Source organism: Capra hircus, chromosome 29, assembly GCF_001704415.2.
Source record: "Capra hircus breed San Clemente chromosome 29, ASM170441v1, whole genome shotgun sequence".
NCBI classification, from domain to species: domain Eukaryota; kingdom Metazoa; phylum Chordata; class Mammalia; order Artiodactyla; family Bovidae; genus Capra; species Capra hircus.
The window spans coordinates 31,645,276-31,929,381 of record NC_030836.1 but is presented as its reverse complement, the minus strand read 5'-3'; the positions used below and the strand labels follow the sequence as shown (position 1 = coordinate 31,929,381).

Genomic DNA, 284,106 nt, shown 5'->3' with positions numbered 1-284,106 from the left:
ATCTTAGGGGTTTCTTTACCTAATTACTGTCTTCTCTGTGTTAGTGTCACCCACTGAACAATTCATCTTGTATCACCAAGACCAGCATAGCACCTGGCACAATGTAGGTTCTCAGTACATGAATAAATTAATGCATTAAAGTTTGGATCATTGTATAATGTGTGTAATCTTCACTAGTTCTACTGAATTTGTCTTTCTCCTTAAATCCATCTCTCCTTCCTTTGTAGTTTTGATTTTTCAGCAATGGCATTTAGCCCAGCTCCCATTTTGCTCTCATCTCTCTCTTTCACTCCCCTTCTCCTGATCTCAGACTGTAAAGGGCTTCCGTAGAAGGAAGCACACCCCAGCTGTCAATCACAAAGTGGGGCTTTGGTCAGGAATAGTCCGGGGTTTAGTTTCCAACATTAATGAAGTGGCTGGAACAGCAAACATCTGCCAAAGAGCCTCAAACCTTTTCCAGCTGCTGGAGACCCACAGACACTTCCCAGCCTCCTGTGACGACGGTGCCCCGGCGGTGTCTGCCCCTCTACCGGGAGGAACACACACGGAGAGAAACAGACCCGTCTGTACCCAGCCATTCTTGCTCAGGCAGGCAGGAAAGGGGATAAAAATGCACACCCCCAGGAGGCTTCAGGACCTCAGCTCCCCTCCCCCATCTGGCGTCTCATTCCTGGGGATAGGGCCAGCCAGAAAGAAGGGGCAAAGACACCTGTGTAAAGTTTAAGGTTTTGACAACTAGAAACCAAAGACCTGCTCTTTCCCATTTCATCTGACACCCAGTGTCTCTACTGAACTAGAATACATGAAAATTTAATAAAACAAAATGGTATTTAAAAATCCTAGGGTGGCACTTTAATTGCCTCTAGGACCTAACCCTAGGTAAATTAGCTCAGCTTCATTTTTTGTGTAACTATCATTTTATAACCTTGGGCAATGTGTCAAGGTAGATACAGAAGTGGCCAGTGCATAAATAAGTCTTCTGAGTAAACGAATTCATTTCCAATCATCTTTTCTCCAAGTAGGAGGGGAGCGAAAGCACTCCTTACACTCCAGTAAAGTGTGTTTAATAACTTGTATTTCAGTCGCTAAGTTTTGAAATAGTTTCAGACATGTAAAAGCAAAATAGGGAAAGCCTTGTAAGTTAATATTCCCCTGGGCTCCAGGGCCATGCCAAAACTGCTGCCTGCAGAGCCCGGCCCAGCAATCTTGCACAAGAAGTCAAAGGAGGCAGACAAGAAAGCCAGCTTATTTTTAATGATGATATTAATTTACAAAAACTGCTCTCATACTCTGTAAAGCATCTTTTTAAGAGGGTACAAATGCAGTGCACTTGACAAATGGGCTTGGAAATGTCTGAATAGGTCCTTCTTTCTGGAAACATCTTTCTGGTGGAAAAGTTTTTAAACTGGGGAAAAAAAAAAGACGATTGCTGTATCTACAGGGCACCTAACATTTATGTGAAAAGTGAAAATGCAGTGAATCATCCAAATGTTTCCAAATTTTTAGAAGCTTGGTATATGGATTTAAAAATTAAAACACACACACACATTTGTTTTGAGGACCTACTGTATAGCACAGGGCACTCTGCTGAATGTTATGTGGGAGCCTGGATGGGAAGGAAGTTTGGGGGAGAATGGATACACGTATGTGTATGGCTGGGTCCGTATGCTGTCCACCTGAAACAATCACAACATTGTGAATCAGCTATACTTCAGTATAAAATAAAAAGTTCAAAAAACATTGGTTTTGTTGATTATTTCCTTTTTAAAATTGCTCTATCCTAACAATCTTCTTTCTTTTTCTTTTTTTTAAACTTTTTATTTTATATTGGAGTATATCCACCTAGCAATGTTGTTATAATTTTAGGTGGACAGCAAAGGGACCCAGTCATACATATACATTTATCCATTCTCCCCCAACCTTCCCTTCCATCCAGGCTAAATAGTCTTGTTTCTGCCTATTTTTCTCAATTATCCCATTGGATATAGCCAGGAAAATAAAATTTAAGCACTCCTATGTTTTTCATAATGTTGTAGAAATGGATTTTGATGTTTGGGACATCACTGGTTTTGATTTGTTCTTTTTTTGTAAATGATATCCCTCACTGATGAGGAAGCTGCCACAAGAGAGGAGAATCATTTTCAATATGTCAGAGAGCAGTGCTCTGATCCTGGGGTAAGTGGAAAGAACTTTTGAGTCAGGCAAATGCGTGTTCCATTCACAGCCCAATCAGTTAGTAATCTCCCTGACCTCTGGTCTTCACTCACAACATGGGATGATGATAGCCAGCTCGGGTTTGCTGGAGGGTTCCATGGAGGACTGTATGCACTGTACCAATTTATGAGAAGCCGGTGTTCCCACTGCCTTTACTCTGAGTTCAATAAAATAAGCTATTCACTTTAAAAACCATCACACATACATCTGCATTTTTCAAAAAGCATCTGAGCCACTGCTGTTTCATGTGTGTGGGGAGTTAGTTGGTTTTTTGTTCAATGTTCAGAACCTAGGAAGCAATTTGCTTTTAAAAACCATCACAGGGCTTCCCTGAAAGCTCAGTGAGCGGTAAAGAATTCTCCTGCTGATATAGGAGATGTGGGTTTGATCCCTGATCTGGGAAGATCCCACAGGCCTTGGGGCAACTAAGTCCATGTGCCATAAATATTGAACCTGTGCTCTAGAGCCTGGGAGTTGCAACTATTGAAGCCAATGCACCCTACAGCTTGTGGCTGGCAAAAGAGAAGCCACTGCAATGAGCAGCCCGCTCACCTCAGTAAAGAGTAGCCCGCTCACCTCAGTAAAGAGTAGCCCCCACTCACTGCAACTAGATTAAAGCTGTTGTGCATCAGTGAAGACCAAAAATAGATAAATGAACTAATATATACATTTATATATTTTTAAAAAATCACAAAGGGATTTCCCTGGCAGTCCAGTGGTTAAGACTCCAAGCTTCCAATGCAGGGGGAGTGCAAGTTAGATCCCTGGTCAGGGAACTAAGATCCCACACGCCTTGTGAAGTAGCCAAAAAAAAAATTTTTTTTAATAGATAAACAACAAGGATTAGTCTAAAAAACCATCACAAAATACAACTGCATATTTTAAAAAGAGTCAGAGCCACTGCAGTTTCATATATGTCTGGTCTGGGCTTTTGTTCAATGTTCAGAACCTAGGATCAACCAAGAAATGAAGAGGGGAGGAACTGGTCTAAGAGCAAGGGACTATCGTTAACTGAGGGGAATGGCGCTGGCCGCCAAGCGTCCCTGAGTGCTACTCAACATCTGGCACCTGCAGCCCAGACTCAGCACATCTGTATGTGTCAATCATCCTAACCAGCACTTCACAAGAGACTGGCTCACTTATCATTGCTGTTTTCTCTCTGCAAAAAACAATGCTAGGATCCTGCTCCCATTGGGTGACAGCTCAGCCAAATCATCTCATAACGTATTTTTATTCTCTCCTCTGCCTCAAGCAGGCCTCAGTTAGGTTTCATGTGAATTCTCGGTAATCTGCCCTAATATAGGGCCGGCCAACAACCCACCCAGAGAGGCCAGATTTCAAAGAGAGCGATCAGTCGTTTGGTTGTTGGCATGGGCTGTTGTTATCAAGGACAGGAAGGTTCCTGTGTCAGCCAGCGCAGGGAAAGACTTGTGGAGCCAGTCTGCCTCTGACCACATGAAGGGAAAACAACACTCGAATGATTAACTTGCTGGCGGGTTTGTTATTATGCTCTTACAGGACGATATTTACCAAGAACACTGGGTGTAGAGTGTCAATCAGAACGTAATGGCCTCTGCTCTCCAAGCTGGTAAGGAAGAGGAAGTTTGCTTGGACTCCTGGACACAGGTGCTAATCACCCACTTAGTTCCAAGTGTAGAGGAGGTGAGTGTGCACACTTGCCAGAGCCCAGGTTCTATACATTTTTTTAAAATATAGGAATGAATGAGTAGGAAACAACAGGAAAAGGGGGAAATAAGAGATATTCAAAAACCTTGTTTCCTAAACAAATTCAAGAAGAACCTTTAATCTTAGAGGAGAGGGAATAAACAGGCTTAAAAAAAAGAAACCGAGGCCAAGTGAACTGTCCAGCCCAAAGTTTGACGTTTGTTTTCCTTCTCCCCTGTGCTCTTCCTAGGTTGGCAGGCTTTTAGACACAGAAAGACATGTAGACTGTTTCCTTTTTTTTCATTAGACTGTTTCCTTTTCTAAGGAATAAACCACAATTTAAAATCTTTCTTTTGGTTATAGGCTTTTAAGAGAAAGTTGACCTTAGTGAGTTATTTATGATGAATATTTTTATTATCAGTAGAGATTATAACACAGAAGTGTGCTCAAAGCAAAATGGAGAATTAAAAAATAACATGGAAAATTCTAGTATTAAATATTTTCTCAAAAAAACACTCAAAAACTTAAGGCAAGCAACTGTATCATTTTCTAGATAATTTGAGTCAAATGAAATTCTGCTTCAATCTTTTCATCTGGGGATTCTTATGCAGAGAAGTATTTCATTTCACTTGAGCAGACAGCCTTACAGACAATTTTTATAGCTCTCTAAAGCTGAAGCTTTTCCCTGCATTTTTTCTGAAAGTTACAGAGATGCTCAGATCTACATAGGCTATAAATTACTAAAGTAAATGAATGAGATGGTGCCAATCTCTGTTGTGCATTTCAATTACACAAGCAGCCTTCCTTTTAAAAAGGGATTTGAAGTCATCACAGAACAGAGAATCCCCAGTTCTATTGCCAGTCCACATCCTGATACGTTTACTTAAGTCAATTACTGAGTTTCTTAGATTATGTCTACATAAGCTGCCAAAACATCTGGTCATTTCAATCAGTTCAATAAAAGATTCTGCCAAGTCAGGGGAAAAAATTAGTCAAATTAGTCATTTGTACAGCAGAACAATGGGTTGTTTTCTCAGAGTAGACAGTAAGTGGATACAGCTCAAAAGGTTTTAATTTTCTCTTCTGAAACCGGTTCCTGAAGGAGGTTGCAATTTTTATCGGCTAATGTTTGGGAGGTGTTCTGACAAATCTTCAGTTCAAAATGTCATGGGTATGAAGATGGCTTAGCCATGTCTCTGAGACGATTCTGTGTTCATTTGAATTCGACGTTCTCAAGGTTGGGGTCATGCCAGAATTAAGCCAGACTGGTGTTTGTTAAATGTTGAAAAATAAAAGCAGCAGTATTAGAAATTACCGAATAGTGTTTATTCCCCTGGAATTTACTAGCATTCCTGTCCGCCTATGTCCTCACTTAAAGGAAATCTGATACATTAGTTGAACGACCACATACATGAGAATACAGCCTTTTCTTTGAATCACTGCTTCATAGAATGCTTCTCTGTAAAATCATCAAAGCAATGAAATCCTTTTATTTTTTTCAGCCTCCTATATGGAATTGTCAACGAATATTTGTGATTTCAAATCACTACCTTTCTAGATCACATAGAGACAGCCCCAAGGAGAAACAAATGTTCAGAGAAGGGAAGAGAAAGTGTGAGGACCTCAGCCCAACATTCTGCTTGTACTAACCCGTCTTCCTTTCACATTCATGTTCTCATTCACAGACTAAAAATCTTCCGATTTGAAACAGTTTAGAAAATAATTTGGTTCAGAAAACTGTATCAGAATGAAAGCTCTCACTTGCATAAATGCATTAGAAAAAGAAGACATTTTTATATTCTTTTGGGCAAAATGAAATCCAGATAACTTACCTGTGTCTAAGTTTACAGGGCTTTATTCTCTGTGTATAGATTTAAATGTTTATTTATAAGATACAGACAATTAGAAACAATTACTGTCATAAATGAATAATGTAAACTTTAAGTCTGAGATGACTCACCCTCCTACTGAATATTCCACAGTACATGGTCACTTAGGGGCTGTCTGTGTATAACTCGTAAAGTGTCTCTATCTTAATTGTTAAAGGTTAATAGTTAACGAATGGGTAAAAAAAAAAAATAAAAGGTCTGTCTTCTTTAGGAGAGAAAATAACTCTACTTTGAGGATGAAGAAATTCAAAGAAATCCAATTTCCTAGGTAGGAAGAAGATAGTTTTTGAAAAGGAGAAAAGGAGTTTTATTTAGAACTTTAGTACAAGGAGACTCTTGCTTCATAAACTCTGGGATCCAATAAAGGAATGATGTTCACGTAGCCAAGGGGGAGGACTTTAGTTCTGAGGTGGGGAGACTGCAGGTTGGTAAGATCAAGACATTTTGGAGAATTTGGCAGAAGGATTCTGGGTTAAGAATAGGATAAACTAGGGAGATCAAACGGGAGCAGAAGGTAGATTGTAGTTGACTTCTTGTGGAAATAACAAGAATCTGTTTTCCACCTGGAGGTACTGATTATGCAGTTTTTACTTTCATTTATCCAGTGGGATTTTAGAAAAATATGTTTTACAGCCCTGAAGATAATGGCTTGGAGACCAGAAAGAGAACAGCATGAGGCAAGGTATTGGAGAGATGAGACAGGAAGAGAAGGTAGCGTTGAACAGAATACACATAAAGGTTCCTGAACTTCAAAATAATTAACATATTTCAAAACAAGCGCTCAACCTCAAATTGAAACTTTAGCACACACACACACACACACGCTAAATAGCCAACAAGTAGGTTACTGTCCTGATGACAAACTAGGAAACAATTTATAAGATAATAGTGTGGAATAGAAAAAGAGATCCAAGCAAAAGAGCTTAAATTAGTCACACGGTTTGTGGGAATGTAAACTGGTTGACATTTCTGGAGGGCCGTTTGGCATTATGTCTCAGATTTAAAACTGATCCAGCAAACCCAACCTAGGAATTTAAACCAAGGTTGTGGTTCTCAAACATGACTGTACACATAATAACTTTCAAGGAGAGCTTGTTTAAAAAAATTCTCAACCCCTAAGTCTCTTTCCCCAGAGATTCACAGGTACGAGAATTGACATATTAAATAAGTAGCTCTCCTGATGTGATTACCAATAAACAGGATGCTGAAGATATAGTAATAAAAGTAGAAAAAGCCATAAGCAGAAGCAAATATGTTAGTTATAAGACTCCTGAAAGTGGCAGGAAATTGGAAAATATGTTATTTCACTTCTCTGAACCTCAGTTTCCCGTCTTTACAATAAAAGTAGATACTCAATGCCACTGCTGTGAGATTAAATAAGGATTCACTTGTAAGGTTTAGACAAAGCTTGACATATTACTAAAGATCAATAAATATTAGATATTATGCAATGTTAAGTGGAGGAAAAGGCATTTAAATAAGAGAATGTGGAATACAATTTAATTTTTGAAACACTGTTTACATACATACATAAATATGGACATGCAGAGTTGTCTGAAAACATGTTCAAATACTAACAGTGATAATTTCTTGATAGTGAAATTTTGAGGGACTTACTTTCCTTTCTGTAGTTTTGCATATTGTTTGAATTATTTTTCAGTTAACATTTCTCATTTTTCCTCAAAAGCATTTCATTTAAGTTCAAAAATATTGTGTACTTTTAAAACATCTTACATGTGCAGAACACTTACATTCACAGAAAATTTCCAAATAGCTTATTTCATTAGAAGCTTACAAAATCCTATGAATGAAAAGGGAGGTATCTCATCATTTGTGTTTCACGTATGAGCAATCAGTGTTTTACCTGAGGACCCCACCCGCAGCTAAGAATGTTGTAGACCCTAATCTCAGAGCCTCAGGCTCCCCAGGGGGTTCAGTGGTAAAGAATCCACCTGCCAATGCAGGAGACAAGGGTTCAATCCCTTGGCTGCTCAGATCCCTGGAGAAGGAAATGGAAACCCACTCCAGTATTCTTGCCTGGAAAATTTCATGGACAGAGGAGCCTGGCAGACTGCAATCCATGGGGTCACAAAAGAGTCTGACAGGACTTAGCGACGAAACAACCCAGACCCAGGTCTTTTGAGTTCAAGTTCACTATACCTCCCACTGGACAATGATTCTTCAAGAACCCCAGTTTATTTTTGCGAACAGGAGGGAAGGGGGTGGGAAGAGTTATAATTACAGTTATACAATATCTGTTTTTCATCTTCCACATTAATAATGCTCGGCACTTTATAAAACTGAGATGTACTGAATACTAAGGAAGCTGATATGAAAACATATTAAAGTCAGGAAATAGCAAAGTTGGTCTCGGATGGTAAGCCGAAGCATCTCATGTGTCCTGCAGCTTCGGTTACTCTAAATATAGACAGTCCCAATCACCTGTTGAAAGTTAACAGAAGTTTCATGAGCAAGGAAAATGAGTTGATAATCTTGTAGAAGGTAGACTGTCAACGGGCTTTCTCGGAGTTCTCACAAGTTTTTCACCTCCTAGCAGTCCTTCCCGGCGCCCCCGGCGGGGCTTTAGGGCCCAATCGCCTTGGCTTTCGGAGGGACTCTGCCAGGAGTCAGCAGCGGATTGTCCGGGAGCCCGCGGTGTCTCGGGCGGCGGCCGGCACTGCCCCCTCCCGGATGAAAGGCAGAACTGCGTCTGTGCTGTGGTGCCACGTCTCCCTCTATTGGCAGAAAATTCTCCATCGCCCAAGACTGGCTTCAGAGAAGCGCCGGTGGGCTCAGAGCATCACCTGGGCCCAGACCAGCACCAGAGGTCCTCAGGAGATGCCATTCTATTGTACTTCAATGCAGACGTTTAAGGAATGCCCTCCCTGGCTAACTAGTTCCCCTGTCCTCCACTCCAGGGGCTCCCAGACCTCAGTGCTGTCTCAGAAGTACCACAAATCCCTATCATGTCCTGAAATAGGGAAGATCAGGCATCCTTTCTGGAAGACGGAAATGGCAACCCGCTCCAGTATTCTTGTCCCGAGAATTCCACGGACAGAGGGGCCTGGAGGGCTACAGTCCATGGGGTCGCAAAGAGTTGGACACGACTGAACGACTACCACACACACACACACACACACACACACACACACACACACAGCAGAAGTGATGGTTCTGGACCTGGCTCTTCAGAGAACTGGCGATTCCACTTTTTGTCCCTTGGAAAGCACATACTATGCAAGAAATCCAGCTCCCCTGACAGACCACAGACCTGTGAGAATCCCAAATTCTTGGGAGGAGTGTGGCCATGCAGAGGGGTCTCAAGGAGCCAGGCCTGTGAATGAAATGCTTTTGGATGATCTGGCCCCACCATGGTCATGACCTCACAGCATGGAGACACGGCAGGGAGCTCACGCACTCCCCTGCCAGTTCCTGCCTGAATTCCCAGCCCACGGAATCAGGAGAAATAACAAGTCGTTGTTTCAAACCGCTTAGTTTCTTGCGCGGCAACAGAAAACGTGCCTCCTGGACATGTTCAGGCCTGATCTCATAGATATTGGTTCCATCCTATGCTGACATGCTGCTCTGTGGTTGCATTTAGTTGTATGACAAATGTAGTTTAGGCAAACAGTTCAGGTTACAAACTCATCTCGTGTCCCATTGTCAGATATCTCATCTCTGCCAGGACCCAGCTGTGAGGTGGCTGTATTTGCAAATACAGTGTAGTTGTTCACAGAACAAGCACGGCTTTGCCCCTGGGGTCTCCTGTGGGAGCTGGGTGGAGGTTGCATCTCTGTCTGCCAGGGATGCCATAATTTTAGGTCCGCTGGATTTTACAGTGAAACTGGTGGGACAGTTTGAAATGAAGCCTGCAGCTCTGCCAAGGGTTCTTGTATCAGGCTCCACTCAAAATCAGCGACCTAATGGGGGACCCAGTGTGTGAGTCAAAGTAGCACAGCCAAATGTCAGATACGAAGCCCCGCAACCCAAACAGTCTCGCAAACGGGGTGCTTTTCCTTTGCAGTGAGCATGCAAGGTGCAGGAGTCTGTGCCTCACTTAGCGGTGGCTGTTAAGCCCCAGACCATAGCAGCCCTGGAACTGTCACTGATGGAGCAAGCACTTCTGAGCTCCCTTCTAGCATGCATGCATCTTGTCAGAGTGTTCCCTAATTCTTTCTTCCAGATTCAACTAGAAAAAAATGTCATCAATGTCAGGGGCCAGCATGATGTTCCACGGGAGAGCAGGACGGTCAAATCCTTCTGGATTTTACGTGTCAAAGAGCTGGAGATGTGGCGAGGCTCTGAGACAAGACTGTAAAGGTCTTCCTTCATTCTGCCCAGGTGAGGGCAGGCTGCTTCTGCTTATTTTTTCTGATAGGAGTGGAGGTGGAGGGGCGCCTGGAGGTATGATCGGTAGTTGTCAACCAAGGGCCAAAATCCCTGGAGAAGGAAATAACAAACCACTCCAATATCCTTGCCTAGAAAATCCCATGGTCAGAGGAGCCTGGCTGGCTATGGTCCATGGGATTGTGTGACTTGGACACTACTTCACAGGGAAACTAAGTGATAAAGTGTCCCCAAGAACTACAAAATGCAAGCAGTGAGGGCAACCCACCCATGGCACAGGCTGGTAGGGCATTGGCACGTGTGCAGATGGAAGCAATGGGGTATCTGAGAAGTTGACAAAAGATGAACCCCAAAAGAGCAACTAGTACTCCCTAAAATCTGTGATGGTCTAACTTGAGAGCAGCACCTGACGCTGAACAGTTTTAACAGCATTGTAGTACCATTTACATGGGTAATAGGTGAGTGCAAGGAGTCCAAAGTGAACGTGCAAAGGTCTAGAGAGCCTAGCCTCTGTAAGTCTCAAAACTGACTTCCAAGACTCCCTCCCAGGGACTTCCCTAGTGGTCCAGTGGTTAGGACTCTGAGTTCCCAGTGATCCCGTATGTCTCATAGTGAGACCAAATAAATAAATAAGAGTGCTTAAAAAAAAAAAAAAAAGTGGCTGTACTATTAAAAAAAAAAAAAAAAAGACTAACTTCCAGAACAGAACCTCAACTAAGGAGAAAGTCCCAAGAGTGAAATCAGATTTCACAGGACAGGGATGAAAAAGACAATGGAAGAAAAGGCCCGAAGTTGGGATGGAGGAAAAGAGACCAGAAATCTCAGAAAGCAAGCTATCATGTTTGTTAATGCTTTTGGAAGTTAGATGGGCCTCTCTCAACTCTGCCTCTTTCTAAAAATTCAGAGAAACTAACCTCACATAAAAAATAGCAATAGAAAAGTATCAGAATCAAATCTTATGGAAATTCTTATAAGAAAAAAAAAGAATAAGGAGTAAATAACATCCTTACAGATAAGAACATGCCATCATCTTACAACAGAGAACAGTGAATCTCTATTTCAAGATAAATTTAAATTTATTTTTAAAATAATACAAGTTTATTTCCTTTTTAAAGAATTGGATAGAAGAGCCACTGGAGCTCAGTCATGACTGACTCTGCCACCCCATAGACTGTAGCCTGCCAGGGCCACTGCCCATGGGATTTCCCAGGCAAGAATACTGGAGTGGGTTGCCATTTCATACTTCAGGGAATCTTCCCGACCCAGGGATTGAGCCCGTGTCTCCTGCATTATATGCATATTCTTTACCACTAGCTCCACCTGGGAAGATCCATTAGGGGACCCAAGCAAAGAAGGAGATTGGGCAGAGAGGTGGCTTAGCAGGTGGTTAGGACAGAGGGAGGAAGATGTCCAAGTGAGACTCAGGAGTTTGGGGTGAAAAGATTGATTGCCTAGGGTGACTGAGCAAATAAAGTAGTGTTGAGGACAAAAATAATGAGGACAGCAAGAATCATAGTTTTTATTGTCTGAGATTTGAAATGAGGGCAAGGCGAAAGGAATACTCTGCTGTTGGATTGGAATTTGGGGTGTTAATGAGCACTCACAGGTTTCTGTAGAAACAGAACATGTAAATATAGGTGTGTGTGTGTATGTGTGTGTGTGTGTGTGTGCGTGACCCTGTGCACCCACGTACGCACACAGTCACACAGGCACATGTTAGTCTGCTTGTGCTACTATAATAAAATACCATAGATTAACCACAGGCTTAAACAACAGACATTTATTTCTCTCCGCTCTGGAGCTTGGAAGTTTAAGACCAAGGTGCTGGCTGATTCACTTCCTGGTGAGACCCCTCTTCTTGGCTTTCAGACAGCCATCTTTGAGACGAAATCTTAAGTGGTCCCATATATACATATGCAAAAGATGACTATGTGAGGCGATGGATGTGTGAATTAGCTTGACTGTGGTCATCGTCATTTCACAGTATATGTATAGATATTATATATAAATATGTATCAAATCCTCCTATTATACACTTCAAATAAATACACATATTGGGGATGTTTCTAGAGGTTCAGTGGTGAAGACTCCACGCTTTCACTGCAGGGGTCATAGGTTCTATCCTTGGTCACTGAACTCAGATCTCACATGCTGCATGAAGCAGCCAAAAAATTAATTAATTAAAAATAAATAGTTCAGGGGGGAGGGGACATGTGTACACCTATGGCTGGTTCTTGTTGTTGTATGGCAGAAACCAACACAGCATTGTAAATCAATTATCCTCCAATTAAAAATAAATAAATATGTTTCATTTGTCAATTATGCCTCAATAAAGCTGGGGAAAAATAAAGGTCCTCAGCACCACAAACACAGAAAAGTATCCCCAAAACTGATGAACATTAAGCCTATGCTTACTTGTAAATTTAAGGCTAAATGAAAATTAAAAGAGAGAGAACATTGTGTAATGGTAATATGCTCTATACAAATATAGTAGAGCTATATGAGGAAAGTATAAGGAAGAGCTTTCAGCCTTTTTAGCGATTATATGATGAAAATATTCCATTATATAACATAGTTGGTAGTTTCAGTGTTGTTATCCTGGGACTGTAAACTATATAATGAGGGATAAACTTTACTTTGTCTTGTTCATTAAAGAAGCTAAAAGTAATCACCAATCTAGTAACAATGAGCATCCCAAGCATATTAGTCTGTTCAGGTTGCCATAAAAGAAAAAGAAAAAAAAAAAGCACTGATTGGATGGCTTAAACAACAGACTTTTATTTCTCCCAGTTCTGGAAGCTAAAAGTCCCAGATCCAGGTGCTGGCTGGTTCACTCCCCTTCCCAGCTTGTCCATAGCCACCTTCCTGCTATGTCCTCACAAGAGAGAAAGAACTGTCTGGGCTTCAGAGTAGGGCCCACTCCTTTAACCTCATTTGATGTTGGTTACCTTTGAAAGGTCCTAGCTCCAAATGCAGTCACATTAGGGAGCTAGGGCTTTGACACATGAACTTAGGGAAGTAAGTGGACACAATTCAGACCATAGTGCCTAGTACTCAAGCTCAGTAGCTTCAGTGGTGTCTGACTCTTTGTGACCCTATGGATTGTAGCCCGCCAGGCTCCTCTGTCTATGGGATTTTTCAGGCAAAAATACTAGTTCAGTTCAGTTCAGTCACTCAGTCATGTTCAACTCTTGCAACCCCGTGGTGTGCAACACACCAGCCATCACTAGCTCCTGGAGCTTGCTCAAATTCATGTCCATCGAGTCAGTGAGGACATCCAACCATCTCATCTTCTGTCATCCCCTTCTCCTACTAGAGTAGGTTGCCATTTCCTCCACCAGAGGATCTTCTCAACCCAGAGATCGAACTCATGCCTCCAAGGAAGCCCATGATACCATTCAATTGAAACCTGATACCATTTGCACTATTAATTGAAGAAATTAGTACTTCTTGGACTTCCGGGTGGCCCACTGCTTAGGGTTCTGTGCTTCCCCTGCAGGGGGCACAGGTTCAATCCCTGGTTGGGAAGCTGAGATCTCACATGCCATGTGGCCAAAAAATAAAATGAGTGAAAAAAAAATAAAAGAAACTAGTACTTCTTGAAAAAATGGCTGACTTTCAGGTCTAGGGAAGGAAATGTTGCAAGACTAGAACATCCTGTCTTTCTAGATAATAAAGAAGCTATCAAATATTCCTAGGATCTTGCCAGAAAGAATCAAGAACCAAGATAAAGAGACTCTCACTGGCCAAAGAAAACCCAACTGGAGCTTCAAAATGAAAATAATTGCAAGTTTTTGGAACTCCTCAAACAGGTTTAAATTTATGATTTCAAAATTATATTTTTAAAAAACCAGTGAGTCATCAATGAGAACAACTAGCTCTCTGGATCTCCAAATCTGTGGGTCTGCAGAGGGGTGATTGTCCAACGCCATTTTAGAAATGAAAGAGTCGTTACGACTGATACCACACAAATAGAAATGATCGTAAGAGACTATTACGAACAAATTGAACAACGCAGAAGTGCATAACATCCTAGAAATACACACTCTATCAAGACTGAATCTTGAAAAAGTAGGAAATCTAGACAGACTAATCTGTGATAAGAAGAATGAATTAGTAATCAAAAACTTCCCAACAAGGACCATGACCAGATGGCCTCACTGTTGAAGTTAAGCAAGCGTTTAAAGAAGAATTAATACCAATCTTCTCAAACTCTTCCATAAAATACAAGAGGAGAGAATACTTCCAACTAATTTTATAAGGCCAGTATTTCCCCAGTACCAAAATTAGACAAGGACAGTACAAGAAAATCATAGGCCCATATACTGATGAAGTGAAAAAGCATTAGTCACTCAGCTGTATACAACTTTTTGTGACCCCACGGACTGTAGCCCACCAGGTTCCTCTGTCCATGGAATTCTCCAGACAAGAATACTGGAGTGGGTAACCATTCCCTTCTCCAGGGGCACTTTCTTGACCCAGGGATCGAACTCAGGTCTCCTGCATTGTAGGCAGATTCCTAACAATCTGAGACACCAGGGAAGCCCCATACTGATGAACATGAATGCAAAAATTCTCAACAAAATACTAGCAAACTGAATTTATTATGTTTAATGTATTCAACAATACATTAGAAGGATCATATATAATAATCAAATTATGTTTATTCCACTTAAAAGTTTATTTTTGTTCTGATTTTAAAAGAAATTGAAACATTTTTATAGGCCCCTAAAAATATGAAAGACTCCAGGCACTGGGCCTTCTGCATCCAATGAATTAAGTTGGCCTTGGTCTTTCCACCATCTCTGTACCCCTAGTTCTAATACTGAGCAAGTCAATACTCAGTACATTTTTGTTGAGTGAAGGCAATATTCTAGACATGCCTACTTCAAAAAAACTGAAACCAATGAGAGAGTAGTTTCAGAAGAAATTTCTAAACTGTGCTTTATGCAAATTGAAGGGGATTTAAGGAAGGGAGAGAGATGTTAATTTGGTGAGTGGAATTCAAGTTTTCATCCCCAAACCGGGGAACACCAGGCTGTTAGCATCACTGAAAGGCAAAACAAGAGAAAATCAAAGGCAATTTTTGCCTCCTGCGGTATTTTGCAAAGGCCTGGGCCTGCATGGGTCTCGCCCCTGGATTTGGACAGCTGTCAGGAAAATCAGCAGGAAAAGGGGACAAACATATGTCAAGACACAGGGAACATCAGACTGTGAAAGGCGGTCCACAGGCCCCGCTCCACCAGATGGCAGTGTGTCAACAGGGAGTTGGACAGCGTGTCCAAGAGGTACCAATTGCAGGAATTTGTGCTGATGCCAAAGCAGAGGCACTGTCTGTTTGAATTATTGCTGATAAATTTTATTTTTATTATCTAATGAGGATTTTTTATTGACACAAAGAACACATAAAGGTGTACATTATTATAGTCCTTGCCAAGACATGCAATCAAGATAAAGACATGCAAATACACCAGTAATATTTATGGATAGTCACTGTACAACAGTTAAATCACTAGGAACTTCCCTGATGGTCCAGTGGCTAAGACGCCATGCTCCCAATGCAGGAGACCTGAGTTCAATCCCTGGTCAGGGAATTCGTTCCCACATGTGCCAACTAAGACCCAGAGCAGCCAAATAAATAAACAAGTAAAAATAAGTATTTAAAAAGATGAAGACATGCAAATACACCAGCAATATTTATGAATAGTCACTGTACAAAAATTAAATCAGCATTATTTTTATTTCCTTTAATGTGACTGCACCAGGTCTTAGTACAGACTCTTAATTGTCACATGTGGGATCTTGTTCTTATATATAGAATGGATAAATAACAAGTTTTAACAGTATAGCATAAGGCTTCCCAAGTAAAGAATTCTTCCCTGTAAAGAATCCACCTGCCAGTACAGGAGACACGGGATTGAACCCTGGGTCAGGAAGACCCCCTGGAGGAGGAAAACCAATCCAGTATCCTTGCCTGGAAAATTCCATGGACAGAGGAACCTGTGTCCATGGCATCACAAAGAGTTGGACACGACTGAAAAGACTGACCACATACATACTGTATAGCACAGGGAACTATATTAGATATCCTGTGATAAACTATAATGGAAAAGAATATTTTAAAAAAGAATGTCTGTGCATGACTAAGTCACTTTGCTGAATAGCAGAGATTAGCACAACACTGTAAATCAACTCTACTTCAAAAAATTAATAAAATTTAAAATGTATATATCCTCTTTGTAAAGGGACTCCACTCATTTTGGATTAGGGCCCATCCTAATGACCTTATTTTAACTTGATCATCTCTTTAAAGACCATATCTCCAAATACAGACACAGTCTAAGGTCCTGGGAGTCAGGACTTCAGCATACGGACTTGTTCTACACAGCTCCTCCAATAACAACACCCCAGTTCTCATCCTGGTCCTCCCACTAAGTAACTGGGCAATGTAGTCATGCTGAGCAAGTCACTCACTGGGCCTCAGGCTTTGGCTATAAAATGAGGTCATTGGATGATGTCATCTCTGTGGTCTAGAAGTCTGTGATCATGACAATCAATACAAGTCTGAACTTTGCAAGACCGGGAACACGATGATTTCCAAACGAGCCACAAAGGACAATTGTCTCTGTGCATAGACATTGGTGTGTTTGTGCATACAGATGTCCTCTCTACTCTTGTAGGTATAAAGACAACTTTCATCCGCTCATGGGAGTTGTCTTCCCATGCACACAGGCATTCAGTGCTTTCAAGACAACAGCAGCACAAAACACAGTAAGATGTATTTTCTCCAAGTAAGTTGGTCATTTTCCCTTTACTGCATCTTTGAAAGAAAAGAAATGCATTTAAGGACCTACAAGTAATCCATGGACTGTGCTTTCCAGTCACCCCATCCTCTTTCATGAGTCCTTGTTCATGCAAATGATCTTCTCCCTGCGTGGATCCCTCTCTCCTATACCTCCTCCTGCCCTATTTCTGCCAGCAAACAGCTATATGAAGTGAAAGTGTTAGTCGCTCAGTCATGTCTGACTCTTTGCAATCCCATGGACTGTAGCCCACCAGGCTCCTCCATCCATGAAACTTTCCAGGCAAGAATATTGGAGTGGATTGCAGTTTCCTTTTCTGGGGGATCTTCTTGACTCAGGGATCAAAACCGGGTCTTCCACATCGTGGGCAGACTCTAATGTCTGAGCCACCAGGTGAGACCAAACTATATCAAGACTTAAGTCAAATGTTACTTTCTCCATAAAACATTCCAGAATCATCTGCTCTTTCCACCTTGCTCATCTAGCAAATGGTATGCATGCCTGCTAAGTAGCTTCAGCTTTGTTTGACCCTTTACGACTCTATGGACTGTAACCCGCCAGGCTCCTCTGTCCTTGGGATTCTCCAGCCAAGAATACTGGAGTGGGTTGCCATGCCCTGCTCGAGGGCATCTTCCCAGCCCAGGGGATCGAACCTGAGTCTCTTATGTCTCCTGCATTGGCAGATAGATTCTTTACCACTAGCGCCACCTGGGAAACCCCAGCACATGGTGTGCCCATCTGTAAAAATAATTATAGTTGCCCACACATACGTAGCACTTACTTTGTGCCAGGCAGAAGTCTATATGCTTTATGTACAACTCATTCAATTCTCACACCTACCCTATGAGAAAGACAGACACTGTTATTATCCCCATTTAATAGATGAGAAAACTGAGACACAATGAGGTTAATTGACATGTCCAAATATACTCGCAAAGTGATAGCAGTATGATTCAAAGCCACACACTCCAACTCCAGAGGCAGAGCAAGCCATTCAGTACCAGATTCTATACCGCATCGTTTTATAATTAGTGTTTATTTAGATATCTATCTCTCAGTAGATAGTATGCTTCTTGGTGACAAGGACTGACTCTTTTTTTCCAAAACAAATAACTTTTTATTGAAGGATCATTGATTTGCAATGTGTTAGTTTCAAGTAGACAGCAGAGTGATCCAGTTATATATGCATGAAACTTTTTCAGATTCTTTTCCATTACAGGTTATTGCAATGCTTTATTGCATATAGTTCCCTGTGCCATACAATAGGTCGTCTTGTTTACCTCTTTTGTATGTAGTGGTGTGTACCTGTTCAACCCAAACTCCTAATTTATCCCTTCACCCTCCTTTCCCCTTTGGTAACCATAAGTTTGTTCTCTATGTCTGTGAGTTTATTTCTGTTTTGTAAAAATGTTCATTTGTATCAGTTTTTTAGATTCCATATAAAAGTGATATCACATGATATTTTTCTTTCTCTGTCTGACTTACTTCGCTTAGCGTGATCATCTCTAGGTCCATCCATGTTATTACAGATAAGGACCATTTCTTAGTCATCTTTTTTCTTACAGCCTGCTACAGACCTGGCCCATGACAGATAGTTTAATAGTGAATAAATGTATCTGTTACTTGGTCTCTCTGCTGTTTACTGAGCATGTGGTGCCTGGCACCTCCCTTCTCCCTGGATCTCCCCAGCTCCCATTCTTCTCTTAATACCCACTAGAGCATCTCATTTCTGGCCTGTGTTCCTCAAGTCCAAATAAACTCTGAGGTGTATCTGTCTACCATTGGGGCTGTTGGTGGGATAGAGATAGGCCCAAATGACTTCTAATAAATACAGTACCTAATGTGCATATCTCAGCTTCAGGTTTAGACATGACCCCTCCTTCTCCCATTTCTTTGGTTCCCCCATCTGCTCGTTTCCACCATTACCACAAGCTGTCTGCTCAGAATTACTGGAATAGAGGAGGGGAACAGACAGGTAAGTGGGATGCTTATCCATGGGGCTATTCATTCAAAAAGAACCTGACACACATGGAAAGTCTTGTCCCATAGCCCTCAAATACACATTTGAAACATGTAGTTTTGTTAAAGAATCATATCTCTAAGATAACACAGAAAATATAGGCATAGCTTTCACAATATACATTCTCTTTCTCTTAATAAAATAAGTGGCTACCATTAACATCCAACCACTGTATTAAGCCCTTTACATGCATTGTCTTTTCTAATTTTCACAAAAACCAATGAGGGAAGCTGTCCTTTTCATCTTCATTTTACCAATGAGTAACCACAAGCTCAGAGAGTTTAAATAATTTGCTGGGACTTCCACAGCTAGCAAAGGTCAAAACCAGGATTCCAGCCTCAAGTCCAGAGCTGAAGTGCTCCACACTTCTCCCTGTGGCCTCCTAGGTCACTTTCAATTGACTCCTAATTTCTCTAACTCTCATCTGCCCAAGAGAAAAACATGGGGGAAGAGAAAAGAGAAAAAAAACAAGACGGATAGGAATTGAAGAAAAAGAAGCAGATTAAGATGGAAAGGAGAGAACAGGCTGCAGAGAAGACATGGGAAGATAAAGAGGAACCAGCCTGGCTACTGTGTACCCCTGATGTCAAGTTCAATGCCAGATATGAAACTGCCGAGTAAGTCTTTTTCCATTTGTTTTATTTTTTTAAATTTTGTTCATTTACATTATTTTTGGCTGCACTGGGTCTTCATTGCTGTGCGTGTGCTTTCTCTAGTTGCAGTGAGTCGGGGCTACTCTGGTTGTGGTGCTTGGGCTTCTCATTGCGATGGCTTCTCTTGTTGCAGAGCGCAGGCTCTACAGTGCCCAGACTTCAGTAGTTGCGGCATACGGGCTTAGTTGCCCCACAGCATGTGGGATCTTAGTTTCCAGACCAAGGATTGAACCTGTGCCCCCTGCAGAGGAAGTGCAGGGTTCTTACCACTGGACCACCAGGAAAGCCCCTCCATTTGTTTTAAATAACAAAATTCAGTAAATGCACTTCGGTGGGACATGGTAAGGCTGTGTCCCATATGAGCCAAGGCTGTCCATGCAGACATGCCCTGTGGGCAGAAGGAAGACCCAGATGGAGAGAACCAGAGATGCTGACCAGCAAGGTTGATGTAGTTGTTCTTCCTAAATCTCCTTTCCATATTTTTCTGTCTCTCTATCTCTTTCTCTTAATGTGAATGCATGGAAGTGTAAAATTGAGTCATTTAGTTAGCAAAATTAGGATTAATTTATGTAATCTTCTGTTTAGCCCTGCAGGGTTAACTCAGTAAATGTAGTTAATGTGTGTGTGTGTGTGTGTGTGTGTTTCCACATGCACGCACGCGCGTGCTCAGTCTCATCAGACTCTCTGCAACCCCACGGACTATAGCCCACCAGTCTCCTCTGTCCTTGAGATTTCCTAGGCAAGAATACTGGAGTGGGTTGCCATTTCTTCCTCCTCCTGACCCAGCGATCAAACCTGTGTCTCTTGAATCTCCTGCAGGCAGATTATTTACTATCTTGCCACAGAGAAAGGTCTGATTAAGCATAATCAGAAGCAAACCAGCCTATTCTATGTCCATCTTGTATTTTTCTCTCGGGAGTCCTCCACACCAATATTCCCCACCTGATTTGGACAATGTGTTAGAAATAGTCCCTATATTTCTCTGTGTGTAACTGAGCAGGACCCTATGGGGCCTTCCCTCCACCCTAGCACCATCTGCTTTCTCTGAAGTACCTGTTGAATAGATAATAGTATTTGATGCACATTTCCTGAATTGTTTTGCAGGTGTAAAAAAAAACAAAAACAAAAAAACCCCACTAAATGAAAGAACTACTTGATGAGCCTGAGCACACAGCCCCAGGCCTCCTGAAGCCTGAGGACTGATCACGCTCACCCCTGTAACACTACCCTGCTCCCTCACCATCAGCAGATCAGAGAATTGGGTTGGATAAGATCCATCTAGTACCCTTCTACCCCCACCTCCCTCGCCTAGCTTTTAAAAATCCTTTGCTGAAACCCTCCAGGGAAACCCTTTACAGAGCCTGAGGCACCCATCTTCTTGCATGGTCTTGCAGTAAACTGTTCTCTGCTTCAAAGTCCCAACATTTGTTTGTTTGGCCTCACCGTGCATTGGAAACACAAACTTGCGTTAACACATGTCTTCACATTTCTCAAGGAGGAGGGAAAGCTTGTGTTCATTCCAAGTGTGTACAGTTGGAATTAAGAGAGGCAACACTGGAGCTCAAGAGGAGAGAGGAGGACTGGGAGTCCTGGCCAGAAAACAAACTGCCCAAATAAATACCGGAAGTCCAAGAAAAGGCAGAATATAACACTCTTTAAGGGACTAACAGTCTGTGACAATTAGCTGTATGACTGCAGGCTAATCAGCAACCTCTCTGATGCTTTTATCTGCAACAAAATAAGATGTTGAACTCTAAGATCACCAAGACACTCATCTGGCTATGGAAGCCAAGTTCTGATAATCCATCCCGAGATTTTTCTGAAGAAAAATAACATCTTCAAGACAAAGAAGAAGGAGTGATAGGAAATTACAGCCTCACTGCTTTCTCTTGATGAAAAGAGACCAATTCACAACAAATTATCCTACCTACTGACCAGGAAAAGAGCTCTAGATATAAGCCAGTCATTTGTATTTCAGCTTTTCACTAGAGAAAATACTTGTCTATTTTAATTGAAGATTGAATTTGGTTAACTACTGAGTTGGTTTAATAGGCTGGCATTAGAATAGAAGATCTAACATGTATCTCTGTAATTTATCGTTTTTCATTGTGAATTCGATCATACATTTTGTATAAGTGCAAATGTAAAACATTTTGATGCAAAATTCATAGAGCAGAAGTCTATTAAAATGAAATTAAAATGGGATCCTTTCTCTTTGACAGCTAAGCTCAATAACTTTAGTCTCAGATTTATTGGGTTGGCCTAAAAGTTCATTTGGGTTTTTCCATAAGATGTTATTTTTAAGCACTGGCCTATAGGTGGGGGTTGGATTAGGGGTCTAGGTAGGGGGAGTTTGTCTCAGCACCCCCTCCCTTCCCCGCCACACCCCAAGCCTCTCTTCTTAGCCTCCAGGTTGGAATGACCTCCCCAGTCACCCCCACTCCTATTTTATATTTGATTTTTGAGGGAAGGGAAGGGGAAGGGGAACCTTTCCTCCCTGCATTTTTCCACCTGTGTTAACTCCCAGCTTGGCTTTGTCATTCTCCCGAAACTCCAGCTCTCCAGATAGCCCTCCAGCCTATTTGCATCAAAACTCAGCGGCCCTGTCCTCCATTTCCTTAGGGCTGCATTCCTGAGAATTTGCAGTCGATTGTGCTGGCCTCCTAAAGGCCTGAATGCTCTGCAGGTGCATTGATAGAAAAGGAGAGCAGGGGGAAAAGGAGGAGGTAACTCTGTCCAGGATGACTTTGCCCTCTGCCCCAAAGCCTGGAGGGCAATTCCTGGTGCTCACCTTAAAAGGGTTCTTAATAAACAGGAGTGATTTCAGAGGCAAATACTCTAATGTATGCTCAGAAATATGATCAGTTATTTGAAGAGAGTCACCCAGGCAATGAGCACTAAGCAAGCTTGTCATATAAGAGAAAATTCAAGTATTTAGAAATGTTTAACATGGAAAGATACAAGCATCTGAATGCAGAGTTCCAAAGAATAGCAAGAAGAGATAAGAAAGGCTTCCTCAGCGATCAATGCAAAGAAAGAGAGGAAAAGAACAGAATGGGAAAGACGAGAGATCTCTTCAAGAAAATTAGAGATGCCAAGGGAACATTTCATGCAAAGATGGGCTCGATAAAGGACAGAAATAGTATGGACCTAACAGAAGCAGAAGATATTAAGAAGAGGTGGCAAGAATACACAGAAGACCTGCACAAAAAAGATCTTCACGACCCAGATAATCACGATGGTGATCACTCACCTACAGCCAGACATCCTGGAATGTGAAGTCAAGTGGGCCTTAGAAAGCATCACTATGAACGAAGCTAGTGGAGGTGATGGAATTCCAGTGGAGCTGTTTCAAATCCTGAAAGATGATGCTGTGAAAGTGCTGCACTCACTATGCCAGCAAATTTGGAAAACTCAGCAGTGGCCACAGGACTGGAAAAGGTCAGTTTTCATTCCAATCCCAAAGAAAGGCAATGCTCAAAGAATGCTCAAACTACCGCACAACTGCACTCATCTCACACACTAGTAAAGTAATGCTCAAAATTCTCCAAGCCAGGCTTCAGCAATACGTGAACCATGAACTTCCTGATCTTCAAGCTGGTTTTAGAAAAGGCAGAGGAACCAGAGATCAAATTGCCAACATCCGCTGGATCATTGAAAAAGCAAGAGAGTTCCAGAAAAACATCTATTTCTGCTTTATTGACTATGCCAAAGCCTTTGACTGTGCGGATCACAAGAAACTGTGGAAAATTCTGAAAGAGATGGGAATACCAGACCACCTGACCAGCCTCTTGAGAAACCTATATACAGGTCAGGAAGCAACAGTTCGAACTGGACATGGAACAACAGACTGGTTGCAAATAGGAAAAGGAGTATGTCAAGGCTGCATATTGTCATCCTGCTTATTTAACTTATATGCAGAGTACATCATGAGAAATGTTGGGCTGGAGCAAGCACAAGCTGGAATCAAGATTACGGGGAGAAATATCAATCACCTCAGATATGCAGATGACACCACCCTTATGGCAGAAAGTGAAGAGGAACTAAAAAGCCTCTTGATGAAAGTGAAAGAGGATAGTGAAAAAGTTGGCTTAAAGCTCTACATTCAGAAAATGAAGATCATGGCATCTGGTCCCATCACTTCATAGGAAATAGATGGGGAAATAATGGAAACAGTGTCAGACTTTATTTTTCTGGGCTCCAAAATCACTGCAGATGGTGATTGCAGCCATGAAATTAAAAGACACTTACTCCTTGGAAGGAAAGTTATGACCAACCTAGATAACATATTGAAAAGCAGAGACATGACTTTGCCAACAAAGGTCAGTCTAGTCAAGGCTATGGTTTTTCCAGTAGTCGTGTATGGATGTGAGAATTGGACTGTGAAGAAAGCTGAGCACTGAAGAATTGATGCTTTCGAACAGTGGTGTTAGAGAAGACTCTTGAGAGTCCCTTGGACTGCAAGGAGGTCCAACCAGTCCATTCTAAAGGAGATCAGTCCTGGGTGTTAATTGGAAGGACTGATGCTAAAGCTGAAACTCCAATACTTTGGCCACCTCATGCGAAGAGTTGACTCATTGGAAAAGACTCTGATGCTGGGAGGGATTGGGGGCAGGAGGAGAAGGGGACAACAGAGGATGAGATGACTGGATGGCATCACCAACTCAATGAACGTGAGTTTGAATGAACTCTGGGAGTTGGTGATGGACAGGGAGGCCTGGTGTGCTGCAGTTCATGGGGTCGCAAAGAGTCAGACATGACTGAGCGACTGAACAGAACTGAACTGAACTGAACATGGAAAAGAAGTTTCTTAGAAAACCAAATATCACCCAGGAAGAGGTATCTGATTTGTAATTTTGACTCCAGAGGGAAAGTAGAAAGAATAAGGGTAGATTTCAATTCCATTTAAGAAAAATCTCTGAGAACGTTAAGAAGTACCTGTTAGTGGAATTGAAACAGGAGGGAAGAGGGATAGGGCACAGCCTTTGAAAGAATGACATGACCACCGGACCTGACAAAAACTGGTTAGATCCAACTAGGTCCAAGATGGTGGGAGATTCAACTTCCTGTGGAACTTAAGACTCATTATACACGTACTGTAATGCATTAGCTAAATGACACACCATAACAGTTCTTAGGCCAACACTAAAAGGCCAAAAAATTGGGCAACCCTAAAAGCCCAATTCCTAGAAATCTCTGCCCCTTCCCCAAAATATTTGGACTAATCATTCCACTTACTAGACTGTGAAATTACATAGCCCGTAAAACCTAATCACCTCACATTTCAGGCCCCCTGGCCTTCTGACATACCCACACTGTCTGCAGAGCGCATTTCTTCCAAGGCTGTTATCCCCTTTTGAGATAGACCACATTCTGTCTCTTATTGTTCAGCAGCTAAGTCATTTCCCACCCTTGGCAACCCCATGGACTGCAGCATGCCAGGCTTCTCTGTCCTTCACTATCTCCCAGAGTTTGCTCAAACTCATGTCCATTGAGTCAATGATGCCACACCACCATCTTATCCTCTGTCACCTCATTCTCCTACCCTTAGTCTTTCCCAGCATCAAGGTCTTTTCCAAAGAGTCAGCTCTTTGCATCAGGTGGCCAAAGTATGGTACCTTCACATTCAGCATCAGTCCTTCCAATGAATATTCAGGGTTGATTTCCTTTAGGATTGACTGGTTTGATCTCCTTGCTGACTAAGGGACTCTTAAGAGTCTTCTTTAGCACCACAATTTGAAAGCATCAATTCTTTGGTGCTCAGCCTTCTTTATGGTCCAAGTCTCATATCCGTACATGACTACTGGAAAAACCATAGCTTTTACTAGATACACATCTCCATGCATTCTGTTTGTGGAATGTGCATCTCTCAATAAACATTCTTCTTACCTATTGTTTTGTCTTTTATTGAATTCTTTCTACATGAGACTTAAAGAATCTTTTTTTTAATTTTTAATTTTATTCATTTATTTTTTGACTATGCACAACAGTACGTGGGCTCTTAGTTCACTGAACAGGGGTGGAACCTGTGCCCCCTGCTTGGAAAGCACGGAGTCTTACCCACTAACTACCAGGGAAGTTCGACATAAAGAATCTGAGCTTTGTTAAGTCCTGACCCCAGGTGTGTGATTTCAGTTAAAAGACTGTGGGTTCAAGTCCTGATCTGGGTTCAGGCTGGGTTCAAGTCTGGCCCATTGGTTCAAGTCCCATCGGGGTAGGGTGGTTTCAGCACGGTCTACTCTGAGATCAGAAACTTGTCTGGGCTCCAGATAATCACATAGAGTTAACCAGTCACACTGAGGAGTTATTTTTGAAGAGGGAAATGTGTTCCATAACCATTCATTGAATACTCTCTATGGTCAAGCACTGGGCTACCTTCTGAGGATGTAAAACTGAGTAAGGTATGGTTTCAACCAGGTAAGAAAGAGATATCAACAAGTAACAATGCCCCCAAGTAACTCACATCACTGGCCTCACCAGCCTACAGCAGAATGAGATTCCAGTTACTTTTTATATACTACACTTATTCCAGCACCATGCCCCACCTGCCTAAATTCCAGAAATAAACCTCCTTGAAGTGTCTCTCCAATTAGTCTCCTAGGATAAAGCTTTCTTATCTGGCCAACAAGGAAAAGAGCCTTAACAATGGCAAACCATGGCAATCCTCGTAGAGCAAGCTCCAGAGTAACAGTCGCAGCTGCAGGGGGAAGCTTGCTTGGGACCTCGAGTGGGAGTGGAGGCTCCTGCTTGAGGCCGATCAGGAGACTTGCAGGGTGGAAAAAGAGCTTCAGAGTTCAGTGGCCGAGTAGATGCAGTTTGACCTGGAATTGATCTGGTAGCTGAATCCAAACCCCCAAAGGACCTGGTTTGCCCAGAAAACATGGCCAAGAAAAGTTGGATTCACAGGGGAGAAGTGTGTACCCAAAAAGGGTACCCGAAGTGGTGAGCTTTCTTTAGAAGACAGTTTCCAAGCCAAGGATAGCCGTGGATCTGTCTGTCTAACTCTCCCATTAGCCAACCAAGCAGAAATATGCTGATGACACTGACCTGCTAAGGAGGGAGATCAGAACAGAGGGCCTCCCAGGTGGCTCAGTGGTAAAGAATGGGCCTGCCAAGCAGGAAACACAGGTTCAATTCCAGGGTCAGGAAGATCCCCTGGAAAAGGGAATGGCAACCCGCTCCAGTATTCTTGCCTGGAAAATTCCATGAACAGAGGAACGTGGAAGACTACAGTCCATAGTGTCACAAAGGAGTCAGATACAACTGCGTGATTCAACACACAGAAATATGTTGATGACACCATGCTGCTAAGGAGGGATAAGAGAACAGACAGGTCTGAAGGACGAGGAAGATTTTCAGGAGGAGTCTCATTATGCATGAGAGTTTCTTGCCCAGATTTAGGAAGTGCGACCAGCCTCAGCTGCTCATTCTCAGTTTCTGAATGTCGGTGGTTAACACAATCTTGTGGCCTCTGGCCCTTCTTACCTGCATTTACTCACATCACAGTGCAAACCTGAACCTGCAAAGCCAACATCACCTCTGCCGGCCCCGCTTCCCTTTCCAGTCCAGACTCGTCTCCTGGGTCAAGATGCCAACCAAGGACAGATGAAATTCCTTCTGCAGAAGTGACCCTAAGGCTCCTTAGTGATCCTGAGTGGGGATTTTATTTTACTATTTGTCGTGCAAACAGGATGCCACCTATTTCAGGCACAACAGAATAATACACCTCAAGGAAATGCCAAGAAGTCCTGGAGGGGGAGGAACTAGCCTTGATTCTGGACAAAAAGAAAAATTGTACTAATAATACTACCCCCAAAGAAACCACTTAGAGAAGTCAGATGATTTTCTAACACAGAGAGGCTGAAGTAAAACACCACGAACTAGAATGGATGCCAAAAGGAGGTGTCTTGAAAGAGTCAATATTGCAGCATTAATACCCAGATGGCTCTCTCTAGGGCACGCAAAGTCTGCTGGAGAAGGAAGTGGGTAGGAGGCAGGGGAGAAAGGCAGCTTCACACCAAGCACGGAAAGGAAAATATGCATTTAATTTGAAGCTGTCCTCCTGGGCTCCACACTGTGAGAGCCCACCAGCAAACAGTGGAAGGGAAAACAGTAACATTCTGGGCTTTGTGTGTGTGTGTGTGTGTGTGTGTGTGTTCTCCCTTCTGTGAACTGTTACACGGTTCACACGTGTTACCAGGGCAGTGGATTCCAGAGGGGTCCTGCTGAACAGAGGCTCTTCTTCTTTGAATTACTCATCTGGGGGAAGAAGGGGAGGGATGTCCTGTAATCAAACTATTTCAGAAGAACTGGATTCAGCAAAATTTTAACTGTTTGTTTACTGCAGAGTTCTTAGACCAATTTACTCTGTTAATGTACATTATGACTTTCCAAACAGAGAAATATGTGGTGTTTCTCCAATTTAGATGAATGGGTCCTTTCTTGGGGTGCTTTCTGGGTCTAGAGTTCTAGAAACTCGGCCTTGAAACATCACAGAAGCAATCCTTTATCCCCGTATCTGACCTGTCATTCAGTCTTGAGATCTGCCTCATGGTCGCCACATCCTTACACCCTGATCCCAGCAGCCACCGCCCGGCTGGGCTGCCTGGGTCTGATTCTTCATCCCAAATTCTATTCGACATCTTCCCCATGTCTTATCTGACCAAGCCCAGTCTGACTCCTCCATCTGCCTTTGAGATCCTGCAAAACCATCAGCTTTCCTTTAGTCTTATTCCAAAATAAGAATGAACATTTCGGGAGGGCTACGTACACAGAACTGCTTTCACTTTACTTCTTTTTAAAAAAATGTATTTGTTTTTAATTGCTTTACAATATTGTGTTTGTTTCTGCCACACATCAACATGAATCAAAGCCATAGGTATACATATGACCCCTCCTCCTGAACCTCCCTCCCACCTCCCACCTGTTCCCACCCCTCTAGGTTGTGACAGAGCATTGGATTTGACCTCCCTGAGTCATACAGCAAATTCCACTGGCTATCTATTTTGCACGTGGTAATGTATATGTTTCAATGTTACTCTCTCAATTCGTCCCACCCTCTGCTTGCCCCTCTGTGCCCACAGGTCTGTTCTCTATGTCTGTGTCTCTATTGTTGCCCTGCAGATAGATAGGTTCATCAGTACCTCACTTTACTTCTATCAGCTCATTCAATCTCACCCCTCCTACAGCCTCTCTTAAAACTTGACAAATGGGAAACCCAGATAGAGAGAAGTTCAGTTACACGCCCCAGGTCACCAGACTAACAGCGGCTGAGCCACAGTGTGAACCTCTCAAGCCCAGCTGCCAAACCAAAGCTCTCTTGCAGCCACAGCTGCCTGCCTCTGCACCCACCTGCTTGTCTCTGCTTCTCAAGGAGCCTTCCCAGCTGAGGGGCCCTCTCTCCCTGACCTTGTTCCACTGCAGAAAATGGATGAGACTAGGTCCAACCTTGAAGGCTCTAGTTAGCCCTGTTGAGGAGTTTGGACTTTGCTGGGCGGGCCACAGAGAGCAATCAGAGGATACAGGAAGGTGTGTGGCAGCATTTAATGTGTGCTGATGATGGCCTGCTCCAGAGAAAGGGTACCAAATAAACTAGGCTGTTTGACAAAATCGGAGAAGGTTAGAGGCTCAGGCTAACACACACAGCCCATAAATGAATGAATTGATTGCATTCTCACAGCCCTACCTGTGCCCACTCTCATCACCCCCCATTTCACAAGTGAAGAATCTAAGGTACAGAGCGGTCAAGGAGTTTGCCCTATGTGACCTAGGTGGAAAGTGCTAGAACCAGGATTAGAGCTGAAACTGTTTCTAAAGTGATCCTCTCATGGTATTTCCCAAGTGATCCTTATTTTGCTTCTCCTGAGAGTTTTCATACTGTTCTTTAAACTCTTCTCTGTGCTCAAGATATTCTGTGACTGTGTTTTGGCAGACTGGAAGGGGACAGGTTGGCTGCAGTGAACCTGGGAGAAGCTGTTGCAGGTGACCCCTCCTAGGGATGTCCTCACAGGGTTCTGAATTCAGGCAGAGGCTGGGAAGAGGCAGACAAGTGGGCAGATTTGAGAACGAGCCAGGAGGGAGACCCAGCAGGGACTGAGGTTGAAATTGGGGTGAGGAATAGAGGAAGGAAAAGGAAGACTCACCCCCAGCGGTCAGGCTGGACTGGGAGCTCTTCAGCGATTATTGGACTTCCTGGATGGTTCAGCTGGTAAAGAATCTGCCTGCAATGTAGGAGACTTGGGTTCTATCGCTGTCAGGATGATCCCCTGAAGGAGGAAATGGCAACCCACTCCAGTATTCCTGCCTGTAGAATTCCAGGGATAGAGGAGCTGGGTGGGCTACAGTCCATGGGGTCGCAGAGTCAGACACAAGTGAGCGACCAGCACTTGCACAGCGCTTATTGCTTTGTTCAGAGGTTACCAGAGCATCCTCCTGGCTGGACCGCCTGGCTCCCGTTTCTTCAACCGAAATTCTATTCTGCACACAGCTGACATCCTTTTCTTTACCAAATGGTGAGTCAACTATGAGTACTTATAATGCACCCTTTTATTATTTTTCTTTCTAACAGAAATAGAAATTACCAGGAGACATATGTCACACACAGTGCTAGGAAGTAGAGAGGATGGGAGAAGACATGGCTAAAAGTACTCAAGAAGTTTTCTCTGCCCCCAAGTGTCCCCTCGTTGATGCCTGAAATCCTCCATATGAGTCCTTAGACCCTCCAAATAGGAGATCTTGGAACACATGGAATCTGATATTCTAATTATTTATATGAGGACACTGGACCCAGAGAGATGATGTGATTGGTTCAGCTCACCCAAACTCATACTGAACCAGGGTTTAAAAGTACTTGAATTCCCTCAACTTTCTCTCTCTAAACGTATTTATTTGGCTATGCTGGGTCTTAGTTGCAACATGTGGGATCTAGTTCCCTGACCAAGGATAGAACTCAGGCCCCATGCATTGGAGGCATGGAGTCTTAACCACTGGACCATCAGGGAAGTCCCAATATTCTCTCTCTAGAATCTTCTTGAATAAGGGAAGGCAAGGCAATACTTTGACATTCCCAGGACTTTGGCCTGAGTTCCTGAGTGGCTTTCCTCTGTTTCCAAAGGAACATTGCACAAGAAACTGCTTAAGACAGGGGTCCTCAACTTCTGGGCCATGAACCAGTACCTCCTGTCAGATCAGCAGTAACATTAGATTAGAAATAAAATAAGTGTAATGCTTTTGAGCAGGAGAAATATCAATAACCTCAGATATGCAGAGGACGCCGCCCTTATGGCAGAAAATGAAGAGGAACTAAAAAGCTTCTTGATGAAAATGAAAGAGGAGAGTGAAAAAGTTGGCTTAAAGCTCTACATTCAGAAAATGAAGATCATGGCATCTGGTCCCATCACTTCATGGGAAATAGATGGGGAAACAGTGGAAACAATGTCAGAGTTTATTTTTCTGGGCTCCAAAATCACTGCAGATGGTGATTGCAGCCATGAAATTAAAAGACGCTTATTACTCCTTGGAAGGAAAGTTTTGACCAACCTAGATAGCATATTGAAAAGCAGAGACATGACTTTGCCAACAAAGGTCAGTCTAGACAAGGCTATGGTTTTTCTTGTGGCCATGTATGGATGTGAGAGTTGGACTGTGAAGAAAGCTGAGAGCTGAAGAATTGATGCTTTTTAACAGTGGTGTTGGAGAAGACTCTTGAGAGTCCCTTGGACTGCAAGGAGATCCAACCAGTCCATTCTAAAGGAGATCAGTCCTGGGTGTTCATTGGAAGGACTGATGCTAAAGCTGAAACTCCAATACTTTGGCCACCTCATGTGAAGAGTTGATTCATTGGAAAAGACTGATGCTGGGAGGGACTGGGGGCAGGAGGAGAAGGGGACGATAGAGGATGAGATGGCTGGATGGCATCACTGACTCGATGGATGTGAGTCTGAGTGAACTCCGGGAGTTGGTGATAGACAGGGAGGCCTGGTGTGCTGTAGTTCATGGGGGCGCAAAGAGTCGGACATGACTGAGTGACTGAACTGAATTGACTGCTTTTGAATCATCCTGAAACCATCCACCGGCACAACTCCCATCCGTGGAAAAATTGTCTTCCACAAAACAAGTCCCTGGTGCCAAAAAGGTTGGGGACCGCTGGAAGAGGCCGCCAATATTTCATCAAAAGAATTCCTTTTTCTGCATTGAGCAGCAAGGATGGTGCTCTCGGTCCTTCTCCAAGTTGCAAAGGGACATTGCCCTCAGGGTCGCCATTACTCTCTCTACTCAATCCTTTAGGGAGCAGTCTACACAGGGTGAGATGGTTAGACAGCATCAAGGACTCAATGGACATGAATCTGAGCAAATTCTGGAAGATAGTGAAGGACAGAGAAGCCTGGCATGCTGCAGGCCATGGGGTCACAAAGAGTCAGATACAACTTAGCAACTGAACAACAACAACAACAGACCTCATTTAAACATCCAGGAGTACAACTCTGCCTTGGCTGAAGCAGATGGGCCCCAGTCCTCAAGTCTTAAATCCTTAGCAGGGAGGGATTCTGTCTAGCTCAGCTCCCTGCCTGGAGATAAGATTTTATTGTCCCTAATTTTTCAGACAAGGGCCTGAATCCCAGAGAGGTTAACCGACTTGCCCACGGTCACACCTCCAGTAATTAGAACAGTCACGTAAGGTTATTACCTATTTAGACTCCTAGTGGCATAGAATGTCAGTGCTGAGAGTGATCTTACGAGAACAGGGACCATATTTTCAGAACCCAAAACTAGGACATTAAGTTTGGCAAACCCAAGTGCCCTTATGGGGGCAGAGAACACATTATTAGAATTGGTGATGGCCCAGAAAAAGGGGGATGTATGGCTGTGGTTCTTAGACACCATCCAATCCAGTACCCCTCATTTCACAGTGGAGGCGACCGGAGCCCAAAGAGGCTCAGTGACTTGCCGGAGGTCGTAGGCAGAAACGTTTTCTGTTTTCTCAACTCTGAAGGTTGAGTCAACAGGGCGTGGGTGGGGGAGTAAAGAAGGGTCCATTGTTCCAGGCAGCTTGCCCTCCAGTGGACTGACTTGACCCCACTGTGCCTGCCTTAAGCCAGAGTGGGTGCGGCTGTCCCCTACACACCAGAGAAATAACATTTAAAGCCAGATAAAACTTGGGGTCTTGAGTTCTTCCAGACCTGGGCAGCAAGGCCGAAAGGAATCTAGAGAACTAAAAGTCCTTTTCCTTCAGGGGGTACCATTCGACAGAAAGGATATGCTACTTTCTGGGGTTTTCTTTTTTTCTAATTTCTTCCCAGAAACAAGATGTTAAAATGACAAGATATAGCTAATCACTTCCAGCTTTCTAAATTCTAGTGTAAATCAAAGAAACAAGTCAAGTTGACACATATTTAATAAGGATCTGCATAAGCCCTGTCATGAGAGAGGCACTATAAATATGTATTATTAAATCTTCAATTTGCCCCTAACCCTTGCCTCGTGCACTGCATGACCTCATTTTATATTTAGTAGCAGAAAAGGAGACCAAAGAACCAGCTCGAGCACTCAGGGTGAGTCCATTCCCAGCTAGTTCCTTTGGCCTGGAGGCCCTCAATCTCTAGATCAACATTCCTTCCCACATTAAAAAGTGCATTTTGTCGTGACCTTTTAACACCGTGGCCATCCAAATAAGGACTCTGAGCAGCAGATGGAACCCTTCCAAGAGTCTGCCTAACCTCTCCTCTATGCAAATACTGATACTCTGCTGATGGAGAAATTGCTCCCGGAAAACCAATTTCCTCCTTATCGTCTTACAGGCTGCTGGGATACACCCTGCTGTGTAGGGTGGGCTCCTGGGCTGTTACCACACCATCCCCATCCCCGCAGAAAGAGGAATTGCTGAGAACCTCCTGCCCAGACTGAGAATTCAGAGACATGTTTGAATGGGAGCTGTGTTCCCACTCCCCAGTTTAGAAACTGTTTTCCTGAGGCTTATTTTCCAGTGTTCTAGTTGCTTTGCATCCTCGGGGCCCTGGAGCTAGCATTCTCAAAGCCTTGCCACCCACAATCCACCCGCTATTGTCAGGGTTCAACAAGCATTTCATTCATTCCTTCCTTCATTCATTTCCTCTGAATTTGTTTCCAAAGGACCGTAACCTGCCATTCAAGCCCACCCTCTATTCCACTGGCAAAGAATCAAGATGGGAGGTGAATGGCCAGCATGCACAATGGGCTCCCCAGCTCTGTCCAAATGAGAGCACGTTTCCATGTCCACTGTTCAGCCCAGCCTTCAATCCTGCCTCGGGTGAAAGCAAGTGACAGCAAACTCGAGAAGAGCTAATAACAACCTGATCTCCCAGATAGCATCTTCTTTAATTATTTAGAGAAAGGGACAGTCGGTTTTAAAGCCTGTCCTGTTCCAGTTCTTTTGTTAAAACCCTCTTAGAGTCAATGACAGGTTGTGCAGCTGAGACTAGGAAGGGGCTGAGGAGGGAGTCCGGCAGGAAAGATGCTTTCTGAATGGAAAGGAAGGATGAGGCGAAAGACCCTTTGTTTACAGGACAGTTATACACATGATTTCTCTGCCAAAACTCCAGCAAACACGACTGATGGATTGTATTTTGCATTTTAAAAATATGTATTTATTTATTTGGCGGCACTGAGTCTTGTTGTGGCACACGGGATTTTTAGTTGCAACAGGCAGACTCTTAGCTGTGGTATGTGGGATCTAGTTCCCTGACTTGGGCGCCCTGCATTGGGAGTGCAGAGTCTTAGCCACTGGATCTCCAGGGAAGTCCCACCTTGCATATTTTAAAGAGCGGATTAGACAAAGCCAAGAGAACAGCCAAGTCTAACTTCCATGGAAACTTGTTGGTGCCTATGGATGTAACAGAGGAAGCAAGATCTCCGGAAGCAGCTTTAAGGACCAGCTCTGCCACTGACTAGTTGTGTGATGTGTGTGTGTATGTGTGTGTGTGTGATGTGTGTATAATGTGTGTGTGTTAGTCACTCAGTCATGTCCGACTCTGCGAACCCATGGACTATAGCCCACCGGGCTCTTCTGCCTGTGGGATTCTTGCCCAGGCAAGAATACTGGAGTGGGTTGCCATTTCCTTCTCCAGGTGTGATGTGGGATGGGTTATTTAACTTCTGTAAACCTTCTGTTTCCTCACCTGTGAAATAAACATCATAATAGCTATTCTAGAGGTGATCTGAGGATGAGATGAGAACAGCTTACATAGTAAAGGCACCGTAAATGTTATCTTAAACATGAATTTTGTGGCTGTTGTTTTGTTGTTAAGTTGTGTCTGATGCTTTTACGATCCCATGGACTGCAGCCTACCAGGCTCCTCTGTCCATGGGATTTCCCAGGCAAGAATACGGGAGTGGGTTGCCATTTCCTCCTCCAGGGGATCTTTCCAACCCAGGGATCAAACCCCTATCTCCTGCATTGGTAGGTGGACGCTTTACCACTGAGCCACCAGGGAAGTTAAACGTGAACAGGGCAATCCATGAATTGGGGAGAAAGAAAGTGAACCAAGTGACTACATGGACTGTTTTAACATTGTTTCTGTTGGATTTGTTTCCTTGCTGGACTTCATGTCCTGGAATATGCACTTGAATTCCTCACACGAATTTAATAAACACGTGCTTAATGAGGATTAGATGCAGCATTATAGTGGCGTTCTGGGTCTTTCGATTTGAGGTCACAAAAGGAAATTCAGATACAGATCTGGATGCTCACATGCTTTCTCAGTTGATAGGGGAAGCCTGGAGTCAGCTGCTGTTCCTTTCATGAGAGATAAAGTACCAGGCATGGGGAACAGGGGAGAAGGCTGATAGGAGAATGCAGACTAAGGAATCAGCAACATTAGAATAAACAGAACAACAACAACAACAAAAATAGAAGCGTGTTCCCCAGTGAAATCAACACCTCCTCCCTCGTCTCTCCTGAGCCCTGTGGCTGCAGTGGACTTGTGTCTGCAACACTTAGCACAGTCCTCACCTGGACAAGATGATGTCCAGGTGTTGAAGAAAGTGACAGGAGGATAAAGTTTACTTACTAACACCTGGACAGAGTTTAATCTTGTGTGTGGCATCTCTCTAAGAACTCTATAAATATGAAGTTGGTTAATCTTCAACATAGGTATTTTATGGTCCCTGTTTTACAGCTGAGGAAACAGAAGCCTGACTGTAATAGCTATGTTTATTAAGTATCTCATATAATAATAACAAACATAGCTATCATCACCCTGCTTATTCAACTTATATGCAGAGTACGTCATGCGAAATATTGGCCTGGATGAAGCACAAGTTGGAATCAAGATTGCTGGGAGAAATATCAATAACCTCAGATACACAGATGACACCACCCTAATGGCAGAAAGCAAAGAAGAACTAAAGAACCTCTTGTTAAAAGTGAAAGAGGAAAGTGAAAAAGTTGGCTTAAAATTCAACATTCAGAAAACTAAGATTGTGGCATCCAGTCCCATCACTTCATGGCAAATAGATGGGGAAACAATGGAGACAGTGACAGACTTTATTTTGAGGGGGCTCCAAAATCACTGCAGATGGTGACTGCAGCCATGAAATCAAAAGATGCTTGCTCCTTGGAAGAAAAGCTATGACCAACCTTCTAGCACATTAAAAAGCAGAGACATTACATTGCCAAAAAAGGTCCATCTAGTCAAAGCTACAGTTTTTCCAGTAGTCATATATGGATGTGAGAGTTGGACTATAAAGAAAGCTGAGTGCCAAAGAAATTATGCTTTTGAACTGTGGTGTTGGAGAAGACTCTTAAGAGTTCCTTGGACTGCAAGGAGATCCAACCTGTCAATCCTAAAGGAAATTAATTAGTCCTGAATATTCATTGAAAGGGCTGATGCTGAAGCTGAAACTCCAATACTTTGGTCACCCGATGCAAAGAACCTACTCATTGGAAAAGACCCTGATGCTGGGAAAGACTTTAGGTGGGAGAAGGGGACAACAGAGGATGAGATGGTTGGATAGCATCACTGACAAGATGGACATGAGTTTGAGTAGCCTCTGGGAGTTGGTGATGGACAGGGAAGCCTGGTGTGCTAAAGTCCATGGGGTCGCAGAGTCGGACACGACTGAGTGACTGAACTAAGTATCTAAGATGTGGCGGGGTTTTAATGTGTCTTCAATGTAGTCCTCAGAACCCTATAAAATGAAGTTATTATTACTCCATTTATTTTTTAAATTTATTTAAAATTTATTTTGGGGGGTTCGCCATGTGGCATGTGGGATCTTCCCTTACCAGGGATCAAACTCATTCCCCCTGCACTGAGAATTCCCTATTACTCTATTTATTAATACTAGTCTTTTACAGATGAAGAGTGAAGTTCATGGCGGCTCAATGCCCTCCCTGTAATGCAGGAGACCCAGGTTTGATTCCTGGGTTGGGAAGATCCCCTAGAGAAGAGAATGACTACTCCAGAATTCTTGCCTGGAGAATTCCATAGACAAAGGAGCCTGGCAGGTCCCAGTCCATGGGGTTGCAAAGAGTTGGACAAGACTGAGAGACCAACACTTTCAGTGACTTCCTTGTGGTCACACAGACACTGAATGGTCTGATTCCACTGCTCCGGACAGCCCCTGGACCTCCAGGATACACTCACTGCCCTTAGGAGGTGAGGTGAGATCAGAGATAAAGGCTCCATCTAACATAGACACAAGTGACGTCAAAGTAAAGCAAAAATATCCTACGTTCTAGCCTTCCCTCTCTTGCCCATCACCACTCCATTGTGGGACTGAAGCCCCGCTTGGCTGGGTGGTTTGGAGATAACCAGACTTACAGAGAAACCTGAAGTGAGATTCTCTCTCCTCCTCCTCAAACTACACCCTGTTCTAGACTTTTAATGACAGACATTCCACTCTGCTGTTGTCACCCTTGTGACCCCAGGCTGTCTCGGTCCTTACTCTGCCTTTATCTCAAAGATGAAAAAACAACCGCCTCTAGGAAGGGAAGAGCTCTGAATGAGGTGAGAGAGACAGGAGGAGAGCCGTGACTGTGGAGCATGACAAGGATGAGGACCAGGGACCCAGAAGTGGGACTCAGAGGCATGTTCCCAGAGGGGCAGCCGACCCATGCAGGGTGAGACCACAGCCCACGCTCTATCCGCAGACCGGAGCCCAGCTTCCAGAGCTGAAGTTGGCGACCCGCATTGACAGGTGCCTTCTCCAGGGCAAGGCACTCCGCAGTCTCGGGGCAGGAAGAATGAGCAGACAGCCAGGGTCTCTGGTTAGACGGTGGTGCGTCTCCATCTCTTCTCCCCTCTGGGCCATCACTAGAGGTCCAGTGTTCGGCCGGTGCTGCTTGGAAGCCTCACCTTTTGTCCATTCCTGAGGGCTGAGGCACACCTGGCCCAGCAGGTTGGAGCTGGGTGGAGCGCTGAGACTGCCCTGACCCAGGGCAATTGTTACCTGGAAGGGCCAGAGCGCAACCATCAATCACGTCTCACCTGCGGTTGACATTCCCTTCCCCCAGCTTAGGGTCTTGGGTCCTTCTGGGCGGGACTGGAACCAGGAGAGCCTCTTAGCCAAGGCTTGGGGAGGATGAATTGAGACATGGGAAAAGAGGCGGCCTGCAGCAGCAGGTGGGGAGTTAGCAGGGAGTAACCGGTCTGGGACAATTGCCTAGAATAAACATTGTTGTCTGCCACAAGCTTTTCTGTGCCAGCCAGGGCCTGCTGAGCTAACCGTGCTTAAAGGGCCAGTTGCCGAACTAACAGAAGCAAGCAGAGATCTGTCCTGGGGGAGCTGATGGTGGCAGGAGCAGGGGTCAGGGGATGGGAAGTAAGTCTAAGAGCAGAGCATCCTGGCCCCGAAGGAAGGCTGGGAGTCAGGCTCGGTGACAGGCCGTTCTGACCCAAGGCTGGCTGCCCGCTGTCATCTGGGATCGTTCAGTTGAAAAAAATGAGACCAAACCAGAAACAGAGCAGCCTCTCTCGATGTTTCGGGCTGAGTCTGCCTTTCACCCACTGCTCTCTCACGCCCAGGAATTCACGTGCTGCTTCATTTCCCCCTGTGGTCCCTCCTAGTCTCCATCCACCTAAGTGCTATCCTTTTCTGCCACAGGAAACTCACACCCTTCTATTCTCATCTTCACTCCTCTGAAACCCAAACTGTGAAGACGAAAGATTTAACCACATTAAAATCCACACTTTACCCTCATTTTACAAGCAGTGATGTAATCCGTCTCCTGCTTCCTGGGGGAGGATGCATGGCCTCCTTCTCCATCTCCTCGTGGAACAGGAAACTACTACCTGGATTCAAGGCCCCCTGGACAAGGGAGCTGTGGTTACCTGGAAACTGATCTGCAGTAAATACGCCTCCAGATTGAGTAGGGATTGTTTGGTCTTCTGGGAAACTGGTTTTACCTCTCTGCCCCAACCTCCGCCTCTGCTCCACCCTGAGGATATTTGAATTCAGGACTAGTCACAAGGATGTCCTGGAGCAAAAGCTTTCAGGACCCCAGTCAGTCAGGTGGAAGTTCATCTGGAGAAAAGAGAGGTGTTCTCTAAGGGAGAACCAGAGATCTGTTTGTTTTGTAAGAAGAGTGAGGCAGAGAGGAAGGAACGAAGGAAGGGACGGAGGGAGGGAGAGAGAGAGAGAGAGCAGGGGTAGCTGGGGTGCTGCAGGATTCTAACTTGTCTGCCTTTTCTTAAGGTGCAACTTTCACCTGAGAGGGAACTAACAGGGCAGAATAAAACTGGGGTGGGGGGCAAGACTAGCTGGGGTGTGTGTGTGATCAAAACAGTGGTGTTATACTGTGTTTGGGGGCTTCCCTGGTGGCTCAGATGGTAAAGAGCAGATGGTAAAGATGGCCTGCAATGCAGAAGACCTGGGTTCAATCCCTGGATCAGGAAGATCCCCTGGAGGAGGGCATGGCAACTGACTCCAGCGTTCTTGCCTGGAGAATCCCATGGACAGAGGAGCTTGGTGGGCTACATCCATGGGGTTGTAAAGAGTTGGACTCGACTGAGTGACTTTCTGCCATAAGGGTGGTATCATCTGCATATCTGAGGTTATTGATATTTCTCCCGGCAATCTCGATTCCAGCTTGATTCCCTTATGGCAGAAAGTGAAGAAGAGCTAAAAAGCTTCTTGATGAAAGTAAAAGTGGAGAGCGAAAAACTTGGCTTAAAGCTCAACATTAAGAAAACGAAGATCATGGCATCCAGTCCCATCACTTCATGGGAAATAGATGGGGAAACAGTGGAAACAGTGTCAGACTTTATTTTGGGGGGCTCCAAAATCACTGCAGATGGTGATTGCAGCCATGAAATTAAAAGACGCTTACTCCTTGGAAGAAAAGTTATGACCAACCTAGATAGCATATTCAAAAGCAGAGACATTACTTTGCCGACTAAGGTCCGTCTAGTCAAGGCTATGGTTTTTCCTGTGGTCATGTATGGATGTGAGAGTTGGACTGTGAAGAAGACTGAGCGCCAAAGAATTGATGCTTTCGAACTGTGGTATTGGAGAAGACTCTTGAGAGTCCCTTGGACTGCAAGGAGATCCAACCAGTCCATTCTGAAGGAGATCAACCCTGGGATTTCTTTGGAAGGAATGATGCTAAAGCTGAAGCTCCAGTACTTTGGCCACCTCATGCGAAGAGTTGACTCATTGGAAAAGACTCTGATGCTGGGAGGGATTGGGGGCTGGAGGAGAAGGGGATGACAGAGGATGAGATGGCTGGATGGCATCACTGACTCGATGGACGTGAGTCTGAGTGAACTCGGGAGTTGGTGATGAACAGGGAGGCCTGGCGTGCTGCGATTCATGGGGTCGCAAATAGTCGGACACGCCTGAGCGACTGAACCGAACTGAACTGAACTGAGTGACTAACACTTTCACTTTGTACCTCCTTTGACTTATTTCCCAGCCAAAGACCATTCAGAAAAACCCTTAATGATTTCTTTCAGGAAATGTGTAGCACTTGTTCTGTGTCAGCTTTATCTTTACATCTCTTCATGAGAAAGGCAGCCTGAATACAAGTTCCTGGCTTCCTTGAAGGCAAAGTCCCGCCTGCCTAACCTAGTGCATTGCATACAAGGCATTAATGAACATTTCTGACTTGACTTTTCCGGGCTCCCTGGGCTCCTCTTATTTGGTTTCATAGTAGCCTCTGTTATGACATTCCTTGGCAGAGACTCTTAGCCTCCTTGCCATGTCTAATCAGGAAGCTCGTGACAGAAGGGGTAGTGAGGGTCCTCATTAAACCTTTTTGCAGTTTCCCACCTACTAGGGGAGGTACCACCAGCACAGAGGCCAGCACCAAGACACTCAGGCAGAAGCACCTTTAGGGTTTTTACCATAAGTTCTGGCAGAAGCAGCTTCCCAAAGGAAACGTGCTGGTTATTGTACTAAAGTTTTGCTCTAAAAGGAGGAAGCTAAATATGGTGTCTGATGCCCCTAAAGGCTTTTGGGAAAGTTTTCTTTCGGGGCCAGAAATGGGTCTTTCCGTAAGGATAGAACTCAGCCAATCAGAGCTTTCTCTGATGATGTCATGCTCTGCCAACAAATTTTATTGGTGGGAAGGCTCTGAGGTGTTGTGAAGGTGTAGAGTTTCCACTGCAAGCTCAGGGGAAAATTGTGGCTTCGGTTAAGGTTCTACAGAATTCCACGGTGCTTATATTTCCAATCAAGCTGAGTTTATACTTGGCACTTGTTAAAAATTTGGGAAATTGAGAAACTTTCCTTTTTCCCTGTTGTCAAAAGTTGTTGATTCCTCAGTGGTTGGCTATTTTCCTGTACATACCTTCAGCAGAGGCCTTGGGACGATGCTCAGCAGAGAATCAGTCCTTGATAGTAGATAGGGAATGACGTCACCGCAGGTTAGCTTGTAGAAAGGCATCTTCCGGTGAGGATGTTAGCGAGCAGGCTGTATGCATGCATATATTTCCATCTGATGGATTCCCAGGCATGCACGTGCCTTAAGTTCGCTCTGCACAGAGATGCAGAACTGAAAATAGCTCAGAGCTTTTATTCCCCTCCTTTCCATGTGTCCCCAGCTCCCCCAAGTGAAGCCCCTGCTGTCTGCCTGTCTAGGCTGGAGTTAGCACACCAGCGTCTGTACTGAAGGCTAGTGCTGGTACAGTTTACCTCGAGCTGCGGGGGAGTTCCTTGGTTACCTGCATCCGTGGGCTGGGAGCAACAGCCCATAACCACACATTAAAAGGATGTCGCGGACTGACTCACAGTCTCTGTTATTTCAAACAGCAGGCCGTTCCGCCCCCACCACCTCTCCCTCAGGATAATCGACTCCACCCTCACCTCATCCGGGAAACCTCAGAGGAGCCCCACCTTGCCTCAGCCTTCCCCATCTTCAGTCCAGTCCTCTCTTCCAGCTTTTATCCTTGTCACTCATCTTCCCAAATATGTGACACTTAATTACACTGTCTCAAATTGTGTTAGTGACTTATGAGTGTGCTTACATATTTCAGCTCTTTGAGCTTCTCTGTACTAACTATATTTACTTTCCCCCTGTCACCTATTAGAGACAGTGCTGGGCATGGACTTGAATGCCCTGGGAATAAATACTGGGATAGGGACTTCCCTGTGGTCCAGTGACTAGGACTATGCGCTCCCAATGCAGGGGACCTGGGTTTGATCCCTGGTTAGGGAATTAGATGCTTCAACTAAGAATTCTAATACCACAATGAAGATTGACGATGCCTCATGCTGCAACTAAAACCTGGTACAGCCAAATAAATAAAATGGGATAATAACATTTGTGTTATTATTATATTGGTATTTTGTAAGATTAAATGAGATGATGTATGCTTGACATATCATTGGAGCTTGGTAAATAATAGATGAATCTGAACCCTAGCATGTAAACTCTTTAGGAATTATATATGGTTGTTATTTAGTCACTAAGTCGTGTCCGACTCTTGTGACCCCATGGACTGCAGCCCACCAGGCTCCTCTGTCCATAAGATTCCCCAGACAAGAATACTGGAATGGGTTGCCATGCCCTTCTCTAGGGGATCTTCCTGACCTAGGGATTGAACCTGGGTCTCTTGCATTGCAGGCAGATTCTTTATTGACGGGGCCACCAGTCATCCCCCAATGCCTAGTCTCTGAGGATAGAGACATTTAATAAATGTCAACTGGCATACCTTGATTTTTATTTATTTATAGTCAAGCCTCATGGCCTCTGGGATCCCCATTCCCCAACCAGGGATCAAATCCCGGCTCTTGGCAGTGAGTCCTAACCACTGGACCACCAAGGAATTCTCATCCTTTGATTTTTAGGATACCTTTCTAGATCAGACAAATTCTGCAAATGGGTAATTTGGGGCATCAAGGAATTACAATGAGAATGAGTTAATATCATTTGATATTTAAGCATCTTCATCCGATGGTTCCCCCTGGTTTGGGAGGGAACTACTTTTAGTGGCATATTCAGGACCAAGGCAAGCAAGATCGTAATAAGCACATGGAGACACACTTGTCACTACAACAGACCTTTGTCCAACTACTTCCTCCTATACTTCTGACAGTTCTTACTTTCAGCTGACACTCAGCTAATTAATTCCTACAGAGGTGTTAACAGATAAGGCATGACTGATAAAACATTTGCTGATAAAGGCTTGAGGACCCAGCCTGACTTGCTTTGGTGGACATCCTATCATATCTGCAAAGTGGCTTCTAAAATGTGAATGTGTTTCTCTACAGTCTCAAAGGAAACATTTTACTTTAGTCATAGACGAGGGCTTCCCAGGTGGCACTAGTGGTAAAGAACCCACTTACCAGGAGACAAAAAAGACGTGGGGTCAATCCTTGGGTCAGGAAGATCCTCTGAAGAAGGAACTGGTAACCCACTCCAGTATTCCTGCCTGGGGAATCCCATGGACAGAGGAGCCTGGTGGGCTACAGTCCATGGGGTCGCAAACTCTCACCATCCCCAGCCACTTGCCGGGGTCCTGGTCCAGCCATTGAGGTCAGCGGCAGTCACTGCTGCCTTCCTGAGGTCAGCCATGTATCCCCACTCCCTCCACAGTGTATGTCTGGAATGATGCCTGATCCAGCCTTCAGTTTTCCACGAAGCCCTGGCCCCTTGTTTAGACTGTGGGCTCTTTTTGTGGGCCATGGTGCTGCTGAGTTGGTTTCTGTTGTCTGTCTTACCTGTGCTAAGTTGCTTCAATTGTGTCTAACTCTGTGCAAGCCCATGGACTGTAGCCTGCCAGGCTCCTCTGTCCATGGGATTCTCCATGGGCAAGAATACTGGAGTGGGTTGCTATGCCCTTCTCCAGGGGACCTTCCCACGTCTTACCCTCTAAGTAAAACTGATGACAAGTCACAGTCTGCTTTTTCTTGAGAGCAAGACCCAAACGGTGGTGCATATTTGAAGCGAGTTGTTCCAGTCTCACTTCCATCCACACTCCACATTCTTGGCTTTTTATTCTGACACGAATTCCCACCTTTGGCACTGTCTAGCCCTGGCAGTCTTCCGAACTTTTTCCATCCTATTTGGACCAGCTCTCCTCCCCAATTTCTAGCCAGCTCGTGCGTCCGCCTGGTATTTCCCTGATCTTGGGGGACAGGTCCACGTTCTACCTCCCACTTCCTCAGAAATCCTCATTCATTTTCCTGGCAGCCATGTCCTATCTCAGTCCTGTCTTTCCTCCCTCCACTCTGGCTCCAGCTGAGACTTAACTTGGTGCACTAAAGAGCACAGGAGAGGGAGGAGGACACCTGTAATCTTGGCCTCACCTTTTCCCAGTTTCCTCCTCTTCCTCACAGCCAAGGCCATTATTGATCATTTAAAACTCTGTAGCAAGCCTGCAACCATTTATTCTGTTGTGTGTCTGTTTTAAAATTTTATTTATTTACTTTGGCCACACAGTGCAACAAGTGGAGTCAAAGCCACCCCACCTCCCCGCTCTGGCCCTGCCTTCCCACCCCCACCCCGCCTCCCCACCCACTCCCACCCACCCACCCCTTCTCCCTGTAGTGGAAGTGTGGATTCTTAACCACTGGACTGCCAGGGATGTCCCTGTGTGTGTATTTTTAAAAATCAGATTTAAAGTCTATTGTTTACTTGTCATGCTGTAAACTGGGAGTTTTGGATGAGGAAATATAATCACCAGATGTGGCAGAGACAGTGCTCATGAGAAGCCCCATATGCTCCCCCTGTTTCCCAGCCTCCCTTGCAGGTAGCTGAGGGCTATGTGCACACTCTGGCCAGTAAACTAGAAACTAGACAAGAAAATATCATTTCGACCTCTCTGTTCCCCTGCGTTGACCTTGAGAGCTGCATGCTGAGATGGCTCCTTGAGCCACAGCTGATGACAGTGGGTCACCACTGACCCACACTGGCTTTTACATAAACAAGAAATACACCATTGGTGTGTTAAGGCACTGAAATTTTAGGGGCTTTTCTGTCTTCACAGCATAGCTTGACATCACTCTGACTCACGCAAGTGTGGAGGTTTATTCCTGACAACACCCAAGAACTGCTTTTTAGATAACTTAAAATGTATAAAAATTATCAGTGCTGATCATGGAAAATTATAAAATACAAATAAACAAAATGAAAGAAAATTAAAATCATCTATAATCTTATTAGCCAGAGATAAATACTGTTAACATTTTGGTGTCTGTACTTCATGTCTTTTCCCCCCAAGTCTATATAAATATATATTTATTTATTATTCTGGAATCTATTTCCTTGCTTGACAAAATATCCTGTACATTTCCCCAAAACAATAAATATTACTCTATGACACAGTCTTTAATCACTGCGTAGCATTGCGTTATGGCTGTATCATAATTTATACACTGTTGGTGTCTGTATTCCTCTGCTTAAATTTTTTCAGTAATGTTTCTGCTCCTTTTCCACATATTTTATCCTTTACTTCCCCTCCCACTCACAGACTGACTCTATCCTCTACATTCGTAGAATGCAAATGAGACATTCCAAAAATAATTAAAGTGGCCATGAAATTCACAAGGTGATATTTTTGGATGGGGAAGGAAGAAGTAAAGTTTTTGCAATGTACTTATCCTTCTAATTATTATTGTTATTATTAATCTTATTTGCTTGGGAAATCCTAGTTTTTATTCTCTGAGTAGTAATAAATGACGTGGAGGGGGCAAAGGATATGTCAGGATGGGTAGCAGGAGGAAGCTATTTAAGTTAGGATTAGGTGTGGCTGCAAGAATCAAAACCACATCAAACTCAAACAGTAGCTTAAACAAGCAGAACTCTATTTCACTCTCAGAGAAGAGTTTAAAGGCAGGCACTTCAATACCATACTCTATGGAGTATCAAAGCCAGACTTCTACTTGCTTTCCTAAACATTTTCTTCCACTCCCAGTCACCTCACAAAGTTCATATGATTGCGTTAACTCCAGCCATTACATCTACAGTCCATCATGAGGAGAGGATATTTTTAAAAAGGAGAAGAAAATGTCACTTTTTTGGGAAATTGAACATATTATGTCTCTTTAGTCATTTGGTCACCTGTGGATGCATGAGAAGCTGGGAAATATAGTCTTCATCCTCAGTATTCATGTGCCTAGCTAAAATTCAGGAATGTTAGGGCCAAAAAATAAAGAATGCTATGGACTTCCCTGGTGGCCCAGTGGTTAAGACATGCTTCCACTGCAGCAGGCATAGTGGGGAACTAAGATCTCACAAGCCCCATGGTGCTGGCCAGGAAAAAAAAAGTTATTGCCATAGAAGAAGGAGACAGTAGATATTAGATATCGGTAGACAATCAGATATCTGCCATTTGAACCACCAGATGATTAATAAATATCCATGTTTTTCTGAAGTAAATAATTTAATTTAACTGAATGTAACTATGAAACTATTTTAGTCTCTCATGGACGAGGATCAAACTCAAGGAAAATATGGATTAAACTAACAGTCAAACGTAATCAAACTCTTGCTTTGAATGAATGGGCTAAGTAAATACACATTCAGCACTTTACTCCCTGCAGGATTTCTGAAATCAGCCAGCTTCCTCTGAATGAACAAGTGTTAACAGAAAGAACAACTGATAGCTCTGAGCACCTTCGTTGGCACCTGGTTCCATCCAGACGGAGCTATACAATCCATAATGAGCTGCAGATTCTGAGGCACACCCAGGTCCAATTCTCAAATCCCTCAGGCAGAGAAAGGGAAAAGGGTAGGTGATGTGGAGAGATGAAGAAAGCCAGAGCCTTTGCTCCTGCTGCTTTGACTGTCTATACTCTCTTGTCACTTCTCTACATGAAAAATAGCTGAGGGACTTCTCTGCTGGTCCAGTGGCCAGGACTCTGCACTCCCAATGCAGGGGGCCCGGGTTCGATCTCTGGTCTGGGAACTAGATTCCACATGCAACAACTAAGACCAGACCCAGGCAAATAAAGAAATATTAAAAAAAGAAAGAAATGTTGCTCTTCTTTCTCATCATTTAAGGTACCATTCAAATATTTGCTTCTCATGATGCTTTTTCTCTGACTTTAATTTTGGGGTCCATTCACTCATCCATTCGGCAAATACTGAGAAGTCTATCACAAACCAGGATTGGAACTTGGCACAGAGTGGGGGGACTTGCCAGTGAACTAGACAAGTTTGTGCCCTCAAATCAACAGTAATTAGGATGGCTAGAGTAGTATTACCCCCACTGTGCTGGGTTATCTGTCTAAACAAAGGATAGAGAGCTTCTGGAGAGAGGAAACCTGGAGTTTTAATGAACAGTTACTTACAGAGTGCTCACTATGCGCCAGTTACTGTTCTGTTTTATGCACATTAAGTATATTGATTCTTTCAAGTCTTGTAACAATCCCATGAGTTATAGTCTCATTGTTACTTTGAGTGTGTGTGTACTTAGTTGCTCAGTTGTGTCCAACTCTTCTGCGACCCCATAGACTATAGCCCCTCAGGCTCCTCTGTGCATAGGATTTCCCGGGCAAGGATACTGGAGTGGGTTCCATTTCTTACTCCAGGGGATCTTCCCAACCTAGGGGTCAAAACATCTCCTGCTTTTCCTGCATTGGCAGGTGGATTCCTTACCACTGAGCCACTTGGGAAGTCACTGTTACCTTATTTAATAGATAATGATACCATAGCATAGAGAGGTTAAGTGACTTTTCACAAGGTCACAGAACCAGCAAGCAGTGAAGCTAAAATAAACACACATTCAGTGCTTTGCTGTGAGTTTGGCTCCAGTGTGCATGCTTCATTAATATGCTGTGTTTTATTATGATTCACGCTACCTGAATTCCTAGGATTTAATAAAATGCCTGGAACATCGTAGATATTCAATAAACATATGCTGAATAGAAATGAGCCAGCTGCTTGACATTAGGCAAGTTATCCTTTCTGAAGTAGAATTTCTACAGAGAAGAAACTGGACTTGGAGATCTCTGGAATTCTTTGAAACTCTGTATTTGTTCCCCATTCATGTAGGACATAACAGATCTGGAAGAACTCTTTAGGGATCATCGAATGGAGTCCTAGAGTTCAGCCTAATTTCATCTGTAGCAGGTTAGGTGGGAACTCCTATATTGATCATGTTTTTAGGATGTCTTGCATCTAAGGAGTAGATGATTCATAGATTCTATAAATGATGTACTATACCAGGAAAAGTGGGGTTTCCCAGGTGGTGCTAGTGGTAAAGAATTTGCCTTCCAATGCAGGAGATGCAGGATAGGCAGGTTTGATCCCTGGGTTGGGAAGATCCCCTGGAGTAGGAAATGGCAACCCACTCCAGTATCCGTGCCTGGAAAATCCCATGGACAGAGGAGCCTGATGGGCTACAATTCATGGGGTCACAAAGAGTCAGATATGCCTGAACAGGCACACACGTTCCAGGATAAATAGGATATCTAAAAAGTTCCTTCATTGGGTGCAAAGGTAAACCGCTTTTCTCTTGCACAGACAGTTTTGTAACAGTATTTTGGTCACATTTCACTTCAGTTTTAAGCAGCATTGGATTATGTTCTGAACCACTGTGGACTCGTAACAGATGGAACAATGCTTCTAAGACCTCCAATCTTTGTAAATGTGGCTACAAGCAATGCATTTTCCCCAGTAGGCTGCTCTAAATTACCTTTTTTCAGATTTCACATTGGGCCCCAAAGACCTCAGGATATACTGCCAGACCTTTGACCAAAGCCAGCAAAATCCCCTTCCTCTGACCAAATGCCAGCTTCGGTCACTACAATTTGGCCGTTCTTCTTCCCCCCGCAGTCAGCTGGCCTTCACGTTAGCCTTCCCCACCCAGCTCCTGCTGCCTGGTAATCCCTGAATTGGCAGGACTGCCATCTGTGGTGAGTAATTGTCAGACAGGGGCAGTGCACTGGGCTAAAAGTGACTGTAAGGGAGAGCATTAGTGGTCATGAACTTCCCTGCAACTCCAACAGTTGTATTATTTCTCTGTGGAACAGGGCTGTGTGCCCTTGCACTTGAGGATCTAATGTATTTTTATTATTTGCTTCATTCTGAAAATCTCTGATGTAATGACTTATCATTTTGCTGCGGCAAGAATTGAACACCTGCCCTGTGAGTTAAAAAAAAAGTTCACAGTGGATATAAAGTATAAAGTTCACAATTAAGTCCTTTTGCCAGTTAGTAATCACAATAAACTGTGGAAAATTCTGAAAGAGATGGGAATACCAGACCACCTGACCTGCTTCTTGAGAAATCTATATGCAGGTCAGGAAGCAACAGTTAGAACTGGGCATGGAACAATGGCTGGTTCCAAATAGGAAAAGGAGTACATCAAGGCTGTATATTGTCACCCTGCTCATTTAACTTATATGCAGAGTACATCACAAGAAACGCTGGGCTGGAAGAAGCACAAGCTGGAATCAAGATTGCCGGGAGAAATATCAATCACCTCAGCTACGCAGATGACACCACCCTTATGGCAGAAAGTGAAGAGGAGCTAAAAAGCCTCTTGATGAAAGTGAAAGAGGAGAGTGAAAAAGTTGGCTTCAAGTTCAACATTCAGAAAACTAAGATCATGGCATCTGGTCCCATCACTTCATGGGAAATAGATGGGGAAACAGTGGAAACAGTGTCAGACTTTATTTTTCTGGGCTCCAAAATCACTGCAGATGGTGACTGCAGCCATGAAATTAAAAGACGCTTACTCCTTGGAAGGAAAGTTTTGACCAACCTAGATAGCATATTCAAAAGCAGAGACATTACTTTGTCAACAAAGGTCAGTCTAGTCAAGGCTATGGTTTTTCTAGTGGTCATGTATGGATGTGAGAGTTGGACTGTGAAGAAAGCTGAATGCTGAAGAATTGATGCTTTTGAACTGTGGTATTGGAGAAGACTCTTGAGAGTCCCTTGGACTGCAAGGAGATCCAACCAGTCCATTCTGAAGGAGATCAACCCTGGATGTTCATTGGAAGGATTGATGCTCAAGCTGAAACTCCAATACTTTGGCCACCTCATGAGAAGAGTTGACTCATCGGAAAAGACTCTGATGCTGGGAGGGATTGGGGGCAGGAGGAGAAGGGGACAACAGAGGATGAGATGGCTGGATGGCATCACCGACTCGACGGACATGAGTTTGAGTGTACTCTGGGAGTTGGTGATGGACAGGGAGGCCTGGCGTGCTGCGATTCATGGGGTCACAAAGAGTCAAACAGGACTGAGCGACTGAACTGAACTGAACTCAAGATTAGTCAAACACCTAACATCTTGTCATGGCTCTCCTTGGGCATCTAAGATTTTTAGAATTTTTTTTTAATTCACTCATTTGGCTGCACTGGGCCTTAGATGCATGTGGGATCTAGTTCCCTGACCAGGGATGGTACCTGGGCCCCTGCACAGGGAGCATGGAGTCTTAGCCACTGGACCACCAGGAAAGTCCTTGGGCATCTACGATTTGGTCTCCATCAATTTTCCTGACAACCCAGCGAAATTCTTTTGACTATTATCCCAATTTTATGTAGGAGAGAATTCTATGTTCTAGTACTAGTCATCCATAGTTGAAAGTCAAAGAATGAGTCCTTCTCCCTGAGGTTTATTTTGTGGGGAGGAGGGAAAGGGGCAACCTGTGGGTGTTGAGGTGAGTCCTAGCACACACCATTGTAGGAAGGCTCTGCTCTTGACTCATGTATGGATTTCTTCCCTTCATCTCCAATCTCTACTTTCATTCCTTTCCTCCTTGAATTCTTATAAGTAACACAGTGTTCTGTATATATGTGTTTTCTATTTACTTATATGGCTTAATGTGCTGACATCTCATTTTCCTCCTTAATCTTTAAAATTTAAAAAAATGTATAAATGGAAAGATACCTATTTTTTAAATATTTATTTATTTTAGTTTTTGGCTGTAGTGGATCTTCACTGCTATACACAGGCTTTCTCTAGTTATGACGAGCAGGGGCTGCTCTTTGTTGCGGTGTGCACAGGCTTCTCATTGCAGTGCCTTTTCTCTTGTGGCGGAGCGTGGGCTCTAGGGCGTGTGGGCTCCGTAGTTGCAGCTGCCAGGCTCTAGAGCACAGGCTCAGTAGTTGCGGTGCATGGGCTTAGCTGCCTGCCCTGTGGCATGATCCCTCATTCCAGACCAGGGATCAAACCTGTGACCCCTTTACTGGCAAGTGGATTCTTTACCCCTGAGTCCCCGGGGAAGTCCCTCCTAATTTTTAAAATCAAAACTATGTTTTTAATATCCATCCATATCACTAACTGTATATCTAATTCGATGCTTCAATCTGCAGCATGCTATTGCGTAGGATACATTCTTAGTATTTTAGTTATCCAGTTCCCTTATTATGGACACTAGGGGGATTATATATATAAACCATATATATATATCTCATATCTATATGTGTAGAAGTGATGTGCCAGAGCACATATGTAAACTCCAGCTTCACTAAGTACTAACAGATGGCTTTCCAAGTGACTATACCTGTTTTTCCTCCCACCACCAAGCCAGACTGTGGCATTATCCATCAAAGTATTCTTTGAATTGGTTTTTTTGATTTCTTAAGTTTTTGTATGGTTGGACAATTACTTGGAAGTATTAGCAAAAGAAAGGTAGGGGGACCTGGATGAGTTAGGGCCCCCCTTAGGCCTCTCCCCCCAGTGATCCACTTCTCCCATCCTCCTGTCTTCCTCGAATATCTAGAACCTGCTGGAAGAAATTTCCTCTCTGAACGTGAAAGTCACTCAGTCATGTCTGACTCTTTGCAACTCCATGGACTACACAGTTCATACAATTCTCCAGTCCAGAATACTGGAGTGGGTAGCCTTTGCCTTCTTCAGGGGATCTTCCCAACCCAGGGATCGAATCCAGGTCTCCCACACTGCAGGCGGATTCTTTACCAGCTGAGCCGCAAGGGAAGCCCTTCCTCTGAATCTTCCCCCTAAACAGCTTTTTTTCCCTTTTTCTCAGAGTTTTTACCATGCCTCGACAGAGTGTCTTTCCTGTTTTCTGCTCTTAGAATCCAAATTCTTCCCACTCTGGCAAGGTCCAGTTTAAGACCTAGTTCTTCCATGGAGCCTGTCTAGTGATTCTCATCTACATGGGTCTCCTCTCATTTTGATTCTCTCTCTCTCTCTCTCATTTGAGGAATTTTAAGATGCTTTTGAACTGTGGTGTTGGAGAAGACTCTTGAGAGTCCCTTGGACTGCAAGGAGATCCAACCAGTCCATTCTGAAGGAGATCAGCCCTGGGATTTCTTTGGAGGGAATGATGCTGAAGCTGAAACTCCAGTACTTTGGCCACCTCATGTGAAGAGTTGACTCATTGGAAAAGACTCTGATGCTGAGAGGGATTGGGGGCAGGAGGAGAAGGGGACGGCAGAGGATGAGATGGCTGGATGGCATCACTGACTCGACGGACATGAGTCTGAGTGAACTCAGGGAGTTGGTAGCGTGCTCAGACAGGGAGGCCTAGCTTGCTGCAATACATGGGGTCACAAAGAGTCGGACACGACTGAGCGACTGAACTGAAAATATTTAATGTAACTGTTTTATGTTCCAAAAAGAAAGATCAGGCAAATGAAATATGTCATATCTGGTCAGCCTTATCACTGGTTTCTTTTTTTTTTTTAATTTTTATTTAATTATTTGGCCACCCTGCACAGCACATGAAACTTCCCCAACCAGGGATCAAACTGCCCCTTGCAGTAACAATGCTGAGTCTTAACCACTATGACACCAGGCAAGCCCATCACTGGTTTCTTTGCTTCATTTGACTTGCACTTTCCCAGCACCTGTGGGAGAATCAGATATTCTGGGGTGATCTCACCCATCCCCTCAAGTCAGTCCTCCATAGGATTATAGAAAGATTTCACTAACAGAAAACACCTAGAACAAGCATTACACTGGCAAAGCATGCATGCATGAGTCTTGCAAAATTCCTCTCATGGGTTACATGTGTCTTTATTGACTCAGAGTTTGTGGAGTTAAAAATGTGAGGTGAGTTCCAGATGCATCTGTGGAACTCTCTGCTGAGCTTCGGCCTGGCCCCTATGGTGCTGTCATCACTGATCTTTCAACTACCACCTGCTAATTTCCTGAGCAAACATGGTTCCTGCAGAAAATGATCTCTTTCTATCTTTTTCCCATCATCCACCCACCGAAATCAAATGAATCAGGAAACACACCCTTTCCCACCACTGATACATGATATTGTTTTCCATTCTTAGTTTTTCCATAAAACAGTTTGTAACAAAAATTACTAGTTCCTAAACCAAAATTGACTTTCTTTTTTCATACAGTCAAAAGTTTGACATTATTCAGGATGGCATGAATCTAGCTTATTAAAGTACATTTTCCAAACTGTTTGGCAGCTGGAGTTTTACATGACAGTTGTTGTTGCTGTTCAGTGGCTAAGTCCTGTCCAACTCTTTGTGACCCTATGGACTGCAGCACACCAGACTTCCCTATCCTTCACTATCCCCCAGAGCTTGCTCAAACTCATGTCCATTGAGTCGGTGATGCCATCCAACCATCTCATTCTCTGTTGCCCCCTTCTCCTGCCTTCAATCTTTCCCAGCATCGGGGTCTTTTCCAGTGAGTTGGCTTTTTCATCCGGTGTTCAAAGTATCGAACCGGGATCTTCTGCATTGCAGGAGATTCTTCACCATTTGAGCCACCAGGGAAGACCAAGTGACAGTTATTGCCATTCAAATAAAAGCCCAAGTTACTGCCTAAGACTTCCAATGATGTTCTTTAAACAGAAATAACTCAGCAGGTACTCACCAAGGCCCTTTGTCCTTTCTTTGTGTTCCTCCTAGACTGTGGTCATGATGCCTGGCAAAGAGGGTGTCACTTGGGTATCACGAAGATGACTGAACAGAAAGATAAAAGGAAGCTGGGTCTCTGATGATGTCTTGCAGTTACCATACCCACCTTGGACTCAGTTCCTCTAGGTGCTTTGTAATGTAAGAAATAAAAACAAAACATTATCTAATTTGCTCAACCACTGGTTTGAGGGTGTTATCTATTACACGCTGTCAGACTCAAATCCTTATAGTCATTTGTCTCTGACAAACCTTTTCTCTCGAACAATCTTGCATTGGATCCAAGGCAGCTTGGTAGGAAAACAAATCTGATTTTCCTTACAGAGAGCCCAAACGTTCTCCAGGTCAGACCTCCTAGTGCCCACTTATCACGATGTGCGCTCTGCCTCTCTCTCACCTTATGAACCTTCTGTAGCTGATATGGGATATCACGCAGTGGCTCAGACACTGATAACTCTTCCTTGCTGGTGGAGAACTCCCCCAAGGATAAAGGCTGAAAATGCACTTTCTCGCTTTGCTAAGTTTCTTGCTGTGAGGGTATGAACGTGTGGCCTGCTTCTGTCCAGGGAGGTTCAGAAGGGAAAGTCACTGGGATGCTCGCTTCTGTAATAAAAAGGGACCTGTGAAGAACAAACATCCCTTCCTTTTCACTGGAAGCATTGCTGAGAAATGCTGAGTCATCTTGTGTTCAGCGACACGGTGAGAACAGAAGTCCTGGATGGGAAGGCTTGGGTCCCAGATATGCCTCCAATGTCTGGGACACCAATTCTGAGCATCAGCTACCTTTGAACATCTGGCTTTTGTTTATTCCACTTTTGAGTATACTCTGTTACTGGTACTTGAAAGAACTCTAAATGATACAATAGTGTCAGAATAGGACTGGCTGCCATCTTCAGAATTTCTAGGTCTGTTTATTTTTGTAAAAACTTTTTATTTTATAAGGGAGTATAGAAAATTAAAATGTTGTGATAGTTCCAGGTAGACAGCAAAGAGCTTCAGCCATACATATACACCTATCCATTCTCCCCTGAGCTCTAGATCTGTTTCTTTAAATTCCTCGTTTCCTTTGCCATGTAGATACCTGAACAGCCTGTGTTGCTGGTCATCAAACAAGCCCAAACAGGTCTGAATCTGCAAAGAGTGTAGTGCAGGGATTATGCTGGGACTCTACAATGTAATTTCTATTCTAATTCTTGACTTTTTTCATATTACAGATTTTAATATAATCACCACCTTGTGGTATGTTACTTTAAAAACAGTAAAAGAATTTGGATGCTTGATAAAAAGTCTTTACAAGGGAAACAGGATTGCTATTAAATATCAGAATTATATATAAAAAAATCTACAAATAGGAATTAAAATATGTGGAGTCAAACTTTTATTACCTAATTGAAATGTTTGAAAATATTTTGCAGGTTTTTTTTTTTAAATCAACAATGAATAGCCTTCAAGCAAGATACCAAAGAGTAAATATTTTATTTATTTCTATGGGTACATCCTAATATATTAATATTTGCAGATGAGATATTTACTCCTAGTTAATCTTAGTGAAAAGTGAGCATTTCAGTCAATTATCTGAATAGTCTCAGACTCACAGACGAAACACTGGAATGATAAAACTTCTCACAGAGATTTGGGCAAGTCAGTGTGCAGTCTTTGTTTTCTTCCTGAAGAAGATACCATATGACCAAGGAGAGTGCTCTGACCTGTTATAATTAGGAAAAATAATCCAGTATCTCTGTGTGTTACAACCATACATTGTTACAAAGAATGTTCAGTTTCTTGAATGTCAAAGTGGTATTCCAAGAGGAAAGACTGCTGGATAGAGATTGGGAATTCTCTTTTAGATGGGAGTAACGAATTTAGTTGGGCAAACTCTGGGAGATAGTGAGGGATGCGGAAGTCTGTCATGCTGCAGTTCGTGGGATGGCAAAGAGTTGGACACAGCTTAGAAAGCAAACAATAACAGCTAATTTAGTAAGGAAATAGTGGGTTAGCTTAGGATTCTGGGTCAGTCAGAAACCAACCCTGATCTAAATAAGATTTAGAATTCTATGTGTAGTTATTACTAGAGGACTTTGACCACTCTTTGATTTTTATTCTGCTGGCAAGAACCCCAGGGAGGCGGTGGATGACAGGTGTCTCTAACCAAACCCCCAACTGCGACATTACCAATATTAATCTCCATTCAAGAGGCGCTGGACAAAGGAGAGTTTGTGTGACTTGAGTGTACTGTGCTTTCCTTGGCAATACTCAGGCCATGGGAGAGCACATGACTGAAGCGCTATAGCCATAGAATCAGAGCAGAAAGGAATCAGAAGAGTTCGATCATCTTCATTTCCACAAATGACAAAGCACCTCCAGGAGTGTTATCCGGGCAGCTTCCACATGAAACCTCAGATCGCTTGATTCATGTACTTCCACATTCTTCCAGTACATTATTGAACCAAAAGGCTATTAAGAAAGTAATGCAGAAAAAATGAGATGCTCCAGGTTTGAGTGTCAATGATGTATATGAATTTACTCTGAAGAACACTGGAAAATAGAAAGGAAGTTGCTACAGGTCTCAAAATCGAGGAAGACTTCACCAAAAATGCCAGAAGATTCCCCAAATAGTCTCAAGTTGGGTGTGATGGACTATAAACATCATGCTCACTGTAAGGAAGTTGTTCATATCTCCCCATTTTCAGGATTCTGGCCAACAGTGTATAAAAACCAAGGACTGGGCGGCATGGGGTTCAAAGCCTATCATTATTAGGACTTTGAGGATGGCTAGATTGGAAATGGTGGGACTGGATATAGGGGGAGGGGTTTGCTTGACGGCAGCATGTCTAAAAGAGACAGAGAGACAGCAAAGGGCAAACACGTATTGGGTTGGTGTGTGTGTGTGTGTGTTTGTTAGTCACTCAGTTGTGACCCCATCAACTGAAGCTCACTGGGCTCCTCTGTCTATGGGATTCCCCAGGCAAGAATACTGGAGTGGGTTGCCATTTCCTTCTCCGTTGGGTTGATAATGAAGTTCATTTGGGTTTTTCCATAACGTCTTATGGAAAAACCTGAATGAATTTGTTGGCCAATCCAATATTTACTAAGTTTCAAAGCTGGGACAATTGGTAAAGATGGATGTCAGGGGCTCTCTAGTTGCACCAAGGTAAGGCACTCTTCCTGTTCATTATAGGTATTAATATTATTACTTACTCTTTTAATAGGTACAGTAATTTGCCTTTCCTTTGTCTCTGTTTTTTAAAAATTACTTAAACTCTTATAGACAACCAACAAGGATCTACTGTACAGCACAAGGAACTTAACTCAATATTCTGTAATAACTTATATGGGTAAAGAATCTGAAAAAGAATGAAGATATGTGTGTGTGTTTAGCTGCTCAGTTGTGTCCAACTCTTTTTGATCCCATGGACTGTAGCCAGCCAGGCTCTTCTGTCCATGGGATTCTCTATCCAAGCATACTAGAGTGGGTTGCCATTCCCTTCTCCGGGGGATATTCCCCACCCAGGGATGGAACCTGCATCTCCTGCATTGCAGACAGATTCTTTACTATCTGAGCCACCAGGGAAGCTCCCCCCCCCCACACACACATATGTATAACTGAATCACTTTGCTGTACACCTGAAAATAACACATTGTAAGTCAACTATACTTCAATAAAATTTAAAATTTAAATATGTGAAATCCATGGGGTCATTTCCCTCTCCAGGGGATCTGTGAAGTCCATGGGGTTGCAAAGAGTCAGATATGACTGAGCAACTAACACACTTTAGGAGCTCTGCTAATGAAAGCTAACATACTAGCTTTAATACTATTAGATTAATCAACTCCATGTGAGCAACTGTGAGTGAGTGAGTGAGTGAGTGAAGTCACTTCAGTTGTGTCTGACTCTTTGCGACCCTATGAACTGTAGCCCACCTGGCTCCTTTGTCCATGGGATTTTCCAGGCAAGAATACTGGAGTAGGTTGCCATTTTCTTCTCCAGGGGATCTTCCTGACCCAGGGATTGAACTCAGGTTTCCCACACTACAGGCAGACTCTTTACCCTCTGAGCCACCAAAAAATCCCATGAGCAACTGTGATGCTCTCTCAATTTACCTGGCGTCTCAAAAAAAAAAAAATTTTTTTTGCTGCTTTGGGAGGTAAAAGGTTTTTTTAAGAAAAAGGTGGACCTGTGCTTAGAGGAAATGGGAGGAACAGGACACACCATGCCTGCTGCTGTTTCTACCAGGGAGCCTCATCCAGGTGAAGGGACAGGGCCAAACAAGCAGCTTTCCCGCGTCTGCCAAACGCCCTGGTCACCGCTGTGGCCTTGCCAAGGGTAGGGCTCTGCTATAGACTGCGGAGCTGAGAGCTGAATACAGATTCCTTTTCTGTGCCTCTGGCCCGTGGAGCAGGCTTGTCTGGCCCAGATTGCACTTGAATAGATGAAAAGAATCTGTTTTCGCCTTGGCTTGGGGCCTGCAGTCGAGACCACAAAGGCTAGCACAGACACACAGGAGTGGAAGGGCAGCTAAGAAATCGGAGAGAGGAAACTGAGGGGATTTTGAGAAGAAATAAACAATCCCTCAAGAACCTTTCCAGCTGATGTAGATTATGAGTTATTCGAATGGCCCCTTTGCTCTCATTTGGAGAAATGAAAACTGCAAAGATACTAGTTACAGCCTTCTGTGGGTTCACCAGAATCCAGTCTCTCAATCTTTTAAAGAAAATCTAGGTAAGAAGGTTACTGGGGACTTCCCTGGTGGTCCAGTGGCTAACACTCTGCACTCCCAGTGCAGGAGGCCCCAGTTCAATCCCTGGTCAGGGAGCTAGATCCCACATGCCACAACTAATACCTGGCACAACCAATAAATAATTTTTTTTTTTTTAAGAGAAAGGTTACAGGCCTAATGGTGGGACCCCGGGAGATGAGAAACATCGTGAACAAGAAGGATTTCTCCCCCCAAGCTTGATCCAGGAATGCAAAAGTTTAACCAAAATTAGAGAAATGCTGGTCCATGCATGATAAAGAGCTTGGGAAAACTGGCAGTGATTTTTATCAATGTGCTTTGTTTGTTGGGTAATTATGAGAACCAGTCCCTTTGTTTAAAAAGAACTGTCTTTAGAGTAGTTGGGAAAGCAAGTCCTTACTCTCTTCCTATTTTGGTTAGAACCAATGAGATGAGATTTTTTTTTACATGGGAGCAATGACTGTGCCTGACGTTTCTGCCTGGAGGGCTTGGTAGAAAACAGTCCCAGGTGTAATCTGGAGGCTCTGTCTGTAGCCCAGACCCGGGATGCAAAAGGAAGTAGGGTCTGCAAGGCCTAAGCTCGTGAGGAAGCTCCATCCTTCCAGTTATGAGAATGGTTACTCTTGGCTATTTCCACATGATGGGAAACACTATGTGTTTGGGGGAAAAAAATATGTAGATCAGAGACCATCAGGTGAGACCTCTTCCATGTTTTTTCCCTCCAATTTATTTCTGCCCTTGTTGCCTATATGCTTGTCCCTGGCCTTTGCTATTGTGTTGTTGTGGTTGTTTAGTCGCTCAGTTGTGTCTGACTTTGTCACCCCAAGGCCTGTAGCCTGTCTATGGGATTCCTCAGGCAAGAATATTGGAGTGGGTTGCCATTTCCTCCTCCAGGAGATCTTCCCAACCCAGGGACTGAATCCAAGTCTCCTGCTTGGCAGGCAGTTTCTTTACCACTGAGCCACCTGGGAAGTCCTTACTATTGCGTGAGGTAGTATTTTTGTATGCCAAGTGTGGGAATTACTGTGTTACCACTACCCAGGGAGCATGTTAAAATGCAGACTCCCAGGCCCTGCCCTGGAACTATTGAATCAGAATATATGGGAGGGAGGAGGAAGGTACATCTTATAATGATCTCAAGTTTGAGAACTGGACCTCTGAGGGCTCAGAGACATGACTCTAAACCACAGTGTTATGGGGTATTACATGGTCTTAGGCAAATTATTTAACCTGTCTCAGTTCTCTGGGCAGCAAAACAGGACTCGCTATACCTACTTGATATTGTTGTTGTAAATATTTATGACTATATTTTAAGTCAATGTACATATGATAGCATGGGGCAGAGTTAGTGTTCGTTCTACATCAGAGATTGTATTTGCTCTCATCTGGATAAACCTTGAAGGTCAGAGCCTCCTGAAGTGGCTGCAGGTCAACTGGTTTAAACCTACCATGTCTGTCCCCCTTCACCCTTCATTATCCAGTCCCCCCACACACTCTGCATTCATGAGCCAGGAAGAGCCAGCAGATAGAAGCCCTGGTCCCAAGGTCAGGACAGATTCTCCCTTGCTCTTGAAACTGCTCCCTCGCCTTGCTCTTCTTGTTTCTCTGTGCCGGCTCTTCTCTCTGGCTTCTGCATCTGCTGCATTGCTCAATGAGGTGGCCTCCTCAGGCTGCCTTGGATGGCTCGGGATTCTTGTCTCTCTGTATCTGCACGTTGTCTCTGTTTGGCATTACTCACAATTCTCTGAGGAAGACTCCCTCATCCATTCTCTTTCCTGTGGATCTCCCAGTGGTGCAACTATGTTCTCCATCAGAGGATGAGAATCTGGACAAACCACACTTTAAGTTCCAGTTCTCTGTGAGTAGACATAGACCGAACGATAGAAAACAACTAGAGTATTTGTTTAAAAATAGTGGCCTCCTAAAATTACAGCCTTTGGTCCTTACTCCATTTTATGAAAGCCTTTGTGTGTTCTTTTAAAATACATCTCACTCTTTTGGGCTTTCCTGGTGGCTCAGTTGGTAAAGAAACTGCCTGCAATGCAGGAGACCTGGAGTTCGATCCCTGGGTCGGGAAGATCCCCTGGAGGAGGACATGGCAACCCACTCCAGCATTCTTGCCTGAAGAATCCCATGGATAGAGGAGCCTGGTGGGCTGCAGTCCATGGGATTGCAAGAGTCGGACATGACTGAGTGGCTAAACCATCACTACTCTTTTGCCTTTCAAAGCTGAAATGTAGGTTTGTGCTGTGCCTTTTCAGGAAGGAAGGTGTGCTCGGTAGCGTGTGTGAGAACAATTAAAACAGCACTGTGAGCAAGACAGCTTCCAGCCGAAGGAGACGGCTTTTAACTGCTCAAAGCTTGAAATGCCAACTACTTGTGAGTGGGTGGTTATGATTTCTTTTTCTTTTTTTCTTATAATTGTAAAGCTTCAGTGACTGGGTACTCTTCTCAAAAGAGCAGTCTAGAAAAGAAACATCTCCAGCAAAGTTGTTCTTCCTTAATGGTTGAGTGAAAATGCAAGCTATATAAAAGGAACACGAAGTAAGAATGTCTTCACTGAATCACAAAACACCAAGTGTAAACGGATTCATTCTTATGTCTTTGTGATGGAAGGAGTTGTAAAATATTAGGGTCCTTGGTGCCCAGGTGTGAGATGGAAGGAATGGATGCATTCAGTCATTTCCCCAAGGTTGCTCTGTGTGAATCTCTGGTGGAAGCAGAACTTAAGTTAACAGCAGCAATTAGCACTTAAGTACCAGTTAGCCCTTGACATCGCTGACCCTCAGTCTCTGGAGAAAGATGCCACTTCTCGTGAAAAATAACTTTTTCTCTGTGTCTCTCTCACATACACACTCACACAGTTGCATAGAAACAAGAAACTTCACTTCTCCTTAGGTTCTGCCTTTTACAGACTAACTGGTATATGCTGATCACATACCTCAGAGACACACTGATTGGGACATGTGAGTAAGGAAAACTATACCATCTCTCAGGCTTCCCTGATGGCTCAGCGGTCAAGATTCTGCCTGCAGTGCAGGAGACCCAGGAGACAAGGTTCAATCCCTGGGTGGAGGAAATGGCAACCCACTCCAGTATTCTTGCCTGGGAAATCCCATGGACAGAGGAGCCTGGCGGGCCTCAGTCCACGGGGGTCCCAAAAAGCCAGACAGGACTGTGCACACATGTACACACGTACCATCTGCCTGGGGATCAGAGTGCCCCAGACCAGAATTCCGAAGGCCACCAACCACAGTTATCCTGCTTGGAAGTGAAATAAAAAGTGAGGCCTCAGGTTAGCTCAGTCACAATGCAGTAATGAAGACAGTACAGTTCAGTTCAGTTCACTTCAGTCTCTCAGTCGCGTCCGACTCTGCGACCCCATGAATCGCAGCACACCAGGCCTCCCTGTCCATCACCAACCCCTGGAGTTCACTCAGACTCAACGTCCATTGAGTCGGTGATGCCATCCAGCCATCTCATCCTCTGTCATCCCCTTCTCCTCCTGCCCCCAATTCCTCCCAGCATCAGAGTCTTTTCCAATGAGTCAACTCTTTTTTTTTTTTTTTTTTTAATGAGTCAACTCTTTACATGACTGTAAGGTAAATAGATTTACATTTACAGAAACCTCCCTCAAAAAATGTACAATATAAGAAACATGAGAATAAAATTAATGAGTATCTGGATCAAGTATTGAGGGAATAAGCCATGACTGAGTATGTTTCCTATAATAAACTAAATTTAGGTAATAATTAGTACCAGGTAGCACTAAATGTGTTTCCAACTGCTCAAGGATTTTAGTCAATTAAAAAGTATTTCAGTTCTACAACCTGAATGGACTCAGGAACTTTTCTGGTTTGATCAGCCAGAACTTGGGGCTAAGGCCTGAGCCTGGAACCCAGCTTTGAGGCCCTTCTCAGGACTTCCTGGGCTTCCCAGGCGGCGCTAGTAGTAAAGAATCTGTCTGCCAATGCAGGAGATGCAAATGATGCAGGTTGAATCCCTGGGTTGGGAAGATCCCCTAGAGGAGAAAATGGCAACCCCTCCAGAGTTCTTGCTTGAAAAGTTCTGTGGGCAGAGGAACCTGGCCTGGAGGGCTATAGTCCATGGGGTTGCATAGAATTGTACATGACTGAGTGACTGAGCACAATCTCAGGATTTCCCAAACAAAGGCTTAAGTTGGACAGCACTTAGGGAGCATCTCTCCTGGTGGTCTCACTTTTTTAACTAGACAAAATTCTTAAGCCACCAGCAAGGGCGGTAAACACGGAATTCTAGGCATCAGCTAGCAGGTGAGGGAAGAACTCACAGGTCCAATAGTAAGAGAATATTAGAGGAAGTATGATTGGGACAGATGATCATACAAAAACATTGTAGATAAATATTTATCGACATGGAAAGTGAAAAAAACTTGTTAAAGAGAAAAGCAGATTGCATACATTATTTTCAATATGATCTGTTAAAATTTTTATAGAGAGACGTGTTTATGACGATATGTAGGAGAAATATACCAAAATCTTAGTAAGGAGTATCTCTGAAGTGTAGAATTAGATTTTCCTATGTTTCTGCCATTTCTAATTTTTAAACAATGAGCTTGTATTGTTTTATCTTTAAAAAAAACTTTTATTTTTACTTTCAAATATAAGACACTATTCAAAATGTTTCTGAATAAAAAGGCCACTTTTATTTAAAACAAGCACCAAGGCCCATACTTCCTTTTATCTCCTCAAGTAAGGAGAGATTCAGGGGCAGCTTCATAATTCATCAATCATTCATGTCTTCATTCACAATCCAGGTGTCGGGTATAGGAATTCAGGCTAAATAAAGCTGCATCCCAGGTTCCTGGGATGAAGAAGAGAAGGCAGGAAATTTCCATGGTGCCGGGCTAGCAGACAGAGTCTCCGATGGCAGTCAGCTACTGTAGTTCCTTTCATTTCAGACATACCCAGAGGATATTTTTTGGGGTGGGACATTTCAGGTCACCTCCTTGGGGTCTCCCTTGGCCCCTACTAGGGTGGCCTCTAACCCTTTCAATTGATTCCCTGACACAGATTCCTAGAAGCATGGTCTGTTCTATAAAAGTATAAATTTCTGAGAAACAAAGTCACTTTAGCCTGAAGACCAGGTTTCGAGGCTGTGCATCAGCTCACAGTGGTTATGTAACGGTTTGTCTTTGTTCCTCTGGCCATCTGTGACCTCTCCACTCCTTCCTGCTGACACCATCCCCAACAGAAAAATAAAATCTGTTTAGCCTAATGTACTGCCTTCTCTCCTGAGCCTTCATGGAGAATAATAACAGCAGCTGCATGACTTTTGCTTAATGTAAATACTTTATTTACTTTTGTATTTAATTTATGCATCTGTCCAGTGTTTGCACAGCTGTTTGATGTCTGTGTGCCCATAGATTAGCCTTTGCTGATTTGATCCAGCTTAAACTGTAAGTGCTGAGAAACAGAGGGGGCTCTCAGTGCACTTTACCCAGCCTCCAGCATGATACCATACAGATGAAAACTTAATTAAGAATTCTGGAGGTTGAGACATCTCCTTGAAGGTATCTTTCTCCCTTGATAAGAACAATTTTACCTGATCTGCTCAGACAAAATGTGACTTTACATCAAGGCGACGTTGTGGAGGTTTTTTCTCTCCCCAAAATGTACCAAATTATTTGGGGAAGTGTAGGATATGAGATTCAGCCTGGATGCAGGGCTAGTAATTATGGGATGGGTTGGGATGGAAAATTGCTCTTCCTGAGGTTTACTTGTCCATCAAAAAACCAAGAAAGGACTGGGTAGCGTAATGGCAATGGTTTGGTTAACCCACATCCTTGGAACTTAGCTTGCATGTCCGTACCTGAATGTGGACTAGTTTTTGATGTTGTCTTGTGGAAAGAGCTGAGGTCAGCTGTACCGGGTACGGTTACTGGAGGCAGGGGTGGGAATGCAAGGGCAAGGACCCCCCACCCCCACTCTGCCCAATCTTTTCCCCTCCAGTAGGAGAGTGGGGAGAAAAAACAGTGGACAGGGATTTCTGTTTGGATGGGCTCTCTCTTATAATGTACAGGTATCATTGTCCTTCAGTAACGCTTTTGTCCAGTTTTATGTGACCTGACCATCAACATCCATTTTCTTTTTTTTTTTTTAAGATAAGGGACTTCCCTGGTGGTCCAGTGACTAAGACTCAGAGCTTCCAGTGCCAGGGACCCTGGTCAGGGAAATAGATCCCGCATGCCGCAACTAAGGCCCAGAGCAGCCAAATAAAATAAAAATAAATATTTGAAAAAATAAAAAGAGAGATAATAAAGATCAAGTACAGGTTGAATTTTAAGCAGAATTTGAATTTCTCTGTGCCTCAGTCTCTCTCAATGTGATTAGTGCCTCACACCTTGATAAAGCCTTAGACTTTTAAAAGTGAACACAAAGAACAGAAAACTGAATTACCTGAAGTATAACTTTCTCAGAGGTTTGACCCTCTCTATCACTCTGCAACAAAGTATTTTGTAGAACTCTGAAACAAAGTATTTTGTTGCCATGAGTAAGATGGTTGCCATTGCTGTTTTGTTAAAATTCATCAAGAACTAAAGAGAAATACTTTTAAAATTAGATCATGGCTCAGGAAAGAAGGAGTGAACTGGTAAGTTTGGGTCTGTTATCAACTTTGTTTGAGACTGGCCTTTTATATCACTGAGGAGTAATGCTGTTTGTTTTCAGCATAAAACCCATAAGAGAAAAAATTGAGTGGGGAACAGGGGAATAATATTTTGATAGGGTCATTTTATTGTTTTGTCTGATGCATTATGACCTCTAACCTCCAACATATTTAGGGATCATTCATACTTAAACACAAAATAACTTCCAAAACCAAGTGCAAATGTTTGTTTGTTTGTTTTTTTAAACCCAATAAAATGGCATATTGGATTATTCTTCTCAAGTTGCCCAGGAAACTTAGTGTTGACTGCAGTAAGTTTCAGAAACATAGGTGCATTCTCAGCCAACATGTATTTTGAATATAGCAGAGAAACAGATGGTTAAGTCCTTCTGAAATGCATTGAATCTGGAAACTGGAAGCCAGAAAGGACAAAATCGTGGGAGGGGAATGGCAGGGAGCACCCTGGGAAAGCAGCAGCCCTGGAGTTGAATGACCTTCCTTTGAACCCGAGCTTTCCCAAGTCACTTTCCCATGCGCTTCCTCAACACTGGTTTCAGTTCTTTAGATCTCATAAAAGGCTTGGGGCTGGGGAGCATCACCACACAGCTGACTGGAGTGCTGATTCAGGCAGGGCTCGGAGGGAGGGCTGGAGATGCAGTGTTTACAGTGAAATACTGTGTGAGCGTGAGTGACCATGCACGTGTATGTGTGTGTGTGTGTGTGCATCTCTGTGTGTGTTTTCTCATAAGGAGTAGTGACATCTCACCACTGCCACAGCTGCCAATGGGAGATTTAGCTTTCTCCAAGTCACCTCAATTAAACATACATTTTAAATAAAGCAGCATGCTTGAGAGATACAGCTTCAAAAGCTCCTTGAGACCTGATTCCTCGTCTAAGCATTTCACTGTCCCTTAAGGATCTCATATAGAGAAATGTTAGAGTTGTCTCTTTGTTCATTCTTTCATGAGCCGCTACGAAATTTTGCTTGCAAAGAAGTGGAATTAATACTTCTACAAAAGCTTACATTTCAATGTGATTCCTTTCACTTCCTGGTCTAAGTTCACATCTTAGAAATGGATTCTGTAGAGCTCAGACAGTGGGTGAGATACTCGTATAACCATCTTGCTTTGCTATCTTAGGACATCTTTTCTGATCATTTTAGAAATGCGGAGTGATTTTCATGGGTCTTATGGGTTCCATCTCTGGTCAGGGAACTAAGATCTCACATGCCGCTCATTTCATCTTCATTTCAAAACATTAGACAAAAAGAGTTTGGAAAACATAATTATCCTGGGTAATTTCCAGATTTCCTTTCTTCCAAAGCTTGTTCATAATAATTTAATTTCCCTATTTTTATGATACCAAAGTAAAGAAGAAATCAAGCAGGGCCATTTTGCAGATGAAAAAAAAAAACAGATGTTAATTGACTTATTTAAGGTTGCATGGTGGGACAAGATGAAAAAGGAAAGAGACAACTAGTTCCTTAAGTTTACCACATTTCGTTCCAACATGTTATTTCGGTTGGAAATGAAAAGGCACTTCATATAATTTGCTTTTGATTTTCTGTGTCTTTAACGTTTATATATTAAAAATCTAATTGCAAGGTTAGACTATGATTTTTTCCTTAAAGTCATTAAATTATTCACTAATACATACCCTTCTCTGCTGATTCTTGATATAAACTTAGATTTTTGGCATAATTTATTTTGATTTGATCTGCAGTGAATTGCAAATAATATAATTTTTTAATTTGCACTTTTTCCACTTGTCATAAAGACACATCTATAGCAATAAAGAACAGCAGAAAATAAGTGAGGATATAGATTCTTTATTCTGACAATACCATTTATGCATTTATTTGGCAACATGGATACCAAGGTGAATAAACAAATTCCTGCCCTAATGGAATGTTCATTTTGGTGAAAGAGATAAAAAATAATCAATTACAAAACACAATCATGGAGTGAAGGGGACAGAGAAGGCAGAACTATTTCTTTTATTTACTAATTTAAAAAAAATGTATTCATTTGGCTGTGCCAGATTTAGTTGCAGCATTCAGGATCTTTAGTTGCGGCATGTGAACCCTTAGTTGCAGCATGTGGGATCTAGTTCCCTGACCAAGGGTTGAACCCAGACCCCTGCATTGGACACATGGAGTCTTAGCCACTGGACTGCCAGGGAAGTCCCCAGAACTATTTTAGACAGCAACTTGAAAAGGTTAATTTAAAAGCCAGGAGAGGGTGGCCCTCCGTGGTTTAGGGACTAGCTGGAGGCTGATCACATAGCCGGAGAAGAGTGAGTGGAGAGGTGAGTAGTGGCTGGTGTGCGCTATGATTAGAAGCACAGAGCGCTGAAGAGTTTGAGCAAGAATAACCACATCTTAAGAATAGAAGTAGCCAATGCAGGAGACTCGACACATGTGGCTTCAATCCCTGGATCAGGAAGATCCCCTGGAGGAGGAAATGACAACCTACTCCAGTATTCTTGCCTGGAGAATCCCACGGACAGAAGAGTCTTAGGGGCTTCAGTCCATGGGGTCGCAGAGTCGGCCAGGGCTGAGCACACATGCTCACACTCATGGCTACCTAAAATAAGGAGACCAGCCAGCCAGGAGAGAGATTGGAGGCGGCAGACGAGGGTGTTGGCAGTTAGGAAGGAGGGAAGAGATTGGATTCAGTGTATGTTTTGAAGGTAAAAATGGAAGGTCCTGCTAAAATCAATGTGGTGTTTGAGAGAGTTGTTTTTTGTCCTGAGACAGGGAAAACTTGAAGGAAGCAATTTTGGGCTTCGGTTTCAATGCTGAAAGTTAATGAGTTCTGCTTTGTTCACATGAAGTTTGAGATATTCAAACAGCGGTGTCACAGAGGCAGCTGGACATAGGAGCCTGGAGTGCTGGTGAGAGGTCAGGGTTAAAGATATACAACCGTGAATGGAGGTTATTTAACGGAGAGGGCTGTAGGAGACTGCTCTGGGAGAGGGCAGAAAGAAGAGGAAATGCACAAGGTCAGAGCCCTGGGGCAAGTCGACATTTAGAATTCTGCAAAGGGAGAAGGAACCTTTGGAGAAGACAGAAAAAGAGCTACTATCTGGCTAAACATTAAAGAGTAGATATGTAGATAGGTACAGCTGGTGTTAAAGTTTAGAGTCTGAAAAAATCTTTGTGGGAGTGCAGCCTAAAGTTCTAAATTATTGTAATGGAGGCTAATGAAACAAAATGTGACCAGGAGAGGACAGAAGATGGTAAGTGTATCATTTTAACGATTGCCCTGAAATTTAGCACTACTGACCACTTCCTAAAATGTTGCCTAATAGTAGTTTATTCTTGTAAAGTGTTCAGTGTTGAGAGAGTTTACTTCATGGGCATGCAGATTAACTGGGAGGATGCTACGTGCAGACAACATACCTTTTTTCAAATATCTATTTTGTTGTCCCGGAGAAGGAAATGGCAACTTATTCCAGTATTGTTGTCTAGAGAATCCCATGGACAGAGGAGCCTGCTGGGCTGCTCTCCATGGGGTTGCACAAAGTCGCACACAGCTGAAGCACCTGGTTAGCATGCATGCATGCATTGGAGAAGGAAATGGCAACTCACTCCAGTATTCTTGCCTGGAGAATCCCACGGAGAGAGGAGCCTGGTGGGCAGCCGTCTGTGGGGTCGCACTGAAGTGACTTAGCAGCAGTAGCAGCATTTTGTTGTCCTGTTTAACAGGGACATAATATGGAGCTGGCTCCTCTGGCCAGGAAGAAAATACATTAAAAAAGGCAATGTCAAGGGTCACTTTGGGAAACTTCTCTCCTAAGCGTGGTTGGTTTATTTTTCTCAACTTATTTTTTCTCAAGCCAGCTGCTGAGCCTTCAATTTGGGGATAAGAGTAAGCTCCTTCTCTCCCCCTTGTTCAAATTCCCAGGCTCTTTCTAAAACTCAAGGTTAGGCAAGCAATGCAGTTGTCTCTGTGGCCGCCCTCCACGCTGGCTCAACTTGTCTGCACCGTGACGCTGCTTCAGTGCCTGGAGGGGACCGCAGTGCAACAGATCCTAGATGCCAGGAGTGAGCCCAGATGCTACTGTCCGGAAGACGACAGTGCCAAGGCCGAGAAAGGAGGCCAGGCGGAGGCCTCCCACAGCTCCAGACACAGAAGGAATTTGCCATTTCCCTCCCCAACCCCCACCTCTCACCTTGAGAACACTGAACCAAACCAAAACAGATGCAGTTACTGAGCATTTTATATTCAGATAGGCTTATTCTTCTTTAGGGAATGTTGCAATTATTGGAACATATGTCTTGAATCACTAGAAGTGTTCTTAGGACAAAGGTAATCGGTTACAAACTCTGAAACATGAAGTTCAAACAGCTGCAGAGTTGCCCAGAAGTCACAGCCTTCAGTTGCTCTGCAGGCATAGCAAGAGCAACTACTTATTCATAGGCTCTCTGGATGCTTCTTTCCAAGGAGGGGGAGTGTTGGCGTAGAACTAGAGTAAGAAGCATCAGCACCCTTGAGCTTGCTCAAACACCCCTGACATCTGGAATATACAGGAGGAATCCATTTGTTCTTTCTCTGAACTTGATAGAATACCAATGTGGGGAAAGCTACCAAGATGTTCTGAGACTCTAAAATGGAATATGTGTATCCAACATACACATAGATCCCAGTTCCTATAGGTATTACTTACCCTCTTTACCAGCTGAACACATACCATTTAATATTTGGCCAGTAGAGCTGAATCCGGGGTATGATGACCAAACTCTGGGATGTGAGGGCCTTCCAAAAGAATTTGGAATGCCATGATCTTAGTTGAGAGTATTCAGGGATATCCTTTGGACCATAAGATCAAATCATTCAATCCTAAAGGAAATCAACCCTGAGTATTCACTGGAAGCACTAATGCTGAAGCTCCAATACTTTGGCCACGTGATGCAAAGAGTTCACTCACTGGAAAGATTGAGAGCAGAAGGGGGAGACAGAGGATGAAATGTTTGGATGGCATCACCAACTCAGTGGATTTGAGTTTGAGCAAACTCTGGGAGACAGTGAAGGACAGGGAAGCCTGGCATGCTGCAGTCCATGAGATCAAAGAGTCAGACATGACTTAGCAACTGAACAACAACAACAAAGGGATGAGAGCCTTGGGCAAAACTCATCTCTCATGGTGGCTTGGTTTAATGTCCCATCCTGACCTCTTGACATCAAAGGAGATTTCTGTTTCATGCTCACCAATCCCCTAGGAACAACACACGCTATTAAACCCTCTCTGCACACTCATCCCTCTCTAGCAGAGATAGCTCTCTGTGGTCAAAAGGTGAACCAATGGAACTCCTGCAGTTTGGAGAAAGAGTAATTTTTAAACTATGAGTTTGGATGAAGCTGCAGGTCTCTAGTTTTCTTCACTCACCTGGCTGTTTCTCCAGCACTTGGGAAGTACCCATTAAGACCATTACAGATCCTAAGTCTACCTTTTTCGAGTAGATGGCTACCAGACCAGGATGTTGAGTTGTTGTTTAGTTGCTAAGATGTGTCTGACTCTGTAGACTGTACCCTGCCAGGCTCTTCTGTCTACTGGATTTCCCAGACAAGAATACTGGAGTGTGTTGCTAAGCCCTCCTCCAGGGGATCTTCCCCACTCAGGGATAGAAATTGAGTCTCCTGCATTGGCAGGCAGATTTTTAACACTGTGCCTACCAGGATACATTTCTTTAATGTACGTGTCTTTAAATTTTCCTATCCAAGTCTGTGCCTCTATGTGAATCTCATTCCATCCCTTCCCTCCTTCTCTGCTAGAAAACATTCTGAATCCCCATCATTAAAGAACCCCTGATTATACTGAAGCTGGCAGGAGTGACATTACTGTACATGTTCACTCCCTAATTTCTCTCCAGGATGTGCTGAAATCCTGCTTCACATCCGTGCCCTTGAAATCCTGCTAACTGTGGTCAAGGCCACGTTTTATATTCAGTGACTCCCACTGACATGACTATATGCTGAGTGGACCCGAATCACTGCAGTGACATTAGACGATGCAGTATTTGGCATGGGTGGATTTGAGTACTGAGTTAAATTATGGAGGCTAACCCTCTCCCAACATTCAGATTCCAGAGGAGTCAGAAGGAGTGAATGATACATATACAAAAGAAAAAGATCAAAACAGAAAAGGGTAGCATGTCAAGATCTGTTCTGTTACACAGACCGCTTGTTGCAGGTCGAAGTATTGCGCAGCCTTTAGAGGTTGAACAAAAGGAGTAGGCGGGAGAACCAAGGGCAGTGCCATACACACGCAGGGCTTCACGTGTCTCCTGGTCACGGACCTTCCGGGGTTGCTGCTCTTTCACCCTTTCTTGTCCTTCCTCTCCCTTGCCAGGTCACTTCCAATCTTCCAGTCCGTAACTCTGAATGAAGACAACCAATAGAACTTTTAGGCCCAGATTCCAAATAATAACCGATGCGAGTTGATTTTAGACCAAAATGCGCAAGGGATGGAGAGACAGGGAGCTTCCCGACTTGCGGCAACGCGCCCCTCTGCTCCGCGGCGCGGTGACAGCACCCCGGGGTCAGCTGTGAGTGGAGAGGAGCCACTGCCGTAGTCTCGGAGGATGGCTCTTCCCGGCGTCGCTGCTGCTGCGGCAGGGTTTGTGTTTTTGCACCGCAGCACTGTGCAGAAGCCGAGGCGGCAGACCTCGCCCGAACCCCCAAGGGTGCATCCCGGCACCCTTCCGGCGCCCTGCCGACCCCCGGAGCCCCCGGGGGAGCGCTAGCAGCCCACCCTTCGCCGCCCCCCCGCCGCGCACGTGCGCTCCCGGGACAACAGCAGGCGAGGCCCGGGCGCGCCCCCGCCGCCCTCGGCCACGCGCGCGCTCCGCCCGCCCTCCTCGCGCGTGCTCGTGCCCGGGGGCCGCGGCCGCGCGCCTCTTCTCCCTGCTGCGGGAGTCGCGGGCGCAGGAGGAGGCGGAGCGCGGGAGGCGGAGGCCCGGCCCGGCGGCGGGCTCCAGCGGGCGCGCGCCGCGAGCGGGGCGGGGGCGCTGCGGGGGCGGCCCGGAGGCGGCGGGCTAGGGGCTCGGAGCCCAGGACCGCATCCCCGGGGCCGGCTCGGCCGGGGGAGGGCGATCGCGGTGAGGGTCGAAGGGGAGGAGGACTCCGAGGCCGCGGCCGGGAGCCCGGCGTCCCCGCCCCCGAGCCTGACGGGGCGGCGCGGCGGGATGAGGCGCTGGCGCGGGGGGCGCCCGGCCGAGCCCCCGCGGCTGCCCCGGGCGGCCAGGCGCTAGGCTCGGAGCGCGGGCGGCGCTCGGCGGCGGCGAGGATCGGGACCAGGACGAGGACGAGGAGGAGGAGGAAAGGGAGGGCGTCGGGCCCGGCGCCCCGCAGGGCAGACACGGAGCGGCGAGCGGGGCGCAGCGACGCCGCGGCGGCGCGGCGGGGCCGCGGGGCTCGGTAAGGCGGGGGCCGCGGGAGGGCCGGGGGCGCCGGTGACGTGGGCAGGCGCCGCAGGGAAGGGCTGGGGGGCCTGGCTTTCCTTCTCGGGAGAAATTCTTTTTAAAGTAAAGGTTCGGGATCGAATGTTCTTGGAAGGCCATCTCGGGTTTCCCCCTTCCTCCCCCCTCCATCCCCCAACCCGGCTCCCTCTTCGGCCTCCCGGGGCTGACCGCGATCGGGCCGCAGCCGCCCGCGCCCACCACTTCCCCGCGGCCTCGGCGGACCGGGCCGGGCGGTTCCCGGCCTGCTGCGGCGCTCCGGGCCCGAGGCGCCGGGGCTCCGGGGCGCCCTGGCCGTGCCCGCTCCCCGCCGTGCTCGCTGTCGCGCCCGTGGAGTTTTCCCTCTCATCTTTCTAATTGGCTGAAGTTGCCTCTGCACATTGGACGGTGCTGGTGACTTTAGTGCCTTTTTCCTCCCTTGGTCTCCCCCGCCACCCCGTCCCCGTCCTGCCTTTCTCATTTTGGTGACTTGATTAAATATTCATGTTTAACAGTTTCGCAAACAGATGAACAGAAACGGTAGAGCGAGAAAGTCAAACCAGATTGCTTAGCTGTAGCCTACTTCTGGACCCTTTATAACTCCACATTCTCTGGCTGACGCTTAAAGAAGGTGGACGGGAGGAGGAGACCCCAGGAGGATGCTTGGGTTGCAGTTTGATAGTTATCTTTTAGGAAATAGAATTTGGATAATTATAATTTTGATCTGCATGCAGAATTGCAATCTGCTTTTAAACTGCTTGGGGCACTGCATGATGTTACATGGATAGCTGGCAGCTGGGCCACATTGCATTGTTGTCAGCATCTCTTTTATTTTCCATTCTTTCAGAGTTTTACTTGGCACAGATTTAGACCTTTTAAGTCAATCTGAATGGAAGTAACTTCTGATACATTTGTTGCTTTTGTAAACGTTGTCTATATTTGTATTTCTATTGGAAGAAGAAAAAGCATATGGTGCTAGAGTATTGTGGGTCTTAGCATCCAGAAAATATGCTAGTTTGAATCAGTAATTGAATTTGTTGTAACATTTTTGGGTAGTGATAATTTTGATTCATTAATAGATTTTTCTTTATTGGGTACATTGGACTCTTAACTTAGAATATTGACATTTGATCCTTGTATTTGAGAAATAGAAGCTTTAATTGCTGCTACAACATGACCTCAAAGTTTTTCAAGCACTCATTGGTGTGAATTCCTTTTTAACACTGCTGTTTGTGAAGATGGGATATTATGATGCTGTGATGTCCGTTTTCAGGATTATTTGGAGTTGGCTTCATTCCTAAAATTTAGTGTGTGGTGATTCTTCATAGAATAAGTCTCTAGAATGGCGTGAGGTTGGAACTGTGCTCTAGCCGGTTGTCTTCATACGATCGTCCCTATAGCAGTCTGTAGAATAAAGCAGCACTTTGGACAGAGACCTGTCCAGACCCAGCTGGGGTGGAAGCCCAGTTTACTGTATGGAGATGCACACTGAGGTGGCTGATAGGGTGTAAGTGGGCCACAGAGGAAGTGTTAGTTGGAAGAATCTTCTTTGGTTATGTAACTTTTTGTTTTCTAGGGAGAGACCAAGAAGCAGCCAGGCAGGCTCAACTGTCATTAGAGTCTTTGATGTTGGCTTGAGTTCCAGTAGTTATGTTCCTTTTATTTTCTTTTCCTAACCCCCACATCATTTTCCAATCACCAGAAGCTATGCTGCAATTGGGCTCAGACTTTAATGGGAATTCATTCATCTCTATTTCTCTTTCTCTTAGTCTCTCTTTATTTTATTTTTTAAAAGATATTTTTGGGGATGTGGACCATTTTTAAAGTCTTTATTGAATCTGTGACAGCATTGCTTCTGTTCTGTGTTTTGTTTTTTTGGCCACAAGGCATGTTGGATCTTAGCTCCCTGACCAGGAGTTGAACCAACACTGCCTGCACTGAAAGGCAAAGTCTTAACCGCTGGATCACCAGGGAAGTCTCGTCTTAGTCTGTCTTTATATTGGCTTGTTCAGCAGTGTTTTCCCTTTCTTTGCTGGCCTTAGTGTGTTGTTTGCACAGTATACATAGATTCACTATTGACTGTAAATGCATCTGACGAATGTCAAGGATTAGCAGCTGTTTTCTTCAGAAGACTTTGATAGCATAAGGAAAATCGAATGAAATGCACTAAACGTTTTCATTGCTTTTGAAGATTATGACTAATAATTCATGACAATCTTTAGGGTTTAACCCATCAATGTGAAATTTGATGTCTGTGGAAGTAGTTAAGAGGCAGCAGGGACTTAAAATCAGGTTGTGGTTACAGTTCTGCCACTTAGTAGCTGTGTGGCTTGGTCCCTGCTTTGGGCAAGTTATGTACATTTCTGAGCCTGTTTTTCTTAGGTGTAAAATTGGGATGAGGTTTCCCCGGTGGCTCATTGGTAGAGAATCTGCCTGCAATGCAGGAGACATAGGTTCGATCCCTGGATTAGGAAGATCCCCTGGAGAAGGAAATGGCAACCCACTCCAGTATTGCCTGGAAATCCCATGGACAGAGGAGCCTGGTGGGCTACCGTCCATGGGGTTGCAAAAGAATTGGACACGATTTAGCGACTAAGCAACGACAAGAACAAAATGGAACATTGCAAGGAGGCTTGCATTGTCTTCCTTACAGAGAAGTCAGATGAAAGGATTTGAAAATACTTTGTATTGCTTCTTAAATTCATAGCCTATTACTGTCATTACCTATAAACTTAGTGTTTAGCTGTTTTAAATGTCTTAATACCAGTTTTTAAAAATGCACATAAGGAATGAGGATGTGTTAGATCTTTTTGAGTTCCAAAATTTCGTGATTCTGTCTCATTCTTAGGAAATCCATATGTAGTGTCTACAGTTTTGGACTCAGAGTTTTTGATTATTTGGGGACAGATGTTTAGTTTATTGAGACTTTGAGCTTCTGTAAAGTATCATTTCAGAATATTAAAGGAGATTACAACTTAGGAGTGTGAAAAGAGCTGTTTACTAAAATATATTTTATATTTGTCTGCATTATTTAGGATAGACATTGACAAAATTCAGTATGTAGGCCAAATCTGGCCTGCAGCTTATATTTTGTATGGCTTATGAACTAAGAATGATTCATTTTCAAATGGTAGAAAAAGATAAAAAGTATTTCATAATGTGCAAGTTACATGAAATTCAAATACTAATGCTCATAAATAAAGTTTTATTGGGATTATAGCCACACTTGTTTATGAAGTGTCTATGGCTGTATTGGCTGTACAGCAGCAGGGTTGATTCCTTGCAACGGAGACAGTATGGTCTGCAGAGCTTAGCAGTTTTATTACTTGACCCTTTATAGAAAAAGTTTGCCAGTCTTTGCTTTGTTGTTGTTGTTCAGTCGCTAAATTATGTCATACTCGTTGTCAACCCACGGACTGTAGCCCCCCAGGCTCCTCTGTCCATGGGATTTCCCAGGCAAGAATACTGATGTGGGTTGTCATTTCCTTCTTCAGGGGATGGATCTTCCCGACCCAGGGATCAAACCTGTGTCTCCTGTATCGGCAAGCGGATTCTTTACCACAGAGCCACCAGAAACCCCCATTTTTGCTTTAGAACATAAAATTTTTGCTCTGCTTAGCACAAGCATGGTTTCCTGTCATAGCATTATAGGGATTAGGACCTCTGGAAAGGTACTGATTTTTGCTTTGGAGTCAGAAAGACTTGTGTTTGAATGTCAGCTGTGATATAAACTTTGATCCTGGACAAACAAATTAACATCTTGGTGTTTCAGGTACCTCCTTTGTAATCAGAGAATATAGAATCTGTCTTAGAAGATTGTAGTGATGGTTAAATGAAATGTTACATGTGAAGGCTTAATACGATATTGTTCAGTTGTTCAGTCGGGTCCAACTATTTGTGATCCCACGGACTGCAGCATGCCAGGCTTCCCTGTCCTTCACCATCCCCTGGAGCTTGCTCAAACTCATGTCCATTGAATCGTGATGCTATATACGTTATAGGGATATAATAAGTACATAGTAAGTTATAGATGATGGTGATCATGAATTCTAGTTGTAAACAATACGCCTAAAATGTTGTACATCACCTTGCCCCAATATAGAGTTGTTCTCCTGAGTGGTATGTTACTTGGTACCAAATTTTTTCCTTTACTGAAACCATTAGTTTAGTTAACAGCTGATAAATGGAATAACTTGAGAAATCTCTCATATGTTATACTATATTTTTATTAATCCTTTGCTTATTTAGATGATTAGAATGAGTGGAAAGATAATTCTGCTCTGTTTTTCAAAGATCTTGGTTCTTGATAATTTCTTGGTACTAATGTATGTTTGCAAGCTGAATTTAAATACTGGTTCTATTTTGGTTTTGGTATTTCCTGTTTTTTGTTTTTTTAAAAAAGATATTTAGGAAAAGAATATTACATTTGGCCAGGGTTAGGGGACTTCTTTTAATGTTTGTGACACCCTTTAAGTCTAATTTAGGATTTGTGTTAGCATCTCTATAATGGCCTCTTCATAGGTGAATAATAAAACTTAATATTTTTTCCATAAAGGTAGGCCTAGTGTACTTTCTAGAAGCTTCGTTGTTAACCTGCTTTCTGAAATATTTGGTTTAAGTTATCTTACTATGGATAAATTGTATGTACTTCCCAGCTTCAAATGCTGGTTTATTTAACATTAATCCCAAACTCGGAGTGAGCAAATAAACAAAGGCTATTGTTCTAACTGAGTCAAACAGAACAGGGCTGGGGTCAGTGTGGCTCTTGCCATCCTACAAATAGTGCAATTTCATGCCTTGGGTGTTCTTTACAGGCTGAGGGATAATCCCAGGGAGACCTCTGGAGGGTGCTGATGTCCCCATGCTGTCCTTGGAGGGTGGGCAGAGGGCCTTTCATCAAACTGCAGAGCTACAGCCCCTGGAAAACAACACTTGTGGCCCCATAGAAACAGTAGAGGCCTAAACAAGACCCTCCATCTTGAGGAGACAGGATTTTCTTTTGATGTTAAAGCATATAAACAACAAAACCAACCAGAGAATTCCTGTTTGAAGAGGTGAAGACTGAGTGGGAATATTCCCCATGGTGGCAAAATGTAAAGATTTGGTAAAATAGATGTTTGCAGGTTCATAGTATACCTGAACAAGGGGGCTTCTCTGGTATTTATAGGAGGTGTTTTAGGTAGGTAAAATGAAGTGAGAAATGAGGTGTTTGGTTTAATTTCTCATATGTAATTTATGAACCAGAATGTTCAGAGTGGAAGTAGAATTCTGATTTTCAGGGAGATTGCATCCATTTACTACTTTATTTTATGCTCTGGATCATAGTAGACATTAGTTTTGGAGCCTGTGGAGATGGAAAGCCCTGAGAGAAAAGGCACGCATGGCCCACGCACCCTGGACACGGTGTGATAGGTGTACGTTGTCTATGTTACCAAAGATAGGCACCACCCTCTAGGGAGGAGCTCTGAAATAGAATTCCATTCCTTTGCCCTTGAAATAGTATTAATAAAATCTTTATTTTGTGGGGTTCAGCCTTGTGGTCCTGAGCAGGCCATGTGATTGCCCTGTTTTTATCCCATTGTGTGTAGGATGGAAGTAGTAATTCCTGTTCTCTTTTTATTGGAGAGTTATATGGTGGAAGGACTTACAAGATGAGTAGGATTTTCAGTGACTGAAGAACATATTATGTGAACTTTAGTAATTACCTGGTTTATTAATGGCAGGCAAAAAAGATAAGGAAGCTTTAACAGAGAAAGGAGATTTGAACTTGAAGTCAGAGGACCTGGGTTCTCGTCTTGCCTCTCCTGTAAATAAATCTGTGCCTTTGGACCAGTAATTCATCTTGCTAAAAACCTCATTTTCCTTGTATCTATTGATGAAATGAGGGGTCAAACTAGAGGTCTCTAAGATTCTTTGTCACTCCCAAATTCCATGATTCTCTGATTTTTTTTTTTTTCCTTAAAGTAGGGACTATCCTCTTGTACTTCCCCAGTTTCCGTTGATCTTCTACCTGAGGAGAGCCTGACAAACAGTGGTCTTCAGGACTTAGTGACAGTCCTGCTCCGGTAGGGTACAGGAAGCCAAATGTCTTTCTCAGTGAACTGAAAAGTATCCGTTGAGTACAAGTGAGGTTTTTTTTCGGTACCATGCTAAATGCAGTGGAACCTAGGTATGAAAGAAGTTGGCATCGAGTCTCTTCCCTTAGGAAGTGTTCCGTTCCATTGGGAAGATAAACTATATTATGAAGAAGAATATTATCAAAGAGTGGATAAGAAACAGTGGGATAATCATCCCTGGTCTATCAGTGGCCATTCAAGGACTTGGGTGTACTGTTGGAAAGGATGCTTTGTGGCCTTGAACATTTGTAAAATAAACTTTTTAGACTGCCTTAAGCTCTGAAATTTGGTCATATTCTCCTTGAAAGAACAGCAGCATCTTTGAATCAGCCTGTTAGGAGAAAGAGTCAGCCTGTTAGGTAGGAGACAATTCAAGTGAGAACTGTTCAATCCAGGCCAGATTTTTATACTCATTCTACATGATTGTTTGATTTACTAGATACAAGGAAGGGATTACTTTAATTTTCTGGAAGTGCATTCAAGGGGCAACAATTCTTCTGAAAAGTCAAGCGTGTGAGAAGTGACAGGAGACTCAACGTGTCTCTGCTTCTAGGCAATAACTCTGAGCCCTGGATCTCATTTCCCGCTTCTTAAGGCTTTTACTCCTGCCATTATTTTTTCCCTTAAATTATCATTCTCTGCTTACTGGATCATCTCTTTTAGTATGCAGACGTGCCCTATATTACTTGCAGCAGTGATGATTAATTGTTCACCAGATGCCACTCTCTTCAGCTTCATTTCAGTAATAGGGCCCTCAGGTTTATCTGGCACATGGATGCCCAGCTGGACTGCATTTCCTAGCCTCCCTCTTACACGTGGATGTGACCGCATGATGAAGTTTGGGTAACTGGAAAATGACCAGAAGTACTGTGAGCGATTTTTGTGTCAGGGCCTTAGAAAGAAAAAGTGAGTTGCTTTCTGCTTGCTCTTGCTTTCTGCTTTCCTCTTGGTCCCTTTCTGCTAGGAGAATGTAGTACTGATATGTGTTAATTCAACCTTTCAGTTGAGAGCAATACTTTAGGAGGAGGTGGATCAGTAAGATGGGTCCTTAGATGATCTTACAGAGCAGAACCACCTACTACTGTTCATTTTTCTCTGGATGGTTAAGTGAGAAAGGAATATAGTTTTGTCTTGTTGAGCCACTAATACTTTAACAGGTATTAGAATAAATCACCTCTGTTAAACCATCTTCTCCCCTCCACCTTATGATTCCCTTCAGCTATTGCCCAATTTCTTTGTTCCATTTTGCAACAGGAGATGTTTATGTTTGCTATGTCCACTTCCTTACCACTGATTCTCTCTTTAGCCTGATCTCTTTGAGCTCTTGTTCTCTGGAGGCCGTCACGCCTTGACCTGCCCAGGGATTCGATCTCTAGGAGGCTGTCATGCCTCAGCCTGCCTGGGGATCTGCACCCTGACCTGGGGACACCTGGCTCTCAGGTTGCAACAGTACTGGGTAGGATAAGCTTCAGGACGACTCACCCCTAAGGAGGTCCACTCATGGAAATTGAAGGAGGCCAAGGCCCAGGAGCAGAGAAGGCAATGGCAACCCACTCCAGTATTCTTGCCTGGAAAATCCCATGGACAGAGGAGCCTGGTAGGCTGCAGTCCATGGGGTCGCTAAGAGTGACACGACTGAGTGACTTCATTTCACTTTCTCCACTTACTGGCATTGCTTCTAATCAAGGCTGCAATGACTTGTATCTTGTCAAAGCCAGAGGTCATACAACATCTGTGTCTTACTGACCTCTCATCAGCATTTCCCATTGGCCGACTACTTTCTCTGACCTTATAGCTACTCATTCTCTATGTCCTTTTTGCAGCTTATCTCTGCCTACCTCCCCCTCTAAAATTTGGAATGTCCCTGGGCTCTCCTGATTTCATCCATTTTCATGGTTTCAGATACTGTTTATATGCCGAGGGGGCTCAGATTCCTGTCTCTGGTACTGATTTCTGGAGCTCTAGACTCATCATCTAATGCCATTCTTCTACCTGGATGTCTCATGAACAAAGCAGAACTGTGAATTACGCTTTCTTTCATTTACTCCTCCCTCCACTTCTTCCACGTCTTCACTGTTTGAAGTGAAGTGGCCAGACTGTCTACCAAGTTTTGCAGGCTCTGAGGTCATCCTCCATTTTTTCCTTCTCATCTCATGTTAATAAGTCTTATCAACTCTACCTTCAGAATACAAACTGGACCTGACGATGTCTCAGTTTTTTCATGGTTAACACCTAGGCACACTGCCTTTGTCCTCTGGAAAATTATCTGCAGACTTCCCTGCCTCTATCCTTTCCTCCGTCCCCTGTGCTCCACCTGTGTGTCCCCCACCTTCCTCCCACTCCTATCCCCTGGTTATTCAGGATCTTTTCAGTGATTCCATAGTTGTACCATTTCCACAGTGTCTTATAGTTGGAGGCTTACAGTATGTAGCTTTTTCAATTAGCTTCTTTCACTTCGTAATAAATATTTAAGTGTCTTCCATGTCTTTTCATGGGTTGATATCTTATGTCTTTATCAGTTCAGTTCAGTCGCGTCCAACTCTTTGTGACCCCATGGATTGCAGCATGCCAGGCCTCCCTGTCCATCACCAACTCCTGGAGTTCACTCAGACTCATGCCCATTGGATCGGTGATACCATCCAACCATCTTATCCTCTGTCGTCCCCTCCTCCCGCCCTCAATCCTTCCCAGCATCAGGGTCTTTTCCAATGAGTCAGTTCTTCACATCAGGTGGCCAAAGTATTGGAGTTTCAATTTCAGCATCAGTCATTCCCATGAACACCCAGGACTGATCTCCTTTAGAATGGACTGGTTGGATCTCCTTGCAGTCCAAGGGACTCTCAAGAGTCTTCTCCAACATCACAGTTCAAGAGCATCAATTCTCAGTGCTCAGCTTTCTTTACAGTCCAGCTCTCACATCCATACATGACTACTGGAAAAACCATAACCTTGACTAGACGGACCTTTGTTGGCAAAGTAATGTCTCTGCTTTTTAATATGCTGTCTCAGTTCAGCTCAGTTCAGTTAAGTTGCTCAGTCGTGTCCAATTGGTCATAACTTTTCTTCTAAGGAGCAAGCATCTTTTAATTTCATGGCTGCAGTCACCATCTGCAGTGGTTTTGGAGCCCCCCAAAATAAAGTCTGACACTGTTTCCACTGTTTCCCCATCTATTTCCCATGAAGTGATGGGACCAGATGCCATGATCTTAGTTTTCTGAATGTTGAGTTTTAAGCCAACTTTTTCACTCTCCTCTCTCACTTCAAGCTTCATCAAGAAGCTCTTTAGTTCTACTTCCCTTTCTGCCATAAGGGTGGTGTCATCTGCATATCTGAGGTTATTGATATTTCTCCTGGCATTCTTGATTCCAGCTTGTGCTTCTTCCAGCCCAGTGTTTCTCATGATGTTCTCTGCATATAAGTTAAATAAGCAGGGTGACAATATACAGCCTTGACATACTTCTTTCCCTATTTGGAACCAGTCTGTTGTTCCATGTCCAGTTCTACCGTTGCTTCCTGACCTGCATACAGATTTCTAAAGAGGCAGGTCCGGTGGTCTGGTATTCCCTTCTCTTTTAGAATTTTCTACAATGCTCTTTCTTTTTAGCACTGAGTAATATTCCATTTTTTTGGGTATACTACAGTTTATCCACTCATCTGCTGAAGGACATCTTGATTGCTTCCAGGTTTTGGCAGTAATGAATGAAACTGCTATAAACATCCATGTTTTTTGTAGATAGGAGTTTTCAGCTTTTGGGTAAATACCAAGGAGGGTGATTCTAGGATGGTATGATAAGCATGCTTTTGAATGAAAGTTCTGTTGCCCCACATCCTTGCCAGCAGTTGGTGGTATGAGCGTTCTGGATTTTGGCCATTCTAGCAGATGTATAGTGGATGCTGCTGCTTTTCATCCCTTGACCGAGCTACGCATGTACCTCTTCAGCCATCTACAAGGAAGGATGGAATGTGCTTCCTTCAGGTCTTCTCGTGGCTCTCTTCTGCTGCCCCAGAGAGGCCTGTATGCTTACCTGTGTGCAGGCAGTTTCACAGGCCCTGTCTTCTTTATTACCTCAGTTTATTTTCTTCATTTCAGTTTGCATTTATTTGCTTTTATCTTACATTTGTAACCCCATTTTCTACAAGCTGTTTGAGAGGCCTGGGCTCTGTCTAGATATGTGTTGTGTCCTTAGCATTTCTGTAGAGTATGTATTTGTTGGTGCCAGAGAGGTGTCATCCATCGTGGGGACAGATGACAAGGTTTTCAGTGAGAATGATAAATCATGGGACCCCAGGAGCAGCAGGGAAGGTTCTGACTTCCTGGAGGATGGAAAAGTCCCTCGAGCCAAGGCTGCTCTAGTCTTTAAGTAATTAATATGGTAGAATGGAGGAATTTACTTCAATTTTTGTGAGGAGGCAAATGACAAGAGTGAGCTGACAGCAGGGGCTTTTTAATAGAGAAAGGATGCTTCAGAGTTTAGCTTCCATTTGCCTGTGTCTCAAAGCACTTGTCTCTGTATATAGAGCTACCCATTCACACTGCAGTTACATAGGCCTCTCGGTCAAATGTGGTCTTTACCTTTCCTCAGGATCAGAGTTCCTTCCACATTATCGTTGGAAGAGCAGCACGTACCCTCTGCTTCTGTATTTTCAGTGTCTGACTTATTACTCACCTGACAGCCCAGGTCTTTTTAAAGCATTTATATATTTTTACTGATGTATAGTGTTGTGTTAATGACTGCTGTACAGCAGGGTGGCTCAGTTATACATATATGTGTGCCTTCTTTTTCCTATTCTTTTCCATTATGGTTTATCACAGGATACTGAATATAGTTCCCTGTACTATACAGTATGACCTTGTTGTTGCCCAATTCTTTTTATTTTTTTAATTCAAAAATATTTTTTTTAGGGGGGCTGTGCCGGGTCTTTGTTGCAGCATGTAGGATCTAGTTCCTTGATCAGGGATCGAACCCTGGGCCCTCTGCACTGGGAATACGGAGTCTTAGCCACTTGACCACTGGGGAAGTCCCCCCAGTCCTTTTTAAAAGGAATTCTTACTGTTTAACATTCCTTGTTGTGTTAGGCTGGAATGTACCTGCCTTCATTTCCAACACCACACAGATATGTTCTTTTTTTCACATGATGGCCTTCAGTTGTCATGTGAGAAATGGCTGGTTCTTTGATCTTCCCACTAACTTTTTTTCTTCCCAGACTAAATGTACTTATTTTCTTCAACTGTTCCTCATGTGACTGAGCTCCTTTTGCAGGCCCATCCCCAGCATTTCTGGAACTCGGGCAAGAATAGAAATGGAAGTCTATATGCTGTATGTCTGAACATTTGCACATTATTAATCAGGTGAACTGATACAGATGTTGCATCACATACCTTAACAAAGACAACTTCGTAATGACCTAAATCTGGGTCACAGAGGGAATTCTCTGACTCCTGGGAGTTCTATTCCACACCATGGGAAAGGGCAGGTACCCGTCTCCCTCCAGGCTCCTGGCATGAGGGACTTTTTGCATGTGCATATGTGTGGGCACTTGAAACCATGCATGCCTCTACCCCTTTCAGATAGCGTCGCTTTGATCATCCCCGGGCCCAGGGGATGTAAATTCTGATGGTGTGGTCATTTGCTGTTGGAGGGTCCACTCAGGGAAGAAGCCTGAGCAAACCATAGAAGTAGTCAGGAAATTCTGGGGTCCTGGTAAGAAGAGGGCTGGGGTGTGTGGACTGCAGTTGGGCATACCTGTTAGTTTAGGTCCTGAGAACAGTTGGCCCCATGGTCAAGGGAGTTGGTCAGCGGGTACCCCAGGTCCAATGTAGTACTGTTCTGTCGTTGTCAGATTCTGGTCTTGATTCTGTTTCCCAGAGCCGTTTATGGTGGAAAAAGTTAAATTCCCTCTTACAGTGTTCCAAACTAGACATTGCATTTTAATTAGAGCTCCCTAACTGGCGTGCCAGACAAGACTCTGAATGTATTACAGATAGGGCAGAAACATTTCCTCATTCCTTGGAGAGGATCGTCAGCGACAGAGAGGCGAGCGCTTCTCCTGACCTCTGGTGACCGCCTGCAGCCGGGCTTACTTGCCGCAGTGTGCCCACATCAGTGCTGTCATCTCCGTGTCTCCCAAGTGCAAAAGACAGAAGAACCCTGCTCTGTACTGCTGTCGGGCGACTGCAGGGCTCGCGGCATAGAGCGTTTACATACGGCTTCGAGAGCACTTCTATCAGCATCGGTATCTGGTCCACCTGACAGTGTTGGAAGTGTCAAAGTAGGTTTGTGCCCTTCTTATTAATGAGGATATAGATCGAGGTTAAGTGGCTTAGTGTAGCTACACATTCTCACTCAAGTAGGACAGTTGAAACTAGAACTCCATTCTTCTGACTCTTATTCTGGTGTATTCTCTCTACTAACCCAAATTCCTTTTCTTGTACTATTTTTTTTTTTTGGACAGCCTATCACTTCTGATTCATGTAGGGCATGCGGGCAGTTGCATTTTTTCAGAGTTTTTCTGTCCCGACTTCTGTTATGTTGTTTCCCTTTATTGTTACTTCTTAACCTAAAGATTCAACTTGGCAATCCCTATGAAGTGGTACGATTTTTATCAGATTCAAACAGTTCATCCAGTGTCTTGCAACTTAATTGTGTATTATCCATTTTGATGGCTCTCTGCTCTGGATTCATGTCATATTTAGTTGTTGCAGTGATGCTTGTCTGAAATGGTCACCCTGAGTTGTTTATAAAAGGTTAGATTACATTAAAATGGGAAAATGTGCAGTGCATTTTAGAAATATTTCTTTTCTAAACTAGTTATGATTTTTTAAAAAAGGTTCTGGGATATAAGTGTAAATTCACTTCTCTTTTTATTTAGTGCCATTTTTTCATTGATCTTTACAAATGTTATTTTATTTAAACCTCAGAAATTTATGGTCACTTACTCAAATGCCAGATTGATTTAGAATTCAAATCTAGGTCTGTTTAAACTCAAAGTACCTGTGTGTTTTCTTAGCACTAGTCTATGAATAATGAGAAATAATTTCTAAACATTTAACTTGAGCCTGAGAAAGGGATATTTCCCAGATTCATATTCTTACATTTGGCATAAGTTAATTCTCTGTTCAGTTCAGTTGCTCAGTCGTGTCCAACTCTTTGTGACCCCATGGACCACAGCACACCAAGGCCTCCCTGTCCATCACCAACTCCTGGAGTTTACTCAAACTCATGTCCATTGAGTTAGTGATGCCATCCAACCATCTCATCCTCTGTTTTCCCCTTCTCCTCCTGCCCTCAACCTTTCCCAGCACCAGGGTCTTTTCAGATGAGTCAGCTCTTTGCATCAGGTGGCTAAAGTATTGGAGTTTCAGCTTCAACATCAGTCCTTCCAATGAACACTCAGGACTGATCTCCTCTAGGATGGACTGGTTGGATCTCCTTGCAATCCAAAGGACTCTCAAGGATCTTCTCCAACACCACAGTTCAAAAGCATCAGTTCTTCAACGCTCAGCTTTCTTCACAGTCCAACTCTCACATCCATACATGACCACTGGAGAAACCATAGCCTTGACTAGATGTTACTGCTTCGTTACTCATGCACAGAACAGGCTTCCTCACCAACCCCTCTCCCCACCAAATGTGAATAGTGCCTAGTTGAGAAGCCCTGCTGTAAAGGTTCTAAGTAGTCAGGGTTTTACTTTGAATATGTGTGCTTTTGTATTTAACCAACCCCATCATGGTGATAGGGCCTCGAATGTATGAGAGAGAATTTGTCAAACTCCCCGCTTGGGTACAGGTTGTCAATGACATTAGAGCATGATGTTCATTCAATTGTGCTGCTTCTAGAGAATCTGGGATTTAATGCCAAAGGCTTCCTGAGTGATGAAAGGTTAGGCTTTTTATATTTAATGCTTATTTTTATTAGAAATGTTGATGGGTGAAAGAAAATGAAAGTTGCTCAGTCGTGTCCAACTCTTTGCGACTCCATGGACTATACAGTCCGTGGAATTCTCCAGGCCAGAATATTGGACTGGGTAGTCGTTCCCTTCTCTGAGGAATCTTCCCAGCCCAGGGATTGAACCCAGGTCTCCTGCATTGCAGGCAGATTCTTTACCAGCTGAGCCACCAAATGTGAAATATATGATACCAACCTGGCAGTTAGATATTGACCTGCTAACCAACATAACTTCTATGAGGAGTTGTGTTTATTGGTTAAAGCACAGATTTGAAGGGATGGTTGCTTAGCATTCTAAAACCAGGTTTCTTTTCCCTTGTTATTGAGTTCCAAGGCATGACTGGAACATCATTGCAGTGCCTTTTCCAGTTTCTTTATATTAATTTTACCAGGCTTGATTTTGTGTTCCTTTGTTCTGGATTGCTGAAACTATGTTCTTAAACTAATGTTTCATTCTGTTTACTCTAACTGATCAAGAGCCATCAGAGGTTCTGTATTCCTACTATACTTAATAAATGCTCTCGTTCATATATTTACTGATCTCTCTTGCTTCATTTTCAGGGAAACTCTTTTTTTTCTTTTTAAATCATCCTCAATTCACAATTCAGTGTCACTAAATGATACATGTCTGTCTTACTGATATCAGTAGCTACTGTTACTACTGCTAAGTCACTTCAGTCGTGTCTGACTCTGTGCGACCCCGTAGATGGCAGCCCACCAGGCTCCCCCGTCCCTGGGATTCTCCAAGCAAGAACACTGGAGTGGGCTGCCATTTCCTTCTGCAATGTATGAAAGTGGAAAGTGAAAGTGAAGTTGCTCAGTCGTGTCCAACTCTTGGCGACCCCATGGACTGCAGCCTACCAGGCTCCTCTGTCCATGGGATTTTCCAGACAAGAGTACTGGAGTGGGGTGTCATTGCCTTCTCCACTGTTACTACTAACACTTATTTATTATTGATATGCCAGACTGTTATAAGCTCCTTACATACATTATCTGCTTTATCATCACAGTTGCCTCATGAAGTTGTTACTCGTACTTTTTTTTAAATTATGATAAAATTTATGTAACAATTTACCATTTTAACTGTTTTTAGCTGTCCAGTATATTCACTGGATATATAATTTACATATATTCATGTTGTTGTGAAACATCTCCAGAACACTTTCATCCTGCAAAACTAACAGTCCCTGCCTATTAAAGAATGCCCTGTTTTTGCCTCCTGCAGCCCCTGGTCCCCACTGTTCTAAGCATCCTTTCTGTTTTTATGAATTTGACTACTTTGGAGCCCTCATATCAGTGGAATCACGCACTGTTTGTCTTTTAGTGACTGACCTCTTTCACTTAGCAAAGTGTCCTCAAGGTTCAACCATGCAGTAGCATGTGACAAGATCTCCTTTCTTTTTAAGGCTGAATAATATTCCATTGTATGTATATGTCACATTTTGTTGATTTCTTCATCCTTTGAGGGATGGGTTGGTTCTGTCTCTTGGCTGTTGTGAATGCTGCTGCTGTGAACATGGATGTGCAAATACTTCTTTGAGATCTTGTTTTCATTTGTTTGTATATATGCCCAGGAGTAAGATTTCTGGATCATGTTGTTATTTAGTCGCTAAGTCATGTCTGACTTTTGGTGACCTCCTGGACTGTAGCCCACCAGGCTCCTCTGTCCGTGGAATTTTCCAGGCAAGAATACTGGAGTGAGTTGCCATTTCCTTCTCCAGGGGATCTTCTGTATGTGAAGTGGTATCTTATTGTGGTTTTTGATTTGCATTTGCTTAGTGGTAGTGATGCTGAGGATTATTTTCGGAAACCTGTTGTCAGTTTTTGTATCATCTTGGAGAAATATATTCAGGTCCTTTGCCCATTTTTTAGTTTTAGTTTTTTGGCCATGTTTCATGGCATGTGGGATCTTAGTTCCTCCACCAGGGATCGAACCCATGCCCCTGCAGTGGAAGTGCAGAGTCTTAATCATGGGACTACCAGGGAGGTTACTGCCCATTTTTTAAAATAAAGTTTTTTGTAGTTGACTTGGCATTATATATTCTGAATATCAATCTCTTCCTGGATATGTGGTTTCAGATATTTTCTTCCATTCTGTGGGTGGCCTTTTCAGTCTGTCCATAGTATCCTTTGATGCACAACAGTGTTTAATTTTGATGAAGAGATGGAAACAAAAAAATGCTTGGTTTTTACTGGCTTTCTATCTTTTAGCATTACTGTCTAACCAAAATAGAGGCCTAAGCTTCAGCATATGGAGAGCTGAGTTCGTGTAACTGTAGCTGATCTGTTTATATGCTAACCTCTTGGAAGTTAGAAAGGAAAGGCCTTAAACAGGAGAAAGGGTTTAGAAAATCCTTTAGCTTAGTCTTAGCTAGATTAGTGATATGAAAAATATTATGGTATTCTTAGTGTTTAGGATTAGGGACTTTAGCAGAAGTGGAAAAAAAGAAACGTTTGGTTAAATGAGCTGATAAAGGCCCTGGTGGTTTAGAAATATTTCTGAGTTACTGAAGTTCATGCAACAGGATCTGGAATAACTTTCCTGTTACTTTAGACCCGCTTCCTTTGTGTAGCCCTGTTCAGAGCCACCCCATCCTCCATTTCAGCAGTATTTCTGTATTCATGTGATCTCTGTTATGTGCATTTGTTCTTTTGGCTTCTTTCAGCTGTATTCCTTTCCAGTGTATGCTCATTATGCTTTTTTTAAAAAAGTGAGATTGGACCCATTTGCTCTGAGAGGACTGTGGTGTTTAGCATACTGTTGGGGGCTCAGTAAATTTTCAGAGGTATGTTCAGCCTTCTAGAGTATTTGCCTTCATTAGAAATAGTTACAGAAAGTTTTCTTGGTGGAGGAAACTGTCTCTTATCTTTGTACTGGCAAAGTCCTTCCTGCATCATGCTTCAGTTGATGTGTTCACTTAGTTCTCAGCTCTGCTGCTAAAAAATTTTCTTAAAAAGAAGTTTTTTTCTTCAAAGTTGTTCGTGTAATTCCCTTTTTGATTACTTACTGGTTAATTTTTTGGTAATTATTTTTTTGATTATTCAGCTAAAATAGTATAAGAATAGATTTTGGAGGTTGCTGTTAGCACATAAAAGTAGTAGGAATTTATTTAAACATTGTTTTTAAAAGGACAGTTTTAACAATTAAGTGTTTAACAATTAAATGTTTAACTTTAATGCTTAAAAAGTTGTCCAGGTATATACATAAAGGTAAAATTACTAGTAGTCTAAATTATAATACTATATTTATATTATTTTTCCTAACATAAGTTGCTTAGACTCTTCTGTTGTAAAATAAATTCTGTAACTTTGAGATTTCTTATTTAGATATATTTATTATCACATTTTAAGAAAGAACTTTTAGGCTTGTAACTGTGTATAAAAGCCCATAATAAATTTCTTTACTTTTTACCATGCGCGTATGATTTAAAATAGAGAAAGGCAACAGGGATGAGAAAAACCCTGAAAAACGAAGGTCTTTAACAAAAGCTTTACTAAATCCTGTTACAGGAAGTATGATAATTATGACAAGAAATCATAAGACCACTTACTGTTCTTTGTGTTTGGCTAGAATCAACATTCATTTGCGCCCAGGTAAATAAATGATTTTATTTCACAAAAGAGATTTAATAATATATGGCTGAAGTGTAAATGAAATACTATGGCCCTTCAGTTGAGTAATGCACATGCAGGCCGCAGATGTAGAAGTTCAGTCAGTTTTGTTGTTGCAGCCCGTGTCATTGAAGGAACGGGGACAAAAGTTTGTTTGTAACTACCATGGAACTGAGTACAAAGACGCCAGTGACCTCTGACCCTCTGAGGCTGTGCATCTGAACAAGGAATTGTTTGAGGATGGGAAAAGCTGCCTGTCGACTTGGGGTGTAGTTTTCCCTTGCTTTCTGTGGAATTGTTGAATGACCCGACTCCAGAGAAACAACGAAGCAAAACTCCCAAAACAAAAAGCTTACTTGGAAGAACTTCTTATTAGTCTCAGAGGAATCTCATGTCCACACAGCCAAATCTAACTAGATATTCCTTTCCTAAAGTGATAGTCTCTATAAGGATGTTGTCCTCACTTAACAGAAACCGCCGTGTTAATTACTGCTGTTCTGTGTGTTGACCGGGCTGGTTTCCTCCTCTGCAGTTCTTGTTATCTTCTCTGTAAAAGTGATCCTGTAGCTATCCTGGTCGAGAAGTCATTCTGGATCTGGATCACACTAATACCTTAGCTTTCTTTTCACATTGTTTAAAGGTTGGGCATTATTCAGACACTGAAACTCATAAATATTTGTCAAATGGATGAGTGAGTTAATACATCCACAGGAAAAATTTTGTTTTTTTTGTGTGTGAGAATGTAGGAATGATGGCATTTGCAATAGTCTTTTTTTTCTTTTTTTCCTTCCTCCCATGGTGGTCAATAAAAATCTAGTAATATCTCTGAATATGAGAATACGATAAATGCAGCATCTCGTTTGCAGATATAGAGTAGCTCAGCCTTTGAGTTACCTGTCTTGGTTGCACTAGCCAGTGTTCAGACTGGACTCTGATAACAAGGTTTTATTTCAGAATCTGTTGTCCTTGGAAAGACTGAGGGATCAAGACTGGTGTTACCATTTTGGTGAAAAGCTAGCTCTGGCTTATGTTGTTGCATAGTTCTTGTGGTTGTTCATTGGTTAATTTGTGTCCAACTCTTTGTGACCCCATGGACTGCAGCACGCCGAATTCCCCCATCCTTCACCATCTCTTGTAGTTTGCTCAGATTCATGTCCATTGAGTTGGTGATGCTATCTCACCATCTCATCCTCTTTTGCCTCTTTCTCCCTTTGCCTTCAATCTTTCCCAGCGTCAGGACTTTTTCTACTGAGTCGGCTGTTCGCATCAGGTGGCGAACGTATTGGAGCTTAAGCATCAGCATCAGTCCTTCCAGTGAATATTCAGGGTTGATTTCCTCTTGGATTGACTGGTTTGATCGCCTTGCAGTCCAAGACACTTACTGTGAGAGGAAAAGTTTGTATTCTGATAACTATACTTCAGCAGAAAAGTGCCATGTTACTTGACTTTCTGAGATGGCAGATGCTAAGTTAATTTGGAAGAATGGTAAATAATGCTTTATGTCAGACTGAGAATTCATTGTTCATTCTGAAAAAGTTTGTCGGGAAATACTGTCTTTAGAATTTAAGAAGTTCTATTTTTTTTTTTTTTTTGAAGGGGTATTCATTATTAACTTACTACATCCAAGAACTGAGTATTTTAGAAAACTTTATTCAGCTTTTTGGTAATTTCCTGTTTAAAAGATTAAAGTTGAAGTATGAAAGGAAAGCAGTCTAGGCATTGATCTTTAGCTGCTAGCTGAAGAAATGGTGGCTCTGCCTGACCTTTTAATGTTATAGAGTTGGAGCTTGTACATTTCTTTCTGAGAGGAGTAGTATGAAAAATGCTTTGGAAAAATAGCTGCCGGAGTTCTACCACAGAAAATTGTCTCTAGTGCCATGAGCCACAAACTTGTAAATTGCTAGATTAAAAAAATATATTCAGCATTAGTAAAAGCAACAAGTATTCATCATAGCTATGGCAGTAGTTCCTAATTTGTCAGATACCCATTTCCCCGTATCTTCTTTCTAACAGAACTTAAAGTTTTCCTAGAAGCAGAAGTGTGCCTAGCTAAAAAAAACCCCATACATTTCTTAGCCTCCTTTCCAGCCAGAGCAGCCATGTAACATAGTCCTGGTCAGCCGATGCAGGCAGATATTTCTGAATGAAGATCTTTTGAAAGGCCTTTTACCTGTGTGTGTGTGTGTGTGTGTGTGTGTGTGTGTGTGTGTGTTTAACCTCCTGTATAGAAATTAGACATGATGCCTAGGGCTAGACCAGTATTCTGGAGGCATTCAGAGGAAAGCCAGGAGATTTACAGAGATCTTGCTTCCCTGGTGGCTCAGAGGTTAAAGCCTCTGCCTGCAATGTGGGAGACCTGGGTTCAATCCCTGGGTCAGGAAGATCCCTTGGAGAAGAAAATGGCAACCCACTCCAGTGTTCTTGCCTGGAGAATCCCATGGACAGAGGAGCCTAGTGGGCGATAGTCCACGGGGTCGCAGAGTCGGACACGACTGAGCAACTTCACTTCACTTCCCTTCCCCTATATATCCCTGAACTGCCAAACCAATGTCAGTACATGCCTCTCTGAACTTTCATTTGATGAGAAGAGTAAAACCGCTGTCTTCCTTAAACCTCTGTAATTTGGGCTTCCTATTACATGCATCAGAACATTATTCCTGACTAATTATTTGTATGCCCATTATGATCTACTTTCTGGAGATTTGGAATCTTCTGATTATAATTTAACAGGGATTTTATCTAACTTCAAATCCAGAAGACACTGAGGGTTTTGGAATTCTTTCTGTCTTTAGACTTGATTGGATGAGCTGGATATCCAGCTGGATAGATATTGGTTACCAAGGAGGTTTGAGGAAATGCATGGAAATATTCTTAAATAGTCTAGCATCTCCCACTATCACTTCATCCTCTCTTGCATTTAAGTGCTGGCTTCATCTGCCCACATAATCTGTGTTGAAACTACTGGTGCTCCCTCTGAATGGAGAGGGTTTCAGATAGTTATAGCACAGTTAGAAATCAGACTGATGACCTTATCTCCCTCCATGCCAGGGTTAACTATGGAGGCGATTTTCCGTTGTTGTTGTTTCTTTTTAAACTTATTCAGGTGTAATGTACTTATGGAAGATGTGCACAGATCACACCTGTACAGCTTTATAACTTTTCACATACAGCTTTATGACTTTTCACAAACCAAACTTGTCTGTGTAACCGGCATCTTGATCAAGAAATAAAGAAGTCCTGCTTATCGCCCTTGTGGATCATCAGTATCCTTCTAATAGCATCGAGTCGTTTTTGCCTGTATTTGTGTTGTTTATACATGGACTCATTCCGGGTGTGCTCTTTTGTGTTTGGCTTCTTTTTGCTCAGCATTTCTGTGAGATTAGTCCATCTTGTATATAATTATAGATCATTCTCATTGCAGTGTAGCATTCCATTGTGTGACTATATCCCAACTTAAATTTATCTCATCAACTGTTGGTGGGCATTTGGAGTGTTTCCAGTTTTGACTCCATTTATGAATACTGCTGCTAAGAAGCATTCTTTTGTTAAACATATGGAAGTGTTCTGTTGGGTATGTTCTTTGAATGAAATTGCTGGATCACAGAGTGTCAGTGCTCGAGAGAGTCAGCTCCTCTGCATCCTCGCCAGCACTTGATTTGCCTTTGTTTTTAGCCTGGTCATTCTGGTGGGTGTGTGTATTTTGTGAGGTGCCTGTTTGTCTTTTGCCCAATTTTCTACTGAGTTGTATGTCTTTTCTTATTGTTTGTGGGAGTCCCTTTTCTATTCTGGACACTAGTCGTTTGTCAGATATTTGTATTGTGAATCTTTTTCCATTCTGTGATTTGCTCTTTCACTCTTTACTTGTCTTTTGAGAAATAGGTCTTTATATAATCCAATTTATCAGATTTCCCTTTGTGTTTAGTGCTTTTTGGGTAATGTTAAAAAATATCTGCCTGCTCCAGGGTCACAAAGATGATGATCTGTGTTTTGTTCTATAAAAGCTTTATTGTGTCACCTCTCATATGTAGATCTTCCTTCCACCTATTAAGAGGATTACTTTTTGTCTAGATGTGAGGGAGGGGGTAACAAAACATTTTTTTCCAAATGGTTATGTAGTGGAGTCAGCACCGTTTATTAAAAATGTTATCCATTCTCCACTATACTGAGTGTTAGGTTTCTCATAAATCAGGTAACCAAATATCTGTGGCTTGTTTCTGGACATGATTCTCTTCCGTTCCATTAGTCAGTTTTTCTCCTCTTGTACAAATAGCATGCTGTTTTAATTATTATAGCTTTCTAACAGGTTTTGTTAACTCTTAGTGTTAAGTTCTTTACCATCTTTGTTCTTCCTTGAGATGGCCTTAGCTAACTGGTGATCGTCAACTGAGTATGTGGAGTTCATGTTCATTCTGTATGCCTTCTGACCTCTACTGTACACATGCCTCAACCTGCTGAGTGAAATACTGGCTTAATCCACTTAGCTGTCATGTGAATCCAGTTAGGACCTCTAACCTCTTCATGGATTTTCAGATCTATTGAGTAAACAGAAAAGAATTTCTTGGTACACATATAAATTTAAACTCAGTGCTCACTTTTAGCAGAAATCACTGCTGTGTGCAGTAACCAAATATTTAGTTCAAATGTGTATATTTAATTGCACTGATGCTTAATTTTCTCATTTGTAAGTAATCAGCTGTTTTGTTTATTATGACCAGCACTGTAAATGCTGTGTTTGGGATTTTTGAAGCAAAAAGATGAAGCAGGAATAGTAAAATAAAAATAAGACAATTCCATCTGGAAGACTCAATCATCTGTGCGTGACATTTAAAGGCAGTGATCTTTGTAAGTCACAGTGTGATATTGTGAGTTGGGAAAAATTTCTCCTCAGTATCCTGCCTTCTTTCCCCTTCCGTTTCATGCTGAATAAGTTGGGGGAAATCCCAAGTTTTTAAAGTAAAGTAATAGTTATTTTTCTTCAAAATCGATCATTCATAACTTATTTTCTTTGGGGGCTGGGGAATAGGGAGGAGTCAGGGAAGTAGGAGGCCTTCTGGTGACAGTGACTGTGCATTCCAAATTCCAACAGGACATGTCATCATATGTGATAGGTTACAGTTGACCCTTGAACAGAGCAGGTGTAAGCTGTGGATTCACTTACATGTGGATATTTTTCATTAGTAAATACTGCAGTACTGCATGGTCTGTATATTGGTTGAATGTATGGATGCAGGGGGTACGTATAAATTATATGCTGATTAACCTTTGCATTGTTCAAGCGTCAGCTATATTTAAAATTGAGACTATCTTAGGAAGTTGAAAATACATGAATTATTATAATACCTTGGGGGAACTTTTTTCTCATTTTTAAAATAGGACCAAATGATCAGAGATCTGTATACATGTGTGCTGCAAGAACTGTCAATTTTTATCTCAGTTAATAGTGAGTTGCAAGGGTTCATGTTTGATTCAGAAACTGGAACTGACTGTGAATTAGGTACATAAGGGTCTAACCCCACCTGTTGGCTTTTAATTACAAATAAGGAACATACCATTTCATTGATAATATAATTAAGCTTAAGAGTAAAAAGTCACATAATTATATGCCCTGTGAGTTAACCAACCCAGATTTGCTCTGATTCCTGGCAGCAGTCCATGTGTACAACCATGTAGTAGGCAGTTCTCTTGTGTGAGCGGGTCTGGTACAGATTTCTGCCTAAAGATCTCAGTGGCAGCATTTTTTGAGCAGGTATTTCCTGGGTGCATATTGATTTTCAAATACTTCGTAAGTTCTGGCAGTACAAAGATGAGCAAATTGGGTGCCTTTCCTGCCATCACAGAACTTTCCAACTAGAGTTATATGCCCCAGGGTTGTAACTTGGTGTGTTTGCCTACAGGTAACAAGAAATTATTTTATTGAGATATAATTTATTGAGATATTGATTATTTTATTGAGATATAATTGACAAATAGTATTATATAAGTTTTATATGATGATTTGATGCACATATATATTGCAAGATATCTTTACCACATAAGGTTAGTTAGCACATCCTTCACCTCTTAAAATTACATTTTTTTTATTTTTTTGGTTATGGTGACAGTATCTAAGATCTACTGTCTTAAAAATGTTCAGCTATTTTGTTGTTGTTGTTGTTCAGTTGCTAAGTTGTGTCCAACTCTGTGTGACCCCATCAACTGCAGCCCGCCAGTCTTCCCTGTCCATCACCAACTCCTGGAGCTTGCTCAAACTCATGTCCATTGAGGCGGTGATGCCATCCAAGCATCTCATCCTCTGTTGCCCACTTTTCCTCCTGCCCTCACTCTTTCCCAGTGTCTTTTCCACTGACTTGGTTCGTCTCATCAGGTGGCCAGAGTATTGGAGCTTCAGTTTTAGCATCAATCCTTCCAATGACCAGGGTTGGTTTCTTTAGGATTGACTGGTTTGATCTCCTTGCTGTCCAAGGGACTCTCAAGAGTCCTCTCCAGCACCACCGTTCTAAAGCATCAATTCTTTAGTGCTCAACTCTCACATGCATACATGACTACTGGCAAAATCGTGGTTTTGACCGTATGGAGCTTTGTTGGCAGAGTGACATCTCTGCTTTTTCATCTGCAGTCTAGGTTTGTCACAGCTTTTCTACTAAGGAGCAACTCTACAGTACAGTACTGTTGACTGGAGTCACCGTGCTGGATAGTAGGTCTGCAGAACTTACCTTAAAACTGAAGTTTGACAGCATCCCGACAATGCATGGGTAGCATCTACTAAATAGCTGACCACTGTTGCCTCTTAACCAGTTTGGTGACAATATAGGCTGGTGGAGTTTGTTGTTTTCCTCCATTGATAATCAGAGATTAGCTTCCCAGATGGCTCTGTGGAAAGAATCCACCTGCTAATGCAGGAGACACAGGTTCGATCCCAGGTTTGGCAAGATCCCCTGGAGGAGGAAATGGCAACCCACTCCTGTATTCTTGCCTGGAAAATCCCATGGACAGAGGAGCCTGGCAGTCTTCAGTCTGTGGGGTCATAAAGAGTTGGACACGACTTAGCAGTTGAACAGGGGCATGAGCGCCAGACACGACTACAGTTGAAAGTAAAGCTGTTAAACTGGAAGTAGACCAATTAGTGTAAGTGATGGTAAAGGAGTTACGGAAAATAAGAGTAGACTGTAGTTGTAAAGTTAGTGTTGGTTCGGAATTGGTTCTAAACTATAAATTATCTCCCTTTTCTGTGGTGGTGATAATACAGGGGTAAGGCATGTAAATACACTGGTGTGTGTGAGATAAATGTCCTTTGTTCTTGTCTTTAACCTTCTGTAATTTTTGCTCTATTTTTTTGATCATATTTTAGTTACACATGGAATTCATGTATTGTTGATATATTTCATTTACTAAGTTTCTATCAAATATAATTTTAAAGTATAGTTGAATTTAAACATTGAGCTTAAGCAAATTAGATGTTAGATGTTTCATGTGTTTTCATGAAGCATTTACAGGTATTCATAGATCTACTTATTTTTAAAGATTTATTCTTTTCTGCCACTTTTTTTTTTTAACTTCCAGAGGCACATATTATTCTTAGTGAAACTGTATGAATATTTTGTGATGTAGACTGGTGGAAAAATGATTCATTCAGCAGCATTGTATTCTACAGTCAGGGTTATTGGAGCATATCATATTTCATTACAGGAGAGACGCCTGAGAAGAGGAGAGTCTATAAACCAGATATAAGGAACAGTGTCTGTTAACTTCATTATCTTATCATCATCACCTGTTACTTAGTGGTGCCTCATCAAGATAGGATCCATTTACTTTCTTATCTACTGTTTTAGAATCCTTTTAACCAATATCTAAGAAATCACAACTTGCTGGTTTAAATGATAAGGTATTTTCTGCATCTAAGCCAAATTTGAAGATGAATTTTAGCATTCAGTATAATTTTTAAACATCCATTCCTTGAATAAACAATTCTTTAAAAGGCAAAAGTAATGTAATAGAATTCATATGCTGCTGTGGGTGTGTTAAATGGTGTGATTTTTCTGTGGGGCAATTTAGGAATATGTATTAAGAGCCTTGAAATGTTACCTTTGACCTAGTAATTCCACTTTGAGGATCTTAAAGATTTAACCAAAGATACTCATTGGAGTATTCTCTAATGATGAAAATTTGGTAAATCATTATGTCCAACAAAAAATAGTTATGATATATTTGTATGGAAGAATCTTGCTTAGCCATTATAAAGATTATTACTTAAGACTAATGGAAAGTTATGATATAAAAGTGAAAAAGGTATGAAGAACTCTATAAGAAATTGAGCTCAATCTAACAAAAGCTAGCAGTTAAAAGCATGAGTCAGACCTGTATATTACAGACCTGGAAAGTTCATCAACTCACATAAAATGCAGAAAAGCATGGTGTAGAATCATACACATGCACAGAAAAGTGAGGTATTTATGAAAATACAGCAAATGGATCATGTTTGTATTTCTGTATAAGCATATACAGACATAGAAAAAAGTCTCTTTAGTAAAACTACTATTAATGACTGGAACTAGAGACAAGAAAAAGCTTTTACTTTGACTCCTACTTGAATTTTAATAAGAGTGTATCCATATGTTAATTTGTTATTAATGTTAAAAAAAAACTCAAATTTTCTGTTTTATGAAGACAAAAGTTCACTGAGATCTGAGCAGTGGTTCTCTCTGGAACGTAGGAGCTCGGATAGTTCTTAATTTTCTTTGTATTTTTCTCTGTTTCCCAGAATTTTGGCAATGAACAGGAATTACTTTTATAATCTGAAAAAGCAGTAAAATGTAAAAAAGTAAAAAAGCTGAGATTACAGGTGGTAGCGTGGTCTGGACTAAGGATTGCTGTGATTCAGATCCCAGCTGTACCATTCTAGAGCCTCGTGACCTTGGGGCTGGGGCTGGGGCTGAGGGAGCCGCTTTACTTTTCTCACAGGATTTTTTTTGAAGATTAAATTAGGTGTGACATATGTAGGTTAGTTTTTATGTGTCTGGCATGCGTTTGGTGCTCGATAAATGTTAACTTCCTCCTTGTTTTTCTCATTCATGACATAATAAACTCTTCAAAACAGATGGAAACTACTGTAAAATTATTAACAAAAACATGCATGTATTCAGTAATTAGACAGTTGAAGAGCTTATGGTGTGATAGTTTCAGAAATAATCCTGCTACAGGATAGAAAGTGAGAATATTCATTAGAGGAAAACAAAGAGCTATGGTATTTCACTTCTGATGACAGGGAGAGGCGGGTATGAGTCCTCATTTTTCTGTATGAATCAACTGTTCAGTTCAGTCGCTCAGTCGTGTCCAACTCTTTGTGACCCCATGAATCTCAGCACGCCAGGCCTCCTTGTCCATCACCAACTCCCGGAGCTCATTCAAACTCACATCCATCAAGTCGGTGATGCCATCCAGCCATTTCATCCTCGGTCGTCCCTTTCTCCTCCTGCCCTCAATCCCTCCCAGCATCAGAGTCTTTTCCAATGAGTCAACTCTTCGCATGAGGTGGCCAAAGTACTGGAGTTTCAGCTTTAGCATCATTCCTTCCAAAGAAATCCCAGGGCTGATCTCCTTTAGAATGTAGTGGTTGGATCTCCTTGCAATCCAAGGAACTCTCAGGAGTCTTTTCTAACACCACAGTTCAAATGCATCAATTCTTTGGTGCTCAGCTTTCTTCACAGTCCAACTCTCACAGCCATACATGACTACTGGAAAAACCATAGCCTTGACTAGATGGACCTTTGTTGGCAAAGTAATGTCTCTGCTTTTCAATATGCTATCTAGGTTGGTCATAACTTTCCTTCCAAGTAGTAAGCGTCTTTTAATTTCATGGCTGCAATCACAATCTCCAGTGATTTTGGAGCCCCCCAAAATAAAGTCTGACACTGTTTCCACTATTTCCCCATCTATTTTCCATGAAGTGATGGGACCAGATGCCATGATCTTAGTTTTCTGAATGTTGAGCTTTAAGCCAACTTTTTCACTCTCCTCTTTCACTTTCATCAAGAGGCTTTTTAGTTCCTCTTCACTTTCTGCCATAAGGGTTGTGTCATCTGTTAGTCAGCGCTAATTTGTTTTCTAAGTATGGTTTAAAAAATTCAGCACAGATTCAGCCTGAAGAGTGTTTAGTAGCTGTGTTACAGAGACATTGCTGTTTTTATTCAGCATAGCTATCAATATTAAGAAATAAAATGGGGGCTTCAGGACAATCAGTCTTATATTATTAAATCAATATGTAAAATGAGATACCTTAATTTCAGGGACATAAGATAATTAGGGGAAATAGACTTCAACATGAAATTCTTAAAGCAGTTAACAACTGTATTCTTCTGCATGTTCAGTTCAGTTCAGTTGCTTAGTTGTGTCTGACTCTGCAACCCCATGAATCACAGCATGCCAGGCCTCCCTGTCCATCACCAACTCCCACATGTTTGTTAGATGAACAATAGAAAATACAGACATTTGCTTTTCCCGGTTTTGCAGAGGAAGTATCACAAACTTAGGGCTTCCCCAGTAGCTCAGCAGGAAAGAATCTGTCTGTAACTGCAGGAGACACAGGTTCAGTCCCTGGGTGGGGAAGATTCCCTGGAGGAGGGCATGGTGGCCCACTGTAGTATTGGAGAATCCCATAGACAGAGGAGCCTGGCGGGCTGCAGTCCATAGGGTTGCAAAGAGTTGGACACGATTGAAATGACTGAGCACACACATCACAAGTTTAAGGGAGAAGATTGATGTTAGCAAGTGAGGGCAAAGTAGGATGTCATACTAGACGCATAGAACTTAAGAAGCCACCAGCATTGCTGTCTCTGATGTTTTCATACAAGGAAACAATTTTAAAAAACACTAATTCAAAAAGATATGCACCCTAATGTTTTTAACAGCATTATGTATAGTAGCCAAGATAATGGAAACAACCCAAGTGTCCATCAGTAGATGAACGGAGAAAAAAGCCTGGTATGTATATACTCAGCCATAAAGAAGAATGAAACTATTGCCATTTGCAACAACTGGGATGGACCTAGAGAGTGTTATACTTAGTGAAATATTTATAAATCAGGCAGAGAAAGACAAATACTGTATGCAATTACTCATGTTTAGAATCTAAAACATTAGACAGTCAAATGTATATAATAAAACAGACTCCCAGGTATAAGAATCAAACTATAGTGGTTACCAGTGGGGAGAGGGAAAAGAGGAGAAGCAAGATAGGAATATGGGATTAAGAGGTCCAGACTATATATAAAATATGACTGTGTATAAAATAGATAAGTAACAGGGCCATGTTGTACGGTGCAGGGTTATATAGCCATTATTTTATAATAATTTTAGATGGAGTATAATCTATAAAAATATTGAATCAAGATACTGTACACCTGAAACTAATATATTATAAATCAACTGTACTTCAAAATGGGCTTCTGCCTACTGATGCAGGAGACGCGTTGGCAAAGGAAGATCCCCTGGAGAAGGACATGGCATCCCACTTCAGTATTCTTGCCTGGAAAATCCCATGGACAGAGGAGCCTGGCAGGCTACAGACCATGGGGTTGTAAAGAGTCAAACACGACTGAGAGACTGAACACACACACGCACACGCACATGTACTTCAATACAAAAAGAAACGTTTTTTTAGGGTCTAAGAGGTTTGGATAGATATCAGGTGTTTCTTTTATTTCATTCATTTCCTTATTTAATCGTTTTTCTCTAAAAGATGAAATTTGATATCATGTATAGCTGGCTGTGTTTCTTCTTACAGTCTTTCTCTTGCATTGCAACCCTTCAGGAATGCCACATACTGAAAAACAGTTTGGGATAGATTTTCATGTGGTAGAGAATGAGTATAGTTTGGGAAACCACTCTGCTGTGTGACTCTGAGTCACCACAGGGCCTCGGCTGAGAGCCTGCACTCACAGCTTGGCGTGAGGACCTCTTTTCTTGAGTGTCTACTAGTAATAAAAATGCCAGTATCAGTGTGTGAAATCCTTTAGAATCAAGTCCTCTGAATTCGTTTCCACTCTGATACACATATTTTCCTTTATTCTGTACAAATTTTTTTCAAAAAGCTAAAAAAAAAAAACCTTGAAATTTACTGTCCTTTCATACCTATATCTGCTATACTTTGTAGATTTCATCAGTGGTCAGTGTTCTTTTGTGTCTCAATAGTGTCTTTATGTTTTTAACCTTGTAGTTGTTTTAACTCATAGGTTTTCTAGGACATTTTGTGTTGTTTTAAATGAATTTTAAAATGGTTCTCTTTTGACTCTGTCCCTTAGCTTAATGGAATCCTGTTACTTGCCTTACCTAATTTAGTGTGTTGTTGTCCTGGCCCTACAGCATCTGCTGGAGGAGCTAATCTGAGAGGCACTGTGTTACCCTCTTCTCTTGGTTTGCTAAATGACTGTGAGAGGTAGTGTCCCCAGGCTCCAGGAAGGCAGAGGCCCCTCTCCCCACTGTGTACTGTGTCTTACACACCAGTGGGTACATGAGACACACAGAAGATCATGAGGGTGTATCTAAGCTCAGATGGAGCAGAAGAAACCTTGGGGTCAAAGGTAGCTACAGGCTGAGTCATCAGCATATCGTTGAGGGTGTGGAGCACAAGAAAAGGTAGAAAGGGAAGAATCAGCCAGGTTTTCATAAGTGTAGGAATGAGTATTAGTGATAACAGTATTTTTGAAGACTTACATTGCAAGCAGTCTGCTGTCATTTATATAGGTAGTCATTTAATCTGTAGAGAGTACTGTGGACAAAAAAAGTTGCCATCTCTTGAAAATGATCTTCAAAAGATGGATGGAAAATTGCCGAATCATGCTGTTTATATATTGTGAAACAAAGTCTTTTTCTTTAGTGTAGAATTAGAAGATGAAATTAACTGATTTTTTTAAGGTACACTTCTTTGAAGGCATATTAATAAAATTTGGTACGCTTTTCTTGTGGAGGAAATGTTGTCAAAATAGTTGTATTTTTCTCCTCTTTTGACATATGCTGTTTCTGAGGACTCTTTAAAATCCTGGAAAAAAGGTCTTATAGGTTACTTTGAAGTCATCAAACAGGATGGGTTGAATGCATGAGAAGATAAACCTATGAATGAATTTAATTAATCAGTTTAAAATGACTGCTGGCAACTTGACTCATATCCAGCTTTGAATGATAAGTAGAGCTAGGTCTGCACATCATTTACACTGTCAGTGTACAAACACCCTTGGTCTTTAACCATGGGTTGTTTACGTGGGAGTGTGATAATTTTCTGTTCTGAGAATTGTGGGGAAAGCACTTTATTGCTATTGTTAATCTATAATGTACATTAACCATTTGTTGTATTCAAAGTGCTGCTGGGCCTGTAGGGGATGACTGATAAGATTTTAACCCAGGCTTCCGTGGTTGTTCAGTGGTTAAGAATCCGCTTGCCAATGCAGGAAACATGGGTTTGATCGCTGTACTGGGAAGATACTACACGCTGCAGGGCAACCAAGCCCGTGCACCACAGCTGTTGAAACTGTGCTCTAGAGTCCAGGAGCTGCAACTTCTGAGCCCACGTGCCACAACTGCTGAAGCCCAAGCACCCTGGAGCCCATGCTCTACAACAAGAGAAGCCACCCCAATGAGAAGCCCATGCACCACAACTAGAGAAAGCCCCTGCAGCAATGAAGACCCAGCACAGCCAAACACAGATAACACAATTTAAAAAGGAAAGAAAATGGATGAGGACTTAACATACGCACACAAGGAATTAATCCTCGAATATTTGCAGTAGAGTATTTGCAGTAGAGTGTGGTAGACCTGAGTGAGGGGAGAAAGGGGGCCACGAGAGGGGGAGATGCTCCCTTTGAGCTGAAAACAAAGTCAGCCACCAGCAAGTTTCAAATGGAACGCTGGTGTTGTGACACATGTCTTCTCTTAAAAGACCTGTTTTAATCGCACAGTAGATAGTCGAGATGCATTTGTGGGGAGAGCAAGCTGAAGATCTTTTAACTCTCATTGCAGTGTTATGACTGATCACCCTGGGAATTAGTTTGAAATGCCTTCAGAGCCAGGGGTTTGCATTAGAAATTGCTAGAACAGATCAGGCCAAGGGTTTAATATCAGTATTTAATGGCCACTAGTGACCTCCACTTAAAAATAAGTCTGCTGCTGAGGGAAAACATGATTTCCATCTCTGATAGGACCTGAAAGGTTAAGTATTGCCCGTTTCTTTGTGCAATGAATTTTAGCTTTGTCTTAGTTTTTCCCAGAACCTTTTGGGTTTGTTTTATACCTCTGTTAATTGTACTTTGAGGCATTGGTTTTCATAACTGTATTTCATACTATAGGAAATAAAACTTCTGCCTTTTTCTTACTTATCCTAGTCATCATCAAAGAATCCTACCAGTTTAATGGTTTTGAATTTGATGATCTCACATTTGTACTAGTCATGCCTTCATAGATTGCTTTATTGTAACTATTCCCTTATCTAACTGAAGAATTATTTTTGGATTTTGTTTATTTGATTATACCTTAGTTGAGCTTCTTTGACCTTTCATTAGTTCTGTCACATTTGAGTGTTTTTCTTTGTGAAATTTAAACACTTCCAGTTAGAAACAGTACTCAAACTGACTTGAGAGCAACTCCTCTTTAAATCAGTTTCTGATTCCTGAACCAACTCACCCAAGCTCAAGTTGACGTTGACATTTAAAGAACCGTGATCCTTTCAAAGACAGAGATTGTATTGTATTGATTTATGACCAGGGACTAGTATCATACCTGGTCCTCGTGGGCTATCAAAAAGGTTTGTTGAATAAATGAATGAATGCTGCTGCTGCTGCTGCTAAGTCGCTTCAGTCGTGTCCGAGTCTGTGTGACCCCATAGACGGCAGCCCACCAGGCTCCCCCGTCCCTGGGATTCTCCAGGCAAGAACACTGAAGTGGGTTGCCATTTCCTTCTCCAATGCAGGAAAGTGAAAAGTGAAAGTGAAGTCGCTCAGTCGTGTCCTACTCTTAGTGACCCCGTGGACTGCAGCCCACCAGGTTCCTCCATCCATGGGATTTTCCAGGCAAGAGGACTGGAGTGGGGTGCCATTGCCTTCTCCAAAATGAATGAATGGGATATTGTCAAAGGTTTAATGACTATTTAAGTGGGTTAAATAATTTATGACAACGATAATAACAGCAATAGTTAGAACTGGACGTGGAACAACAGTTAAAACCAGACTTGGAACAACAGACTGGTTCAAAATTGGAAAAGGAGTACATCAAGGCTGTATATTGTCACCCTGCTTATTAACTTATATGCAGAGTACATCATGTGAAATGTTGAACTGGATGAAGCACAAGCTGGAATCAAGATTCCCAGGAGAAATATCAATAACCTCAGATATGCAGATGACACCACCCTTATGGCAGAAAGTAAAGAGGAACTAAAAAGCCTCCTGATGAAAGTAAAAGAGGAGAGTGAAAAAGTTGGCGTATTAAGCTCAACATTCGGAAACTAAGATCATGGCGTCTGGTCTCATCATTTCATGGCAAATAGATGGGGAAACAATGGAAACGGTGACAGACTTTATTTTCTTAGGCTCCAAAATCACTGCAGATGGTGATTACAACCATGAAATTAAAGGTGCCTGCTTCTTGGAAGAAAAACTATGACCAACTTAGACAGCATATTAAAAAACAGAGACGTTACGTTGCCAACAAAGGTCTGTCAAGCCAACGCTATGGTTTTTCTAGTAGTCATGTATGGATGTGAGAGTTGAACCATAAAGAAGTGTGAGTACTGAAGAATTGAAGCTTTTGAACCGTGGTGTTGGAGAAGACTCTTGAGAGTCCCTTGGACTGCAAGGAGATCAAACCAGTCAATCTAAAGAAAATCAACCCTGAATATTCATTGGAAGGACTTATGCTGAAGCTCCAATACTTTGGCCACCTGGTGCAAAGAACCGACTCATGAGGAAAGACTCATGCTGGGAAACACTGAAGGCAGGAGGAGAAGGGGATGACAGAGGATGAGATGGTTGGATGGCATCACCGACTCAATGGGCATGAATTTGAGCAAGCTCTGGGAGATGGTGAGAGACAGGGAAGCCTGGTGTGCTACAGTCCTTGAGGTCACAAAGAGTAGGACGTGACTGAGTGACTGAACCGCAATAATAGGAATAACTACCCGCAAACACAGGTCCTAACTCTAAAGAGTACTGAAAGATGAGAGAAGAAATTTGTAGGTATAGTGTAGAATTAAAGTTGCCTGAAAAACTACAAAATGCTGTCTATAAGAGTCTATAAGAAGGAAAAAAATCTATTAAAAAAAATAATTGTATGTGTGTGTCTTGCAAGTTTTAGGGGAAGAATTTCCTGAAGAGGGAGTGGCATTTGAGTTGGATTTTAGAGTGATAGCTTGGTTTGAACAGATTGAGGCTGGTTTGATGGATTAATGTGAGAACAGACACAGGTGGAATAGTAGAGAACGAATTTGGAAAATGGCCAGTAGTCAGTGTTGGCAGTAATGTAGGGAATGAAGAGGATTAATTGGAGATGATGTTAAGGCTAATATACTAAGGAGTTTGGACTGTTATCTTGTAGGTCTTTAAAAACATTTGAAGGTATTTTATTTGAGCAGGAACTGATACCCAGTTTGTGTTTTAGGAAGGTCTCCTAGGTGGACTAAGTGATAGTTACTATTAGTTTTGAGAGTGAACTCTGGTGCCCTTAGTATGGGACACCTCCTAGCTCTGTCACTTGTGGTAATCTGATCAATCCCAAGTTTATTCATCTGCAAAGTGGTGGTAGTGATAGTACTTAGAGAGCTGTTGTGATGAATAAATGACGTTGTACAGTGGAGTACTTGTTACAGGTCTTAACATAGAGTAAATGCTCCCCTGCAAATATTTGCTACAGAAGAAAATGACGATTTTGGAAAAGGGCAAAAACTGGAAGTAGAAAGAACATACCGGAAATAGGAAAACCAGTCTGTACTAACAAGGTATACTACATGCTGGGCTTTTTAAAATTGTGGAGATAACATTTTATTGCACTACTGAAAAGCCTTAGTTGCATTTTGTTAGGTGTGTGTGTGCTCAGTTGCTTAGTCGTGTCCTACTCTTTTGAGACCCCATGGACTGCAGCCCGCCAGCCTCCTCTGTCCACAGAATTTTAGAGGCAAGAATATTAGAGTGGGTTGCTGTTTCCTGCTCCAGCGGATCTTCTCCAACCCAGGTGGCACAGTGGTAAAGATACGTGTGTGCATGTGTTTAACATAAGTTCTCTGAAAGGGCAGTTGGTTATATTAAATCTTATCTGTCTTTTGTATCACAGTGACCTTAAGCCTGCATGTACACACCTGTTAGTGACTTGTAGATATGCGGCAGTGGTGGAACAGGAGATGGTTAGAAGCCCGGCTGCCTGGCAAGTCATTGATTGAAAAATGACCATCGCTGGATTTTTCACTTAGTGCTTCTTCACTGTGCAGCTTTTTTTCCTACTGGGTCATGAGAAAGAGGAGGGTAGAAAAGAAAGGACGTGAAAGGAGTAAGGCACCATTTACTTTGGTTAGTTGTTAGGAGTTATTCCTGAGACAGTACGAAAGTTAGAAGGAAGACACCTTTAACTTAGGTGCGCTGTGTCCTCTAAGGGGCTATGAATAAATTCCATGATTGGCTTTAAGATAGAGATTCGGGTGAATTGACTTTACCCAAGCTGATGGGGAAAGTTAGGAGTAGTCAGAACGGTGATTGAAAAAATTGAAAATTACCCTGAATCATTAAAATCCTTGGGGTCAGATGTTACTCTGCTTTTTCTCCATGCCTGCTGTATCAGCAAACTCAACAGAGCTGAGTTGTCCCTACCCACTAGATAGATTTATGTTGACTTGGGGCATTTCTCACTTCCTCTGTTGCTCTGACTGTAGCAAAAAATCACCCTTACCTGCTTAACTAGACCAAGGCAACAGCCATAAACTGGTCTCCTTGTTTGATTTCTGTCCTGCTCAGGACTAGTCTTTGTATAGCACCTGGATTAGTCCTCTTCAATATAAGCAAGGCCATATTCCTCTTTCACAAAATCTCCTAGTAGATTTCTATTTCAAGGGTTCTCGGTATCACCTCAGCTTGGAAGCCCTGCAAGGTCTAGCCCTATTTCTGGAGGTTTTTCTCCTCTCATTCCGCTTGCATAGCCACCAAGCTGCTCTTGCCCCAGGGTCTTTGCACTTATGGGTCCCCCTGCCCAGATGGTCTTTGCACAGGTACCCATGTAATTCACTCCATTTACTCCGGTGTCTGTTCACAGGCCACCTCCTCACAGAGGCTTTTCTGTCTGTAAAGCAGGCCTTCTCTGTTCCCTTTAACAGGCTTAAGTCTTCCCCACTAGGATGTAGACTCCAAGAGAGCAGGGGTTTTGTTTTCTGGAGTATTCCCGCCAGCTAAGACTTAAATGGAGATGGCAATGGCACCCCACTCCAGTACTCTTGCCTGGGAAATCCCATGGGCAGAGGAGCCTGGTGGGCTTCAGTCCATGGGCTCGCAAAGAGTTGGACACAACTGAGCGGCTTCCCCTTCTCTTTTCCCTTTCATGCACTGGAGAAGGAAATGGCAACCCACTCCAGTGTTCTTGCCTGGAGAATCCCAGGGACCGAGGAGCCTGGTGGGCTGCCGTCTCTGGGGTCACACAGAGTCGGACACGACTGAAGTGACTTAGCAGCAAGGCTTAAATGACCAGTAAATATTTGTTTAATGGATGAATGACTTATAAGCAAAGGGGATTTATATTTCTTTAAATCTGAAATTTACTGTTTTCATCAGTATTTATTAACAGCCATATACTGGAGCAGGCAAAATGAAAATATGAAATATTTAAGAAGAGGGACAACTAGGGAACCACAGGATTGATTATATTACAATATTCAAGAAGTTTTTGCTTAAGGTCACAGTTGGTGGTATAGAGGATATATTCTTTGGAAATTTCTTCCCCTCTAGCTGTAAATTATCTTTCTTATAACATCTATGCTAAACTTGAGGGCTGACAAAAATTGATTCTTACAAGTTATTTAGGAGTTGACTGATTTTGTAACTCTGGTTAACAATATGCTCTCAATCTTGTATGGTTCTTTTTAGAAATGTAATTTTTTAGGGCTTATAGTATCTAAAAGTTTTCAATCTTGAAGTGAATTTCAGCGCTAGACCAAGTTTTGACAAAGGTTCAAACTCTTAGTTCCAAATGTCAGAGAATGATACTGAATTTAAATGGCTAAGTGAAAAACAAATGTTGCTAACACTGGAATGCTCTTTGGAATCATTGGGAAAACCAGCATGCTGTAGTGCATAAAACTAATGTAAGTCATACTTAAATCTCAATTCTTTCTTACTAGTATTATGATTTTGCACCTTTTTTCTTAACCTTTCTTGAGTCTGTTTATCTAATGAGTACAATGAGTATAAAATAACCTAGCTACTATACAGAGTTGATGTATGAATTAAGAAAGAAGATGTTTGTATCATATAGTTTGTATATAACAAATGGTAGATAATATTGTATATCAAATTAATAGTATACATACACATGGACGGCTGTGAGTGCATCTATTTTTGTATTATGATAGTTGTGATGTATTATTTCTAATTTCCAAAGGTATTTGACAGTATTAACCAGCATATTTTAAATCCATGCATTCATCTTGAAATCCAGTCAATTTGTTTTACGTTTTTTGTTTTAAAAGGAAGATATATTTTGAATTAATGGGTTATTTAAAATAGTGCTAGAAGTTATTAATATGAGAAAGAGACATAATTTCTGCTTTTAGAGGTTAAAGCAGTTTTAGGATCTATATTTTTGAAGCTCTGTCACTGCATTTTAAAATTATACTGTGGATGTACCTGGTCATCTCATTGATGTTACTGTAGGACCACCTCACGGTGTGGCTCAGTAAAATAAAATTGCACATGGAGGTAGCAGATTAAAAGATACATATTTCAAGTAGCAGATTCTAACTTCATTAATCTTTTATGCTTTTGTAGGCTTTTTATGGTGTAGTTTTATTCCTTAGATGTTTCTAGCTCTCAGGTGAGATAACTGGCTTCATTCTATGAAATACAGATTTTAATGAACCAATAGGCAACAATAAGAAAAACATTATTTCTCCCGAGTCTTTTGAATATGAATTAAGAAGGCAATAAGATGCACCTAATGGGCTCATAAAAACAGTGCTGCAATAATGACTGATTAAAAAATCCAGTTGCATACAATTTATTTGCGATATTACTTATGGCACTCTTCTGGTCATTGCCTATGGAATACCCTTTACTTAGAAACGTCCTCCTACTCTTCATACCCTACTCCTGTCTCCTTTCTAGCTGTGTATGGTTAAGTAGAGTCAGTGGTTGAGAAAATGCAGTAGACATTCAGGAAGTAGGGCAGTTAACTTGAAAGTTGCCTTAGAATAAGCTAAATGTGCTGTGCAGAAATTTTGCAAATTGTCATTAAGATTTGTGCAGATGTAAATGCAAATATTGGGTCCCTCTGATAGTTGGCTCTTTCATATACTGTACACCGGGGTACACTGCTGGAGGCTGCTGCAACAGAAGTACTGTTTGAAATGTAGTCTTGTGCGGAAATACAGAGAACTGGAGAGCAGAGTGGGGCGGACCGCCCAGCAGGGAGTAGCCAGTGTTTGCTTAGAGGAAATCATTTGACAAAATGGGGCTAAAAGAAACCCTGATTGCAAGCTACTTGCTTTCTCTCTGTGAAATGATTTATCATTCCTGCATTTGATGTCTACATAGACAAATATAAAGGAGGTCAGTCACCAGTGGTCATCAGTGCTACGAAGCAACTTACACGTTGTATGTGAATGTCAGAGGTTATTTACCAGACAGTGGCATGAAAAGGTCAGAGCCAAATGTGTCATCTTTAAAGGAACTTCAGGTAGTAAACATGGAACCCTTGTCCACTATAGCAAGTCAGCAAAAGGTTACATTATTTTTTCAGTATTTGCATTAATATTTGCTGAATATTACAGACATTTGTGTTAGTTGCTCAGCCGTGTCTGACTCTTTGTGACCCCATGGACTGTAGTCCACCAGGTTCCTCTGTCAGTGAAATTCTCCAGGCAGGAATACTGGAGTGGGTTGCTATTCCCTTCTCCAGGGAGTCTTTCGGACCCAGGGATCGAACCCGGTTCTCCTGCATTGTAGCCATATTCTTTACCATCTGATTCAACAGGCAAAACTGTCAAGTAAATATATATGTCATCATCCTTTAGTGGTAATTCCACCCTAGTGAGAACTGATGTCCAAAATCAGGAATATTCTGGAATACACTAGACATTTTAGTTCATCTGTTACCTTAACTGCTTTCAAATTAAATGCAAATTTCTGGGGAAAAAATAGGGATCTTGTAAGTGGCACCCTATTTTATTATTTGTATACAGTTTTACTAAACTGGAAAAAAAACAGTTGATGGTAGGTTAGTAAACCACACTCTGTCAAGGTACAGCTGATGTCACATATGAGTTAAGTAGCTCTAAATGTCTTTGAAATTTCACATTTCTCTTAAAAATCCATATGACTTTTACAATGCCCACATCATAATACATTTAAATTTATATAAATATAACAATGTTTGAAATTAACCTCCCCCAAGAAGATGTGCCATTTTAACTTTTTGTATTCCTTGATACTTTGTTATAGTACTTCCATCGTGAAAAGTAATGTGAAGATGATAGGTTTTTGATGTAATTATCTAGTTTGAAATTTACTAGTTGGAAATGTCCCGTACAAGGAAGGACAATCAGCATTTCACTTCTGGAGTCTGTGGTTGGGTGTACAAAGGCAGTTATAGGTCATTTTAGATATAAAAGTACTGTCTAACATTAAAACCCCACTATTCTTCCTCCCTCGCCACAGTTCTTATCAGAAAGCAAATAGGACCAGTTTTTTAAGTTTCTAGTTAAAAAGGTAAACTATCTTACTAGCAATTCAAAAGACGGATATGGATTGATGCCGGTTGTTGGTACAGTTTTGGTAGTATCAATAACGTCAATCTTTTTCAAGCAGAAGAAAACGTAAATAAAGGGAAGAAATAAGCCACTCTTATTTTTTATGTAGGTAACATTTAACATTCAAAACATGAAAAGAGTTGTTAAAAAAGCTTCAAATAAGATCTGTCAGAACCAGTGAACAGTGGCACTCTTTGTGAGCGATGGCCCTGTCTTCCAGACTGTGAGTGTGCACAATTACGAAGAGAATAGCTCCCTGGAGTACTTTATCATAGAAAAAGTTTCAGTGCTCTTTGGAATGTATTTGTTTTTTATTGTAGTCTTCTTTTATTATTTTAAAATTTGGAGTTCACTTTTTGAAAAATAAATACATTCAGATGTTCAGTATTCAAAATAGAAGAGTTTATAATATTCACGCCTTGTGCTCTCGTAGAGATATTTTAAGCATTTGCAAGTATGAGTATAATTATTTTATATGTATATATTTTTCTTCTCCTTCATTTAATCTGAGATTGTAACCCACTATGTATATTGTTCTGTACCATTTTTTAAAACAATTCTGTATCGTTATGTGGTGTCTCCCTCATGGTTCTTTTTTCAGGACTGGTAATTTCTTGAATGGCTGTATCCCCATTTTTGTAACCAGTGCCTTTTGTTTTTCTTTCAAATTGTTGCTTTACTGTGTTGATTCCAGAAATATTTTAGTGTTGGAAATTGTTTCACACTTTTAGGCAGAAATATTGCAGAGTTATGAAAAGAATAAAGAATGTTGGGAGCTGGGTGAGGAAAGATAGTCTTTAGCCAGTTTTGATTGTTCGAGGTGAAGAGTTCGTGTAAGGACTTTTGTTTTTTCTATTTAAAACCAATTTCTTAATCTGTTTTCATACATGGCTGCACATAAGTGATGGCATTTTATGGAAAGGGCTTTAAAACAACAACAACAACTTGAACAGTCCTGGGCAATATTTAGGCAGGCACTGGGAGAACCTTGTGTCATAGAGGCAGAGATTTGGTTTGTTTTTTAAGTACTTACTTATTTGGCCGTACCAGGTCTTAGTTGCAGCAGGGGAGATCTTCCATCTTCCTTGTGGCATGTTGCAGCATATGGGATCTAATTCTCCGACCAGGTATTGAACCCAGGCTTCCTGCATTGGGAGTGTGGAGTCTTAGTCACTGGACCACCAGGGAGGTCCCGAGATCTGGGTTTTGATTCCCATTGAATTGGGAATGTCGGCAAGCCCAGAATTCTGAACTGACTATACCTTTTAAACTTTACTTCCTTTATATTGTTATGTAATAATAATAATAAAAATAAACCCCCAGTTGTCAACAACTCAAGAGATAACTGTATACATGGACATCACCAAATAATACCAAAATCAGTTTGATTATATTTGTTGCTGCCAAAAATGGAGAAGCTCTATACAGTCAGCAAAAACAACACCTGGAGCTGACTGTGGCTCAGATCACCAGCTCCTTATTGCAAAGTTCAGACTTAAATTGAAGAAAGTAGGGAAAGCCACTAGGCCATTCAGGTGTGACCTAAATCAAATCCCTTATGATTATACAGTAGAGGTGATGAATAGATTCAAGGCATTAGATCTGGTAGACAGAATGCCTGAAGAACTATGAACAGAAGTTCGTGACACCGTATGGAATCAGTGACCAAATAAAGAGAAATTTAAGAAGGGAAACTAGTTGTCTGAGGAGATTTTACAAATAGCTGAGGAAAGAAGAGAAGCAAAAAGCAAAGGAGAAAGGGAAAGTCATACTCAACTGAAGGCAGAGTTCCAGGGAACAGCAAGGAGAAACAGGAGGCCTTCTTAAATGAGCAATGCAAAGAAGTAGAGGGAAACAACAGAATGGGAAAAACTAGAGATCTCTTCAAGAAAATTGGAGATATCAAGGGAACATTTCATGCAAGGACGGGTATGATAAAGGACACAAATGGTAAGGACCTAACAGAAGCAGAAGAGATTAAGAAGAGGTGGCAAGAATACACAGAAGAACTGTACAAAAAAAGTCTTAATGACCTGGATAAACACGATGGTATGGTAGAGCCAGACATCCTGGATTGTGAAGTTAAGTGGGCCTTAGGAAGCATTACTATGAATAAAGCTAGTGAAGGTGATGGAATTCCAGTTGAGCTATTTCAAATCCTAAAAGATGATGCTGTGAAAGTGCTGTACTCAATATGCCAGCAAATTAGGAAAACTCAGCAGTGGCCACAGGACTGGAAAAGATCAGTTTTCATTCCAATCCCAAAGAAGGGGAGTGCCAAAGAATGTTCAAATTACCATACAGTTGTACTTATTTCACATGCTAGTAAGGTTATGCTCAAAATCCTTCAAGTTAGGCTCCCACTGAGAAATTCCACATGTACAAGCTGAATTTAGAAAAGGCATGGGAACCAGAAATCGAATTGCCAACATTTTTGGATCATGGAGAAGGCAAGGGAATTCCAGAAAAACATCTCCTTTTGCTTCATTGACTGTGCTAAAGCCTTTGACTGTGTGGTGGTTGGTGGTTTAGTCACTAAGTCATGCCTGACTCTTGTGACCCCATGGGCTATAGTCTACCAGGCTCGCCTTTCTCTTGCCTGGGGTTTTTCAGGCAAGAATACTAGAGTGGGTTACCATTTCCTTCTCCAGGGGATCTTCTTGACCCAGGAACTGAACCCGGGTCTCCTGCATTGCAGGCAGATTCTTCACCAACTGAGCTACAAGGGAAGCTCCTTTGACTGTGTGGATCACAACAAACTGTGGAAAGTTCTTAAAGAGATAGGAATACCAGACCACCTTACCTGTCTCTTGAGAAACCTGTATGCAAGTCAAGAAGTAACAGTTAGAACCTTACATGGAATAACGGACTGGTTCCAAATTGGGAAAGGGGTACAACAAGGCTGTATTTTGCCATCCTGTTTATGTAACTTATAGGCAGAGTACATCATGCAAAATGCTAGGCTGGATGAATTACAAGCTGGAATCAAGATTACTGGATGAAATATCAAAACCCTCAGATATGCAGATGATATTACTCTAATGGCAGAAAGTGAAGAGGAACTAAAGAGCCTCTTGATGAAGGAGAAAGAGGAGAGTGAAAAAGCTGGCTTGAAACTCAACATTCAAAAAACTGAAATCATGGCATCTAGTCCCATCACTTCATGGCAAATAGAAGGGGGAAATTTGGAAGCAGTGACAGATTTTATTTTCTTGGGCTGGCTCCAAAATCACTGATGATATTTAATGCAGCCATGAAATTAAAAGATGCTTGCCCCCTAGAAGAAAAGCTGTGGCAGACCTAGACAGTGTATTAAAAAGCAGAGACATCACTTTGCGACCAAGGCCCTTATACTCAAAGCTGTGGTTTTTCTAGTAGTTATTTACGGATGTGAGAGGTGGACCATAAAGAAGGCTGAGTGCCAAAGAATTGATGCTTTTGAATTGTAGTTCTGGAGAAGGCTCTTGAGAGTCTCTTGGACTGTGAGGAGATCAAACCAATCAATCCTAAAGGAAATCATCCCTGAATATTCATTGCAAGGATTGATGCTGAAACTGAAGTTCCAATACTCTGACCACCTGATGTGAAGAGTTGACTCATTGGAAAAGACCCTGATGCCAGGAAAGATTGGAGGCCGGAGGAGTAAGTGGGACAGAGGATGAGTTGGTTAGATTGAATCACCAACTCAATGATTATGAATTTGGGGAAGCTCTGGGAAATACTGAAGGACAGGGAAGTCTGGCATTCTGCAGTCCTTGGGGTTGAAAAGTGTCAGACGTGACTTAGGGACTGAACAACAACAACAAAGTCGTCAACAGTTTAGGCAGTGGTTCCTATATTCATTCTCTTGCTTCTTTTTAATATAGTCATTGCATCTACATATTCCTAAAAATATATTTTTTGAAAAGCTAGTTTTAAATTTTATAAAAAGTTATGCTTTGTCTAATCTCTTTAATTTCTTCCACTTAATATTGTCTTGCTAAAATTCATCTATATTATTATTTTCACTAAGATTTATTCACTTTATAATATGTATATATTTCATTTTATGATTATGACTACAATTTATTGATCCAGTTTTCTATTTGTGGACTTTGGGTTGTTTTCCAGATTTTGTTATTATAAATAGCTTTGAAGAGTATTTTTGTACTTGTTTTTTATTCGTACTTGTACAGGAGTTTCTCTTAGAAAGTAGGTAGGAATATACCTAGGAAATTAGGAAATTCTTAGGTGTATATCTAGGAAATTAGTTGCTAGGCATATGTGAATATTCTACTTCAGGAAATATGCCAGACTGTTTACCAAAGCGCTTGTACTTCTTTCAGCAACTAAATTCTTTCTTCTCTGTTGTGCATACCAGTTGGGTTCTAGTTAAAAAAATACAAGATAATTTCAGAATTAGTGCAGTGTTATGCAAAGGATAGATAGTGTTGGGAGCTGGGTGCTGGATGGTCTTTAGCCAGTTTCTAATTGTTAGGAGTAGAGTGATGGCTGGTGATAAGGAGGGTTTGTTTTAGTTATGGAAGGCCTGGGGAGGCGGTCATTTGAGGTGAGACTTGGATGAAGGGACAGCTCAGTCAAAAATCAGGAACCTCATGAGTAGAGAGTGCAGAGGTGCTTGGGAAGAAATGAACAGGGTCTGTGGCAGGTGCGAAAAAGCCACTCTCTTTGGACAGCAGAGGACCAGAAGGGAATGAGAGGTAGGAATACCCAAGCATGACAGGGCAGTGATGAGCCATTAGAAATTTAAATAGGTGAGTGATACGAGCTTATTTAGATTTTGAAAATAGTACTCTCACTACCAGTTTAGTCATGAATACTAGACCATGGTGCTTCCCCCGTAGCTCAGTGGTCAAGAAGCTGCCTGCAGTGCAGGAGCCGCAGGAGATGTGGGTGTGATTTCTGGGTTGGGAAGATCCCTTGAAGGAGGGCATGGCAACCCACTCACTCCAGTCCTCTTGCCTGGAGAATTCCATGGACAGAAGAGCCTGGTGCTACAGTTCATCAGGTCACAGAGAGTTGAACATGACCGAAGCGACTTAGCCTGTACATAGCAGACCATGATGTATAGAAATGGAAAAAGGGAGAGACGGATTAGAAGCAATGGCTAGTCCAATTGAAAGATGATGATAGCTTAGACTAAGGTAGCAGTGCAGAGCAGAGAGATAATGAGATTCAGGATATGTCTTGTAGACAAAATAACAGTGAAAGTTGCTTAGTCATGTCTGACTCTTTGAGACGCCATGGACTGTGCAGTCCATGGAATTCTCCAGGCCAGAATACTGGAGTTGGTAGCCTTTCCCTTTTCCAGGGGATCTTCCCAACCCAGGAATTGAACCCAAGTCTCCCACATTGCAGTGGATTCTTTACCAAGGCAAAAAGCTACAAGGAAAGTATTTGCTGATAAGTTCGTTTTGGATTTTTAGGACGATACAAGCTTTTGATTTCTGAAGTATGCTCTTTAATGGTAAAAAAAAAAAAAAAAGAAAAAACAAAACAAAACAATGTGTTGTTAATGTGGGTCTTTCCTGGTGGTTCAGCAGTAAAGAATCTGTCTTCAAGGCAGGAGACGTGGATTCAGTCCCTGGGTTGGGAAGATCCCCTGGAGAAGGAAATGGCAACCCACTCCAGTATTCTTGCTTGGGAAATCCCACAGACAGAGGAGCCTGGCGGGTTGCAGTCCATGTGGTCACAAAGAGTCAGACATGACTTAATGACTCAACAACAAATGTTATTAATGTAAAAGCTTTGTCTCTGCTCTCAGTAAGTGCTCAGTGATTTTTAGTAGAGTTAACGGATTTTCACTCATCACTTGAATCTGTTTTCTGGGATGTTGCACGTGTTTGCGGCACTATATTAAAGCTGGTTCCTGGGTCTAGCTCCAGGTCTTTCCTGTACACTTTCTACCTCTGCAGCCCCTTTTCTGGCCTCCATCTGGGGACATCTGCCCTTGTTCCACCCGCCGTTTCTTGTTCTTTGTTCTGCATTCCTGCTGTTGCTCTTCCTTTGCAGGGATGTGCAGAGATTGCATCAGTTGGTTTTGGGCTGTGCCATTCACACTTGATACGCTGGATGGTAGGCTGGGTCAGAACATCCTGAGGCCTTGGAGATTGGGACTGAGAATAGTAATTGAGTCTTAACTGTCAGAATTTCTGCAGAATCCAGTTACTTTTGCTTCTGTGAAATTAGAATTAATAAGATGCAGCAGATTGATAAAACTGATGTTAGGTTTAAACACGTCTTTTCATGTAGCCGTCACATTTTAACCAGGTTGTGGAGTGAAGTGAAGTCGCTCAGTCGTGTCCAACTCTTTGCGACCCCATGGGCTATAGCCCACCAGGCTCCTCTATTCAGGGGATTTTCCAGGCAATAGTCCTGGAGTGGATTGCCATTTTCTTCTCCAGGGGATCTTCCCAACCCAGGTATTGAACCCGGGTCTCCCGCATTGTAGACAAACTCTTTACCATCTGAGCCACCAGGGAAATCTTAGTTTTTATAAATCACATCATGTTTTACTTATGTTCAGAAGGTCTATAGTTGTGTGGGACTGGAGACTCTGTCCTCCAACAGTATCACGTATTCCTGGTTCTCTTCTTTGTATTACCCCCGCCAAGGGGTGGTTTTCTCCTATCTGAAGACCATGTTCAGTGGTACTTTTTATTCACTTACCTGCATTTGTGTGTGTGGTGCCCTACCAGTCCTTGAGTTCTAGCAGATAACAGCCAAAATGATTCAGACAGACCTAGTTTCACCACAGATGATGGAAGTTTCATATCTACACATAAAGCATCTAAGGATAGGGGCTCAGGCAGGAGCTTGGGGAGGAGCACAGGAAATGTGGCCTGAAAGTCTAGAGAAAGTAAAGCTCTGGCAGGAACTATATTAGATAGCTGGTTGAATTGGGAGGGGGGATGTTTGGGAAAGTAAGTTGTAATAGTGTCTGGTGGCTGCTGTCACAAATGACAGCAAACCCAGTGTCTTAAAGCTGCAGAAATCTATTCTTTCAGGGTTCTAGAGGGCAGTAGTCTGATCAAGGTGGCAGCAGGGCCCCACTCCCTCGGAGAGGTTGTAGGATCCATTAGCTTTTCTGCTGTCTTTCTTTGGGTATTGATTTGGTTCTAGTAGGCAGTAGAAATTACTGGGTGATCACATTGAACATTTGATATCGTGGTTCTCTGCTATGCCAGGGTGGGTTGGTTTTGCCCTAGTCCAAGAGGACCCCCTTTAATCCTGGGGCTTAGCCTTTATTCTCAAGGAAAGAGCCTCAGTGTGAAGCCTGAGGTTTTTGCCTGGCAGCTTTTAGGCTTGGTTCAAATTCTGTTTCCCCTGGCGTGGCAGCAGCTGAGATGCCTTCTCAGCCTCTTTCAGCCTGCCAGCTATTGCTCTCCGGTGGGCTCCATAGAGTCTTTCTTGCACATGTGAGTTAACGAGTCAGCCACGAATTTGAAGTGACCTTGTTTTTAGAGTTTATGTCTCCAGTAGCCCTCTGTTTTCTGGAATTTCCACCTTCATAGGTACTATCCCTTCGGTGACCCCCACGCTCTGTCATTTGACACCTCCAGCAAATAGACTGCGGCTTTCTGCGGAATTGTGGTCACTCCCACACCGTGAGAACTGGGATGTACTACCCCAGAGGAAAAGCTCAGAGATGTGGAGCTCACCCACGAGTGTGGTTGTTTAAGTGATTGAGTCTCTGATAGTTTTGCTGGTGTTCGGTTGCTTTAGCAGGTTGGGTTAACATGGGAAGCAAGCAGGGAGTGGTGTGAAGGAAGTTGATTAGTGTATGACTGGTATTGACATTTGAGGAAGAGGGAAGGAAGAGATAGGAGGGTGGAGAGAGAAGGTGAGCTATGATGCATTTCTAGAAGGGCCACAGCTGACTCCGAAATCGGTTTTCTGAAATCGGTTTTCTGAAATCGGTTGGTCCTTCAGGGCTTATATCTGTTCATTAGATGTTCTTCTGTCTTTTCAGGTACTTGTCTTACATTTTGTTCACAGTTGATAGTTTTTAACTGTTGGAGATAGACATTTGGTGGAAAAATGTAAGCAAAACCAGGATTTCCCTAGGTTTTAAAATTGAAAGTTATGTGTCTTTGATTTTCTGGTAGTGAATCATGCTTATGTTTGGCAGTGAAAACACTCCAGGTGATTTGCATTCAATTTGAAATACTTGCTTGTTAGTGTATTTGACAACAAAAAGAATGCTTCTCAACTGAGCTTTCATCTGTAATCAGAAAATACAGTTGTTTGCTACATGTGTAATAGCTCTCTAAAATAAGGCAGGATTTCTTAACACAAAACAAGGACATCAACACAACAGTAAATATTTGTACAGGAGCCATAAAATATGTGCTATATATCCATGAAAAATTATTTTATATATTGAATACCACATGAAGTTTTAGGCTCTTGTTTGATAGATTTTTATATTTTAAATGTTAGCCAATCATTGAATTGAGTTGATACACAGTTTGTGATACTGTTTCTGTTGAAATCAATTAGTCCAAAGGTATTTCTTACTTAAAAAAAAGTTTTACAGTCAATTCTCTAATTTGAGAAATATTACTAATGGGAAATTTCATTTAAAAAACATATTCTACTTTAATTTTGATTTAGCCTGGAGGAAACAAAAATGCCTAAACAGTTTTTTGCTTTTTTGTCATTTCCCAACAAAAATGCTTTACCTTAAGATGTTTTGTACCAAATTAAAAAAAATTAAGCAGATCAAACAGACTAGTAAGTATATTGTGGAATAAATACATTTGCATCATTCATCATTTGTTTTACTTGTGTCCTTACTGTAAACTTAAATGATAGAGATCAGGGAGAGCAAAGATGAAAGCTACTTGACTGTTGTCCAGGCCCTAAAAGAATTACTTTTTTTCAGTAGCGTCTGCAGCATTTCCTCCAAGACATTGTATATTTGGGGGAAAAAAATTAAGTAGTTTCTTTTTAAGTATGTTTTGAAAAATAATCTAGATTGGCCAGGCAGTGTAACGTTTGTTAAACTTGAGGTTCATGTTCTCAGCCTGTGTTACCACAATCATTTCTTTTACAAGAGTGCCACCTGATGTTCCAGTTCTTCAGTAGCAGCTAACTGTGTATGTTCATTTAGCAGCTTAGACATCAGTTTGTCGCTTACTGTCCATCTGGCCACATTAGTGTTACATATATACATGTATCTCATTATGCATTTAAGGTGATACTTTTTGGTACTATTTAAGTGATACGTAAATCCTTAAGTAAGTCAGTTTTAAAAATTGACTCATTTTAAGGGATTCAGTTATTTTATACGATTCTTTTCCTGTGTCCCCAAACCTTGCCAAACCTCTCTGTATCTTACCTTTTGTGCTCTAGCAAATTCTACAGACTTCTATTCCTCAGTTTGGTCTCTGAGTCAGATCAAATAAAGACAGCTGTGAAAGAGGGGTGTTCCGTGGGGTCACCAGATCGGTCTCTATATTGAGAATTCCTTGGGAATGAAGCTTTGAAACAGCTCCAAACTTCTGGTGTGTGCCTGGCTGCTGGTTTTCATGGGTTGCAGGTTGCTGGTTTTCAAGGCTACCATGGAAACTACGGGGCAAGGGTGGAATAAGGTCAGATTAAAACACCACAAAACTCACTCTTCCTACTGAGATTCAGTCTTCACTGAAGAAAGAAATAATGCACTCTGGATTGCTGCAAGCCTTTGGTTAATATTCAGAATTTTTAAAAAAAATTGACAAGAGGATTTTCAGAGGTTCTTTCTTCACCATTTTTCACTGATATAACTCTCTTGGCTGGTACTTAAACCTCAATAAATGTGGCTTCCTTTCTTTGACTCACATTGGTTTGAATTACTGAGGTTTTAATACGTAACCGTTCTTTGTAGAGCTTTTGCAGTCTGAATGCAGGGACTAGAGCTTACTACAGTTCGAATCTCTTGGCACATCTAGTGTAATTCTGAGAATCCTACAGTGATTATAGAGTAGTGGTGGTGTGGTCCCTGGTACACTGGCGTTGACATCTATTGTCTTTACCTCTTTTTTTTTTTCCAGATGTAAAATTTCAGTTAGTATATAATAGTGTAGTCAGTTCATCTGTTTTCTTAGTTCACGCTTTATTGCTTCACTGTCACCATGCCTGTGAGCTCTTCATATTCAAAATGAAGGCCAGTAAATGGAGTTGGGCTTCCCAGGTAGTGCAGTGGTAAAGAATCTGCCTGCCGATGCAAGAGATTGGGGTTCGATCCTTGGGTTGGGAAGATGCCCTGGAGGAGGAAATGGCAATCCACTCCAGTGTTCTTGCCTGGTGAATCCCACAGACAGAGGAGCCGGATGGGCTATAAGTCTGTGGGGTCGCAAAAGAGTCAGACGACTTTGTGACTAAAGAACAACAAATGGAATTGGCGTCTTTTTATTTCTACACAGAAATTTCTGGTGTTGGCCCTTTTTATACTTTGAGATGGTACCAAAATGTGATTTGGTTTAAGTGGCACATGTGGGCACATGTCCAGCTGATTCTTTCTTTGCCTGAAACTTTGTTTCTGGTGATCATAGTAGACTTTATTAGACTTAGTTGTTTAATTTTTTTTGTGTGGAATCCTGGCATATAGAAACCTGCTTTTAGAGAGTTAAATTTACCTTTCATTTTGTCAACTTTTACTCCTTTAACTGTTTTTTAAATAAATGTTTGATATTTAAGTTTATATTTAAATGAAATCTTTACTTCATTTTTAAAAAGTCAATAAAAAGCCTGAATTCATGAAAGTAAGCAGGTATCTTTTTCATTTTTGTTTCCTAAACTTTGCCAAGATTACATTTAAAAATGCCATCATTTCTGATTTTCATGTTAGCTGTTCCTGGTGTTACTCAGCCTTCTACCTTTTCTCTTCCTGTAATGTGCTGCTGCTGCTGCTGCTGCTGCTGCTGCTGCTGCTGCTGCTAAGTCGCTTCAGTCATATTCGACTCTGCGACCCCATAGACGGCAGCCTCCCAGGCTCCTCTGTCCATGGGATTTTCCAGGCAAGAACACTGGAGTGGGGTGCCATTGCCTTCTCCACCTGTAATGTGAATATCTACTAATTATCATGTCCTTCCTGTGTATGGCATTTAGTCATGGATCATCTGTCAGCTTGGGCCGAAGAAAGATGTGGAAAAAAAAAAAAAACTGAAAATAAACATTCTTCTATTCTACTGATACCACAGACTAATAGCTAAAGAGTTGGCTAATGAGAAATTTTCTAGCATTTTAAACATTCTAAGTGAGTTAGAAGTGAAACGTGAAAGTCGCTCAGTCATGTCTGATTCTTTGCGACCCCATGGACTATACAGTCCATGGAATTCTCCAGGCCAGAATACTGGAGTGGGTAGCCTTTCCCTTCTCCAGGTCTCCCGCATTGCAGGGAGATTCTTTACCAGCTGAGCCACAGGGAAGCCCAAGAATACTGGAGTGGGTAGCCTATCCCTTCTCCAGCAGATCTTCCTGACTCAGGAAATGAACCGGGGTCTCCTGCATTATAGGCGGATTCTTTACCAACTGAGCTATCAGGGAAGCCCTGATAGAGGTACAGAGTAGCTAAAATTCAATAATACGGTTAGGTCTGTCCTGTTCAAAAAGTAGCCGCTAGCATTCGGAGAAGACGATGGCATCCCACTCCAATACTCTTGCCTGGAAAATCCCATGGACGGAGGAGCCTGGTGTGCTGCAGTCCATGGGGTCGCTAGGAGTCGGACACAACTGAACAACTTCACTTTTACTTTTCACTTTCATGCATTGTAGACGGAAATGGCAACCCACTCCAGTGTTCTTGCCTGGAGAATCCCAGGGATGGGGGAGCCTGGTGGGCTGCCGTCTATGGGGTTGCACCGAGTCGGACACAACTGAAGCGACTTAGCAGCAGCAGCAGCAGCCATTTGTGATTATTGAGCCCTTGGGCTATGACTGTTCTGAATTGATACATGTGCTTAAGTGAAAGATTTATATGGGATTTCAAGGACTTAGTATGAAAAAGAAGTGTAAAATAGATCATTAATTTTTAAATATTAAATATGTGTTGAACTGATAATGACTTGGATGTATTAGAGTAAAATATATTATGAAAAATTGATTTCACCTGTTTTAATAAGTTTTATTACCAGGCTATTAAGAGATTTAGTATATATACATCACTTGCATTGTTTCTATAGGGGAAGTCATCATTGCACTAGACTCTTGCCGATGGATGTGTCTGAAACATCAGTGTTGTCAGTTTCTAGAAGCTATTTTTTCATTTTTATTTTCTGTATTACACTTTCTGCCTGAATAGAATGCACAGCATCATCTGTGTCAGTGAATTTTAAACATGACCTTACATGGGAATCACCTAGGAGATGTTTAATAAGTACTGATGCCTCACCTTATCCTTCAGTTCAGTTCAGTCGCTCAGTCGTGTCCGACTCTTTGCGACCCCATGAATCGCAGCACGCCAGGCCTCCCTGTGTTATGCCCAAGTCGCAAAATCTCCCAATGACCACCAGGGAGCCGATATCCGATGCAAAAGCAAGAGAGTTTTTATTACCAAGCTCGAGCTGGGGCTCCCACCGATACCGACGCAGCAGCTATAGGGAGGAGCCCTGAGCTGTGGGTTACATTGCTTATGTAGGGTATTATCGCATGAAAAATTTAAAAAACGGGAGTCTCCGGGTCTGATTGGTCACCTTCTGGTGAAGGGTTAGGTGTTGAGTTCTGATTGGTTCTCCTTTCCCGGGCTTGACTTGAATTTCCCGGGCTGGCCAAGGGTTCTGATTGGTTCCCAGGTGGTGGGGTGAGGTCAGGGGATTTCCAAAGGCTCTTTTCTCGGAACCTTACAAAATGGAGTGGCTTTGATTCTTCATTCCCCCCTTCTCTAGGATCCAGGACAGGCCCAATCATGGGTCTGAGGTCAGCTCTATATTGTCTCCTGCTAAGGGGACCGTTGGCAGGGCCGCATATTGGGATCTCAGTACCATGAGCTGCACTGTGTTGATGTAGTTTTTAATGAAGGCCACTAGTTAGTTTAGTAAGCATGGCCTGAGGGTGAGTAGCAGTAACAAGATAATCAGGGGCCCCACCAAGGAGGATATGAGAGTTGTGAACAAGGGGGATGAGTTGAACCAGGATTTAAACCAATTTTGAGACATTTCTTTTTTTTTTTTTTTTGACTCAGCCTTTTTCTTATCTTGGCCAGGGACTCCTTGACTACCCCTGAGTGATTTACATAAAAACAACGTTCTTCCCCTAAAGCAGCACATAGACCCTCTGAGAGACTTCATACTCAAGATACTTTTGGGGAATTGGGGTGGAGGTCTCTTTTTTCTGTAACTTCTTCCTGCTGTGCATGGGCGTAGGCCTGCCTAATAGAGCAGAAGTCTCTCTCTACCTGATCTAAGTTGGGGTTTTCCACATCTGAAACCAGCTTCTACCCTTGTAGTAACAGCAATTTAGTTGGCCCCTCTCAGAGATGAAATAGACAAGGGCCAAACAGGAGACCTAACAGGATGGTCATCTCTGGTCCCCGGAAACAGAAGGCAACATTTGGGGTGAGGGTTGCAGGCTTTGTGACCCCTTCTGATGGGTTGGTGGTGAGGCAACAGAGCTGTGCTCCAGGAATCTTGTGTTCAGTCTGAAGTTACCATCTTCCACCTGAATGGGGGCTTAAAGACATTGTTATGCATATTTTTTTGAGTAGGAACCGGGACTCTTGTCTGGAGGCTGTACCAACCTTTGATTGTTTCTGTTTTTGTAGACCCTCCCTTCCCTGATTAGCAATTGTTTGAATCCATGCTTTGGAACTCAGTGAAGGCCAAGGAGGCTGAACAAAGTCTATATCCTACAGATAAGAAATGGAGAACACAGAACAGATCTGCACTCCAGAGCCCCACAGAGTCCCGCTCAGTTTTAATTTTAGGGAACTAGGCAATTATGACTGTGATAACTTCCTGTCAAAATGGGGCATAGGACTGCCCCAGCTTGGAGTATAGACACTGAATTGGAAGTATTTTTGAGTTCCAAGTTTTAGATCTGAGTCTTGTATGATTAAAATCTTAATCTCATTTCTTTTTAGAAGAATAGGTCTGAAACCCAGTCTGGACCTGGCACTTCAGGGAAACTTGTAGCCATGTAGCCAGTTGCCTAGTTTTATAAAAAGTAAGGTTACTAGCTTCCAGCAGACATTGTTTTGAAAATGGTGGCATCCAAGCCTGACACGACTCAGAAAACTCAAGTGTTTAGCAATACAAGGTCTAATCTGAAAGTACACCCATAGCATCACCTAGTTATTTCGCAGGATATCTGAACCATAGCTACTCTATTTTGACTTTTAATTGTAAACTTTTCCTTAATAGCCAAAGCAGATTTCACTGTTAATGACATCAGTGTTTCTCTAGGTATGAGAAGATGCAAGAATTGGGACTCATAAAATCTTTTCCTGAAAAGATCTAACTATCCAAAGGCCTGTTCTGCCAGTTTTTCCCAGAGCACAGAGTGCCTCATTCCTGATTTTCACCCTGAACTCCTTTTTCAGGGGCGTTGAAAGTCAGCAGTTGCAGCGGCCATGGTTTAATCTTTGTAGATGCAGATGGCGAGTGTCAGTCTTCAGTTGGCAGAGCCCCTTTTTGCTCATAAACTTGATCATGATTATGAGGGGGGCAGTTCATGACCATTTTATCCCATGGTGCTGAGAGTGTCCGTTCTCAGGTAAACAGGCCACTCAATGTGCTATTACTGGACTAGGCCATAAAACAGTATCTAAAATTCTCTGGACCACCTGTCTTACTAGCTTTTTGGTCCAGGAAAATATTTCCTCTTGTTGCTTCTTGCCATATCTAGAGTTACACTGTTACCATCATTGATCTCATACGGGACTATATATTATTCTATTAGAGGCCTCACACACATACAGTGTAAGAAACAGCAATTTGGTAAAACAGGTGAAATACAAATAACATAGCCAGCAGTATTAGTAAAGTCACAAGTAAGACTTATGTTAAGAGCTTCCATTAGATGTAGCCCAGTATATCTTCAGGTTATCTGACTTAGTCTGCCCTGTAGAGTCTTTATCTTCCAGGGAAATTATATATTGGCACCATCTATAAGGCACATAGCCCAGTTTTCTAGTGTCACTAGACTGATTATCTTTAGTATGATTTAATTTTTTAAGTAAATTTTCTCAGGGCCAACCAGTTAGAGTCTGGTAATAGAGAAATTTACCAAGGTAACCCAGAACTAGACACAGGTTATTGGCCACAAACCCAACAATTGGATTGATTTTGAAACTAGCATAGGATCAGGCCTATGACAGAAAAGCATTTGACTTATATGCAAAGGTCTAAGAAGTCAAGAAAACATAAATGATCATACGAATCAGGTCCAGCATCTTGGGGAAGCTGTCTCCCTCTGATGTTGTCGTCTTCTCATCCTGGTGTAGTGTAGTTTCTCCTGATAGAAAAAAAGTCCTTCCATCCATGTTGGAGACGACAGTCCCTTAAATTATGTCTTTTTCCAGTCCTGGTTGCAGGTCATGAGGCATCTGATCTTCATCCAAAGATAGATTACTGAGATAAGCTTCAGAAACAAACTTAGGGTGTTCTTCAAGAATTAATTAAATTTTATATTAACATTACATAACAGCAAAGAACTATCTAAGAGATGAGTCTTACTAGATGCAGACCTCCATTAACAAACTGGTATTTAACATTTTGAAATATCTTTTTTTTTCTTAAAGTTACCCTTATTTTTATTAAATATAATCAAATTAAGGCTAGTTTGTTTGCAAAATAGGTCTGTTCTCACTGATTTTGGTCTGATTTTTATAACCATAATTGATTATAGGCTTTTTATTTTGCTGAAACATTTATAGAGTCTCAGATTGGACTTTTAAAATAAAACAGGGCTGGGAAACTCACACCAAAGGCTTATCACAGATTTTGCATAACAAATCTAGGTGAATTTTTCCCTTTTTAAGGTCTCAAAAATTTCTTGAGATTTTGTATCCATTAGAAAACCTTCCTAACTCATTTGATAAACTTACTGGAAACCTAAGAACTTTTAATTTTTGGAGGAGTCAGATAGAAAATATAATTGTTTTGTTTATAACGTTTAATTTTACCAAAGTATTGTCATAATTAGTTTGAGAGGAAGATTTCCGCTACTCCCTGAAAACATAAGATTCAACCCCATAATTTTTCAGATAGAAACCATAAAAGTTATAAGCATATTCACTGGTTTATTTAGTCTTTTTGCTAACTTTTGTGAAGTCATCAGGTTTTTTATTAAAATACCAGGCCATATCAGAATGTTAAAAACTCCATATAATTTTTAGGATATCTGTATTAGTAACTTTACCCTACATTATAATATGAGCAGATTTATTACTCATTTGATAATCTTTTTTTAATGTAATTTAACCAACCAAATAAACATAGTTTAATATCTCTCTTTGGGATGCTTCAGGGGCCCTCTGAAGCACCCCAAAGTTAGCTAGAAGCCAAAAGTGCTTCATCGAATGATTTAGGAAGTTTTGTCAACAAATATCAGAAAGGTTTCGAGCACTCAGCCAGATGGGACTATAGGTCACTGTGAAACAATAGCTATTCACTCACCCAAAGTAACAATATGGGATTTCAGAAGCAAATACAGAACAGACCATTTAAGAAGCAAATGAACTTAAATCTATTGTCAAATGCAGTTCAACATCTGAAGAAAGTGTGTCCTTTCAACAGAGAGAAAAGCCAAATTCAAGTTTTTGCGCCAGCTTATTTTTAGTCATTAACAGTCCCAAATTTCTTTAGCTTCTTTTTAAGAGGAAACTAATGTTCAGTAATAAATGTTTCAAAATTTTACTCTATTTGGAAATGAGCTAGCTAGTCAGTGAACTTCCATCACTTAGTTTAGCACAACCCAATTCAAGTTACCCCAATTTGGACAGACTATTTCAGACAGACATTCCTAAAGCATAATTATTTTTAATAGAGTTTATCTAAATGCTCATATCTCATTTACATTTTTTAGAAGGTTTTTTTTACTTGAGGTAATTTTCTTGTTGACAGACTTGTAACAGATATAATATTTAACTCATATTAAACCTAGGTACAATGAAAATATTTTACTTAATGTTAAGTACTGTAAGACATGTTTATATTAAATAGGTCAACAAACAAACATTAATATCAGGTATTTAACACTGAATATTTCCCAGTTCACATAAACCTGGAATTTATTGTTTAATTTAGAATTACTTGGTTTGTAAGCGCTTACCTTTTTTAAGCCAAATAAATAGAGATCATATACAAAAATATTACCAAGACATATTTAGACAGACACAGTGTAAGACCTAGCTCTAAGTCTTTTTTTTTTTTTTTCCCTCAGTGTCAGGAGTTAGAGATGGTCTAGATAAGTGTTCCTGAGAGCCCTGGTCTCAAGGCACAGGGAAAGAAAATCAAGTTTTAATAAAATGCCGGCAGGTCTAAACCACATGGTTGCCAGACAAAGCAAAATTTCCTTTTCCAGGGGATCTTCTCGACCCAGGGATCGAACCCAGGTCTCCCAATTGCAGGCAGACGATTTAACCTTGGCTCCACCAGAGAAGGCATTAAATACAAAAAAACAGTTTCTCAGAAAACCTCCTATAGACACAGAACTTCAGATCCAAGTACTAACATCAAAGATTTCAAGGAAGGAAAGGAAGCCAGGTTGAAAAAGAAGGGAGAGGAGGCAGGAGAGAGGGGGCAAAAGGGGTGGCCTTAGAGACATCTCCTGCCACCTACAGATACCCAGGCGTTACGGGACTTTTCCCTGGGCCTCCAGAGAAGGGAGGACTGGAACTCGGCCCTACCAGAAATCAGAACCAGAATTCGAGTTCTCTGCCAAGAGGAGGTGATCAGTCTCCAATCTTCAGCTCAGGCTGAGGGCCCTTCGACCAGACTCTTGCGTCCAGGACCGGGGGACTAGAAAAACAGGGAAGGATAGGAAGGGTTAAGGAGAGGAGACAGAGAGGGAAGGGGAGAGAGATCAATAAAGTCTCTTGTTCCTTACCGGTCGGGGCACTCTGGCCAGTTGTCCGCGTCAGGAGGAGACCAGGGACAAAAGGGTCCCAGTTGCGGCTGCTGGGTCTGGTCCATTGGCAGGCAAGCTGGCCCCTGAGTACCCCGAGTGGTCAGTATGTCAGTCTCGGCGAAGAAGAGTCCCCACCAGAGTCGCCATTTGTTGCAGGAAGAGGGACCCCTTCCAGGGCCTGAAACTGGGCTCTTGTCTGACACTCGGAAATGAATTGTCCGAGGAGACACATGTGCTGGCAAAGGGAACTTGGTCAGGGTGTCCGATCCGTGGTCAGAAGATGATATCTCGGACTCGGTGTAAAGTTCCCAAGTCAGAGGTGCCTTCTGAGGGCCAGCCTACATGGAAGGTCGGCCATTCCGCGCTGCAAAAAGTGATTAATTTATTCTTTTTAATTTCTACACTGAGGTCATGAGCGCGCATCTTGACCTCCTTAAAATTATCAGTAACCAAGGATAGAGGTGTGGGGCTAGAATGGTGTTGCCCCATCGTTCCTGGATCAGTCAGATGTTGGTAAGTTAACACAGACAATACGAACAGCCACACAAACAGAAAGAGAGACAGGAGAAATACACCTCCGGGAGTCCGGAGGTAAAACCGAACGACGACGGCCTCCGGCAGTTCAGCGGGAGCGACCCACTATGGTCTACAGAGAACACGGGCACTCCGTCCCCCCACGCCGGGGTCGGGGACATCTCCCAACGACCCCCACCGGTGACTCTCTGGCGCGTCCGCCTGAGTCATATACCGGTCTCAGATACCAGGCCCTACCAGGAGTGAAAAGAAAGACAGAAAAAAGCTTATTGGCTGTAGATGACTCTCCAGATCGGTCTTCCCATGGAGCCGGTGGGAGATCCCGGACGAGCCCCGAAATGTTATGCCCAAGTTGCGAAATCTCCCAATGACCACCAGGGAGCCGATATCCGATGCAAAAGCAAGAGAGTTTTTATTTCCAAGCTCGAGCTGGGGCTCCCACCGATACCGATGCAGCAGCTATAGGGAGGAGCCCTGAGCTCTGGGTTACATTGCTTATATAGGGTATTATCGCGTGAAAAATTCAAAAAACGGGAGTCTCCGGGTCTGATTGGTCACCTTCTGGTGAAGGGTTAGGTGTTGAGTTCTGATTGGTTCTCCTTTCCTGGGCTGGCCAAGGGTTCTGATTGGTTCCCAGGTGGTGGGGTGAGGTCAGGGGATTTCCAAAGGCTCTTCTCTCGGAACCTTACAAAATGGAGTAGCTTTGATTCTTCACCTGTCCATCACCAACTCCCGGAGTTCACTCAGATTCACGTCCATCGAGTCTGTGATGCCATCCAGCCATCTTATCCTCTGTCGTCTCCTTCTCCTCCTGCCCCCAATCCCTCCCAGCATCAGGGTCTTTTCCAATGAGGCAACTCTTGGCATGAGGTGGCCAAAGTACTGGAGTTTCAGCTTTAGCATCATTCCTTCCAAAGAAATCCCAGGGTTGATCTCCTTCAGAATGGACTGGTTGAATCTCCTTGCAGTCCAAGGGACTCTCAAGAGTCTTCTCCAACACCACATTTCAAAAGCATCAGTTCTTCGGCGCTCAGCCTTCTTCACAGTCCAGCTCTCACATCCATACATGACTACTGGAAAAACCATAGCCTTGACTTAGAGTTTGATTTAGTTGATGGGTCTCAGGCTGTGGTATGTATGAAAAAGCTCCTCAGATAATTCTAATATATTGTCAGGTTTGAGAACTGTTGTACTGTTTGGTTCAATTTTATTTGTTAAATAGTTGTAGAAATGAATAGATATAACTTGGAGCAAATACAGATTTTGATATTAGACTGTTGAATTCAGAGCACATCACCTTTTCCTCTTTTGTGCATCAAAAGTTTGAACAAACATCGGGAGATAGTGAAGGACAGGGAAGCCTGGTGTGCTGTAGTCCACGGGGTTGCAAAGAATTGGTCGCAACTGAGTGACTGAACAACAACATCAGATTACCATAAATTGGTGAAGGGACTTTGAGATATGATTAAATTAAGAAGACATTATCTTGGCTATCTGGATGGGCCCATGGTAATCATAGGGGTCCTTAAAAGAGAGAAGCAGAGAATGATTGTGAGTAGCAGAAGTGAAGATGGGAGCAAAAGGTTGGAGTGACGTGTAGAAGGGGCCGTGTGCATACAAGTGGCCTCTAGAAGCTTTAAAAGGCGAGAAACAGATTCTCTTCTCTCTCCAGGGGACCAGTCTTGCTGACACTTTGACTTTAGCCCAGCAAGACTGATTTTCTTGTGAAATTTGAGATAATACATTTGTGTTGTGTTACGCTGCTTAGTTTGGGGTGATTTATTTCAATAGCATTTGGAAATGAATTCAAAGATCAAAGCAAAAAGGAATACATACAGAAAGCATTGTGTGCTGGGTGTGTTCTAAGCAGTTTGCATATAAGAGCTCATTTAGTTTACACCATAACCTTATGAAACGGGAACCAGTGTTGCTAAACTAAGGCATTGAAAAGTTATGTAACATTTTCAGGACATGATAGATCTAATTAGAGAGATTAAAGAAATGTTTTGTTTTAGAAAACAATGGAATAACCTATCTGTTATGTTTCATTTGGAAATGAACATAGGAACAGAAAAATTTAAAGAAGCATTGGGTTTACTCAGCTCTGATGAAACAAATATGAGAAACTGAATGAATTGATTTTTCTAGGAAAGTCGTAACAACCAAGCTTAACTTAGAAGAGAGAGAAGATGGAAGCAGAGTAATTACCATAGAAGAAATAGAAAAACTCGTTAAAGAGAAACCCTCCCTTTTCATATACTAATCTAACAGACTTAGGTGATACTGGAGGGGAAATCTACCATACTTTTATGAAATGGATAATACCAATGCAGTGTAAACTGGTAGAATAGAAAGCAGGGTTGCAAAAGTTTTACATAATGCTGGCAAAACTTGGCAGAGATTGTACATTGGAAGCTTGCTCAGTCTCACAAATGAATATCAGTATAAAATTGCCATAAATAAGTAATTAGCAGAATCAAAGCTCATTAAAGAATAATACACCATGGTCAGATGTGATTATTTACTAACCTCATGAATGCAAACACAGTTCCTTTTGTAAATCACCGCATAAGTAAATGAAAAGTCTGATTTCATCACTTCTGTAGATTTTGAAAAACTATCTCACGAAGAGTGGAATATGACTTAGCAACTGAAAAACAAAAGGCACTGATGGCTATTTGCTTTAAAATGATAACATCTATGTGTGTGTCTCTGTGTACGTGTGTGTGTAATGTGTGTATGTCTGTTTCCAAAGCTGCATCATGATTATTGGGCCAACACTGGAAACGTTACCATTAACCAGAATAAAACAGTGATAATCAGTGACAAGAGGATTTTGAGAGGACAAGTTGCTCAAGTCTAGAGTCTTGAAGAATGAGTCATTGTTTACCCAGCAGATGAGTGAAAGTCTGTTCAAAGGAGAGGGGCTAAATAGTACATAGTCACAGCAATGTGAAAAAAAAAAAAATTGGTGAGTTCAGGGGAGGAATTTTCAGAAAAAAGAAGAGGACTTGATTGGAGCTGGTGAAGGGAGGTAGCTATCCCTGTGTGTCCTCAGGCTCAGCACCTATGGATACAACCAAATGTAGATGGAAAATATTCAAGAAAAAAATTCCAGGAGTTGCAAAAAGCCAAAGTTGGATTTGCTGCAACAATTTACACAGCATTTACATTGTATTTACAACTATTTACATAGCATTTTGTTGTATTAGGTATTATAAGTAATCTGCTAAGTCAAGTCAGTCGTGTCCGACTCTGTGTGACCCCATAGACGGCAACCAACAGGCTCCTCTGTCCCTGGGATTCTCCAGGCAAGAACCCTAGAGTGGGTTGCTATTTCCTTCTCCAATGCATGAAAGTGAAAAGTGAAAGTGAAGTCGCTCAGTCATGTCCGACTCCCAGCGACCCCATGCACGGCAGCCTACCATGCTCCTCCATCCATGGGATTCTCCAGGCAAGAGTACTGGAGTGGGTTGCCATTGCCTTCTCCGATAAGTAATCTAGAGATGATTTAAAGTAAATGATTTATATCACAGCACTGTTTATAATAGCCAGGACATGGAAACAACCTAGATGTCCATCAGCAGATGAATGGATAAGAAAGCTGTGGTACATATACACAATGGAGTATTACTCACCGCCGTTAAAAAGAATTCATTTGAATCAGTTCTGATGAGATGGATGAAATTGGAGCCGATTATACAGAGTGAAGTAAGCCAGAAAGAAAAACACCAATACAGTATACTAACACATATATATGGAATTTAGAAAGATGGCAATGATGACCCTGTATGCAAGACAGGAAAAAAGACACAGATGTGTATAACGGACTTTTGGACTCGGAGAGGGAGAGGGTGGGATGATTTGGGAGAATGGCATTCTAACATGTATACTATCATGTAAGAATTGAATCGCCAGTCTATGTCTGACGCAGGATACAGCATGCTTGGGGCTGGTGCATGGGGATGACCCACAGAGATGTTATGGGGAGGGAGGTGGGAGGGGGGTTCATGTTTGGGAACGCATGTAAGAATTAAAGATTTTAAAATTAAAAAAAATAAAAAACTAATAACGTAAAAAAAATAAAATAAAATAAATAAAAAAATAAAGAGGATATTCACAAAAAATAAAAAATAAATAAATAAATAAAAAAATAAAGTAAATGATTTGTACTTGTTATTTGCAGATGCTACTCCATTTTATCAAGGGACTTGAACATCCTCAGAATTTGGTATCTGAGGGGAGGTTCTGGAACCAGTCCCTCAAGGATACAGAGGGATTACCTAATTTTTAAAAATCCTTTCATAGTGGCTTTTAAAATCAGTATATAGTGTTGATGTGCTCGGTTGCTCAGTTGTGTCCGACTCTTTGCAACCCCATGAACTGTAGCCTGCCAGGCTCCTCTGTCCATGGGGCTCTCCAGGCAAGAACACTGGAGTGGGTTGCCATTTCCTTTTCCATATAGTGTTTATAAGAGGAATTAAGTGGACTTAATGCAAGTTTCCATTGGTCTTAGGAGCTTTAAGAATAGAAGCTTTGGAAACTTTGATTGCTTACTTCGGTATCTGTGAGCTTCACTTAATTCATGGGTTAGTTCTGAAGTCAGTGGACAAGGTGAAATGAAGGCTTAGTTGAAAGTATCCTTGAAAACCCTTTACATTTACTCTAAAGAATGGAATGAAAGCATATTGTTTTCACTAAATTCATTATCATTTTTTCCCAGCAATGAAGCAGGTTTGCTTTTATATATAGTGAAATATATTGAAGTCAGACTTTTTAGAAGCTCTGTTACAATAAAAATGCATGTGTTTACTTGGAATCAAACCCAGTTCTGAATAGATATTGTTGAGTTAGCATCAATTAATCACACGTGAAACTGTGCCACTCTCTAGCTGTTGTACTTGGAGGTTGTAGCAGATGCTTGTTTTCTTTTCTCTGTCTCCCTCTTACTCCTCCTCCTCTTCCTCTCTCTCATTCTCTTTTTGCAGTAGCCCTTGATTTTGCTTTGGGAATCCTTTCTTCCCCTAATCTTGGTTCCTTAGGGACCAGGCAGGATTCCACCTTCCTGTTGCAACAATGAACATGAAGTCCATGGCTCAGGCCCAGGCCAGTCAGCCAAGTGTACCCTCTTTCGGACAAAGGGATTTGTTTGGAAGTGGGTAAGGGGATCTAAGATGGCCCAATTAAATGGACTCTGTGGTGGGTACCAGACGAGAAGGCGGTGGGGAACTGTGGCCCCCTGTGGGTTAGGCCTGTAGCTTGTGTGTTACGTGATGTGGTGGGAAGAGGCTGGTCAGAAGTCAGATGAAAGTGGTGACAGCACACATGACCTAGGGAGTGGTGTGTGGTCCCTGTGTTCCCAGGGGCTGGGTTCCGCTGGGTGCAGCCTTCTGCGTTCACGTAGTGCCTGGTTGACAATCTAAGGCCTTGCTTGTTTCAGTGAAGTTGTGTTGGAAAATGGCCATGCCCATTCATTTACTCTTGTCTGTGGCCCCTTTCCTTTGATAGAGGCAGAGTTGTGTAGTTGTGACAGAGACCATATGGTTCACAAAGCTAAAATATTTATTATCTGGCCCTTTATAGAAAGAATTTGGTGACTCCTAACCTAGTGCTTCTGACAGATGAAATTTTGTATAAGCAGATGCAAAATTCATGCTAGGTGTAAATTGTTCCCTAATATATCAGTCACTTCGGAGCACATTTGCCTTTTCAAAGCAAGTGTTAATGGTCGAAATGTTTGTACCTGAAACCTAAGACTGTAGCCAACATCTGGGGAGACATCTTCCTGAAGCAGTTAGAACCCTTGAATGCCTCCATACCTTAAGTGAGAGCACTCTTTGGGTATTTTCAGTCATTATGATCCATATGATCTTTTATGTTTAATCTGGTTTGAGTTGCATTTTCTATTCGTTTTAATAGAATTCTTTAGAAAAAAAATCTTTTTAGACTAGTTCTAGATTTACCAAAATGTTGCAGATAGTATAGAGTTCCTATTTATCTCATATCCAATTTCCCCTTTGGTTAACATCTTACATTAAAATGGCACTTTTGTCACATGTAATGAACCAAAATTTACACACAGTTATTATCTAAGGTTCATATTTTATTTGAATTTTGGTTTTTACTTAATGTCCTTTTTCTCTTCCAGGATACCAAAAAGCTTTAGTCATCATTTCTCCTTGGGCTCTTCCTGCTTGGGACAGTTCTCAAACTTTTTGTATTTTCAGTGCCTGGAGGTTATTTTGTAGACTGTCCTCAGTTTGAGTTTGACTTTTTCCTCATGCTTATACCAGGGTTATAGGTTCTTTGGGGGGAGTACTGCTACAGTTCTCTTTTTAAAATGGCTTCTCAGGCAACAGTCATGGACACAAGAAGACAAATATGAATTATTGTTCTTCCCTGCAAGATTTTTACACGTTTTATTTTTAAAAAATTATTTAGAACTTACCTACCTTCTTCCTACAAAACTAAAATATAGTCTCTTTCCTTGTCTTGTCCTGCCCTCATTTAATGCCTCATTTATCATTCCAATAGCATCTTCATGTAAGATTTGTCATGTTGGGTTATTACAATATTTGAAATAAATCTGTTTTTAAATGGCTTATGTAGGCTTATAAAAATGTTGCACTATTAAAATGTTATCTGAAACATGAAAGTTTAATTCAAGATAAAGAAACCTGTCCCATTTTCAGGAGTTTTGCTCTAATATCTGTATTTCCATAATGCAGAATTCTTAATGCAGCTGAGCTAGGCACACTGTCTTTGGCATGTCCTGCAATACGTTACTTAATGTGGGTTTCTGGGTGCTGTGATACCTCAGACTCTCACATCCATCACTTTGCTCCATTACTGTTCCCTACTGCCAATTGCAGGAAATTTCAGTACGTTATTACATTCTGTCATTTGCCTTTGGCAAGTAGTTCTGACAAATGGAAGATTAAAATTTAGCTGCTATAGGTTTAAACCACATCCTTTGTGTCAGATAAAAATACCTCCTGGGGTATTTTCCTGGTTTAACTGAAGCAGTCATTTTGTCCATTTTCAATGAAATGGGAGTTTCTTTGAGCTTCACAGCATGGTGTGCCTTGGGGACATCTCTTGATTACCCTGTATCTCAATTTACATCATTTAAATTTCAAATAGCAGCATTTGCAAAATGAGTCAGAACGTTTGAGGCTTAGACAAATGAAAACTCATTGATTCCTTATACTATATTTTATTTGAAATGTACTGTTATGAAATATAAGCCTTTGGTGTGGTTTGGAAAATAAATAAGATACACATACACACACGTATTTTGGGGACAACTCAGTAAAGGCCAGATGAGAGTATAATTTGAGATTTAAATCAATCATGTTTGGTAGCCCAAATAAGGTTTCTTTCTATGTAAAGTAAGCAGTATTTTAGCCCCCAAACTAAAACTTTGTTGCTTTCCTGTAAGTATCCTTGATCACAAATGTTGTTCAGTTGCTGTCATAACCAACTCTTTGGTGACCCCATGGATTGTAGCCCGCCAGTCTCCTCTGTCCATGGGATTTCCCAAGCAAGAATACTGGAGTGGGTTGCCATTTCCTTCTCCAGGAGATCTTCCCTGTCACGTGAGGGTACATTCCTCGATTCTTTGTCTCGTCACAACAAAGATTTGGAGTGACGGACGTTAAAGCCCCCTCGGCGTGTCATAGCTCTCAGGTCTTGGATAGACCGTGTTATAGCTCTCAGGTCTCAAATGGACCATGTTATAGCTCTTAGACAAATCAGTGTTACAGCTCAGTGTTACAGCTCTATTTTATTTAGAAGATAGCAGGAAAATCCATCTTCGAGGTGTGAGGGCACGTCGATCCAAAGACACAAGGAGAAGAGTGCCCCAGCACGCAGGAGAGAGCGAGCGAGCTAGCTTTGGCTCTTCTATTCATATGTTTATCTCTCCCTGGGCCTGTCCTCTGTAAATTGGGCCAGCCAGGAGTGTTGTTTGTTTTACCTGAGGTTCTCACTCTGGTCCTCGGACCTTCTTTTGTTTCATTTTCGCTGGCTTTTCCCTTCCTTGTCTTGTAGCCACCGCCATTTTGGACTCCTTTTACCTGTTCTGCCTGCCTAACATTCCCTGTCCAGGGATTGAACCTCCATCTCCTGCACTGGTGGGCAGATCCTTTGCTGCTGAGCCGCACGGGAAGCCCTGGGTCACAAATATTCAAGTACAGTTGCTTAAGTACATAACCTGCCTTCAAGTTTCCTAGAACATTGGGTGTAAGATACTTTGCTCTAATTGCCATCTGGAATGTTTCCAGTTGTACTGCCTTATGCCCAGTAGTAGCTGTTAGGTGCCCCCCACTGTGGTAGATTCATAAAGCATTTAAATAAGAAATATTATTTAATACACCAGAAATGGTGTGTATTCTGTTGAATTCTTATTAAGCAGCATGGTTAATAATGATTAGTATTGGTATAGCCTTAATGAGAATCAGTTGAGTTCAGTTCAGTCGTGTCTTAATTCTTTGTGACCCTATGGACTGTAGCACACCAGGCTTCCCTGTCCATCACCAACTCCCGGAGCTTGCTTAAACTCATGTCCATCGAGTCAGTGATGCTATCCAACCATCTCGTCCTCTGTCGTCCCATTCTCCTCCTGCCTTCAGTCTTTCCCAGCATCCGGGTCTTTTCCAATGAGTTGGTTCTTTGCATCAGGTGGCCAAAGTATTGGAGCTTCAACTTTAGCATCAGTCCTTCCTATGAATATTCAGGGTTAATTTCTTTTAGGATGGACTGGTTTGATCTCCTTGCAGTCCAAGGGACTCTCAAAAGTCTTCTCCAGCACCACAGTTTGAAAGCATCAATTCTTTGGCTCTCACCCTTCTTTATGGTCCATCTCTCACTTCCATACATGACTACTGGAAGAACCATAGCTTTAACTATACTGACATTTGCTGGCAAAATGATGTCTCTGCTTTTTAATACACTAAGTTGGTCATAGCTCTTCTTCCAAGGAACAGGTGTCCTTTAATTTCATGGCTTGCGGTCACCATCTGCAGTGATTTTGGAGCCCCCCAAAATAAAGTCTGTCACTGTTTCAGTTGTTTTCCCACTTATTTGCCATGAAGTGATTACCTCAAAGAGATCAAAGAATTCCAAAATGAAAAGGGCCAAAGAAGATGATGCGTTTTCTTCTTTCATGTTGTCACAACTCTGAGCCAAAAAGTGACAACTTCCTCCTTGTCATGTATTACAAACACTACGCTTTTCCTTCCATTTCTCCACATTGAGAGGTGGTAACTAGTTAGAGGGTATAGTTGATAGTTATGTTACTGTCTCACTCATTCAAGCCTCTTATTAACCACTTACATCTTGTGAAGAGCCCTTCCATATTTAAATTGATAAATTCTGAGTTACAGGAGTAAAATGGTTTTTATACTCTTCATTTAGGAATGCTGATTCGTTCACTTGGATTATTGATCATTTCAGACAGTAAAAGCAAATCATTTGGGGGCCTTAATTTTTGTTCTTATTGTTTTCCTATGTGACCACCTGATCATTATATAGCTGGGCAATCAGATAAATAGAATCAGCTGAAGAACTTCAGGTGCAGATTCTAGAATCAGGTTTCTAGAAATCCAGTAGGTCCTATGGGGGGTGGGGAAAAACCTGTCTTTTTTTTTTTTTTTAACCTGTCTTTTTTAAGCTACTCATCTTATTCTGATGCCCAGTGGTCCATGTTTGTGTGGTTCTATTATGCAGTCTCTGAGGAGCACCTGCTTTTGGCTTCTGAGGAGGGCCCTGAGATGTATAGGGAACGAAGAGCTGTTCGGTTGTGTCAGGTGTCTAGTAGTTCTGATGGTAACATCTTTTTTTCATAGTAAAACTCAGAACGGCTGAAATGGAGTATGTGGTAAATATTGATACTGATTTTAAAATATTATTTTTTATTCAGTTGTTTTTGCAGTAATGTGATATATGCATTTTTGAAAAAGTCTAGTGATTTTACAAACCTTGTACTGAAAATAAAAGGTAAAAAATAGGGTTGCACAAATCATTCAAAATCTATACAGCTTTCTACCCAGAGCACTAATAAAAGCAATAACATTTCTAATAACAGAGGACAGTTTAAAAGATATGTCAAATCGTGAGTTAGTGAAGAAGTAATACAGTAGATGTAGGATTTTACCTTTAAAGAAGGGTAATGGATGGTTGATAGAGCAAGCGGCAGAATGAGGGGCTGAGAGTGCTGAGTCACAGACACAGAGGAGACATGCATCAAACGGAGGAAGCGCTTTGCAAAAGGCCTGGGACACCGGCCGGGGCCAAAGTGAACCAGCAGCACCGCGGCCAGAATGGGCATCGCGTACAGTTTGCCGACCCCCGAATTTTGCCACCACACTCCCCCGGGTAGTGAACTTGGTGTTAAACTGGACATACCTGGCTGAAGACATAATACGTGGGAAAAATTGTTACATACAGTCTGAGTCATAGTGACACATTGCCCTACTTACCAACCTCATGTGAACTAATTCACGTTGCAGAAACCTGTTGGAGCAGGAAGATCATACTTGGTGCCCGTTTTGGGGCAGGCCTCACAGTTAAGTGTGTGAGTTCAGGCTCCTTCCACCCTCGTGTTCCTTAGGTAGATCACTCTCCCTCTTTATGCCTGTTTCTTTTGTATTTTTAAAAGTATTTTGAAAGTGTTTCTGTAAGTGCTGTGGGAAAGCAGAAAGAAGAATGCTTGGACTGGGAAATAATTTGAAAATTTCCTTCACAATGAACCTAAGAGGTTAGTACCACTTACAAATTGTGTGACTTTGGGGAAAGCCTCAGTTTCCTCACGTGTAATTCAGGGACAATGTTTTGATTGCAGCATGTGACTAGAATTAATATGAGATGCTATGTGAAAATTTACCATCCAGTTGTAAGATAGAAGAAGGAAACATGCATTTCTGAAGTTAAGTTTCCTAGGTAACTTCATAGTAGACCTTCAGATTACTTCTAACTTCGAAAGTACTGGGATCTCTGAAGTTTGTATAAGTTGCTAGTATTTATTTTCAGTTCCTGTCACAAATGTTTCTCTGGCCTTTCACTCTTTTCAGCTGTAAGTAGCCACTGGCCAAATTTTTCTTTACTATCATGTTATAGATATTTGCAGCAGATACTCATTCAGGTGAATGTTCTTAATTTCGAGAAAATAGCCTAAGAAAAAACGTCAACAACAGCATAAGAATTACCCCCGTATAAGTTTACTACCTGTGTCTATGCAGTTGAGCCTTCTGTCACTTTGGCGTCATTTGCTGAATGTTTCGAGGAAAGGTCTTAGTGCCCTGACTGATAGCCCCAATTTTTCTGGTTGATTATTTTCATCTATTTCAGGTTAATCTTTAAGAAGTTAAGACATTTACTTTTTGCCCTCCTCCTTTTTGCCCTCATATTGCCCTAGGTGATCAGGGACTTCATTTCATCCAGCTCTTCCTCCTTCCCCATCCCTCTTATAAATTTTTTTTTTTTTGCACTGCTGATTTCAAGTAAATTAAGTTCTAATTAAAATAATTTTCACCTTAAGGTTTGAATGCTCAACAAGCTTGACACTCTCAAAGATAATTTGCTTTTCAGATGGTTGTTCATCAAACAGATCTCTAAGTAGGTTATGAGTCATTGTTCCTAATGAGTGTGTGCAGATCCTTGAACTGTTTTGGGGCAGAGAAAAGGACTGAGGATCTCTGTTCTAAAGCTGCACTTGCAGAAATAGCCTCAGTTTTTTCCTTGGAAAACAATGCTGTAAATGACCATAGTGTCTTGTTTGTTTATTCCCAGTGTTGCACCTGTGTTTATTATTAAGCTATTTTATGTTAGACTATGCAGTTATTGATATTATAATGAATTCAATTCTCAGTGCTTTTTCTTAGAAGTTTATAGTTTTCTAAAATCTATTACTTCAGATGTAAAATTGCTACCCTTCACTTAGTTTAGTTTCTTTTACTAAAGTGTTATTCACTTTGAAATATGTCAGAGTGCTTTGAAAATAGTAAATCATTTTAGTGATCTAAGGTGATATTTTTGTTTTGCTGGTATGGTATCTTCTTCGTATGTTATATTTGTACATGAATATTAAGAATGGGTGATAATCACTGGCATGTTATTGGATGCTGGCAGAAAAATCAGTGCATCCTGAATTGCCTTTTCCATTTGTTCACTTAAAGATGCCTTGTTACTTTGTGGATATGCTTGCTATTTGTAGAATCTTTCACTGTTGTAATAGTTCTTTGACTTGAAGATTCTGAAACACTGGCCAAATAGTTAATAGTGTTTTCTTGTGAGGGAAGGAGGTAGAGAGGAGATTGTCTAGTTCTCCTTGGCAAATCTATGTTACTTGATATTAACATGTTGGATTTCCAAGCTCATGAAGGTTTTTTAATGTTTATTCCTCTGTATTATTGTGAGTCCATATTTTTTCAGCTTTGCAGCCTTATATGTATTTCTTTGATCTCTTGATTCCTGCTAACCAATTAATATCAATTGTTTAAGAGCTGGTGAACTAGGCTTAAACTACTAGAATGTGATAGTCCTGCATTTCATCAATTTTCACATAATTGGTAATTTATTCCAGAATATCAGTTGTTCCTTTTTCATGCTCAGATAGGAGAGACTTTAATGTTTCTGTCCTTTTAAGAATATAGTTCACACAGCTTTCATGCTGCCTTCTAAAATAGTAGGAACTAATTGGTGGCAGACATCTTGGTATTAGTCATAGACTGTTCAGATGCGTGCAGGTATTGCCATTGTCCTAGGCAGGTTGTGTAGGAGGGACGTGGAATTTCATAGTTGATAGCAGAGATTGCAAGAGCCCTTCTAGGTTAGAAGTTAAACAACAATGGAAGCTTTTTAATGTGCTGTACCTTGGAGAGCTACCCTACTATGCCTGGTGAAGTCATGCAAGACTATGTTATCTGTGGCACTTAGCTTACTCTTGTCTTAGCATTTTCTATCATTTTACAACTTTGCTGTTTATTTGATTACTGTTTATTTTAGAAGGCTGGTAGATAAGGCAGAAAACATGAGACTAAAGCAGTCAATATAGCCTTTAGGAATTAATGCCTGCAAAGGAAATAAGAGCTCAAGGAACCGGTAGAACAACACTACTGGGAGAGATAGAATCAGCAAGGCCTGGAATGCTAGAGATCATACAGGACCTTATTTCTTCAGCAGATGTGTAGCAACAAAGGAAGAGAGGAAATCCTTAAATCTCAAGATTATTAACTAAAGTATTAGCTAAAATATCATGTGTGAACTTCCCAATTCAGACAAACCGTGTTAAAAAAAAGCTTTGTGCACTGACTGGGTATTTGTGATATTTCTTCAAGTGAGATAATAATATTTTAGTAATTTTAAAGAAGCCCTTATGAAAATTTTGTTTCCTCTTCTAAGGAGTTTAGCATTTTCTTCTAGATCCTAAATCTCGATTCATGAAACATTTTAAATTATACCTTCCATTTTTAAAGCATCTTTTATTTACAAATGTTGTGTTCCATGGGTACTTTTATATACTGTTTCGTCTATTCACTTTGATTGCAGTATGATTGGGTATGTTTATTCTGTTCAGATGAGGAAGTTGAGCTTCAGAGATCTTAAGTAAATTGCCCATATTCATACAGGTAATAAGTGGCACCAAAGGAATTTGAGTTATCTGGTCTTCATTAAATTAAAAAAAAAAATCCAACCTTATTTCTAAAATGGAAACCATAGACTCAAAATCAGTACTGTTTTCAGTTGCTTTGTGTTTCACTTTAGCGCTACCTGTAATAGTGAAATGGTAGCTTAATGAATTGTGTATCAATTCACCAAGTAAACATCAGTTCAGTTCAGTTCAGTTGCTCAGTCGTGTCCAACTCTTTGTGACCGCATGAATAGCAGCATGCCAGGCCTCCCTGTCCATCACCAACTCCCGGAGTCCACCCAAACCCATGTCCATTGAATTGGTGATGCCATCCAACCATCTCATCCTCTGTTGTCCCCTTCTCCTCCTGCCCTCAATCTTTCCCAGAATCAGGGTCTTTTCAAATGAGTCAGCTCTTCGCATCAGGTGGCCAAAGTATTGGAGTTTCAGCTAACATCAAGTTAGTTCAGTTTCTGCTTATCACAGCAAAGGCATAGTGATATAACATGAAGATTGTGAATTGACACTTAAAGACAGCTTTATTATTTTGCAAATACTGCTTGAGACAGCATAAAATGTCATTTTTATCATTATATCTTTTCATTATATTCATTGATATCTATGGTATGTTGAGATGGAAACTTAGCCTTCAACTATTCAAGAGAAGAAACTAGAGTAGATCTTTTAATTCATGAAGTTAATTTATTTAAAACTAAAAACTGAAATAGCTAATATATTTTTATATTAAAAATTAAACATTGTAGATAAATTTAAAGATGAAAGTAAGAATTGCCCACAGTCTTCTGTTGTGTAGATTGCCAAGCTTTTTTTCTACATGTGTGTATATTGAAAATATGATTTTTCTTATAATGGAATCACATAAAAAAAATTTTTTTTGTAGTTACTGATTCCAAACAAATACAGTGGTTAAAAATTGCATTGGAGGAGTCCAGTTGAAGTATTTTTCTTCAACCAATATTATTTTTATGAGATGATTCTAGAATGTGTAATAATTGATGGTAGGTAGTGATTCAGTGAAAACATAGTCTGAGATTATATTTATTGCAAGTAATTTTCTACATTTATAATGAGCATTATATATATATATATTTAAAACTTGAATACCAGAAAGTATGCCTTTAATCTTTGTTTATTTGGATAAAGATGTAGAACTTAATTTAAAACGATAGACCATTTCACTTGAGTTTTGAGAGAACTTTTTCATATACTTGTGTAATTTGCACCTAATATCACTTATTAAGAAGATTGAAACTATCATGCTGAATTGACTTAAGATCTAATTTTATATGCACTTACTTTGTAATGCATAAGCTTTTAGTTCTGATTTTTTATGTTGCATTCTTCACATTCAGAAAAGGAATTCAGGTAATTAGAAAACAACCTCTTAATTTAATTGAGTTTGGTTTCCTTTTACTTATTAAATTACTACTCTTTTTTAAATAATGGTAAAAATTACAGAGTTAAGCCAGACATTTGCAGGTTGAGATATCTTACTCTTCAGTGTTTGTATAATCACAGTGACGAAAACATTTTATGGCTTCAGTGACGATGATGAAAATGATGGCTGTCATTTCTGGGCCAGGTCTTAGGAACTGAACAATATGATAATTGTATTACATGCATTATTTCTAATACATACATTAACCTTGCAGGGTTGTTATTACTCTTTTAGAGATCACCAAACTGAGACTCAATTTAAGTTACTTGCCTCAAACCACACAATTTGTAAACAGCATGGTTGAGATTTGAGTCTCTGACTTCAAAATATTGATACTTTCAATTCTGTTGAAAAACTGTTTTTTCCCCCTAAGTTTTATAATCAGCTTTTTGAAATGAAACTCATTTTTTTCATGAATATATTTTTGTGATGACATATTCACGTAGCCATTTTGTTTGGAAATTTCATTTAGTTCTTTTGAACAGTTCAGAGTTAGTGCTCTCTCTAAATACGTGTTTCTACTAAGCAAAATCTTCTCTAACATGAAATGTTCCATTTTGTAGCCAAGTAGACAAAGCTTGTCCACAGAATGCTTCACAGCTATGATTCTACAATAGATACACCACATGGCTCTTCAGAAAATTATGTATTCTAAACGTGAAGTGTGTGTCTGACTGTAGTGTATCCATGTGTATCAAAGAATTGTATTAGAAAAATTGAACAAGAATCCTTCTAAGATATTTTCAATGACTGAAGATTTTCCTCTAATGTAAAAAGTACCATATAAAATGTTCAAATGTCATCCATTATCAACCATTCTTCTACTGTGTATTCATTCTACATTTTAATGGCTTTATATCTTCAAATTGTTTTTCTCTTAAAAAAAAAAAAAGCGTTCTACTTTGGGATTCTTAAACTGTTGCTAAGAATGCTTTTCCCCTTCCTGTAGGAATTGGGAGCTTCTCTTTCCCTCAACTTCTTTGCCTGTTGGTCAGTAGAAGATGAAGAATCAGCTGGTTCTTAAACTACTGATAGGGACTTTTGGGATTTAGGTCAGGGACTTGTGCTCTGAAAAGTTTGCGGTGGGAGTGGTATCCGGTCAGATTTTAAACCAGTCAGGGAAAAGGGTTAAATCCCCGCTATGGGCTGTAAGAATGGCCCTCTCAACCTCTGGTGGCCACGGGTCCCACTCTGCTTGGTTTCTTAACTGCCTCTACCTTTGATTTTTACTAGATATTTCTAAGCTACCAAAGAAGAGAACAAAGAAGAACGACCACATGTTGATTCTGAATTTAAGCACTTTTTTTTTTTTTTTTTTTTTTTTAAAGCTTCTGATAGCACAGTCAGAACTGTGAGAACAAGTCTTGAACGACTGCCTGGTGCGTAAGTCAGCTTGGGAGGAGAGGAAGGAGGCTCTGCCTGCAGCGGGGATGCGGGGTGGAAAGGTGGGAATCTGATGTAACAGCAGGACTGGAAGAGGAAACTTCCCGATGCTTCATATTAGCCAGACTGCCCGTGATGTGCTGTGTGCAAATGCCGCTTATGGTGTACTTTTTCATGTTTGAAAGTGCTTGAGGAAGGGAGGTAAATGAACCATGAGAGTGAAAGAGTAAAATAAATGATTAGAAGGAAAGATATATAGGATCTATGAAGCCACATGATTTTTTGCTAAATTGCCCTGCGCAAAGGTTATACCAATATATATTCCCACCAACAGTGTATATTCATTTTCCCACATCTTCTTCCAGACAGCTTGTTAAAACTTTAAAAAATCTTTGCCTGATAGATTAAAAAGGCATCTTATTGTGTTTTTTTTTCATTTTTATTGAGTGAAGTAAATAAGTTTTATTATGTTTTTATGATTCTTTCATGTCTTTCTGTTGTTATTCTGTTTATGCCTTTTGCCTGTTTATCTTTTGGGTTGTTGGATTTTAAAGATTTATAGGCATCTTATATATGTGTGTGTGTGTGTGTGTGTGTGTGTGCATAAGAAATTAACCCATTGTGATAGGTTCCAAATATTTTTACTTAATTAATTACATTTGACTTTATTCATAATTAAAGACTTTTTTTTTGGTTAGGGAAGATTTTTAAATTTGTATGTAGTAAAATGTATCAGTCTTTTGTGGTTTCAAGGCTTCTTAAAGTTATATTTAGAAAGGACTTCCTCACAGTGAAGTGATCAAAAGATTTCCCATGATTTTCTTTTATGGTTTTATCTTTACATTTAAATCTTTGATCCATTGGGAATTTATTTCCGTGGATGAAATGAGGAAGGGGTTAAATTTAATTCCGTCTCCTCACTAGCTCTTTGGAATCACCAACGTGGTCAGTAGATTAAAACTATATAGTTTTTGGAGCAACAAAATTAAAATAGTAACACATATATAAATTGTAGTTTTGTGGAACAGAAAGGTACCTTATAAACAAAGTCAGCTGGATGGTTCATTTCCTGTATTTTCAAATATGAAAATTCAAGGGTATCCTAGTAGATGCCTTTTAAAGTTTTATCTGGTCAGATTTAGTGTAAAACCAGGCTTGTCAGTAAAAGGCAGACACCCGTACCTGGGTGGTTGGTACCAGCATGGCTGTTTTTTAAGTAACAGTTGTGCTGTTGCTGGTTTTGGAGATGCTGTACTTTTCACTCACTCCCAGCGAGTCATTTTACTGCTCCTCTGTGCGTCTGCATTTTAAGTTATGTGTAAAAATGTTGCATGCTTCTATTTCTGTAATTGTCAGCATCTTTTAATTTATGATACTTACTTTTTTTTTTCCCTTTAAAAAGCCATGGACAGGCCAGGCTGTTGTGTTCCACTTTGGATACCTGAGCAAAGGTGTATATGGCAGTTATTATTGAGGGGAAGGAAAGATGGGTGTAATATTAGAAGGCATGAAGATGGGCAAGTCCCTAGACCTTGCTTATCTTCTCTGTATATTGAGAAGAGAAGAGAACTTTAATTTAGAATTAAATTTATTAAATAAATTAAATAATTAAATTAATCAATCAATAAATTAATTAAATTTAGAATCTAAATTAAATTTAGAAGTTTAATTAGGTCACATTTGTTTTTGTGTTTGTTTTGTTTCCATTACTCTAGGAGGTGAATTTAAAAAGAAATCAGAAAGTGTTCTATGTTTTCTTCTAAAGGTTTTATAGTGTCCAGTCTTACATTTAGGTCCTTAATCCATTTTGAGCTTATTTTTGTACACCATGTTAGAGAATGTTTTACCAGCACTACTTATTGAAGAGACTGTCTTTTCTCCTTTGTATGTTCTTATCTCCTTTATGGAGGAAACCTGTATGTCTCTGATATTCTTGTTTCCTCCTCTTTTGGAGGAAATCATAAACAAAATGAAAAGACAGCCTACAGAATGGGAGAAAATATTTGCAAATGATGCAGCTGACAAGGGATTAATTTATAAAATACACAAGTAGCTCATAGAGCTCAATATTAAAAAAGCAGAACCCAGTCAAAAATGGGCAGAAGACCTAACTAGACATTTCTGCAAAGAAGACATGTAGATGGCCAACAGGCATGTGAAAAAATGCCTGACATCACTAATTAATTGTTAGAGAAATTCAAATCAAAAGTATAATGATGTAGGTATCACTTTACTCTGGTCAAAATGGCCATCATCAAAAAGTCTACAAATAATAAATGCTGGAGAGGGTGTGGAGAAAAAGGAACCCTCTTCCCAGTTGGTGGGATTGTAAATTGGTTCAGCTATTATGGAGAACAGTATGGAAGTTCCCTAAAAGACTACAAGTAGAGTTTCCATGATCCTGTAGTGCCACTCCTGGGCATATATCTGGAGAAAACTGTAGTTAAAAAAGATACAGGCACCGCAGCGTTCATAGCACTATTTAGAATACCCAAAACATGGAAGCAATCTGATTCCATTGACTGATGAATGGATAAAGAAGATGTGGTACCTGTATACAATGGAATATTACTCAGCTTAAGTTAAAAGGAGTAATGCCATTTGCAGCAACATGGATGGACCTAGAGATGATCATACTGAGTGAAGGAAGTCAGACAGAGTCAAATGTCACATGATATTGCTTATATCTAAGAAAAGAAATACAAATGGACTTATTTACAAAATTGAAGTAGACCCACAGACTTAGAAAACAAATTTATAGTTACCAAAGGAGAAAAACAGGGGGAGGGATAAATTAGGAGGTTGAGATTAACATATACACCCTACTATATAAAATAGATAACCAACAAACACCTAGTGTATAGCACAGGGAACTGTCTCAATAATTTTGTCATAGCCTGTAAGGGAAAAGAGTTTGAAAAAGAATACACAGACACACACACTCACACACGTATGTATAACCGAATCACTGTGCTATACAATTGAAACTAACATGACATTGTAAATCAGCTGTACTTCAATTTAAGGGGAATGTGAATAGAATTTGTACCCTACTGTTGTGTGAAAATTGTATAAATTTTAATTATGTTGAATTGGTTCACAGTGCTTTTGAGGTCTGCTATATCTAATAAAAATTAAAAAAACAATAAAGTCTGAGGTAGAAAAAGGATATAGGTAAGAAAAGTCAACTTAATAGCTAGAAAGCTTGAAAAGAGAGAAATAGTTATTAAAAGAATAGGAATTGGTGAAAACTCATCTTCATTTGGGTTGTGTGTTTGGTTATGTAGGTCACACAGCCTAAAGGAGTGGGAGGGGTCCGGTGTCCCAGGTGTAGCAGTCTGACACATTGAGGGTGCTTCGTGGGACTTCCTGTCTTTGCCTCAGCTGTAATTAACCTTGCACGTAACAGCCTGTGGCCCCGCATGATCACGTTATTACTGGCGCCGCAGCTGCATACCTGTGTGTACATCAGTAGAGCTGAACAGCCTGGACACCGCTGTGCTTTTGCCCATGCCTTGAGGTTTGAACTTCTAAAATACACGATGGAGACCGAAAGTGAGAGTAGCGCATCGGGAGATGACAGCGTGTTCTGGTTGGATTCGGAAGTTATAACCCAGGTGACTGGCAGTGAAGAGGGAGAAGGGGAAGAGCATTTCAGGTAAATACGGAATTCACAGTCCGTTCTTTCTCTCTGTCTCACCTTTGTCCCTCTCCCCGCCTCCCTCTTCTGTGCTCCCCAACCCTCCCATCCTCTTTGTTTTAACCTCTTTTCAGTAAGATTTCTTTTCTCTGGGGGAAGATTTGGAGCTGAAGAGGACGGGTTTCTAGTTGTGTATATAGCATTCTTCATTCCACAGCTTGCCCAGAGCTTGTAAAAGGCATTTTAAATGACTTGTTAGAACACCAGGAAGAGAAGGTGCTAGACAGGTTTTGTAGTAGCATTTCAGGAATTTCAGGTAGAGACTCATAATGAACTATTACCCCTTCCTGTATCTGATTTGTACCTAACAGAAGTGACTTGGATCTGAATCTAAGAGATTTTTCTTTCTCTTTTTCCTTGCAATATGTTCGTGTGTGTGTGTGTGTGTGTGTGTGTGGCTGCTTTTGTTCCCTTATTCATGTGTATGAAACATTTTGATTATGTCCACCAATTAATTATTTCATGGATCAAAGCCTCTGACCTTATATTTCACCCACCTTATAGCTCTCCTCCTCCCACCTGCCCCAGCAAATCTCTCTTGGTTTGATCTCTAATTGTATCTTCATAAATGAAGTATTTGGGAAGGCCACCTGATTAAGCAGCTCTCCAGGTTCAGTGCATTAGTGAAGAAAGAGGTCTCACCCCTCTTGTACACACAGTACCAATTGTGTATTAATTTTGTTGTGCTGTTACAAATTTTAGGAGGCCTTATTCTGGCTTTTCTTTTTCAACAGGTGTTAACAAATTAATTCTTTTGGAGATACTAAAAAAAAACCTCGAAGAAGTTTATACTACATATTATCACTGCCACCCACATGGGCAATTAAAACACCTTTTACAATTTTATCTATGGGTAGTTGGGTAGGAGACTGGATCATTATTTTCATCAGATCTTGTCTTTAGTATTTGAAAAAGAGTTTTTCTTTCTCAAAGGATTTTTTTATTCACAGATTTTCCTTTTAAAGTCTAGGTTAAATGACAGATGAGATTGAATATTGGGGCTTCCCTGGTGGCTCATTCTGTAAAGAATTTGCCTGTAATGCAGGAGACCTGGGTTTTGACCTTGGGTAGATCCTCTGGAGAAGGGAATGGCTACCCACTTCGGTATTATAGGCTGGAGAATTCCATGGACAGAGGAGCCTGGTGGGCTACAGTCCATGAGGTTGCCGAAGTCAGACATGACTGAATGATGACTAACACTTCACATACCCATCACGTTGAATGTTAGGAACTCTTGATAACCACTGATTAACAAATTTAGTGTGGGTTAAAATGAATAGGAAATATGTTTTACATTTTAAAGAATAATTCAGTGTTCAAAGTATGAAAGTATGAAAATGAACGTTTTATTAGCATGTGAAAGTCTTTTTTGCGTCAACTTTTTCATTCTCTCTATAGTTTTTATTTTAGCCTCTCTTACTGGCCTAAGTTACTTCTCTCCCAAGGTGTGCTGATGTTTCATATCACATATTCCGTTTTAAATATGCTCCGTGGGAAAAAAAAAAAATATGCCCCGTGTGTCATGAACAGTCAGTGGGAATAAGGTATTTATTGTGTGAGAACTGTTTGGCCTCATGTTAAAGTCGTGGAAGTCATTTCAGCCTGTTTGTCAAAGGAGGAGACAGCCTGGTCCTTGTTGTGATGGACTTGGTTCCAAGATCCTCCATTTACTTGTGAGGCAACAGGAGGCTGTCTGGGGTTTTCTTTCGACAGTTCGTCTGTGTTGGCCTGAGTTTTTCTTCTCCTTAGGACCATGGGACCACATTTTCATCCCCGAGAAGCTAAGCTAGGTGGTGCATTGTTTTAGGAAACCATGACACCGTAGGGCATTTGTCCTGTTGACAATATTATTTCATATCTGACTGTCATCATGACTCTCCCAAACCAAGTATGTCTTTGAGATTTGATCTTATTTTATTTATAAGGGTGACAGAGATCAAGGCAAGGCCACGTTTCATGTAGTCTTTCTCACCTATTCAGCAGTCAGACATGAGGAAATGCGCAGCAGAGTGCTTGCATGGCGTTCGCCCTGATGTTCCAGCTGAGATGCCTTGCAGAAAAAATGTGTGTGGGTGTCGAAGGTCAGAGCTGGATAGTGGAAGTTGTGGCTGTAACCTTGAGAGAAGCTATGGTGAACTCAGTGTTGTCTGTGACAGTTGTTTTTGTAAAATCAGTTTAATAGTTAAAAAATATAGAAAAGTTTTACCTGTTTCTTTAAAATCTGTGCTGATATACATTAACTAAACTGTTGTTATGATTACGGTCTAATTAATTTCCATGTGAGCACACACTCAGAAAAAGGGCAGAAGATTGTGCGCTATTCTTTTTCTCCGAATAACTTACGAATTAGATTTAAGTTCATTTTTCTTTTTTTTTTTAATATTTTTTAAAAACTTTTTAAAATTTTGTTTTGGGGTATAGCCAATTAACAAGTAGGTATTGTTATTTCCCATTTTCAGATGAGGAAATTGTAGCTCAGACAGCCACATAAACCATATGTGTAGATAAGTGTAACTAATATTGAAAGTTTTATTAAAAATTTTCTTCAGTTTTATTAAAAATTTTTTTATATCTGCTGCTAAATGTTATTTTTTAGTAAATAACCTTTAAGAAGCTACAGCTTAGTTCTTAGTTCTGAAATTCCTTCTCTGAGGAATTTTTGAGCGCTGGTGATATATCAGTTATACAGCCAACATGAAAGTGAAATAGCGCATATAGTAATGTGACCTTTTAAAGATGTGACCTGGAGGACACCTGGGAATTATTACTGACTCACGGTCATGAGAGGGTCTAGTTTTTTGGCATTTGAGGGCAGAAAGATTTATCATAGGACCTTGATTAGTGTTCTCTAGTATCACATTATTGTAGATACATAGCCTAGTATGTATGACAAACAATGACATAGAGTTTGAAACATTTACAGAGATGATATGTGTGTATAATTAAACCATATTTTTAGAACTCGTATACCTTTAAAAATCAGAGTCTACAGATGCACAGATCTCAGTCAGATCTTCACTTTTATCTCCATTATAAGACAGTTGTTTTTAAGAAGAGAAGCTTCTGACTCTAGTTAAGCTAGATAATTTGGCGTACATTTTAATTTTTTTTTGAAATGTGTTTGTTGGTTTATAGCATCATAAAGCTAATAATAAATGGTTCATGTATCTGATTGGTTGGTTGGTTGCTTGCTTTATTCATTCTCTGCCTTATTTGAAATGAGGTAAAAGAAGATTTTGAATTAAAAGATTTTGCAGCAGTCCAAATAGGTAACAGGGGCTTGGAATATGTTAGTTTTTCTAGATCTTCTTTCAGATCTAGGATGGCTATTTTAATGGCTAAATTCCTCTGGAAACCCACAGTTCTTTGCTTTTAATATGTTTACTGTTCTTTTGTCTTCTGTAGAAATTTTACATTTTAGGAATCCCAGGATAGAGAGGTAGCAATAACAGCTTATCATTGACATATATATCAGTATCACACCCAGACCTATTTTAAACTCTGTGAGTTTTCATAGTCATCACACCCTTAATAATCTGTTATGTACAATACCAAAAAAAAAAAAAAAAAAAAGGTGTATTTTGCAAAAAACCAAAAAAGATATTTCTGTTACTCTGTAACTTTGGGTGTGTGATCTGGAGTATAGTTACTCCCTGAAATATTCTTTCAATATGAAATGTAACTTTCACTCAGAGTCATCTCATCAGTGTCACAGAAATAGTAAATTTAATGGTAATCGGAGTCAGATATGAACAAAGCTTAATCTCAGAAAATTTTGTTCAGTGTTGGAGTCTAGCCATTAGACTGTCTTTGTTAATGTGTGAAATGAGTCTGTCTTAGCCATGAAGCATGCCAGTGCAAGACTTTCTTGGTATTTCACTAATTAAACTCTTTGGGATGGAATCCAGGGTGAGCCTTTCTTACATCTGTCTGTATGAGGTTTTTTTTTAATGTACAAGAAGGGCCTGAGAGCACAGAAAATTATAAAACTATATCAGAGTTCCTGGTTATTAAGTTGTGTATTTAAAGCGAAAATTTTTTAATCTTATTTCTCCTTAAGTTTTGGACTCAGCTTAAGCATTTAGTTCAGTTCAGTCGCTCAGTCATGTCCACCTCTTTGCGACCCCATGAATCGCAGCACGCCAGGCCTCCCTGTCCATCACCAACTCCCGGAGTTCACCCAGACTCACGTCCATCGGGTCGGTGATGCCATCCAGCCATCTCATCCTCTGTCGTCCCCTTCTCCTCCTGCCCTCAATCCCTCCCAGCATCAGAGTCTTTTCCAATGAGTCAACTCTTTGCATGAGGTGGCCAAAGTACTGGAGTTTCAGCTTTAGCATCATTCCTTCCAAAGAAATCCCAGGGCTGATCTCCTTCAGAATGGACTGGTTGGATCTCCTTGCAGTCCAAGGGACTCTCAAGAGTCTTCTCCAACACCACAGTTCAAAAGCATCAATTCTTCGACGCTCAGCCTTCTTCACAGTCCAACTCTCACATCCATACATGACCACAGGAAAAACCATAGCCTTGACTAGATGGACCTTAGTCGGCAAAGTAATGTCTCTGCTTTTGAATATGCTATCTAGGTTGGTCATAACTTTTCTTCCAAGGAGTAAGTGTCTTTTAATTTCATGGCTGCAATCACCATCTGCAGTGATTTTTGAGCCCCCCAAAATAAAGTCTGACACTGTTTCCACTGTTTCCCCATCTATTTCCCAGGAAGTGATGGGACTGGATGCCATGATATTCGTTTTCTGGAATTTGAGCTTTAAGCCAACTTTTTCACTCTCCTCTTTCACTTTCATCAAGAGGCTTTTTAGTTCCTCTTCACTTTGTGCCATAAGCCCCCCTAAACAGTCAATTGCACGTTCAAACAGTAATTAAAATTCCTTGAAACGCTTAAAGCTCTGATTATTAATGTAATACAGTCAATATCTTTTAAAATATATATATAAAGTGACAAACCTGGGAAGACTGCAATCAGAACAAGCAAAGCTTTTCTAGATAGTTAATTTTAGAAGTCGCCTGTTGTACTTTTACTTTCCATTAGTGATTAGCTTCCTTTCCACGCTCTCATATTTTCAAGTCAGTTTCTTTCACTCACATGTGCTGTTGGCCCTCATCTTGGCTCTCTCTTTTCTTCCCTGTTTCCCTTCCTTTTAAGATAAGGTCTTTAGAGTACTATTCTCTCAGCCCCGTGATTCCCCATGAATATTTTGTTTATCACCATTTTGCCCCTGCTTCCCTGGTGGCTCAGTAGTAAAGAATCCTTCCTCCCGCAATGCAGGCAACGCGGGTTCAGTCCCTGGGTCGGGAAGATCCCCTGAAGAAGGGAAGGGCAACCCACTCCAGTATTCTTGCCTGGGAAGTCCCATGGACAGAGCAGCCTGTTGGGCTATAGTCCATGGGGTCGCAAAGAGTCAGACATGACTTAGCGATGGTATGACAAATTCTGTCCCCACCCCCAAGCCCAGTGTTTTACTGAAATGATTTTACTATTTTTTGCCATTCAGTCAGATTTAGTTATATGTGTCATTGTTTCCTCTCCTTTTTTTTTTATCATATTCCATCTTAAAGTGTCTATTCTGGTCCATTTGTTATTTAGTTGATATTTTCTTGAATCTTTTGTTCAGATAAGTTATGAGTGATGTACTCTGATTTCTTGCCTATAGTCACTGCTATTTTTATTTATTTTTTTCTTTTCCTTGTAGGTAACTTAGTCTTTCTGAATGCTTATAAAATTTTCTTTTTATTCTTAGTTATGTGTATTTTGTCATCAAATCTTCAATTGGACCTCAGTGACTTTCAGTCTATAGATATAAGTCTTCATATTAGGAAAGATTTTTAGAATTTTAGTATTAATTTAATTGTTACCTTTTTTATCAGTAATAATTTTCTCCTCATGGAATCTATCTATTGCGTATTTGATCTCCTTAGTGTTTCTTTCATGATGTATCTGTCATTGTTGTTTTTCAGTTGCTAAGTCATGTCTGTTTGTGACCCCGTGGACTGAAGCACACCAGGCTTCCCTGTCCTTCACCATCTCCCTGAGTTTGCTCAAACTCATGTTCATTGAGTCGGTGATGTCATCTAACCATCTCATCCCCTGTTGTCCCCTTCTCCTCCTGCCTTCCATCTTTCCCAGCATCAGGGTCTTTTCCAATGAGTCAGCTCTTTGCATCAGGTGACTGATTTATCTTCACATTTTGATTTTATGATTTTAGGTATTTCTTATACTTGTTCTTTAGGCTGTTCATTTCATCTTTTTCTTTAGTCTCAGATTCAGTTTGAGTGAAGTAATTTTTATGTGTTCTTGTTCTTATGTATCACTGACTTAATGTTTATATAATAATTTAGGTTATTGTCTTTTCTGCTTTAACTTTGCAGCTTTGTTCTCTAAGGATGCATGTTCTCTTCGTTCTGACTGAAAGAATCGCAGCTTTTTACTGCTCAGGTCAATATTGCCCTTCTCTGTCTCTCCCTCCTTCAGATTTTCTCCAGTGGTCCCATGATGCTATAGCTTCTGCCTTTCTTTTCTTAGGTGAACACACCCTTGTTAATAGCCCTAGTCCCTCTAATTGATTATTAAATTTATTTACAGAGTAATTTTCCAGTTTTTATTAATTCCTTGGGGGCAAGTACCTCTTTTGTTGTGGGGAGAAGTGGGAGTATAGCCTCCTTGAACCTCTGTTATTCTCCACTGGTTTACCAGTCAGTGTGATCCTATTTGCTTCTTTGTCTTCCAGAAGTTGAAGATTTCTGGCCTGCTGATCTCACCCAATGTTAATCTTTTAAGGATTTATTTTCCTTTTATTTGGCTTACTTCCTTTTCAGAGACTTGGAGAAGGAAAGCTCTATTTCTCAACATATATGCAATCTTGAATGGGAAGTTCACTGGTAGTTTTTTTCATGGCTTTTGAGGGAAGGCTTCTGAGGGGAACATTCAGTGAGGCCGAATCTTGGTGTCTGTCACCCAGTCCAGTGGGTCTCAAGAAGTGAGAATTGCTTGTTTCAGTGTCTTCTTCAGGCTGGGAGGTGGGATCTTCTAGTAGAAAGCAGTCCATCACATCTGGAATGCCTGAGATGTGTTAATACATTTCAGTTTTCCCATTTGCAAAACAGGGCTACTAACAGTATATCCAACAGTAACCAGTTAGAAGACATAATGGAAGAAAAGGTGCCATTTTTAAGAGCAACAACAAAGATGAAATGCTCAGAAATAAACTTACTAAGGAACTCCAAGACCTATGTGAAGAAAATTTAAAATATTGCCGAAGGACATAGAAGTTTGGAACAAAAGAAAAGATATATAGCTTGTTCATAACAAAATAGTCAACATCATAAAGATGTTTATTATAAAATTAATGTGATAATAGGAATGCTTTTTTAAAAACCTAGGTAAATTGGTTTTGAAATAAATTGAGCTTGACTAAGTAATTGAGTCAAGAAACTTTGGGGAGAAAAAAAAGCAAGGCTAGGAAGAGGATTAGTGCAACCAGATGTTATGGTATGAAGTCTCAGTGATTAAAACCTTGTGGTACTGGTAAGAATAGAGGGCATAGGGGGGTGAAACGAGAAGCCTGGAAATTTACCCTAATACATAGGAAGATATGGTAAAGATGGCTTCTCCAAAGCCAATGGGAACATTATGTACTATTCAATGAATTCTTTGGGGGAAAACTGAATATGCAGCTGTGAAAAATAAGGAAAATTGGAGACCTGCCTCATACCAAGGATAATTTCCAAATGATTGAAGAAGGTATAATGTATTAAATGAAACCACGAAAAATTCAGAAGAAAACATGGGAAAATTAAAAAAAAAAAAAAAAGTTTTGGATCAGGGATGGCATTTTGAAATGACTTAAAATGCAAAACTCAGAAAGGGTTATGAAATTCAGCTACATAAAATATAAAACATCTGCACTATAGAAAACAAAATAAGCAAGGACAAATGACAGCCTGTTAAAAATACTTGGAATTCTTATTACAAATGAAGAATTAATCTCTTTAAAGAATTTTAAAAGACCAAAAATCCAACAGAAAAATGGGCTACTTTATAAAAGGAATTTTTTTCATCATTGAGTATTTGCCTTTCATATATACTGAACATATCTTGAAATGATATCTTATAAACTTGTAGTATAGTTTGTAATAGTGAAAGATTGGAAATAATTGAAGAATTCACTAGTAATGGATGAGTTAAATTATGGAATATGTATGATATTCCACAGTGCAATATTGCACAGATGTAAAAATAGCAAAGAAGCTCTTTATATACTGATATGGAAAGTCCTTAAGAAAATATTAGAAAACTACACAACAGTGTGAAACATGATACTTTTTATGTAAAAAGTGTTGCAGTCCATGGGGTTGTAAAGAGTTGGGCTCACCTTGGCTACTGAACAACATGGGCTTCCCTGATGACTCAAACAGTAAATAATCTCCCTGCAATGGGGAGACCATGGTTTGATCCCTGGGTCAGGAAGATTCCCTGGAGAAGGGAATGGCTACCCATTCCAGTATTCTGGGGACTTCCCTGCTGGTTCACATGGTAAAGAATCTGCCTGCAGTGTGGGAGAACCCTGCAATGTGTGAGACCCAGGTGTAAAGATTAGGGTGGAGATGAAGGAATAAAGTTATTCTCCTATTTTTTACACAAAAGGTAGATATTTATACATTGCTTTTTGTGGATATATTCTTTAATATGAAAAATTATATATATGAATATATATATATTCATAAAGTCTAAGAGAACATATAAAGTGGGGAATTTAATGGACAGACTGGAGACAGGGAAGGGAGGAAGATTTTTTGCTATATACCTGTTGATACTTTTTTTTTAATTTTTGCACGATAAAATTGTACGTACTAAGAATTTTATGAGGCATTTTCATTTGGAAATCACCAAAACTCTGCCTTCAATAGACCTCTGTTCTGTTTTCAGTGTTAGAAGTTCAGTTTAGTGTTGGAAGTTTAGTGTTCAGTTTAGTTCGCTGTTAGTGTTAGAAGTTCAGTTTCTTTATTTTTTGGGAATTCTGGGAATATTAGATTTATGTAAGCACTTATTAGACCATATAAACCAGCCGGAACAGAGCTTTAATATTTTAAGGGGCTTTACAGTCTAATTTATTAATATGCTCTGAAGGGAGGAAAGTATATTACTCCCTATGATGACAGATACTAACTTTTATCACTTACAGACACATAGCCACCTTGTAGCTTCAGTTTCACAGCTTAGAACACCAAGCTGACTACTTCAGGTATGTCCCAGAGATGTTCTTCTCTTCAGTAGAATTTAAATACATTCTTTCACAAGCAGACATAAAGAGACTAAAACCAGAAATAGAAACAAAGACTGTGGGGAATCAAAGAGAAAAGCAGAGTTGTATTGCTGCTTGGGACTTACTCCAGAGATCAAGAAAAGATACGCTCGTGAGTAAGCAGTCCCTAAGGTCACTTCTCAAGAAATGTGTCTCTTAGACTTCTCTGTGGAACTTTTATACTATCAAGTATAGTTTTTTTTTGGTTATGAACAAGAATCTCAAAAAATATAAAATGAATGTGTGTCAGTATCAAATAGTTTTTTAATGAGGGAAAAAGCAAGTTGGTAAAGCTTGTTCCCACAATTTAAAGAAAGTGCTGTTGTCTCTTCTTTTTCCTTTGGATGGGAAATGTCCAGGTCTAGACGTATCCTTTGGATTGTAGTCATTGGAAGGCTTTCTTAGAAATGGGAATTCTTATCAGAGTCTTTCTTGTTTCGGTCTCTAGGAAGATGAAGTCCTCAGTACATTCTGAAGAGGATGATTTTGTTCCAGAACTACACAGAAACGTTCACCCTCGAGAGCGGCCTGACTGGGAGGAAACACTTAGTGCGATGGTAAATCAGTTTTATGCAAATATGTGTATGTATATTTTACTTGCATAAAGAAAAGGAACAGGGGAAGCATTACTCACAGAAACAGAATTTTTTGCTGTTGCTCATTTATTCAGGAAATACCTGTTGAGCAAATAATCTATTCAAGGCACTATTCTAGACTCTCGGGCAGAGCTATGAATAAAACACACACATTTCCTGCCTTTGTGGAGCTTATATTTTAATGAGGTAGAAAAGGTAGCAAATAACTAGACGTATAGTATGTCATGTGGTGGTACACGCCATTGAAGAAATAATGCGGAGTGGTGGGGTCAGAGTGGCGGAACATAGTGTGAAGAAGGGTTGCTCGCTATATAGGATGGCAAGATGGCCTCTAGGGGAGTTAAGGTTGGAGCAGACACCTGAGGGGTGTGAGGGAGTGTGTTTACCTGGGAATAGATCATTTTAGACAGTGGAAGAACAAGTTAAAGGCTGCGGCATAGAATTAAAAAGCAAGTTGGAAGAAACACGAGTAGGATGTGGCCGAAACTGAACTGGGGAAAGATGAGATCAGAGAAGTGGTTTCTTGTAGTCCATTATATGAGGACTTTGGTTTTTTATGCCGAGTAAGCTGGGAAACTGTTGGAGGATTTTTAGCCAAGAAGTGACATGATCTGGCTTAAAATTTTATAGGAAATCTCTCATCGCTGTGAGTAGGCTAAAGAAGGAGGCACAGGAGGAGGAGATAGGAGACCAGTTGGAAGATTGTTATAATACATGGACAATGATGGTAGCTTGAACCAGGATGGTAGATGTAAAAAAAGGCTACACTCTGGATGTACCAATAGTTTCACAGATAAAACCGCAACTTTTTTTTTTTAAACTAATGAATGAACATAGAGAATGAGATAAAGAGATGTCAAGGATGACTTCAAGTTTTTTGACTGATCAACCTGAAGAATGGAGTTTACATTCACTGAGATACTGGAAAAGCAGTTTTTATTTGTTAATAGGTGGAAAATTCCTTTGCAGTGTAGTTTTTCCACAGAAGTTTGAGTTATCCATTTAATCTTTTATAACTTTTTGTAATTCATATCCATCACTAAGAACAATGAAATTTGTTTTGTGGAGAATAAGATTTTATTTAATTAAAGTTAAAACTTAGTGATTGTTATCCAAATTAAATGCAAATATTCATTTATCATTGCAGATTTGTGATAAGATTTTACGTATTTCATTTTTGAAACTGTCTTTTTTCACTCAGGGATTGCCAAATATTTCAGTTTATTAGCATATGATTTTACTTGAGCATATTCATTGTTTATAAGGCATTTATAGAATTGTTAGTTACTTCTCTTGATATTTTCCTTTTAGCATAATGTAACATTGCAAATTTGTACTCTAATAGATGTGAACACCTCCCTATTGAATCAAGTAATCCCTGGAGGTGCCAGCATGCCATTGAAAGGCTATTCAATAAATTATTTTGTCCATGTAAAAATCTTTCACAGTTTTCTCCTTTATTTTGATAACCTGCAGTAAATCTACGTTGAGTTTATTGAATGAGAAGAAAGGTGATATTTGTTATGTGGTGGTTCATTTACTGTGTATTAAAATGTCATATGCTGTATACATGGAAAGTGACTGAATTCTGTTTCCTGGAGTTCCCATTGGTTTGTCTATGGAAATTACTGTTTGTATCATATGTTTTTAGCATCTTTTATTTTTACATTGGTACTCTAATTTTTTTATGTGTAAACTTATTGAAGGCAGGTGCTATAATTCTATCTTTTCTTTAAAAATGATTATACTGAATAAATAGTACATTGCAAGGTTGCAAAAAATGTACAGTGAATGATGAAAAGGATATAAATGAGATTTGAACTGCTATTTTACTACACTTTCTCTAGAAAGTTATACTAATTTTAATGAGGAACTAAGAGTAAAGAAAGTTGGGAACCTTTTTCTCTTTCAATAATAGTTTGTATTAAATATTATGTTGAGAATAAAGTTTATTATTAAGAGAAACCCTTATGATGTTTCTCCAAAACAATTTCATGTATAGCTTTAGAAATAAAAGGGTGTAAGTGTTGAACTTTTATTGATTTGTGTTATATGGCCAGAATATTAGTTTTTTAATACATATCTAAAAGAAAATCAGAGATTTCTGAATTGTTAAAAATTTTATAAATAATCATTTTTAAATTAAGATATAATTGCTATAATATGAATTAGTTTCAGGTATATAAATAATATAATGTTTCTGTATATGTGTATATTGTGAAATGTTTACCATGAGTCTAGTTAACATCCATGACCAATACATAGCTGCAGATTTTTTTTTCTGGTTGAATACTTTTAAGATTTACTCTTTTAGCAACTTTCAAATACACGATACTGTAAATTTTGTGTGTTACTATAGTAACCACACTGTACTTTATATCCCAGGACTTACTTATTTAAATAGCTGGAAGTTTGGACTCTTTGACTACCTGAATCCATTTTGCTTACCTACCTTTACAGCCACCAGTCTGTTCTCTGTAACTTTGGTTCAATTAAATTAATTATATATTTTTAAAGCTTCCACATATAAGTGAGATCATATGGTATTAGTCTTTCTCTTTTTCACTTATTTCACTTAGCATAATGCCCTCAAGGTCCATTTATGTTGATGTAAATGGTAAGATTTCTTTCTTTTTATGGCTGAATAATATTCCTTTGTTGTATATATACCACATTTTCTTTATCCATTCATCAATCAGTGAATACTTAGGTTGCTTCCATTTTTGGCTAATGTGAAGAATTCTGCAATGAATAAAGGGATGCAGATACTTTTTCAAATTAGGGTGTTCATTCTCTTAAGATAAATACCCAGAAATAGAATTGCAGAATTATATGGTAGTTCCAGTTCTCATTTTTTGTGGAACCTCCATAATGTTTTCTGAAGTGGTTGGATCAGTTTGTATTTATACTACAAGTGCACAAAGATACTGTTTTCTCTTTTCTCCACATTCCTGCTGATGCTTGTTTCTTTTTCTTTTTGATAGTAACTGTTCTAATGGGTATGACGTGATAACCTGTTGTGGTTTTGATTTGCATTTCCCTGATGGTTAGTGATGTTGAGCACCCTTCCATGTACAGGTTGGCTGTTTGTAAGTCTTCTCTGGAAAAATGTCTATTCAGAACCTCTGCCCATTTTCCTCATTGGATTTCTTTTTTTTTTTTTTGCTATTCAGTGAGTTCTTTTATATTTTGAATATTAATCTCTTAACAGATATATGATTTATAAAAATTTTCTCCCATTTTATAGGTTACCTTTTCATTTGGTTGATGGTTTCCTTTACTGTACAGAAGCTTTTTAGTCTGATGTAGTCTCACTTGTTTATTTTTGTTTCTCTTGATTTTGCTTTTGTTGTCAAATGTAAAGAATCGTCTCCAGGACTGATATCAAGGAGCTTGCTGCTCTGTCTTTTCTTAGGAGTTTAATGGCTTCACATATTATGTTCAAGTTTTTAATCCTTTTGAGTTAGTTTTTGTGTGTGTTATAAGATAGTGGTTCAGTTTTGTTCTTTTGCATGTGACTGTCCAGTTTTCCTGACACCATTTGTGAAGACACTATCCTTTTTCCATTCTGTACTCTTGGCTTCTTTGTTGTATTTTATTGGCAGTATACAAGTGGATTGATTTCTGGGCTTTTTATAGTTTTCCATTCATCTTTGTGCCTATTTTTATGTCAATATCATACTGTTTTGACTACTGTAGCTTTGTAATATAGTTTGAAATCGGGAAGCATGATGCTTCCAGCTTTGTCCTTCTTTCTCAAGGTTGCTTTGACTCTTCCATGTCTTTTGTGGTTCCATACAAATTTTAAAACTGTTTTATTTTTGTGAAAAATGCCTTTGGAATGTTGGTAAGGATTGCAGTAGATGTAAAGATTGCTTTGAATAGAGTAAGCATTGTAGCAGTGTTAATTCTCCCGATCCGTGGGCATCTTTCTTTTGTTTGTGTCTTTTTTACTCTTTTTTCACTCATGTCTTAAAATTTTCAGTGTTCACGTCTTTTGCCTCCTTTGTTAAGTAAATTCCTGGGTATTCTTTTTATTCAATTTATTGAATCTCAGTTGTAAATGAAATTGTTTTAATTTCTCTGTTAGTTCACTGTTAGCTTATAGAAATGGAACTGATTTTTGTATAGTGATTTTTGCATCATGAAGCTTTGCCAACTTTATTCTAACAGTTGTGTGTGTGTGTGTGTGTGTGTGTGTGTAGTCTTTAGGATTTTTTTAATATAATAATATCGTGTCATCTGTAAATAGTGATTGTAAAACCATCACTTTCCCATTTGGGTGCTTTTTGTTTCTTTTCCTTGCCTAATTGCTCTGGCTAGGACTTTCAACTGTGTTGAATAGATGTGGCAAGATGAGCACTGTTGTCTTTTTCCTGATCTTAGGGGAAAAGTTTTTATCTTTTCATTGTTGAATATGATGGTATCTGTGGCTGTGTCAGATACAGCCTTTATTATGTTGAGATATATTTGCTCTGTACTTGGCTTTGTTGAGAGTTTTCTTTTTTAATACCATAAATGGATGTTGAATTTTGTCACATGCTTTTTCTCCATCTATTGAGATGTCGTATGGTTTTTTTTATTCTTTATTTTGTTAATGTCATGTATCATGTTGATTGATTTGCAGATGTTGGACCAGGCTTGTATCCCTGGATTAAATCCCACTTGATCAAGGGTGTTTGATCCTTTTGATGTATTGTTAAATTTGCTTTGCTAATATTTTGTTGAGGCTTTTTGTATCAATGTTCACCAGAGATACTGGCCTGTAATTTTCTTTTCTTGTTGCATCCTTGTTTTGCTTTGATATCTGTGTAACTCTGGACTTCTAATATGGTTTGGAAGAGTTTCCTCCTCTTTCATATTTTGGAAGAGTTTGGCAAGAATTGGTATTGATTCTTCTTTCAACCTTTGGTAGAATTCACTGGTTAAACCACCTGGTCCTGGACTTTTGTTGATTGGGAGCCTTTCAATTACTGATTTAATCACCTTAGTGGTGATTGATTTGTAGTACATAGTCATTTTTAAGTCAAAAGAGAAGTAATAGTAAACCTTAAAAGAGGCCTCTGTCCTTTTGTGATTTATGGCTTATGATTTATTTATTACTCTTCATAAATTTGTAGCTTAAACTTAAAAGTTTTTAAAGAAATCTCTTAAAAAAGCTATAGAATTTTTCTAAATTACTGATTGAAATACTTATTTGCAGTTATTTAACAGTGAAATCATTTAGTAAGTAAATATTAGGATCTTGAAAAAATAAGATCAAAAACTTGAAAAGAGAGAATCTTTCACCAGTTTTAAGTATTTTAACTTAAATTGTCATTTAAGTTAAATTTTCAGTGTTTTTCCATTCACTTTATTTTTAGTATTGATCATTGCAAAATTCTCAAAATGGAGCCTGTTAATTCTTGAAAGTTTTTGTTAGGAACAATTTCTCACTTCAGTTTCCTTTTCTACTTTAAAGTGAATGTGTTCAAGGCTCAGGGCTAAAAGCAGGTCATGTTGTAACAAATGAACTTATTATTGATAAAATAAGGTCAATGGTCTTGGTTGAAAATGTTCACACACATGGCTAACAACCAGAGTCAGGAAAATTAAAACCAGTTATAAATTCTGAACCTCCAAAATACAAAAAAACTAAAAAGGAAGGCAAAAGGTTAATGCTCAGTGTTGTGAGCATTGCCTGTGCTCAGCCATACTCTGTCCCCTTTTCTCCCTCTCTCTGCCCTCTCCCCACTTCTCCACCCCCCCCCCCCGCCCCATTTCTCTCTCACACACACGCACATACACACACGCAGAAATTCACCCTTGTAAACTGCAGTCACACTCACTCACTCCTGAAGGGTCGACTTTCTTCCTGTCTCTCCCACTGAATGTTGGCGTTCACAGTGCCTGTGCGTTGTCCGTGTGTTAATTTCTTGCCAGGTCTTTGCTGTTCCTGCAGGTTCACTGTCATCTTTGTACAGATGACTGCCACTTCCGTAACTCTAGCCTGGTAAGAATTCATTTCCCACTAGAAGGTCTGTAGGAACCACAAACTACAGATTTTCATGAAATCCCATCTTTCCTCTCCCTGAAGTGAGTTGCTTCTTTTTAACTTAACAGGTTACATTAATAACGCTGACTTTATTCCAGTCCCCCCAAGTTCAGAACGTTGCATTTGTGGTTTCATTTCATTTTTCTTAAAAGCAGGACCTTGATCATTTTGCTCCAGTCGCACTGTCCTCCTTGCTTTTCCTCAAATATGCTGAGCATGCACCTGCTTCCGGGCCTTGCATTTGTATTTGCTGCAGCTGGAAAGTGCTCTCCCTGCAGGGTCTGCACAGCTTGCCCATGCTCTACCTTCAGACCCCCTTCACGTGTCACACTTCAGGCTGCCTTTACTTGGACCTCTGGTGAAGTCCCAGCCCTGTCCTCCTCTCTGTCTTACACTGTTTGGATTTTCTCTGTGGTACTTGCAAATACTGAGTATTTATGATTATTACCTTTCTTTTTCGTTAGGGTGTAAGCCCCTTGAGTATGAGGACTTTATCACTGTTGTTTACTGTTTTAGCATCTGTAACTGGCATAGTAAATTATAAATAAATAATTTTTGAATGAATGAAATTGTCATTCTCTGGACAGATTGAGCTATTTGTTTCTCCTTGAAAAATATCCTGAATTTTCCTACTTCTTTGTATCCTTTTTCAGATATTAAAATGAATTCTTGTCACTTTTCTTTTCTCTTTTTTTCCCATTTCTCTTTTTTCGTTCTTTTTTTTAAGCAAAAGTGAGACCATTGGTATACTTTTCTTAGACTGTAATACCCTTGGGCTTTTCCCCTTTCTATTGCCTACTTTGTCTTAATTGATGTATAATTGACTTACAATATTCTGTTGGTTTCAGGTGTTCAACACAGTGATTTGATATCTTTATACATTATAAAATGAACACCAGGATAAATCTAGTTAACACCTGTCACCGTACAGAGTCCCTAACTGTAGTCAGCCATGCTATCTATTACCTCCTCATGACTGCCTTGGTTTTATAGCTGGAAGTTTGTACCTCTTCATCCACTTCACTTGTTTCCTGCACGCTGCCACCCTCCTCTCCTCTGGTGACTACCAGTATGTGCTGTCTATGAATCTGCCTCTGCTTCGTTGTGTTTATTTGTTTTGTTATTTTGATTCCACATATAAGAGAGTATTTGTCTTTGACTTATTTCACTTAGCACTTTGAGGACAAAGTTCCTTCATGTTGTTGAAATGGCAGGATTTCATTCTTAAATTTATGGATGAGTAATACTCCTCTGTGTATGTGTGTGATTGTGTGTGGGTGGGTGTTTGTTCGTGTATTGTGTGGGTTAGGGAGCGTAGAAACAGACAGGATAAAACATTGCCAATTCTTATTTTTTCAAGTTTTCAGTATCAAATTATGTTTTCCTGAAATGGATGCCCTTTAATCTGTGTGGTTTAACTGGTTCAGACTGTGGAGAAACAAATACTTTCCTTCTTACGGATGACACTTTTTAAAGTTTTCCCAGATTGTATTTTTTTTTTTTAACGAGTGAGGATTTCTTTTATGGCTTATATGTAAGTTGTGGTATACTCTCCAACCTTATAGGAAGTCAGTTTATTGCTGCAGATAGATGCATAGGGAATTTAATTGTAAATGGTGGGTGCTTTTATGAACATGGTATGTTCGATAAGTGGTATGTTCCATACCCTCTGTTGTCTCTTTAATTTTCTGTTGATGAGTGGCACTATTTCTGTGACAGTGATATAAATTATGTTTTGGAAGCATAAATAAGTGATGATTATAACATGGATAAACTGGGAAAATTGTGTTTTCCAAGAATGAATGTACTTAATGAGTATTTTCTTTTAAAAAAAATTGATTTATTTTAATTGGAGGCTAATTACTTTACAATATTGTATTGGTTTTGCCATACATCAACATGAATCTGCCATGGGTGTACACCTCCCCCCCAACCTCCCTCCCTGTACCATCCCTCTGGGTCATCCCAGTGCACCAGCCCCGAGCATCCTATATCATGCATCGAACCTGGACCAGCGATTCGTTTCACATATGATATTATACATGTTTCAGTGCCATTCTCCCAAATCATCCCACCCTCCCCCTCTCCCGCAGAGTCCAAAAGACTGTTCTATACATCTGTGTCTCTTTTGCTGTCTCACATACAGGGTTATTGTTACCATCTTTCTAAATTTCATATATATGCGTTAGTATACTGTATTGGTGTTTTTCTTTCTGGCTTACTTCACTATATAATAGGCTCCAGTTTCATCCACCTCTTAATGAGTATTTTCTAAAGGAGAAATTTCTTAACTTTTGATTTAGAGCGACAGAATGAAATAGTTCAAGCTAGGTACTTTCAATAGAAATATAAGAAAATTTATTTTATCAAAGAATAATATGTAGGTGAAGATGGTAGTTTATCAGACAGTTGAGGAATAGTGCTATATTTTCCTTTTAATTTTGTTTACTGATGCTTAAAAGAATTAATGATACCACTTTTTACGCCTGGGACATTTCTGGACTATGGGAAAATATTGCTAGACAAAACTTACATGGTTATAGGTATGTTTGAACTGTTGATTCAACAATTAATTGAATCAACTTGTTGAACTGTTGGTTCAAAAATATTTTCTCAGATCCGCTCGTGCTTCCTGGACCATTGGTTCTTTTGCCTAATTATTACCATTTTGTGTTTTTAGGCAGAGTCTTCCTGTCAGGCCCATTTAGATAGCCTGTGACTTTACCTCTGTGTCACGGTTCTACCTCCTGTTTAGTAGTTGTGGTTGCAGAGGTGTGTGGTCCCTAGTATGTCTGCCTGGGTGCATCATAGACCTGGCAGGCTTCCTTATTTTATCCTTGGATGTGTGTTAGGAACAATGGCCCATCTAGCACAGAAAGCCTGTTTGCAAAGGACAGGTAATATTTTAGTTTTCATTCTGCCAAATAAAGTCATCACCATTTACCAACCCAGGCCAGTACATTCTTTTTTTTGAAAACTCCTTTATATTTAAATTTTGAGTCAATTTATGAATAATTTACAGAACAAATGTTGTAAATCCATTATGTTAGAAATTTTAATGTGAATTTAAGTATAGCAGACCTCTTTATGTCAAGTGAATTTTGATGCACAGATATCATAGAAGTCAAAAGAATGTTGTCCAGGTTGTTGCAAAATTTTATATAAGTCCTTTAGTCAGTTGAATGACTGACTAGAGGACTCATATTTTTTATAATAGATGTGTATAATCATCAGTCTGAGATGTCATATTAATATAAAACGTTACTAGAATCTCACATGCCGCTTGCTGTTTATTCACATCTAACATTTAATGTATCTAATCATTGTAAAAAATCTTTGTCAGTTTTCTCTTTTCTGTTATGGATGAAAAGTGAAAAATATGGAATTCTTACATACATTCAGTCAAAACAAAATGCCAAAATCAGCAAGCTTTTAAATTATTTTTTTTCTACTGAGGTATAATTGATTTATAATGTTATATGAATTTTAGGTATACCACATAAAGTACCTTCTTTAAAGATGGTGCAACAATTTGGATAGCATAACATAAAAACTAGGTAATGATTTATTTCACTTCTGCGTCAATGGTGTAGGTCAGTGGTTGACAAATTCAACTTACTGGCTGCCTGTTTTTGCAAGTAAAATTTTTTCTTAGCATGAATCTATATTAAGTCATTTACAGATGGCTGCTTCTGTGTTGTAAAATAGTTGAGTTGTGGGAGAGACAGTGTGGTCCATAAACTTAAAATATTTACCCTCTGATCCTTTAAGAGAAAGTTTGCCAACTCCTTTTCTCTGTGTTTCCTTTTTTCCATTTTTTAAAAAAAAAGCTGTATTTTTAAAATTTTGTACTTTTCTAGTGTGGTAGGATTAAGAATGATGAGAGACACTGATGAAATAATACCTAGGAGTTTGAAGGAACTCTGTATAGGTAGAGGAAAAATAATACTGAGATCCTATATTAGATTTATGAAAAGGTTCAATGAATCCATAATGTAATTGCAAGATGGAATGAGTTCTATTTCATTACTACAGAATATAATAACATTTTTTCCCTTTGGAAGACCTGTAGGACAGAATAAGAAGACTCTGTGAACAATTGATGATGAAACATCAACCCTTATAAATAAACTAAGGAAGTTTAACTATTGTTAACCTTATAGCAAGTTTAACCATAGTAAGGACAAAAACCTTGGACAAAATGGGTCCTGTTGTTCCTGATGGTGTTTATATATCCAGTGTTAATTCTTGTAAGTTCATACATTGTTACCTTATATTTTTCAAAAGTCATGGATTTAAGCATTTAGTCTGTCTTGGCTAGTTTTTTCTTTTTTTTTTAATAAGAAACATTTTTAAAATTTGAGATGATGTTATGTATCTCCTCCCTTTTTTATTTTATTGAGATGTAAAATTGAAGTGTAACACTGTATTAGTTTCAAGTGCACAGTAGTATGATTTGATATTTGTCTACACTGAAAGATCACAACAGTAAGTCTGATGATTTGATATTTGTATGCTTTGTGAAAGATCACAACAGTAAGTCTGATTCACATCTGTGACCATACATAGTTAACAAATTTTTTTTTTCCTTGTGATGAATACTGTTGAGATCTACTCTCTTAGCAATTTTCAGATGCCTGAGACGGTGTTAGGAATTACAGTTACTGTGCTGTACATGTACATTAAGTTCCCATGGCTTTTTTGTTTTATTGCCGGAAGTTTGTATCTTTTGACCTCTTCACCTTTTTCACCTACTGTCTCCCCATTCCCACCTCTGGCAACCACCAGTCTGTTCTCTGTATCTATGAGCTTGGTTTGATGTTGTATTGATTTGATTTTAGATTCCACATGTAGATGAGACCATACAGTATTTGTCTTTTTCTGACTTGACTTGACTTAGCATAATGCCCTCAAGGTCCATCTAAGTTGTTGCAAATGGCAAGGTTTTGTTCTTTTTAAAGGTTAAATAGTAGTCTATTGTGTGTATTTATCTTCTTTGGGAATCCCCTCTTAACTCATTTTAAATGTTCAATCCACATTATTCTCCCCTACTGCGTTATTTGACATTGGCTACAGCCGTTTTTTTCTGTGACAAGCCATAGATAGTATAGCATAAGTTTGTTTTTTTAAGATAGCTATTTGGATTTGCTGTTTGCTTTCTCTGGAGTATGAAGAATCTTTTGATTTTCCAGTTTCTGTTGTTAAAATGATGCAGCTGAATGTATCACTAAAATTAAAAAATCACTAAGAAAACTGGCAGACTAAGGGTAGTTTGGTGGTATTACATAGATGGAACTTTCAAATATTAGTGTGAAAAATGTATGTTGTGATCTCCTAATTATGTTCACATTATCACTTAAATTTGTATTAATCATAATCAGGGTTATTTTGTTCCAACAGCTTTGAGGGGAGAATTTGTGCTGAGGCACATAATACAATAACGACTTCAAAATGTGATTATAAGAGAATGAAAATTCTTAGTTTGACAGAAAATTTTTCCTTAGGTGACTGTTTTTCCTTGTTCTTAGCAATTTTAAGAGACTTTAAGAGATATAATTTTAAGAGATTATTAAATAAGTATGTATTTCTTTTGGTATGGAGTTAGCAGGACCATTAAAATGAGCTATAATCTGCTTTTTAAAATGTATTCATAATAAAGGAATGGTCATAAATCTTTTGTCTTTGTTTTTTTAAGGCCAGAGGAGCAGATGTTCCAGAAATTCCTGGAGACCTTAGTCTTAAGACATGTGGCAGTACAGCCAGTATGAAGGTTAAACATGTGAAAAAGTAAGTATAATATTACAATGAGTTTTAATAAATGAAAATCAGTTCTTTAGTTCTCCTAAAACTTTTATCCAGATTTCTTACTAAATGAACTCTTACTGTCCATACGTTGAATAATACTGTGATGACTCAACTGTTAGCAGAACAGGTCTGAAGATTACATGTCTAAAAATATACTTTAATTTTGTTCTTGGAATAACTTTCATGTTATTTTATATTATGTTGTGTTTGTTCAGTAGTAACAGTCCAAGTATATCTTTTTTGGTACATTTAATACATGCTATCAGTCATTTAGAAAAGTCAGTTTTGGTATTTTGAGTTAGGATATCGCTGTTTCTCAGCTCTGCATTTGAGAAAGCCTGACGTGGATGCCAGTGTTAGACTCTGAAGTGAAATCTGAGGGTGTCCATTTCAGTTTTAAACAGAAAAAGCATCTTTTCACCTGGTTAAGGGTTAGATAGCTATGTTTTTATTCTAAGTGGAGGAAAGACAAGGATAAAGTTTTCATTCTGCATCCAGACCCACCAATCCAGGACTGATGGGCTGTGACAACATTCACAGGTAAACGCTGGTTTTGTGTTTTGTGGTGGGAATGCTGCTTCTGCTTAGAGCAGGCTGTTCACAGTCTCCATGACATTTACCGAAAGCATAGTTTTTCTAGGGCCATTGACATGGGTCAAGATCAGGAGAGTACTATAATGATGCTTTTTATTTTATTTTATTTTTTTTTTGGTTTTGACCTGTGCACTTCCCATTTGCCTCTGTGTTTTTGAAGAGGTTTGAGTGAATATTTGTGCTCATGCGCATGTGCTTATTAAACGTTTTGCTTGCTGCACGAGCTCTTAGCCCTGTCTTATTTCCTCCTCAGGCTTAGTAGTTCCGACTGTTCCGGGATCTTATCTCTCATGTATTTCATCTACTGCAGGTTGCCCTTCACTAAAGGTCACTTTCCGAAGATGGCTGAATGTGCACATTTCCATTATGAGAATGTGGAGTTTGGCAGCATACAGGTATATTTGAGATACTTGCTACATACTGAAGCGAGGCGTATTTATGTCTATATCCATATATCCGATAGGTGACACCTAGAAGTAGTTTTTCTTGTTGATGTCTTGTTGGTTGATGTGAAAATTTCTGTTCTTTTCTCTTGACCAATATTTGACACGTGATGACTCCTATTTCAAGTAGTATTTCAAGAAACAGTATAATCCAATCAGTATAAATTTCAGAATTTCTGTCAGATTCCTAGACTGTTCTGCAGCATGAACTGTTTTAGTGCTTACCTGACTCTGTATGGGTCATAGTGGTGATGGATAAATGAGTCAGGGTGAAGGTAAGAGTAGGATTAGGCAGAGAAGAGCTAATGGAATTTTTTTTCAATGTTTTTCTTATTGTGAAGTATATTATGTATAGCCATGTATATAAAACACATACATTTATACGTATATATTATATACATATTTATGTACATTTTAAAGTCTAGGTTAAGAGAGAAATTTCTTGTGTCCCTCTTGTTGCATTTGTCTTCCCTACCCCAGTGGTTACTATTATACCATTACTTCTGTAGTATTTATTACCTTACATCTTTTAAATAGTTTTACTGTCTATATGCATTCCTAATCAATACGGTACTTAGCTTTACTTGTTTTTGATCTTTATGTAATTGGAATTATTCTAATTTGTTCAGCAAATATTTACCGAGCAAGTACTATGTATGAGGCACTGTTTTAGGTGCTTTGGCTGTGCTAGTGAACAACAGCAACCAAAATCAAAGACCCATTCTTAAAGAGCATAGAAGATGTCCAAGAATGTAAGAGCTACTGTAAAAAGAGTAGAGCAGGGTAAGAAGGGTCAGGGGTCACTCGGGGTGGGTGGGTAGCCCACCCATCAAACCAGGGTGCACTTCATTATTGAATGTATTCTTTCTTGCTTCTTTCATTCAACGTTGTGAAATTCATTCCTGTGGATGTATACAGATACAGTTTGTTCAGTTTGTTCATAGCTGTGTATTAATTCATAGTGTGCATATGTCACAAGTAACTTACCAATTCTTTCATTTGTCTGAAATTTGGGTCATTGTCAGTTTTTGGCTCTAAGTTTAAACAGCATCTCAGTGAACTTTGTTTTACATGAAACCTGACGTACAAATGCCAAACTACTTTTTCAAGTGGTTTACAAACGTATACTTCCGTAAGCAGTAAACAGTAGTTGTCCCACTTTCTTCCCACATTCTTGGTTGTTTGATACTTGTTAATTTTTACCAATCTGATGGGGATGTAGTTCTCTCTCACTGCATTTTAATTAGCAGTCTCCTAATTTCTGATACAGTTGCCTATCTTTTCAAATGTTTATTGGGCATTGGAGAGTCCTAGTGTTTTAAACTCTAGATTAGCCCTTTGCTTGTTCTGTTTTATAGATTTGCTTATATTTTTCTTCTTCATTCAGTGAAATGCTTTACATATTTTGGATGTTAGCCTTTTCATGTTGCATCTAGTCCTTTGTTGTTTTTGTATGTGAACTGAAAATACTTTCTCTCACACTGTGGCCTGCTTTTTAAATTTTATTCTGCTTTTAGTATGTGGATTATTTTATTCTTCATTTTATGTAACTGTATATTTGTATAAATCTTCCAACTTGTGGTTTCCCTCTCATATTTCAGATGATCTTCCCTACTCTGAAGTTATGAAGATATTGTCCTAATTTTTTTTCTTAAAGGTTTCATAGTTTTGACTTTAACATTCAGGTTACTTGTAATTGTTATATATGTATAGTGTAAAAGGAGCAATGTTAATAATTTAGGACCTCTAGTGTGACAACCAGTCAGGGGACATAAACTGTAGCACTGGGGCTGAGCCTTGAGGCCCTTCTCCTGTGCAGAGAACTGTCCTTATAGTAGTATGGGTCGTTGGTGAAACAGTATTTCAATATTTTAACACTGTGGTACCCACCAGCCTTTTAAAAAAGAGTACAACCTTATTTTAAACTATGACCAGCTATATTAGTCAGAGTTCTGTAGTGAAACAGAACAAAACTCTGGGTGTGTGTGTGTGTGTGTGTGTGTGTGTGAATATGTGTAAGGATTGTGTGTGTGTGAATATGTGTAAGGATTGTGTGTGTGTCAACATGTGTAAGGATTGTGTATGTGTGTGAATATGTGTTGGGAGAGAGAGAGAGGTTTTAAGGAGTTGGCTCATGTGGTTGTAGAGACTGCGTGAGTCCAGACTCTCCAGAGTAGGCTGAAGACCAAAGGAAGAGCTGCTGTTGCAGGTTGAGTCCTGGGGCACTCAGCTGTCAGAGTTCCCTCTACTTCATGGAAGGTCAGTCTTCTTTTCTGTTAAGACCTGCAACTGACTGGAGGGTAATCTTTTCTCCTTCCCCTTCTCCCTTTCCATTGTGAAGGGTAATCTACTTTACTCAAAGTCTACTGAATTAAATGTTAATGTCATCTAAAAAATAGCAGTAACATTTGGAATAATGTTTGGCGAAAAGTTGACACAAAAGTAACTATCACAGTCTACCCCTTTTCAGCTTGGCACTCCTTAAACCATACTTACCACCAAAAAAAACAATAATGTCATATTTTTGTCTAGCATGATTAGCTACTTTTTATACAACTGAAACCACTAACCCTTTTCCTAGAGAAGGATGCTAAGTCCTTGGGTAGTGTTTGCTTTTCTTGGTAACCCATAACTAAAATACTATGATGTAAAGTTAAAAATACTTAAATACCATGATATACATCTTATGTCGTATAAGGCCATAAGAGGGGGAAGAAAACGAAAGTATTTGCTTCTTGTGCATGCATGCCTGCATGCATACAAACACACTTCACACGAACATACTCATAATAAAATAAGGGTAAGTACTCTTAACAAGTATAGTTCTTGGTTCTGTGAATGGTCAGGTTGTAGGTGGTGTTACAGTTGCCTTCATCCACTACTCATTCTGTATTTTCCTCAGCAAGAACTTCAGCTGATTGTGGTTCTTTAGCTGGTAAGATGACCCAAATCTTCATTCTGGGTCTGGCCATTAATAGTCCTGCCTGAATTGGGTTCTTGTTATTTTCCATTTAGTTTATGATGGGGTATGGTGATACTAAGAGACACCCTGAGGGGTCCCATACAGTCAGACTACTCTTCGTTGCTTCCATCACAGTACAGTTGACCAGTTTCCCCCATAGTGAGGATCAGTCATACCAGCCAATAGCATAATTCCCTTCTCTGCTTGTTGATTTAAAGGTGTAAGGAACCCAGAGGAGCTCAACAACACTCTTAACTTCCAGTTCTGTGTCTTCTAGTGGAAACATTCCTCCCTTTGCAACTAAGACCTCTAGGCCAGCAGGGCATATAGTTGTGATGACAGGAAGCACCAATTTTGCTAGTGAGTCACTAACAGTAACATTTGAGTGGTGCCACTCTCATATTCCACCCCCTTGATTCCTGGTTCTTCAGTCTGACTAAAGACACGAATGACTTTGTGTCTCATAGTAAAGAGAGCATGGGTCATCCATGGCATGATGGGTCTATAGAGACACCCATTATAGTGCCCTTGGATACTTGGAATCAAACACTGTTAAGAGACAAGGTTTCTGGACTAACGCATATATGATATCTTTGAACATTTTTGTCAAACCAATGAATATAGTAAAATTTTCATTTCCCTAATGATTAGTAATGTTCATCATCTTTTCATATACTTATTGTCATTTGATAATTTGAAATCGTCTTTGGAGAAATGTTTAGAAATCCTTTCTGCATTTTTGAATTGAGTCGTTTACTTTTTTGTTGTTGAGTTTTAGAAATTCTTCACATAATAGCCTATTGTGCTTTTAATTTAAAGTGAGTCTTCTTATAGACAGCATTATAGTTGGATCATGTATTTTTTTAATCATTGTGTCCGTCTTTGTCTTTTGATAGTCAAGTTTAATCCATTTCATCCATAGTAATTACTGATCAGAAATCATTATTTGTCATTTTGTTATTTGTTTTCCATATATATTATAGATTTCTTGGCCCTTATTTTCTGTATTAGTCCTATCTTGCTTTTAGTTAATATTTTGGTAGGGAAATGTTTCAGTTCCTTTCTCATTTCCTTTTGTGTCTATCTATAGATATTTTCTTTGTGGTTACCATGGGGATTACATTTAACATCCAAAAGCTATGACGCTAATTTTACCAGCTTAACTTCAATGACATACACAAGTTCTGCTCCTTTACAGCTTGATCCTCACACCTTTCAGTTGTTGCTATCATATAATTACATCTTTTTACATTGTGTGCTCTAAAACATAAACTAACAATTCTTTTGAATACATTAGTCTCTTAAATTATGTAGAAAACAAAATGTAGGGTTACAGACTAAATTTCCAGTTCTCTCTTTTAGACTTATAATTTTGAAAAAGTATTAGTTTCTTAAGTCATGTGGAAAACAGAAACTGGTCATAAAGTGTTGTTACACATTCCGAGCTTTTGTGGTTGCCCATGTGATTACCTTTACTGAGGTCTTTATTTGTATGTTTTCTAATTCTTACCAAGTGACCTTTCATTGCAACCTGCAGGACTCCCTTGAGAATTTCTTGCAAAATATGCCTGATGTTAGTGAACTTATTCAACTTTTGTTTATTTGGGAATGTCTTATTTTATGTCTCACTTTTGCTGGGTGGTTTGCCAGTTATAGTATTCTTGGTTGACAATTTTATTCTTTTAGAAATTTGAATTTCTTGGCCCACTGCCTTCTGGCCTCCAAAGTTTCTGATAAGAAATCTAATAACCTCATTGAAGATTCCTCATATGTAACTAGTTGCTTCTCGCTTGTGATTTTTAAGATTCTCTCATTATATTTGGCTTTTGGAAGTTTGGCTATAATATGTCTTGTGTGGGTTTCTTGAAGTTCATCTTACTTGGAGTTTGTTGGGATTCTTGGCTATTTATATTTATATCATCAATCAAGTTTTGTAAGTTTTCAGTGAGTATTCAAATGTTCTCTCTACCCTTTGTTTGTCTCATTCTGAGGTTCCCACAAGTCCCTTAGGCTCTATTCACTATTCTTCACCCTTTTTTTCCCCCCTATGCCTCAAAATCAGTAATTTCCATTGAGCAAACCTTATCTTCAGGTTTACTGATTCTTTTTCTAGTTGTTCACATTTGCACTTAAGTCTCTCTTGTGAAATATTCACTGTAGTTATTGTGCTTTCGGGTGCAGAATTTCTTTTTAGAAACTTCTTTTTGTTGGTATTTCCATCTGTTCATATGTCATTTTCTTTACTTTTTCCACATTGTCCTTTGGTTTTGGAGAGCATCTTTATGGTGATTGGCATAAAGTCTTTTCCTAATAGATATACTATCTTTTTTTTTTACAGATTGTTTCTGTTGGTTTATTTTTTTGCTTTGAACTAGCCATAGTTTCTGTTTCTTTGTGTACCTTGTGGTTTTTTGTTGATTTGGACATTTGAATCTTAAAAGTAGCAAGAAGCAGCTAGTCACATACCAACTAGTCCATTCTAAAGGAAGTCAGTCCTGAATATTCATTGGAAGGACTGATGCTGAAGCTGAAACTGCAGTACTTTGGCCACTGGATGTGAAGAACTGACTCATTTGAAAAGATCCTGATGCTGGGAAAGATTGAAGGCAAGAGGAGAAGGGGATGACAGATGATGAGATGATTGGATGGCAACACCGACTCAATGGACATGAGTTTGAGTAAACTCCAGGAGTTGGTGATGGACAGGGAGGCCTGGCGTGCTGCAGTCCATGGGGTCGCAAAGTGACTGAGTAACTGAACTGAACTGAGTCACATGCATATAGTAATGTGGCAGCTCTAGCAATCTGATTTTCCCTTTTCCCTAAGGTTCTCTGTTTTTGTTTATTATTATTTTTTAAAACTTGTTGGCTCACTGTGTGCCAAGGACTAGCCTGATGTTTAAACTTAAGGTCTCTTCAGGTATTTCCTGAGTCTTCACTTCCCCATGGACCTGTGTGTGGTCACTTCCTAATTTCCCCCATATATGCAATTGCTTTAGAATGTCTGAATCTATGTCTGGCTCCTCAAAAAGGAAAAATAAAAATTAAGAAGGGAAAGGAGGAGCACTGGCCTTTAAAATTCTGTGGAAGTGGCTTTAGGCAGTGGGGGAGGGTTTTCCAACAATATGGGGGTGTAACAACAATGACTGTCTGCCTGTTGGCACCTCTGCTGTCTGGAGCAGCAGTTTTCAGAGCATGGATCCTTCTCATTTGTGGGATTGGGGTCCTTCTGCCCACCCTGGTTCTCACAAGCTGCCTGCAGGCTGCTCCTTGAGTGTATGTGGTATGTGCTGTGGACCTGTGCTAGACAGCTGCTGCTGTGCTGAGAGCTAGATGGACCACGATTCACCACAGTTTATCCTCCAAGCCTTCCCCTGGAAGTCCCAAGCCTCCAGTGGACTCCAGAGTTGCAGAATAATTGTATCAGATTCTGCCAGAATCTGGGAAATTCCTGGTGCTTCCTTCTCCACCATCTTCCCAGAATCCTCCTTCTCAGAGTCCTTACTTACTTTTAACATGGGATTGACAATATGTTCTGAGGAGAATGTAAGTGGGAAAACTTAGTAAAATGTGTCTGGAAGAGGTGATGAACCTTGGACTTGGCACCTCTGGTTTATCCTAACAAGTATTCATCCTGTCAAATGACTGACTCAGTTGTTGTCTAATAATATGTCCCAGTGGCAGGACATTCTGCAGTTGCATACCTTTTTTTAAAATTATTATTCTGATTTGTTGAATTTATTTTAGACGTACAGATTTCTTGTTTTCATATTAATATCTCTTTTTCTTCCTCAGGGAGAATTTGTAGTTGCAATAGGCCATTGTATCCTAGAAAATGTCACTGTCCCCTAAATATTTAAAATCTGATAGTATTATATTTAACTTTAAGGCTTTGATTTATAAAATGAAAATAATTATTCTTAATCCCATATGTTATAAATTCTGATTCTCAATTTTATTTAGATGGAAAGACACAGTTGCTTATAAAATAATTTAGATGTAAAGATTAATTGCAATACGTGAACCGTGAACTTCAGATGTTCAAGCTGGCTTTAGAAAAGGCAGAGGAACCAGAGATCAAATTGCCAACATCCGCTGGATCATTGAAAAAGCAAGAGAGTTCCATAAAAACATCTATTTCTGCTTTATTGACTATGCCAAAACCTTTGACTGTGTGGATCACAATAAACTGGAAAATTCTGAAAGAGATGGGAATACCAGACCACCTGACCTGCCTCTTGAGAAACCTACATGCAGGTTAGGAAGCAACAGTTAGAACTGGACGTGGAATAACAGACTGGTTCCAAATAGGAAAAGGAGTACGTCAAAGCTGCATATTGTCACCCTGCTTATTTAACTTCTATGCAGAGTACATCATGAGAAATGCTGGGCTGGAAGAAGCACAAGCTGGAATCAAGATTGCTGGGAGAAATATCAATAACTTCAGATAGGCCGATGACACCACCCTTATGGCAGAAAGTGAAGAGGAACTAAAAAACTTGATGAAAGTGAAAGAGGAGAGTGAAAAAGTTGGCTTAAAGCTCAACATTCATAAAACTAAGATCAAGGCATCTGGTCCCATCACTTTATGGGAAATAGATGGGGAAACAGTGGAAATAGTGTCAGACTTAATTTTTTTGCGCTCCAAAATCACTGCAGATGGTGATTGCAGCCATGAAATTAAAAGATGCTTACTCCTTGGAAGAAAAGTTATGAACAACCTAGATAGCATATTGAAAAGCAGAGATATTACTTTGCCAACAATGGTCCGTCTAGTCAAGGCTATGGTTTTTCTGGTCATGTATTGATGTGAGAGTTCGACTGTGAAGAAAGCTGAGCGCCGAAGAATTGATGCTTTTGAACTGTGGTGTTGGAGAAGACTCTTGAGAGTCCCTTGGACAGCAGAGAGATCAATTCAGTCAGTCCTAAAGGAAATCAGCCCTGAATATTCAATGGAAGGACTGATGCTAAAGCTGAAGCTCCAGTACTTTGGCCACCAGATGCAAGGAGCTGACTCATTGGAAAAGGCACTGATGCTGGGAAAGATTGAGGGCAGGAGGAGAAAGGGACAACAGAGGATGAGATGCTTAGATGGCATCATCAACTCAATGGACATGAGTTTGAACAAACTCCGGGAGATGGTGAAGGACAGGGAAGCCTGGTGTGCTGCAGTCCATGGGGTTGCAGAGAGTTGGACATGACTAAACGACTGAACAACAACAATAAATACTTTAGATTGCACGGCTATGCTCAAATCCTACTTCAGCTCAATTCTAGCAGACCTTAGGGCTTACCTCATAGCCCAGTTGGTAAAGAATCCGCCTGCAATGCAGGAGACCCCGGGTTGATTCATGGGTCAGAAGATCCTCTGGAGAAGGGATAGGCTACCCTCTCCGGTATTCTCGGGCTTCCCTTGTGGCTCAGCTGGTAAAGAATCCGCCTGCAATATGGGAGACTTGGGTTCAATCCTTGGGTTGGGAATATCCCCTGAAGAAGGGAAAGGGCTACCCACTCCAGTATTCTGGCCTGGAGAATTCCATGGACTGTGTAGTCCTTGGGACCGCAAGGAGTCGGACACAACTGAGTGACTTTCATTTTAGCCTATCTCTGACTTTCCAGTTCAAGAATCAGTTCACTGTCTTCAGTTGTAATATGTGGTAGAAGATGGCACTGTCCTGTTGAGGAGTAAAAGGATACTGGCGTGGGGTGGAATGGGTGTGGCACTCGTTGTGCCATGCAGTCTTGACCACAGTGGAGATTATTAGTTATGCTTGATCTCGTTTGCTCAATTCTGAAAAGGAAGTACGGTTCCTGGATACTCTAGAATAACTAGATGACAGCTAATGTTCCCTCTAGCTGAGATGCACTGTGAGCTCTGACTTAAATGAGCTGGGGATGTGACAAAGGGAAGAAGTGAAAGGATGCAGTGACAGAGGCAGAAAGAGGCTGTACCACGTCATGTTCTTGGTCCCCGTTCATATGGAGCACGAGGAAGCTGTCTACCAATTAGAATCATTACTCTAGTCACGGAAATAGGTTGCTGAAACATCTGTATTCCTGGAACATACCCTACTTCCAGGCTATATATTTTAAAAATAAATTCCCTTTTTTACTCAATCAGGATTTTATGATTTTTACATCTGTGTTCATTAATGATGTTGGTCTGTATATTGTACTTGTTCACTAACCTGAGTTAGAGAACTTCACTGCCCCATGACCTTTTAAAAATAAATGTCTTGAGATAATTTGTAGAAATGGGAATTACCTGTTCTTTGAAAATTTAGAATTTTCCTGTTTGGTTTTCAGGAGGCTTAATCTGTACCATTTCAGTTTATTGATATAATTTGATTATTGGTCTAGTCTAGATTATTGGTCTGGTTTTGTTCATTGGTTTCTTTGTAGGTCTAGTCAGTGTCTCCTTGCTGCTGCTGCTGCTGCTAAGTCGCCTTAGTCGTGTCCGACTCTGTGCGACCCCATAGATGGCAGCCCACCAGGCTCCCCTCTCCCTGGGATTCTCCAGGCAAGAACACTGGAGTGGGTTGCCATTTCCTACTCCAGTGCATGAAAGTGAAAAGTGAAAGTGAAGTCGCTCAGTTGTGTCCAACCCTTAGCGACCCCGTGGACTGTAGCCTACCAGGGTCCTCCATCCATGGGATTTTCTAGGCAAGAGTACTGGAGTGGGGTGCCATCACCTTCTCCTTAGGTTGGTTTTTATCTTCTATATTTTCTTAGAAACGTGTCCATTTAATGTAGGTCTTCATATTTGCAGGTGTAAGTTGTTGTGTACAGATATTCTTAACGCTTGGTCTTATCAAGAAACCAACTTGGAATTTTATTCATCAACTTGAGACTTTTTGTCTTCTCCCTCCTTCATTTCTCTCTCCCTATTATTTATTAGCTTAAATCCTAAGCAAACTTTTTTTCTTAGATAAATAAAATTTTATAGATACTTTTGATACTTCGTTTGTTTTTGGCCATTGTTTTTTAATAAGTGCATTTGAGTTTGGACATTTTTCTCCCTGAGTAAACTACAGAATTTGACATTTAAGTTGTAAATTTCGTTAAGAAATTGAAACTAGAAAAAACAAGATAACTACTTACTAGAAAGAGCTTATTAATTAAAACTGCAGGTCATTTTAAATTCTGTAAAATTTATTATCTTTATTGCACTTCTCTTTGTGGATCAAGTTCTTTGTCCAAAAAAGAAAGATTTATTCACATTCACAAGCTGTTTTCTAGTAAGAAGGAAAATCATCTCTTGCCACGTGTAGTTTATTCAGCTTTCCACTGTTGAGTCATTAGTCTCTGCTGTGCTTGGTGTGACAGCGCCATCTAGTGTATAGGATATGTGTGGTTTACATTCCCTTATTTAGTTATCTGAAAATGTTAGTCACTCTGTCCTGTCTTGTGTCTTTGTGACCCCATAGACTGCAACCTGCCAGGCACCTCTGCACATGAAATTCTGAACCTGTGAATTAATGTTTCTTTTTATTCAATTTCATATGAAGGATTAAGTTAAATTAACCCGAATGCAAGAGCTCAGATTTTGACTGAAATATAGCACAGAACAAGTATGAATTTAATACTTGTCTCCTGAGGGTTCTCTGCTAAAGCTGCTATGCATGGGACTCAGAAATGCTACTGTGGTGTCATTCTTAAAACTAGGTTGTGCGTTTTTTTTTTTCAGTTAACACTTTCTGTCAGCAGACTCGTTCGTATCAGCAGACATATTCTTGCCTTGATACTGAGAATGTGGGGAAAGGTCGTAGAGTTTGATCCAACTGTAGAAATGTTGAAAAGTAAAAATATAAAATATAAACAAATTAAAAGGCCCTGAATTTTTATTTTAAATGAAATAATTGGAATTATAATAAAAAATACTAGCTAGTATTTATTGAATGCTTTCTGTGAAGCAGATGTTATACCAAGTATACTAAGTTATACTAAGTACTGTTTCGTTATTGACTCTTCATAACAGTTTCAGTTGAGGAACTTGAGGTAGAAGGAGTTTAAGAACTTACCTAAGGTCACAGCTGCTAAGTGGTGGGGGTCTGTGTTTGAATCAAGGCTGTAGAGCTATTCTGAACATTCTTTTGTGAAAGTACTAGAAAAGGATACACTGATAAAACCACTGTCTTAAGCAGGAATAAACCGTAATTTTGAAATAGCCTACATCTTCAGTGCATTTGAAGGTATAGCAGTTGATGATTAATAGTACAGTGTACCCTGTGAGTTGTTAAGTAAGTTCTTTAACTTCTCTGGGCCGGTTTCCTTTTTGTGAAATAGTGATAAACACATTTTCAAAAATATCAGAGTACTGTGATAGTTAAGTGAGGTGAAATTAATAAATGTTAAAGAACTTTGGAGAATGGCAAATGTTATAAGTGAACTTTGGTGAATCAGGCCATAATCTATGAAATGTAGAAAGAAATACTTTCCTGATGACCTGAGGGTAGTGGTATCAGGACTGGGGCAGTGGATAAAGAAAATCTTTGCAAATAGGAAGCCTTATAACTATAAGGAGTTTCGTGATAAACTACCCCTCTTAAGAAAGACTGTACTGATTATATTCTTGGTGATCTAGTAATCAGTTTACTTAGATGTTATATTTCTTTTAATATAAATACTAGCCTTATATAAAATTGTGAAATAGAGCATGTTAAAATAACAGATGCATTTTCTGTAATTTTAATTGATTTAAAAATTTAGCTCCATTTTCAGATAGAATTAAACCTATAGGTTAGAATATTGAAATTGTAATGTATTTATAAGGTTTGTGGTTTAAAAATAAAGGAAACCAGAGAAAACACATCATTGTATTTTACCCTATAGAATAGTAGCATTGAGGATCATATATATGGATCCCACATTTTCAGTTTCAGTATTTCAGTATCAGCTCAGTCGCTCAGTTGTGTCTGCCTCTTTGTGACCCCATGGAGTGCAGCACGCCAAGCTTCCCTGTCCATCACCATCTCCTGGAACTTGTTCAAACTCATGTCCATTGAGTTGGTGATGCCATCCAACCATCTCATCCTCTGCCGGCCCTTTTTCCTTCTGCCTTCAGTCTTTCCCAGCATCAGGGTCTTTTTCAAAGAGTCAGTTCTTCGCATTAGGTGGCCAAAAGATTGGAACTTCAGCTTCAGCATCAGTCCTTCCAATGAATATTCATGGATGATTTCCTTTAGGATGGACTGGTTGGATCTCCTTGCAGGCCCAAGGGACTCTGAAGTCTTCTCCAACAGCACGATTCAAAAGCATCAGTTCTTCAGTGCTCAGCTTTCTTTATGGTATACTGATCTAATATTTAACAGTTTCAGTAGATTATTTTGGAAACAGATTAAGTTTTCTTCCTGGTTAAGAATTCCTCTAAATTTAGCCGTTGACGTTTATAGAAACATGTACCAGCAAGAAGTTTTGGTACCTATCTGTGTGACTTTCAGACATTGTGCTTATTTCCCCATCTTCTTAATACTACTTTCAATTTCAAGATTTAGCTTGTAGATGTTTCCAGTTAAAAATTATCTTATTTAGAAGTTTATATTATTTGTATATAACCATTTGAAACAAAGGCCGTGATAATTTTACTATTTCTATCCCCACCAGAGAGTCTTCTCCCTCAAACCAAAACATATAAATTTCAACCCTACTTTTCTACATATTCTCTAGTAATACCTCCTGTTATGCCTAGAAGTCTTTGTCATTTGAGGGGAAGATCTGAAATGAAGAGTTGACATAGTGAATTATCAGTGCTGCCATCAACCAAGTCCTGGATTTTAACTGGTTTGAGATTGTCCAGTTTAGAAGGTAGGTGTGTAAAACTGGTTGATGTATAGATATGCTGGAGTCACATTACACATGCAGTTCACTGAGTCTGAAACTGTGAAGAGTCTGAGATGTTTCTCTACTTAGAGGCTAACATGCCAGTTTGTCAGGGTTAATCTCTCTCCTTCTGTAACAAAAACGTGAAGTCTCCGCATCAGAAATCAGACCTTTTATAACCTCACAGTGTAACTCGTGTTGGTTCTTTTTGCCTCAGTTCTCCATGAGGTGATGCAATAGGAACTAGATGTATACCTCATGTGGACAGTGGGTTTTTGTATCACGAGAGACAGACTCTGAAATTTTGAAATTTGGAGTTTCTGTTGGATAGCTGGTACTTCTGTCCATTTGCCTTTCTGGAGGTGGATGGAGGGACTCTGCTCTGGAAAGTAAACGCACCCTCTCTGGGAGCAGCAGCAAAGATGTCTGTTTTACAAACATCTGGACTTGGGAAGAGAGAAGACTTTCTCCAGAGGCTCTGGCATTCGGGGATTCCCATTCAGTCTTTCTTTAACCTCAGTGCTGAAGTCTGTTTGTTCAAAATGACCATATAGCAATGTGAAAATACTCATGAAGCTTTGTTTCCCAACAAATATATATTTTGGAGTGAGCACCTACAAGATGAGACTGTGATTCTGCTCTTATGTCATTTAATCTTATTTCCATTTATTCTTCATGCTGGGAAACTCTTGTTGAGCTGAGGGTGATTCTGGTGTTTAAGGATTAGCAAACCAGTTCCTTCTTCTGGTACTCCCCTGCAGAAACAGTGTTCTTTTCCCCTTCTGGAAGGAAAAATTGACTATTACGTTTATTAAGATGCATGTAGTTCTCTAGCTTTCTCCTAAGAAATTTGAATTGAGATTTTGCCTCATTGATTTTAGCCTTATGTTCTGAAATTAGAACTTGCTTCACTTATTACCCACCTAAAAAGTAATATAGAGCTACATCTCAAATATAGAGTTATTCTTCCACGTGGTGTTCTCAACTCAGTAGTTTTGAAGACGTATTTTCAGTGTTGAATATTAGGATGTTGATCATAGGTGTGAGCAGACCACATGCAACAGAAATTATTTTTCTTGTTTACATGTCTACTACAGTCTATGGAGGTGAGGAAAACTGTTTACAAACTACACAGGTATGTCATAGTGAAACTGCAGCCATAATAGCATTATAAAAGATGAATAAAAAGAAAAGAACTCTTTCTTTGCTCAGTTTGCAATCTGTTGATTAAACTTTGATGAATGGTTTTTATGTGGGTGGGGTGATATATTTTTATACAACTTTACGCTGATTTCCGTTCTCCATGCAGAGAAAGGACTTTTTGAACATTTGAAGGCTTGCTGAATAGAGTTGTATTTTTAAAGATCCTAACCAACACTAATTTCAGCTTGGTTTCCATGGTGATAGAAAAGTGAATATAGGAAAAATAACTCCAAAAATAGATTTGTAAGAAATCCAGAAGATGGGACTTGAAAATTCTGTGTTCTTTTTCTTATAGGCAAAGGATTGAGATTAAGTCAAAGGAAGTAAAAATAAATCATTATGTTCCTGTCATAAGTTTCTATAGGTAAATGTAGCCTCATCTTTCATGGCGTGTATACTCTAGGTATATGTGCTTCATGTACTGTGTAAAACATCCTGGTGTTGAGACTTGTGGGTAGCAGAAGTGTTAATGACTACAAACAATTGATTCAGAATGATTTTACTGAATGCCTTGTCTGTGGCAGGTACTTTGAGTGTCAGTGATGAAGTAGATAAGAGAGTCTTTCCTCAGGGGAAGTAAGCAATATGCCAATAAAAGTAGTAAGATTGTTGGAGTTCTTACAGGGATTCAAAGGCAGGAGAGGTTATTTCCTGTGGCATTCAAGGAAGGCTTTGTTGAGGACTGAACAGGTTTTGGATATGCACAGATAGACGTGAAGAGCCTTTAGACCAGGAGAAATACCACAGACCAACGTCCCCGGAAGGAAAGGGGATGGACGGGTTAGAATGATGGTGGGAAAACAGGGTTTAGAAAATAATCTGGAGAAATGCCATCCTTCAGGGCTCATCTAAGGTGTTTGGACTTTGGCTTTAAGTTAGTTTCTTAGTAGGGACTGACAAAGTATTGAGGAATTTTGAGAAGCTACCGTGAGCAGTGTGTAGTAAGAAGTGGAAAGAAATCAGAAGACCACTCTACTTATTCATCGAGTCTGTTTGTATGGATCAGATGCAGGGAGGCCCAGAGCTAGGGAAACAGCAGTGGAAAGTGGGAGCAGGAGCAGGGTTGAGAGGCAAGTTTTGGGAGATAGGAGAGAATAATGAATTAAAGGTATAGGTTAGATCTTGACCCTGGGAATATGAAAGAAAGGATGTGTACAGAGGAAGAGGTGATAGAGGGCTCTAGGGTAATTAGGTCCGTCAGCTGGGGGAGTAGCTATGTTACTCACTTTGGGAATTCAAGAGGAAGAAGAGACTATACAGGCAAAGAGAATGAATTCAGTTTTGAAAATAAGTGCCTTATTCCAGTGAGACTGTGTCTGCTTATTCAACCATTTATCAGATAGTTACTAATCCCCACTTAAATTCCAGATACTTCTCAAGATACTAGGGTAGGTAAACACCCATTTCATTTTTTTCATTATATATTCTATTTTTAAAAATCTGTCCATGTGTATTGTAAATATTTTACCCCCATTTTGACTCATCTTTCACTTGGTTTGTTGTATCCCATTGTGATAACTATAAAAACTTGGATGGATAGTTGCTAATACCTATTTTTGTGAAGGGGTCTAAAGTTGGTGTTCTTCTATCCGTCCATCTTCCTAATATCACTCCTCAGATAATCTCCTTATGTCTTTTTCCTTCTGGAATCCCAATAATGTATTGCTTTGGTCCTCTTTATGATGTCCTACAGGTCCCGTAGGTACTTTTCATTTTCCTTCACCCTTTTTTTCTTTCTCTTCTTTGGACTGTATATCTGTGTGTGTGTCTGTGTCTTTGGACTGTATATCTGTGTGTGTATCTCTGTATGTGTTTGTGTATCTGTGTGTGTGTGTGTGTGTATGTGTATCTGTGTGTGTGTGTGTGTGTGTGTGTGTGTGTGTGTGTGTGTGGCACCACGCTGAGTGACTTGCAGAATCTTCGTTCCCTAACCAGGGATTGCAGCTGGGCCCTCGACAATGAGAGTGTGGAGTCCTAACCACTGGAGCCTGGACTGTATATTTTTATTTACCCGTTCTTTAAGTAACCTGATTCTTCTTCCTGCCCAAATCTGCTGTTGCTCTCTTCTAGTGAAGTTTTCATTTTAGGTAGCGATTTTGTCATCCCCCAAATCTGTGTTTGGCTCCCTTTTTTTTCTTTCTTTTCATCGATAGGCTCATTTTTTCCATACATTGTTTCCCTGCTTTCCTTTAGTTCTTTGTAGTTTCTTTAAGCTCTCTGAGTGTGTCTTATATTGTTTATTTAAAATCTACAAAATTGGGACTTCCTTGGAAGTCCAGTGGTAAGGACTTTGCACTTTCACTGCAGGGAGCACAGGCTCCAGAAGCGTTTTGTCAGGGAATTCCTTTGAATGCCAGGAGCTAAAAATAAAAAGTAAAACAAACAGAAATCTACTTCTCCAGTCTTTGCACATTTCCTTCATGTTGAGTGTCCATTCAGCACTTAACCAAGCGGCTCATATCTCTGCCTGAGCTAAAGATGACGTAGAGGTTAGAGCTCAGGACCTTCGTGTGTCTTTGGTGTGCATGTGTCTCACCCTGAACAGATTCATGAGTTTCTGCTGGTTCTCACTCTCACAAGAGAGTTTTTCCTTGTTTTTCTCATGTTTCTGTGAAGGTACTAGAGTTTGTAGCTGCCCCCTGCACCGCTTTGTTGCTGCCGTTTGACTATTCTGTTTTGCTTTTCCCCATCTCCTTGCCTTAATTTGGAAATCTGCTCTCTCCTTCATCTTCTTCCCCCTGCTTCGGTTTTGCTTAGGAAGGTTGATTTTGCTTCTATTCATAATTCTGTTACAGGTATTGACATGTAAAATTTTTTACCCCTCTCTTTATTGTTTGAAAGCTGAAGAGGGTTTTTCTGTCCTTTTAGTGGTTATCATTCCAAATTTAACATGAACACCTAGTTTTTAGTCTAAAGTTCATCAATCTCTTTACTCTTCTTTCAAGCAGTACCAGATAGAATGATTTAAGCGGAATTACCCTTTCTTGTCTTTCATGGTTGTGTTGTTTAGGATTTATAGTTTCATCTCTTTATCTCTTATAATTAATCACCATTTTTGTTACACGTTAAGATTTGTTTTGATGCAATACTTACTTGCTGAATTCTTTGCTCAGTATTTTTGCTTTTTACCTTATTCTTTATCCTGGAATTCTTTTTCATCTTTAAGGATACATTTTAGAAGTCTGTTGAAGATGTATTGATGGGAATTAATTGCTTTTATTCATCAGAAAATGCTTTTTTCTTTTCTCTTGTATATTTAGGTTTGAATAAAACTTAGGTTCATTTATTTTCTTTTCTCAAAACTGCTAAGTTAGTATCAAACCTCTGCTGTCTGTTACTATCGAGAATTTAGGTGTTGTATATTTACTTACATACTTACCCTTTCTGATGTTGCTGATCCCCTCCTGAAGTTCTGGGTTTTTGTGTGGTACTATTTTCCGTCAATCTGAGGAAGTTCTATTAGCTTTTATTGTTGCACTAATCTGTTAGAGACAGATTGTCTCAGCTGTTGTCATTTGTAAATGTGTTTATATTCCTAAAATTGCTAAAGCTTGTTTTTATGGGATACAGATTTGGCAGGCTTTTTCTTCCAGCACTTTAAAGTTGTTTCTGTTTGTTTTCTGGGCTCTCTTACTTCTGGTGAGAATTCACCTTTATTTTCCCCTTAAAGTTATATATATATATATATATTTTTTTTTTTTGTCTGCTTTCAAGATTCTTGTCTTTATTTCGTTGTTCGAAAGTGTGATTATGATATGCCTTGTTGTGACTTTTGAAACTGATCCTACTTGAGGTTCACTGTTTCTTGAATTTGTTAGTTGATATCATTTACCAGTTTTAGAAAATTCTTGTCTTTTGCCTCAGCAGATATTTCTCTGTCCCATTCAAATCACGCCAGTTGTACATGTTGCTTGTCTCAGAGATCTCAAGTATACTGTTGTTGATTGAGTGATCATTCTTTTTTTCCTCTCTGCCTCAGCTTGGATACATTCTGTTGATTTGTTTCCAAGTTCAGTAATTCTTTCATCTACTGTATTCAGTATGCCATTAATATCTGACATCATAATTTTTATTTGTAGCATTTTCTTTTGCATATATTTGCAGATCAGTCTTTGCTAGAATTCTGTGTATTCTTACTTTCTTACATAGTATCTTTTCAAACTAAATTTTAGAATTTCTACCATAATTAATTTAAATTCTTTTTATTATTTTAATATCTGGGGCATTTCTGTGTCTGTCCCTTAGCTTATTTCCTCTGTTGACCATGGATCACAATTTCCTGCTTCCGTGTATATTTTGTAATTTTTTAATGCCAAATATGTAAGAGATAGTAGAAACTAAAATCAATAATTTTTACCTCCAGGAATGGGCTTATCCCTTCTTCTTCCATTCTGTTAGATTGTTGTATTAGGGTGTGTTAGTCATGTTTGGAGTGAGCAGAGTCAAGCTGATCTGTGGTTGATTTAGACCTTGTGGTAATGTTGGGTTCAGTCATTCTGTTGTGTCCAACTCTTGGTGACCCTAAGGATTGTAGCCCGCCATGCTTCTGTGTCCATGGGATTTCCCAGGCAATAATACTGGAGTGGGCTGGCATTTTCTCCTCCAGGGGATCTTTCCAATGCAGGGATCGAACCTGAGTCTCCTGCATCTCCTGCATTGGCAGGCGGGTTCTTTACCACTGAGCCACCTGGGAAGCCTGATATAGACCTGGCCTTTGGCAACTTTACTTTGCTTTTGTTTATCATTACTTCTAAGTATTTTGATTCAGGAGGGTTTTTTTGGTTTGTTTGTTTGTTTTAGCAGGGAAGATTGAAAATCGTTGAGGTCTGTTTGTGCTCTACTGTTAAGCCAGCAGTTTTGTGAACTGAGGGAGAGCAGCCCCTCTGGTTGCTAGTTCTCGTTGCTATCCAGCTTTTTCTGCCTCCCCTTCCCTCATTCTAGCATGGAGCTGCCTTATACTCTTACACGCAGCGTTGCCCCAGTGGGGTTTCTCTCAGCTTTTCTATGCCCCTCCAATCTCTACTTGTTAAGTGTTTCAGGGGCCTCAGCTCTCTTGCCCTCTCTCCATCTCCAGTGCTCAGCTGTCTTGTGCTTGGGGAGGCTCTACACGCGTCACACACGGGCTCATCTCTCTCTCGGTTCTCCTGCTCTCTCGCCCTGGCCCCGCCGGTGGTGTGTTGATCTACTTGTTGATACCTGAACACCTGTGGGAGTCTGTTGCTGAGTGCCTCGGACTGACTGTGTGCTACACAGGGCTCTTTGAAATTTTAGTTCCTCGCTCCAGTCCACAAGCAGTCATCTGAGGTTTGGCAGGTTTCTCCCTAACCTGTCTAAGGCAGGTTTCTTATCCTCCAGCATCCTTGCCAGGCATCCAGGCACATCCATAGGAATCTCTTCTATCTCAGGAAAGTCTTTTCGTCACTGTTTGCAACTTAGCTTGTGTAGGTTTCTTTTCAATTTTCAAGGAACTCATTTTGTAGTTAATCTGGCTAGTTTTGGCTAGTGTGAGAATGATTGTTATCTTCCAGATTTCTCCTACTTAATACCAGGAGGTTTTTGTTTTTTTTTTTTCTTAATACTTTCAGTGATACTCCTTTTAAAAGTAGAGAATATATTCTCATCAACTTTATTTTCTTATAATATTAACTATGATAATAGGTAATGATTGCTAAGTGCTTACTGAGTGCCATGCACCTTGGTGAACACTTTAAATGCATTATCTCATTTAATATGCACAGACTTGAGAATGGGTGTTTTTATATCATTCCTATTTTCCAGATGCAAAATTAGGTAGGTAGGTCAACATTATGTAACCAGTTAGTGGCACTTTTGAACTCAGGGTTGTCTGTATCTGGAGCTGAGTTTGCAAAGCACATCCCTAGATGGAACAGATGTGTGAGTGAATAAGTGAAGTGAGTACAGTGTAAAAAAATAACAAAGCAGGTAGCAAGATGAATGATAATTAACATTCCACCTAGATATCGATGGAAAATAAATCAGTAACAGCTTCTGCGACAAAGACTCTTGGAGAACACAGGCCTCATTCAAAGGGATAGTCACTTCTCAGCTCCAGCCAGTTGTTGCCCATGTGAGAATATGGGTCCAGTAGTTCAGAGGTTCAGATTTTTCAACAGGAGCCAGAAATTTGTATTTTTTCATATGAAATCATTCAGTTTCTAAACGCTAGCTGTGGTTCAAATAAAAATAAAATAAAATCCAATGTGCAGACCTACATGGTGAGTCTGAAATAAAACATGTCTGCAGGCCCATCCTGTTGCCTGAGCAGCCAGTGTGCAGTCCCCGTAATGGACCCTTTGCTCTCTGAGACCACTGGTCACACTGTCATTTGAGGCCCACTTGAACTTCCTTTCATATTTGTGCTATACATCAAGGACATAAAAGCCTGCTATAGAATGAATGTACTATTTTATTTTTTACTGCTGTTCTGTAGTTGTGCTAGTGTAGATATATGCCACAAAGACAATTTTTAGGAACATTTTTATTTATTTGTTTTTTTAGGTTATATTTTATATTGGAGTATAGTTGATTTACATCTTACGTTAGCTTTAGGCATACAGCAAACTGATTCTGTTATGCATATTCATGTAGCTATTCTTTTTCAAGTAGAAGCATTTTTTTAAAAAAATCCTGACTTCATTTTATTTATCTGCTTTAAGCAATAAAGTTCTAATATAAGGCGTATCTTACATTAAATTGATGTGAGGGCCCAAATATTACTGAATGCCGATCATATTCTTGCTCATTAATCATGACTTTCTTTTCCTCTCTCTTACCCTTTTTGCTCGACATAGCTTTCACTTTCAGAAGAACAGAATGAAGTAACAAAAAATGGCTGTGAATCTAAAGAGCTGGTCTACCTCGTGCACATTGCTTGTCAGGTAATTTTGTTGGTGGTTCTCCATTTCACGTAAAATTTAATAGGAATTAAATATAAATGAATAACATTGACTAAATATGAACAAATAACATGGACTGTGGTAACACAGGTATTTTATTCTTTCTTCCAGTCATATTGGCATTTCTGCATGTACTCAGAGTTGAAACAATCAATAGAGTCCATTAAATAGAAATTTATTTTACAAACTTGAAAATTCTTGTAAATTTTCTTATAAAGGAAACATATCCTTTATTAATGATGAGATTAAATGGTTCAGCTAGTGCTTACATATTACAATTAAGAGAACAGACCAAATAGTGTCTGCCTCAGGTGCACATTTTTCTAACCAAGACTTTAAGTGCCACTGTGGATTAACAGTAGGATGTGTGTATGTTTTAGAAGTATGCTCTTTCTTAACTCTCTAGTTAGAACTTTTTTGAGGCTTATTAGTGTGACTTGCTCTTAATGAGATTTCAAATATGTCACTTGTAGCGTTGATTATTTCCTCCATCAAGTAAGCAGTTCCTTGATTTATTCTATGTTCATTGAGCCTTGTTGCCTGTCTTTGAATTATTCACTGTAAAGTAAGTATTTTCGAGGAAACCTTTCTTATGTACAAACTTTTCAGTTTCCTTTGACAGGGAGTAAGATAAGGAATTTACATATTTTTTCCAAAAAAAGTATTATTCATGTACCTGAAATTAAAAATTAAATAATCTGGAAAATGTCTATTTCATATGGGAAATACTAAGTTCCTAGTCTTGATGTGACTTTAAGGGCAAACCTTTCAGAGTTAAGTGCTTTTATTTGTAGGTGAGAGAATATGAGATTAGAAATTGAACTTAGCTTATATATATATGTTCTAAGTTATATACTATTTATACATGTTTTATTATATGTCATGTTGGTTCCTTTGAGAAAGTGGGAAGCTCTGAATCCGTGTTTCATGTCATATTTCATAAAAATGCTTTTACTGAGTTAATTTTTACATGAAAATATCCAGTGCTTTTATGATGAACCATTAACAGGCGATTAGAAAGCATTTCTTCGTTATCCAGAGTACATGATTGGCATGTCAGTCATGAACTTCTTATCCCATCAAAAATCTTCATCTTTTAGTGCCTTCTCTTCTTAGCAGTGATTTCCATTTGTTTCGACAGTGCAGATATTTTTATTCTTTCTCATAAGCAAAACATGTCAAAAATACCATGCTGTCTGTAAAACATGACCTTCAAAAGGTAAGCGTGGCATTTTAGTACCATACATTAGAATGTGTAATTGTTACTTGATTATGCCTCCATGAAGTAGTGACCTAGATAGTTATGCTTTTTCCTCGTTGTAAGTATCTTGTCAAGCTGCTTTAAAAATTTCAGACTACTTGTTATGTTTTTATTACATCAAGGTAGTAATTTACTGCATTGTAATAATGCTGTCGTGTTTCTCCTCTGCCTCCTCACTGGAAGTAATTGTTGATATGTTCTCATGGCTTTCCTTCTGTATTCTTGCCATATATGTCATCCATAAACCATAACAGACCAAAGGCATTTTTTATAGCCAAGATAGACTCAAAATCAAACCTTCTAATTTTGCAAATGAGGAAATTGAGGCCCAAATTATGAAAGTTGCTTTCCTAAGCTATATGAAATCTTAGCTGGAGCTCCTAAGGACTTCAGTTTTCTGATTGCTAGCTTTTCTTGCGTCTCCTGGGAATTCACAATATACAACAGATTTTAGAAATTGTTTTATCTTCAAATGAGGTATGATCACCTCTACTCCTTGTAATCTATTCGTTATAGAAGCTAATTGCATATTTCATATCTTTCTAATTTCTAATTTTTAATAATGTACACTTGAAATTTCTTTTTATTTAACCAAAATTCTTGGTCCTTCCTTTATAACACACTTTCTTTTCCAGTTCCTTTTTCTTAGAAAGTGTCTGGTTAAACAGCAGAGATCTTTTCCCTTTCTGTAGGCTGTGGTACTGATTCTTCAGGTATTAACATTACATTTGGATCTTGCAAAGTTTTTTTGCCTCTCCCTCTTAAAGCTTTAATTTCCTTTAAAATTGTGAACCCAGAAATGTAAACCATGTGTTCCATACTGCATAGATCCAAATTCAGTAGGCATTTTTTGATCACTAATATGTCTGGTACACAAATATTATGGCATACAGAGTATCATTTACTCTTAAAACAGCTCTGTGAGGCATATAGTCTGGTTTCTATCTTACAGATGATGAATGTAAGACTAAAGAATGTCAATAACTTCCCCATGGTCATGAAATTAAAGACCAGGATTTGAACCTCACTCTTGTGGGTTTTTTCAGTTTTTCCATCATAATTCTAGTTTTATTTATACTTAGTTGGCCACTCTGAAATCTGCAGGCATATTCTAATGTTGTTAAAGAATTATAGAAATATACCGAAGCTAATAATCTAGTTTATTTGCATGACTTCAGTGGACAGGACCTGGATAGCATTCATATATGTAAAGATATATCTTCTATCCAGCTACCTCTATAAAACTCTTAAGTGGAAGCCTCTGAAAGTCCAGGTTAACTGGCTGCAACCCTAGGCCAATAGGCTGTATATGTTAGTCACTCAGTTGTGTCCAACTCTTTGTGGTCTTATGGACTGTAGCCCACGAGGCTCCTTTGTCCATGGGGATTCTTCAAGAAAGAATACTGGAGTGGGTTGCCATTTCCTCCTCCAAGGGGTCTTCCCAACCTAGGGAAGGAACCTAGGGATGGAACCTAGGGACCTAGGGAGTTCCTGCAGGAACTCTGGTCTCCTGCATTACAGGCAGATTCTTTACCATCTGAGCCACCAGGGAAGCCCAATAGACTGTATAATCTGGGCAACAAAAAGGGGACGACAGAAGATGAGATGGTTGGATGGCATCACCGACTCAATGGACATGAACTTGAGCAAGCTCTGGGAGTTGGTGATGGACGGGGAAGCCTGGCATGCTGTAATCCATGGGGTCACAAAGAGTTGGACAGAACTGAGCAACTGAATTGAACTGATAAAAATATTTCCTAGCTGGTATACTGGGCCAAGAGCAGTTGGAGCAGATACCTGTCACTCAAATCTTGTTCAGCCATATCCGTGTGTCTCAGCTGAACATTAACCATGGGCAAAGCGACTTTCTCAAATGCCTTGGAGACAGGTGTACATAACGTCCTGCCTGAGCCCTCATTGCTCTCCCTCTCCTACTGATGGTTATTTAGAGTAAGTTGTCTTGACCAGTATAGCCATGTGCCTTATGTGTTCCTTCCTTCGTCTTTTAATTCTTTTCTCCAAGGAAACAGACTTGGGGGGGAAAGGTGCTAAATGGAACAAACAGATGAGCTAGTGTGGATGAAGAAACACTCTTCCCAGTGTGTATCATGATATTGATCTGAGGAGAACACTTTGTTTTCTGCAAGCATACTAATTTTTCCTCTATGTGTTCCCTGCTTTTCAGGAAATATCATGTATTTAGTTTGAAATCAATGAAAATTAATAAAAATCCTAAGATATTCAAGAACAGGTCAAGGTAGATACGGAAAAACCTTTAATGTCTCAACTGTTGAAACTTCAATAATTAGAAAAAAAAATTAGATAAACCTTGACACTAATTACATTAAGCCCTATTACATAGAATAAAGCATTTATAAGTGTAATGTCAGTGGTAGAGAATCTTTAAAGTGTTCTGTATTCTATTATTTTATTCATTAGCAAATAAGCAGATATCAGTTTTTAAGTGTTAACTTTGAAATGACTCATTTAAACCTAGCGATTGTAAGAATTTATTCCGATATGTGCCCTAATGAAAATTCTGTCTGATCTTTGCCCCTCTAAGTATAGTTTTATTAGTTTAAGAAAAATTGTTTCTTAATATTTTGTTGTCCCATAGTAAGCTTTAGAGTAGTTGAAATGAATGGTTCTTATTAAAGTTGGATTTTATGAACTACCTTTGTATTTTAACCAGAATTCATCAATGTATAAGAAGTCATTTTTCCTGAAGTGTTTTGTAAATATTTACAGTACTGTGAAGCCTTTTTGAATGTCCCAGTTGATGAAATAGACAGTTGCTTGTAAGGGAATGCTTTTCTGTCTCAAAATATCTCCTGTACTCTGATGCTTGAAATTCCACCATCAGCAATGCATTCCTCAGTATTAAGTATCTCCTCCACTTGGTCCATTTAGCATATGTTGTTACTAAGGGGATGGAGTTGATTATTAATGTTTGAAGAGCACCTGTATATTGATACAATGTATAAGCAGATGGCAAACTTCTTATTTAAGTGTGAAAACTTCTCTGTGAAATTTAGGTGTTAATATTCCCATTATGTACTTGGTCACTCAGTCGTTTCCAACTCTTTGCAACCCCATGGACTGTAGCCTGCCAGGCTCCTCTGTCCACAGGGATTCTCTAGGCAAGAATACTGGAGTAGGTTGCCATGTCCTCCTCCAGGGGATCTTCCCATCTCAGGGATCAAACCCAGGTTTCCAGCATTGCAGGTGGATTCTTTACAATCTGAGCCACCAGGGAAGCCAATTTCCATTGTAAAGAAGAGTAAACAGCCCCTTGTAGGTGTCAAGTAACTTGTGTAAAGTCCCCTGTTCAGGATAAGGTCAAGCTGAGATTTAAATCAGGTCTTTCTTTTCACTGAACTTCATCATGCATACAGTTAATTCATGGTATTAATTCTGTTGCATGATAAACTTTCCCATGATTAAGGGTCTTCAAAGGACATGGGTGAAGACTGTTCTCAGAAAGAACTGCAAATATATATTATAGTTTTTGTTTAAAGGTCCATATAGTTAAAGCTATGACTTTTCTATTAGTCATGTACGGATGTGAGAGTTGGACCTTAAAGAAGGCTGAGCACTGAAGAATTGAACTGTGGTGCTGGAGAAGACTCTTGAGAGTCTCTTGGATAGCAAGGAAATCAAACCAATCAATCCTAAAGGAAATTAACCCTGAGTATTCATTGGAAGGGCTGATGCTGAAGCTGAAGCTCTAATACTTTGGCCACCTGATACGAAGAGCCAACTCATTGGGAAAAATCCTGATTCTGGGAAAGACTGAGGGCAAGAGAAGGGGACAGCAGAGGATGAGATGGTTGGATGACATCACTGACTCAATGGACATGAGTTTAGCAAACTCCAGGAGATCATGAAGGACAGGGAAGCCTGGCGAGCTACAGTTCACAGGATCACAAAGGGTCAGACATGGCTTAGTGACTGTACAGCAACAACTCTGTAATAACACTTCTGTTATTACCAAGCTATAGTCAAGCTGCTGTACCTTGTTGGGCCATTGTGATAGCAACTGCCAGAATGAGGTAAAATGCAAATTTAAACATGCTACTCTCTTGGTTAAAACTCTGCCATAGATTTCCACTGAATTTAAAACTAAACCCAAACTACTCACCAAGGCCTCTGAGGGCCCTGCAGGATCCAGAGCTTGCCTGCTTGCTACATCGTGGGACAGTCTTCTCACTCCTGTGCTTTGGTCTCACTAGTTTTCGGTCAGTTAAGACCCTGAGTTTTTTCCTCTACAAGGCATTACCTTTGGTCAGCCCGTAAGTCCATTCACACGTGCACGTGCTGTTTCTGGTGCCTGCGCAGATCTCAGGAGGCCGTTTAGATGCCACCTCCACAGAGGGGCTTTCCCTCCCCACCTTGACTGGAGTAGGTTCTTGCTTATTTCTTCATAGCACAGAATTAGCATTATTTTATTTTTGTATTTATTAACTCAAGGGCTTCCCAGGTGGCTCAATGGTAAAGAATCTGTCTGCCAAGCAGGAGATGGAGGTTGGATCCCTGGGTTGGGAAGATCCCCTGGTAAAGAAAATGGCTACCCACTCCAATATTCTTGCCTGGAAAATCCTGTGGACAGAGGAGCCTGAAGGAGGGCTATAGTTCATGACATAGCAAAGAGTTGGACATGACTTAGTGACTAAACAACATAACAATTTATTAACTTAAAAGTAGGATTTTTTTTCTTCTCATTTGAAATACATTCTAAGAAGTCAGAGGTTTGATGGTCCTTTCTCTGTTTTATTTAATACTTACTCCAGGGCTTGGTACTATGTAGATATTCAGTAAATATCTGGTGAATGAATGAGAGAAAGAAAAATTTTGTCTTAGGAATTTGATCTTATATACACTGAGATTTTTTTCTCATTCTTCTTCATCATCTTTGTTAAGAATTGTTGATTTTTGTTATCCTTGGAGAGCAATACTCACTGATATTATTCAGGTTAGAAATTCGCTGTAAATTAAAATTTAGACATGAGTAATGAAATTTTTTGTTTTGTTCTTTATAATAAATAATTGAATTTCTAAAATATTCTGATCATTTACTTTATTCAGCCTATTTGGAAATTGCATGATTAAAGTTGTTTTTCTACATATAAAATTCCATATCCATATCCACTTCCATATCCACTAAAAAGATAGGTATTTTACTGATTTTAGACTTTTACTCAGTGACTTTAAATCAGCTTGGGAGGATTTGAAAATTATGTTTTAAGCTTTTAATTTCCTGCATGTAAATCTATATTAAAGAGCAGACATTTTACTTGCACAGGAACAGTTTTTAAAAGTTGAAAGAAATCAGTTTATTGATGTATAAGGAAAGCAATTTTGAAATCCAATCCCCAGTCTTTACCTTTTGAATCTCTGAAGGCTATCACGTTTATGTGGTTGCGTGTTGATATTTATTTCTTTGAGTAAGACTCTCTAGAGAGAAGAGAACATGATTACTTCTATAAATTTAATAAACTTGATTTTTTTTTAGACTAATTTTAGGTTCACAGCAAAATTGGGTGGAAAATACAAGGTACCCATGTATCCCTCCTCCACATACATGCACCTCCTTCTCCACTGTGGACATCCTCCCACTAATGTGGTACATTGTTACAACAGATGAGCCTCCACTGACATACCATTGTCATAGGGGTTCACTCATGGTGTTGTTCATTCTCTGGGTTTGGATAAATTTAAAACGTGTATCCACTATTATAGTGTGCAAAATAGTTTCACTAGCCTTTGAATTCTCTGTGCTCTACCTATTCATCTCTCACTACTCCCTAGCCCCTGGCAACCACCAACTTTTTTTAATTGTCTCCATAGTTTTGTATTTCCTGTGGTGTCCTATGGTTGGAATCATGTAATATATTGCCTTTTCAGGATGGTAGATTCTTGCTTATTTCTTCATAGCACAGAATTATCATTATTTTATTTTTGTATTTAAGGGCCTAATTTTGTACCTTAAGGGCTTCCCAGGTGGTTCAATGGTAAACAGTCTGTCTGCCATGCAGGAGACTTTCACAAAGTTCCATGTCTTACCTCATTTTAGTGCTGAGTCATGGTCCATTGTCTGGATGTACCAAAATTTATTCATCAGTTCACCAGCTAATGGATGTGTCAGTTGCATCCAGGCTTTGGCAATTTTTAGTAAAAATGCTGTAAACCTTTGTTTGTAGGTTTGTGTGTGGACATAACTTTTCAACTCATTTGGGTAAACACCACAGAGTGCAATTGCTGGATCCTATGGTAAAACACAGTATGAGTAATTTTGTAAGAAAGTGATGTCTGTGAAAGAAGCCGTACCATTTTGCATTCCTACCAGCAAGGAAGGAAATTCCTGTATGTAACAGGAATTTATATAACATCATTTGGTGTTATCAGTATTCTGGATTTTTGCTACTCTATTAGGTATGTAGTGATATCTTCTTGTTTATATTTGCCTTGCCCTGATGACATATGATGTGGAGTGTCTTTTCATATGCTTATTTGCCATCTATATATCTTTCTGGTAAGGTATCCATTTTTAAATCAGTTTTTGTTTTCTTATTGTTGGTTTTTAAGAGTTCTTTGTATATTTTGCTTAATAATCCCTTATCAGTAGTATGTTTTTTGCCAATATTTTCTCCCATGTCTGTGGCTTTTCTTTTCATTCTCTTGACAGGGCAGAAAATTTTAATTTCAATGAAGTAAAGCTTATCAATTCTTTTTTTTTTTTTCATGGATTTTATCTTTGCTCTTATATCTAAAGAAGAGCATCACCAAACCTAAGGTCATCTATATTTTCTCCTATGCTCTATTCTAAGAGTTTTATGGTTTTCTTCTTAGGGTCTTTTTGAATTAATTTTTGTGAAAGGTGTAAGGTCTATGTCTAGATTTATTTTTTGTGTGTGGATGTTCAGTTGTTCCAGCGTCACTTGTTGAAAATTTAAAACAAAACAAAACTGTCTTTTCTCCATTGTATTGCCTTTTTTAATCAAATATCAGTTGAATGTAATTAAGTGAGTCTGTGTCTGGGCTTTCTATTTCATGTATGCATATGTCTATTCCTTTGCCAGTATCATATTGTTTTGATTATTGTAACTTTATGGTAAGTCTTGAAGTTACATACATCAGTCCTCCAACCTTCTTCTTCTTTACTCTTGTGTTAGCTATTCTGGGTCTTTTGCCACTCTATATACACTTTAGAATCAGTTGGTTAATATACGGAAAAATAACTTGCGGGGATTTTGTCTGGGGAAGCATTATGAATCTATAGATCAAGTTGGGAAGAATGAACATCTTGGCAATACTGAGTCTTCCTGTCCACGAACATGGTACATCTCTCCACATTTAGTCCTTCTTAACCAGAGTTTTGTAGTTTTCCTCATGTAGATCTTCTATATATTTTGTTAGATTTATATCTAAGTATTTCATTTTGGGGGTGGTTATATAAACGGTGCTGTGTTTTTAATTTCAGACTCCACCTGTTTATTGCCTGGTATATAGGAAAACAGTTGATTTTTGTTTATTAACCTCGTATCATGCTATTTTGCTATAATCAGTTACTAGTTCTAGAGGTTTTTTGTTGTTTTGTGTTTTCTACCTAGACGATCATGTCATGTATGTATAAAGGCAGTTTTATTTCTTCCTTCTCAATCTATATATCTTTTATTTCCTTTCCTTGTCTTATTGCATTAGCTAGAAATTTCATACAGTTTTTAAAAGCAGTGATAAGAGAGGATATCCTTGCTTTGTTCCTAATCTTAGTTGGAAAGCTTCAAACTTCCCATCAAAAATCAGTTCCATTTCTATGAACTATGATAACAGACTACTAGAAAGAGAAATTAAGAAAGCAATTCCACAATTTCATCAAAAATAATAAAATACTTAGAAATAAATTTAACCTAGGAGGTAAAAGATCTATTATTTTGTAATAACATAATGGAAAATAGTCTGAAAAAATAATACATATAATATAACTGAATCATTTTGCGTACAACTGAAACTAACACAATACTATAAATCCAACTATATTTCAATTTAAAAAAATCCAGAGCTTTGAAATTAAAAGTCACCATCTGTTTAATCTCTTTGATATAAATATATATATGTTAAAATAATTTTGATAATTTTCTGATATTTGAAGGGTTGCATAATTTTTGAAATATATGTATGAAAGAAAAGATATTTGTAACTATGCAATAGGTTATTTTTCTTTTTCTCTGCCTTATTATTCATTTTTATTTATTTTTTATTTTTGTCATCCTGAAAGAACAACTATTTAACCCACTGTTGTGACTCAGAAATGCTTTGGGTAGATGGCAGCTGTAGAAGTGAGAAAACAAAGGAGCTTATTTGAGCAAAGAGTAAAAGAAAGACTTTAAATAGTAGAAGAACAGCACTTAAAAATCATGTAGGCAAGAAAAGGAACATTTTACAAATGGAGGAAATGCAAGTAATTGAGCATAACTGGAAGCAAAGAAAGAGCGTGAAGGAGTAGTGAGTGGGATCACACTGCAGACTTAGACAAGCCCAGATGATGCAAGTCCTCATATGTGCAAGTATGTTTGGATTTGCTTGACCAGTGGTTCCCAAATCAGGTGATCATCAGATTAACTGGACCCATTCCAGAGTTACTGAACTAGCATTTCTTAGAATTGGGGCCCAGGGACTGTTCTTTAAATTTTCTGCCACATCTGTTCTCTCATTTCATTCTAACAACCCCTTCTGAAAGACGGAGATGGTATTGCTGTCTGTGTAATGGAGAATTGCAGTCCAAAGTAGGATTAGGCATATTTATCCTGTTAGTTATGGGCAATACCTGTGTTTAGAATTCAGCCTCTCTCCCGTGAAGTGGTACCGTCTGCTTCTGCCCCATCTGGTGGAGGCAAATGGAAAAGAGCTACATTAGGGATTTTTCTTTATTTCTGAGACGGTTGCTTTTTCTCCCAGTTTCTCCAAATTCTTATGAGACTAAAGCCTCCACATAAAAATTAAATTGTCAGACCAAATGGTGTGTAGCGGAGACCAATTCATCACTACTGCCCATGGAAGCTTTTGAAGCCTTCTGTCAGTGTGACCTGACAAGCTCTGTAGTTCATATTAGGGGAGGGGAGTGGAGGAGGAGATCAGAGGCAGGGAGGTCAGAAGTGATGTGGGTCCTCACTAAAGCTCAGGCTGTGAAGTGATGGATTCGAGAGAAAATTAGAAGACAGTATGTGATAAATATGTTCTATGACTAAATTTTCAAATCTAATGAGCTTCAGAGCTTAGGCAAGGAAAGGAAGAAAGACCGAAAAGTGGGGAGATACAGGGGGTTCTAGATACGATAAGCACACCGAATGCCCCTGGATGAGATTTTAATGGTGTTGATTGCCAGTGCACTTCTGGTGTCAGTCTCAGAAGATGTTCATGGTAACTGATCAGGAACCCAATTTTATTTTTCTTTTATTTTTGGTAGTATTCTTCCACACAGAATCATTTAATGGCTCTTTCTATGGGTTTAAGATTACATGCTATCTTCCTTCTACCAGTTATTATTCCCATGGAGAACCAGTGGGCTTGACCAGTCATAAGAAGAGGTTTAGTGGACAGTTCTAGCTCATTTTCCATTATTAATGCTTTAATGTATAACTCACTAGAGGGTTTTGGAGTTTAACTGTTTACTGTCAAATTAATTAGTAAATATAAAATCTCATGGATAACCTATCATTATGGAATAAAGCCTGGTACATGACCACTCCCAATAGAGACAAATTATAGTGGTCTTTTTTTCCTTACTCATAGGGCAAAAGTTGGATTGTTAAAAGAAGTTATGAAGATTTTCGGGTACTTGATAAACATCTTCATCTGTGTATTTATGACCGACGATTCTCCCAGCTCTCAGAGCTTCCCCGTTCTGATGCTCTGAAGGACAGTCCAGAGGTGAGCATTCAGTACTTTGCAGAAGTAATCACTATTATGTAAATCAGCAGAAAATTTTTGCTAGTATACGAAGTAAAAGCTTATTTTGAGCACTCAGGAAGATTTATGGGATTATTTATTTTGTAAAACAGCAGAAAAATTAGTGATATTTTAGGATATTTCAAATAGGTTTGTTGTATAATTTTATAAAAAGAAACTCATATCTTAATATACAACTAGATGATATATATGAGCAGATCATTTTTCAAAGAGAATATAAACTATAGAAGTAAAAATATGGAAAAATGTTGACCTCATTAGTAATCAAAGACATGTATATTCAAATGATGCTGTTTATTCAGTTTATGATGGCAGGCTGTGTCCATGCACTTATTTCCATGCCTGTCAAAATTTTCTAGTAAAAGTATACAGAGGTTTTTTTGTTTGTTTGTTTGTTTTTTAAATTTAAGAGGAAGGAGATTCTTTTATAACATTAGGAAATGAAAATAACCATCAGGGAGTCCAAAATTGTGAGGAATCTTGGAGTGGATGGGATAAGATTTAAGGGGGTAAGAAAATACAGTTTGAGCAACTTCTGCAGGAAGACTGCAGAGGGACAGGTAAACTAGAAATCTTCAGTGTACAAACTGAATAAATGAAGTAACAGAAGAGCAAACAGAGGGCTTTCAGAAGCGTGATTACCATCCTTAGAGAAAGCAAGGCAGTCACATTCATGAAAAAAGAATAGAGTTTATAAAAATAAAATAATCAGAGATCTTAGAAATGAACATATGGTCATTTAAGTTAATTATTTAATAATAACAAACATTAATAGCTGGATGACATGCAAAATGGACTTAGATGAAGAGAGAATTAGTGAGCGGGAAGGGCAGACTCTGTAAGAACACAGCCCCAAGGGGATAAAAAGTTGTGAGAGAACAGTCGAGAGTCCCAGAGAATAGATCCAGAAGTTCCCACAAGTTCCTGCTGCTTTATAGGAGTTATTATAGGAGGAGAGAGCGGATGGAAGTAGCTGAAAACATAATGGTAGTGGTGGTTTAGTCGCTAAGTCGTGTTCGACTCTTCCCGCCTCGTGGACTGTAGCCTGCCAGGCTCCTCTGTCCATGGGATTTTCCAGGCAGTAATAGTGGAGTGGGTTGCCATTTCCTTCTCCAAAAACACAATGTTTCCCTAAATTAAAGAAGAGCCTGTTTTCAGATTAAATCAGTCCATTAAGTGTTAAATATAATAGCATCTAGAAACATTGTAAAATTTCAAAATGCCAAAAGCAGAGAGGAAACCCAAAAAGCCTCCAGAGAGCAAAAACGAGATTTTTCTCAAAGGAACAAGGAATGTATTGGCATTAGACTGCTTAGCAGCCACAATGGATGCTTGAGAACAGTGCAAGTCCCGAGGGGAAAACCCTTCCAATCTGTAATTAATTCCTGGGTAATTACATAGTAGAAGCAAAGTAGAGGCTCCAGGCATGCAAGAACTGCCACTGTGGCAAAGCCTCAGGAATGCCCTGAAACCACAGATTCTGTCGTATGATAGAAAACCTGGACGTCTCTCTGCCTCCATTTCCCTTCCCTGTCTGTTGGTTTTTCTTTCTCAGACTGTCTCAGAACATGACCGCTCCCAACAGGTACCGGGTTCTTGTGTCTTTGTAAAATAGCAGCCAAACGGAGCTGAAATTAGGAGTTCCTGATTGCTGCAGCCACTCCTGTTAGGCTGCTGTTGGGTCCCACGGCTGGACCATCAGCTGACTTGAGGTGAAGGATCACGCATGAACTGTCCTGCCATGGCTGGGTGGCCGAAGACTGCAGCAGGCCTTGGAGGAAGTGTCAGAGTAGTGGGGAGAAGTTGGGAAGGAAAGTAACTGTGTCTGTGCTATCATTTTACGTTTTCAGTACAAAAATAGAAAGAAAAGGCAACCAAATTAGAAGCTATATGACCCCTGATGATGAGGAGCCGAAGTGAAAGTCCTGCAACAGATAGGGAATTATGTAAGTGCCCTTAGTGTCAGTTCATGGAGCTGTGAAGCTTCTGTAGAGAACCTCTGTGACTATGAAAATGCCTGAAAATCTGCACATTTTTTCCTCTCAGAAACAACCAGTTTACACCAGTTTCTTTAACAGTGAGAAACTGTTACCACTGAATCTTCTCTTTTTCTTTAGTCGGTCACTCAGATGCTTATGGCTTACCTGTCCCGCCTTTCAGCTATTGCTGGGAACAAGATCAACTGTGGACCTGCCCTTACTTGGATGGAGGTATTAATCTAGTTCACTCTTTATTAGAGTTAATTACCTACGAAAGAAATCCCATGTGAATTTTCATAGCTACTGAGTTTCAGGAATTGAATAAGTGGGGCTTATTCATGTCTTCTGGAAGATAGATATGGTACATTAAGTATTTTTATCTCAAACCTTTTTTGATAATCCAGGAAACTAGTTTTAATATTATTTTATGAATCAGAATGACACCTGTTGTTTTGGTGTTCAATATATTCATGTTTATACATTTAGCAAGGTGTGTGTATATATATATATATATTTAATTGACTTAGTAATGAAAATAGTTTTTAGTCATTTAGAAACAAGAGACAATTAAATCGTTTTAAAGGATCTGATTTAAGAATGTCTTGAGTGATAGAGTATCCAGTCAGTATGTTAGATTTTTTTCTTTAATTTGCGTAGGTAGAGTTACTTTATTCCCTAAGTGAAAATTGGGAAGATGATAAAAAGTGGAAAGAATATAGAACTTAGAGCCAGTACGACTTGCATTGAGATCTTGTTTTTTCATTATTGGCTGTGTAATCTGGGACAGATTATTTAATCTTCTGTAATTTATGTTAGCTCTTTTAGCTTTAGCATCTTCATTGTTAGGTATAGATAATGATGATAAGTATCTTTTTTTAAGTTGTGAAGATTCAATTATATATGTATAATACATGTACAATACAATGACTGGTATATAGTAAGTAGTGTTTTTTTTTTTTTAAGATTCTTTGGGTTATAGTTTTTCCAAATCGAGTCGAGTTATATAGATACACCAGGAAACTTGCAAGTCCCATGTCTTTAACCATCTCATAGTACATTTTCTTTGTTCTAGATTGATAACAAGGGAAATCACCTTCTAGTTCATGAAGAATCCTCTATTAACACTCCTGCTGTTGGTGCTGCCCATGTTATCAAGAGATACACTGCTCGGGCCCCAGATGAATTGACCTTAGAGGTAAGTGACCAGATGTGCTCTGTGTTAGCTCAGTCTGTGCTGCCTTTCCAGCCTCATCTTTGTGTCGATCATTTACTTAACGAAAAGCACCCGGTGTGTCTGCCCTTTATTGTCTTTCAGCCTGGCATGCCATCTATTTTTATTTTAATGACTATACTCATTCTTAAAAATTCGGCTTAAATGTCCCCCATTTTTTCTAGGAAGTCTCCTTGATTTTCTTCCTTCTACTCCAAGAAATACATACCCCACTTCTCCCCTACCCCTCACTCTGCCCCCATAACCGCTGCCCAGAGCCTGCACTGAATGTCATTCTGAGCTGTTCTCAAGGCTTATCTCTGAGAGGTCACTTATTACATACAATCAAAGTTGTTCTGCTGTGTTTGTCTCTGTGAGCTTCTTGAAAGCCAGATCCTCTTGTCTTTCGTCCTTTATTTTGGCACCTAAAAACAATACCCAGTGATACTTTTTTCTCATTGTTCATAGACTGAGGTAAAGACCAGATGAAAAGTGAAGTGAACATTTCTTGCTATCACATGCAAAAAGAGGGGATTTAAGTTTCTTCTGTTAATACTGGCTGATGAGAGATCAAAAGAAAATGCTGGCAGTTATTCAGTTTAAGAGGAAAAAAGTGTACGTTTTTACTGTACAGAATTCAAACATTCTCAACTAAATTTTTAGCTCTATATACAAAGAATCCTTGATCTTGAAAGATGCCGTGTTTGTTAGCAAATATGGTTTTGTGAAGAGGACATTCATGACTAGAAAAATTAGTCATGAATATACCACAAAAATTTGTGAAGCAATATTGTGTACATTAGCAACATTGTTCTAAAGTGCCTAACTGGTTTATCACAGAGATCATCACTTATTTTGAATGAAGAATACAACTTCCTTTAAGTATATTATTAAAAACTATTCTTGCTATTTTTATACTTCGGATTTTGTAAAAGTTTGTGTAAACTCATTGGTTTGTCTTTTAGGGTGAACAAAGTCAGCTGCTCAGTGGGAATGTTATATATTGAACCGCCTTTTGAAAGAAATGTAGCTGTCGTTCAATTTTACATGTACTAAGAATAACCCAGTAATTGTAGACATCTTAGAGCGTTCCTATATAATGAAATAAGATACGTTAATTGCTCAGCCCAGTGCCTGGCACATGGCAAGCAGCTCACCGAGTATATTAATAGAAACTGCTGTTGTTCTAAATATGGTAATTTAAAATTTCCTTTTATAAGTGAATCTGATCACCTTTAGTAGCAGCAGTAACAGTATTTTAACTCTGTGATGATGCCTAGTGTTAAAAAAATCTCATACTGTCAGTCAGGCTTTCTGAAGTTACTACACATGTTACTTGGACCACAGTCTTTGTGCTGCTTAACTTTTTGTAAACCTCTCCTTTACAAATGGTTAAGATTATTAAATTCTTTACAGAAAGAAATATTAATGTTTTTCCAGAAATAATGAGCCAGAGAATAAGATACAGTTCAGATTTAAAGTTTTACAGTTTAGATTTAAATTCTAGGCAGACGATTGCTTTACAATTTGATTAAAAACACTTCACTTAAAATGTTTTCTCCTAGGTGGGAGACATTGTTTCTGTTATTGACATGCCCCCCAAAGTGTTAAGCACATGGTGGAGAGGCAAGCATGGATTTCAGGTAGGCAACAAAGAATTCGGTGTGGAAAATTCAAAGAATGTGTTCTCTTTCAATAATATTTGTGTTTACAGTGGTGTGCTGGCAGTGGACTTTGTTATCAGAAATTTTGTCTGCAGTGGAAAAAAAAAATGTAGAAGACGTTAGACTTGGGTTTCCTTTTCTAGACTGCAGTGGAAGATCTCCTCTTCTGTCCCACATGGTGGAATAGCTGAAGTGTGAGCAGAGCCACCTGCCTGCTGACCCCTTTTAGATTATCAGGCCTGTAACCACTTTTCATAGTGGTTTAAAATCATGAATCACATGTTTTCCCTCTAGACTTAAGTCAGTTTGATCAGTGTTTTTTAATGCATTATAACTGTTAACATAAGCAGTGTTTAATAGCAGAGTAACAGCAGAGTCTAAGGCCGTCTCTTTCTTTCTCCTTGTATGCCTAAGCAATTTGAGACCTGACAACAGCATCTCCTAGACTGACTGTCACTAATTTCCACAGGGTAGAAAAGTTTCCTTTTAGCTTTTAAAACTATCACTAGAAGAACATCTAAAAATGCCTTAAAATTGTCTCCTTAGTATATAACTCGTGGGTTTTAGTTGTCTATTTATAAAAATGTTCCTAAAATGCTATGTAGATTAAATGCCCATGCTGTACATTTGGAAATGCTAATGGCTATTATATAAATATAGCTTTATATGCATATAAAAACTATTAGGTTTCTATAACATGTATTTTATGAAAAAAAAATCATACATTTAAAACAGGACAGCATGGTGGCTAAGAACATGGGTTCTGGTGCTATATCTCTTGGGTTTTAATCTTGTGTTATTTTCAGCAAGTTGCGTTACTTCTCTGTACTTCAGTTTCCCCATTTGTAAAACGGGGATTGTAGGATTGTTGTTAATCTCTTAAGATTATCGAGAAGATTAAATGTGTGAGGATAAAATATGTAAAGTAGCTAGAGCAGACTTGATGCATATTTCTCACTCAATAAATGTTGATTTTTAAATGTAAATAATTCAAATAAAATTTGATTTGATTTACACCTCAATTTGTTATAAAAGCATTCATAACCATTTATTTGATTAACACCAAATTGATTAACCTTGTATCTTTGTTACCCCACAAATTTTCTCACGTGTATAATTGCAGTCCTACCTTAGCTATGCTGATTTCTTAATTGCTATTAATAATTGTTGCTTCTGATTAAATATGAAACTAAATGGAAAGCTGGTCTTAACCAGCTTTTTATTAAGGGATAAGGGATCAATTCTTCATGTTCATGGAAGTGAGCTATAAATGGTAGGGGCCCAAACAGGATCAAAAAGTAAATTTGGCTTTTAAATGCCAGTTGTGTTTCAGTCTTGCTATTGCTTCCTCTCTTGCAGTCTTAGACCGGCCACTTGCTTTCTTTGGACTGCAGTAGCAGGAGACGAGGGGCTGGGCTTGGCCCGGGGGTAGCTTGGACAGTGGTCTTCTTGGGAATCGAGGCCCTTTCGAGCTGCCCACTCTCAGGAGAGAGGGTGGAGAGGAGCAGATATGTGGGCTGCTGCTTCCCAGGCTGTGGGCCAGCCTTGAGGCGTGCTGCTCTGGCCCCTGTCTGGAGATATGTTGTCAGCACGGGGACCCCCTGTCTCCACCACGGGTCTGCTCTACTCGCTGTGTCTCTGATGTGTTATGTGGGCTCCCCTGTTTTTCCCTCAGTCACAGGTATTGCTGTCTCCGGCCAGCTGTCGGGACATGACAGGGTGCCGGTGGCGTGTGGAACCCTTTCCCTTAAGTCCAGCGAGCTGATGCTGTGCAGTTGCTGGCTTGGGACTTTATTTTTTATTATTATTTTCAAAATAATTAAAAGATTCTTATCATTTAGTACAAACTTACAGAATAATTGACCAGATAATACACCAAGTTTCATATACTATCTATCCCACACACATAGTTTCCCCTATTAACATGTTGCTTTATGTTTTATAATTCACTGAATGGAATTGGCAAAATGTTGATCTTTATTAACCACAAGCTGATGAGCAGAGTTTACCTACAGCGCAGTGTAACTACCGTTTCTAGGAGTGGTCCGAGGAACACCAGGGCCAGAATCACATGGATAAGAGTACAAAGTGTTAGTGTCACATCCTCCGCCACAGCGATGGAAACACGTTTAATGAACCAGTATTTACACATGATTGTTAACTATAATCCGTATTTTCATGAAGACTCACTCTTTGTGATGTCTGTAGTTCTGTGGGTTTTCACAAATGCATGATGACATGGATCATTCGTACAAAGCGATTTCCCTGTGCTGGAAATTTCCTGTGCTCTCACCTATCCATCGTCTCTCCTCCTGATCTCTGACAGGCACTGATTATTTATTATCTCCATAGTTATGCCTTTTCCAAAGCATTATATAATTGGAATCATATGGTATAATATGGAGCCTTTTCAAGCTGGCTTTCAACCTGCACTTAAGGTTCCTCAAGATCTTTCCATGATTTGATGTTCCTTTTTTATCATTCATTTTTATGAATGTGCCATAATGTTGTTTTTCTATCCACTTATCAAAATGCATCTTGGTTGCTTCTAGTTTGGGGCATTTATGAATGATATTGCTGTATATATCCACATGCATATTTTTATGTGGATATGTTTTCAGCTCCTTCAGGTAAATACCATGGAGTGCACTTGCTGTGTTGTATGGTAAGATCATGCTTAGGTTTGTAAGAAACCACCAAACTGTCTTTTAAAGTGGTTGTGCCATTCTGCCTTCCCACCAGCAACAGTGGTGATGCTGCTCTGCATTCTCATCTACATTTGATGGTTCTCAGTTGGTTTTTTTTTTTTCAGCCATTCTAATAGGCGTGTGATGATATTTATTGCATTGTTGTCTGAATTTGCAAATAAAGTCAGTCCAAGGAATGGCATTTACTGATACAGATAAAGGTGTTGTAATGCTGTCTTCATTTCTCTGTTACTAATAAATCCTCCTACTCTCTCTTCACCTCTGATTCTCAAACTTATCTTGGTGAGCTTATGATGTGTTGCATAGGGAACATCTCAAAACGTAAAATCCTGTGACATAAACCCCCAGGTTCTGTCTCAGTGGTTGTGGAATAGGATTAAGATACATTCTTATCCTTGTGATTCTGGCCCTGGTGTTCCTTAGACCGCTCTGCTGGAAGCAGTGCTTACTCTGAGCTGTAGCTAAAGTCTGCCAATCAGCTGGTGGTTGATAAAGGTCAACATTTTGCCAAGTTCTAGTCTTTATATTGTTTTAGCCTAGAACATAATTTAGCTGTGGGAACAGAAGGATTAGTTCATCCATGTTTCTAAATTATACTGTGACTGTGTTTCTTTTCTTAAACTTCTAGGAGTAGGAAGTGTGAAATTATATTAACTATAGTAATTTGAAATTCTGAAATCTTTTACTTGTCTTCTAAAGAGTATATTGAGCCTTTTACCTTTGTTTTCTGAGGAGTTTCATCATACAATGTATAGTTCAGAAAGGGGAAAAAAAAAAACCTCTGCTTTTTCTTTCTTGTTAAAAATACATGGCCTTTTTGTGTCTGTTTGTGGACTTTGGTTGGAAATGTGAGGTGAGGTGTCTTGGAAGGTCTTTTTTTCCCCTTACATAACAGGCATATCACACATATAAAGTGTTAATGTCTGAGGATTATTTGTTTGGTGCCGTGTTTCTCAGAATCTTATCTGAGAGCCACAAGTATCAGAATGACCCGAGAAACATGTTAGAACCGTATACAACTGATCTCTGGAGATGGAGGACAGAAATCTGAATTTCATCAGGTTCCTCAGATGATTATTGAGTATAAAATGTGAGAACCACTGACTCAGCCTCCCTGTGTTTATCCTGTGTAGATAGAGAAAGAATTAAAACACTGCTTAGTGAGTGTTCTCCCTTCCCCCAGAAAACCTAAGACGTATTTGGGATGCAATCAGTCTAATGGGTAAAATACCACTTCGAGGGTGACAGAATCTAATTCAGTCACGTTCTCTCAGTTCTCCGCAAGATGGTCAAGGGTCACTGGATTTATTTTTCTAGTTACCCCAGCCTGTCGTGTGAGGGTTTCCATGCCCGAACGGCAGACAAGCAACTCTTCAGTAATAAGCATCCCCTTACCTCAGGAGTTTAACGTGGTTCCAGAAAGCTTACTTTCAGAAAAGCCTTCTTTATCCCACAGGGAAGATGTTTGGAAACCTTGGCTCTTGCAGTAAGTAGTTTAATAGAGGAAGACAATTCACCCACTTATTTATATGAAGCCATCATTTTATGTGCGGAATTCAAAGCTTCACCTTTTCATTACTCAAAATTAAGTAGAGCAAAATATTTCCTTTCCAGTTAAGTAATAGGAAAATTACATAATTTTTCATCTGTAGTATTTACAGGATTTCAAGGGAAGGGGGAGTCAGAGTGTGGTGCTACAAATCCAAGGCATTGTAACACTTCTTGGTCCTCTTCTGTGTGCTTCCTGTTAACCTTTAATTCTCACACTACAAAGAAGGTACTTTTATTACCTCTCTTACTGACAAAGAAACTAAAGCGAAAGAGGACTAAACTACTGCTCTGTTACTTTTTCGCTGTTTAGTGTCAGAGCCTAGGTAGAAACTTAGGTATTCTGGCAAAGAACAGATCATAGTAGTATTGCGGTGAACCAGTAGTGGCTTCTACTTGTCTACATGTGTGAATCACAGATTTCTAAAGTAGAAAAAACGGCAGAGGATCACCTGGTCCTAAACTGTCACCTTACAATTAAAGAAGTCAAAGGAATTTGGAAAGATGGATTTGATTCACAAAGACAATAAGTCAGTGATATAGCCAGAACATGAGCTTGGTGAGTCCCAATTTTGTATTTCTCCCCATTTAGATCACAAAACATATGTAAATTTTCTAAAATTATTTTATTTCTTATTGCTGTCTTTATTTGTCTTACTAGTGCCATTAGCAGCTGCCATTAACGTTTAAAGAGAAACTAGTTTCTAGATAGTCTTTTGTTAATTTATAACATCAGAATATGTCCTACCAAATGACTCTTAAACATTCAGTTTCATGGAAATTATTGAAAAAATGGCTTACAGAAGTAGTTCTTGGCATCATCAAACCCTACACCCATTTGTTATGATAAATAATTTCTAAAATCCTTCCTTAGAATTCAGAAATGAAATTTACAAATGACATAACAAAATACACAATTTCAAAAAAGACAATATAATTTTTCATATATAATATAAAAGAAATGAAAGTGAGTTGCATACTTGAAATACAAAGTTGTGTATACTAAGGACAACTTCATGGAAGTCTTGTTACTTCAAATGTAATGTGCAGACCAGTAGCATTAACCTTAATCACAAAATAGAATAAAACTTAACTTGTAATAGCATCAAAACTATGAACTACTTAGGGATATATCAGAAGAAAGATACAAAAGATCTGTGTACTGAAAACAACAAAGCATTTCTGAGATAAAGAATATTTTAAAAACGAGAGATATACACCCTATGTATAGGTTAGAAGTCTTTATATTGTTAAAATGTCATCTCTTCTCAAATTGATCCCAGTCAAAATCCCAGCAGATTTTTTGTAGAAATCAATGCACAGATTTAACAATTCATATGGAAATACAAAGGACCTAGAAAAGAACAGCCAAAACAAATTTGAAAAAGAAGAGCAAAGTTGGAGAACTAACACTAATTGATTTGAAGGCTTAACTGTGAAACTGCAGTAACAGGGGAGTATGGCATTAGGGGAGAGATGGACGAGTAAATCAACAGGACAGAACAGAATCAGAAGTAGACTTACACATTCATGGATGCTTGTTTTCAACAGAGGTTCAATGTCCGTTCAGTGAAGAAAACATGATCTGTTTTACAAGTGATGTTGGGACAGTTGGATATCCATCAGTTCAGTTCAGTCGCTCAGTTGTGTCCGACTCTTTGCGACCCCATGAATCACAGCACACCAGGCCTCCCTGTCCATCACCAACTCCCAGAGTTCACTCAAACTCATGTCCATCAAGTCGGTGATGCCATCTAGCCATCTCATCCTCTGTCGTCCCCTTCTCCTCCTGCCCCCAATCCCTCCTAGCATCAGAGTCTTTTCCAATGAGTCAACTCTTCGCATGAGGTGGCCAAAGTATTGGAGTTTTAGCTTCAGCATCAGTCCTTCCAATGGACACCCAGGACTGATCTCCTTTAGGATGGACTGGTTGGATCTCCTTGCAGTCCAAGGGACTCTCAAGAGTCTTCTCCAACACCACAGTTCAAAAACATCAATTCTTAGGTGCTCAGCTTTATCCATATGCCTTCATAAACCCTTTTATTTATTTCTTATGCCATCTGCACGTATTAACACAAAATAGGTCATGTACCCAAAATGTGAATCTTAAACTAAAAAGCTTCTAAAAGAAAACATAGGAGAAACTTCTGTGACTTTGGATTCAGCAAAGATTTCTTAGATGTATTATCAGAACAATTCATAAAATAATAAATTTCATCAAAATTTAACACTGCTGCTCTTTGAAAGGCGTTATTTTTAAGACAATAAAAAGACACATTACAAATTGGGAAAAAATATTTGCAGTGATTATATCTGATCAAGTACTTGTATCCACAACATATAAAGAACTCTCAAAATTCGACATGAAAACAGAACCCAATTTAAAAAAAAAGGCAAATATGGGAACAGTTAACAAAGATACATGACAAATAAACCTGTCAAGAGATGTTTAACTGCAGTGATCATTAGAGAAATGCAATTAAAATAACAATGAGGCCTTGCTATATACTTATTAGAGCGGCAAGGATATGGAAGAATTGGAACACTGACACAGTTGGGGGCAATGTAAGATTCTCCAACCAATTGGAAAACAGTTTGTCAGTGTTTTAAACTTATACCGATGGCAAGATCCAGCCATTCCACTCCTAGGTGTTTATCCAAGAGAACAGAAGGTCTGCCTTCATACAGAAACTTACATATGACAGTTCATAACAACTATATACGTAATGGCCCCAAGCTGGAAGCAACCCATTTATCTCATCAGCAAGAAATCAATGAATAAACAAACGGTGGCGTTTACACAATAGAATATTACTAAGGAATAGAAGGGAAGAATTAGTGATAAATACAGCAACGTGACGATCCTGAAAATAATTACGCTGAATAAAAGAAAACCAACAACAAAGAGTACATTCTGCATGAGTCGGTTCATATAAAAGTGTAGGAACTGCAGAGTGATGTGTAGTGGTAGAAACTTCGTTGTCTGTTGAGCAGGGGTAAGGGCTGCTAGGGAGAGGGAGAAATTACAGAGAGTTACAAGGAAACTCTGGGGGTTGATAAATGTATTCACAATTTTGAGTGTGGATACAGTTTTATGGGTGTCAGCTCATCAAAATGTACATTTTAAATGTGCACAGCTTGTTTGTCAGTTATACCTCAGTAAAAGTGGGAAAGGACTGCAGAAGCATCTGTCTTAACTTTTCTTGTGTCTAATCCTATGACAGTTTCCATCTCTTCTGCCTCTGTGTCTCTTACATCCATATACTCTTCTTTCTTTTTCATGCCAAACTGACTCAGGGGAAAACTACCAGACTGAAGGTTCTCGCTCCCTCCTTTAAGCCCCTCCCTCAGCCTTGTCTTTTTCTTTTTCTTTTTTCTGTTATTATATTTTTATTAGCTACTCCTCTACCCTTGTGGATGCTGCATGCTCATCTTTTCTTTTCCTTCCCTCCTCTTCCTAGAGTGGAAATTCATCTTGGCTCCTGCCAAATACACTGAATTCCTCTTACCTTTCTCAGCCATTTAAATTAGAGCTTTAGAAAATGCTACTTTTACAGAAAGAATAATACAGGAAACAGAATGATATAATTCACAGATCATATTGTTAGAATTCCAGTCATTTTTAACATGGAGCATTTTGAGTTTATTAGAATTAATTTATATTTGGTAACATATTGGCTTGAGTATGCACTATGTTTTGTCAGACGTCTTCACTGTGACCCATCCTTCTTGGATGGCCCCGCATGGCATGGTTAATAGCTTCATTGAGTTACACAAGTCTCTTTGCCATGACAAGACTGTGATCTGTGAAGTGGCAGAAAATTTAAAATGTTCATTAACTGTAATTTTAGAGTTAGTTATGTGTATATTTTCAATGAAACACAGTTTCTTTTCTTTATGGTTGAAATTTTATAATAAGAAAATAGAATCTATTGCTTTTCACAAGTACACAGAATTAGACAGTTAAGATAACTGTCTTACTTAAAAGGGCAAAAGCAAACAGAAAAAGTATCATTGCTGCAGTTGAGTCAGCAGCTTAATGAAACTAGGCAGAATTATTTAAGCTTCTCTTGGCCTTTTTTTAGGGTCAGATGATTGCTACTGCTGATCCATTCCTAAAACCTGGTACACAGCAGAAGGAAGAGACAGGATAGTGACACATTTTCACATGTGCCATGGCTACACCCTGAATGCAAGGAATCTGGAAAACTGAGTATTTAGTTCAGCTAGCATTTAGTAATATTGCACTTAATACTAAAGGGAGATAGGCGAGCAGGGATGGATGGGAATTAGATGTTGGGTGAACCTCCCATAGACCTACCTCTGCATAATACACAGCAGCTTTTCCCCATGTACCTGGACCTAATGCCTTGAGACATTTAAAAGGTGAAAGTGTAGGCACCCCACTCCAGTACTCTTGCCTGGAAAATCCCATCGATGGAGGAGCCTGGTGGGCTACAGTCCATGGGGTTGCTAAGAGTCGGACACGACTGAGCAATTTCACTCTCACTTTTCACTTTCTTGCTTTGGAGGAGGAAATGGCAACCCACTCCAGTGTTCTTGCTTTGAGAATCCCAGGGACGAGGGAGCCTGGTGGGCTGCCATCTATGGGGTTGCACAGAGTCGGACACGACTGAAGCGACTTAGCAGACTTAACAGAACTAGTATGTACCAATTTGATACAGTTCCTTAAAGAAGATCATTAAGCTTTGTTGAGTCTTACGAAGAAATAATGGCAAGCTATTTTTATTTGCTGACAGATATTTGAGTTTAGAAACTAGGCTAGGTGCTTTTATACAGATTATTCAGGTAGCTAATGATGTCCCATTTTTATGAATTAAGAAACAGATGTTAAGCAATTTGCTGTAGATCACAGAGCTTAGGAAATGAGTGATCTTATATAGCAAATTGCAGAAAATGTATATAAATGGAAATGAATTAGAATTTTATAGAAAGAATGATATTTGATAGTGAGGAAACTTAGGTACCTATAGGCAAAAGGTCAGTCAGTCAGTTCAATTGCTCAGTTGTGTCTGACTCTTTGCAACCCCATGAATCCCAGTACATCAGGCCTCCCTGTCCATCACCAACTCCCAGAGTTCACTCCAACTCACGTCCATCGAGTCCGTGATGCCATCCTCTGTCGTCCCCTTCTCCTTCTGCCCCCAATCCCTCCCAGCATCAGAGTCTTTTCCAATGAGTCAACTCTTCCCATGAGGTGGCCAAAGTACTGGAGTTTCAGCTTTAGCATCAGTCCTTCCAAAGAACACCCAGGACTGATCTCCTTTAGGATGGACTGGTTGGATCTCCTTGCAGTCCAAGGGACTCTCAAGAGTCTTCTCCAACACCACAGTTCAAAAGCATCAATTCTTCGGCACTCAGCTTTCTTCACAGTCCAACTCTCACGTCCATACATGACCACTGGAAAAACCGTAGCCTTGACTAGACAGACCTTTGTTGGCAAAGTAATACCTCTGCTTTTAAATATGCTATCTAGGTTGGTCATAACTTTCCTTCCAAGGAGTACACGTCTTTTAATTTCAGGCGAAAGGTAGTAGGTATTATATGTCACATCCATGCATTGGAAGAGCTGCAACCCTCTAGGTCTTCTAGTGGCCAACATACTAGGATGATAAAGAATAGATAATGTTGCGCAAGTGCTTACTACATTCGTTTTGCTTATACTCATCTGTTTAATCCTCGTAACAAACGTTATGAGTTAGACACGATATCATTATGTTTAGAGGAAGAAACTGAAACATGGACCCTAAGTTATAAACCCAGCCTAGTAAGTGGCAGGCCTAGAATAAAACCGAGGCCCTCTTAATCCTGGGGCTAGGTGCATGCTCAGTTGCTTAAGTCATGTCCAACTCCTTGTGACCCCATGGACTGTAGCCCACCAGGCTTCTCTGTCCATGGGATTCTCCAGGCAAGAATACTGCAGTGGGTTGCCATGCCCTCCTCCAGGGGATCTTTCTGACCCAGGGATTGAACCCATATCTCCTGCATTGCAGGTGGATTCTTTACCCACTGAGCCACCTGGGAAGCCCCAATCCTGGGGCTACACTTAACCACAAGTGATTCTCTTAGAAGTGATTTGTGTAAGAGAGCATGAGAAGGATTTTTCAAGTTGATTCTCATCTGGTTCTAACCAATCTTGGAAGAATTTCTACTTGTTGATTAGTTAAATAGGAAGTTGAGTAAAATATGGTATAGAATTTCACCAATAAAACAAATACAGCATCATTTTAGAAGGCGTGCATATAGGAACTTTAAGATCCAAATTCAAATCTTTCAAACAAGCTGATAGTTTATTAATAAGCCCTTTTCAACTCATGATAACTGGTTACATCTTCATAGTTTTAAGAGCTAACGTAGAATATCGATCAAGAAATTGAAGTACGAATGCAGCAAATTAGTATGTGAAACACTCCCACGGAGATGAAAATTATACAGCTCAGACCTTCACGATGAGTCAGACTCTTGGAAGGCTGTTCGTTTCTTCCCCAGAGTCTGTCAACAGAGGGATGTACAAAGTGATGTAGTTTTCTTGTTTCAGCTTTAACATCTGCTGCTTGGCAGCCCAATCATATTCCTATCTAAGAAAACATCTATAAATATTGGTAAAAATTTCCTTTTTACTTTTGTTTCCCGGATCTTCGTATCTCTATTCATTCTGCTGGCTGTGCAGTATCTCTGGGTGATCTGGAGCTCAGTATTTTCCTAGCACAGCTCCTTGGGGGTCTTCCTCACACCGCAAGCAATTTGCTACCAGGTCAATTTGGTGTGCTTTTTCAAAGCTGAGATTGGTTGTTTTCTTCTCTTGCTTCCTCACTTATCCACACACTTCTGACTCTTTACCAAGAATGAATACCAGGATTTTAAGTGAGCAATCGTTTCGTCAGGTTACTTTAGTCTTGTCATTTTTCACGGAACCTATGAGATAATGAAGAAAAAAATACATGAAAAAGTTGAATGTGGTTTAGTATTGCTTTAAAAAAAATCATAGAGAAGTCAGTAAATAATGAAAGTGGGCAGTAGAAGTGTTCACACAACTGGATTGAAATTTCAGCAAAGTAAATTATTAACAGGTATAAATTATACCTCTTGCCATGCATAGCTTGGTATCAGACTAAATATTTTAACTGGAGTAAAAGAAGTTTGGGAAATTAAAAGCTAAAACTAGAAAAGAAGACTTAGACTTTTAGGCAAATAAAACACATGACTCTATATACTCATAGCAACAGATTGTTTTATTATTTGTTTGTGTAATTGGCATCATCAGTGATTTAGAGTCTTGGGATAGCAGAATCGCTGGGAGGGGCTGTGGAGCACATTACTGGAATTGAATTGGCAATGCTCACACACTGGTCTGTTCCCTGGTTTAGAATCCTCTCTTTGCTGCCTTTCTTCTTTAGGTGGGACTCTTCCCTGGACACTGTGTTGAGTTAATTAATCAGAAAGTTCCCCAGTCAGTGACCAACTCAGTGCCAAAACCAGGTGAGTACTTTTTCTCTATAGCGTGGTTATTTACCCACTGCTTAAAGATCCAGATTTTCTCTTCCAGTCAGGCACGCAGCTTGTTTAGCTGTTGTGTTCATTGTCATAATATGCATTCTTAATTTTAATGTGGTTTTTGATTTTTAGTGTATTCTTTTTTCTCTGTTGATCATTTCACAAAGGTTTACATGCAGTCAAAATTTTAGGCAGTTTTAAGAACTGTTTGCTCCATTAAGCTTTGTCATTATTTGCTTTTGCAATTATATAGTAGGAATGTAGCTAATTAATGAGCAAAATGATAAAAAAAAATGTCAGGTTTAAGGACCTGACATGGAGATAATATGATTAGCTGAAAATTAATAAATGAAGGGAATGTACATCTTATCAGTGCCTGTGAACATCCAAACTATTTTAAACAGCATTTCTTATTACTTATATAATATATTTACAGTGCTGCATAAGTGTGTGGAATATTGTACAGATATGTAAAGCAATGTGTTACAGGGAGTAAAAGTCAAAACAGTGGAAACTTCTGTTTTTATTGGGGTGACTTAATCTGGACGAATTTTACAGAATACTTCATCAGGAACTTTTTAACGTGATGTAAATTTTCAGAAAGAAAATAAAAACAAAGAATAAAGATTTTAGAAGGAGGAGGAAGTGATCAAATGGATTTCTCCTTCTGCCCTACTCTCCCCTCATCCTGGGATTCTCAGTCTTTTTTCAAGGCATTTTTATCCTCTATTAAATCCCCCTTCTTTGGGCAAGCTTGTTAAGCATAAAACAACTTTGTCAGAGAGAACTTACTTATTCGTTAGTGGTTGTGTTGGCTGTAGTTTTCTTTTCTTTTTGAAATGTCGCATCAGTAACTTAAAAAAGAAATCCTGTGCCCACAAGCAGACCCTGCTCCTCCTCTCCCTTGCCCTAGCTCTAAGCAACTGCCAATCTACTTTTTGTCTCTAGAGTTCTCTGAGCTAGACCTTTCACACAAATGAAATACAATACAGTATGTAGTCTTGTTGCAATTGGCTTCCTTCATTTAGCATAATGTTTTCAAGGTTCATCCATACATCAGTGCTTTATTCTCTCTTATGGCTAAATAGTAGTGCATTGTATGGATATATAGTATTTATTTTATCCATTCACTTTGGGTTTCCATTTTGGGTTATTATGAATAATGCAATAATTAGTGTACAAGTTTTGGTATAGATATATGTTTTCATTTCTTGAGTATGTATGTAGCAGTAGAATTGCTGGGTCATATGATAACTCTTATGTTCAACCTTTGGAGGAACCGCCAAACTGGTTTACCTTTGTAAACCAGCTGCACTGTTTTACACTTCCACCAGCAGCGTATATGAGAATTCAAATTGTTCTATTTCCTTGTTACTGTATTTTTGGTTATTGTTGTCTTAGTGGGTATTAAGTGATACATCTTTATGGTTTTGATATGCATTTCCCTGATGGCTAATAATGTTGAACATCTTTCTATGTGTTTACTTATTACCCATTGGTGTATCTTTGGAGAAATGTTCAGACCTTTGTCTATTTTTTAATTTAGTTGTCTTTTTACCATTGGGTCATGTTATACATTCCACATACAAGTCATTTATCAGATAATGTGATTTGCAGACATACATTTCCTCAAATTCTGTGTTTTGTCTTTCATTTTCTTGATGACATCTGTTGAAGCATAAATATTTTTAATTTTGATGAAGTTCAATTTATTTTTTTTCTTTTCTCACTTATGCTTTTGATGTTTATCTAAGAAGGCATTGTTTAGCCCCAGGTCAATATTTACTTCTATATTTTCTTCTAAGAAGTTTATAGTTTTAGATCTTCCTTTTTAGCCTACTACCCATTTTGAGTTAATTTTTGTGTATGTTTTTGATACATTGGATCAAAATACATTGGATATCCAGTTATCCAAGCATGATTTGTTGAAAAGGTTATTTCTTCCCTATTTAATTGACTTGACTCCCTTGTAGAAACTCAGTTGACCTTAGATGCATGAATTTATTTCTAGATTTTCAGTTCTGTTCCATTGATCTATATGTCTGTTCTTATTCCAATACCACCCTGTCTTGATTACCATTGCTTAGAGTAAATTTTGCAGTTGGGAGGTCCTCCTACTTTATTCTTTTTCAGGATTGATTTAGTTTTTCCAGGTGCCTTTCAATTCCACATGAATTTTAGAATCATCTTGTTAGTTCTAAAAGAAGATGGTTGGAATTCTGATGGGGATTTATTGAATCTACATATCAATTTGGAAAGTATTACCTTCTGGCCAGTATTTAAGTCTTTCAGTCCTTGAACATGAGATTATTTTCCCATTTGATTAGATCCTTCACGTCATTCAACTTTTGTAGTTTTTTTTTTTTTTTAAGTTTTGAATATTTGTTGTTAAATTTATTTTTATTCTTTGGATGCTTTTGTAAATAGAGTTGTTTTCTTAGTTTCATTTTCTTATCGTTCATTGCAAATGCATAGAAATACAATTAATTTTGAATCTTAATCTTGTATCCTGAGACTTGAAATGTTTATGAGTTCTGATAGGTTGTTAGTAGATTTCTTGGTATATTCTATATATAAGATCATGTCATTTGTGAATAGACATGTTTACTTCTTCCTTTCCAATCTGGATGTTTTTTATGTCTTACTCTTACCCAGTTGCCCTGGATGTGTTACAGTGTTGAAGTTTTGAGAATAGGCATCCTTGTCTTACTTTTGATCTTTTAGGAGAAGTCATCTAATTGTTTGTTGTTGTGTAAAAACTTTTAACTGTGTGTGGTTTTCATAGATGCCCTTTGTCAAGGTGACAAAGTACCCTTCAATTCCTGGTTTGTTGGATGATTTTATCACAAAAGGGTGTTGGTTTTGTCAGAAATCTTTTTTAATGTAATTTTTATTTTTGGCTGTGCTGGGCCTTCGTTGCAGCGTCTGCTCTTCTCTCGTTGTGGCATGTGGGCTCCTTGCTGCGGCGGCTTCTCTAGTTTTTGCAGCATGGGCTGTGGGGCGTGCAGGCTTTGGTAGTTGCAGCTCCCAGGCTCTAGAGCACAGGCTCCATAGCTGTGGCGCATGGGCTTAGTGGCTCCATGGCCTGTGGGGTCTTCCCAGACTACGGGTCAAACCCATGTCTCTGGCATTGGCAGGTGGACTCTTCACCGCTGAGCCACCAGGGAAGCCCTGGCTGATACTTTTTATCCACCTGAGATGATCATGAGTTTTTGTGGTCACTGCTTTAAAGTTACCAAAATTCTACATCAAAAGTTTACTGTTATTTCTTGTATATTATTTTCATGTATTTCTGCTATATAAACTATATAACTTTTATTGATTATAAAGTCTTATTTTGATCATGTTACCTCAGATATACTGTAAACTGTTTTTAAAAATTAGCTTAATATTGGTATTATATCAAATACTTTCTCATGTTCTGAATATGAAAGTGAATTTCTAGTAGTGATAACCTCCAGCGCTTTTAAAACTTGAGAAAGTTAATCAGTTATTGACAGTTCTGGAAAATGGGTTTCTGTGAATAGATCTGTATGGCGTTGTTAATTCTAAATTAGTAGTGATGTATAATGACAGCACACCTTCAAAAGCTAATATTTAACTCTGATGGGCAACATTGCAGGGTTGGCATAGGGAAATGTGCATTCTTAATACATTTTGAAAAGGATAATGTGAGTTCTATCAGCCTCAGGCTTGTTTCACACTTTAAAACTGTCTTTGCCTTCAGTACAAATAGCTTGAATGTTCTATTTATTTTTAACATTGCCATCTGTCACTGTGAGATACCAGGTCTGAAAGATAGAGCTATAGTTTGAGACTGCAACTTAAAGCTCCCTGTATTATTGCACAACAAGGGCAGTAAGGAAAATTTTCCCTTTGGAACTCTTAATGTTCTCAGTATGACCAATTATTTGTGTCTGTAAAAATAAAGTTAATGAATCACCATGTCCTGACCAAGTTAGCACGTATCCATGGTACCTTAAGGAAAAGGGCGTGTGTGGGGTGGGGAGGTGGGGAGGAGAGTTAAGAGGAAGAAAGGTAAACGCTTGTTCCAAAGAAACTGGCGTTTGTTCCGTCCCCACAGGTTCTGCTTTGACAGCTGATGAGGCTGAGGTGAGTGGGAGGAAGAGGAAGGAAGCGCATGAGGACTTCTGTGTGCGTCTCCTGCTTGGCATTTACTGAGCAGTTATTTACTGATGTCTTTCTTCAAGTTTTCAGTCTTCTCAGCTGTTGCCTCCGCAGATGTTTCTTTTGCACACTTCTCTCCCCCTCCACCCCTTCCACATGTCACTCACCTCTCTGATGTTGGCTCACTGTCCTCTCTCCAGCTCAGGTGCTTTCTGCTGACCTTTCTCTCTGTGCAGCCTCTCTTAAGCCCAGCTATGAGAATTCTGCAGTTCTCATAGCAGGTGTTTTCTTTCTAGGGTCAACACTTGGTCTTTATTAATTTCCATGGTTGAATCCCCCATCTTCCCATCTTATCCACCTTTTCTTCCAGAAAGAAAGAAAGAGCGAGTTTGGGGAGGGAAGGAGTAGGCAGAAGGTTGCGAAAGAGTGAAGAGAAAAGAAAAGAAAAGCTTACTTTATGGGCATGAGCTTCTAAAAATGGATGACTAGAGAATTTAGACAAACCTCCCCTCTGAAAACAGAAAATCTGGACAGAAATGTAAAAATATAATATAGTCTCTTTGAAGCATTGGAGAGTTAATAAGGTCCTGAGCAGTTACTGAGCGAAGATGAAGCAGAAGAGGGAAATCCAGAGAAGTGACCCAGTGTGGGGGGACCTGAGCCCTCAGGGTATCAATTGATGGAGCAGAGAAAGTCCTGGTGCTCTCAGAACAACGCAGGAAGCCCAATAAGGCCAAGTTGTTGATAATGCGCCAAGCTTTAAGTTAGGAGTTGTGTTGAAATTGACAGCTGATTCTAAATTGAATGGAAATGCAGAGCCCAAAATACCTAAGACAATGTTGAACAAAATAGTGGAAACTTATAGATATCAAGACTTACTATTAAAGCTTCACTGATTAAGATACTGAGGTTGATACAAGGATAGACAAATAGAATGGCGGTAAAGAACAGAGTCCAGGAACAAACCTGTGGACATACATTAATAGATCCTTGATTTATGCACTGTAGAGCATTGTGAAAAGGACAGTCATTTCAGTAAATGGTGCTAGCTCTTGAAAATTATAGATCTGTATGTGAAAGGTGAAACAGCAAAGCTTCTGGAAGAGAATACAGTGGAATATCATCATGGGCTATTTTCATGATCTTGAAGTGAAGAAGTGAAGTGAAGTGAAGTTGCTCAGTCATGTCCAACTCTTTGCAACCCCATGGACTATAGCCTGCCAGGCTCCTCCATCCATGGGATTTTCCAGGCAAGAATACTGGAGTGGGTTGCCATTTCCTTCTCCATCATGATCTTGGGTTATACATAAAGCAGTAATCCTAACTGAAAAGCTTAATTATTAAACTTAAAGTTCAGAAAGGAAATTGCAATATACTATTAAGATAGTGAAAAGGGCAAATCACAAAGTGATAAAGATATTTGCAGCACACTTATCTGACCAAGGTCACATAACGAAAGTATGTAAAGAATCAGAAAAGGAGAGATAAACTGATTTTTTTTAATTGCATGAAAACTTGAACAACAGATATCAAAATGCTGAATAAGCACAGCACAAGTTGTTCCACATCATGAGTCTTTAGGGAAATGCAAATCAAAACTTTATTAACTCATGAAAACACACTCACAAGAATGCTTAAAATTTAAGAGTAGCAATACCCAAAGTTGGCAAGGGTGTAAATCACTGGGAATTCCCATGTACTGCAGGGTAGCGTGATGTGGGACAAGCAGTGTTGGCACTGCCTACTAAGCTGTACACATATATACCTTGTGGCCCAGCAGCTCCACTCTTAGGTGTGTATCTAGTGTGTTCATAGCAACCTTATTCCTAATTGTCAAAAAACTAAAGAATTTCAAAGGTATATCTACAGTGGGATAGATAGATAAAGGCGTGCTCATTCAGTAGATTCCTCCACTGAAAATGAAATGAGTCATGGCTATGTGCAACTACATGGATGAGTCCCACACAAATATTGAGGGAAAGAAGCCTGATTTACCTACATACTTACACTGTATAATCCCATATATGTAAGGAGAGAGTTCAAAGTCATAGAGTTCAGGGCTGTTGTGCGGTGATAAACTTTAGGCAGTGGTACTTCTGGAGAGGAGAGTGAGCAGGTGGGTAGGACGGAGGATCTGGAAGTGCTGGTAATGCTCTGTTGGCCCAGGTGGTGATTATACAGAAGCGTGATGACATAGAGCATCTTTTCATGTGTTTGTTGGAGAAATATCTATTCTAGTCCTTTGTCAATTTTTAATTGGTTACTTCATGTTTTTTAACTGTACCTCCCATCCAGGTAAGTCCTCCTTACGGTATTGCTTTAATACACAAAGGTTGAAAATCACATTCTCAAAATAGATGTCATACTTCCGTACTGTGAAGTACTCTGCAGCCATCAAAAGAATAAAGTAGAAGCATATGTGCTCACCCAGGGTTTTTTCCCCCTGTGATGTGTTGTTAAATGAAAGAACAAATCACAGAGCAGTACAGTCCTGCTGTAAACTCATAGAGGATCAGGAGGATGCCTCCCTCACTGGAGAGGCGTGTGAGATTGCAAATATAGCAACAGACATTTCTGTTTTTTCCATTTGCTCTGTACTGTTTAACTCCTTTACACTAATCATGTATTACTCTTTATAGACCAAAATCTCCCCTTCACTCTACCCTGTCCAAATAGGTAATTTCTAAGGTCTTAATGCAGCCACCCCATAAATAGGTATTTTGTGAAAGCAGATTTAATGCAGATGTTTTATTTAGTTTATATACCTATGTGAAAAGCAGGACAGAGGTGAGAGCACGGGCTTCAGCCTTGGGTTTTAATCCCTGTGCCATGTTTTACTGTCCCTATGCATGTCATTTGGCTTCTCTGATTTTTAATTTCCTCATCTAGGAAGTGAGCCAAGATTCATTTGAAGATTAGATGTAAAGCATTTAAAGCCCTGTGGATACTTAATCACTATCAGCCGTTATTATTTTATCAATTTATGCTTATCTACTATGTTATATCATTTAAATTCAGGAGTGTCTAAAATTAGGTCTATTTAGTTTATGTAGATAATGTATGTAATGTGTGATTTGTTGGTATAAATTTATATGTAAATATTTCACAGTATACCTGTAACAAACAAATTACAGTCGCTTTCATGGGCCCATGGTGTGGAAGCCAGCTTCTTTGGATGGTCACTTGAATAGAGTTTGCATCATGAATTTTTTTGCTAGCAGACATAGAAGGACCTGAGGTTTTCATTTTAGGGAAAGACAGTGATCAAATGTAATGCTAATGAAATCCTTACATTCATTTAAGAAGTAGTTTATAAAGCAACAGCCTGAATTTGTAATTTTGAAAGTAAAAAGTCCTTGTATTCTTTTAGAAAACTGGCCCTTCAGAATCTTGTTTTTGTTGTTGTTATTTTATTTGCAATTTTGCCTAATTATAGTTTTTTTTTTCCTTTATGTTCATTTGTTTGCTTCTGGGCTGTTTGTTTTCTTTCTTTGAGTGTGCAGCACTCTGCTCTTCTGTAACCATGCTTCCTCACTGTCACTTTAGCATGAAGCAACCACGCTACAGCAAGTGAAAAGGTTCCGGTTTTTACTTCACCCCATGTGGAACATTGTACTGAATATTCTTCCCATTGAACACATGCTTACTTTATCGCTCTGGAGGCAGATGTCTTAAGAGTCAGATATTAAAATCCGTGCCCTAGGAGGCATTGCTGTAAGATTTAAAGGAGTGCCAAAATGCTAGAATGCCCAGGTATTTTTCTCTCCAAATACACAGATACATCAAGATAATACTTTTCTCACTCTCAGGGAAAAACAGAGAATTCAAAATACCACATGTTTGCAGTTGCCTTAGACTTTTAGAATACTACATTTTTATTAAATTGGACCTTGAATCTCAGTACAGCCTTGCAGGATACTAAATATGCGGAATGTATTTTTGTTCCCAACACACCCCTTTTTAACTAGTAGAGCAACTCAGAAAGACTTCCACGATGTGCCCGAGGTTTCACAGCTGGTCTTGAGAAGTCTTTTGACCTCTCCTGGTAATCACTGCCCACACCTAGTACCCCTGGCCTTGCACCAGGTGGATTAAACTCACTTGCGATTGTTAAACTCAAAAACCAGAATTTTCCCACCACAGAACACTGAATAGAGGTAAAGTTTATTGTTTCGTCTCCCAAAACAAATTATTTATTTAATATCTTTTGGTTCTATTACAACAAGAGAAAATAAAAATGTATTTCTGGAAATGAACAGAACAGTAATTAGGGCAAAAGATGTGTTAAAGGGGAAATGAAGATGAGAGCTTATCAGAACCTACTTCATTCGCTAGTTTTGTTTCAGCCATCATTCTTTCTAAGCCTCTCTAATTAATTAAAAAATATATCTTTCGATTGCTCCTCACTGCACATAAAACGTACCTCCAGACTCGACTCTGCTGTGTCATTTTCAGCCATCCTCCTCCTCTGTTCTCTGGTTCTGTTCTTTCTCCCCGTGCTCGCTGGGCTCTGCTTTGGTGTGCTCAGAACATACATACATGTGATCATGTAGCTTTCCCTCTGCTCCTGCTGCCCCTACAGCCAAAATGCCCTCCTTCCCACTCCCCCGAGTTGACATTTTCCTTGTATTTAGACTCAGGCCATAATCTTCTTGCGCATGAAAGCTCCACTGACTGGCTCTCCCTGGCCCACCTCTCCCTGACCAGCTCTCCCTGACCGTTATCCCCAGGCCTGCATCCTGTTTGCCCCCATGTCAGATCTAATAGCAGCTGTTTCCCTTGCTCACTAAGTTGCCATCTCCTCACTGGTGACAAATGTGTTTCATTCATCCTTGTCTCCCCCACAGGGTATGTGCACACAGGATGCACAATTAATGCCTGTGGAATTAGTCTATCTTAATGTTTGCTACTAAAATAAAACTTCAGAATACAACCTTTATAACGGTAATCCCTGACTTCAGAAAACCCCAGTGATTTCCCTTTGTGCCAGAATTATATACTAAACCTTCAACCTGGAATTTAAGATGCTCCATAAAATACTGGAACATTTATGTTTGTAACCTGTTTTTCCCCTTTCTCATCTCTACTCAGTATCAATAATATGTTTCCTTATTCTCCGCTTGGTTGTACTTTGGGTTCCCCCGCCTCTATGCCTGTGGTCTTTCTTCTGCATGAGATGACTTACTCTGTTCTTCACGGAGGCTCCTTGGGCCGCTGCTTCACAAACTTGAATGTACATTCAGTCTGCCTTAGAGAGAGAGTTAAAAACTGTAGATCATGATTCACTAGGGTGGGGCCTGATGTTCCGTATGTTTAAGAAGCTCCCAGGTAATTCCATAATACTGGTCCTAAGACTATGTTTTGAATAACAAAGGCCTACAGCCTACAGTAGCTGTTCCTTGTGTTACTCATTTAGAAACAGAGTTTGGTAATAAGTTAGCTTATGTTGAATTTTATACTTCACTTTTTGTGTGTCTTTTTTCTTAACCTAGAATTGCTTCTGGATAGATATTCTACTGTATATTACTTTGCATCCTTTATACATAGCATTTGTTTTAAAACAGTTGATCAGTAATTATGAATAAGAATAATTTCTACTACTAGTATCAAAGGGCTTCCCTGGTGGCGCAGAGGTTAAAGCATCTGCCTCCAATGCGGGAGACCCAGGTTCGATCCCTGGGTTGGGAAGATCCCCTGGAGAAGGAAATGGCAATCCACTCCTGTATTCTTACCTGGAGAATCCTATGGATGGAAAAGCCTAGTATTTTACAGTCCACAGGGTCGCAAAGAGTCGGACACGACTGAGCGACTTCACCTCACCTCACCTCACCTCACCTCACTAGTATCAAAGGCCTAAACTCCCATTTAGGCCTTAGCCAGTGCTTGGAGTAGGTTCAATCTAATCCTTGCCATATATAAAGCAACTTTTCCATTTCTGATCATTTCCAGTATTCATTCATTCAGTGATCAAACACTTACTGAGTGCATACCGAGTACTAGGGCTAAAATAGTGGACACAACAAACAAAAATATTGTCATTTTGCTGTTTGTATTCAAGTTGATGAGAGGGAAAGAAAAAGGCCAACACATTAAACATACACTGAGGTGGGTAAGTGCTGTGGAGAAAAACGAAGCCTAGAAGTGAGGTTAGAAAGTACTGGGATGTGGCTCCTGTGGGGCTGTAATTTCAGAGGAGGAGAGTGGAGTGGTTAGGGAGGGGTTTATTAAAAAGTAATGTGAAAGTGAAAGTCGCCCAGTTGTTCTTTGTGACTCCATGGATAGTCCCTGGAATTCTTCAGGCCAGAATACTGGAGCCTTTCCCTTCTCCAGGGAATCTTCCCAACCCAGGGATCAAACAAGGTCTCTCATGTTGCTGGCAGATTCTTTACCAGCTGAGCCACAAGGGGAAACCCAAGAATACTGGAGTGGTTAGCCTATCCCTTCTCCAGGGGATCTTCTTGACCAAGGAATTGAACTGGGGTCTCCTGCATTGCAGGTGGATTCTTTACCAACTGAGCTATCAGGGAAGCCCCATTAGAAGGTAACTTTGGGAGCCAAGACCTGAAGGAGATGAGGAGTAAAGATAAGCACTTACTTGTGGGAAGAGCTTCCCAGAGGGGAAGCTGCAAGTGTAAGGACACTGAGCAGCATGTGTCCAGGCTTGTTAAAGACTCACCAGGAAGGCCGGTTTGACTAGAGCAGCGAGTGAAGACGTGGGTGAGGTCTGGAGGGTGGAAGGGCATCAGATTCTCCTTGGGGCTTGGGTGCCACTGTATGGATTTGGACTTTCGTTTAAAGCTAGATGGGAAGACGTGAGAAGGTTTTGAGCAGAGAAAATTCTATCATAAAAATTACCCAAATTATTCAAACCTCTGACAGTTTGTCTGTAAATTCTACCAGTTTCATGGCCAAAAACACATCCAGAGTCAGATCACATCTCGCTCCGTCGACAGCGACCCTCAGAATGACTAGAAAGTTGCCTTCTCAGGGAAGTCTCTTGTTGCCCCCACTAGCCACATAGACCCATCTTAGTTCTTCACAGGATAACCTCCATTTTGTAAAATGCAAGAAGAAAGTAACAGGTGACCTCTCCTGTGCCGTCAGCAGTCATTGAAAGACAGAGCATGATGAGCCACATTTTAAACTTTGTATTTTAGAATAATTATAGTCTCAGACAAAGTTACCAGAATAGTACAGAGAGGTCCCATGTATTCAAAGCCCAACTTCTCCCAGTTGTCACACCTTACATAACTATACTGTACATCATGAAAACCAGGAAATGACATTGTCACCATGCAGTGAAACAGATTACAGACTTCAGTCCCCTTTCACCAAGGTTTGCACACATTCACATCCTTACCTGTATTTTTACATGGCAGAAAGTGCAGCCTCTGAGTTTCAGGTGAGGGTTGTTTGGTCATTCTCCTGCACTCAGGAGAGTTACCATCTAATTTATTTATCCCATCTGTGCTCGTATGTTGGGGAGCATGAGGGGCTCTTGAGTTGCACTGAGTGTCCCCCAGGTGGCTTTTCTACAGCAGGGACTCCCCTTCACCCTGCCCCCTTTTTCCCTCTCCCCCTCCTCTTTCTGTTGGGCCCCTACCCTTGCGTCTTCAGTGTTGAGGAAGGGAGCGGGGAGGAGGGGTGGCTGTGCCTTTTCCACCGTGAATAAACTCTTGGGAGCCTCATTTCCTATTCATCAAAATCCGTAAGTCCACAGCTGTTCCAATGGTAAAAAAAAATCCACGTGTCTTGTTCCTGTCGTGCCCTGGATTTCTCTGTGGTCTCTTCGTATTGTGAAATCACACCAATTCATTGTTTTTCTTACTGTGGCCTACCATTTATCAACACTCCTTTATTCAGAACTGCTACCAGAGAGGAAAGAATGATAAATACTCACCAGGCATCTTGAATTTAACAGTTCCTGCTTGTGTGACCTTGGCTTCCTCATCTCTAAGACAGGAATAGTGTTCTCATCAACTTCATAGTGTTATAATGAAGACTGTCTATAAATTATTTAGAATCTTTCTGGCAAATGAAACATCATTTTGTTTATCAGAAACAAGTTGTCTGAACATGGATTTATATTGGTATTGGTGAAAAGTCATTTAGAACAGAAAATATTAATTTAATATTAATATTTTAATATCTTCCAATTCATTAATTTTTTCATATCTAGTCGAGTTAACAGTGTAGTACTGCTATTTAGTATAAATATTGAATCTTCAATATTTGTATAAGTAGAGCTATAATTTTAACACTTGGCAGTACATAAAGGAGGAGGTCATAATCAGAAACATTTAATTCTGGATTTTGTTGTTGTTGTTGTATTGAAGTATAGTTGATCATGTGCAATTCTTATTTTTTAATTCTAAAAAAACATTTCAGTTTAAAAATTTTTCATTTGCATATTAAAAAATTGTGCATTCCAGTCTCAGAATTTTTCATACAAAGGCGGTATACATTGATGATTTTTTGTCTGAGTAGAAAACAATCATGACTCATTATCAGCAAAGATATTCAGAGTTATGTTCTCCCAGCCTGTCGCTGCCAATTTAATGACTCAGCCTTTTGTAGACAGTACTTCCTGCTAGATCAGGTTTGTTTTTTTTTTTTTAATTTTAATTGGGTGTAAATACCATCATTTTTATAGAATACACTGTCTCCCATATGGATAGCAAATATAAACAACTGAATAGTCAGTGACTTTTTAAAAAGTTAAAGTATTAATTAAGTATCAGTTTAGTCCTAGTGTTTTCTGAGCAGAAGACATGTACCTGTGTGAAGTGGGTGGGTGGAGTTATCCTGGCGAAGCCTGTTCTGCAAGTGTAGCTGGGCTGGGGCGTCTCTGCTGTGCTGGAAAGCAGGACATGCAAAGAGAGGATTAAGCTCCTGCAGGCAGAGCTCTCCCGTGCACACAAACCACTCTGCCTGACCAAAGACCAGAAACCGGGGCTAAGGACACTGCTGGGAGCAGAGCTGGAGCCTCCGCGTGCTGGGAAGGTCTGACTGGGAGTCACCCTGTGGTGGTGGATAAGTCTGAGCCGGTGCGATTGTCCTTCATTCTGCACGGAATGCAGAGCCACGGTGTCCTGTCGAGCCTACTGCTGAGTGCAGCCATTTGGAATAATTTTAATTATTGATCCTAAAACCTGTGCCACAGCGAGAGGTAAGGACATCTCAGTCAGTTATTCAGTGTTTGACAAATATTTCACTGAGACTGTTTTTCATATTACATTTGGGCACGTATTTCCTTGGCTGCTTTTAGGTGACTGGCTAATTATTTAACTATCCACAAATGGAATAACTGAGCTTTAACCTTTGGCGTGGTTGTAGAGAGGTGATCATTTTTTGAAGTAGATTTAACTATGTAGGTATTATCTCTTACTTTCCTACGTTCAGGAAATACTTATTTTAAAATTTCAGATCAGCTTATTTCTTAATGCTTTCCAGACCTCAGGTTAATGTGCAAAAGTTTGCATGTTAAAAGAACATATCTGTTTCATAAGCAGCAAATATATATCATATTTAAATTCTTTTGTTTCCTGCTAGGTAAATAACATCTCAGTTATTGACAAATAGAAAATAGGCAGCACTGATTTACTGTAAAGAATTTGGTAGTCTATAGAGACTGTTCAAATTAGCACAAGGAAGTAATCCTTCTGCCCTTTTTCTCCTCATTGGCATTAGTAAGGATAGCTATCTCTATCCATGATATATTTGCATTAATTCTTTTTTCCCATATTTATATGGTGCCTCTTCAGATCTTGGTTATAAATATTTTTCATTAAGATAACATGGAGACCACAGTTTTCTCTGAATCACAGACTAGCCCTGTTAAGAAGCTGAACATTTTTCTTTTCTACTACTGTTTAAATGATATTGATATTTTGATTTTCAAAACCACAAATGGAGAAAGCTCAGAATTTAAAGCTCCTTTTCACTGTCAACTATTAAAGAAGCACCAGTTGCTCATATGATAATGGTTTACAACTCTGACTTCTTTTTTTAGCATATTATGTAGTACTATATGATATTCAAGATGAGAGAGCAGAAATCCAAAGTTTCTTAGGTTAAGTTCGCACATAAGACAATTATACGGGCAGAAACTAGAAAGTGACCCTGTGTTTGTGCACCTTTCCTTAGTGACCTCAGCCCTGAATTTAGGAGGTAAGACCAGATAGGATCAAACCTGGTTTGTAAAGCCAACTCAGGTCGTGGTTAGCCCTGTACCTCGGAGGATTCTACAAATGTTCAGAGCAATTGCAGTGGTGAAACACTCCTGTTTATTGACACACCTGTGATGCTGCTGCTGCTGCTAAGTCGCTTCAGTAGTGTCTGATTCTGTGCGACTCCATAGACGGCAGCCCACCAGGCTCCCCCGTCCCTGGGATTCTCCAGGCAAGAACACTGGAGTGGCTTGCCATTTCCTTCTCCAATGCATGAAAGTGAAAAGTGAAAGCAAAGCTGCTCAGTCATGTCCGACTCACAGCGACCCCATGGACTGCAGCCTACCAGGCTCCTCTGTCCATGGATTTTCCAGGCAAGAGTCCTGGAGTGGGTTGCCATTGCCTTCTCCGACCCTGAGTGATAGATATTGTTATTGCCATTCTCACTGTGTGTTTCAGGGAACTGGACTTAAATAGGTCATTTGCTCAAGACCTTGCATGTGGTAAGTGATTAGAAAGTAGATTCCAGCCCTCAGGTCTATCTGACTCCAAGGTCCAAGTTCTTATTTCCCAGGCCAAAGGTCAGATCTTCCGTAGAGCAGGCTTCTAAGGCCTTTAAAAAGAGTTCTCCTTATCTATTATGTCTTCTTCAGTTATGGGATGTTTCTGCTCCAGCTCCTACAGAAAGAAAGGATGGGAAGGGAAGGGGGAAATAACCTACATAAAGAAAACCCACCCTGATCATATCAGTGTTCTACACCAAACTTCATAGCTTAATAAAGTGCACAGGGTTTTTTGACATCAAAGTGAAATATGATTACATTTTAATCTAATTAAAAAAATAATTTCAAGAAAACAATTTTCACACTGTTAAGATTAAGGTTCAGCATGTTCTTATTTCTAGAACTTCAGCAATAGAATTTAAATTAATTTTTATTGGAGTATCGTTGCTTCACAGGGTTGTGTTAGTGTCTACTGTACAGCAAAGTAAATCAGCTACATGTATGTCCCCCTTTCCTTGGATTTCCTTCCCATTTAGTTTCTTTATAGTTCTCTTACTTTTGATGTTACTGAATTCCTAAGAATCTGTGCTTATTCCAATCTAATCTATAAGACAGATATATAAATCAGTGTTCTCTTAAAATAGTACTTAATTTTTAAGCTTCATATCAAATAGTACTAGTTCACCTTGGAAAAGTGAGAGTTCAGATTATTTAAAAATCCTCAGCAGAGATGCTTCTACAGTCTTTTTATTATAACCCATTCTAGTATTAGAATCCTTTAGTGTCAGGAATTTATATCCACCTCATGTTTCCTCCCACTCTCCTCTGCTAAAATGCAAATCTTTTTGTTCTGTATTTAGAAATGAAATTAGTCAAGAGTCTTTTATATAATAACTGAGTTGGTAAAGCTACCAAGATGAAAAGAAAATTTTACTTTGTTTTTGTACAGAGTTGAGGAATAACACCAATCATATTTCTTGTTTTAATTTGTAATTTAAAATTTAAAAATAAAAGTCAGTACCAGTTTAGCAAGAAAAATGTAAAATTTACTTATATTACCCTAAAATCACATAAGCTAAATTTGAGCCTTCTTTCATGTTCATTACTAAAATTTGTAAGTCCCAGAAAAGTAAACATATGATGTGAATAAGAAGACTGTCCTAATCATACCCTGATGCCCGTTTTCCCAAGGAAACGGTGATTTTTGAAGCTCTTATCATAGCATGCCCTTCGTGGTTTATCTATCACTGTTTATGTCCTGCCATGGGAAGAGCAGCAGTATGAAGTTGCTTTGGTTTCATTCTTAACTCTGAGAAAGAGATATTTTTATTCAAACATCCAAGTATTTTAGTGGAACACAGGCATACTGTTTCATGTAAGAGTTGTATTGGATATTCTGAAGAAGCTGTTTGTTGCCAGTTTTCTGCTTCTCTTTTTCCTAATGAACTGTTCTATCTCCTCTGTGTCTGAACAGCTCTTCTTGAAAATTTACTACAGATTTATTTTCTAGATCTGTTAGTTTTATCCATTTGCACTCCTGTCTGTTATGCCTTTTGAAATGCCTCCTCTTCTCTGCTATGAGTAAACGGAAACCTGTTTGACTTACGTAACTGTTAGTAGCTTCCGCTAGCTGTGTGTGCACGCATGCTCAGTTGCTCAGTTGTGTCCGACTCTTTGCGACCTTAGGGACTGTAGCCCACCAGGCTCCTCTGTCCATGGAATTCTCCAGGCAAGAATACTGGAGTGGGCTGCCATTTCCTCCTCCAGGGGATCTTCCTGACCCAGGGATCTCTTGTGTCTCCTGCATTGGCAGACAGGTTCTTTACCATAGCGCCACCTGGGAAGCCCCATTAGTAGCTTTCCAGGTTTTCAAACAAGAGCCATTACTGTCAGAGCTATTTTATATTCAGTATTGCATGCACAGTACATTTCTCAAATACCAGGTTTCCTCCTTTGAGGTTGGAATGTACAGATGCCAGAACCCTTCCAGCGGCCACATTCCAGAACTCATCCCTGGCCTGGGCTGGTCCCTGATGTTACCCCACCAGCTGTCACACACATCAGTCTGAGAACTGTGTTTTTTCTCTTATTTCCAAAATTGTTTATGATTCTGTACTTTCTTATTCCATAATAACTTCAACAGTATGTTAAGGTTTAATACTCAAATTTATCTACATATTTTGTTGGACATCTGCTTTGGGATGGATGGAGGCCAGTGAATCCCAAGGCTGAAATTGCTTTATTATTGCTTTAAAAACTAGCAGGAAACTCAGTAGTTCCTAGAGAGACAGCAAATATTTTACGTTTTGAATATCAACCTGATAGAATATAAGTTTTCAGAAATTCAGGATGTATAGAAAATATTAACCTTTTTTTCTCTTACTATAATGAATTCCTGAAACTTAGTTCAAAAATTAATCTTTGTAAAATATATGGCACTTTTTCTAGTAAAAAGAATATTATAAATGGCCATTGTAGGGTTCACCAGGGACTTGCTAACAGATCAGAGAAACAGTGTATCATATGGCATGATCAATAACTGTAAATATTTTTAACAATTAAAGACAGTATGCTTTTGCTTCAAGTTCTGGAAATAGTTATAAGCATGTTGTATAAATGATGTACGTAAGGATTCCTTATTTCTAAATTTTCATGAGGAAAAAAAATAATTAAAGCAATTTAACTTTAAAAAACTAAACTTAATATACTATGCTTGAAATAATAACATTTAACGATGGTCTTCCTATTTTAAATTTTTAAAGCAGCCTTTTCCAAGATAATTTAGAAAGCTGAATGTATTTTGTTATATAGCTGTCCAGTGGAATTTTAAACTATGTCCTTTTTTCCTCCTGATAAATTTTCCTAAAGCAAAGACATTTCCCACAGACTCTAGAGTTTTCTCTGCTTTTCTAACTTTATACTTTCTCAGAGTGTTTCTTGATTCCTTAAGTATTTCCATTGAAATCTAGAGTTCATAAATTGCCTAGTTAAACTTCTCATGCTTCATATTATTAAACTGAGATCTAAACTAGCTACTTACCTTGTCTGAAAGTTTGCAGCAACTTATCAGCCAAATCAGGACTTAAACTACATCTCTGCATTCCTGGTCCAGTATGCTTCCACTTGCTCTTGCGTGCCCAATAATAGGCATGTTTGAATGGGCAGCCTTCATTGGACCATTTTATTATTGAAAGTTGAAAATTTAGTCGCTTGGTCATGTCCGACTCTTTGCAACCCCCAGGACTGCAGCCTACCAGGCTCTGTCCATGGGATTTTCCAGGCAAGAGTACTGGAGTAGGTTGCCATTTCCTTCTCCAGAGGATCTTCCCAACTCAGGGACTGAACCGGGGTCTCCCACATTGAAGGCAGATGCTTTACCTTCTGAGCCACCAGGGAAGTCCTTGTTTTATTATTAGAAAGACCTAAAAGCTTTCAGTTTAGGATCTCTTGGTTTAGTATGGTTTCTAAATCTTTAAATAGGATTGCTAACATTTTATCCTTGCTGAATATTTTTATCACATACAAAAGCTATATATTTAGATATTATAGAATAGCACCAAATAAACTAAAGAAAAGGAATTGAATTATGAGATTCAGTTCAGTTCAGTTCAGTCGCTCAGTCATGTCTGACTCTTTGCGACCCCATGAATCGCAGCACACCAGGCCTCCCTGTCCATCACCAACTCCCGGAGTTCACTCAGATTCATGTCCATCGAGTCAGTGATGCCATCCAGCCATCTCTTTCTTTGTCGTCCCCTTCTCCTCCTGCCCCCAATCCCTCCCAGCATCAGAGTCTTTTCCAATGAGTCAACTCTTCACATGAGGTAGCCAAAGTACTGGAGTTTCAGCTTTAGCATCATTCCTTCCAAAGAAATCCTAGGGTTGATCTCCTTCGGAATGGACTGGTTGGATCTCCTTGCAATCCAAGGGACCCTCAAGAGTCTTCTCCAACACCACAGTTCAAAAGCATCAATTCTTCGGCGCTCAGCCTTCACAGTCCAACTCTCACATCCATACATGACTACTGGAAAAACCATAGTAGGTCATCTTAATAATTAGAGCTAGATACAGGAAAGGTATAAAGGTATAGAAAGAAAAGGTATGAAGTATTGTTATTCTGATAACCTTATTATATTTAAGTTATTATTTTGAATGTAATGGGAGATGAATTAGGTTTTATTTAGCACACCTCATCTGACAGACAGAAAATTTGAATGATCAGATACTGGTTTGAATTAGGATTTAAATCATTTAGAGTGTGAAGCTAACTGAAACTGAATTTAAATTAGCTCATGTAAAGCAGTGAAGCATAGTAGACCCTCAATACAACTTAACTATTCTATAATGTTATGAGATTACTCTAATTTCTAAGTTTTCCTTCAGGTTTCATTGGAGATTACGTTTAAGGTTCAGTTTGTCTTTTTCTTTCTCTTGCCTTTGTAGGACTGGGAACAGGCCAGTGAGATGGCAGGTCTAACAAGACCAGAAAATGTACAGAGATAAAAATAGAGTCAGTGACAGAATTTCTTAGGGGCGTCCTTATTCCATCAAATGAAAACCTACTTTGAGTTGGATTTGCAAGAAACTCTCAGAGGGTGTTTTTCATAAGACTAAAAAAGATACATTTTCAGTCACTGCATTAAAGAAGTTCTTTTCTATCATTATTCAGCTCTTTATTTATATTAAAGCTCTTCTATATTACGAAAAAAGAAAAGTTAGAAGAGGTTCTATACCTCAGTTACTGGAAAAAGTGTTTTTTTTTAAGTTCAGTTTATTTAATATTTGAGTCACATATAATCTAGCTCATCCAGAATTTTTTCTTTAAAAGTTTGTCAAATTATTACTCTAGTGAATCAGTTTAATTTCCAAGTCCATTTATTTTCAAATAAAACCTTTTTTGGTTTAGTGTAAAATTAATTGATATACTCAAAGCTATAAACGAAGTAAGAATTATGTCATTTTTCTCCAGCATGAGTTCTGACTTAAACTGATTCAAAAGTTATGTTTCTGAGTTGCCCACAGATCCTTTCAGGACATATGACAGTGCATGCTAAAAATAAGTTGATTTTGACAACTCTTCCCAATATCCCTTTTAATAAATTTGAAAATACTAAGTAGCATAGTTCACCTCAGCTATTTAAGACTGTCACTGGAAAGATATGGCATGTTTCTTTGCTTCTATTTAAGACATGAGCAACCTAATACAATTTTTCTATTTTTAGAATTGTTTATGTACACTTGTACCCTGTAGAATTCTTTTATGTTTGAGTTTTTTTATTGAAAGGCAGTGCTGATATGTTTACAAGATTCCTATGTTTATTACAGTTTCTAAGGGAGAATTTTGCCTTGCCTTAAGGCTTTAGTTTTTGATGTTGCCACTTGCCTCTTCAGTCTGATGTACTCATTCACATCCCTGCAACAGATACGAGGCAAGCAGGAGCACAGGAGGTTTATCACATGAGTATGAAAGCAAAACTTTAAATGTACCTATGGTTGTCCCCAGTGGCTCGGTGATAAAGAGTCTGCCTTCAATGCAGGAGATGTGGCAGGAACCTCGGGTTCAGTCCCTGGGTTGGAAAGATCCCCTGGAGAAGGGCATGGCAACCCACTCCAGTATTCTTGCCTGGAGAATCCTATGGACAGAGGAACCTGGTGGGTTATAGTCCATAGGGGTCACAAAGAGTCTGACATGACTGAAGTGACTTAACACAAGCAGGATGGTTGTCACATTCAAAACTTAAAAATTAAACAAGGCAAACTAAATGATTATCTTCATAGATACAGATAAATCATTTGATAAAAGTCAACACTTGTTCATTTTATATATTTTGACAGTTAAAAATAGGGAGTTTTTAAAAAATCTGTTAAAGGTTTCTATCCAAAAACCCAAGAAAATTTTATTCTTAATGGTGAGATATAAGCAATCTATTTAGATCAAGAACAAGATCATCATTTATTCAAGGTTCAGTAAAATTAAACAAAAAGAAATAAACAGAAAGGAAGAAATAAATCTGTTACTTACAGATGATTGTCTACAAATCCAGAAGAATCTCCTGTCAAATTATTAGAACTAATAACAGAGTTGAGGACGGTTGCTGAATGAAAGATAAATTAATACGATGACAGCAGCACCTAAATTAAAAAGAATTTTTTTGTTCAGCAGAAAAAAAACACCTTTATATTTAATTCTCACAACAATCCTATTAGGTAGTTACTATTTTTAATGTTTCATAGAAGAGGAAAATGAAGGTCTTAGAATTGGGTCCCTTGTCCCAATCACATAGTCATACAGTCATACAGCTGGAAGCTGCAGAGATGTGATTGGAACCCTAGTAATCTGACGCACCATGATACATGTGTTTCTGTTTTGTCGTTGTTGTTCAGTCAGTCAGTTGCGTCTGACTCTTTGTGACTCCATGGACTGCAGTATGCCAGGCTTCCCTGTCCTTCACCATCTCCCAGAGTGTGCTCAAATTCATGTCCATTGAGTCGGCCATCCAACTATCATCCAGTAATCAGTTATTAGATTTTTTTTCTTTTTTGCATTTCTCAGGTGGTGCTAGTGGTAAAGAACCCACCTACCAACGCAAGAGACTTAAGAGATGCGGGTTTGATCCCCTGGAGAAGGGCATGGCAACCCACTCCAGTATTCTTGCCTGCAGAATCCCAGGGACAGCGGAGCCTGGTGGGCTGCTGTCTATGGGGTCGCAGAGTCAGACAAGACTGAAGCGACTTAGCAGCAGCAGCAGCAGCAAACGTACAAAAAAGTTTAAAATCAGTTTAAAAACCTTTAAAAAGTGAAAAAGTTTAGGAAATAAAAGGTTTAAAAGAAATAGGACCGTAAGTTTATGACCTCGGATAAGGAAAGATATCTTAAAGAAACCATACACAAAGACATGATTAGAAATTTATACAGTACAAGCCAAAGACTGGGAAACATGTTCTTGACAAAAAGTAACTGACAGGGGACTCATTTCCAGATTGTATAAAGATCTCTTGACCATCAGTAAGAGAAAGACAGCCAGATAGTAAAATGGGCCAAGAATGTAAAGTTATTTCACTGATGAGGAAGACTGAATGACCAGTGATCATGGAACAGTGCCTAACCTTATTAGTAAGCACAGAAATGCACTTTAAAGTGGAATATAATATGTCATCCTGATGAGATTAACAAAAATGAAAATGTCCGATAGAACTAAATAGAACAAAGAAATGAAGAATGAAAAATGTAAGTATGTCCTGTGGGAATATTATGTTGGTAAATTGTTCTAGAGAGTATTTTAGCAAAGCTGAAACATGGTTGAAAAGTAACATGCTGTACAGTCTAGTCATCCTCCTCAGCATGCGTGCCAGAGACATTCTCTCAGAATTATGCATCCCACCTCTAACTTTGTCTGCTTGGCCATCTGAACTCATTACAAATCTTAGAACTCGAGGCATATAGGCAAATAAACCTAATGCAGAGCCCCTTGTCTGGCACAAATCATCTTCCTTTAATTTCCTGAGAAATTCCTTCAAGCTCAGACTTCTCTCACATCGGTCTAGAAGATTCCTGAGACCCAATTCAGAGAACTCTGATTTAAGTGAAATATGAGAAAAGATTTTTTAGGATTTGCTGGAGAAATACTGTACTTGTGTAGTTAAAAACATCTGGTGCCCCGCCTGTCTGTGTCAAGGTTTCCTGAGCCCCTGTGAGCTGATTGTCGGTATCATAAAGCTTTACCTTGGAGATACTAAAATAAATACTGCAAAACTTTTAACTACTGGAAGGACTGGTTGGGTTGGGTTTATGTCAAGTCTTGAAAGAAGACTGCAATTGTGAAATCATGTCTAAATGATATGGAAAAAGATAGCCTTGTGGCACATGCTGCATTTTAACTCTTGACTAGGGAATGGTGGCTCAGATGGTAAAGAATCTGCCTACAGTGCAGGAGACCCAGGTTCCATCCCTGGGGAAGGGAATGGCAACTCACTCCAGTATTCTTGCCTGGAGAATACCATGGACAGGAGGAGTCTGGTGGGCTACAGTCTGTGGGATCACAGAGTCAGACACGACTAAGCAACTCACACTTTGACATTTACAGGGAATTTGAACAGATGGTGGTGTGATTTGCTTTTGTTTTGTGTTTTATTTTTTATGCATTTTTTCTGTAAAAATGTCATTGTTTATGCAATGTGGGAGACCTGGGTTCGATCCCTGGGTCAGGAAGATGCCCTGGAGAAGGGAGCAAGCTACCCACTCCAGTATTCTTGCCTGGAGAATCCCATGGACAGAGGAGCCTGGTGGGCTACAGTCCATGGGGCTGCAAAAATCAGACCCAACTGAGCAACTAACACTTTCACTTTCACTTACTAGTTTGTTATGGGTGGGGGCAGTGCAGTGTCCAAAAGAAACTTCTTTTAGCCATTTTATTATCTAAGAAATGGGAAGGAAATATAAAGTGAAGAAAAAATTAATGTGAAGAGACATTTATATTTGGAAGTGTTTATTAGATCTTACACAGACCACCTGATTTTTAATCCTGATTCCATGACCTTAGACATGTTACTAAGCACTCTGTGCCTGAGTTTCTTCCTCTGAAAAGGGGGTAAGAGTAGTATTTTCCTTATAAGGTCTTGTGAGAAACAAATGGTTAATAAATATAAATTCTTACACAGTTGCTGGCATGTAACTAAACATAAAATAAATGTCGGCTGTATCTGTATTATTATTTGTTCAGTATATTAATAATAATATAGCCAAATAATAATATCGGTATTATTATTTATTTGTACTCCTCTCCTCAGTGAGCTCCAACAGCAAGGAGCTGGCCTCACCTGTTCCCCACCGTACTCTCAGGGCTGAGAACAGTTCCTGAGATGTGGTAGGCATTCACGTGCTTGTTGCTAAATAAATACAAGTTAAAATTCAGTTTTCATCCCTTTGAAACATTCCTGGAAATCTGAGACTAAAAGAATTCTTTCTCATATACATCGTATGCAGTTGTCAGAGTCAACAGATATTTTCACCAAATTCACCATCAAAATACAAACGCCTACTTTTTAACATGTTTCTTGGATGTTTTGGCCAATTATTAAAATCTGGAAAAGAAATCAGAAATTATTCCTTTCAGAAACAGAATGGAATTACTGTGTTTGCTCTGACACAATTACATATCCATGAAATCCGAAAGGATCAACTAAAATCCTTCTTAAATTGTAGAGATTTTAGAAAATGATCAGATTTGAGCCATACATAAAGAAATCATTTTCTAATATACCTACTATTTTAGTAACTACCATAAGTGAAGAAAACTGTTATTCTACAGAAGCAGCAAAAAAAGCAAAATAAGTGACAATATCACTAACCAGAAGTATGTAGAATGTGTCTTTTCATAAAGAGAATTAGAAAACTTTGCTGCAAGATTTAAAACTTTAGAAACATTATGACAGGCCCTATTTCCAGGTAGAAAAGAAATTAAAATTCTTCCAAATATATAATGTTACGTTACTGTAATGCAAATTTGCTTATTTTTATGTGTTAATCTTTTTTTTTTATGTGTTAATCTTACAAAAATGGTTTGATGGCCACACTTTAAGAACAAAGATTCATAACAGTCTACTAGAAACTGGGGAGAATAAAACTCATACAAGTTCAGTAACTTTTAATATACTAATATGATATGTGTGACATCTTCTAAGTTACCCCAGTGTGCTACAAATGTCTCATTAGCAGATAAGAGAGCAGATCATTTAATTTTATAGCAAGAATCTCAGATACAAGTGAGGCTCTAATTTTCCCAGAGTGTCACACAGCATGTTAATGATGGCATCAAAATTATACTGATGATTCTAGATAAACTAGTGGTTGGTATAGAAAAAATAAATTTCCTCTTTAATCTATGTACAAGGATGACAACCTTGTCCCAATTCGCTCAGGACTTTCCTGATTTTAGCACTGAAAGTCTCATGTCCCAGGGGACCTCTCAGTTATGGGCAAGCCAGTTACAGTCGATCACCTTTGTACAGTTCATAGAAAAGATGCTTAAGTCTGGTAGTAGTGTTTCCCATAAAATGTAAAGAAAATGTTTAATCTAGTCTGAGTAACCCATCTAGTGGTCCATTTGGGCCACAAGATAATCTTAGTGCACAGAATTCCCACAGGAGGATTCATCAGTTCATGGGCTTTAGGATTTGGGTTCACTCAAGAAACTAGAGTGGGGTTCAGTAAGACCTATAATCATCTGTGGACCGAGCGGGAGGATTGGGGTCATGTGGCTTAGTCTTCTATCCTGCAGCTAATCTCTGAGTTTACAGTAATTTGTTGTATGTTGACTTCCAGAATAATTTCCCTTGCAGGATGCACTTCTCAGCAAAAATCATTTTTCTAAGGATTTGTTTGCTTTCAGATCTTTCACTGTTGTCTTTCTAACATATATAAGTCAGTGGAAATATCTTCCTGTATATAATTTGCTTATCTCTTACTTTGATCTACAAAGGCTGTTAAGGTGATGTAATATGTGATAGATGAATGTTAATAAAGATCTAATGCGTTTTTATGGGTGTGTGTGTCTTGTACTTTAACAGCTGTTAGTTTGATAATTGTGTGCTATTCCATAATGGGATTGTCCTCTTTATAAAATGAGAAAGAGGGAGTTGTTTCTTTTTTAAGTTTTCTTTTCCAGATTATAAATGCCATGAAAATTTCTAACACTAAATAAAATACTTTAGAAATTAACTAGAAATGCAGTTTCTTAAATTTCTACCATGCTAAGTCTTACTTATCATGAAGATCTCTAAAAGCAATATATTAGAGTAAAACTCAAGTCCAAGTTACAATCCTGTAGCATGCTTAGGTAGCATTGGGAAGTTGGCTGGTTTACCATGCTTAACTTAAAAGTCATGAATTATAATACTTCAGTTTGCACACAGTTCCATCAAATAAGACCACAAGCTGGTGAGAAGAACATGCAAAACCATGCTTTTATTTATAAAGCAACTCTTTCTTCAACTTCTGCTGAAAATTTCCTACAGAATATATGGTATACTTGTAATAGACTATTTTGCAGTTATTCTGTTGAGATCTGCACTTCATTTCCTCTCACTACAACTAAGGTATTTTCTCTTTATTATTGTTTTTTAGTATCTAAAAAGCACGGCAAGCTCATTACTTTTTTACGCACATTCATGAAGTCTCGTCCAACAAAACAGAAATTGAAGCAGCGTGGAATCTTGAAAGAAAGGGTGTTTGGCTGTGACCTGGGGGAGCACCTTCTGAATTCTGGTTTTGAAGGTAAATATGAAATTTATAATCTCATAATTTCAGTTTCTAACTTCTCCCTGTTGATCTCCTATAATCAGTTAGATATGGCAAGCAGCACCTGTTCCATTTGAGTTCAGCAGGACATACCGAATGCTCTCAGGTGCTCACCTGACTTCGGGGTAACTGAGAATCACGAGGGATCTAGGAATGAACTTTGGCATTAGAGATGCTTGTGATCTGTTCAGAAAGATGAAGACATTCTCCCCAAGGGTACAGTAGCTCTGCCGGTTTGCATTATTTTCATGTCTCTCCAGATAATGTCCTCACTTTTCCTTCTCACAGTTTATTCTGAAATGTTCATTTCTCTTTTGGAAAAAAGTCATAGTTTTGAGATCGTGTATTACCAAGACCAGCCTCCCAACTTTTATACCTAAAAATTTAAATTCCTTTCTCTATAAATTAAATTCTTATTCAAGAATTCAGTGCTTGGAAAAATGGATGGAGGGGCTGAATGGATAGAAAGAAAGGAAAAATGGAGTTTTTCTTTGATTTTCTTTAAAAAATAGCACTTTTCTCTACCATCTCTTTTAGATGCTAGAATATTAAGGAAGTACTTAACTATAAATTTTGATAAGTACCAGAATAGGTGATTTGTGAAATTCTGAATCTTGATGGGAAACACCCATTATATACTTTATAAGAAGACCACTAGTGAAAGTGTAAATATCAATAAACATCAAGTTCAAATTAAGGCCTTACTCATTCCCTAAAGAATACCAATATACTTATAATATGGATTTAATACAAACTATACCATGTTTCTTGTGGGAGAAGACACAATATTACTTTAAATAGGTGTTGCTACTGCTGCTACTAAGTCACTTCAGTCGTGTCTGACTCTGTGCGACCCCATAGACAGCAGCCCACCAGGCTGCCCCCTTATGGAAGTTACTGAAAATTAAACAAAAAACAAACAGACAAACCAAAACCCTGAGGATTATTTTTGCAGCTAGTCAAAATGCACATGGAATAATAAGCCAATGAGAAGATCACAGAACATTATGGGGAGGAAATCAGGGATAGGAGACATCTAACTACCAATATTAAAACAGTATTCAAAACTAGAATGTTACTGGTGTGGAGGATGAGATACAACTGATGAATGAAATAGCCTGGAATGTTCAGAAGTAGTTGTTGTTCTAGATATGAATCCATGCTGATAAAGTGTTTTTTAAAAACCAGCTCATGGGGAGGAGTTTATTATAAATACATACAGAAACATGAAATAGCAATTTTGAAAAACTTAATTCTCGCTTTATGACGCTAAAAGTTTCAAATGTATGAAAGGGTTAACTATTTTTAACTCATAAAAGTGTTAATACAAAATGATTTTGTTTTGAGATCAATGAGGGAAAAAACCATAAATGAAGAGGTGATTCCAAACAAGTAGCTTCCGTATAGAGTTAACTCCCCTACATACGAAGAAGTTCTGTTCTGAGAGCACATTCCTAAATTGAGTTTGTCTGTTAATCCAACAAAGTTACGTAGGTATCCAGCTAACACAGTCGGCTATGTAGTACTGTACTGTAATAGGTTTATAGTACTTTTCACACAAGTAATACATTTGAAAAACAAAAACAAAAAATAAAACATTTTTAATCTTACAGTATAGTACCTTGAACAGTACAATACTGCAGTACAACAGCTGGAGCTTCCTAGTGGTACCAGCTCCATCATCGCTGCTTTGGTGCTTGCCTCCAGACAGCCTGGGCTTGAAATACAGATGCTACTGTTCTACTGTACTCTGTATAGTGCTATGCAGTGAAGTACATGAAAGCACAGCCACTTGTAGAAGATGCAGGCACCTGACAATATGCCAGACACATGAACTAATGTGTGTTTGGACATGTGAATGCATGTTTACATCTTTGAAAGCTCACAACTTGAAGCTTCGAATGTAGGAAACTTACTACAAATGTAAAGGAAAGGTGCCACAGACTGGGAAGATCCTTTTTTCTTGGGTATGATGAAATGCTCCTAATATAGTAAATGAAAATGTCATTCAGGTTTGTGAGAAAATTAAGCCCCTGGGTAGAAGAATAGAAAAAAGCTATAAACATATAATTTTGACAAGGAACTAAAATAGTAAACAAATGCAAAAAAAAAGTGTCTATGCTTATTTGCAATCATGGAAATGTATCTAAGCAATTTTGAGACACCATTTTATATAAGTAAACACTACTGATATAACAAAGCTGCTTTTCTAAATTATGATATCCAGTGCCATTAAGAACAGTAGAGATTTTTACCAGCAGGTGAAAAATGTTGGTTTCAGGTAGCTCTGGAAATTACTGCTTTTTTGAAAAACATTTTGGCACTCCAGAGCAAGAGACCTTAGAGTATTCCTTTCTTGTAGCAATTCTCTCTCAGGGTAATCCTAAGACTATAATCCAACAAAAATAAAAATGTTCATTATAGTATTATGTATGAAAGTCAAAAAATTGAATACTCAACTTTTAGGGAATTGCTGTATAAATTAAGAAGCTATTCAAAATGTAAATCTGAATACAGTATAGAAACTTCAAAGGTGCTATATTTTTCTTGCTTTATTGCTCTTTGCAGACACTGTGCTTTTCTAATGAACTGAAGGCATGTGGCTGCCCTGTGTTGAGCAAGTCTGTTGGTACCATTTTTCCAAGTGTTTGCTCACGTCGTGTCCCTGTGACACACAGAGGGTAGTTAAACCCTCCACCAGCAAAAAGATTACAACTCACTGCAGGCTCAGATCATAGTTAGCATTTTTTTAACAATAAAGTATTTTTCTAATTAAATGTATGTACATTGTTTTTCAGACACGATGCTATGGCACACTTAATAGACTATACTATAGTATGAACATAATTTATATGCATTGGGAAACCAAAAATTTCTGTGACTTCCTTTATTGTGATGTTTGCTTTAATCTGGCGGTCTGAAACTGAAACTATAGTATTCCTGAGGTCTGCCTATATGTAAAGAGTCGGTATGCTTTCTTGTGGGTTGCTGTTGCTATTTAGTTACTAAGTCATGGCTGATACTTGGCAACCCCTTGGACTGTAGCCTGCCAGGCTCCTCTGTCCGTGGGATTTCCCAGACATTGAACCCATGTCTCCTTGGGTCATGAAGATCCCCTGGAGAGGGAAATGGCAGGCCACTCCAATATTCTTGCCTGGGAAATCCTATGGGAGAGGAGCCTGGTGGGCTACAGTCCATGGGGTCATAAAGAGTCAGAGGTAACCGAGCAGGCATGCACTCAAGAAGGAGTAATCATGGTATAAACAAATAAATATTAATTCAAAATGACATAGTTCTGTTGGCGTCTAGAACCTAGTATAGCTACCTCTGCTTAGGGGTATATTCAAAGAAAGCTTGCCTAGGAGTAAGAGTTCACTTGGGTTTTGAACAACAACCAAGAGTTTTCTATAAGAAAATGGTAGCAGAAGGAGAAGGCAGAGAAAACAGACTTCTTTTACCTGGAAATTGATGGACTTAGAGCATGGCTGGTTTGTTTGGTAAAAAATGAGACTTAACTTGGCCTAGAGTTGTGAAATATGGAAATATGGTAATACTAAAATAAGTGCAGATGGTGAAGGACCTTAAAATCCAGGCAGTTAAAGTGTGACTCTGTGCTTGGACAGCTTGAGTTTGATCCTTATTTCTTCCATTTGTTTACTGCTTGTCCTTAGGTGTAAAATTTCATCACTCTTAAGATTCAGTTTCCTCTCTGAAAAGGGAGATAATGATAGAATTTCTCTGAAAAGTAAATAAGAGTATCTGTTGTAAAGCACTTAGTCTGGCATCTTTTGCTTGCTCAGTAATATACCTGCTTTCTAATAAAATTATTCAAAGCTAAGGAGTTTATGTTTTAAATATAAGTTACAGGATCTGACAGAATTTAAAAGACAGGATGCAGGAAGTACAACACAAGGCAGGAAAACCAAGGAAAAACCTTTTATAATATTAAAGGAATGATATATACACTTAAGTGAAATGCAGTAGATAAAATTATCTTATTGAAGTATCTTAGTTGTTTCATTCACCACTCTTCCATCCCTAATAGAGTAGTTTTTTGCAGACCAAATAATGTTCTTTCAAGCTATTCTTTTCATGGATTGTAACTGAAAATGATGAAATGAACGCAGTTACTGAAGCCTGTGAATTCATCAGTCTGCAGTGCAATATAAATGAAGTTCAAATTTCAGTTACTGTAGATTTTTGGTTAGAAAAATGTTTTCTCATAAATTTCAAATGTTCTGTTCTAGACCATAGGCCCAGAGTAGCTAGTTGTTTGTGTTAGTTGTTCAGAGAAGTAACCAGAGAGCCTTTCTTTTCTTCCTGCTTTTTGTTAAAGTGCATTTCATGACCAGCTGATAATATCGAGTCAAAAGTCAGTAATTTTAAGATAAAGATAGGCAGGAAATTAAAAGATTTCATTTACTTGAAATTACTTTGACCTTTGCATTATGTTGATGTTTATTGAATATAATTAGAATTAGCATTACCTATGAAAAGATAAAAGAAACTTTTAAAGGTGAAAAATTAAAGCACTTAGAGTAGGTAATTATCATGTTGGAATAAACATTTAAGTTTGCATATCCATTTGCTGAGTATGAAATTCAGGTGAGTAACTGTATTTTTTTTTTTTTAATCTAGAATGATGTTAGAGCTAAACAGTTCACCTTGCTGTTGTAACAATCTAAACAAGTCTGTTGAAGAAGATCTTAGGGAAAGTATCCCAATAATTAATGAACTCTTCCGCTTACCTCAGTGTAACAACATAGTGCCAGTCTTGATTATTCAGGAACCAGTTATCTAGTTTAGATGTGAAATTAGGTAAATAGGCATTACCATTTTTTGTGGTAGATTAATCTCCACCCCTTACAGCTTTAATTTATAACTTTCATTTTGCTAAAACATCCTTATTTTTTGTGACTTTGTTTCCATTGAATACTCTCAATTTAATCCACGTCTTCAAAAATTCTCTCTAGTACCCCAGGTTCTTCAAAGCTGCACAGCGTTCATCGAGAGATATGGCATCGTGGATGGAATATATCGTCTCTCTGGTGTTGCCTCCAATATCCAGAGACTACGGTAAAACCCAACATGGCTTTTTCTTTTTTGTTCCTACTGTAATTCATTAAAATGAAACTTTCAGAATTAAGTCACTTATATTGATAATCATTATTTTCTGTGAGATTGTTTAGATAAAGCAGAAAAGTAGCTATATTGTTTTCTGTGTATGTTTTCGACATTTCTTCATTTGTAGTGTCAGAAAACCTTGGCCTCTAAGCTCAATACTTTTATTTTCTCTGCAATATTTGAAGATTTTTAAAAATTGAATTTGAACCTATGACAACTATGATAGATGAAAATTTACATTATAATAGAATTATTCTTTAATTAAAATTGACAAGAGTAAACCTGTTTATTATTATTTTTAATAAGAGTGAAGCTTCTTCTAATCTTCTTTCACCCAAGTTCTGTAGCATGTGCTCAAGTGTATATGTGTTACATATTCCACGTCCTTCCCATTAGACCCCCAGAGACAAAAATAGTGGTATCCTTTATACCAATAGAAATTTTAACTTTTTGTTAATCTGTTAGATTCCTGTCTATTCTTAACATGCTATTATTTTTTATTTTTCACTGTGGTACGTGGTAATTGCCATTATTCTATAAGGATTTTAATATTCTAAATTGACCACAGAGTTGATTTCTGTTTTCAGAATACATGTTTGGAAAATACTTACATTGATTCTGGTACTGAAAACAGTACAGTCTCTGACTTCAGATGCAGTGGATCTCGTATTCAGATTAATCCTCTAGGTTGACTAGTGGCCTCCGGTCTGTAGATTAATATTAGTCAACATCCTGAAGAATAAGCTTAATCTGCCTTTGTGTTCTGAGCACAGGTTTTATTTCATTCACTAAATGCTGCAGATTTTACTTTCTGTGTTGGTGGAGAATTGTTTTATAATTGTTTCTGGCTTCCTTATCCCTCTATCATAACACATTCCTGAACTGTACTTCTTGCATCTGAGGAATTTCTGCACATAGTTTTTCATGGACCAGCTGCCATTCAACTCTAGTTTTCAGAACTGCCAAAATATTGGGCATTTAAACAGTTAGGAAGTAGAAGTCCTTTGTTTCGATCTGTGTGGTAAGAGCTGCTCTTACACACAGGTTTCAGAGATTTCTGTCTGTTTTAATATTAAAGCTATCCCCTGAATTTCTATTTAGAAAAACACTTGTCTCATAGTCAGACATTCAATTACTGCTGAATAACTTCTGTGAAATACAGTCATTTGAAGTACATATTTGCTCACTGAGCTGGAGGTTAATACTTTGGACCTTTTTTTCTGTTCTAAAGTCATATTTGCTTTTCTTTGAAGAAAATTTAGTTTTGTTGTCTCTCTTCTATCTTTTCAGCCATGAATTTGACTCTGAACATGTTCCCGACCTGACAAAAGAGCCCTACGTCCAAGACATCCACTCCGTGGGCTCCCTGTGTAAGCTGTACTTCCGAGAGCTCCCAAACCCTCTGCTCACCTACCAGCTGTATGAGAAATTTTCTGTGAGTACCAGTCACATTTAAATCAAGTTCTGTTTGCAGTTTTACTGTGGTTTTGTTCGAAACCTGAAAAAGTTGATTTCCCCTGAAAGAAATAGTAAGAGAAAATAAAGAACACTTTACTGCTAGTTGGTCCACAGTCTTCGCTGTTTTTGCACCTTTTCAGGGTCTCTCACTTTGAGCCACTAATCTTACTATAACCCTTGGTTACATGTTGGTTATCATAAAGTTTTAAAATTATTATCTTGTATTAGATTTCAGTGTCCCCATAGTGTGTGAACGAAGTTTACTTCATTGGTACTGCATTGTTTTTCCTCATCATTCAGCACCAAAGAGTAAGGTCAATGAATCTCAAAGTGAAACTGAATTGTAAGTGAAGAACTTTCATTTTTGCCAACAAAGCCTACTAGTTTCTTTTGCATTATGATTGTTCCAGGATGCTGTTTCAGCAGCAACAGATGAAGAAAGGCTGATAAAAATTCATGATGTCATCCAGCAACTCCCTCCTCCACACTACAGGTAAACCACGCGCTGTAAAATGCCAGCCAAAAGTAGAAGTCAGTTGTGTGAACGTGGGCTCCTGGGGCTTCTAACTGTTTAAATTTCCTTGGAGTTCTGACTGTTTAAACTTCCGTTTTTCCATACATTTGTATTTATATTTGTCTTTGTGTTCCCAGGGTCTGGGCACAGTGCTTGGCATCCAGCAGGCACCCTGGAGTCCTCTCTTCTGTTGCTTACTTTTACAGCCCAGATGAATTTGTATGTTAGCTTGGACTCTTGGAATTAGTTTGGAGGATTTCATTGTAACTTTCCTCTCCCCGACTAGCACAACCACACACAGCCCCTTCTCTCATCTTCCTAGAATGGTTGTATGAGTGCTCAGTGTTGATTTTCTACATTGCTGTATCTGTGTAAATGTTATTTACAAACTGCATCTAACAGTATGAACGTGTGCCTGCGTGCTCAATCACATCCAACTCTTCTGCAACCCCATGGGCTGGAGCCTGCCAGGCTCCTTTATCCTCCTCTGTCCTTGGGTTTCCCGGGCAAGAATACTGGAGTGGTCGTCATTTCCTCCTCCAGAGGATCTTCCTGACCGAGGGACTGAACCCATGTCTCCTACATTGGCATGCAGATTTTCTACTGCTGCGCCACCAGGGAAGCCCGATGTAATAGCATACCAGAATTTTTTCCCCCCTTTCTGGGGTAACCGTGCTTTTTTCATGGAGTGATGGCCTGTTTGGGGTTTGCTGAGTTTCTTTTTATTGCTAGCTTGTCTCCTGACTCTGTCACAGAATAATGGGTATTCTCTCAGTTCAGGTCAGTCATTCAGTCGTGTCTGACTCTTTGCGACCCCATGAACTGCAGCACACCAGGCCTCTCTGTCCATCACCAACTCCCGGAGTCCACCCAAACCCATGTCCATCGAGTTGGTGATGCCATCCAACCATCTCATCCTCTGTCGTCCTCTTCTCCTCCTGCCCTCAATCTTTCCCAGCATCAGGGTCTTTTCAAGTGAGTCAGCTCTTCGCATCAGGTGGCCAAAGTATTGAAGTTTCAGCTTCAACATCAGTGCTTCCAATAAACTCCCAGGACTGATCTCCTTTAGGATGGACTGGTTGGATCTCCTTGCAGTCCAAGGGGCTCGCAGGAGTCTTCTCCAACACCAGAGTTCAAAAGCATCAGTTCTTTGGCACTCAGCTTTCTTTATAGTCCAGCTCTCACATCCATCCATGACCACTGGAAAAACCATAGCCTAGACTAGACAGACCTTTGTTGGCAAAGTAATGTCTCTGCTTTTGAATATGCTATCTAGGTTGGTCAGAGCTTTCCTTCCAAGGAGTAAGCGTCTTCTAATTTCATGGCTGCAGTCACCATCTGTGGTGATTTTGGAGCCCAAAAAATAAAGTCTGACACTGTTTCCACTGTTTCCCCATCTATTTGCCACAAAGTGATGGGACTGGATGCCATGATCTTAGTTTTCTGAATGTTGAGCTTAATAAGCCAACTTTTTCACTCTCCTCTTTCACTTTCATTAAGAGGCTCTTTAGCTCTTCTTAGCTTTCTGCCATAAGGGTGGTGTCATCTGCATATCTGAGGTTATTGATATTTCTCCTGGCAATCTTAATTCCAGCTTGTGCTTCCTCCAGCCCAGCCTTTCTCATGATGTACTCTGCATATAAGTTAAATAACCAGGGTGACAATATACAGCCTTGACGTACTCCTTTTCCTGTTTGGAACCAGTCTGTTGTTCCATGTCCAGTTCTAACTGTTGCATCCTGACCTCAGTTGTGTTTAAACATATCAAGCTACCATTTAAAAGAAACATTTCCCCATGAAAACACCCCTTGTGGTGCCTTAAATCCCACTGTTCGTCCAGGTCTCCTCCATGCAGCAGCAGCTCTTACCTTCCTCCTGGACCCTCCCTTCATCACTTTCTTCCTGACTTGGACCCCTTCTCCTCTGGACCTCTGCCTGTCACCTCCCCTGTGTCCACTCCCTGCTTTCCTAGTGTCCATCTTTGTTAACTTCCTGAGAATAGGTGTGTGGGAGGTGAATGTTTGGAGACTTTGATATGAAAATGCTCTTATTCTCCTCATACTTTTGACTGACAGTTGGCTATAGAATTTTAATCTGTAAAGAGTATTTTCCCATAATTTTGATAGTATTACACCACTGGCATCTAAGCAAAAATGCTGCAGCAAAGTCTGATACCAGTTCAAGTGCCACTATTTTAGTGTGACCTATTTTGTGTTGTTTAAATCCTTTTGGATGCTTTTAAATTTAGAACCTACCTAGTGGTTCGTTTCCATGGTGACTCATCTTGGAGCAGGCTCTTTTTCATTCTTTGCTCTGGGCACTCATTGGGCTTTCTCCCTCTGGAAACTTCTGAGAAATTTTCTTGTGTTATTTCCTTGATGGTTCTCAGAGCAGCTTACACCTCAGCCCTTTTCTTTATTCTTTTTCTAGAATTGTTTTTATTTACTGAACTAAACTCTTTTGAGTTTCTTACCTTTTCTTTGTCAGTTTCCACATAGGGATTTTCTCCAAACCATCTCATCATTAAGAACATTTAATTCTAAGAACTAACTGTCTTCCCTCCCTCTCTTCTCATTTCTCCGAATGTTTCTACTTTATAGCATCCTTCTCTATTTTTGTTTCATGTGTATAATCTCTTCTCTCTGTGAAATATTACCGGTAATCATAGATTTGGTTTTGTTTTAAATTGTTATCTCTTTACCACGGTATTTGTTTCTTCCTCATGTGGCGCCTTATCTTCCTTTTCTTCTCAAGTCGCTGACAGGCTCACCTAAATCCTGAAGACTCATACGTTGACCACAGTTTAACTTTCATTGCTGTTTCAAATAATACTCTTAAACTTCTATCTTCCATTTATTGTCTTTAATAGTTTTAATCCCTATAAGGTAAGGACACTTTGAGAGATGTATAGGTAATACCTTGTGTTTATCTAATTTAACTTACATTTAAACTCATCATTCTTTATTTTCCAAGATACTCTGCCCTATTGTTAAATCTCTGTATATATAAAAAATTGTTTACATGAATCACACTTGAGAATATATAAGATAAACCAGGAATTAGGATTTAGAGTAAGCTTTCTGTTCCAAGAGCATGTTATTTGCTCAAATAGTCTCCCCATTGGTACCTGCTGGAATTTTTCTTTTAACTCTTTTTAGGCTTGTGAAATATTGTCATTTTCTTTTATAGAAGAAAAATTTAAATTCTCTCTTGTTAGCATATCTGCTGCAAATAGAATACCATGACTTCATGATAGCGTTTGTCTGGAAACTGACTTTTGGAGGATTTACTTCACTGATGTCTCTGAAACTAGATGTGTAACAGGCAAATATTCCTCAAGATTTCTTTAAAACTCAGGCTGTTTCATTTTCTGAGCCAATCCTATCAAAAACTTTCATTTCTTACGGCCTTATGCAATTTTTTCTTGATATTCTATGGATGTAATTACTATATATAAGATCCATACTACTCTGACAGTTCTGTAGAAATAATAATATTTAAACCTTATAGGCAACAGAAAACCTTGATGGGCTCTATAGGGTTTCTTTTTCCGTTTTTCCATTGAAAACCTAGAGATTAATGAGTGGAGCTTTTCTGCTCTATACTACTACCTGATGTTTCTTTGTGTTAATATGCTGCATTTCATTTTCCAGAACACTGGAGTTCCTAATGAGACACTTGTCTCTTTTAGCTGACTATTGCTCCATCACAAACATGCATGCAAAAAACCTAGCCATCGTCTGGGCTCCAAACCTGCTAAGGTAAGTTGCATTTGACTCATGACCTCAAGTAGAAACAATCAACCAGCAGTCTAATTCTTCAGCGGTCTCTTAAGGAGAATTTTTGTTTATTTATTTATTTTTAAAATATTTATTCATTTGATTGTGCTGGGTCTTACCTACAGCATGCGGGATCTTTTGTTGTGGTATGCAGGCTCTTAGTTGCAGCATGTGGGACCTAGTTTCCTGACCAGGGGTTGAACCCAGACCCACTGCCTTGGAAGCGCAGAGTCTCAGCCACTGGACCACTAGGGAAGTCCCAAGGATAATTTTCAAAAGTAAAGCTGGTCTGTTGTTTTTATGAGCATCTTCCCTAAAACAGGCGGTCGTGGTTTAGCCAAGGCACTGTCAAAGTGTGCTTTCTTCCTCTGGTTCACTTGTGATTTACACACAAACCGAAAAGATAATGCTCTTCAAGACTGCTGTTCTGGGGACCCTCTGATGGTAGTGTCGTTTACCCCACAGATCAAAGCAGATAGAATCTGCCTGCTTCAGCGGGACGGCAGCTTTCATGGAAGTGAGGATTCAGTCTGTGGTTGTGGAGTTCATCCTCAACCACGTCGACGTGCTCTTCAGTGGGAAGATCAATGCAGTCATTCAGGAAGGGGCAGGTAGGCCCACGTGGACGCTCGTCCCCACTGGGAACGTGTTTTTAAACCCCCACCACTTCAGTGAGCAGCATCTCTTATCTCAATTTAATAAATCTGTCTCCAAAGAAAGCAGCTGATTTATATCTGCTTCCCAAAACTCACAATTTAACTGTTCTGTTATGTGTTTTTAGTGAATACTAAATATTAGACCTACCATGATCTAAGTTCAGGGAACATAAAAAGTGTATCGTGTCACCTGTTATTGATGTGTGTGAAAGTGTAATACAGAGCAGCAGAAGAAAAACTCCTCCCAAAACTAAAAATGCATGACTGATTCTAGGCCTTGTCTGCAATCCTTTAAGAAAGGAAAATAGTTAAATTATTAAAGCAAATTAGTTACAGTATTAGTTAAATTAATTATTAAATACTTGAGGAATTTTATACTTTTATCTACTACTGTTAATAACCTAGTATGTCATTTTCTATTCCTCAGTATAAGGCTCTGTTACTTTTGCCATTTAAAAAATTTAATAAAGAAAATTTAAAACAACACAGAAAGATAGATAGATAGACAGGTAACCAGATTGTTATACACACACAGTCACAGATATTTATATTTTTCCCCCATGTCAGAAAGTTTGAGTCTCGTCATTGCTTTTTTCTTTTTCTTTTCAAAGCTTCTCTATCAAGACCCAAGTCCCTGCTGGTCTCGTCTCCATCTACCAAGCTGCTGACACTGGAGGAAGCCCAGGCACGAACACAGGCTCAGGTCAATTCTCCAATTGTGACCGAAAATAAATACATTGAAGTAGGAGAAGGACCTGCTGCACTCCAGGGGAAATTTCATACCATAATCGAGTTCCCACTCGAAAGGTAAAATTCATTCAGTCCTCCTTAAAAAAACGTGCATTTCATGACTGTTATTTTCTTTTCTTTTACTTTGGTATTTTAGTAGTATTATATTGATTCTTTCCTTCCCAGAAAAACTTGTTCATTCGACTGTGGATGTTACTTCGTGGGAACTGAAGCGAATGGTTATCAAAAAGCATTGCATCGTATCTTAAGAGAAACAGAGAATCAGAGCCGGGAGGACACTGACAAAGTCTGAGAAACACTGCTGTTCACATTCTCAGTGTCCTCTCCAGCTCTGATTCTGTTTTTCTCTAAAGAAATGATAATAACACGGTTTCCGTAACTTCTTTACTAACTGATTGTGAGAAGACTAACGTCTATAAGTTAATTTTGATCTCAGGTTACTCCTCTGGCTGCTCCATAAGAATATCAGGATTTCAACTTCCTGGATTGGGTAGTACTAATTGGAGTTCATTTCCATATGTTAGTGTACCTTTCTGAATTCTTTTCATTTCCCTCGACTGAAATGTCCTGACAACAGAAAGTTAGAACATACTCTTTTACTTTGTCATTCTGAGTTTGTCTTCAGCTTCTTGAATTTTTTGCTCTATAATTTCCTCAAAAACCTCTTTATAAAAGAGTAATCAAGAGTGTCGATGCTGAGTGGACCTGGGTTCCAACCTTGACGCCATCATTTACTCGTTTTACAGCATTAAACTTCTTCTTCTTACTTCCTCGGCTGTATAATGAGAATAGTACTTAAAATGACAATAATAGTACCTACCTCAAATTGTTTTATATAACTTAAATGAGATATCATGTATACCAGTTAGCATAGTGCCTGGCATTCAGTATATATTAGTTACTTTTCTTAGTGCTTTGCTTCTTTTTTGGCTTAATTCTCTTTACACACACCTAGAATCATTTTCTTCAACTCTATTTTATTTTTGGAGATTTAGTGTTTCCTCTTCCTAAATATATCTTATTTTCACTTATTTCACAGATTGTGAGATTAGCTCTCAATATGAAAATCTGGTTAAGTTATCTTTGTGAAACTAATTACAACTATTAAAATCCGTGCATTTAATCTTCATTTCCCGCTTCAGCAGCGCAGCTCAGCCGTACTGTGTGGCACGCACTCTGTGGAAGGCAGGTGTTGACTGTGTCCTCCGTGCCTCTGCAGGCTGCTTGCCCCTTTCCATCATTTGTTCATCTTCAGTGAGTAAAGGTAGCCTCTTGGATGCCTTAATGCAGATCGTTTTCTCTCTCCTAGGAGGAGGCCGCAAAATAAAATGAAAAAATCTCCCGTGGGGAGCTGGCGTTCCTTTTTCAACTTGGGAAAATCGTCGTCTGTTTCTAAACGGAAGTTGCAGCGTAATGAGAGTGAGCCCTCCGAGATGAAAGCCATGGCTCTGAAAGGTGAGTGTTCACGCCTTCCCTTCCCTCTGCGCCAGGAGCGGCCTGCGTGGGGGCTGCCCCTCCCATCCTGTCACACTGCTCTTCTCTTACCAGGACACACACGGCACGTTCTTGTCACAGGCGCCAACAGGGCGTGTCCTCATTGTGCTGTTTCGTGTGAACCGTCTTCTACCAATGCTTTATCCCCAGATACATAGTATATATAAGTGCATAGAAGTTCCCAGTGTCTTTGGAAACTATACAGATTATATATCGTGTCAGTGTGTTTAAAAATTCATAACATATTTATAATATAGTTTGTATATGGTTGATAATAAGTAACTGCTGTGGTATTTAAACTTACTCATCTTATATATTTATAGTTTTTTTTTTTTAATGACAAAATCAGGTTTTGACATGTCTGTCAGAGTTTTAAATCTTACAACCAAAGAAGGTGTCTTTTTCCTAGATGATACGTTGAAGTGAGAGTATCTTATTGGATGGATAAATCTATTTCTGTGTTGTTGAAAGTACTGCTCTTTTAAAAATAATTTAAATCTACTGCTATTAACAGGTTCTGAATCTGTTAGTGCTTACTTCTCAGGCAATGCTAGAAATACAGTGTTCAATTCATTTAATTCATCATTCTTTCAGTTTGCAATCATGTACTAAGTATGGGCTAGATATTTTGATAGCAGCCTCTGCAGAAAGAAAAAAAATAAGACACTGCTCCCAACCTTCATGTCTTACCTGGGACATATGCATGTAAGAAAACAAATTTCATGCAGAGTCATAGCTATTGAAATTGAGGCTTATGTGAGGCATTTATGGCAGGAGTGGCCAATTCCTATGGGGAGAGAGGTGGGTGGAGGAAATAGAACCTGTGACTCAGGTTTTGAAGGATAAGTAGGGATTCACCTGACCAACAAGGGACTGAGAAAGGTGTTTCGGGAAGTGGCAGCAGAGTGTGTGGGCGTGTGGAGCAGGAAGCATAAAGAACGTATGCGTGGGATGGTACACACAGGGGTTCAGTTCTCAGGGGCCCAGGGTGCTTGCCGGGGGTGTGGTTTTGTCCTGAGTTCCTTGGGTGTCACTGAATAGCTGCAGTATGTAACATGAGCAAGTTTGGGTTTAAGAAGGATGACTTTGGCAGCATTGTGGGGAATGTCCAGGAAGAGGGTAAGCCTGGAGTCTGGACGTAAGTCAGGAGACAGTTACAGCTGTGCAGGCAGGAAACAAAGAGCATCTGCAGTAAGCAGTGGCTGTGGGAGTGGGAAATAGATTGGAGAGGTATTTATGAGGCAGAATCGACAGGGTGGGCAGAAAAACGGTTGAGAAAGATGCGAACGGTAATTGTCAGGTGTTGATTAAATGGTCAGGGAGTTGCTATTATCACTGAAGGGAGTAGTGGGTTTGGGAAGAAAAATGACATGTTAACTTTGGACATAGTGAGTTGGACCTGCCCAAAAGGTGATGAGTACTAGGGACCTGGAATTCAATAAAGGACTTTAATCTGACTAGAAATACAGATTTGAAACTCGTCAGCAAACCAAGGGTGAGAACCCTAGGGATATTTTTTTTATGGCCAAGGGAGAGCCTGCTGAGTGAGAGAAGCAGGTTGGAGGCTGAATCCTGGAGAAAAGCATTGTTTAGAGGGTGGAGGGAGCAGAGCTGTCACGAAGGAGAGTGAGAAGAAGTGGTCCCTCGGCAGGGACACGGTGGTTGGTGTGCAGTCACTAAGTTGTATTCAACTCTTTGCGACCCCATGGACTGCATGTTGGCGTGGACTGCACACGCCAGGCTTCCCTGTCCTGCACCATCTCCCAGAGTTTGCTCAAACTCATGTGCATTGAGTCGGTGATACCATCCGACCGTCTCATCCTCTGTGAACCCCTTTTCCTCATGCCCTCAGCCTTTCCCAGCCTCAGGGTCTTTTCCAGTGAGTCAGCTCTTCACATCAGGTGGCCAAAGTACTGGAGCTTCAGCTTTAGCATCAGTCCTTCCAATGAGTATTCACAAAGGAAGGGCTTTACAGGGAAATGTCAGCAGCATTGAGCTCTGCTAAGAGATTGAAAGAGGATGAAGATATTTCACAAATAAATTCAACACTTGTAATTAATTAAGTAGCCTCTATTAGTTTCCTAGGGCTACCATAGCAAATTGTCACCAAGTGAGACAAATTGGCTGAAAACAACAGGAATTTATTTCCTCGCAGTTCTAGGAGCTAAAGACTGAAATCCAGGTGTCAGAGGGCCATGTTCCCTCTGAAGGATCCAGAGAATCCTTCCTGGCCTCTCCCAGCTTTGGGGACACCTGCGTTCCTGGCTGGCGGTGGTGCCACTCCAATCTCTGCCTCTGTCTTCACATGGCTTCTCCATGGTCTCTCTGCAGCTTCTCTTGTTAAAAGGATACGAGTCACTCACTCTAAATTCAGTATGAGATCATCTCAAGATATACTAGTCTTTAGGAAATATAAAAGCAAGTTTTAAAATTCGTCTTTATTCTGAAGTTTATTATTCTTTTAGAAAAGAGATTTTTCACATAGGAAACCACTTGAGAAGAGTACAACACATTATATAAAATGCAAAATTGAATACAGTTGTAAAAAATCTAATCATTCTTGAAACTTTAAATACATGTACAGAAAAACACTGTTCCCTTTCACTGCATATGTAAGAGTGAATAAAACATCACACTGTTTGGTTTTGATTCTTCAGGTGGCAGGGCAGAAGGGACCCTCCGTTCAGCTAAAAGTGAAGAGTCTCTTACTTCTCTCCATGCAGTCGATGGTAAGACTAAAGCATCAGTTGTTTTATTCTAGAATATATTTAATAAAAAGATATACTGCTTAATAAATAAGCTGTAGGTTATAATTTCCTAAAAATACTAGTTGTTTAGTCACTAAATCATGTCCAACTCTTTGCAACCCCATGGACTGTAGTCCATCAGGCTCCTCTGTCCATGGGCTTTCCCAGGCAAGAATACTGGAGTGGGTTTTCATTTGCTTCTCCAGGGGGTCTTCCTGACCCAGGGATTGAACTCATGTGTCCTGTATTAGTAGACAGGTTCGTAACCATTGAGCCACCAGGGAAGCCTCAAAATACTACTATCTTACTTAGTATTGTCTACTGATGCTTTAATATGGTACTAGTCTTTAATTTCTTCACTTTTGACATGATTGTGATTCAGTTTACATAAAAGTAGGTGAAGTGTTTTAAGTTAACCATTTATATTTATGCCCAGTAAAAGATGGTGTTAATAGTATTTCTTTAAATTTCAAAATGAGAGCACAGTGCTTGTCACAGAGTATAAAATTAAGCAGTATTGGTGTTCAAACCAGTGACCTTAAATCTCATATATCACTGGTTAGAGATAGTCCTCATTATCTGAGGATGATTTTCTACCAGGAGAAGGCAACTGAAAGTGAATCTGCTTAAAATGGGGACCAACATGTTATGGTTAATAGTACAAAAAGATTTGATTGCAACTTGGACAAAACTAAAAATGTTGAAAATAACTTTTTAAGCTTCCATTGAGTATAAGTCGGGTTACAGTTGCAGTTCTGTACTAATTTCCAGAATGAACAAAGTTTACATCAGTGCTGACCTGGAAGGAGGCAGAACTTCTTTGACAAAAACAGGTAGCAGCAGATAGGACTTTCCCCACATCAAGACTGGATTGTGTGGGAAGATAGGGAAGAAGCCTTTGTTGCAGAAATGATCGAGAACTGCATTGATTTCCTGCAGACTTTTCTTAATCCGTTGGTTTTCAAATTGTGTTCTTCTGAAGTTTCCCGGGGGTGTCCTCCTCCTGGTCAACTTTCTCATCCTCATTTACAGGTACTCATTGACCCATGGCTATACTTGGGATTCAACAAATCCCTGCCTTTCATGTCAGTGGGGTGTCTGCCATTTTCCTGATTTTCCGGGATTTTCCATTTCACTGAAGTTGAGAGTGGTTCTCAAAAATAGTACAGTGGACTGGATAAGTGCATTTAGTAAGGTGAAAATGAAATTTGAGTAGGGATTAGTTTTATAAGTGGTCAACACATTAGTGGATGTATTTGTGTTAAGACAGCGTCTCTTTATGGTACTTCATCACTATGGCTCATCACTGTAACAAAATAATGAGATTAAGATAGAGGACTTCTCTTACCAGTTGGATGTTTAGCAATATCATAAAATAAGGCAATACTATTTCCACTCTTAAGGCTTTTGCCTGATAAGCTTAAAGCCTGTTCTTGCTGAAGAAAAAAAATAAAATTATTTTAAAATATCTGAAAGGGATACATTACTAAATATAAAATTATACTTTACTAAATATAAATACTTTTTTTGAGAAGTTCAATTTTGGGTATGAGGATATTTCTCCACAAAAACAAAAGAATAAAGCAAAAAAAAAAAAAAAGCCCTCTTTCTGTTGCCTATCTGAAGTACCATTTAAAGTGAGTAGTTGTACCTCACAAGTCATGTGTGAAGTCAGTGATAAAACAAGACAAAAAGAAATGAAAACTTGCCCAGTCACAAGAGTCCGTGTTGCAATAGTATAGAATCTAAGAGTTCTGAGTCCTTTTTCCTGTGGAAACCATCCAATGCATCCTGCCTCCAGTGGTACCAAGTGAATCTGTTATTGAGTGTTTGCTTTGGGGGTTCCATCTGTGCTCCCCAAGAGACGGTTGCGTTTCCTTACTGTATGTAGTGCATCTCTGCTGTACTAAGTAGCTGACTCACAGGGCACTGTGTGTCCTGGGACATTCATATTCTGACACTGCAACCCATTTTTGCCAGGTGACTCCAAGTTGTTCCGACCCAGAAGACCCAGATCTAGCAGTGATGCCCTGAGCGCCTCTTTTAACGGCGAGATGCTGGGGAACCGCTGCAACTCCTATGACAACCTGCCCCAGGACAACGGAAGTGAGGAGGAAGTTGGGCTATTGCACATTCCGGCTCTCGTGTCTCCGCACTCAGCTGAGGATGTTGACTTGAGCCCACCAGACATAGGAGTAGCCAGCCTGGATTTTGATCCGATGTCATTTCAGTGCAGTCCTCCTAAGGCCGAATCAGAATGTCTGGAGAGCGGGGCTTCCTTCTTAGACTCCTTGGGCTACTCCAAGGATAAACAGAGTACCGATAAGAAGGATACGGAAACAGGCGGTAGCCAGTCACAGACTCCAGGAAGCACTGCAAGTTCTGAACCTGTGTCTCCTCTTCAGGAGAAGCTGAGTCCATTCTTCACCCTGGACTTGAGCCCAACTGAAGAGAAAGCATCGAAGCCATCCTCATTCACCGAAAAGGTTGTCTATGCTTTCTCTCCAAAGATTGGACGGAAGATAAGCAAATCACCCTCTCTGAACATATCTGAGCCCATTTCAGTGACCCTTCCCGCCCGGGTGTCGGAAGTCATCGGCCCCGTCTCAAACACGGCAGCTCAGAACGCACCTTCTGCAGCCTGGAACAAAAGTAGCGAAGAAAGTGATGTCATAAATAGATCCCCCACCCAGGTAGTAAAGAGAAAAGCAAACGAGAGAGAGGCCCAGGAAGGGTGTGAGTGTGAAGCCCAGCCCCCGGACCAGGGGGCTGCTGCAGACGTAGACTCACCAGGGAAGGAGGAGCCTGCCTCAAGCAGTCAGAGTAAGGCTGTACCTTCTGGACAGACTCAGACAGGTACCATTTGTTTTCCTCCATTCTTGCTTTAAGCTAAGAGGGATCTTCCACCAACTGTGCCTTTTAGGAGAGAAATGTACTCCACAGCTAGCCTTTTATCAAAGAGAATGTTTTTTCTCGGTGGTGCTGATGGCTCAAAGCCCTAAATTAAAGTCAACCAAAACATCCCCCAAAGGGCCAGCAGTCCTACTTCAGATCTTGATAAAGTCCCCTTGTCCAGTCAGAATTCCTGGATAATTTTTGCACAGCTTCATAGCTCTTGATTCTGTTTCCTCTTCTGACAAAATTATCTATCTTATAGCCTTACACATTAACTAGCCAGCCTACACCATCAAATGTAAAAAGTATTCTTAATAACATTCTGCAAGCACTTGAAGCTTGTTTTCTAACCAGTCTTTTCTGAGCCGGATGAGGGACTGGCTTCCTGCCTCGCCCATCTCTGTAGCAACCCAGGAGGAGACTGCAGTCTTAAACACTCTCTGGTTTAGTTTTCCTTCTGAACCAGATGTGTTTTCTGCAGTGTTCGCATGTGGGATAGAAGATTGCGGAAGGCCATTTTGAAATATGGAAGGCACTTTTTTTTTAGTGATCAAATGGGGGAATGTTTGGCTTTCCATGTAGGATAACACAAGCTGCTTTTTCACTTTCTTTTTTCCCAATTTCCCCCCAGGAGCAGACACACATGACCCCCCTCAGGATTCCGTTCCTGTAAGCTCAGTCTCTCTTATCCCACCGCCACCACCTCCGAAAAACGTGGCACGCCTGCTGGCGCTGGCGTTAGCGGAGTCTGCACAGCAGGCCTCCACCCAGTCACTGAAGAGACCAGGCACGTCCCCGGCTGCCTGTGCACACTGTGGGGACGTAGTGGTGGCTGCAGCCGAGGACAGACCACCTGCTCCCTACTCTAGCGTTACTCTCGAGAAAGCCTATTTCCAAACCGACAGGCCAGCAGAGCAGCCCCACCTCCAGAACAAGGGCCCTGGGCATGGTGACCAGCCAGTGCCAGACACAGCGGCTGCCAGCGACTATACCCATTCCAGCATCACTGACTCCATGGGGCAGTCCCCCCCGGCAGACTTACCAGGCGATCAGCCACATCGAATCTATTTATCTGGGGACCCAGAGAAGGTGAGAGTCACTTCCGTTCCCTCAACAGACTCAAAGTCTGATGATCTCATCACTTTCCCTGAAGACCAATCTGTGAAGACCAGTGTGCCGACCGTCTCCTTTGTGGACCACGATCAGCTCCATTTCTACAGTGGAGATGAGCCTCCTTCTTACCTTGGTGCAAGCGTGGATAAGCCCCATCACCCTTCAGAACTTGCGGACAGAAGTCCTGCCCCTTCTCATTTGCCTAGGGACAAGATCTGCCCTCCTTCCGGGTCCCCTGAAGAGAACACCAGCACAGCCCCCCTGGCGTACATGACGCATGCTCCAGCAGCGGCGATAGCAAGCGCCAGCGAAGCCAGCTGGGACGTGGCGGAACAGCCCAGCGCAGTGGAGTATGTAACCGCCACCCTTCAGCGTGCTCAACGAGCCAGCCGTCCCCTACCCCTACCTCCTTCCCAGAGACCCGCAGAGCAGCCCCCGGTCCTGGGGCAGGTACAGACTACAGCCAGTATAGGACTAACCAATCCCCACAAGGTAAGAAGCGGGGCGGGCCAGTGGCATGCAGTGTTTCTCCAAAGGTGTGCCACTCTCCATCAGCATGTGACGTTGCCTCGAGTGAGATCTGACATCTCTTTTTAAGTCCTAGGCCGATTTCTGTGAAACACTTCCTGGTTGAGATTGGGATCTGCCTTTATCTTAATGCTGGCTTTTCTCTGAAAAAGGAGCAGCTTCTCCATGGCTGTGGTTTAACTATACCCTCTCCTTTTACAAAGAGATTATGAGCGCAGGAGTCCACCTGGCCATTGGCTGTCAGAGTTGTGGGGTTTTTCCCAGCTCCCTCACTGACTCACTGTGACTCTGGGTAAACTGTCCAACCATCTCTGCCAGTTTTTCACGTCTGCACGACCAAAATGCTGTAGTCTCAGGACACTTGGAAGACTTTATGTCTTACCAACTTTCTCGAAATAGCAGAGATGACAGTGTCTTAGGACTTTTTGTTTTTTCAGCATTAGCCAGCAGATTGTTGAATAGTCAAGCACCTGTTTTGATGAGAGAATGTTGTATGCAGACTGTGAACGTTTTTTGTTGTCACCTTGGACTAAAAGGACTTCACTATCTAGTCCTCTATGGAAGATGCTATTTCCAGCCACTTGTTTCTCAAGGGCAGCGTGTGCAGCCTTGCAGTGAGAACATGTTTGTCTTCTGCTGCCACAGACACACTGCAGCGGGAGGGAGAGGCGGAGGCTGTGTTGAATGCCACCTGGACATGTCCCTTCTTGTCCCTCCCTGTCCTGGGGGCTGAAAACTGCCCCCTGGGGCAGTGGGTATCACTTCAAAACACTCTTCAGGTAGAATCAGCACTGCTTGTTTAACAGATGTTCTTGGTGTTGAGACTGAGCTGCACGGATAGACCGGGTACATGGTTTCAAGCCTAGTGGTCTTCTAAGCAAATCAGATCTGTCATGGTCCACCCCATCTCTTGAAAACCCATCCTAAATGAGAAGCTCTCCAAAGATGGGCTGGCTGCCACACCAGGTGGCCACAGAGGCCTGCCTTCTTTTCCTGACTGTAGGGACAGGTAGGCCTCTGCCCTGTCCAGCACCTCTGCACAGCTTGGGAAATTTCCAGCTGCTGCCCACATGGCCGCAGCTTGTGAGTTATGAATTCAGTAATGTTTGATTCCGTAGAGGGAAGCATAAAAAAACACTCACAGTACTGTCATCTTTCAATAGGTTCAAGGAGCAGTTCCGGTTCCGGAGAGGCCGTCTGAACCCAGGGGCCTGGGTGACCCTGCACCTGTCCTGGTTGGGGATGGCGGGGCCGCTGCGCAGTGCCCAACCTCCGCTCCAGCTCCTCAGCCCGTCCTTCCTGAAAAGGTGCGGGAAGGTGCCAGGGCGCCCGCGCTGCACCTGCGCGCCGAGTCTGTGCCCGCGCACGCCTCCTGTGGCTTCCCCACCCCAGCGCCCCCCGCCAGGACCATGGAGAGCAGACTGGCCGCAGCCCTCCACTCGGGCAGCGCCGACGGGGCGGGCAGCGCCGGGTACCACTCCTTCGTTGCCGCTGCCTCCGCGGAAGAAACCTTGCCTTTGCCCCTCCCTGTCCCACAAGCCAAGCACGGCCCTCTTAAGACTGCTTACCCCACGTTCGCCAGGCCTGACCTCACCACGGAGCCCTTCGGTCCAGAAAACTGTCTGCATTTCAGTATGACCCCAAACTGCCAGTTCCGCCCCCAGAGCGTGCCACCCCATCACGGGAAAGCGGAGCCGCACTCGGTGTATGCGTCCAGGTCGGAGCCACCAGCCTCCACGGCCCCCCGGTACAACACGTACGTGGCCCCCGGGAGAAGCGTGTCTGGACACCACCCGAAGCCGTGTAGCCGGGCAGAGTACGTGTCCTCACTGAGCTCGTCCGTCAGGGGTGGCTGCTACCCCGAGGACATGCCGCCGTACCCCACCATCCGCCGGGTGCAGTCTCTGCACGCGCCTCCGTCCTCCATGATCCGCTCTGTCCCCATCTCCAGGACAGAGGTGCCCCCAGATGAGGAGCCCGCCTACTGCCCACGACCCCTGTACCAGTATAAGCCATATCAGTCATCCCAGGCCCGCTCGGACTACCACGTCACTCAGCTGCAGCCTTACTTCGAGAACGGCCGGGTGCACTACCGGTACAGCCCCTATGCCAGCTCGGCCAGTTCCTACTACAGCCCCGACGGCGCTCTGTGTGACGTGGACACCTACGGCACGGTGCAGCTGCGGCCCCTGCACCGCCTGCCCGGCCGCGACCTAGCCTTCCTCGCCCCGCGGCTGCAAGGCAAGAATGTGTACGCGTTCGCCGGGGGTGCGGCCCCGCGCGCCCGGCCCAGCGTGGCCAGCTACTTCCCGGCCAATGACCACAGCATGGTCCACATGCCCCCGGTGGCCGACGCGAAGCACGCGTACGCCTCGTGGGACCTGGAGGACCTGGAGAAGTACCGCCTGCAGTCCATCCGCAGGGAGAGCCGTGCGCGGCAGAAGGCCAAGGGGCCTGTCGTGTCCCAGTATGACAACATGAGCCCGGCCGGCGCGCCGGACGACCTGGGCGGCATCTATGTCATCCACCTGCGCAGCAAGTCGGATCCTGGGAAAACTGGACTCCTCTCGGTGGCCGAGGGCAAGGAGGGGCGGCACCCGGCCAAGGCCCTGAGCCCCGAGGGGGAGGACCGCTTCTACCGGAAGCACGCGGAGCCGGAGCTGGAGCGCGTGCCCCACCACCAGGGCGGGTACGGCAACGGGCAGCCGGAGAAGCCGTGCCTCCCCCAGAAGCAGAGCAGCGTCAGGAACCGAAAGCTGCACGACGCGGGCTGCAGCCTCCCCGAGCACAGGCCGCATCAGGAAGCAAGCCATAGGCAGCTGTGCGACCCGAAGAATGGGCCCCCTTTCCCCCAGGGAGCCGGCCCGCTAGACTACGGGCCCAAAGGGCTTCCAGACCCTGCCGAGCCTGTCAGCTACCTTAACTCTGGAGGGAAATACGTGCCGTCAGGGCCGGAGTCTTTAAGACCGAGCCACAAAGAGGTGCGGCTCCCCAAGGAGCTGGAGCGGCCCCGGGCCCGGCAGCCCCCGGCCGCAGAGAAGCACCCCAGAGACTGCTACAAGGAGGAGGAGCACCTGTCGCAGTCCGCGCTCCCGCCCCCTAAGCCAGAGAGGAGTCACAGCCTCAAACTGCACCACCCTCAGAGCGCGGACAGGGACCCCGGCGTGCTGTACCACTACCACACCCACGGCAAGCGCCCGGGCCGGGGGACTGCCGGGCCGCAGTACGATAACCTGGAGGGCTACCACTCCCCGCCCCAGCACCAGCGAGGGGGCTTCGGAGCAGCGGCAATAGGCCCGTACATGCCCCCCGGCTTCCCCCACCCCCAGAGCAGGACATACGCCACAGCTCTGGGGCAGGGCGCCTTCCTGCCCACAGAGCTGGCCTTGCAGCCTCCTGAAACGCAGGTCCATGCAGAATGAGCCCCGGGAGCAATAGAGTTGACGCAGCCTCTGCTGGACAGTGGACTGTTCTATTTTTTTCAGTAACCAAAAAAAAAAAAAAAAAAGCTACAAACCGCCCCCCCACCACATTAAAAAAAATAAGAAGAAAAACAAATCACCATCTTTTCCCCTTTTCCCAGCTTCATCACCACCTCTTCTACAGACTGTTGTCATTTTTGTCATTTAAAGATCTGAACGATTGTGAAGCACTGTGTTGAAAACCTAGTAAAGAAATTTGTTACAGACCATACTTGCCACATAGGGCTGATTTGTAAGAGCCTGAGGACTGCCTTTAATGGAATTTGAGTTTGACAGTGTCCTTCCTAGCACTTGCTGCGTCCTTCAGAGCAGCTGACACCCACTTCTTGAAGGTCTTGTGTGCCCTGTCCTGTCCTGTTCCCACTTGCTTTCCCAGTAGCCACAGCCTTGCCCAGAGAGTCACCCGTTTTCCTTGTCAGGTCATACCTCCTTGTCTTGGAAGGGGCTGTGTGTTAAATTAGAGTGGAGAGAAACTTCTCCCTGAGCCTTCACATAAGACTATTATTGGACATTTAACAAATTATAGCCAAAAAAAAAAGGAATTAGGACTTTAAACATTTAAAGTCATTACAAAATGTCAGACCCATTAGATCCAGGCTGAACCATGCTCTTCTCCTGGTTGCTCCACACACTTCAGTGAACAGGCTTATCCCACGGCAGAAGGGTTTCTAAGTTACAGTTAAAGACACTTCTTAGGTGGAAGTCTGTGACCTTCGTTAGCACCAGAAACTACATCAGTGGTTCTAAGCTGCTGCCTGTCTTCAGTTTTTTTTTTTTTTTTTTCCTCAATAGTATTTGATAAATTGTGATCCTAGTGAAGTATTTTACACAATTTGTTTTCCTAAAGCAGTTTTTTTCCCCCTCATTTAAAAAACAATGAAAAACCAGCATGGTTTGCCTGGATAAACACACATAATATCACATGACTGTAAATTTACATATTAATTTGTTTCTAAACCAGGTATCCTGGGAATTCTTACAGTAGCTACAGGTTATTATTATCCATTAGTAAACTGAGCGTTCCTGCAATAACACTTAGCACAGCCCATTTGACCTGCTGGAATTCTGGGCAGCAATCCTTTAGGTCCCAAGGAATTACCGTGTTGTGTCTTCCCTCTGTCCCTGGGCAATTGCAGTCTTAACTGTAATTGCCATCCACACCAGCATTTCAGGTTTAGTCCTCGCAACACTGCAGACATGTTAAACATGTTCCATATCCAGGACTTTCTTTTGAAAGTTTGCATTCCATTTTCTCAACCCACCCCACCACGAACGCCAGACCAGAAGGCAGTCCTGTATTTATAAAACGAGTTGAGATAATCATGTCATTCCATAACTCTTAATAATACTTGATTTTTATACATTCACATGTTTTAAATGCTCAAGTTTGTAGAAGACACTAGGAGAATTCCATTCCATTTACTGGATGGTTGCTGCTCTGGCTTTTTAAAACTTGGAACTAACGTTTATTTAGAGCAAAGAAAAATCTTTTAAGAGGCTAAATTGATGCTGCTATTATTGCTGTGAAATTGTGTAAAGATTAGGATTCATGCCAGTTTTTTTAAATCTAAAAAATCATGTGATTGCATTTTAAGGGTTTATATTTAGAAAAAGAAAATAAAGTTTTAAGAGCAACACATTTACTTATTAATATATGTGGAAATACTCTGTTAGGTGTTCTTTTGTTCCCCCAGAATTGATCGAAGAGATTCAGTAAATATCATGGAGGAAATCCTGAAATTATAGAAAAGGTCTGTGAAGCTCAGGCCTCAGTACAGACCCACCTGCTCTGTAGTCACAGTGGGAGGGAACCTGATTGGAAACTTCCGTTTAGCACACACATGAGGAGTTCCGTGCAGGAATTTGCTCTTTGGTGAATATGCAGCACTAATTTTTTTTCCAACCCTTACCATCTTTTTGTCAGTAGGCGACCGATGGCCGCTTTGAGGGAAGACAAGCCGTCTGAGCTCTCACAGGCAGCCCGGAGATAGAGAGAGGAGCTGGTGTGGCCCCGAGACACAGATGGCTTTAGGAGCTGAGAGCCTAGAAAGATGTGGCTGAAGTCTGTCCAGTGTTCATACCTATGGATTGGTCACACACACTGTTTACTCCTGAAACTAAAGTCTGTTTTATAAAATGTTCCATGAGTGTGGAAATATCAGGTACATATTTTGAATACAGAAAAATGACTCAAACTCCTGGTAAAAGTGTGAAACATAAACTCTGCAATCTAGCGTTGTTTCACCGAGTGTAGATCCAGCCTTAACTTCGGGTGCAGTTACTGAGGGGCTTCGCCTGCATCCTTCCCTGTCTGGTTATCGCGGGTAGATGGCAGATCACTGTGAGCCAGCTTGCCTCAGCACAGCCACCTTGTTGATATATGACATTGCAGGGTGAGCAACCAAGTGTCAGCACTTTTACACTTAGATGTGGAGCCTACGATCAAGGAAACGGAGCTGCCTTACTTGTGAAACCCAGAATTTTAATTCTGTTGGTATTTTCACAGCCATGTCTCCAGATTTTATCCTTTTTTGGCAAAATTCTGATGCCACAGCTTGGTTTGATTGAAATAAATATTCCCTGGATGTCTCATCAGGGACTCTGCTGACAGCCCCAGAGATGCCACCTCCTTTCAGTAGATTTCATCTGAGCCTTATCGACAGCTCACCATCTTCAGGTTCCTTCTAAAAACATGAAAGTCCCTGGGATGGTCCCAAAGACAGGGCCTGCACATTTTTATAATGGCAAAGCATTTTTTAAAAGGGTCGGGTTGAAATATCTAGGAATAATCCTGTAAAGAAGAGGGACCATTAATGTGAGCGGAGAAAGACCAGGTCATTACCACACCTGAAGCAGCAATAGATGTATACAGTGTAAATTTGAAATCTACCCTTTAGTTTCAAAAAAAGGAGCCTGCGAAGCCCATTTATCTGTTTCCAGCCCCGTCAGTCACCCATCCAATATGTTGGCAGAGTATTGTCTGAGCAGTGTGTGTAAGGAGTATTAATGAAAGCAAAAGTATGTCAGAAAGTTACTTCCAAATGGTTAGAGGCATGTGACTTTTAGTACTGTGTGTTAACGGAATGTCAGGAATGGTATATTTTAACTGTGTGCAAGATAATGTCAGTGTGCACAGAGGGTCTTTTTTCCTTTTTTGATTAGTGCTGTTAGTGTTCAAAGAATAAAAATGGTTGTTTTACAGTTTAGATTCCAAGATAGCAAAATCTGATTTTTCAACCATGACCTGCATGAGAGAAGCATCCTAGGAAGTCTTAGCTCATACTTCTGAGTTCTTAACTTTAATTTATATAGTGTTTTTTTTTAATGTTTTAATATTTTTGTGAACTGGTGTAAATTGTTAATGCATATAAGCTTGTGTATTTTTGTAAATAGTTTGTGATTTATTTCTTGACCCATATGTAAATATTTAGAGTCTCATTTCTTCAAAGCTTATTTGAAGCTGAGTTGTGGGTTTGGGGTTTTGTTCGTTTGTTCCTTTGTTTGTTTTGGTTGGGGTGGGGGGCGGGGAGAGAAGGGATTTTGTATTCTGATAATCCAGACGGAGATATCTTGTGGTTTAAAGCAAATGTCCCACTGAAAGCAATTCAAATATCAAGAAAATTATTTCAGGTTAAAACACACTTCCTGTGTACGTGTTTGCTTTCTAAACCTAATGTGAGTTATAACAAAGTAGATGGGTAATCAGGGGTAATCGGGGCTATTCTGGCCAAAAGATGAGCGTTTCTATGACACAAATTCTTATACCAAAAAGATACTTTATTTAAGGGAAGGGGTTTAATATCTCCTGTCTTCATCTTTCACAGTAGGCTGCCTGGCTGAATTTTTCCCCAGGGCAGACAGGCTTTTTGGAACTGCAGGCCTTGGCCTGCACTGCAGGGTCTGAGCGGACCTGCTGCTGGTCGGGCTGCCTGCAGGCATCTGTGCATTGGGCTGCCTCCTGGCTCCCAAGCTTAAGGTGCACAGGAGGGTGAACTAGCTTCTTAGGGTTCTCCAGAAGGGGGTTCTGTATACAGCCATACTTCTCAAGATTCCCACAAAGCATCCTGTGTACTTTGGAGTGAAATGACCAGACAAGAATCTCTTACACTTGGTCACCTGTTTCCAGCTGGTGTGTGGATAAAGATGAAGCATTCCAATGTGTCAAATGCTGTTGGTCACCCAGCTGTCAGATGGGGGTCCAGATGCATTCCTCTGCCAAAGTTCTCAAATGCTTCTCTATCAACCAGAAATTTTTGAAGGAAAAAACAAACCCAGTATCAAGCTATTGAAATTCTAGTTTTCCTACTAGGAATGATAAATTACAAATCATTCTTCATCCTAAAATATTAGGGCCTGTCACTTTTTTGCCAGTCATTCAGAAGGAAAGTCACCTGTTCAGTACAGGTGACCCTGGCGTTCCCACCATGTTCTGTCTACCTGCTACCACACTGCAGACCAGAAGCAAGGTGTGACATCTGCTTCCAGTAAACACGCCCAGCCTGAACACATGTTCCCATGGAGACTGCTGCTCAGAGGGGATAAAAGACTTAGATGACATCTCCACTGGGTCTTCCACTGTCCTTAATTTTCTGAAGTTCTCATTTCCATACCAGCTATTACCAAATGTCCTTCATGCTGATGAAGATAGAGTACCTTCCTCTTAAAATGTATATTTACTTATCACTGAGAAATCAGTGGTAAATACATTGGTGGTGTTTGAAATTTTCTTTTGTGGTTCTATAGGAAAGGGCACACTATAGTAATATTGACTCCCTGTTACATTAAAACTTCGAATACCTCCAAACACCTGAAATAAGACATTTTAGTTGCCATGTTTCTCACATAATTGCATAATTGAGAATGTATGTCTTAAAAACAAAATTGAGATTTAATTGTTATTTTAAATATTTTAGTTAATTATAGTATTTCCAGAATATATTTCAAGCCACAAACTTCTTTTGCTGTTAGTATACCTAAGGACTCAGCATTTACACCTGTGGATTACTGTCCCATAAGATAGTGATACGGTCAAGACACACTGAGTTAAAAAGTGTTTGCTTCTACACATACCAAATGCTCTACCATGCCAGTCTATACATAAAAGAGTCCTATCACGGTCCTGTGTTTGTTTCTTTTTATTTCCTAAACCCTCCTTTCTGACGTTACTTCCTGCCACTGTCTACATGCTACCTGTCAGACTTCCTCTAAATAACCATTCAAAATAAATAAGCTTGTCAAAATGATGAGTAAAATTCTGAAAGATTGGGGCTTTGCATCTGTATTTCATTACTTAGAACCTCTGACTCTTTTCTCCTAATAAGGTACTTGGGTAGCTAGGTTTCAGAAGATGAGATTATTGTGTAAGATGCTTAGAAGGGAGAATAAAACAGACTCTAAGAGTTCTCCCTACATTTGACCTTTTGTGAGAAAGCAATATGATTAGACACAATGGCATTTTCCATGCTAACAGCTCCGCAGAGAGGAATGCTGACCCACAGAAGACATCCAGCTCCTCCATGAACTCCAGGGGGAAGAGAGATAGGAGTGCCAGACACATAACTTAAGTTGTCACACAGCCATTCAGTTAGTGCCCTTTTTTTCCATTTCCTAAAAACATCTTGCAAAACATCCTGAGATTTCTCAGCCACATGTTCATGCTTTAAACTGGGCAGATACTTCTCAAACTTTAGACTCCATATAAAGCAGCTGGAGGGCAGTTAAACATAAGACTCCTAGGGCAACCACCAGATAGTCTGGTGGGTCTGGGGTTGGACCCAGGAATCTAGTTTTAGCCCCCATTGGCTGATTTTAACACAGGTGGTTGAGATGTACTTGACAGCAGATGGAATGGGCCCCTGTCAGAGGGAAACCAGTTCTAGTTTCTAGAGCTTTGCCACTTTTTCTCATTCACACCATGGTTCCCCATCTCTTTAGTGATTCCAGAAGTTTATTATTAATTTCTCTATCCCTGAATAAATATTAAGCCCAGGTTCAATTATTTATAGCAATGAAAGATAGAAAAATTAGGTCTAATTGACCTGACAAGCAATACAGAAAAAAAACATTCTCTAAAACTGGTGAGGTGCTCATGACTGTTTATAACATTGTCTCCTATTATACACCTACGTAGTCAAGGTCTGTACCGTTGCCTCCCATTATACACTTAGACAGGCAAGGTCTATACCATTGTCTCCTATCATACAATTACATAGTCAAGTCTCATTTGTGAAACATTCAAGCTGTTAGGAAGTGTAGTTCATGCGTATTGCTATTCACACAGTCAATTCAAACACTGTATTAAGGGATAACAGAAATAACCCTTTGAACCAAGTGATCTGCCTGCCTTTCTCATCAAAACATTTACAAGAACTATCAGCACATAATTCAATACTTGACTCCTCAGTTGTGTGTATTTTATCAACTGTGGGCAATAGTACAGAAGTGTTTTGAACAGCCCATGGTGACACTGTGCTTACCACATACTACGGTACTGGTCGCTGCTGTAAGCCTTGTGCGTCTATGAACTCATCTGCTCCCCATTAGTTTACAGATGAAGCCAAGGCGCACAGAGGTTAAACCCATCACCACTGCCGTATACAGCTAGTGAAGAGTGAGGGAGCTGAGAGTCAGACCCAGGTACTCCTGAGAAGCTTATGCTCTAATAAAAGCAGACTTTAGAGTTGAGTAACTGAATCCTAACTGCTACAAATTCTAAAACCCTTAACTACTAAGCCTTTCCAAAATGCATGCTAAGCCATGGCTTTCACATCTCTAAAATGGGAATAATAATAATAGTACCTACCACTTGGGGTTGCTGTGAGAACTAAAGTAGATAATGTCCCTAAAGGGCAGAGCAGGAGAGCAAGTACCCGGTAAAAGTTGTTCAGGCTTTGTATTATGGGATGGTGCAAGATTGTGCAGAATTAAGGAAGAGAAGATTCTGTTATATATCATTAAGAATTTAATCAGTTGGGTCAACATTTCTGTAAAACTGGAGGGTTTCACATAGTTGACATATCTTGCAGGAAGAGAATCTTGACTGGTAGAGAGAGATGCAAGACGTAATTTGGTGGTTAAAAGGAAACTTCAGAGGGAGACTGGTAGTGCAGAAAGCCCTTACTTTCTGTCCCGAGCCCAGGTTCCCTGCCCAAACCGTACACTCAGCTAAGGATGCCCTTCTCACGGGAGGCGATTTCTCTTCACTGGGTTCTCCATCAGAGAGCCTTCCTTGATGACCCAGTTCAAGACCACTCGATCCCCTCACCCTCTTAATTCTCTAAATAACACTTATTCAGAAAAGATTTGTATATTTTGCTTACTAATTGTCCGCATCCCTTCACTGATTTCTAAGCCCTACGATTCCTTGACACACAGTATGTATGCAAATAGGCTTGTTGAATGAATGAATGAAAAATGTTAAAGAAAGAGACTACCATATGACCTAGCAATCCCATTACTGGGCATATACCCTAAGGAAACCACAATTCAAAAAGACACATGTACCCCCAATGTTCATTGCAGCACTATGTACAATAGCCAGGACATGGTAGCAACCTACATGTCCATTCACAGATGAAGGGTTAAAGAAGTTGTGGTACATATATATGGTGGAAAAGTGAAAGTTACTCAGTCGTGTCCAACTCTTTGAGACCCCTTGGAGTGGGTAGCCTTTCCCTTCTCCAGGGGATCATCCCAACCCAGGGATCGAACCCAGGTCTCCCACATTGCAGGCAGATTCTTTACCAGCTGAGCCACAACGGAAGCCCAAGAATACTGGGGTGGGTAACCTATCCCTTCTCCAGCAGATCTTCCCAACCTATGATTCGAACCAGGGTCTCTTGCATTGCAGGCGGATTCTTTACCAACTGAGCTATCAGGGAAGGTGTGGTGGAATACTATTCAGCCTTTAAAAGGCATGAATTTGAGTCAGTTGAACTGAGGTAAATGAAACTAGGGTCTGCTATACAGAGTGAAGTAAGTCAGAGAAAAATAAATATTGTATATGAATGCATATATATATAGGATCTAGAAAAATAATACTGATAAACTTATTTACAGGGTAGGAAGAGAGACACAGACATAGAGAACAGACTTATGGGCACAGCAGGGGAAGGAGAGGGTGGGACGAATTGAGAAAGTAGAATTGAGACATACAGACTACCATGTGTAAAACAGCTCATGAGAAGCTGCTATATAACCCAGGGAGCTAAGCTCAATGCTCTGTGATGACTTAGAGGGGTAGGATGGAGGGAGGGAGGGAGGAGGGAGGGGACATACATATACTTACAACTGATTCACGTTATTGTACAGCAGAAACCTACACAACCTTCTAAAGAAATTATCCTCCAATTAAAATAAAATTTTAAAAACGAAAGAAAGAAAGGGGTCATGGAAACAATAACTTTAGAAAACTGTTTTGGCCACGCACAGTCCTGCGGGGAAGAACTGCCTTTGTAACCAGTAGGCATCTCTAGACACCGAGACCTGATCTTTCCGCGGCCTGGAGAGCAGGATTTCAAAGAAGCCACCAGATGGCGCTGGTGACGCGCTGATTCTTCGAAAGTGTCCTGTGTGTGGGCCAGGGCGGCTGGGACCTCTGGATGCTCCCTGGGCTGATTTCTCGCTCTTCTCTTCTCACCCACTTCCACAAGGGCACTTCAAGGGCACGGACTTGGACTGGAGAGCTGATATGAAGAGCCAGCCATGAGAACAGGAGGGTGAGACTGGAGCTGTGACACACAGGACCTAGATGAAAATGCTCTCTGTCCCAAGAACGCTAGGGAGAGGTTGCTTTCATTCAGAGACTTGATACTGTCTAAGGATCATTTCGTGGTTTTGTTTATTGCTATTTTTAGGAAATGGCATAAACGTTTGGAAACAGATGTCTCCATTTTCATAGGCTGAGTCCTGGAAGGGTTTCTGACCTTCAGCAGAGTTTCCAAACCTGGACACATCAGAATTCCCTGGCAAGTTGTTTTTTTTTCAATATATACCACTGAATGAATTGTCTCTTTGATGGCCAGAGAACCTTTTTTTTAAAACTTTTTATTTTTTATTGGGGTATAGTGGGAAAGCCCCTGAGGCTGGGAAAGATCGAGGACAGGAGAAGGGTGACAGAGGATGAGATGGTTGGATGGCATCACTGACTTAATGGACACAAGTTTTAGTAAATTCCAGGAGATAGTGGAGGACAGAGGGGCCTGGCATGTTGCTGTCCATGGGGCCACAGAGTTGGACATGACTTAGTGACTGAACAACAAAAATACCTGATTGACAATGTTGTTATGGTTTCAAGTGAACAGTGAAGGGACTCAGCCGTATATATACATGGATCCATTATTTCCAACCCCCTCTTCCATCCAGGTTACCACAAAGCATTGAGCAGAGTTCCCAGTGCTATAGAGTAGGGCCTTGTTTGTTATCCATTTTAAATATAGCAGTGTGTACACGTCCATTCCAAACTCCCTACCTATCCTTTCCCTCATCCTTCCCACCACCTCTGCTGGCAACCTGTATTTTTAAATGGAACTCCCCAGAAGAATCAGTTTCATCCATGATTTAGACGCCATCGTTCTTGGAGAGGTGTCATCCCCCAGGCTCATTCTAGAACCAACCCTCTCTGCCCACCACTCCCTGGCCTGTCGGGGGCTCACCTAGCCTCACACGGAAGGAAAAAGCAAGGGCACTTTACAGTCCAGGTGTGTGCAGCCTCCTTCACTCTTTCTCTGAGCCTAAGTGAAGAGACAGCCTCCAAACTGAGAAACTGAGCAGCCCCCAACTTAACCCGCCATATATTCTCAGGCTTCTTAGGGTTCGGATTAGGGAACAAAGTTTTCAGACTTTCCCATCCTGAATTGAGCTTTTAGGTTTACAAAGGGCTGGAAACATAAGTGTGATCTAGAACAGGTGGTTCTAACTTTCCCAAGCCCAACAGTTCCATGGGGCCAAGAGCCGTGTCTCTGGCTTGTTTCGCTCTCTTAATGATACATTTTGAGGAATAAAGTCTTAATTTTATGTAGTCTGCTTTATCAATTTTTCATTTATGGTTGGTGAATTTTATGTCCTATTTAAAAAGTCATTCCGTACCATGAGGTCACAAATTTAGAAATTTTCTTGTTTTACCTTTTATACTATAACTCATAATATAGCTGAATTGATTTTTCCATATAATGCATTTGAACTGTGCTGTTGGAGAAGACTCTTGAGAGTCCCTTGGATTGCAAGGAGATCCAACCAGTCCATTCTGAAGGAGATCAACCCTGGGATTCCTTTGGAAGGAATGATGCTAAAGCTGAAGCTCTGGTACTTTGGCCACCTCATGCGAAGAGTTGACTCATTGGAAAAGACTCTGATGCTGGGAGAGATTGGGGGCAGGAGGAGAAGGGGACGGCCCAGGATGAGATGGCTGGATGGCATCACGGACTCGATGGATGTGAGTCTGAGTGAACTCCGGGAGATGGTGATGGACAGGGAGGCCTGGCATGCTGTGATTCTTGGGGTTGCAAAGAGTCGGACACGACTGAGCGACTGAACTAAACTGATGATATGGGGTGAGTTTAGCATTTTTTTTCTATATGTATATAATTGTCTAACACCAATTACTGAGAAAAATTTCCTGTTCCCAAAGGTAATCAATTCTGTGTTTATTATAAATCAAATGTTTGGATAGTCGTTTAGATTCATTTATCATTTTCATTGCTCATTCATTACTCTATCTTTGAACTTCTATGTGGGATCTTTTTAAAATTTATTTATTTTCTTAATTTGTATTGGAGTATAGTTACTTTTTCAGCTTCCCTGATAAGTCAGCTGGTAAAGAATTTGCCTGCAATGCAGGAGACCCCAGTTCAATTCCTGGGTCAGGAAGATCAGCTGGAGAAGGGAT

General features: G+C 40.3%; 1 protein-coding gene across 3 annotated transcripts; it reads left to right on the top strand.

Moving 5' to 3' along the window:
* ARHGAP32 (Rho GTPase activating protein 32) lies at positions 72,481-276,862 on the top strand. Of its 3 annotated transcripts, XM_018043236.1 has the most exons (23): positions 72,481-72,611; positions 160,811-160,919; positions 172,688-172,779; positions 173,296-173,337; positions 173,702-173,786; positions 194,630-194,716; positions 205,785-205,922; positions 208,079-208,171; positions 209,013-209,135; positions 210,716-210,793; positions 222,489-222,570; positions 248,508-248,657; positions 253,655-253,757; positions 255,096-255,240; positions 255,674-255,756; positions 259,431-259,538; positions 260,022-260,167; positions 260,824-261,019; positions 262,272-262,417; positions 265,114-265,185; positions 267,184-268,059; positions 268,730-269,703; positions 270,903-276,862. In XM_018043236.1, exons 2-23 carry the CDS (start codon positions 160,815-160,817, stop codon positions 273,159-273,161), a joined length of 6,183 nt encoding a protein of 2,060 aa, XP_017898725.1. In that variant the 5' UTR covers positions 72,481-72,611; positions 160,811-160,814; the 3' UTR covers positions 273,162-276,862. The 3 variants fall into 3 exon arrangements, with proteins under 3 accessions (XP_017898725.1, XP_017898724.1, XP_017898726.1); XM_018043235.1 differs by lacking the exons at positions 72,481-72,611; positions 173,296-173,337 and adding an exon at positions 150,671-151,000; XM_018043237.1 differs by lacking the exons at positions 72,481-72,611; positions 160,811-160,919; positions 172,688-172,779; ... (6 more) ...; positions 210,716-210,793; positions 222,489-222,570 and adding an exon at positions 235,537-235,882.

Coding starts and splice junctions, on each gene's coding strand:
- ARHGAP32 (XM_018043235.1), top strand. CDS start 150,765: ATGATCACGTTATTACTGGCGCCGCAGCTGCATACCTGTGTGTACATC. Junction 259,539..260,021: donor TGGGCTCCAAACCTGCTAAG/GTAAGTTGCATT, acceptor TTTACCCCACAG/ATCAAAGCAGATAGAATCTG. Junction 265,186..267,183: donor TTCTCTCCATGCAGTCGATG/GTAAGACTAAAG, acceptor CATTTTTGCCAG/GTGACTCCAAGTTGTTCCGA.